Below are 286,022 nucleotides of genomic sequence, written 5' to 3'. Positions count from 1 at the left end.
AACTGGAAGTGGTGCTGTAGCTCAAAGTGGTAGAGTGCTAGCTTTGATCAAAAGAGCTCAGGGACAGCGTCCAGGCCTTGAGTTAAAAAAACAAAAACCAAAAACCCAACAATACAAAACCTCCCAAAACAAAGTTGCCACAGGCAGAACAAGTAATTGGTACCCTCAGCTGAGGTGTGTGTCAGAGAGATCAACAGGTGGATCCAATACTGGCTGGGCAGTGCACCCACCCCTGTGGTCCCTGCGTTCTTAACCCAGCCCCCCCCTCCGCCCCTCTCAGCGCTGTCCCTGTCATTAGCAACACCATCAGAAACCGCTGCCAGCGGCTCCTGGCTGAGCTGTCCAGGGTCCTGACCCTGGCTGGCGCTCTCGGCACAGCCCAGTTTGCTCACCTGTATTAGGCCATCTGAATTCTGGTGGGGTTTTGCTTGTTTTAAACCCACCCGTTCAGCGTCCCTGCTTCTGATGCAGCGGCGACGGCCATGCTCAGAGCCGCACACGGGCAGCAGGGTCTGTGGGCAAGAGTTCACCCCGGCCCTCCGCAGTGGATGCTCACCTCCCCAGTGCCAAGGCGAGGTGTGCGCCAGGATGCACCTCCGGGCCTCAGTGTCCACATCTGTAAGACGGGAGCCACGGTCTTATCAGACCCTAAATAGAGGAAGGCAGTGAAAGTCCCAGGAGTTCCCTCTGTGGTTTCTAGCGGGGGCCGTGGGACGTCCTGGCCCTGCCCCATCTTCCATGGGGCAGTTCTGATGATGCCAGCTCAGGCTCCAGAACCCAGCCGTGTGCCAGGTGGGGTCCTCCTGGGTGGTGGTGGGGGGAAGTATGACTTCCTGGGCTAACTGGGGGTGCTACTCCACGGCGCCCCCTCTTTGCATCTCAGCAGGAGGGGGCGAGCAGGTTATAGTGGCCATGCAAGTATAATAAATTGAAAAGCCCAGTCTGGGTGTGTGGGTAATTAGCTGCAGAAGCTCTGCTCTCTCCTAATTGTCTCTCACTCCAGATGGGAGGAGATCAATAGGAAGCACCGCTGCGCGCTGAAAGTCACAATTAATTAATTGCCGGGCATGTGTGTGTCTCCATCTCTGTCACATCAAAGGGCCAGGACAGCAGCTGCCTGAGTCCTAGCAGTGTGGGGCTGGGCCCAGCCCGGAGTCCCCGGTGCACACACGTGCCCACCAGGCACAGAGCATGCATCTCCTCCAGCTGTGAGGGGCTCCATAGAAGGAATCCCCTGAGACTCCAAGCTCCAGGGCCTCTGACAGCCAGCAGCAGCCCGCCACCCCGTCCCACCCCTCCCCATGCTGCCCCCTGTGCCTCGATAGCTCCCCACAGTCCTTGCCTCCCCCCCCCCGGTTCACTCAGCTCCCTGCAGCCTGTGTGGCTTCCCCAGCTGGGAGAGGAGCCTGGCACGGGGGGTGCCCTGCATTTAGTGTGAGAATGGTGGTGTGCAATTATGACTGTGTAAGAAGCTGTTCCAGGGTGCGCTCAAGATTAGGGTACATATCCAGGCACCGGGGAGGGAGGGGAGGGCTCACGCCTGTCATCCTAGCCACTCAGGAGACTGAGCTCTGAGGATCACAGTTCCAAGCCAGCCCAGGCAGGAAAGTCCACGAGACTCTTATCTCCAATGAACTACTCAGAAAAAGCCGGAAGTGGCTCCGTGGCTCAAGAGGCAGAGTGCTTGTCTTGAGCAGAAAGAGGCTCAGGGACCAAGCCTAGGTCCAGAATTCAAGCCCCAAGCCCCAGGACTGGCCAAAGATAAAAAGGGGGTGAACAAGCTGTGTGTTGGTATTTCACCTCTAATACTAGCTGCTGTGTGGAGGCTGAGATCTGAGGATCGAGGTTTGAAGATGGCCTGGGCAGATGAATCTGAGGGATTTTTATCTTCAGTAAACCACCACAGAGCTGGGAGTGGAGGTGTGGCTCAAAAGATTGCATGCCAGCCTTGGGGGGAAAAAGCCAAGGAAAAGCGCAAGGTTCTGGGTTCAAGGCCCAGTATAGACACACACGCACAGGTGTGCAGTGCACACACACACACAAGATTAGTGCAAACAGGGCCCTCCCCTCCCATCACCAGCCTCTGCATGGGTGGGTGCGCCAGGCATCTGGGCAGCAGGACCCAGCTTTCCCCTCAGGGAAGGGGCAGGAGCACCGGGCACTGGGTGGCCCTGGGTGGCCCTGTGTGTTGGGGCCTCCCTGGGCTCCTGATGCCCACCCTGCCCAGGGCTGGCCTCACCCCTGCTCTGCCTCCCCCGGCCCCCAGCGGGCTCACAGCAACCCCCTGGCAAGTGTGGGTTGACAGATATTGTGAGGGCTTCTTCTGGGTGGGGAGGGCCCCGCGGTGGTCCAGCCGCCTGCCCGCCGCGGCTGTCGGGGGAGACCACCTCCACACTCCACACCTCCACATTCCCACCACCACGGCTGCCTGTCACTGCGCCTTTGAAGTCGAGCCTCATTCTCCAGTCTGTCTGAAGTCTCTGGCTGTTTATGCACGAGCCGGTCCAGCGAATCCCCCGTGGGGTTCTCCATGCCGTTGCCTACCACCGGGGGACCGGGACGGGAGAGAAGGCCACCCGGCCTCAGGAGGGGGCCGGCGGGAGGGAGCTGCCATGCCATCGTTCTTCAGGGTCTTCGAGTTTGCTTAGTGTTTGTTTAAAAGGACCACAAAGGATTTCCCATGAACCCCAGTGTGCGCTATTTCACTTCAAAGGGAAACAGATAAAAAAAGAAAAAGCCCCCCAAAATGAGGGGCAGAGATAAAGCTCTTACACTTTGTTTGTTGCCCCCCACACACACAGCTTGGGTATTCGCAAGTGGAGGTGCTGGGAAGCCTGGGAGGGTGCTGGGGGGGAGGATGAGGGGGTCCACAGCTTCTCCCCCCTCCCCACCCCCACCCTTGCCTCTGCCACACCTCCCTCCCTCCCCTCCCCCCGCCAGGCGATGGGTTCCAAGTGCAGACAAGGAGCAAAAGCTGTGGTGCAGGATGCCCCTGGCTGCTCTGGAGGCGTGAGATCTCTGAGATAAGCTCGGGTCAGGTTAGTTAAGGACTCACCCAAGGTCACACAGCAAGGGCATCTGGTAGAAGCTGGGTTACTGAGTCTATGACTCCTAGCTTCCCTAGACATAGCTTCTCCTCCTGCAGGAGAAAGTTCCCAGAAAGCAGAGGCCATCATCATAGTTCTCTCTCTCTCTCTCTCTCTCTCTCTCTCTACCCCGCCCCCCTCCCTCCCATTGTGCTGCTGGGACAAGCTCTCCAGCTCTCTTAGCTTTGCAATAGTTATTTTTCAGGTAGGGTCATAGGCTTTCTGCCCAGATCAGTCTCAGACCATGATTTTCCCTATGTCTCCCTGAGGCAATAAGCCTGTGTTGCCACACTTGTCTTATTGGTTGAGATGGGGTCTTACGCACTTATCTGCCTGGGCTGATGGCAAACCAGAGTCCTGTTGCTCTCTTTCCTAAGCTGGGATTGTAGGTGTGAGCCTCTGGGCTTTCAAAGGAGGCTCTTGAGAGAGGCCCAGAGGGGAAACAATCTGGGGTCAGCGTGTTCTTGGTCCTGTCCCTGTCGCTGGGACGGGGGGATGCAACCAGTGGACTTCCTACCTCCAAGCCTCAGTTTTCCTGACTGTACAATGGACTCTTCTCCAGGCCTTGATCCGGCGGAGTTGTGAAAGGAAAGAACAGTGCATATAAGGTGCTCGTGGCATCCGTGCGAGCCCGCAGGAGGCTGGCGGCTGCCCTTGCATGCCTTGGCGGGGCCTGGCCCCTGTTGCCTTGTCTGCCTCCTGGAGGGAGGGGCACGGCGCTGCCACACGCCACACGCTCCCCCCACAGCTCCTCTCTGGAATAGACAGGCGGCGGCTGCCGGCCCGTGCAGCGTCGGCCTTGCGTCACTGGAGGCTGCCCACCCCCCGCCCCCGGGGCCAGGCCTCTCTCAGTCTCCCTGTCACAGCTCCAGCCCGGGGAGGTGACCCCCACGGGTGTGTGGGGGAGCCAGGGATCCAGGCTGGTGAGTGGGCAGGCTGCCCTGAGGGAGGAGGAGGAGCAGGGTTGAAGTCCAGCTTCTGGTCTCTCTCTCTCACCCTAGGTGTGGCCCAGAGCAGGTCGCGTGGCTTTTCCAGATCAGGATTCTCCCCCAGACAGGGGGACAGGCTGGGTGCTGTCCCCACCGGGCCCTGGGGAAGACCAGTAGTGCCCGGTGTGACAAAGGGGGCCGGGTGTGCCAAGTGGGAGATGCCACATGTAGGACTGTGCTCACACTTGTGGGCACAGGACTAAGTCCTCTTGCTCACTAGCACCAGCAATGGGGGTGGGGGGCGGCCATGGGAAATCAGAGGCACAGAAAGGACAGAGCATGGGGCAAGACTGACAACAGGAAATAGAGGGAAAGACAGAGACCTGCCTTTCAGTTCTGGCTCAGCCACCGACTAACTTGCTGTGTGACCTTGGACAAGACACTTGCCCTCTCTGGGCCTCATAGTTGCATAATGGGACTCATCACCCCCTTTTGATTCAGCATGGGGGGAGTGTGCAGTGAGGTCTGTCTTGGGAATGGGCTCCTCTGCCCGTCTAGCACCCCTCCTTTGAGATTGAGGGCTGGCCAGGTCACAGAGGACAGGTGAGGGGCATCTACAGCACTTCAACTCAACCCAGCAAATCCCAAGTCTAAAAGCCTAACAAGGGTTGCTCTGCCTTTTGCAGCCTGTCCTGATCAGGAAGCGAGTGTTCTGTGTCTCCTCTCTGGCTGGGCAACTAGATCCCTTCCTTGCAATTCTGTTTATTCCAGTCCCCTCAGCGGGATTCCTTGGATCTAGGTAATCTTTAAGTGGGGAAGATCAGCAACATACATTCACTAGTGAGTCAATTAGCCAGTCAACAAACACCTGTCCAGCACTTACTATCCAAACACCCATGCTTGGCGTAGAACACTAGGGGGTGTGTCCATGTCTTCTGTGAACATCATTAAGCGCTAAGCGCTCGTTCTCTTCTAGGCTCTGGACCTCCAATCTGGGCCTGACCAAGTCATTTACTGATTTAGTCAGTGTGTACAAACACCAGCCCTATGGCCCATGGTGGGCGTCAAGGGTTGAGGTCCTCCTCTGTGGCAGGTGTACTGAGGGGTGCTGAGAACAAAGATGCATGGGCTCCCTGGGAGCCGATTCTAAGGGTGTGTGTGTGGCATCATGCTTGGGACAGGGGCAGCCGGGGGCCTCGTATGCGGACGCAAAGGCCAGCATCTCCCTGTGGCTAATGAATCACTCGGCGTCGCGGGAGAAGCCACAGACCCCCTTGTCCGTGAATTTGCTAATTGAGCTTCTCCAGCTCAGACATTAACCTGCATTACCATAAATGCTGCGGAGAACTGCCGCTCTCGATTGCTGCTCTGTGGTAATGGGGAAAGTCAGCCAAGGAATAAAACCGAAATGGGATCATAAAACCTTATTTCCACCATTAATTCAAACCTCATCGTCTCCAAATATATTTAGCGAAGAAGAAGTCTTTCTCACTCTGGGGCTGGAGGGAGGAGGCTGGGGCTGTCAGAGGGCGGAGGCTGAGGGAGAGAGGCTGGGGCAGGAGGCCAGGGGCCCCGGGATTGCCTGCGGAGCTCAGTGGCCCACAGCCTAGGCACATGGAGAGAAATGGTGGGGATGAGACAGCACTAGAGAGCCGGTGAGAGATGTGATCAAAGGGGCTCAGGTGGACAGGCAGACAGAGAGGAAGGTAGGACTGACCACGCGCTGGACAGAGGGACACAAGCCAATGGAAAGACAGCCGGCACACAACCCGACCAATCAGAGAGCATTAAGCCACAGACTGACAGGTGCCAGCCCGGCACGCAACCCAACCAATTGGAGAGCATTAAGCCACAGACTGACAGGTGCATGTGAGGATGGAATGCAGGTGGGCTGGAGCTAACGGCTAGCTTGGTCCCTTAGAAACAGACAGACAGACTTCCTGAGCAGTGGGTAGAGTGGCCAGCAGACACACAGCCAGACATGTAGACCCTCAAAAAGCTTGACAGAAGGCAGGCAGACAGCAGGGCGGAGAGACTGTCCCAGAGGTGGGTCAAGGGGCAGGCAGGGAGCCGGTCTGTCTGGGAGAGGATGGATGGATGGGTGGATGGGTTGACAGGCAGTAGGAAGGCCGCTGCAGCTGCTGTGCCCCCACTTACCCCGATCTGGATGCGCTCAGGGGGCGGGAGGGGGGGCGGTGAGTAGCTGCCTTCACATCGCGTGTGGAGCCCCTTGCGTGAGGGAGACTGGCGTGCAGGGTGCTCCCCTGGGCCCGGCCTCCCGGCCTCTTCTGCGCCTCCGGCTCGCCCTCCCAGCTCGAGGAGCATCAGCTGGCACGCAAGCTGAGAGGCTTAGCCACTGGCGAAGCCGGTTCCAGGAGGGGCAGAGCGGGGGGGGGGGGCCTGCTCCCCCACAAGGCTCAGACCCCGCTAAAGGCCTTGGGACAGAGGGCTTGGGGAGGCCTGGAGGGAGAGGTTGTGTTCCTGTCCTCATTTCGCGGAGTTTTCAACTGGGTTTTAGAGGGGAAAGAAGGGGTGAAGGCTCTGAATGGGAGGGTGCCCGTAGGAGGCCCGCCCTCCGCTCCACTGCCCCAGTGTGAGGGTGACTCTAGACTCAGTGCTCTGAGGCTGAGCTGGGAGCCTCAGGGACCCTGGCAGCCTTTGGCTATGAGTGGCATGATCCAGTTTTTTTTTTTTTTGTGGGGGGGAAGCTCCCATTTGGTGGCAAAACCATTGGGGTGTTGATGCTCGCACCCCTAAACACCCGCCTGATGGTGAGGGAGAATTCAGGGCTTCCCTAGGGAGTGAACAGGGCCTCAACTCCCTCCTTGTCTTTTCAGTTGTGTGCTGAGGGGGACCCCTCTGTCCATGAGGGAGCCACGGGGCAGTTCTTGGGGAGACGGCCATTGTAGGACATTAGGTAGGGGGTGAGCTGAGCTCGGGGGCCTCACCATGAGGTGGATCTTGTCCCCTCATGTCTAGAGGGGAGCCATTGTTGACATTGTGTCTGCACTCCAGTTCTAGTCAGATTCCAAGGCTGGCAGAGACACAGCCTGGGCTTGGTGGGGAATCCGAGGACTGGGGGGGGGAGGTCATGGGGGGGAGGAGGGAGAGGTGGTGGCCAAGGGCAGAGTGGGGTGGGAGCCAGCAGGCAGGTGGCCTTGGGGAGGTACAGTCAGTGCCCTGCACCACCCCGGGTTGGCAAGAGGGCAAGTAATGAAATATGGTGTCCAAGCGCGGGGAGTTCTGAGGGCGGCACTCAGCAAAGGTGAGCGAGCTCAGGTGTGCCGGGTCAGCAGGAAACGTGGTGGGAAAATGACCTTCCCTGTGGGTGGGTCCCAGAATCCGCCCCAGGACCTGTGCCCCAGCTTCCTAAGCCCAGGGCACACAGGCTGCCTCGGCGCCTGCCATTTCAGCACCGAGGACAGCTCCAGGCTGGGAAGGGGCTGAGTTTGGATGGGCGTCCTGCTGGGTCTGAGCCTGGGTTTGGGGGTGGGGGTGGGGGGTGAATCTAGAGAAGGTGGAGGGGGCAGAGGCAGAGGCGGCCTCCTCAGAGGACAGTGGGTGGAGGCTCGCTGGCCAAGATGTCTGGTCACAGGACACAAGGGCTAAGTCACTTTGGAACCACTGAGTCAAGTTAGGAGGAATTATGGAGCAAATAGCTCACAGATTTCGGGTCTTCGGGGGAAGAACAATTTGGACATGTTTTTTGGAGGTCAGAGTTTGAGCTTGTATGAGCCTCAGTTTCCTCAGCTGTGAGACAGGCAGCAGGTGGGAGGCTGGGCCATTGCTGAAGGGGGTTCTAAGAGGTGGGGGGAGGGGCGGGAAAGGTGGGGGGGTGGGGAGGGCGGGCCCGCTCTCCTCCAGGGACCCCTGGGCCTGCTTGCAGGGGCTCCGCTCCCTCATTGTCCTGTGTTGTGTTGTGCTGTATTATGTTGTACTGTGTTATACTGTAGCATATTGATCATACCATGTTATACTGTATTATCGTATACTTCATTATATTGTTATATTATGCTTCCTGTACTATGGCATATTGCATTATATTGATTCATTGTGCTGTATTGTACTATATTATATTTACTGTATTATACAGTGGTATGTTGTCCTTGCTTACACTGTACTTCTGAGATATGAGGCGAGAGCCAGGAGCGGGTGCCTGGCCTGCGAGAGGCGCTGCTACAGCCTCAGGAAGCCACAGGCGTGCACACATGCACAGACGCATTCACACGGGCGTGAGGCTGTGGGGCTCGGCTGGGCAGCTGGGGTTGGTGCTGTGGGCAGGACGGTGAGCGCAGGGATTCCTGTCCTCAGCATCCCAGTGGCTGCAAAACTGTCACTAGGGAGAGCTCAGAGAAAGGGATCAGAGGAGACCACCTCAGCTTGGCGTGTGTGTGCACACACACGTGCACGCAAGTGTATGTAGGCACACCTGTGCATATGGGCGTGCACACACAGTGCTTGCATACTCTCACCCTAGTCCATGTCACAATCAGGAGATCACACATAAACCACACACATTTACATATACATATACAACAAGTCACACATATAATGCTGTCCCCCAATCAGACGCACACACATTTGTCTATTTTCCATGTTCAGGCCACGAAGTTGTACTTACAAGGACACACGGTCCCATAGCCTCAGCCACCTTTGCTCTCATGTCATACTCTTTCCCATAAATTCTCACACACGCACGCGTGCACACACACGTGCCACACACTGTCAGGGACAATGCCACGCATCCCCTCTGCATGTCATGTAATGCCACATGCACAGAAGCACATATTCCCCTCCCCCCCCCCAGTCACTTCTCTACTTCCCAGCACAAGCCGAAGCCATGGCTCCAGCCATCACCTCTGGCCTTCAGTGCTTCTCTCTAGCAGAACCTGGGAGGAGTGGGACTCAGGTGTGACCCGCTGGCTGGCTGTGTGGCCATGTCTTTGATCACGTAGCATGTGTGAGTCGCTCCTTCCCTTCCTCCTAGCCACTTGAGCCAGGCTGACATGGGTTCCAGTTTGGCAGCTCCTGAAACCTCCTGGACTCGGTTCCCTCACTGGTGCAGAAGGCGAGGCCCCGCCTCCTGCCCTGGCTCCCAGCAGGCCTTCGGGGCTCCCTCTCAGGAGGAGAAGCCACGGGCCATCAGCACTCTTGGCCCCTCTGTGCCTGGGGTGGTGAGGGAAAGTCCTTCCTCCCTGCTTCTTCCCCCCACTCCTAATTCTAGCTCATCCTGCAGAGCTCTATTTTTGCTGCCTCTCCTCATTTTGTGTGTGTGTGTATGTGTGTGTGTGTGTGTGTGTGTGTGTGTGTGTGTGCCAGAATTGGGTCTTGAATTCAGAGCCTTAAGCTCTTCCTTGGCTCTTTTGCTCAAGGCAGGTACTCTACCACTTGAGCCACACCTCTACTTCTGGCTTTTTGCTGATTAATTGTGATAAGAGCCTCTGGAATTTGTCTGCCCAGGCTGGCTTTGAACAGGGATCCTCAGAACTCGGTGTCCTGAGTAGTTACAGTGTGAGTTGCAGCACCTGCTCTCTTCCCCTCGTTAAGGTTAGACACTCCTGGGCTCTGAGATCTCCTGGACGTGGGGGTTCCCTCGGTGATGGATCCATTGTACTGTTGTCCAGCTTGCGCAGTTGCCAGAGCCATCGCTATGTAGCCAGAGGAGGCCATGCTTAGTCCAGGACTGGCTGACAGTAAGAATCCAGCATGAGATGAATGCGTGCCAAGCAGAAGCCACCTGCATGCGGCATCCTCCTAACACGTGGTCCCTGCGTGTATCTACCTCACAGGCTGCCGTAAGCATTCAAGCAGAGTGCAAGGTCAAGAAGGTCAAGAAGGTGCAGGGGCCAGAGCCTGCCTGGGGTCACTGTGGAGGGTGATGGTGGTGTCAGACAGTGGTAATGATGGCGGTGTTGGAGGCTGTGGGTGAGTCTCTGGAACAGAAGGGACGCCGAGAATGAAAGTCCCAGCTCCCCAGATCAGCCTCTGCTGTCAGTCTTCAATCTCTCACTCTCCCTGGGGCTGACGGATCGAAGCCTTGGGCCAGCCACCTCTCCCGCCCCATCCCCGAGGTCCAGGCCCTGGTTAGGTGTGCATTCTCCATGTGCCCTCTCCAGGGTGTGGGGCACAGGGTGGCTGGGGAGAGCCAGTGTCGGGCAGGAGTGCACGGTCCTTGGAGGTTTGCATTTCCATGCCTCCTGTGTTGGGGTTGGTGCGAGGCGATGCATAAAAGATGAGCGAGAGGGGGGCTCCCGTGGCTTTGCGAGAAATGTGACGAGCATTTAGAGTGGGGAGATTACCACGAGAGCTTCCCTCTGAATACCAAAAATGCAAAAGAAACCAGAAAGCCACCTTCCTGCTTTGAAGTGGCAGAAACCCAAGGGAAGAAGGTGCGGGGGACCTTGTCAGGTGGGAGCAGGGCGGGGCGGGCCCGGGGCTAGGGAAGTCACCCGAGGAGGAGGCCTTCAGATGGTGGACTGGCAAGGTGAGCCACTGGAGCTGGGGGGAAGGGGGGGACAGGAGAGGGAGCGAGGTGCAGCTTCTTCCCTCCCAGGACAAATGCCTTTGGGTGCTGCAAGTAATGATTCCTCCCTCGGCACACACACACACACGCATACACATGTGCACACATGCACGCGCGCACACACGAAAGGGGCGGTGGAGAGACGCCCACCCACGTGGCATCGACTCGGCTGGGTAACTCACTGTTAAGAATAAGTGGGATCAGCAAAGTTTTATCAATGCCAGACTTGGTGCCAAGTGCTCTCCACACACTGCGCCTTCCCATCTTCCCATCCCCGTGTCTGGCGCCTGAGGAAGGGGGCCTGAGATTTTCCTGTTTGTTCAAGGCGGGACTTGAACTCAAACCCGCTTCACGCTCATTGGCGGGCATTCTCCCCTCCGCATGCCTCCAACCCCATGAAGCTTGCCATTTCCCCCTCGGAAATCTGCTGTGGTGTGGCCAGAGACACCTGGAAGGAGGCTCAGGAATCAGGAGGGCAGGGGACGCCCAAAGCTGCTTTGAGGGGGGCCTTCTCTTAAATGATAGGTGACCAGGGTTCAGAGACAGTGTCCCTCCCTGGCGAGGCTGAGTGAGGCTAGTTAAGAAGCAAGGAGGGGGCTGGGAATATAGCCTAGTGGCAAGAGTGCTTGCCTCGTATACATGAAGCCCTGGGTTCAATTCCCCAGCACCACATATATAGAAAATGGCCAGAAGTGGCGCTGTGGCTCAAGTGGCAGAGTGCTAGCCTTGAGCAAAAAAGAAGCCAGGGACAGTGCTCAGGCCCTGAGTCCAAGCCCCAGGACTGCCTCCCCTCCCCCAAGAAAAGAAGCAAGGAGGGCTGGGAGCATGGTTCAGGTGGGGGAGTGTGCCTGCTTAGCCAGCACAAGGGTGACCAGGAAGGGCGGGCAGCCTTCTCAATCTGCCCTTGTGGTTTTCTTTCTTAAAAAATTAACAAAATCTTTTTTCTATTTTTAGTTTAGGCTCACAGGAAAAAAATAACGTGGGAAGTAGAATTCCTATCTAGTCCCTTCCTGTTTCCTTGTGGTTTTTTTTTTTTTTTTTTTTTTTGGCCAGTCCTGGGCCTTGGACTCAGGGCCTGAGCACTGTCCCTGGCTTCTTCCCGCTCAAGGCTAGCACTCTGCCACTTGAGCCACAGCGCCGCTTCTGGCCGTTTTCTGTATATGTGGTGCTGGGGAATCGAACCTAGGGCCTCGTGTATCCGAGGCAGGCACTCTTGCCACTAGGCTATATCCCCAGCCCCCTCCTTGTGGTTTTTTAAAAAAATATATTTAAAAAAATTTTAACCATTGAATATTTCAACATACAGGAAGAAAAACAACAACACACAGAAAACAATTTAACAGGCATCTATGTGTCCACTGTCAAGATTAAGCCAGTGTTTCTGTGTTTTCTTTCTTTCTTTTTTTTTTTTTGGCCAGTCCTGGGCCTTGAACTCAGGGCCTGAGCACTGTCCCTGGCTTCTTTTTTGCTCAAGGCTAGCACTCTGCCACTTGAGCCACAGCGCCCCTTCTGGCCGTTTTCCATATATGTGGTGCTGGGGAATCGAACCCAGGGCCTCATGTATACAAGGCAAGCACTCTTGCCACTAGGCCATATTCCCAGCCCCTCTGTGTTTTTAGAGTTGTATCTTCTTAAAAAGAAAACGGAGGGTGTGTGTTGGTACAGCTGGGCTGGGGCTGGGAATCTATGCCCACATGTATTTGCGCTTCTTGTCCAGTGATGGAGTCAAAGTCTCTATAGCCTATCACCACTACAGGCTTTTAATTTTTTAATGTCTTGCGCCTGTACCAGGGCTTGAACTTACAGCTTTACATTCTCACTTAGCTTTTTCATTAAAGACTGGTGCTCTACCACTTGACCCATACCTCTACTTCTGTGTTTTGCTGGTTAACTGGAGATAAAAGTCTCATGCACTTTCCTGCCTGGGCTGGCTTTGAACTTTGGCCCTCAGATCTCAGCCTCCTGAGTAACTAGGATTACAGGTGGCAGCCATCAGGGCCTGGTTCCTAGTACATGCCTCTAAGGTTTTATATAAATGGCAAAACACAGTGTGTATTTCTGTATCATTTATTTTTTCCCTCTGTGTCAACACATGCTAATGTCATGACTCATTTTTAACTATGGTACATTATCCCATTGCACTTCTAAAACAGTTAATTTTCTTGCTTTACTGCTGGGAGAGAGCTGAGCTTCCCTTTGCTTTTCTGGAACACGAAGAGGCAGGGGACAGCCTGGGTCTTGAAGGCTGTCCCTTGATGAATTGATCTCCTGTGTGAGAATTCTTTGTCAGGCCTGGCTTGGGGACCCAAGCCTAAGGCAGACAGGTGTAAGTGGCAGAGTAAGCAGAGTCACACATTTTCCTATCTTGAAGTTTACTGTTTCCAGCACTGAGGGCCGATTCCCAGCCCACCAGCAGTTCATAGGCATTGCCCTGCCCCCCTACCTTCCATAGCAGTGTGATGAAGCTGCCAATCAGGCTGTCATAATCTGTTGTCTCTTCCTTGTGTCAAATAGTTTCACAGTGTGGAGGATCTCTCTCCCCCCCTCCATTATTATTATTTTTTTTTGTCAATTGTGGTGCTTGAACTCATGACCTGGGTGCCATCCCTGAGCTTTTTTTTTTTAAATTTTTTTTATTAATTAAATTTTGTTGACAAAAGGGGTACAGTTACATAATAGGGCAGAGAATACATTTCTTGTGATATCTTACAGCCTCATTTTTCTTTCCCTTCCCTAGATCAGGTAGGCATATATACAATACCCAGTGTACCAAAATAATATACAGTAGCCACGTGGCGTACACCAAAGGACATTCACCTAGAACTTTAAACAACGTCAACAATAGAGTTTGCTTATCCTTGTCTTATATGATCATATATACCTAGCTGTTGAGCTATTGTGATCCACTGAGAGGTCTAGTTTAGACCTTTTTATGTTTAGTAGTTGTTTGGTTTTAGATACATAATGTAGGGTCGCTGACCCAAACCTGTGGAAATACTATTTGACAAGAAGTTTTTTTGTTTCGCAGACCTGGTCTCTATTGTCTCCCCCACCACCCTAATAGTCATATATCAAGGAGACCATGCCCCTTTGTTCTCTGTGTTCTAGGCTTGTCTCGCTCAACATTATTTGTTCAAGTTCTGACCATTTCCCTGTGAATACCAATATTTTATCATTTCTAATCGCTATGTAGTATTCCATTGTGTATAGGTACCATATTTTTTGGATCCATTCATCTGTGGAGGGGCATCTGGGTTGTTTCCATATTTTGGCTATTGTGAACTGTGCAGCGATAAACATGAACGTGCAGATGTCTTTTTTTTTTGGCCAGTCCTGGGCCTTGGACCCAGGGCCTGAGCACTGTCCCTGGCTTCTTCCTGCTCAAGGCTAGCACTCTGCCACTTGAGCCACAGCGCCGCTTCTGGCCGTTTTCTGTATATGTGGTTCTGGGGAATCGAACCTAGGGCCTCGTGTATCTGAGGCAGGCAGTCTTGCCACTAGGTTATATCCCCAGCCCCTGCAGATGTCTTTTTGATATCCTGAGACCTGTTGTTCAGGATAGATGCCTAGGAGTGGTATGGCTGGGTCATAGGGTATGTCTACGCTGAGCTTTTTGAGGAACCCCCATACTGTTCTCCAAATGGTTGTACTAATTTGCACTCCCATCAACAGTGGAGAAGGGTTCCTCTTTCCCCGCACCCCCCTCCAGCATTTGTTGTTGCCTGAGTTCAGAGTATAAGCCATTCTAACTGGAGTGAGGTGGTATCTCAGGGTTGTTTTTATTTGCATTTCCTTTACTGCCAGGGATGTTGAACATTTCCTCATATGTTTCTTTGCCATTTTTATCTCTTCTCCTGTGAAGCCTCTCTTTAGCTCCTTTGCCCATTTAGTAATTGCTTTACTGGGTTTGGAGGGGGTTAGTTTTTTGAGTTCTCTGTAGATGACAGATATTAGGGCTTTGTCTGTTGCTGTGTTGGTAAAGATTCTTTCCCAAATGGTTGGCTGTCTTTAGCTGTGCAGAAACTTTTTATTTTGTAGTAGTCCCATTTGTTGAGTCTCTCTCCTATCTGTTGTGCCCCTGGGACTCTATTCAGGAAGTTCCTTCCTGTGCCTATAAGTTCTAGCGTCTTTCCTATTCTGTCCTTCAGCAGTTTCAAGGATTCAGGTCTGATGTTGAGGTCCTTGATCCATTTTGAGTTGATCTTGGTGCATGGTGATAGGCTAGGGCCTGAGCTTCTTTTGCTCAAGGCTGGAGCCTACTTTGAGCCACAGCACCACTTCTGGTTTTCTGGTGGTTAATTAAAGATAAGAGTCTCACAGATTTTTCTTGTCCATGCTGGTTTCAAACCATGATCGTTAGCTCTCAGTCTCTTGAGTAGCTGGGATTACAGGCTTGAGCCACCAGCACCCAGCTTCCTTTCTCTCTCTTAATCTTTATTAGTCATTCAGATTTCTTCTTCTTTTATTTCTGTTCACAATTAGCCTCTTTTTCTATTGATTTAGGAGTTTGGGTTAATTGATTCCCACCCCCCCCCCTTTTGTTTTAGCAGTTCTGGAAGTTCAATCCAGAGCTTGTGCATGCTAGGCAAGCACTCGACCACTGAGATAAACCACCAATCTTTCTTTGGAGGTTTTTTCTTTTCTTTCTGGTACTGGAGCTTGAGCTTGAACTCAGGTCTTCTTACTCTTGCTTGCCTGGGTTTTTCACTCAAGGCTGGGCACACAATGACTTAGGCATCCAGTTTCAACTTTTTGTTGCTTAATTAGAGATAAGAATCTCACGCTTGGGCTGCCTTTGAAGTGCAATTCTCAGATCTCAACATCCTGAGTAGCTAGGATTACAGGTGTAGCTACTGGCACCAACTTTCTCTGTTTATTTTTGACCTGTTAGACTATTACTGGCACCAAATCAAGCGACCCTCGTGATGGGAGCTTCATAATGACAGTTAATAGCTGCTGGGGTGAGGCGTTCTTCCTTCCCTTCAGCTTCCTTCTTCAAATTTGTCTTGCTGTTCCGTGTTTTTGCTGTGGTTGTTCCATATACCTTTTGAGATGACCTTGTCAGCTTGCAGGGAAAGCCCTGGTGTGAGTTTTATTGAAAGTGAAGTGTGCTGATAGAATTGGAGGAAAACCACAAACTTTTGCGTCCATGCACATGGCTGGCTTCTCCATCTTTTTTCTTTCTGTACATCCCATGCCTGGCACGGGGAAGGGCTGGGCTGGGGATGCCCCAGAGAGCAAGCCTCCGAACTCTCCTTATCCTTCTATGCCCAAGCAAAATGTTTGGATTTCTGATTTATGTTTGTTGTTGGTGGTCATGGGACTGGAACTCAGGGTCTGGGCGCTGTCCCTGAGCTCTTTTGCTAAAGGCTAGCACTCTACTTCTTTGAGCCACAGCCCCACTTGTGGTTTTCTGGTGACTAATTGGACAAAAGAGTCTTGTGGACTTTGCTGTATGGGCTGGTTTTGAACCGTGATCCTCAGATCTCAGCATCCAGGATTACAGGTGTGAGCCACTGGCACCCAGCTCTGATTTCCTCTAATCCTGTGCACTCCGTTACCTGGATGGTGAGCACAAGGAATCTAATTGAGGGGGCTTCTTTTGTGCCCTGTGTCACCCCACCCAGTCCCTGAGTCTCTAAGGATCAGAACTTACCCAGTGACACACAGCACATAGTAGGTGCTTAGTAGGGTGGGGCATGGCTTTTACTAGAAGGATGTCAGTCACCACAGGCTTCTCCTCCTGTCTGGCATCATGGTGAGGGGCCTGGGGCTGAGTTTAGATTTCAGGGGGAGCTTGGGCTCTGTCTGCCCCAGTGGCAGTGGGGCTGCTGCCCTGAGTACAGTGACCTGTTTCTCCCCGTTCTCTCTCCCAGTACGGGGATGTGCATGTGAAGACTCCCTACCCAGCTTAGCCTCCTTTATTTGCGCATCTCCGTGACCTCAGGGGCATTGACCCCCAGCCTGAGCCACTGGCTCAGAGGGATACTGTGGGTTCTGTGTGGCTCCCACGTCCCGTCCAGGCCTTGGGGTCAGCACCCCAGCTCCCGCTACCGAGTGGAGCTACATCCCCAGCAACTGGAGTGACCACGGGAGACGTCCACACTCCTGTCGTGCTGCCCCTGCCCCCAAGATCCTCGTGGCTCCCAGGCTGTGATTCCCTCCTGTGTTCCCCACCGGAGGGACCGCCTTCTCCCAGGAGACACAGGAGGAAGGCATGAACGGCGGGCGCCAAGCCCCAACTGTGTCTCGGGCAACAACAGATCCTGCCTGGCTTTGGAACCCGATTCCCCCCTCCACACCTGGCTTTGGGCTAGCTGACCCCCGTGAGGCTCCGAGTTGGATGCTGACGGAAGGGAGTGTGTGTGTGCGAAGCCCGGAACTCAGAGCCGCTCCCTCGCTCCGGGAGTGGAGGAGACACAGTGAAGGACACAGGCAAAGATGAGGCAGGATTTATTCTCATTGTGGGCAAGTCCCAGTCTCAGGCTGAAGACCACAGAGAGGCAGACCCCGGGGACCCCCAGAGGGGCCCACACCCAGGGCAGGGCCACACTTTGGCAAGTGCCAGGCCCCAGAGCCCCGAGGATCCTGAGCCCTGAAACCAGGGGAGAGCGGGGTGGGGGGAGGAGGACGCCGTCCCCCCGGGCTCGTGTCCTGACCTTGTTTCCCGCTTCCATAGGAAGGAAGAGCAGCTCGGCTATATAGTAATATAATATATAGAGGTGTGAGAGCTGGCCGCGGCACCTGGGTGGGGCGGAGCCCCCAAATTATTGCAGGAGGGAGGGGCTCAGTGCTGGTGTCTCCGCGGGGTATCTGTGCTGGCTGTGGGGAGGGGCTGGGCAGGGCAGGGAGCTGGACTGGCCTCTCCCTGGGGGCGGGCAGGGGGCTCCCCCTCCGGTGGGGTTCCTTGGGCACTGCTTCCATTGGGATTGGGGCTTTCTCACCCTGGGGCTTTTTATGTGCTTTGAAGACCATTTTTGCATTGTCAGGAGTGAGGAAAAAATATTCTGACATGGTAGAAAAGAGATATTTACATACCCTGGTGGGCCGTAAGGGGAAGGGTCAGTGGGAGGGCGGAGCTTCCCAGGCTCCGCCCACAGCAGCTGTCTGCTTGGGACCAAGTATGGGGAGAAGAGTCCTGGGCTGGGAGGAAACAGGCCCGGCTCTGAAACATGGTTACCATGTGACCTTGAATGAGGCATGCCCCTTCTCCAGGCCTCAGTCTACCCATGTGGGGATCGAGCAGCTCAGATCTGATGCTCCCTGATCCGGGGGAGGAGGGGCTGGGCAGTGAGAGGTTGGCAAGGGGCCTCCCCAGAGGAGACCTTGGCATGGGGGGAGGCATCAGAGGCAGAGGGGGAGCCCATGGCTCCCGGCCCTGGCCAGGCAGACGAGTCCAGCCAAGGGCCTCTCGGATGCTCTGCCATGATATCTAAAAACGGTGGCCAGGGGGACTGGCCGGGAACCCTGTTTTCCTGTTGAGCAGTGGGGAAGCCGGTGGAGGCTGCAGGTGGCCCCCCAGCAGGAGGGAGGCCGGGACCTGAGGTACAGCCGGGGATGGGCTCACCCAGGCGGGATGGGGTGGGCCTGGTGCTGGTGAGGTTTAAAGTGGCCCAGCCTCCAGCCTCCAGGCATGGGGGAAGATGGGGGTGAGCCCCTGCCAGGACATGGGCTCTGAGGCCTGGGCAGCATCACACCAAGTTCCTTGCTCACATCTGACACACCTGGTCATTCGTGACCTGTCTTCTGTCACACACACCCGGCCTCAGCCCTGACAGACCTCGGAATGTGTGTAACCTGTGCCGGGCCCTGGCTGGGGACACACATGCGCTCACACAGGTTTGCAAGGGCGGTTGTGGCCTCAAGAACAGGTCACCACGGGGCGCCCACCTGTGCACGCACACCTGCGCACACACACTTGCACAAAAGCAGCACACATGCACACATACACACACAGAGGCTGGCAAGCGACATCTCTGTGGAACTCTGGCTTTGAGGCCCCAGGCTCTGGAAGACAAAAAAAGCCCCTTCACCCCAGAGGGAGGCAGGTGTCTGGGCCACTCCAGGCACCAAAGGCCGCTCCCCCCCCCTCCCCGAGCTTGAGCCTTGTGACTCTGGGTCCCATGGCAGCCCTCGTGCCTGAGGGGAGGGCAGCCAATGAGGACAGGCAGGGGCCCAGGACTGCCCCGACCCTGGGCGGCCCAACAAGTCTTCTGATAGCCGGCAGGTCCAGGGCCAGCGGGGGGAGGGCATCAGGGCCGCAAGTCAAAGGTGCCGGCGGGGCCCCTGGGTGCTGGTCAGCTGGGCTCGCATGGTCTGGATGCTGCCCAGGATCTTCTTCTGGTGGCCCATGAGGGTGATGCCCAGGGCACGCACATCCCTGGGGACGAAGTCACCAAGGTGCTGACCAGGGTGGCTGGAAACCCGGAGACCCGCCCCGCCCCTCACCAGACCTGCCTCCCCCGCCCTGCCATCCCACCCCTCCCTGGCCCCCGGGGGCTGCCACACGCCCCTCACTCACTGGGCATTCATGCGCAGCACCATGCCCAGGGAGGAGTAGCCGCCAGCAGCGAAGTGGTCTCGGTAGCGGCCCATGCGGATGGAGTCCAGCCAGTCCCCCACGGTGGGGCCCCCGCCGCCTCCTCGGAGGTCAAAGCAGCTCCTGGCGAAGGCAGGGGGTGGGCACCTGGGGGAGACATGGGGCTCCGTGAATGGCCTGCCGGGGCTAATGGGCCTCCCTCAGCTCCCGTCAGTGCTTGGCAGTGGGTGGAGGGTTCGCAAGCCTGGGTTCCAGGGGGGCAGGAGCTGAGACTCAGGCCGGGGCTGCTCCAGGGGACAGGGAGGCGCGTGCCAGGCTCAGATTGCATCTGTGTCCATCTTGGACGATGCTGGGATGACAACGGGGCCTCAGGGAGGCTGGGGCGGGCTCCGGGTACCTGCCGGCGGTGGCCGTGGCCCTGAGGTTCTCGGGGCTGTGGATCAGCGCGTCCAGGACGCTGACGATGTGGGAGAAGCGAGGCCGCTGTGCCCGGTCCTTGTGCCAGCAGTCCAGCATGAGCTGGTGCAGGGCGCGGGGGCAGCCCATGGGCGCGGGCAGCCTGTAGCCCTCCTCCACGGAGCTGATGACCTGCGGGCACAGGGCCGGGCTCAGGCCACGCTGTCCGCCCCGCTCCGTGGCACCACGGCCCCGCCGGACCCCGCACTCACGTCCCGGTTGGTCATGTGCCAGTACGGCCGCTCCCCGTAGGCCAGCACTTCCCACATGACCACGCCGAAGCTCCACACGTCGCTGGCCGAGGAGAAGGTCCTGAAGGCGATGGCCTCGGGGGCGGTCCAGCGGATGGGGATCTTCCCTCCCTGTGGGGTGGAGAAGGGGGGTGAGGGGGGCTGAGGGCTGCCAGGGTCGGAGCAGAACGCTCAGGGTGTTTCCCAGTGCAGTCCGGGACAGACAGCTGCTGCCTTACAACACGTCTATTGTACGGATGCAAGAGGGGCTCAGAGCCTGGCTCATGGCGCTCACACACAGGTGGATGTCATGGCCTGAGCCAGCACCGAGAACCAACTGGCCAGGTCCCTCCCTCCTGCCCTCCCTTTCCTCTCCTCCCCTCTCCAGACTTCCCCCCTTCCCTTCTCTTTCCTTCCCCCTCTTCCTCCTCTCTCCCCTTTCCTTTTCTTTCGTCCTTCGCCCCCTCTTCTCTTTCTCATCTCTCTTTCCTCCTCTCTCTTCTCCTCCCTCCTTCTCCTTTCCCCTATCTTTCTTCTCTTCTCCCTCCTCACTTATTTGCGCACAAGAGCCTTTTACAAGAGCTGTTTCACAAGCCCATTACTGGGCAGATCTGGGGGACAGGCTGTTTGGGGGAAGGCAGGCCAAGCCCTGCAGCTCAGGCTCCAGGCAGCCCCAAGAACTTGGAAGACAACCCAGACTCCCTGGACTAGTGCCAGTTTTCTGCCCAACTCCAGAGACCCATGTGGAGTTTGTGTGTGATTGGGAGGTATGGTTTTCTGGAGGATGACCATCAGGATTGGCTTGTGTCCCCGGCACGGGGGATAAAGGCCACGCAGCAAGGTGGTTCCCACTTCCTGGAGGAGGAGATGGACTTGCCCAGCAGGCAAGTGCCCACACCCGTGGTCGGGAGGGCCCACGGTGCCACCCGCCCCAGGGGAGGGGGGGAAACGCACGGCAGTGGTATAGGCGGCGTCAGGGTCATCCTCCAGCGCCCGGGAGAGCCCGAAGTCGGACACCTTGCACACCAGGCGGCCGTCCACCAGGACGTTGCGGGCAGCCAGGTCCCGGTGGATGTAGCCCAGGTCTGCCAGGTAGCGCATGCCAGCGCCCACCCCTCTGAGCATGCCCACCAGCTGCACGATGGTGAACTGCCCGTCATGGTTCTGCAGGGGGACACAGCAGGGCCTGGTGTGGGCGATGGGAAGGCCCCGTAGGTGCCTGGCCTGGAGCCAGGACCCCTCAAGTGAATGATGAGAAGGAAGGCAGCTCCTTGTGATGTACAAGGCACTCTGTGGCCTACAGTGAAGCACTCCAGGGCCCCAGAGCTCACAAAGACCCTGTGGGGTGGACGGACCCATGACCCCTGTTGCTCTAGGTTTCAGGAGAAAGCCCAGAGAGATGAAGCCCTGTGTCCCACAGTATCTAGCAAATACCTGGACTCTGCTGCTTCTCCCAGCTGGTAGGGTGGGAGGCATGGCACAGAGACTCCCTTAGCCTGGCGGAGGCCAGCGGGGATTTTCATGGCAGGGGCTGGAAAGCAGCTCGATGGTCTAACCCTTAAGACCCTGCGTCATACCTGCCTCTGCCTTCTCCAGGTGTGCTGAGTGCAAGCTGGGGGAGGGGCCGGGGCTTTGCACCATCTCCCACACCCAGACTGGGGCTCCCCAAGTGGGCAGCGGGTGGACACACACCCTCAGGAAGACGTCCAGAGAGCCATTCTCCATGTACTCCGTCACGATCATTGCCAGGCGGCCTGAGGGGAGAGGGGGAGAGAGAGGCTCTAGGTGGTAGTGGGGGGCTGTTGATCAGAGGCCCCAGGGGTGTGTATCCCCCAGGGGCTGGTCAGTGCAGAAGGTCCCAGGGAGTCTACAGATCCCTCTGGGGGTCTGGGGGGCAGGGGCAGAGCAGGGTGGCCCAGGGGGCGGGGCCTGGCCTGGCACCTACCTCGGGTCACGACGCCCTCCAGGCGGATGATATTGGGGTGGTCAAACTGGCCCATGATGGAGGCCTCGCTGAGGAAATCCTGCCGCTGCCGCTCCGTGTAGCCAGCTTTGAGCGCTTTGATGGCCACGGGCACATCCCGCTGCCCGGGCACCTGCAGCCGGCCGTAGCAGACCTCTCCAGACTCCCCTGCGGGCCCCGCAGAGGCGGGCAGGAGAGCGGTGGGCGGCCGTTCCCACTCCCAGTCCTTTCCCCACCAGCCCCGCACACGGCACAGCGCGTGCCTGCCTGCAGCCTGGCCCCTGGGTCCCTCTCTCCCCCCTCCACAGTGTCCTCCTCTCTCACAGACCCCGAGGCTCACCGGAGCCGATGATTTTCTCAATGTGAATCCTGGAGGCCTCGATCTCTCGGGTGAACGCGCGTCCCGCCCGGCCTGGCTCCTCGTAGGTGTGGGGCTCTGCATAGAACTGGGGTTCTGGGAGCTTCCCTGGAGGGTGATGCAGCGGCAGGAAGACAGGTGGGGGTGCTGAGGAATGGGGATGGGACTCAGTGGGGTTCAGGGTAACCTCTCCCAGCATTCCCTGTGGTGAAGTGAGAAGTATCTCTGGGAGTCTCTAGATTTGGGAGCAAAGAGTGGGTGCCCCATAGGTGCTGGCCAAGTGCCAGCAGGGTTCCTATGATCAGCTCTGGAGTCTGGGTGTCTGGTAAATGTGAGGTAGAGGCTGCCGTTTCTGGGGTTACTTCTATAAGCCCCAAGATCTTCCTAAGTTGTTCTGGGATGGAAATGTGCCCTCGGACAAGAAGGGTTTCTCCACCGTGCCAGCCCTGACTGACAGTGGCTGCCCGATGGATTGAAGAGGACTGTGAGGCCACGTTCAGCCCCGAGGGCACGGTGACAATATGACACCGAGGGCACCGGGGTGTGGTGTGGCCGTGGGCATCCCCATGTACGTTCTGCTTTCTGGGGTCTCTGTAGGACTTGAGAATCTCTCTCTGTGAGAACTCCCTGAAACCACGCAGAATGTGTGTGTGTGTGTGTGTGTTGTGTGTGTGTGTGTGTGAGTGTGTACCCTTCCCCGGCCAGAGGGTCCTCAGGGGTCTGCAAGCCAGGCTGGGGGTGGGACGGGCCTCTGGGAGTGGCTCTGTGACACACTGGGCTCCTGTCCTGTGGGCAGCCGGGCCAGGCCAGCCCGGGCCACGGGGCCCACCTCTTGGCCTCGCACTCACCCTGCCCATTTTGGTAGTGCATCTTCTCCTCGTCCGAGTCCTGGAAGGCCTTGCTATAGCCACAGTGTCTGCAGAGGACAGTGGCGGTCACTGCTCTGCCGGGCCCAGACCGGCTCCTGCCCACCCCCTCTCCAGGGGACAGCTTGGCCTACCCACCCCTTCCCTTCCCCCGACAGGCCGGCTTGTCTGGAGGAAGGGGGTGTTGCCATGCTTGGCTCATGACAGCAGTTTGGCAGCAGTTCTCAATCTACAAAGCGCTGTCCAGCTGGCCAACCATCACTGCAAAGCCCCAGTTTATCCTCTGCCCCCTGCACTCTCCGCTCACCCCCACCCCCCATCCTCTGCCACCCAGGCTGAGGCTTTTGACACCAGCCCCACTGTGCTATACTGGCCAGCCTCTTCTCTCCTGCCTCAGTTTCTCTTCCAATCTTCACAGCCTGAGACCCCGAGCCTGCGTTCAATACTGCTGTTCCTCCACCTCCCTCTAGAGGAAAGTGCAACAAGAGGGAGCAACTGAGACAACAGCCTGGGTGACAGGCCTGGTGTCTACCTCTGTGGGACTGGCAAGTGGCCTAACCTCGCTGGTTTCGTGAACTCACTTGCAAAACGAGGCCAGCTCTACCTGGAGTGTCCCTGAGATTAAATGAGATGTTTGTAAGTGAGCCAGCCCCATGTGTGCAGAGCACTGAATAGGGCCCGGGCCCACCCACCTCTTCTTGCAGATGAGCAGGAGCAAAAGCACCACCAGGCCGGTGATGAGCGTCAGACAGATCCACACGATGGTCCGGGTGTCATAGCGGGGCCCTGCAGGGACAGAAGGAGGGGGCCTGCCCTCAGCCCTGGCCCCCGGAGCCACCGGTCGCCTCTTCAGCCATGAGCCAGCTCGTTTCCCCCGACCCCATCTGGTCAGCTCCCTTCTGAGGCCCCGCTCCAGGGCTGTGAGGCTTCCCCACGCAGGAGCTTGCTGCTTCCTGGGGCTGGGCAAGCTTTGGAGAGTCGCTTCCCCCCGCTGAGCCAATGAGCCAGAAACACTGTCCTGCCTGATACTCCTACAGGACCGAAGTAGGGGGTTCTGAGAGCTGCGCACTCATGAGGCCCCATGGCCGGGGCCTGGGACCCAGCATTTCCCATCAACCCCAGGCATTCGAACCCCAAGGTTCGAGCCGCTCAGGCTCTCCTGCGCGGTGGCCTGGGTGGTCACCTGGTGCTCAGGTCCTCCTCGTCCTTGTCTGTAAAATGGGGCCGTGGGCAGCACTGACACGCAGGCAACCTCTGGGATTTTGTAAGGCCTCCTGTGGCCAGGGCACAGGAGAGGCCAACAGGGGAGGGGGCTGTCACCGTGCTGTCACCCTGGGCAAGAACCTTTCCTTCCTTCTGAGTATTTTACACCTGTAAAACTGCCACCAACAGCCCCTCCCGGTCAGCGCCCTCCATATCTTCCAGGCCCTCCCTGGCCACAAATCCCAGTCATGCTCCCCACCCCGCCCCCCGCCCGCCATACTCACGGGGCTTCCCCGTCTCCACCTCCATGGCCTGACTGAAGCGGCCACAGCCAGCCGAGGTGCGGGCTCGGACCTGGAAGACGTAGCGCGTGCCCGGCTTGAGGCCGGACACGGTGGCACGGGTGGTGACAGCCTTCAGGGTGGAGTAGCTCTGCATCTCCTTGTCCTGTCCGGGGTGGGGAGGGGGAAACGCGATCAGCCAGGGCCCGCTGTGTCCACATCTGCCGCCAGCCCACCACCATCTAACACCTGCAGTACTGATCTCAGCCCCACTGCCCTTTCTCGGAGTACTTGATCTAGCACCCCTTGGTTCCCCCTCCCTGCTCCTTTTCATGGTACTTCCTGACCGTGTGCCCCCACTGCACCCCCCGCATCTGCACTACTAGGCCTCGAGCCCCTCGCTCCGCACCTTCTCGTAGTACTTGACCTCGTACTCCAGGATGATGCCATTGGGCTGCTCGGGCTCCTGCCATAGCAGCGACACGCTGGTCTGCCCGGCCCGCTCCTGCCGGATCACCACGACCTGGGATGGGGCTGGAGTGACCGGCCAGCCAGGGTCAGGCAGCGGCTGGGCCCCAGCAGGCCTCTCTCCCGGCCCTCCCCCAGGCGCCCTTCACTCAGCCTGTCCCTGCCCCATTCCCACCTCTGCCCCAGGAGAGCCAGCAGCCTGCTCCTCCCCTGTGGCCTGGGACACAGGGTGGGCTGGACCTGGATAGGCCTGGCTTCTCCAGAGCTCCTACCCCAGCCGGGACCTGGGTACAGCGAGCTCCAGAGGAGGAGGGAAGGATGGAGGGAATGAAGGAGCATCCTCAGCTCAGGCTGGAGCACTGGCCGCAGCTCTGGACTCCAAGGGGAGGGGAGGATCTGAGGTGGATGGGGGAGACCCTCTGAGCTCAGGGATTTTTCCCACACAGGACACCGCTGTGCCCCTCCTTCCCGAGCCTCATTTGGATGGGAGGGGTCAGAGTCAGCTAAGGGCAAGCGGGAAGAAATGCCCATCACTCCTTGCACCCCCTCCTAGCCCTCAGGCCTGGGCCCCTCTGCTCATCTCTGCACCCCCTCAGCACCCCACCCTCATAGGGTCCTTCATCCTGTGTCCCCAGTGTGCCTGGGAGCTAGCGGGAGGCACAGACTGCACACAGAAGGTGCCTAATAAATGCTCTGGGCTGACTGCCCTGAAAAAAGAAATCAAGAATGAACTGGAGAGGTCTTGGACGGAGGAACCCTGCCATTCTGGGAGTCAGGTGTGGGGTCACACCGGTCCCCTCTCTTACTAGTAGGACTCTGGTCAAGTCATTTGCTGTCTCTGGGCCTCCGTCTCCCCAGGCACACAGGAGTTTCACACCGTGTGCACCAAGCCCTCTCCTGGAGGGGGAGGGTGTTGCTCCCACATGCGGGGGTCTCCAAGGTGGACGATGCCTGGGCAATAGAGAATGGCAGGCTCAGGATTCCTCAGGGAGGAGGAAAGATCTGGGTTCAAGTCCTGCTGCCACTTGCTAACTGCATGAGTACTACTGCGAGGCTGTCTGGGCCCGTGTCCTCCTCTGTGGCCGGGTGGGAGAGGGTGCTGTGGGCTAGGTCTGGGTGGTCCTGGAGGGTCTTGGCATGCGTGTGGGGGGGGCTGCCCTAGGGGTGTCCTAGGTGAGGTGTGACAAGCACACTGGAGAGAAAGCACTTCCAGGGGCTGGGCTGAGTCTGACCACTGGCTAGACGCAGAACAGTGCCGCCACCCACACCCGGCAGCCGGCGCCATGCCAGGGGCAGCAAGAGCAGCAGCTCAGGAAAATGGCCGTCACAGTGATGTGATTTCTCGATGACGTTTGCTGAGCAGGTGCCCCGGGCCAGGTGCTGGGCTAAGCATTCTCTGTTCTCTCTTGTGCCTCACACATACACAAGGCAGGCGCTAGCATTTCCACCTTACCGGCGTGGGGGTGGGGGGAAGCAGAAGTGTAGGGAGAGAACGTTCTGGAACCTAGGCCTAGGACAGCCACCGAGCCTGCCCCTGTGTTTTCTGAGTCAGGGCCTAGCACTTGCTAGGCATGTGCTCTAGCACTGCAGCCATGCCTCCAGCCCTTTTCGCTTTGAGCCAGACTTCCTGCCCCTTTTTGCTTTTAGTGTTTTTTTGTTTTGTTTTGTTTTTGCCTGTGGACTTTGAGTGTTTGCCTGGTCTATCCCCGGGCTGGATCCTCCCATCTGGGCTTCCCGAGGAGCTAAGGTGACAAGCGTGAACCACTGTACCCAACCCACAGGTCCTGCTTTTCTAAGGGTGGGAAGAGCCCCCGCTCTGGATCCTGCTAGGGAGGGCGGCTGCTGCCTGCAGCCCACGGCAAGTCCCCGGGCGGGCGGCACTCCGAGCCGGGACATCTCGCCTACCTGCCTGGTTCGTGGTGATGTTGACAACGGCGGCGTGGCGTGGCTCGGGGCTCAGGTGGGACACTCCGTTGACGGCCTCGATCCAGAAGGAGTAGTTCATGTGGGCCAGCAGGTTGGCCACCAGGAGGCTGGCCTGCGCCAGGCTCGTCTGCTGCGGCACGAAGCGGGTGCCGCTGCCGCACGCCTCGCAGTGGCTCAGCGCCCAGGGGCAGCGGCGGCACACGGCGTTGTAGGTGATGTCACTGCGGCCACCCGGGTCCAGGGGAGGGGCCCACTCCAGGGTCACAGAGGTCCCGTTCACGCTGGAGATGAGGTTCACAGGGGCTGAGGGAGGTCCTGGGGGCAGAGGGGGACAAGCAGAGCACTGTTTATTTGGGCTGCAGTCCCACCCCCATCATCAGACTGGGGATCCTTCATGGGAAGGGCACCCCCACTGTACTGGGAGCTGCTGGAGATGCCCTCTGGAAGCTCCTGAAGGGCCGGGCCCGGAAGTACAGCGTCAGCCTCTGGTACGGAGCCCCAGCTCCAGGCCACGCAGGACCACAGAGATTCAGGCTGAGCCTCTGAGTTCCCATCCAGAGCTGGTGGGAGGTGGCCAGGCCCGGGGAACCCGCAGCACCCACCCACAATATGTCATCTGACCCCGCTTCCGTCTCTCCGTCTGTGTGACACACTCTGTGCTAAATGCCACTGAGGCCTCGGTGAGGGGCCATGAGGAACCCAAGAAGCTGCTCGTGGCACCTGTGCTCCTGGCAGGCCCTCTCCCTGCCCCCCTCACCCCACCCATCAGGCCCGGGCCCAGTGTGGGCAGCATGAGGGTGCTGTGGGGGGGCGGGGCCATGGGGTTGATCTGCCACAGGGGAGCAGGGCCAGGAGGGCGGGAGGGCCTCAGAATCCCAGGCCGGGGGATCCTGGGTCTGGACACTAGACCTGCGGCATCTCAGAAGGGCAGATCACAGGCTGCGGGGAACAGCAAAATCGGAGGACATGCGCACCACAGCCCAGCCTTCACCCGGCTCCTGATCCCAGTGGCTTAATGAATGTGGTTTTGGAAAGAAGCCAGGGCCTGGCCAGCTACACGCAGGAGGCCTCAGCCAGAGACAGTCTCATCCTGCCCAAGGAGCCGGGTCACGCAGCCACACCCCCACGCAAGCACAGCCTCTCCGGATACACGCTCTCCTGCAGGGCCAGGTGTGCATGCACACGCTAAGCCCACGAGACACTCGTGTTCCAGACTGAGTCCCCTCCAGATTCCTGTCTTTCTCGTGCCTAAGAATCCTCTAGCTGGGCAAGCACAAGTGCAGGCGTGTCCCTAACCATGCATAAGTCCTCTGCAGGCACAGCGCCCTGCCTACCAGACCCACGCAGCCCCAGGAGGCACCCCAAGCTAGGGAGTCAGAGGAAGGGGGTTTCTTCTGACTCCCACCCCTACCTCACGGGCAAGCCCGTCCCCAGCCCCAGCACACCGACATGCACATGGGTGCCCTTTGGAGAGAGGAGGCTGAGGGACGGGCAGACTGGCACCCTCAGAGAAAGGCCAGGGGACTGGGGACATGGTGCTGGAGTCCGGAGAGGAGGGGGCCACTGCGGAGAGCCAGCCCTGTGGGACCCAGGGAGGGGTGGTCCGGTCCTACTCACGGGTGCAGGCGGCCGATGGCGGGTCAAGGGCGGCTCGGTAGTAGCTGAGGTCGCAGTGGCAGGCCTGGGCGGCCGGGGCTGCCGAGTGGCTGTGGGGAGGGCAGCGGGCACACAGCTGGTCTCCGGGAGCGGACTTGTAGAAGCCCAGCTCGCAGGCTGTGGGGGAGAGACAGCTGCCAGTGAGCCGGCCCCCCTCCCGGCCCAGGGCTTCCTCGCGGCTCCCTCGCGGCAGGAGCAGCCCTGCAGAGTCACGGCCTCAGGAGGTGCGGCCCTCGTTTCCAGAAGCACAGAGAGGGCACGTGGCTTACACTGAGTGGCGCAGCATGTCAGAGGCAGAGCGGACACCCTTGAGCTGTCCAAATCCCCTCGCCCCTCCTCTGCCTCAGATTCTGTCCTTTGTGGGGACCAGAGGGAAGGGAGGTGCCCACATCCTGGGCATGGTTTGGGGGTTGGATATAAGAGCAAGGCAGGAGCCGGGCTGGGTGGAAGGAGACACATGCAGAAGGCCTTTGGCTCCCAAACTTGGGCAGACCTGGAGCCCTCCTGTGAAGACAGATTCCCAGGCCTGCGGGGGCCTGGGGCTGGCAGAGCCAACTCCTGGCCACGATTCCAAGTTCGCTGGGGCAGCCCACTGCAGGAAACACAGGCTGGGCCCTCCCAGACTAGCCCACCCTGCCGTGACTGCCCCAGCCCTGCCTCCTCCCCGTCCTCTCTCCTAGCTGCCACCTGCGTCCCTCCTCCCTGGAGGACAACACCAGCCTCCAGCCCTGCCTCCACCCCCGCCTCCACCCCCACCTCCACCCCCAGCCTCCAGCCCAGCCTCCACCCCCCAGCCTCCAGCCCTGCCTCCACCCCCACCTCCACCCCCGCCTCTAGCCCAGCCTCCACCTCCAGTCTCCACCCCCGCCTCCACCCCCGCCTCCACCCCCGCCTCCAGCCCAGCCTCCACCTCCAGCCTCCAGCCCTGCCTCCACCCTCAGCCTCCAGCCCAGCCTCCAGCCCTGCCTCCACCCTCAGCCTCCACCCCAGCCTCCAGCCCCGCCTCCAGCCCAGCCTCCACCCCCAGCCTCCAGCCCAGCCTCCAGCCCAGCCTCCACCCCCAGCCTCCAGCCCTGCCTCCACCCTCAGCCTCCACCCCAGCCTCCAGCCCCGCCTCTACACCCTGCCTCCACCCCCGGCCTCCACCCCCGGCCTCCACCCCCGCCTCCACCCCCAGCCTCCAGCCCAGCCTCCACCTCCAGCCTCCACCCCCCGCCTCCACCCCCACCTCCACCCCCAGTCTCCAGCCCAGCCTCCACCCCCGCCTCCACCCCCAGCCTCCAGCCCAGCCTCCACCCCCAGCCTCCAGCCCTGCCTCCACCCCCGCCTCCAGCCCAGCCTCCACCCCCAGCCTCCACCCCCGCCTCCAGCCCAGCCTCCACCTCCAGCCTCCAGCCCTGCCTCCACCCCCACCTCCACCCCCAGCCTCCAGCCCCGCCTCTACACCCTGCCTCCAGCCCCAGCCTCCACCCCTGCCTCCATCCTGGCCTCCACACCTGCCTGCGCCCCACAACTGCTGCCTGTGAAGTCCCTTATTCGCTCAATCGCTCGTCAGAAGCAGGGCCCTGAGCCAGGCCTGTGTTGGGCCTGGAGACCCATTGTGAGCAGGGGCCTGGTGCTGGGCCCCCTGGGGGCCGGCAGGTCAGGAGGCGCCCAGCCAATGGGCGCTGGGTCCAGGAGGGAGACAGGAGCTGAAGGGAAGGGCAGTGACGACCGCAGGGGCTGCCTGCCCAAGGAGCAGGGCATGCGGGAGTCACAGCCTGAAGGTTAAGAACATGTCAGCTGGAGAAACACAGCACAGGGTTTTCTCTCCTTCCCAAGTGTCTAGGAATGCCACGACTATGTCAAAGGTGAGTGCCTGGGTATGCAGTCTAAGGCATTTGGGGCTCCTCGGTCCTCCTCGGTTCATGGGTGTTACCATGTCTCTTGGTCAAGCCCTCAGAATACTCCTGATGTTTGTCCTTAAACATCTCCTTTGGGCAGAGTAATGGTGGGAGCTCCTCTAAGTCAAATCATCATGATAGCCCTGAGATAACTTACATAAAATATATGGAGACATATATCATTCACATAAAAAGTGCCTGGCCCGAGTGTCTAAGATATGTAATCCCAGCTTGTCAGAAGGCTGAGAACAGATTATTTTTTGAAGCCAGCCCAGGCAGGAAGTCTATGAGACTCTTACTGACTGCCCTAAAAAGTCAGCTGTGGAAACGATGGCTCAAGGGGTAGAGTGCTAGCCTTGAGCAAAGAAGCTCAGGCCCAACACACAGACCCTGAGCTCAAGCCCAAGGAATCAACAGAAGAAAAGAAACAAAATGAGAAGCTCCTTAATGAAAGAGTTTATCGATTTTATGTAAGTAGTCACTGGTGTCATATTTTCAATAATGTGAAAAAAGTGTGCTTTTCAATATACCTTCTCAAATTACCTATATTCAGGTTACTGATGAGCATATCTTTACCAGTAACAGAAGGTGCTTAGAAAATATATTAAATAGCATTACAGTTTGCCGTAAGATGTACATATATTTTTAAAATTAGAAGTAAATGGCAAAATGTCATGATACCAAGCATTTTAAAAAGCGTTTCACATGTGCTTGTGTATATAGTGTGTTTTTAATTTGCTTAATAGAATATATTCATGCTTTTGTGTTTTGATAATGTAATATGAAGTAATGAATCAAAATAAATCCTTTGTCCCTTAAAAAAAAAAAAGAACACGTCAGCTGGGCAGAGAGTGGGAACACTCTAGGAAGTGAGCACCCCACCGGGTCACTGCCCGTTCCACCCTTCAGAGGCTTCCCACAGCCGGAACTGGAGAGCCCCGCATCCCAAATCCTCCCTGCGAGACTGGGTCCTTCACCTCTCACCCTGGGGCCCATCCCCAGAGGGGCAGGCTGTTTCTAGCCTCAGGACCTTTGTACATACCCTGCTTTCTTCTTGGATGCCTCTTTCACTCTGCCCACCTGTTAAACTCCTCTTTTGTGATTTGTTTCAATTGTCCCTCCATTGCAGTTTTCACATACACACACACACACACACACACACACACACACACACACACACAGCCTGGGACTCACCACCAGGGACTCTGTAGATGTATTTTATCTTTGTATCTATCTCTCCTCCTGGACTGGGCAGCACAGTCCTTGTGGGCAGATGGTTGGGAATAAGAAGAAGGCTGGCTTATTCACCTCAAGGTCCCTGGCACTGAACCCAGAGCTGGCCCTGGGTAACTCTGGGAAGGTTCCAGAATGAGTGGTGTTTGCTGTGGCCAGAAAGAAACCCCAGGCATTCAGGTGGACCCAATGTCAAGCTGCCAGGCAGGTTCCACTGCATCCTTGGCACTAAATCCTGTGCCACGGGGACAACCAGCAAGCTCACCGGGATTATCCGCATTAAGCCCCCTTCTGGAAAAGTCCGTGTTCAAGACAGTTTTAGCGGGGCGTCTGTGACTCACACCTGTAATCCGGCTGCTCAGGAGGCTGAGATCTGAGGATCGAGGTTGGAGGGCAGCCTGGGCAGGAAAATCCATGAGACTCTAATCTCTAGTTAATCGCCACAAAACTGCAAGTGGAGCTGTGGATCAAGTGGTAGGGCACCAGCCTTGAGCAAAAAAAAAAAAAAGCTCAGGGACAGGGCAGAGGCTCTGAGCTCAAGCCTTAAGACAGGCGCCTGTTTTAGATAAAAAGACCATTCCAGAGCATTGGATATCTGTTTAGCTAAAGCTAGATTAATTTCTAAAATTCTGCAGATTTAAGGGAGGATCTGTGGATGGGGAGGGTGAGGACAACACGCCCCTGTGTGGAGGTGCCACTCCATTCCCAAGGGACCCCGAGGGCGCAGGCCTGACTGGTGGCTGGGCTTCAGGCGGGGCTCCTCAACACGCCGATTGCCCCATCTTCTCAGAAGTCCTCCCCACCCCAGGGCCCATCCCGGGGCACAGCTGGTCACTGGGAGCTGTGGGGGTGGCACCGCAGCATCGGCGCTGTGGTTGAGCTGGACGTCAGCAAGGCCACCATGAACAACAGACCCCCAGCGCCCCAGCACAGGCCCCTCCTGGCCGACCCCTGTGCTCACATCCACGCCGCCTCTTCTAGGGACCAGGACCAAGAGCAACAGACGAGCTGTCAGGAAGCCGTCAGCACGCACAGGGCCAAGCGGGGAAGCCAGGTGACGTCCAGGTGTGACGTGAGGCACTCACAAAGCAGGCTGCCCGCTCCCCTTTCCCGTTACCCCATCTCCAGAGCCACGTGGCCCAGGTCATGCTAGGGGAGCCCGGCTTCCTCATCTGTAGTATGGGGTGCTGGCACTACCTGCCTGTAGGCGACAGTGAGGGCCGCCTGTGTGAGACAGAAGCTCAGGCCCGGCCGTTGCCTGCCACAGATGATGGTGCAATGGGATGGCGTCGGCGGCCATCACCACTGGGTTTGCTTTGACAGCGCTGGGGATGGAAGCCGGGGCCTCCGCCGCTCAACCGCACCCCCACACAACTGCCTGACAAAAGGGAGACGGGTCCAGAGAGCGGCAGTGCCCGGCCCCGGGCCTCAGCCCAGCTAAGCCCCACCAGACATGCACACCTCCCCCCTGCACGCCACCCCTGAGCTCAGAGATCCCATCCACTCGGCAGTTCCCACACATCGGCGAATACCCATATGGCTATAACGTGTCAAGGCCAGATTAATCCCCACAATGAAAATAAAATAATCTTTAATAAGAATACTAATCACCAGGCCTCCGGGAGCCCAAAGACCTGGAAGCTGTGCTGGGAATTAGTGGCTCAGACAGATGGAGACGCTCTGGGCCGGGGGCCTGGCCCTGCCCGGTGACCCAGGGTGCTTCCGGAGCCTGCGCGCCTGTGAATCGGGGCCAGGGGCCAGGAGGGGCTGTTGCCCCTGCCGAGGGCACCTTGCCCAGGCCGCCTGGCAGGCTGGCAGCTGCCTGTGGCCCTGGCCACCTCTCTGTTCCCCCCTGCGAAGAGCTGCAGATTTGACAAATAAGGTGTCCGCTGGTGGACGAGCAAAGGAAATTAATTCTAAATCAGATTTTAAACACAGTCGGGAAGGCAAAAGAGCTCATTGTGCCCGCTCCCCCTCTGAAACGAGGCTCTGATATTTATAGAAAGATGATTAGGGCCACGTAGGGTGATTTATATCCTGCGTCCAGGTGACAGGAAGGACAGTGGCTGGGATATCAGCTGTCCCTCCATGGAGGGCCCCTTCCCCTCTGGAGTTGGGGGAGGGGAGAGCAGCCCCCAGCTGTTCCTGAGGTCACTGGGTCAGGAACTGGATAGCCCTGGGAGCTGGGAGATTCGAGATTCCATCTACCACTCCTTGCGGTGTGTCTCAGGGCTAGTCCCGTCACCTCTCTGGACCTCCATCGCCCACTGGTAAGCGTCAGAGTACGCCTAGTGCAGTCTTAACAAGGCCTCTGAAGAGTCCTGTGACCTGGCAAGGCCCTTTTCCTCCAGGAACTTTGCTGTTTCCCTCTGTGAAGTCCAGAGCTGTTTGATGCCTTTTGGGGGAGTTCTGGGGGGAAGACCAGACAGGGAGCCCAGGTGGGAGGAGGTGGGGCTGCACGGTGCCCCTGCTACAGGTGGTTCCTGGGCTCCTGACCCTTCTCCTGGCCTTCTGACCCTTCTCCTGGTGCTGCAGGAAGAGGCTCAGGGCCTGACAAGCCAGGCCCCTTTCTGCAGCTTGCCTACAGACACCCCCAGCATGAAAACAGGGGCCTGACACCGGTCAGGGGCCCTGGGAACTTGGGAGGCTCCCAGGGACCTCCTGGAGAGGTGTGGAGGACAAGCAAGTGGCCAGAAGGGGCTCCATGTGGCTCCCGGCTCCCTGCTTCCCCACACCCCCCTCCCACCCCGCTCCTGCTGAGCCCCATCTGAGGCTGTAGGAGGGACCAGAGCTTTCTGTGAGTCAGGGGAGGCCTCCTGGGCAAGGCTGCGAGGCGGGGCCCCATCTGTGAAGACCTCCTCCCTCGGGATCTGCGCCTCTCTGTCCCAGGTCCCAGCGGTGAGGTGACAGTCACAGAAGCCCACAGGCAGGGCTGGGCAAGGTCTCCCCTTCACGAGACTTCAAACAGGCATCGGTTCCCAAATCGCTCTGCCTGCAGTGCACTAGGAATTAATATTTTTATAAAACCTGTAATTATCCTGCATCTAGCATAATTACGCTGCATTATGATTTAAATGTGAAACTGAAAATTACGCCGCAATTCCCTAACCTGGCTTTGGCATTTTATCATTATTATTGTTTTTTTTAATGGCAGTGGGTCTGGCTGTGGCCTCTCTCAGCCCAGGGAGGTCCTGAGGCCTCAAGCCCTTGACACGCTGGGAACCCAGTGCTCTGGGCTCCACTTTCCACCTCCGAGTCCTTCCCACGGGCCAGCATGTTGTAGCGCACACGAAGGATAGAGGAGTGCATTTTCCCACTTGCTGGTGATATCCAGAGCTGGGAGCCACGGCTGACCTGAGCCCGCCTGGGTCCTCCCGGCCTGTCACCAGCCAGCCCGCCTGGGTCCTCCCGGCCTGTCACCAGCTACCTGACCGTGACTTCAGGGGAAAGGCCGTGGGCTCTGGCAAGGACTCTGAGGACAATTTGAAGAGGCCCCGGCCCTGGAGCATGGTGGTGTGGGTGGGATCTGCTACTTACATCCAGGGGCCTCACTGAGAGGGCTGTGTTGAGAATGGGAAACTCACGGACTCCCTGCCCAGGCCCCCACTGTCTGGGACGCACAGTGCCTGGCAGAAGGCCAGACCTAACACGTACACGTATGAGTATTTGTGCACATGCTGCACATGGCAAGCACCTGAGAACACACCAACAGCTCTGCAGGAGACAGCTGCTAGGGAGGGGCGGTGGTGACCAGGTTAAAAGCCCCCACCTGTGGCTCGTGCCTGTCAACCCTAGCTAATCAGGAGGCAGAGATCTGAGAATCAAGGCTCAAAGGCAGTCCTAGCAGAAAAATCCAAAGACTCTGTCTCCAATGAAGCAGCAAAAAGACAAGCTTGGAGGCAAGGCCCAAGTAGTCTAGTACCAGCCATGAATAAGAAGGCTGAGCTAGCAAAAATGAAAGCCTTCATTTGGACAAAGCAAGTACAAGCTTGGCTTCGGCCCCAGGCCCCACCCCTCACCGTCAGTGAGGGCTGAGCAGGTGGCAGAGCTTCCAGTGCCTCCATTTCTGACGGTAGATGGACACATGCCTGCCCTGCCACCCAGGGCTCATGAGCACTGCGGGGTGCGTCAGCAGCAAGGACAGCAGGACGCCATGGAAGTGTTCAGCCAGCAGTGCTGATGCCTGCGATGGGAACCGAGTGGGGGGGGGCTGGACACCACAGAGCACAGAACAAAGGAGACACAGACAGCGCCACGGAAGGTGCTTTGGGGCCTACAGCCCAGGGCAGGCGACAACACCTGGCCGCCAGAGAGCCTCCACAGAAGGGCTGGAAGGCCTGGTGGCTGGAGGAAGGCTCAGTGCTGGGGATTTCTGACGATGCTAGAGCTGGAACTGCCCTCAGACTGCTCAGGATGCCTGCTTGCATGGCCCCACAGGGGCCACAGGGGTCAGCTGACCACACACACATGCACAGAGCCTGGGATCTGGGCTCCCCAGTACACACTTGACCCAGTTTCAACACAACGTGGGGCTCAACTGTCTTCAACGGGACCTTGCTCTTCTCTCCCTGGACAACTTGTTCCCAGAACACAGGCAGCCTGCGTCTAGTACACAGACAGTCGGCCTAGACCATGCACAGTGCCCTTGTCCTGCATGTCCCTCCTTCCCCAATGCATTCCTTCTCTCTCCCCCTAACTGACAGTTTAGAGGTTTCTGACACAGATTCTGGAGGCAGAGAGTCTAGCTTTGCCACTTGCCATCTGAGTAACCTTGGGCAAGTTGCCTCACCTCTCTGTGTTTCTGTCTATCTGTAAAACCAAGTTAATAGTTCCTATTTCAGGGAATATGGCTTAGTGGTAGAGTGCTTGCCTTGCATGCATGAAGCCCTGGGTTCGATTCCTCAGTACCACATAAACAGAAAAAGTTGGAAGTGTTGCTGTGGCTCAAGTGGTAGAGTGCTAGTTTTGAGCAAAAAGAAGCCAAGGACAGTTCCCAGGCCCTGAGTCCAAGCCCCAGGACTGGCAAAAAAAAAAAAAAAAGTTGCTATTTCACCGGGAGGGGGGCAGGGGAGAATTCAGTTCATACATGCTTACAACATCTGACATGTGCATACGTTCAGTTAACTAATATATGTGCTCAACAAAGTGCTTACAACAAAATCTGGCCAGAGTTAGCCTGTAGTATTGTTCCCTGGCTTAAGTATATAACATAACCTGTGAGCATCTCCCCCGTGCCCCTGGAAAAACCATGTCCACTCCACCAAGGGCCCCACCCTGTCTCTGCCTCCGTCCTGACTCACACGCAGATGCCAACACTGAAGCTTCCTCCCAGGTCTTCTGACTCCCTCCTCCCCGGTATCCCACACACTGGCAGCCCCGCCCCTAACAGTGGTCCCGCCCACTTCCCTCTCCCCAGCCAACCAGCGGCCCCCAGACACTTCCCCTCCCGCCTATGCCCGGCCGTATCACGCAGAGGCCCCGCCCACTCCCCTTCCCCCAGCCAATCGGTAGCCCCACCCAGGCCCCGCCCCATCCCGGGAGGCCCCGCCCCGCCCCACGAGGCGCGCTCACCCACACAGGCATCCCGCCGCTCCTCGAAGCCCGCGCTGCACACGCACTTGCCGATGGGCACCAGCCACTCGCCTTCGGCGCTGCAGTACATCTTGGGCGTGTCCCGCTCTTCCGAGTGCCGCACGCACTGACCCCGCACCTCCACGAGAGAGGACGAGTCTGCCCCGGTCACCGCCTCGGAGAAGGAGGCCAGGTTGCGCACCATGGCGGGGCACTTCTTGTAGTAGATGCGCAGGGAGAGGATGGCGAGGCAGGCGCCGATGTCCTGGAAGGCCAGGTAGAAGCCGCGCTTGCCCAGCGGCCCGACGCCGCGCACCTCGGTGTTGAGCTTGAGGCGGCGCACGCCCAGGTCGGCGCCCGTGAAGCTCTCGTCGGCGGCGATGGTGTCGATCTTGAGGAACTGGCTCTCCTGCGTGCTGGCGCCCAGGTCGCGGTCCGACTCCAGGTAGTAGAGGTTGAAGGTCTCCTTGCAGGTGCCTAGCACGCCCGGCATGCTGTTGCAGTCGCGCAGCGTGAACTTGATCTCCGCGTAGACGCGCCGCGCGCCGTCGCGGGGCACCCAGCTCGTCCGCAGCCAGTTGTTCTGGTTGGGGCTCATGACATTGCACACCTGGTACGTGTGGATGGGCCGGAAGGACTCGTCCACCTCGTTGATGGAGTCCCACTGCAGGCGGGTGGAGAGCGGCTGGGTAAGCGGGGGGTGGACGGCACCCTGCGGTGCGTGTCAACCACTCGGGCCACCACCGGGCCCCAGGACAGCCCCCGCCCGGGAGTCCCGGGGAGCAGATGGACGCCTGAGCCCCCTTCTGATGGATGGTCCTGCTCCTGGGCCAGGCACCTGGGGTGATCTGCCAGCTGCCATTCCCCAGGCAAGGCCTGCTTATTGACTTACAACAGTGAGGAGACAGGCTTAGGTGTGCTCAAGGGCCAGGGGCCATGGGCCTGGGGTCACAGGGCTGGCAGAACAGCCAGCAGTGGCTCTGTCCTTTTTTGTAGGGCCTCCCTCACTCCTCCTTGCAGAGTGAGGGGACTTGCTCCAGCAACTTCCAATCTGCGGCTAGAGGGGTCCTCTCCTCACACAAAGAAGCCAGGCACTGAGCACTTGTGCCCCTACCTCAAGTCCTGCACGGGTACTTGCCAAGCGACTGGCTGGTTATGACTCAGTCTTGATGTTTTAGGGGGTCTCTGCCCCCACCCAAAGCTAGGGGCTCCTAGTCTGGGGCCTCCACTTATGCAAGCCCCAAGATGTGGGACTCTACTGCCTTAACCTAATCAGTGATTCAGAAAGAAGCAGGGCACTCTCTTCCAAACTCACAAAGGCAGCCCAGGAAGCAGGAGGGGATTGCCGATGATAAGGAATTCATATCTAGAACATATAAATCACTCTTTCAGCTCAACAACAGAAAACAAATGGTCTAATTAAAAAATGAGTTCAGGACCTAGATAGAAATCTTTCCAAAGATACCCAGATGGCCAAAAAGCCCATCAGAGGCACTCAACGTCACTGATTCTGGAAATAGAGATCAAAACCACAATTAGACACCACCTCGTGCTCATATTTTCTTCTAAACCCAAACAGAAAATAGGTGTGGATAAGGATGTGTGCCCATTTGTTCGCTGCTAGTGAGAACATAGACTATCCAGACACCATGGGCACCAGTATGCTGTTTCCTCAGAAAAACTAAAAAATAGGATTACCATAGGATCTTGAGTATATGCCCAGAGAAATGGAAGCAGAGAGAGATATTTGCAGCGCCATGGCAGTGGGCTTGTGAGTATGCACGGGGACTCTGGGTCTGACTCTAGCATGGCAAACCAAGGAATGCCTCATGATAGCCAAAATGTGGGAGTCACACGAATGCATGGACCAAGACATATATTTACACCCAATGGCATATTACTCAGTCTTAAAGAATGACCTTCTAAACTTCAACAGGGGTGGAGCCTTAAAGACCTTATGCAACATGAGATAATCTAGAAGCAAAAGGACAAGCACTATGGCTCCACTTACAGAAAGAAGCTCTCCCCCTCCCCAGGTCAGTGAGATTCATAGAAGCAGGAAGTTGAGGGAGGGGGGAGGCGAAATGGGGAGACAGAGGTGGATGGGGATGGCTCCACAGCACTGGCAGTGTATGTAAGGCCACTGAGCTGCATGCGTATGTGGCTGAGATGTGCCTTTTGCCACAGTAACAGTGAACAGGGCCGACTGCAGCCCAGCCTGCCTGGCATACTGGAAGCCCTGGGTCTGATCCCCAGCACTGCACACACACACACACACACACACACACACACACACACACACACACACACACAAAACGAAAGGGAGAGAGGGGCTGGAAACATCCTCCCCCCCCGCCCCTCCCTCTGGCTCTCTGTGCACCCAGTGAGGGTGAACGGTGACCTACCCGAGGTGGCCCCCTACCCTACCCTCCTGCACGCGGGGTCTGCATGGTTCCTGGCCAGCATGGCCTCTTGTGAAGCTGGTACCACAGGCAGGGATAGGGAGGGAGGAGCCCCAGCCGGGGGCAGACTCTGGCCCAAGTCCAAAGGGCTCCTGGTTGAGCTGGGGCAGAGGGCAGATGGCCAGATTCGGCTGACACAGATGCCATGCCATGAATATGGGGCTGTATGTCCGGGATGTGTCCTTGAACTAAGGATCCCTGAAGGGGGAGAGGGAGGGCCTGCAGGCCACTCCTCATGACTTTGAGAGTCGGGGGTTCTGAGCTTGCTCCACAGGTAGGGGTCATGGGTATCCCAAGACCCTTTCTGACACTTCCTGTGCGTCCTTGCCAGCGTGGTGTCCATGCCCAGCGCCTGCCTCTGTGAAATGGGGCTCACACAGGCTCACCTGCTCGAGGCCTGAGGGTGCAGTGGTTAAACGCAGAGTGCTGCAACAACAGGGCACCGACACCCTGCTGGGCTGCCCCCATGCCCTTGGGCTGTCCACTCCCTCCCGGGCCAGTGACAGAGTCCTTGTCTACAAGGGCTCTCATAGCCTCACTTCCAAGGACTCACACTTCCTGCCTCCACTCCTAGGAGGGCCCCTGCCACCCACCACCTACTGCAGTGGGCGCTCTGGGAAGCACTGCACCACATCTGGGGTTAAAGTCATTGTCACAATTAATGGAACACCAAAGAGCCTGCCAGCTGCTCCCTGTTTGCTTCCTGCCAGGGGCCTGGATGAATTAATCAGTTTGATCTGAGCCTGCTCCAGCCTTTCCACCAGTGCCAAGGCCCTAGCCTGGCCTGCCAGCCCAGGAGCCGCTCAGATGACTAGAGAAGCCAGATTCCTGGAAGCCTGGCAAAAGGGCAGATCGGCCCCTCCACGCCCGGTGCCACCTTCCCAGCTGCCTCTGGAGCCCAGGCAGCCGACTCTGGCTCTGTCCCCCACCCTTGTCTGATCCTGGACCAGTACATAACAAGCAAGCTGTGTAGCCCTCGGCCCCTCACAGCCTCTCTCTGAGCCTTGGACATCTCCTGTTTGAAATGGGGTCAATACTGCCCGCTCCCTCCAGCCACTCCTGAGTGGTGAGGCTCAAGTGAGGCCGTGGGTCCAGCGTGCGGTGCCAGGCGAGTGCAGGACGTCTGGGTGGATGGAGTTCCCAGGAGCAGAGGGAAGGATGCAGCCTGGTTCCGGTGTGCAGTGCCCTCCCCCCACCCCAGGCTAGCAGAGTGGCTTCACTCCTCCAGCCTCCAGCTTCTCCTTGGCCCTGCATCACTCCCTGCGGACAGCTGAACCCCTGTATTATAATGAGGTGGCCTGTGGAAATCACACTGGTGACGAGGCTGAGCACCCTCGCCCTTAAGGCTGCACACTGTTTGGCAACCGGGTAGCTTTTCTGATGGGGAAGAGAGCCTGGGATGGCCTTACTGGGCAGGTGGCTGGGAAACTCCAGAGTCAGAGGGCAGCGGGAGCTCAGGGACCATCTCCAAAGGCTCCCCCTCCTGCTGGGTGGGAGATCCCCCAGAAAACAGGAGCTGCAGGCTCCACTTGCCAGCCTGGCCAGGGCTCAGGGACCCCAGGCATCGGGTTCCTCTTTGATCCTCTCTGGGCAGTCCCAGGCTCCGGGACAGAATTTCTCCTGGGCTCCACAGACACGGCGGACACGGCAGGACATCTACCCTGGCAATGAGGAAGGATTGGGCTCACCACCTGCGTTTTGGTGTGTATGTGTGGGGTCCTGGGGCTTGAACTCAGGGCCTGGGAGCTCCTTTTGCTCAAGGCTAGTACTCTACCGCTTGAGCCACAGCTCCACTTCCCACTTCTTTCAGTGGTTAATTGGAGATATAATCTCATGGACTTTCCTGCCCAGGCTGGCTTCCAATTGTGAGTCTCAGATCTCAGCCTCCTGTGTAGCTGGTTATAGGCATAAGCCACGGGGGCCTGGCTTCACCTGCATTTTTGAGGTAGCATGGGGACTTCCTGTGGGTACCACATCCCCCACTACTGTGTGTCCTTGGGTAAATTCCCTCATCTCTCTGGGCTCCCGCTTCCTTTTGATCTTTCTGGTGCTAAGACTTGGAGCCTGCACCTCGTGGTTCACAGAGGCTAACACTGCTCCAGCACTTACCCCGTGAGCTGGGTATGTGAGCCAGCCCCAGTCCCCGTGAATGGTCGACGTGTCCAGCAAGTTCACTGTAAAACAAGAAGGAGGGTGTCAGGCCCCTGGCGTGGCCCCTGACATCTCCCCCTGGCGTGGGTGCCCCGCCTCCCCAGCAGCTCATGCAGTTCAGAGTGCCTTTCCCCGTGTGTCCCCTTCCCCTTTCTAAGCCTGTTTCCTCTGTAGAATGGGGACCGTGGTAGGTTTGTGGGGTGGCCCACTCCCCGTCTCACCTAGGGGATGTGAGGGCAGTCACACTCATGCCGGGACGTCTCGCTGCCCACCTGAGGACAGGCCTGTTTCTTGGGCGTCCCGAGAGGCGGCGAGGCACCTCCTGGGCCCTTGGCTGAGGGATTTAGAAGGGCTGTCTAGTGTGTGCTGCGCTCTGCACGGGGAGCGTCAGGTGCTTCCTGTGACCCTCCGTGGGGCCCCTGCTGGTCACCACTGCTCCCACTCTAGGGCGGGAGGTGTGAGCCCCCTAAACGTTTGGGGACTTGTCTAGAACCCCAAGGTGTGGCCAGCAGAGCAAGTCCATGCCAAGCCAGGCTCTGGGCCCCGGGGAACCCTGCACGGTTTCAGTGACAAGGTAAGGAGCCATGCTTGGGGCATCCAGGGCTCTTGTCTCAACACAGTCACTTGTTAGCAAGTGATCTTCTTTCTTGCCCAGCTGTGAAATGGGTAGGTAACGTGGAAGGCTGCAGATGAGGAATAAGCCTGGAGTAACAACCCAGACTAGAGTCTGGTCCAGAGCTGGTCCTTAACCCATGTTACGTCAAGGCCTGGCCTCCGGTCTCTCCCTGCCCTTATGCAGATGGAGCCGTCCAGAAGTCAGCGCTCCCAGCCCAGCCCTCTCCTTTGCTGTGTGTGCCTGGGGAAGTCCCTCTACCTCTCAGAGCCCCTGCTTCCTCTGCATCTGTCTGGTGGCAACTGGAGGAGAGGGCTGACGGCTTTCCATGTTCCTGTCTTCCATGAGTTTCCTTCCAGCCACTCCAGATAGCAGGCCTGGGCAGGCCACAGAGGTGTCAGCTGGGCCTTCTCAGAACTGTCCCTCGGGGAGGCGGGGCAGCTTTCTGCCTGAGACTGGCATAGCTCAGAGCCTGGCCCTCAACATGGAGACAAGTGTCCTCAGGAACGGTGACGTGAGGACGCTCCTGTTTGCTCCTCCCCACCATAGTCAGGGGACACCCCCACAAGCTGGAGAGGGGCTGGCAGACCAGGGAGGGGGCCTCTGTGCTCAGGGCCAGGGTGGGGTCAGGGGCTAGAGCAAATGCCCATCACGGGATCCCCACTCCCTGAGCCAGCCCCACGCTAAGGGCACGGGCAGAGAAGGCTTCCTGCCTCCCTCCTCCCTTTCAGGCAATGGAGAGAAAACTGGGTCAGGCAAGCTCTCTCCTCCTGCTGGCTGGTGGGAGGGGGAGGGGGCCGCACTGCAGCTCCCCCAGACCAGCGGGGGCCCCATTGGAAGAGAGGGTGGGGAAAGGACACTGGTGGGCTCCCATCCCCCTCCCCAGCCCCAATCCCACATGTGGGGCTCAGGCCCCTTCTCCAGGCATAGAATGGGCTTAGCTCAGACTTGCACCTACCCAGATGAATGTCCACTGCCCAGGACTGTCCCAAGTGGTGGGAGGGGTACACCCTGACTTCAGGGCGACCTTCTGGGCCCTTCCCTCCTCTAGAAAGCCCCAGAACATTTGGGGGTGACTTATCAGCCAGTCAGGGGGGCTCAGATAATATACCCCTAGGTCAAAAGTCAATTCTATGGGGTGCAGGGAGGGCTATAGGATTCCTGAGCTGGTTGTTGCAATTCTTTCTAGACCCTTCTCTGTCCCTCTCCTCCCTTTCTCTCCCTCTGACCCACCTCCACCTCTTAAGGGAAGCCCCAGGCTGGGAGGAGTTGCTCAGGGCCGGGTGGAATTCCCGCAGTAGGCCTGCTGGCGGGGGCCGGAATCCCTCAGGAAATTTAGGCCTGGTCACTGCAGCTGGCCGCTCTCCTGCCTCTAAGCTGCCAGAGATGGAGTCACCTGCCGGCTCTGGGCCTGTCCCTGTCTCCCTACTCACAATGGGAGGCCGGACTCTGCGCTCTCTGGGGGCCCTTCAACCCAGCACATCACAGAACCCCTCTGGGCCTCAGTTTCCTGATCTGACTGATGCCCACAGGCGGCCCTCCTAGGCCTGCTGCCCGGGCTGGCTAGGGGAACCGAATAGGTCTCTCCTGCTCTAAGCGGCACAGATAATTCCTCAGCCGCTCCCATTTGACCGTGGAAGGCATTATCCGATTCCTTTCTTTCTCCAGCACTGTCACCTTCCCCATTCCATTTCGCTGAGACTAATACTTAAATTGATTTACATTCCCCTAGGACATAGTGCATGGTGGTGAGGCTGGAGAATTCGGGGTGGTCAAGGGGTATCAGCTGGGATGTGAATGCCTTGGATCTCACCCCAAACTGGAGGATAATTCACCCCCAGAGGGCAACAGGGGGTCATAAGCCTAGTGGGGCTTGGGGGATTCAGGGTCTGGCCAAGCCCAGGGCTCGTTCACTGAGAGCCATGGTGGTGGCCACGCTGGGGGCAGTCACCTCTCCTGGACCCCACTGCCCATGTCCTGCATGGTCAGGGGTAGGGCTGGGAAGGATTCCTGGAGCCCTGGCGGGTGTCCTGGGGTTTGCATCCTGTGGCTGGCTGACTTACATGGGGAAACCCTGCTGCACTGGTCACATGCTGGCCCTGGGCTGCTCTTCCCAGACTCTTCCCTTCCCCTCTGCTGCCCACATCCCTAGCTCAAGCTCCGGTCTGTCCTCAGATGGGAGCCTGGGAAAATGCCCTCCCCAGAGACACCGGGCCTCACAGCCTATGGCTCTATAAAGGGTGCCCCTCACCTCCCCCCCCCCCCACTTTCCCCAGAGAGAGCCAAGTAGGGAACCCTGACTGCTGGGACTTTGCAGAGAGTCTCCTGAGATCAAGGAATTGGCCACCCCTTACCCAACCTGGAAAACTGTCCTTGCCAGCCCAGCCTTGGGAGCCCCACGCCCCTGTGCCGCAACGCTGGCCTCTTCCCATTTGGCTCTCTCCAAGTCCTCAGAAATCTACCTCACCACTCACTGCTCACACAGCCAGCCCTGCTCTGCCTGCCGCCTGCCACCCCACCTCTCAGCTACCCTGTCTGCCTGGAACCCTGCTCCCTGTTGCCCCGGGTTTCCTGGGGGACTGAGGTACATTTCAGTGAGCAAGTCTGAGGGTGTTGTGACACGCACGCATGCATGGATGTCCTATGTGCATTGCATGTGTGTGTGTGGACACACTGTTGCGTGGCTGTGTTTAGGGCAGGGGGGAGGGGGGCTGTCGGTGCCTGGTCTGCATCAGCAGAGGCGAGCCTGGGCAGTGTGTGTGTGTCCGTGGGCAGGCTGCCTGAGTGAGTGGGGTGGACCTGCGGACTCTACGGGAGAGCATTCCACCCTGCAGCTTCCCACAGCGGCTCCCTCTCCCGCATACACCGGCCCTGGCCTCCTGGGCCAGTCCTCCAAGTACAGGAGGCTTGGACCAGGTTCTGGGACATGGGAAGCAGAGCCCAGTGTCACCATCAATTAGACCTACAGTGTTTGGGGGGGTGGGGTGGAGGTCAGGAAAGGTGGGGAGTCCCAATGCCTCTCTCAGCTCTCCTTATCACCCCCACCCCCACAGAAGTCAGCCTCACTGACCATTCTGGTCCAGAAGACTCAGTCCAGACTCCACCCCCATCTTCACTCCTCTCCCGCCCCCCCCCCCGGGGCCAGAGACTGGGTCACTCGGTTTAGACCCAGGACCTGCCTCAGTTTCTCCAGCCCCTGCCCTCTCTTCCTCTGGCCCTCCTCCGATGCCACTGCTCCGGCCGGTACTCTCGTGCTGCATCCCTTCTCCCCTCACGCCCTCACCCCACTCCCAAGGCACCCCTTGTTCCTATGAGTCCCCCCGCAAGCCGGGCGCTCCTCAGTTCGTGGCCCTGACTCTCAACGTCCTCCACAGCCCCCTTTCCTTCAGTGATCCGAACCTGGCCCCCATTCGTGTGTCCCTCCGTCCCCTAGAGCCCGCAGCTCCGTCCTGTCCCCTCTCTGCTCGGCGCCTCTCGCCTCTCCAGTCCAGTCCTGGCTCCCGTCCCCAGCTCCGCATCCCGGTCTGCCCCCGTCCTGTCCCCGTCCCCAGCCCTCCCCTCGAGCCGCCGTCCCGCGGGTCCCTGCGCCCACGTCTCCGCCACGGTGCCACCCGGCCTCGACGCCCGGGGCTCTGGAGCTCATCAGGGTCGGGGCCCGGGAAGTTGAGCCGCGGGCGTTGCGCGGCGCCCGGGCCGCCCCCCCGGCCGTCCCCGCCGCGCCCGGACCCCGGCCGTCCCCGCCGCGCCCGGACCCCCGCCGCCGCTCACCTTCGCCGCGCGCCGCGGACACGCAGGTGGCCGCCGCCGCCGCGGCCGTGACGACCCAGAGCGCGAGGGGCAGGCGGCCCCGGGCGGGGGCCATGGCCGGGCGGGCGCCGCGCACCCTCGGGCTCGGCCGCGGCGGCCGCGCGTGGCGCGCTCCCTCGTCTCCGCACCCCGGCCGGCCGGGCGGCGGCGGCGGCGGCGGCGGCGGGCGCACACCCCGGCGCACACGCGGCACACAGCCACACGCGGGCACCCGCGCCCGCCGCCGCCGCCCCGGGCGGGGGCCGGCCCGTCACCGCGCCCAGCCAATCAGCGGCGAGCCTGGGGGCGGGCGGGGGGGGGGCGCCGAGCCCGCACCGCCGCCGCCGCACGTGCGCACGCTCGCGCCCTCCGCCCCCACCTGGGGGGCGGCGCGGCCCCGCGCCCGCGGTCCCCACGTGGACCCCGCCGCCGCGCGCCCGGCCCGCCGCGGGACCCCGGCACGACGCACGGGAGCCGGGCACCCACCTGCACGCCCGCAGTCATAATAATAATACCCTCTCCAGCTAGGCGCCACGGTGCACGCCTGTAATCCTGGCTACTCAGGGGGCTGAGATGCGAGGAGCCCGGGTCGAAACCAGCCCAGGCAGGAAAGTCCGAGAGACTTTCATCTCCAGTGAACTACCACAAAGCTGGGAGTGCAGCTGTGGCTCAATGGTAGAGCACCAGCCATGAGCAAAAAAGCTCAGGAGCAGCACCCGGACCCTGACTTCTAGCCCCAGGACCGGCACAGCCAAACCAAACCAACAACCTCTCTGCCTCCCCACCCCAAGGATGAACATTGAGTAGCCTCCATGACATCCAACACAGGCCCAGGGACCAGGCAGGGTAGAAATCCTGGTAGTGTGGCTTTGGGGCACGTTTCTTAGCCTCTCTGAACCTCAACTTCCATGTCTGCAAAGCAGGGTTCCCAGCCCCTTTGTTTGCGAGCTGTTGTGAGAATTAAATCCAAGAGACCCGGTTAGCCCCTTCGAACCACCGGGCACACACACAGCCAGAGGCCCGCAGGGGCAGGTGTTCCTCGGGGTGAGCGCTGGTTCCCACTTTTCCCTACCCCGTGTTTCCCCACTTTCCACCCATGCTCAGGAAGGAGAAGGGGGTGCATCTGCGGGAAGACTGAATGAGGGGGGCCGGTAAGGGGTGCAGGACTCTTTCCTGGAATGGATCTGCCCCCTTCTCTAGCCCTTGTGCAATGCTGGACCAAGCAATCCAGCAAGCAGGGGGACACCTGCAGTCTCGCCTGCAGCCCCAGAGCCCCATGATCCCGCCTGTGCCTTCACCCCCAGCCTCAGGGGTCATGGGGAAGAGTGGGGCCTTCCCAGTGACTGCAGGTCACATTCTTGAGTGACATAGGGAATACATGCACTGTGTCCATACCTGCTTTAGGTGTCATATACTCCAGCTCTGCTTGAAGCCCCTGCAGCCTTGCAGGGTGGGGGAGAGCAGGGGAGGAGAGTGACACCCAGAAAGGCCATCAGTGGACATAGGTCACATGATTGGGTAGATGCTAGAGAGGGATCCAAAGAAAAATCTATTTGTCTCCTTAGCCCATTTCTTTACCCTGCAGCTTTCTTTGGCCCAGAAACGGGAATGTTGGCTCCACTTAGGGGCCCTAACCAGCAACTCAGACTATCTCAAAAAATGTAGACAGAGTCTCCTAGTTCCAGAAGCTTCCCAGCAGATGCTAGGTGGGGATCTGTGTGAGACAGGCAGCTCCAGCCACCTTTGCCTGTGACCCTGGGAGGCTGGTTTGCTGCATTTTCCAAAGCGGCTGTCTATGTGGAACTTTCCCGTGGTATCCTCTGACTTTTGTGGGCAGCTCAATACCCCAGTATGGCCAAACCTTTGGGTAGGGTGGCAAAGGAGCCAGAATTCAGGCTGTACCCCCGTCCAGGCCACAAGAAACACATGCAGGTGTGGAGCCTGTGCTCTAGGTAGGGTCTGATTATCTGTGGAGGAGTTGATCCTACGTTCTGCCTACTGTGCAGGGGAGAAAACTCAGGACAGCCTGTGTTCCAAGCTGGGGGTCCCTGAGGGACCGGGGAAGCGCAAGGGCCCATCCCATCCTGCCAGGGTCTGCTTCACACCCCAAATCCTCCTTAGCAAAAGGAGTTCATTTCACCCAGCCCCTCCCTCCCCTGCCCCTGTGGAACTCGGTGTGTTTCCTCCTGTCTCCCACCACCACCTCCCTTCTGCTGTCCTGTGTGTCAAAGGGCCTCGGGATGAAGAAGCCACTAGTTCATCAGCTCCCACAGTGCCCTTGGCAGGTGACATCTGCATCGCCTCCCAGGTGGCTGACAGGATCCCAGGGTGGCCAACCATGGTCCTGGGACAGTGGCAGCTTAGCACTGTCACTCACTGGGCCCCCCTCCACACTGCTCCCCCCCACTCCTTCTCTCACTGAGTCCCTGTGGAGTGGGACTTCGGCCGCTGCAGAGGGAAGGCAAGTTCTGTGAGCGAGCTGAGCACGATCTGCAACAGCTGTGGCTATCTGTCCCCTCTCCTGGCCTCAGATGCAGAGTAGGGGCAGGGAGCAGAGTCCAGAGCTGGGTGCTGGCTGGATCATCGTGTACAATAGATACCCCAGACACGCTGACTGGATGACTGTGACCCGTCCTGGCATACCCCATGTGTGCCTGGGTTTCCCATTGCTGCTCTACTTCTGCGTTGCTGCTTAGGTGTGGTGGCTGGACCTGCGGAGGAAGGCTTGGCTGGAACTCTCGGTGATCTGAGCAGCTCTCATCCTCTCCCCTCTGCACAGTGGGTCTGATAGACAGAACTGACAGAGCAGGGTAGGGTGGGCAAGGAACTTGGCTGGTCCTACCCCTTCCCACCCATGTCTTTCCTTGCTGGGAATGAGGAGTCACTGAGAAGCTTACCTTATGAGGCTCACTGAGAGGGTTTGTGGCTGAGCCTCAGTTTCCCCGAACATCCAGATGAGGAGGCTGGATGGCTTATGAGGCTGGGAGAGCTCACAGACTGGAAGGCGCTCCTCACTTGTCACTCTGCTTTAAAGGAGGGACAACCTCCCTCCCAGCACCTCCGCACCCCCGGGGAGCACTCAGAAGATGGGTGTGAAGAGGATGCAGGCATTAGCCAGTTCCTCAATCCACACCCAGGCTGGAGCCACCTCCACCCATCCATCCCTACTGTGGTCATCTTGTCTGCATCCCCATCTATCCTGAGCTGTCTGGGTCCCCTGGGAGGGGCTGGAGGAGGGGGCAGGGCAGGCTTACATTTGCATACCGTCCCCTGGCTGGAGGGGGGAGCCAGTGGAGAGCTTGGGTTCCAGGCAGGTGATCCAGCCCTTTCCTGGCTCAGGCCTTGGCTTCTGTCTTGTTACGTGCCCTCTCCCCCCTCCCCCCCCCCCCGCACTCCCCCCACCCCCTGCCAGTTGCTTCCTGGATTTCCTGTCATTGTCATAATGGACACAGGCTCTGGGCCCTGCTGGGTTTCCTAGTCTCAAGGTGAGAGCTTGCCCCTGAGTGCTTGGGGCTGGAGGGGAGGCTGCTCCTCAGCCGCAGAGAGGGACACCCCACCCCCACCCCCACCCCCATTCATGCAGACCGCAGACCGTGGGCTCAGCCAAGCACCCGGGCAACCCTTGGTATTTCAGCTTTGTCTTCTCCCTGCAGAGTCCCGGCAGGAGCATCTTCAGACGAACCACAAAATGCGCCACACATGAAATGTACATTTCTCCCACTATCCCATTAAAAAGTGAAATGACCTAGTGAAAATAAATGTAAGAATGTATTTATTAACTCCATGTTGCCTAGGTCTGAAATCTTACTCATGAGGTCACTAATCCCAGGAGCTGGGCCCCGTGCCCGTCTGTGGCATGCCAGGTGCTGTTCTCTGCTGGGGACCACCTTGACCAGGGCCTTTGTCCTCCCTGGGCTTCGGTCTAACCAGGAATCCTTTCACACACAAGGGAATGTCATCAGCATCAAGCCTGAAAATCAAATTTACAATTAAAAAATATTTGTGAAAGTCCTTTTGAAGCAGAAACTCTTGGATGTAATTTATCCTTTCCTGTGGCTCCGGCTTCACTGTGCATCACGGGATGCGGAAAAGACCCAGAGGTGAGTTTTCCGGAGCCACTGTGGTCGATGGTTTGAGGCAAGCGGGCTGGTTCCCTTGCACGGAGGGAGCGACTCCCCATGTGGGTTTCCCTGGCTTCCCCTCCTCTGTCAGCTGCCTCTTCTCTGGGGTCCAACTGCTTCTGAAAACCACGGTTTCTAATCTATTGTGGACTTGAAAGCAAGAAACCGCTGGTGAGAATTGCAGGTAGCATGGGAGTCGGTGGGTTCTAAGCAAGGGACTTCCCCATGCGCGCACAATTTGAGCTGGGTGTTAATGGCTGAGTCGCCCAGAGGTCCCTTCTGCTTCTTCCTGTATTCTCAGGGATATTTGTTCTCGGGTTGGAGGGTAAGAGAGGTGTTGTTACAAATACATAAGAGGCTTATTAATGGCCAGGCATGCACAGACTAATTGCTTGATCCTGTTTACACACAATCAATCACCTCCACCGTTTGGAACCCGTGACAAGTGGCAAAGTGCAGCCTGCAGATACCTAGATGGCGGAGCGGCAGGCCTGGGTTGCTTCATTCTTCACCTTCTAGTCTTTCCTGTCCTCAGAAAAACAAACCAAGGCCACCTCCATCCCTCATTCCCCTGGCCTATGCCCTTCTCCCCCTTTCCCCTCCTTCCCAGATAACTCGCAGGCCCTGCGGGTTCTGTTCCCCCTGCTTCCAGTTCTCTATGCCGGTCCCCCGCCCTCTCCTCCTCCTCCTCTGGCCACCTCCTCCCCCTACACGTCACGATTGCTGCTCCAGACCCACGAGCACAGGCCAGGAGCCTGCATTTATCTCTGGGCTTCCTCCTTGGCTGGTGTGCCTCTGGGAGCACCCAGGGCATGTGGATTACACCACAGTCTGTGCAGTGCTCCAGGCCATGCCACCCTTGCCCATGCCCTCCCCTCCCCATTACAGCCCTTCTACCCGCGGGCCCTGCCCAGTGGCTGGACCCTGCCCCCTGCTCTTTGTGGCATGCTGGGGCCCCACCAGAGTCTGCTCCTTCCTGGATTCTGCCCTCACCATCGGCAACGGAGCTCAGCCTGGAGTCCTGCCCGCCCAGGGGGACCCTGTGATTCCTAACACCCCCCTGTAAGAGCACTGAGACACCCTTGGCAGATCCCAGATCTCAAGACAGGGCGTTAGGGTCACCACCATCAATACCAGGTACGTTGTGGTTCCTTGTGAGGCCTGGCTCAGACCTGGGTTGCCCTTGCCACCAGGCGTCCGTGGAACTTTGCTCTTCACTCACTGCCCCTCCCCCCGTGGTGCTCGTGGGGTGGGGGGGAGGCACGGAGGACTGTGCACATCTAGGCTGACATGACTGCAGTCACCGTTCTCACTAATCTTCATAACAACCCTTTGAAGTGAGTTCTATTCTTATCCACATTATCTCTATAGAAATGAGAAGCGGGGAGGGGAGCGGTGGCAGGACTTGTCCAAGATGTCATGGTGTGGTTAAATGGCAGGCGGAGATGTACTGCCTGGCTCCAGAGCCCAAGCACTTATCCAGGAGACCGCTGGGGACTGGGGGGTGGGGGGGAGGGGGCGCCCTGCAGCTCTGGCCTTCAGAGGGGAGTCAAGGAACTCCTGGCTCTGAGGAGAGGCCCTGGGATCGGGGCAGGGAAGATCTGCGGTGTCCAGGGACTAGATGGACTTCACCTCCCAGCTGGACAGGAGGCAGAGCTGGGGGACAGGGGACAGGAGACAGGGGACAGGGCTCCAGGGCAGCAGCTGGGCAGAGGCCTGAGGTTTGCTAGAAGGCAGCAAGGAGCTTGCACTCTGGCTGCAAACCCAGGCCTGGCACTTTCTACGTGCTGTGTGGCTCCGGAGGTCACTCCACCTCTCTGAGCCTGTCTCAATCTAGAAAATAGGGACACACAGCCACCGGCCTTTTAGGCCAATGGGGACCGAAAGGACACCTGGCACTGAGCGAGCTCTGCGTGTCCCCACCCTCTGCCCCTCTCCCCACCCAGCCCCAAGCTCAGAGGCAGGCAGCAGGAAGGAGCCGGGCACAGCTCATTCTGGGAAAGAGGAGCATCAATATCCCCGATATTAAAAAATAACCTTCTCATCATCCTGCCTTGTCGGGAGATGCGTGCATTGGCGGCTGACAGCTGGGAGCCGCTCGGTCTGTTTGCTGTGGCCAGAGACAGACAGACAGAAAATGAGAGAGAAAGTGCAAAGGGGGACAGGGAGAATGAATTAGAGAGAACGAGCGCTGGGGAGCTAGTCGGGGAGCACCTGGCCACGTGACTTGCTAGGGAGGATTTCGTGGGGCACCAGTGGAGGGCTCTCTAGAGCCCAGTACCAACCAGCAGGAGCACTCAGCAACTGATCACAGCTGCCTAGGCAGATAGGTGGCGAGTGGGGTCGGGGTTCAAGTCACTGCTAAGAATGTCTGGATCCAGGAGCAGGGCGAGGGTCATGGCCAATGCCAAGACCCCCAACCCCACACCACCCCATGTTGCCCTCCCAGCTGTGGCCAACCCAGGCCAAAGCCTCAGGAGCGTGGCCCTGAAGAAGCTCTGTGTCCCCCGCCAGGCCTCGCTAGCCTCTGTCACCGCCACCGCAGCCCAGCCCCTCCTCCGGGTTCAGATGCTCAGATGGCACATGGATCAAGAGGACCCTGGGCTCTTCTTTCTCCCAGGTCATTCCTGTGTTCAGTCCTCCTGGGGAGATGGGTGCTGGGCCAGGCTGGTGGGGTGCTCACAATGGCCCTGGGCAGGGGTGGGATGGGGCACGTGTGTCCTGACCCCAGCATAGAAGCATCCACCATGGCTGAGAGTTGGGCAATGCCCCTCATCCTCGAGCCTCAAACCGTTTATATTAGATTGCAGAGGTCACAAGCACCCTGAGACAGGAGGCTCAGGATCCCTGAATCCCACCTGCATATGTTCTCTTGGACAGAGGACTGGCTACGAGATGGAAGGGGTGCTTGCTTGGAAAAGAGACGATGGAGCTTAGAAGCTGGAGACCTGTTCATGGCTCAGGGGTCCCCCAGAACCGGAGATCGGGGTACTAAGAGTCCAGTTAAATTTGGATGTGTCCCAGATGCAGATTTACTTCCTGGGAGGCAAATGGAGGAGGCAAGAGCCCAGGTTTGCCCCTACTGCAGAGCCAGGGCTGTGGAGGGGCCCAATCAGAAGCCCCTGCGCCCAGGCTGGCAGAATCCCGGTCAAGCTGTTTCTGGCTGGCACAAGATCATTTGCTCAGGAAGAAAGGAGGCTCCTCACCCTGAGCCATACCCCTGGCCGGAGCTGGAGGATGGGGAAGTGTCCTGGGGAAGGCAGATGACTCGGGCAGAGGCGGGCTGGGTGGATGGTATGGTCTGACAAGGTCCATTGAGCTGGTTGGTGGGTCTCCACAGGGGGCTCGCCCACAGGCTATGGAGGGGTGGGAGGTGGAGTGAGCCAGGCTTACCTGCTTCCCATGGCCTCAAGGGCAGCGGCCGGCCACGCTTCTGATGCCCCCTTCCAAGAGCTCCAGGCCTCACTTGTTACCAGACCTGTCCTAGATCACAGATCAGATCCTTCCCTCCTCTCCTCCCTCTCCTGACCACAATCGGGAGGGAGGGGACTCCCTGCTGTCCTTGCCACCCACAGCTGAGGTGACCTAAAATGGACAGAGACACACACACACCCCACCCACTCCCCCATTTTTCACCCCAACAATGTCACTGTCTTGGGACACAGCACCACTGCCTGGTCCAGGCAAAGAGACTTCCATGTTTGTGGTGGCGTCTTATTCCTCTCTGCTCTGCATGTGAAGCTGCTTTTGCCGGGTGCCTTCCCCTCCCCTGACACCTTCTCCCACCTGCCACCTTCCAAGGGCCCACTTCCATGACAGGGGCCTTGGCGGGGACCTCACCTCCTCCTGGAGGCCTTCCCTCAACAGAAGGCTCAAAGTCAGGTTGGGAGCACAGTCGCACACCATGAGAGTGTCCCAGGGGCCCTTAGCTCTGTCCATTTTGTCAAATTATATCCTGGCGCTGACCATGGTGTGGTAGTGCCTGCCATTCATCTCACCAAATGAATTGGACTTGCTCTTAAATAAAAGAGGCTTGGAGCAGGTCATGCCATGTAGGCAGAGAATTCAAGGATCTATTCAAGTGCTCTATGCCAGCCCAGGGTGGTCAGATCAGCTGAGGGGTGGCTCTCCCCAGCAGTCCCAGCCCCTACAGCTTCCTGGGGGCCTGACAGGGCCTCTCCCACCCCATGCAGCCAGGAACCAGCAGCCCCTGCGGTCTCCCGGTCTCATTCCTGGGTCCTCAAGCTGACCTGGAAAGTCTGACCTTACCCACCTATGCCCTCCTGGCTCCAGGCCTCACCTCTTGCTCGTCCTGGGTCCACGTCTCACGTCTGATCCGCACTCTTGACCTCACCCAGCTTGCTGTCTCGATCATAGTGGCCTTGGGAGGAGTGGTCCCCACCCTGGAGATGGCCAGGCCCCCCGCCCCCTCCCCCAGCCTGTGCCATCAGCCTGGGCTCTGCTTTCCGGCCCATTGTCCCCCACCAGAGCTTGGGAACCTCAGCGGGCGCCCAGCGCTCCAGCCCCACCTCCTCCCTGGCAGGCGGAGGGCAGGGGGGCTCACGGTGATGAAGTCGTCAGGGAAGGAGGCCGCTAAAGATGTAAACGAGCCCGTGAAATCCCCGCTGACAGCCGTGACCGCGGTGGCTCCAGCCATTAAACACGGAGCTTTAACGGCCCTGAAATACACCTGGGGCACTTGTAGCCTTGCCTGCTCGACACATGTGCACACATGCACACACACACACACACACACACACACACACACAGACACACAGAGGCTCAGTGGGCTGCACAGAAGCATGGGAGATGGGAACAGCAGCACTCGTACCTTTCTCCAGTCTGCACCCTCATGGCGCCCTTCTCTGTCACATTTTTAATTTCAGGGGTCCCTTATCCCGTCATCCCTGGCTGGAATCCTTCCTAAAAGGCTTCTGTGGGAGTTCCACTCCGTTTAATACCTGGCCTTCCCAGTCCCCAGCCCAACCCCGGAACACGCAGCCACAGGCCCGGCGCTCAGCCGGCACTGGCACAGGTGTGCTGGCTGAACGTGTCCGGTGCCTCGGCTACCAAGGAAAATTGCTGAAAATCTCGTGGCTTATCTGAGCCGCACTCCCCTCGCCAGGCTCCATGTTCTTGCCTTCTCTCCAAGCTTGTGTGGCCAAGGCTGCCTCCGCCTCCCTGGGCATCAGTTTCCCTTCCTGGGCACCCGGATCACATGCTGCTGAGGACCACAGGGCTCAGCTTTTGCATGTCAGGCCAGTGACCTTTGCCCTCTCCAATGTCATCTGTCACAGGAACACAGTGTGGAGGACTTCTACTTTGACGTTCCTGAGCAGAAAACTGCGCCCTCTATCTTGGCCTGGTGGTAGCTCATCTAAGACCAAACCTGAGTGAGTTCTCCAATGGGCAGGGTCAGGCAGGTGGGAAATAGTGACCTTACCTGGCCAAGCAGGCCTGGCTGGCAGGGACAGACTGCAGGTGGACAGGTGGCAGCTGGTGTAGATGGCTCCTTGTCAGAGGGGACAGCAGGATCAGTGCCCTTGGAAGGGCCCTGAAGACGTTGCCAGGGGAAATTTGAGTGCAGGCAGGCAGCAAAGAGCAAGCTGGGGGTAGCGAGCCATAGCTGGGCTCAGGGACCCTGATGTAGCTGGAGACGCATCCGAGCAGACGTAAGCAAGGCCCTTAACTTCTCAGCTCCATATTGCTCATCTGTGAAATGGAATATGGCTAATAACTGTGGTTTTAATATCCTTCTGGTGGGGTTGCTGTGAAGGGAAGGATTTGCTGATAACTCTGTTTTTTTTTTTTTTTTTCTAGTATTGGGTTTTGAACTCAGAGTCTAGGCATTGTCCCTTAGCATCTTCCCTTAAGGCTAGTGCTCTACCACTCGAGCCACACCTCCACTTCTGGCTTTTTTGATGGTTAATTGGAGATAAGAGTAGCATGGATTTTCCTGCCCTGGCATGCTTTGAACCAGATTGCAGCCTCCAGTGCCCAGCCTCTGTGTGGTTTTGCTGTTGTTGTGACACTAACTGATCAACGATTCAGCAGTGCCAGTGTCCGGATGCTGTTCATGGCATCTCTGTCTAATGCTCGTCATGGAGATCAATGTGGTCTTAGGTCACATGGCAGCAGAAGCACAAGAACCCAGAAGCCCTCTGAGCGTCTGCCCTCAGAGCTCCCATCATTGGCCCTGGAGCCCAGGGAACTGTGACCTGCTGAAGCTGGTGGCAGTGTCTCCAGTGTTGGCCAGGGTGTCTGGGTGTCTGTGGTTGGGACTAGGGGCCACCCCTCCTGGCCCTGGGCTGTGACCCTGTCCACAGTCTTGACCCACAGCTCGTTTCCCATGGGGTCCAGCTTGCTAGCCGACTTCAAAGATAGTATTTGATGAGTTTTTAGCAGCTTCCGCCAAACTCTAATTTGAATTTCAGGCACTGGTGTATGATTTCCTCAGTGACAGCTCCAAGGGCTGCATTAGCTTGGCTGTCATGGGGTGGGGTGTGGGGGCTTCTTGCTGGCTGCCGCCCACCTTCCCTGGGAAGAGGGGAGGCTGCGAGGGGCTGGGCTCCATTGAAGCTTGGGGAGGGGAGAGAAAGAGCGAGCTAGGGAGGGGACTTGGGAGCAGGAAGAGAAAGGGAGGGAAGGGAGGGAGGGAGTGAGGGAGGGTGGGAGATAGGGAAGAAGAGAGGGAGGGACATAGAATGAGGGTGAGGCTGGGGGCCTCAGGGAAACACAGGAATAGAGAACAGCAGAGAAGCGAGTGTGTGTGTGTGTGTGTGTGTGTGTGTGTGTGTGTGTGTGCACATTAGAAGATCCAGGGAAAAATGGCAAGAGGAGAGAGTGAAGGAGAAAGGCAGACCAGCCCAAAGCTAGTCCAAAAGAAAGCAGAAGCTGTCAGAGAAGCACAGAGCTGGAGATACAGAAAGAGGGGGACAAGGGGTGGCAGGCAAGGACAGAGCAGGGGACACAGCAGAGAGATGGCAAGGGAGGAGAATGAAGAGGACACAGAACAGAGATGACACTCTGTTTTGTGTCAAGCCTGTGGGCACGGGACCGGACTGAACCAGATCAGGAGAGCTGTGGCCGATGGCCCGGGGCTCAGGGCCCTGGGGTGGGGAATGGAGGAGGCTTTGCCTCCCAGCCCCCCGCCCCCCCAAACCCACATTGCTCCTCCAGCACCACAGTCCTGCTCTGCTGGCCCTCACTTGCTGCCCCGACCCCTACAACCAGGCCCCACACGACTCGGAAGGCCAGAGGAAAAGAAGAGACTAAATGAAAGTAGGACCTAGGAGCAAGAACAGAGCATCACACATTCAAGGACTTTGGGACAGTGAGGCCTATAAGGAGCTCAGCCCATCTCCCACAGCAGTTGAACTGAGCCGAACCCCAGTGGAAGCTGTGCTGTCCCCCCAGAATAGAACTGGGGGCTGAGGCTCGTTTTCCCCTGAGGGCTGCCCTTCCTGAGGGGAGCAAGGTGCCTTTGTCCCTCCTGCTTTCCCCTCCCCCCCCAAGGCCACCCAGGACTCCACCAGATGCAGAGCTGAGCTCCTGCTGTCACTCACGGGCTCTGAGCTGCCATGCAGACTGGCACTCAGCCAGGTGGGGAGAAAGGCAGCCCCCAGCCTGGGAAGGAGACACCAGAATTCCTGCATGGACTCAGGCGTGAGGACGGTTCTAGAGTCATTCCCAGTGGCTGGCCTGATGGAGCACTTAAAATACTGGTATCTTGGACCGAGATGACGTAGGGAAGAAAACGTAAATGAGTCACTATTTTATATTGATTCTATGTTAAAATGGAAATAGTTCTCAGGTTCAATATATTAAAATGAAGCAGGGCGTGGTGGTGTGTGCCATAGTAGGGACCATAGTAGGGACTTCTCAAGAGGGTTCCCTTTGAGCTCAGAAATCCAAAGCCAACCTGGGCAACACATCAAGAATAAATCTCCTAAAACAATTTTTTTTTTTTTTGCCAGTCCTAGGGCTTGAACTCAGGGCCTGAGAACTGTCCCTGGCTTCTTTTTGCTCAAGGCTAGCACCCTACCACTTGAGCCACAGCACCACTTCCAGCCTTTTCTATATAGGTGGTACTGAGGAATCAACCCCAGGGCTTCATGTATACGAGGCAAGCACTCTACCAATAGGCCATATTCCCAGTCTTCAAAACAATTAATTTTACCTGCTTCATAGCCAGATGTGTGGCTCAAGTGGCAGACTAACTACCTAGCAACTATAGGCCCTGAGTTCAAATCCCAGTACCCTCCCTACTGCCATTTTAACCCTTTCATTTTCCCCATTTAATGAGGCTGTGAGAATCCTTACAATTGTGTCAGTGGCTCACAGCGTATTTCTGTTGGTCTAGAGACTGAGCTGGAAGAGCCTCAAAAGCAGGTGGGAGACTGATGCCTTGCTCTGGGTGTCAAGCAGAAAAGAGTGACAGGAAGATGAGCTTGGGTCTGAGGACAGAGTAGGGAAGCCCAGCGCTCAGCTCCTCGCGTGCCAACTGGGCTCACACTTCATTAGAATGAGATAGAAAGCGTAATTTCCTAGAAATACCTGCCAGTTGGATTAGCAGCTTGAAAAGGCTCCTGCCAGAGACCTCCAGGAGGCCGTGGCCAGAGGCTTAATGAGGCGGCGGCACCGGAGGGGTGCGCTGCAGAGTTTAAAACACTGCTGAGGGGAGGAATGGCAGGGCTGGCGGGCCAGGAAGCCCGCAGAGCCTTCCACAGCAGACAGAAGCAGAAAGGAGGTTCTGAAAATGGCACCCAACACCCCACAGAAGGCCCTAGAAGAAAGAGGCCAGGATCAGCAGCCCCAGCCGGCTGGCTGACCACGGGCTCGTGGGCAGGGTGCTTTCCTCCGTGCCCTCATGTCGAGGGCCTAAGCTTGGGGGCCCTGTCACCAGGATCCGCTAAAGACCAGTCCTGCACCAGCGTCTGGGTGGCTAGAGGACCAGGCCTGTGACCACCGTGCCCGTCCCCGTGCTGAGCGCCTGTCCACTCAGCCTGGGCAGGTCCTGCCCCGTGGGGCTTGGCGGGTGGAGACAGGCCAGCAGGAGGGATTTCACCAGAGATGGCAGGCGGCTGGGCTCTTGATGAGTGTGGGGTGCTGTCAGAATGGGAGCCCCAATGCTAGGGGCCTGGGGAGGCTGCCCACGACTCTCAGCAGAGCTGAGGGCAGATGTCAGACTTTGGGGGTTCCGCCCTGTTTCCATCTCCAGGGCTGTGTGACCTCGGCCGGCCCCCTCTCCCAGCTGGCTAAGGAGGCAGTGGCCGCACTGAGGCCGTTCCGTCAGCTGGCGGGGACCAACGGCAGCCAGTCTGCCCCAGAGCCCAACGCTGCCGGCCCACACTGCTGGGCCTTCTGCAAGGGGAGCCCCGATGGCTGCTCCAGTCACAAGCTGGGGTGCAGTGCAGGGGAGCACAGGGGTGTTTATCAGTGCTATGATAACCTGAGTGCAAGCAAGGTCGGGAGGGAGCAGAGGTGACAGCGTGGAGGGCCCGGGAGGGAGGTGTGGGGAGGGGCTGCAACAGGCCATGGGGTGGTCAGAGCCGAGCGCTCAGATCCCTTTGACAGGCCTGTGAAGACAAAGACAGCTGGCAGCTCCCTGGGCCTCCTTCTCCCCATTGAGTTCTCCAGGGCCCCTCGTAACCCGAGTCCATCTCCCAGCACATGCTCTGCCTGCAAATGGCCCCCAGAGAGCGAGAGATGGACACTTGCTGTCAGGCGGACAGGCCTGAGACAGCGCAGGCGGCCCAGGAGAAGCCGAGCCCTTGAGGGCCTGTGTGCCGGCCTCCTCAGCTCACCCCTGCCATCACCCGTGCTGTGGCCAGCCCATGGGCTCAAATCCTGCCCCTCCACTGCTTCCTGGGCAACTGTGGGCAAGGGACTGACTTGTCTGTGCCCCCAGCTCCCTGGAGAGCCAGGGGGCAGAGCCCCTGAAGGACAGGGTAAGAGATGACTGGTGAGGTGTAGGTGAAAGAGGGGAGGTTGACTGCCGGGCTCTCGGGAGCGCTCTCAATGCCCTTCCCCCTCAAGGCCAAAGCTGAACCCCACAGTTGACGGTGAAAGCGAGGCTCCAGTCCAAGGACACTCAGCACACTGGGGACGGAGCAGGGCCAGGACTTAGCTGTCCTGGCACCTGGTCTAGAATCTTCACTAAACCAGGTTGCCACTGAGAGCACACTGGCCGCTGGGGGGAAGAAGCTCTGATGGGGTGTGCCCGCATGCTGTCCGGGCGAGGGGTTCCCCCGAGCCACCTCAGCCTCCCCTCGCCCCACCCTTCTTCCTGAAGGGATCCTTAGCCTCTCGAACTCTCTGCCACACTGCCACAACTCTGCCCTCCTGTCCCTGGAGGCTGGGCACCCACAATCTCTAGGCATTGGTGTAATATCCACAGATTTCCTTGCGGGGGGGGGGGTGTCTCATGAGACGGGGGGTGTCTTAAAGGTAGTGCCTTTGAGTGTCGGCCACTTGTGTCCATAGCACAGGACTGCATCCTAGCTGTGTGACCACAGGATTGTGCCTGACCAGGCTTGATCCTATCTTCCTTCCCTTGTCTGCTCTGGGGTTTTTCACCCTTTCTGCAGTATAAATAGACATTTTCCCCCTAGTGAAATTTAATACATCAGATAGAACATATAGCTGGGGATGCGTTGTCTTGCTGTATGCATACCTGTGTGTGTATATGTGTGTGTGTGCGCGCGCGTACACGTGTGTGCCAGTAGTGAGGCTTGAATTCAGGGCCTGGATGCTGCCTCTTAGCTTTTTCACTGAAGGCTGGTGCTTTACTGTTTGAGCTGCAGCTCCACTTCTGGCTTTTTTGGAGACAAGAGTCTCACAGAAGCAAATTGCTGTGGCTCACACCTGTCATCCTAGCTATTCAGGAGGCTGAGATTTGAGGATCACAGTGAAAGCCAACTCAGGCAGCAAAGTCCGTGAGACTCTTATCTCCAATGAACCACCAGAAAACTGGAAGTGGTGCTGTGGCTCCAAGTGGTAGAGCACTAGCCTTGAGTGAGAAAGCTCAGGGACAGCACCCAGGCCCTGAGTTCAAGCCCCGGGAATGATAAAAAAAAAAAAGTCTCACAGATATTCCTGCCTGTGCTGGCTTCCAATCTCAATCCTCAGCTCTCACCTACCTGTCCGTCACTTCTCAGCACAGCTGGTGTCAGGGCACCTTTGCTGGTCAAGTGGGGAGTGGACACAGAGGCCTGCACCCCCAGCTCAGAGGGCCAGGGGCCCTCAGGAAGTTGAGGGAGGCCTGAGTCCATTCACTTTGTCTGGTTTAGGGTAGTTTTTTCCAACGGAGAAACCGGAGCCAAGGGAGATGTGGAGGAGGCGGGTAGTGAATCTGTGACAAGAGCGTTGCCTCTGAGGGAAGGGGTCGGCCCTGCGCATGCCTGAATCCCATTGGCTGGCAGATGTGTGATGCAGATGAGGCGTGCTGGCGGGTGGGGTGGATGGGGGGGACGGATGGGTGAGTCTGGGCCGCGTCACTGGGGAAGATCCGTGATGCCAGGTGGCCATGGGCCTCAGGCACACTGGCCAGGCTGGTGGACAGGCATCCCAAACTCCCCCAGCCCAGTGCACCCCTTATCTCCCCCTGAAACCTGCCTTCTCCAGCCTGTCCCCACTGTGGGGCCTAAGCCCTGGAGAGTTCTTCTTGAATCCTGTCTGGTCTCTCAAATCCCCTGTCCAATCCACCAGCAAATCCTGTTGGCTCTAACTCGGCCACTCAACAGCACCGGGTCTAAGCCCCCATCATCTTCTTCGCTTGGTACCAACAAATGAGTCACTCAAATTTCTTTTGCTAGAAGCTTCATTTTCATTTTTATGAAACTCTGCTGCCATGAGATAGCGCAGTAGCCCCTTAAGTAATTCCCCAACCCCAGCGCTTTCCCTTCTATTTGCTTCCTGCATAGCAGCCAAGCAGCACTTCCGCTTAGCACCCTACAACTGGCCACATCCATGAAACGATCCAGAAGGACCTTCATAACCAGGCCCCGACTGATTCGCCAGCTTCATCTCCTATGAGTTCTCTCTGCTGCTCACCCTGTTCTAGCCACAATGGCCTCTTCTGGATTCCTCAGAAAGGCCACCCACGTTCCTGCCTCCGGGCCCTTGCACTGGCCGTTCCGTCTACCAGGAACATTCTGTGTCATTTGCATGCCTTCTCCTCAAAGTGATCAGGGTCTTTTCTAGTGAGGACCTTCCTGGCTGTACATCTGCTATGGTTTGGGTAAGGTTTGAACCTCTCCCAAAGGACATGTGCTGGACACTGTCCCATGTGGCAGGGTTGAGGTGGTATATCCTATGAGGCAGGGCCTAAAGGAAGGGGACCGGGTCACGGCGCCACTCTTGGAAGGGTTTGATGCTGGTCTTAGGGAGGGTGTTCTTGAGAGAGCTGGTTGTTACCAGGTGAGCCCACTGCATGCACCTCACTCTTCTGCATGTGGCATGTGGCATGTGGCAGGCCCCCTTTCTGCTTATTCAATACATTGTGATGCAGCCCCAGGCGCCTCCCTAGAGGCCGCACAGATGGGGCCTCTTGAAAACTAGGTGTTAATCTTGTTTCCTTATAAACCATGCAGCCTTAGGAATTCCTTCAGAGCCACGAAAACCAGCCTGAGACACCTTGTAAAGTGGCAACATCAGCCAGCACTTCCTGCCTGCCCCTCCTCACATTTAATCCCCACCCTAGGACCCTAGGTACTTAGGTCTGCCTCTCCTACTTGCACCTGAGCTCTGTGAGGGCAGACAGTCATCCGTTCTGCTCCCTGTGGCCTCTCCAGTGCCCAGAACATTGTCTAGCCGTAGCGTGTGCTCCACAGATCCATGCAGCACGGCGGGATTCTGGCTAAGGGATGTGCAAGTATGGTGTGGTGGGTGGTGCTGCTTCAGGCTTTGTCCCCCACCCGCACTAGGAATGGGAGCCAGGGCCTCAAGTGTGCCAGGCCAGCCTTCTGCTGCTCAGCCACACCTCTGGCCTCAGCCCTTGTCACAGGGCTCTGCCGCCTCAGTAAGACATGAACACAGATGCCACGAGACACATGGCACGACTCCTCATGAGTCAGCGTCACCAACAAGGCGGAGTGCGGCTGCAGGGCTGGGCACGTGGGGTGGGCAGGGACGAGTGCGGACAGAGCGGAGGCCTCTCTCAGGGGTGAGAACGGACGGGATGGCGAAAGGGCTTGAGAGCTGAACAGTGAGGACAGCTGGACCACAACCTGAGTATGCTTAATGCTGCTGAACTTCGCCCTTTAAAAAAATCAAAACAGCTTTGTATATTTAATGGTGCTTTGTATAGTTAACCACCCACACAAGGTAAAACCAAACAAGGAAGGCCCCGAACATGGGCACACGTGGCTACATCTGGATATGGCAGGTTTGGGGAGGTGTAATGGCGTCTGGCTGGCAGATGGCGCTCGGGAGCATGGGTGCCATCTTCTCCTGTGGCACTGAGGCCACAGCTCTGGCGGGAGCCCGGGAGCTCCCAGAGGGATGCCCGAGCCCAGACTAGAAAGCACGGCCTCATCCTGCAGCAGCCAGCCTCGCTGCAGGAAGCCACTCATTGCCGGGCCCCTCTGCCTGCACCTCGAGGAGTACTGAAGAGAGCGTGGGGATGCGGCAGCAAGAAAGACACTTGGCCCTCAGGCCAGGGCTCAAAGACAGCCAGCACGTGGACACCAGAGTCCCAGCTGGGAAGCAGAGCCTTGGGCACCTGAACCACCGTCATCACGCCCCTCTCCCAGACCAGGCCCTCCCCGGCTTGGCGAGGTTCCTTCTCCTACATGCTGGGCAACCAGTCCATGCCAAGTCCTCCCGGCCGAGCCAGCAGCGCAGTCCCCAGGGCCCGTGTCCAGAGGAACAGGCGGCTGCCACTGAGGCCTTCTCCAGAGCTGTGCCAGCCACTCGGCCCAAGGAAGACCTATCTCCCTACAACCGCAAAAGGAGTTCCTTTACCATCTCCCCAGTGGACCGAGCACCGTGCACGGGGCACACAACACATTGGGGCCTTCGCTGTGTGAGCACCATGGGAAAGCACTGAGCTGGACTCTGTTGGGGACAGCTGTGCCTTTAAGAGGGGACGGCCCACTTAGCCCGTCCCCCCACCTTCCAGCTTCAACTGGAAGAGAAGCAAAGCAGCCCCCGCCTCTCGGCTTGGCCACGTGTGTAATGGCAGGGACCCCAGAAACCCAGTCCTTGGGGGGCTGTGGTCTCCGCCCATAGAGGAAGTTCCGTGACATCACCTGATGGACAGTCCATCAAGCCAATCGTTAAAACCCAGTAGCCCCTCTCCTGTGCGCACCTCTGGGGGTATAAATTGTTGGCCCCTCCCTTTATTAAACCAGAACGCCCCTGAGGCCTTCTCCGGGACTCCCACGCTTCCGTGTCTTCCTTGGTTGAAGCACATGGCGGGGGGGGGGGGGGTTCTGCGACCACACGCTGACCGAGGCTACCTGGGGTTTCTGCTCCTGCGATTAATCCTTTCTGGCCAGGGGACGCGAGAGAGCGAGAGATGACCACATGGGAGAGGCGGACAAGCCTAGACCCTCCACGCAGATGGAGTGAGTAGAGCTAAGCCCGGCAGGACTCTTTCCTGCAAGGTCTCCCGCAGGCCTCACCATACCTCGCTATGGTGACCTCGCTATGGATGGCGAAAGACGGCCCAGACCAGTCACTTGACATGAAGATGGCACTGTCCGGTCCCAATTTCTCCAGCACCTGTGTAACACAAGGCGCCACAGAGCGCTGAAGGACTCTTCAAAGTTATCCTGTCCACTCGTGGGTGTGGGTGGGGCTGAAGAGCTGTCCGTGGCAGCTGAGCTCACCAGTGACAAGGAATTCAGTTTTCCCCTGATTTCTATTATAAGTGAAAATCACATTTACGATTTTGATATTGGGGCTGAAGGCATAGCGCAGATGGTAGAGTGCCTGTCTAGCAAGGCCTGAGTTCAAATCCAAGTACCTGCCCAAGTAATATAGTGAGTGTGAGCATGTCATTCCAGCAGCTCAGAAGGTAAGGCAGGGGCATAACGAGCCCAGGAGTCTGGGGCCCAGTCTGGGTGATGCAGAGGGACCTCATCTCAGAATAAAATTACGCTTTAAAAAGTGTGTTCACCTGAGGCAGGAACTCTGCCAGGTAGCCACCAGAAAACCACAGGCACACAGGAGGGAGAGGGCCTCCTGGCTGCCTCTGTGGAACCTTCTAGCTTTCTTTTAGCCCTGGTCTTGGCCTTGTGAGAAACAGGAGCAAGTATAGGGCATCTGGTATTTTGGCCAGTGAGACCCCTCCAGCAAAAGCTGGGGTCTCTGAACAAGATTCCCAACTTTGTTTTGTGGGGGCAGGGCAAGGGGTTTGCCATCCTCCCTAGCCAGAGTTTCCCAACCTTTCTAATGGTCCCTTTGTTCCTCTAACAAACCTTTAAGGAATGGCACAGGGCTGGGAATATGGCCTAGTGGCAAGAGTGCTTGCCTCGTATACATGAGGCCCTAGGTTGGATTCCTCAGTACCACATATGTAGAAAACGGCCAGAAGTGGTGCTGTGGCTCAAGTGGCCGAGTGCTAGCCTTGAGCAAAAAGAAGCCAGGGACAGTGCTCAGGCCCTGAGTTCAAGGCCCAGGACTAGCAATAAATGAATGAATGAATGAATGAATAAATAAATAAATGAATGAATAAATGAATAAATAGGATGGCACAAAATCTGAACCTCTCAGCCCGTGCCTGCTCCACTGAAGGGCTCCTTCTCCCAACCCTGGGCCCTAGAAATGTCACAGGCCATGGGATCTGAAGGCCTGGGTGGCCCACAAGAACCAAGCTTTCATCTAGTTCTGTGGCAGTCACTTGTGACCACTGATGTGAAAAATGAAAACTTCCATTCCTCCGTCTTATCAGCCATGTTGTAAGGGCTCGGCAACTAGGCAGACAGCAGGTCATTTCCATCACCACGGTCCAACTGGATACCACTAATGTGGCCTCACCAATGTGGACATGGGTCTGTGCTGGGGACAGCAGGAAGAAGTGAACGGCAGCTCCCATGGTGCCCCGCGGCTAGCAGGACCCTCCATCAATTGAATGCTGGCCGCACTGCGGTCCCTCCCTAGTCTGGTCTAAGATGTGCTCTGGCTTGCAGAGTAGACATAATGCTGGGCCCTGCTGTTGACTGTGTGATGAACGTTCCTGAACCCCCACCTTCTTCCTTGGCAAAATAAGCCACCCCTGCCAGAATCGGCAAGTAAATGACCTCTCTGAACTATGGGGACCAAGATAACACGAGGGGTGGCATGGCGAGGTGGCAGTAGCCCATGTCTGGGGTCAGGGGAGTGGGATCTCAGTTCACATCTCACCAGATGGGGAACCGCGAGGCTGGGCTCTTACCTTGTTGGAATCTCTTTGCTGCAAAAGGCAAATGCTCCTGTGATTAGAAGGCCCAAGAGGGAGATGAGTTAACAGGGCAGTGCAGGGCTGGAGAGAGGCATGATGGGACTCCTGACACACCCACCCTAAGTGAGCACCTCTGCTCCTGCTGCCCCTCCATGCCGAATGTCTCCTAGCACCAGTCCTTACATGGCAGGAAGGTGAGGCCAGACAGATGGCTGGGACCAGGCCTTGCCCTCCACACACTCATGGTCCACCCTGCCATCTTTTCTATTTTCTCCCCCAAGGACGCCCACCTCGCCTGAGGCTGGAAGTACCCCATAGTGTCTGGAGCTTTGGGGCCCCTGGTGCCATCACATCCACTTCAAAGAAAGTCATTGAGATAAGGATGCGTTAACTTAGCCAGAGACATTTAATAAGGGGCCCAGCAGGGGCTGGGACCCAGCTGGGAATAACCACAGCTGGCTCTCACCCGCCCGTGGACACTCTTCTCACCTGACATGCCAGTGAAATGGTTGCTGATCTGGAAAAGCGTTTTTTTCCCTTTAGGAGCACAGAATGAGGAGGAATGGGGGCGTCAGAGAAGCCACATTGGCCCCTGGGGCTGCTGGGCTGGGGAAGCCCTCTGGACTATGGGCGAGGCGCTGTGCCAGGCTCAGCTGCACACATGGAGTACTGGCAGGACCTGTGACTGTCCTGTATCCCAGGGGAACCCTGACTAGCCGACAGGTGTCACCTGAGGACTGGTGACATGGTGAGGGACAGACGTCCAGCCGCTATCCCCGAAGCCAGGCCAGGAGGTGACACCTTTGCAGCCTGTGAGAGCAGGGTGCGGTCTTGCTGGCTCAGGCAGAAGGGAGGGAAAGGAGAGTGAGCAGGCGGGAAGGTGGCCTGGAGCCACTGTGGCAGTCTGGGTGTAACCCAGAGAAGCAACGTTTCCTGGCTGATTAGGGTTAAGCAAGAGATGCTTCCTAGAACTTGTTTAGAGCAAGCGCTGGGCAGAGCCAGTTTGCGCCCCAGCTGGGCCCTCACAGGTGACATTGCTGCTTCACTGGTGGCCCAGGGAGTCTAACATCTGCACCGCCACACTGACCTTGGTTCTCATACATAGTTCCTTGTCTCACTAACTGTGATTAAGACCCATTCGAGAGCCATGTACCATCCAGTGCCTACCGGGTGTGGCAGGGGCTAAGCACACACTTTTGGGGCTAATAGACCTGCTCACATGTGCACACATGTGCACACATGTGCATGCGCAAGGGTTTATCCTAGTGTAACAGGATAAAAGTAGGGAGAAGTGGGGAAAAAAATAAGAGAAACATTTCCCATTGCCTGTGACATCTGCATGATCAGGGATGGATTCTTTGCTGTTGCTGGGGGACCCCATCACCCTGGGAGTCTAAGAATCCCACACTTCAGCCCGCCCACGCCTTCCTGGACAATCTTCACCAGGGCGAACGCAGCTCTCCCGCCCCCAGCCGTTTCCCCTGGGCTCCAGCTCTGGTCCTCTGGAAAGCCTGCTTCACTCTGCCCCCGTGCTGGGCGCGGCCTTCTACCTTTGATGGAATGCCAAGCTGCTTGGCCTTGTGGGGCTCCATACTGCCCTTCTCCTGTGGCAGGAACCTTGTCCAGAGGTGTTTGATCAGCTGTCTCTGGCCCGCACCAGGGACCAGTGGGAGAAGAGCAGCAGGAATGGTGTGTGAGGGGAGGGCTGGGGAGCACCAGCGGCTGCTCTCACAGGGCAGAGGATGTTGACAGACCAGCCACAAGGAGTGAGGGGACATGTGGAACTGAGTCTCCCCTAATGGACAAAGATGGCTCCAACTGCTCGTCCCTCTCTGCCCAACATAGTGTCCCTAACTTCTGGGGAAACCAAGCGGGACATGGGGTCCTGTCCTCAAGGCACTGAGAATCCAAGCAAGCCGTGTAGGAAGAATGGTGGCTGCACTGCTGCCTCCCAGGCCGTCAGCTGCGAGGTGGGAGACAGAGTCAAGCTGTGGCTGTCCTGGGACCCCAGGCTGAGGGCTGACTCAGCCCTGCAAGGCAAAGCCATTCAGTGGATGGGGAGGAGGGATGAGTGTGTGAAACCGCAGGAAAACATGGGCTGCAGCTCAGCCCCCTCACCACCGAGGCTTCCCCTCTGTAGCAGCAGACAAATATTACTAGGTGCCCACTGAGCCACTGGACAGGGCTGAGTCTACTAATGTCTCTGTGGATGTGGACTCCGTTGTGGTAGCCAGGAGTGACAGGACAGGTAGAGAAAGGGAGTCTGTCGGTGGCCTTGGTGCCACTCAGCCCTGGGGCAGTTACCAAGGAAGTTCCAGACCCCAGAGCCATCAGCTACTTTTCCCTCCACTTAAATACATCCCTGACCATAACTCATGGAGGGCAAGACTAACTCAGGAGGAAGGAGAGCAGGTGGGAAGCCTCCCCGCTTTCTCTCACTGGATGTGCCCCCACTGATACCCAGAGGCCTGTGCCTTTCACTCAGGTGTTGCCCTTCACCTGTGGGACTGAAGGGCTCGAGAGCCCGTTTCAACCAAGGACACTTTGTGCTTGGCAGGGGGAGGCAGGGAAAGGCCCCAGGTTTACTTCAGTGTAAGAGAAAGTGTGGTGTTGTTCCTGCCAGCCCTTCCTTGCCCAGATTCTTTCCCAGGCCCTTTACAAGAAACCTAAACATGAGCAGCCATCACTTATGTGATCGGGCATTTAACAAGGTTAATAACCTATTCTTCACATTGCTAGGTCTCCTCTAAGGTCGCTGGTATAGCAGGAAGGGAGCGGGACTCCCACGTCCATCCCTTTCTGCTTGCTGTGCTGCTCTGACTCTCCCAGCCAGCTGCCCCGCTCATCAGGGACCACAGGGCCCATTTCTCCCCAGCCCACAGCAGCACACACAACACTCACCCTCCAGGCTGGTGCTCAACCGTATACTACATTTACCCCTTGCAAAAGCCGGGACGCTGTCAAGAACATTGCCCACTCCTTTGGATGGCCACAGCCTCTGCAAAGCCGCCACGGAGGCAGGGGCATTCTGGGGGCTGCTCCAGGGCTGCCCCAGGATGAGCAGAGCCCCAGGGCCTCAGGGCAGCACTCTGGGTCCCCGGCAATCCCTCCTGCAGGCGCCATGCTCCTGACTGCAGGCCTTCTGCTCATTTCCTCGTTGGCTGCCAGCAACGTGACATTTTCAGCTGCTCGCTGGGAAAGGTTTCTGCTTACTTTACACTTATCTGCTCAGTGCTTGGTGCTTTGGGGGCAGCTGAGATTCAAGAGATAAATGAAACGTGGTGGGGAAGAGGAGACAAAGGTGGGGAAAGGAACTAAATCCAGGCTTCTAATTCGTCCTGTAATTCCATGGGGCAAATGCAATCATTTCCCCTGTTTTATAACGGGAGCTGGGAGCAGGCAGCTGAGTAATCACTGGCCCAAGGTCACTCAGTGACAGTGGCGCTGTGGTACCGCAGGACATGTCCAGACGGGCCCTGCAGTCTGTGCTCTGAAATGCAGCCCACACTTGCTCCTCTGGAGAAAGACTCCCCATGACAGTGCTCCCAGGCAGAGAGCATGGCCTCCTCCACAGTAACCCCAAGAAGCCAGGCCTCCTGGGCCTGTGCCATTCTGCCCAAGAAAACATGGGCCTACAACCCCACAGCCCAGCTGAAACTCATGAAGCACCACTTTTTCAAAGTACATATTTTATTTACTTACAAATGTATACTGAACATGGGTAACAGTCTGTAATCTAATTTATACAATGTCATGCAGGGCTGGCTTTGCCAGTCCTGGGTGGAGACAGGTGTGACTAGCTTCCTTGAGAGAAACTGTGATCATTTCCACAATTGGGAGACAACCTAAACTGACCTAGGGAAGGGCTTTCTCAACAATGTAGTTCCAAAAGAATGGACCCTTTCTCTCCTCCTTACTGGCCAAGATCATGAGTAGCAAGTTTCTGTTCCAGCTGTGCTTCTGAGCTCTTGGTCTCCAGAGCAGGAAACAGTGCGCTTTCCTCCCACTGCTCCCAGCAGCCTCTGGGACCAAGCACTCAGTGTCATGTCCGTCTTGGGCCAGCTTTTTAGCCCTGGTTTAACAGAAGCACACCTGTGTGCTGTACACCAGGTCGGCAGTTTCCTCCATCCTTTAGTCCATGTGGGTTCTTAGGCACTGGGGAGTTAAAGGCACCCCGCCCCCCACCTCAGTACCTCTGCAACCCCTGGGGTGAGAGGCACTACTTATGGCCCCTTGTTCACTATTCTGGAAGTTCATGAGCCCTGGTGCCATCCCTATTTAGCTCTCAGCCTGGAGCACTGCAGATCTTGACTGAGGGATGAGGCAGCAGGGTCTTGTGGACAGTGGTCAGCCAGGCTCCCGCCCAGGTGCCTCAACTCCAGGCCTAGCATTCATGCTGCAGGGCTGGTACTTGCTGGGCTTTGGAAAACTAACAAAAACGAATGCTGTCTTTGCTGCCTTGTGCCCCGTCCAGACCAGGTTCTGCTCAATGTATTGGGACAGTAAGTCTCATCTGCTTCTCCATCATTGATGTGCTTTCCATTTATCTGTGGTGGATAAGTCACACTCCACAACTAACCCTGTCAGCCCCAGAGGCAAGACTGCAGCTTGGACTTTGCCTTCCCCCTTCACGAACTGGGGCTAGAGCATGAGCTCTAGGAACAGAAGCTGCATGGTTGAACAAATCCACATGTTCCAAGGAAGCCCAGGCTCCTCCAGCCAGTGACTGTCCTGGGGCTCAGCCGGGTACCACACACACAGTATTCCAGGGCCAGAGGCAAATGCAACACTGCCATAGGCAAAGGAAGCAATGTGGCCTGAGCACTAACCACGTGCTGCTGGTTAAGAGGCAACTCGATTTAGCTCAGGCCCTTCCTCCACTGCTGCTAAGAACAGTCCCAGGTTTGTGCCTCAGGCCGAGGGAGCTCAGGAGGACTATCTGCCAGGCCTGGAAACAAGGCTAGCTTCACTGCCATGGCACACAGCGTTTCATCTGACCATCATCTGAGTCTCCCTCCATCAAAACCCGTGATGGGGGTTCCTCAGTGCTGACAACTGGGTTTAACACTCAGCTCTCAAAAATCACTTCCACTATAGAACCTCAACATGTTTTCTTTCCCAACCCCATCCCATGGGTATGAGGTACCATTCTTGCCAGCTGGCCTCAGCAGCAAGTGCTTTTCAATCACCTTCAAGCCAAGATCTGCCCTGCGCTGCCGGCCACAAGGCAACAACCTCAAGCAGGGCCGGCTGTGGCAGGAGCGGCGCAGGCTTCCTAGGGAGGCAGTCTTAATGTGTGAGCACCATCTTCTGGTCACTGCTTAGCTTCTGAAACTAACTTGCTTTTAAAAGCTTCATTTGCTTCAGAATAGGAAGACTGGCAGGGTGTGGTGGTGCACACTCCTGTAGCCCCAGCATGCAGGATGAGTTTGAGGCCAGCCTGGGAAACACAGCAATACCCATCTCAAAACAAAAACTACCCCTAAAACACAATAGGAAGACCTTTGCTTAAGCAATTTGCCCATCCAAATGAGAACAGGGCCAGGGGTTGGGGCAGCTGATGGAAAACTGGTCAGAGCTGGAATCCAGCTGTGGAAACCGTTACCAGGGCTGCCTGCACAAGCCAATGCCAATGGACAGCCTTCAAACAGACTGAGCAGTGTTAGGGTTCGGCCTTCTGCCCTTCTTTCTAGCTGTGTTACCTGCCTGGGTAGCGGCAACAGCTAAAACTCAACCCTTTCCTCTACATGGCCAAGTGAGATGTACTTGAAAAGAAATGGTGGGCTTCTCTGTTAGCGAGTGACGTGAGGTGCGTGACCCAATTGGCCGAGGGGTGAGCCTCATGTGGTGGCGGTGAGCTGCCTGGTGTAAACACTGCACTGGCATATCTCAACCTCGGGGCATCCAGAACACAGAAGTGCTACTTATTCTCTCTAATGGCAGGACCCGACATCCATCTAATTTCACTTCATAATGGATTCCACAAGCCATTAATTACCAGATTATGTTCTAAGAACTAAAGATAAAAAACTTTGTGAAATCCAGACTTGAGAGGATCAAAGACCTGCGAAACACACATGGCCTGGGATTGCGGAGGGAGGCCCTGTGCTTGCTCCTCACACACAGCAGACAGGACTGCTGGCCTGGGCTGCCTCACTAGTGACGCCACATGCTCCACAGGAGGCTGGCAAGAGGCCTCCAGGTGGGGGGAGTTTCAGCCTTTGATAAGAGGGAGGGATGAGGGTAACATGGAAGAACTTTTGAGAAAGGAGCACCATGAAGACTACCCCAGGAGGGTAGTCATCTTTGCAGCTGGATGGCCTCAAGCCAAACACTTCCTTCTGGCACAAATACTCCACAGGCTTTGTTTTGGGAGGGGACGACTCTCCTGGCCAGGTGTGACCAGCACGAGGGCTTCCTGTAGTGTGAACATGGCCACATCAACAGAGCTGGGCATGGCCCCTGGGTGCAGGAAGCTCTGAGTGCAGAGAAGATGCAAGAAGTGAAAGGTAACTGCTCAGGGCTGGGCTCCCTGGAGGCTCTGCTGGTGCTTCCTTCTCCATTGGCCAGAGGCACTGGCAGCATTTGCGGCCCCACTCTATGGGCTCAGGCTCCCAGCTTTCGGCCAGCTTTATAAAGGCTGCAGGCACATTGCAACCCCTGTCCCACTCGAATCCCACTGTTCTTTCAGAAGCCCGACTTCTCTGGAGTGGGGCAGTCTCAGGTCTGAGCAAGCCTCTGGGGACAGTGGTACCGGTGTCCATGGCTCAGACACTGGGGGTTCTACGTGAATGAGGCCACCCTGTTTCCAAGTGAGACTGCCGGAGTTGATACTAAGCCGAGCTTTCTCTCTGGTGCAATGCAGGTGCCCTCCACCAGTAAGCCACCGTTCACTTGGCCTCACCACAGATCAGAGTGACAGTGCCATCCAGCAAATCCTCCACAGTCACCGCCACAAGCTCAGAGCTGGCTTGAGAGGTCTGTGAATTGGGCAATGTCACAAACACCTGTGAGCCAGCAAGCTGGGTCTCCTCCAAAGTGATCACCTGCTCAGTGGGGGCCGCCGGCTCTGGAGCCTGGATCACCTGAAAGGGAAAGACCAGGAGGCTGCTCTGGGCAGTGTCGATGGTGGGCTCCCCAGAATTTACATGGCTTCTGTCTCATGCTGTAATGATGATATTTATGTTCTCACCTGAGGAGAGCAATTACTTGTGCCTAATGGGAAGAGGCAAATCTAACACACCAGTGATGCAAAAGAGAAGGCAGGCGAACAATTTAAATAACTCTGTGTGCTGAATTGCTATAATTTTGCTCAGTGTGCCATCTCAGGGCACACGGACTCTGTGATTACACACCAGTGAACGCAGGCTCAGCGCCTCGCACTGGGTTTTCCTGTCTCTATGATGACACTGAAGAGCCGAGTGTCATGTGAGAAGAATGCCACCAGAGGCGATGGGTCTCAGCCTAAAACACAGAACTGGAAGTGACGTAGCAGATGCCTAGGCCTGCCCAGATGCTGGGAGATGGGGAGCCGGGAACTGAGAGCCTTGTCAAAAGCTGCATTGGGGCTCAGAAGGGGAAAGGTGAGCAGACTGTGGCTCCTACCACTGCATGTGCTCAATCAGCAGCTAGAGGAGCAGGGATGTGCCCCATCAGCTCCGCAGGCCTCAAATACTTCTCCCAGATGTACAGTCTGTGAGAGATGGTCTTCCAGCTCCAAGAGAGCCTATCCTGTTCCCATAGATACTTCTCACCTGTGGACCCTAGGACAGGTGATACCTGGGACACTAAACCCAGTGTGCCCCAGAGGGCACAGCCACCTGGCTAGTGGGCCATGTATGAGGGGAGGGCAAGCACAGGGAGGAGGCTGCACTCAGCAAAGCCCTGGAGTGAGATCAGTCAACTGTGGTCCAGCACAGGGGTTTCCAAACTGCTGTCTCTCAGGAGTGAAGTTGCCTTGTCCCTACCAAGGCCAGCTGTTAACAAGGAGCCCTAATTTCTAAAAACAGTGACAGCAGAGTGCCTCTGGCTGATGCCAGAGTCCCATCTGCCTGCCTTGCCCTGTTTCCCAGAGGCCACAGAACATGCTCAGTTGACTCATCAGCAGAGAAAGCCCCCACCTTCAGCCTCTCCACAGGTCGCTGACAGGCAGCACAGTTCACTTTTTTTTCCATCTCTGAAGAAGGAGGGAGAAGAGAGGACCAAGGAAACAAAGTGGTGGGATAGCCTTGAACTATCAGAAAGAGGTGGGCTTTTTTCTATCAGGTGAGTGGTTTACAGGAGCCACAGGCTTCCCCTGCTGGGGTCCTGAGCAACAGAGCTCAGCAAACCTTCCCCAAGGTTTGCCATGACTTTCCACACAGCCTTTTGCAGAAGGGGGACACGTGGCAATCAGGGGAGAAACCACGGCCACTCCCCTTCTGGAATTTCTTGGTTTAGGTTCTAGTGGCCACAAAAGACTCCATTTTTCTGGTTTGTTTGGTCAGAGATCTAGGCTCTGTCAATGGCTCATTAAGAGGCCTTTAAGAGCCCCACAGAGTAAGACTGGGTATTGAGACAGATGGGCCTCCAGCAATGCCCTAGGAACCCTGCATTTGCACTCTGTATCCAAAAGCCACAGACTCACCTGTACCATCTGTGAGGCAGCTGCCTGGGCCTCCATGCCCATCACCTTTGGGTGCTCAGACTCCACATGGCTGTCAAGCTGAGCCTGGGAAGTAAAGAGCTCACCACAGAGCTCGCAGGGAAATGTGCTCTCTGACTGCTTAAAGTGCTCCATGGTGACGTGGTGCTGCAAGGCTCCGGGGAAGCGAAATGTGGCCGTGCAGTACAAACACCTGAATGGCTGTGACCCTGGAGGAGGAGGCAGAGGAGATGGCTGTGGGTGGAAGGTGACCCAGAGCCAAGGAGAGAGCAATGAGGACTACGGCAGAGGGACAAAGCTAGCTGTCATGTGACTAAGCTGGTGTAACTGGGGGAGAGGGGTCTCCCTATAAAATGATAAATACTGAACTAGATGCAGAGCCCTGGAGGGGTCCCGGGAGCAAAGAGCCCTGGAGCTGCATTTCTGTCAGCATGTGACTTAGGCGGAATATGCTCAAGTCTATCATCCTTCAGTGGTGGACAGTGACACTGGTGATATAATAACTCTTTATCCACTTTAAGAAGTACATTTTAGGAGCCTTGAATGGACTCAAAGGTACAGCCCTCTGACTGCTGTAGGACAGGCAGTTGTCAGGCACACTTGTCAACAACCGTGCGCATGTGTACAGGAAGGCCTGCAGGATGTGTGCCTGTGGTTTGGAAGAGTATTCCTAAGACAGGATGAATGTGCCTTTAACCCACAGGGACTGAGCAGACCAGGAAGGAGGAGGCAAGTGCAGAAGGCTTAACTACATTCCCAAACTAGGAATCAAAGGCTGCCTAGTTTTACATTATATCCAAGAAGCAAGCGAACGATTTCTAGTCCTCCACTTGGTGTTCCACTGTTACTCTGAGTAAACATTGAGGAAACTTACTCCCGGCAGTCAAGACTGCAAGGGACGGAGAGGCTGCATTCTCCCTCTAATCCATTTACAAAAGAGAGAGAGACACGATAAAAACCAAATTTAGACTAAACTTGCAGTGAGACAAACCTACAAATTCAAAGTGATAAGAAAGCACAGTTTCTCGGGGCTGGGAATATGGCCTAGTGGCAACAGTGTTTGCCTCATATGCGTGAAGCCCTGGGTTCGATTCCCCAGCACCACATATATAGAAAACGGCCAGAAGTGGCGCTGTGGCTCAAGAGGTAGAGTGCTAGCCTTGAGCAAAAGAAGCCAGGGACAGTGCTCAGGCCCTGAGTCCAAGGCCCAGGACTGGCACCAAAAAAAAAAAAAAAGAAGAAGAAGAAAGCAGTTTCAGGGGCTGGGAGTATGGCCTAGTGGCAAGAGTGCTTGCCTCCTACACATGAAGCTCTCAGTTCGATTCCCCAGCACCACATATATGGAAAACGGCCAGAGGGGGCGCTGTGGCTCAAGTGGCAGAGTGCTAGCCTTGAGCAAGAAGAGGCCAGGGACAGTGCTCAGGCCCTGAGACCAAGGCCCAGGACTGGCCAAAAAAAGAAAGCACAGTTTCATTGGCAACACTTTTCTTTCTTAATTATTCATACAAATGGTGTGTTTTGTAAGTGGCACTCTAGATTGGATGAAATACAGCAAAAAACAACCACCATCATAGCTAACATGAAGGGGTGCTGGCGCCACGGCTGCTCCCATCTTCCAAAGGAAGAAATGGGAGTAAGAGTCCATCAGTGACATGGCCTGGGACATACAGAAGAGCACTGACCTGAATGCTGGCACTTGACATGCACCTGGAGCAGAGCTGGTGTGGGGAAGAGCTCCTTACACTGGTCACACTCGTGGAACTTCAAATCTGTAAAGTATGGAGGCAAGAAGTGGTGGGAAGAATAAAAGATGGTCCTTCTAAGGCTGGAGGGCAAGGGTACTGGGGTGAGGTGAGGACTCTCACTCCACACAAGCATCCAGAAACCTGTGCCTGCTGGACCCAAAGAGCTGTGAAAACTAGATGACAAAATACAGCGTATGTGGCTGGCGCTTTGCATACAAAGGAATTGCTCTTGAACTGAGAACGGCTCTGATCATCTCCAGTGGGCCTAAGAGGTAGGGGTTAATAACTCCCAGGCTCCAGAGAAGGAAGCAGACTTAGAAAGACAAGTCACCTGCCAAGGTCATGCAGCTGGTAAGAAGTGCTACAGTCAGGATTTCCACCCAGCCCAGCTGCCAACAAAGCTAATGCCTTCCCAGGTGCCAAGATTGGCTCCGAGGCGCTTATACTGTTCTAGGCTTCCAGGTTTGAGAATTGCTGCTATATAAGCAACAGCCTCCAGGTACACTATGCAGAGCAGAGGAAGCCATCACAGCCCACCATACCAAAGCAGTACATATTGGCATCCCAGAACAGTAGCTGGGTGCTACATCACTGAACTGTTCCAAGCTCCAGCTCTCCCTCTGGTTACCAACTGCACCTGCATGCTCTGCTTTGATGTGTGCCTTGTGTTCCATTGTGCTTGAGAAGGTTTTGTCACAGGAGCTGCACTGGAGTGAAGAGAACTTGGATGAGCGATGGTTCTGAGCAGCAAACACGTCCGGGTGGTGGGTCCGGTTGTGGTACCACAGACCAGACAATTGCTGCAAGGAATGGGACAAATATTAGATCTTAGAAAGTTCCAACAAGCTGAAATGCTCACAAGGTCTTCATGAGAGCTGCAGTTATACTCTTACCTACCATGCTGAGTGCTGACATGAAAAGCAACTCTGAATTCATTGACAGGCTGCTTCAGGCAGGGCTCAGCCAAGTCTTCCCTAAGCCCTCACTCATGCATGCTCATGAGCAGGTGCTAGGGACTTCCAGGGAAGCCAGAAGCTGACACCCAGGGGGTTAGCAGATTTGCCAGGGTGAGTAAGGAATGGGACCTCTGGACTGGCATGTCTGTTCTTCCCATTGGGCTAGACCCCAGAGCCCAGAGGTGTGGTGAGGCACCCTGTTAGAAGGATAGAGCAAGTATTCTCTTCCCTGGCTCCAGAGAGCCCTGGGAACACCTACAATTCCTGTCTTCCAGAGATCATGCCCAGTGCTGAGCTGTTGTACAGCATGAAATCAGGCATGAAGTCGGCCCTCCATTTTTAAGTCTGCTGCTATGCCTCTGTGTCTAGGCCTCAATTTTACACCACCAAGGGCCATTCTTTCCTTTGTGACTAGTTTCTCACAGAGGTGATTCCTTTTGGTTTCATGAGTATGAAAACAGCCATTTTCTGGGAGCTCAACAAGCAAAGGAACAAGAATTGTGCTAAACAAGGTAATTCTGGGTAGTGTTTAGCTCACATTTTTTTAAAAAATTTATTTATTTTTTATTAATTGAACATAAATTTTTTTACAAGGTGTTGTGCAAAGAGGGTGCAGTTACACAGTAGGGCAGTGTGTACATTTCTTGTGATATCTTACCACCTGTTTTTCCATCCCTTGTCTAGGTCAGGTAGACATATATGCAATATACAATGTATCAAGAACATATACAGTGTTCACAGACTTGGTCTCTACTGTCTCTCCGTCTCCCTTTGTTAACTGTCATATATCAGGGAGATCATGCCCCTTTGTTTTCTGTGTTCTAGGCTTGTCTCGCTCAAAATTATTTGTTCGAGTTCTGACCATTTCCCTGCGAATAACAATATTTCACCATTCCTAATCGCTATGTAGTATTCCATTGTGTATAAGTACCATATTTTTTGGATCCATTCGTCTGTGGAGGGGCATCTGGGTTGTTTCCATATTTTGTTAGCTCACATTTTCATTCTCACATCCCCTGACTGATGGGTCAAGTGATTCTTTCATCTAAAAACCATTTTATTACTCTATAGTTTTACATTGATTGATTGGCAGTACTGAGGTTTGAACTTAGGGCCTCAAGCTCACTAGGTAGATACTCTACTACTTGAGTCATTCCCGCACAAGTAGGTTTGTGAGGAATGTGAGCATTCAAGGGGAAAAAGAGCAATAGCTCATGACAAGGCTGAAATCTAAGAGGAGAGACATAAGCTTTCTGGTCTCCCACTGCATCACTCTAACCAGAGCTCCTCAGAGAATCTAAATTGCAAGCTTTTCTCTGCATGAGGTCTAAGCTACATCTCCAGCACATTCTTGGTGAGTTACTCAAATTGTCACATCCTGAAGATGAAGTAGGCCAGCGTGCAAGCCATAAACACAGGCAAGGGGGGAGCTGAATGGAGAGCACATGGGGCCTGATGTCACCTGGTAGGCCTTGTTGCAGATCCCGCAGCTGAAGGGCTTTCCTCCCACGTGGGTGACCATGTGCCGCTCCAGCATGGAAGGGGCACTGAAGATCTTTCCACATGTGGGGCAGGGGTGGTACTCTTTGGAGTGCACCTCATGGATGTGCTTCCGGTGATCCTGCAGAGTGGGGAAACTCATCCTACATTTCTTGCAGTCGTAAGGATCTTCTATGTCTGGTGCCAGGAGGGCCATCCATGGGAGAAAGGAAAGGGGAAAAACAACACAGGCAGCAGTCAGTGAAGTACTGTTTGCTGTGCACAGCAAGACAGAAGCTGTTTGGAGTCTATGCAGGCCACAAACAGCAAGGGTCACAATTCAGTGCAGCAGTCCCCTGCTTACTCCCACCTTTCTGTTACCCCAGGAAAAGGATTTTCCATGCTTTCTGGATCAACCACCTCTGTAACTTCAAGTAGCTCATCTCAATTCCTCATTTCAGGTCTAACATGTTAAATTCAATTCTACTTACCAGGGACTATCACCCTTGCATTTGAGTCTTCCATTTTCGAACATACTCTCAGAGCAGCACTATATATATATATATATATATATATATATATATATATATTTTTTTTTTGCTCGTCCTAGTGCTTGAATTCAGGGCCTGAGCACTGTGTCCCTAGCTTCTTTTTGCTCAAGGCAGGCACTCTACCACTTGAGCCACAGCACTACTTCTGGCCCTTTCTGTTTATGTGGTGCTGGGAAATTGAACCCAGGGCTTCATGCATGCTAAGTAAGCACTCTAACACTAAGCCACATTCTCAGCTCAGCACTCTATCTTTTAACATCACCAATAGAGAATGCCTCTTTGCTGCTCCCTGGAGATTGTGCCAATGCTTAGTGTGTGCTCTATGGCAGGCATGTGTGAAGTACTTTATGTGTATTAACTGCTTTAATCTTAATAGCCCTGTGAGAAGGTACTACTTTTGTTCTCATTTTATAGACTACAAAATCAAGGTTGAGCAAAGGAGGTTAGGACCTTCTCCAAGAGCATAACTGGGAAATAGTTCTCACTGAGTCACATGTCTCACTGGACATGTTAACTCCCAGTGGGACCTCAAAAATGAGAGCTAGAGCTAATGAAAATTACACTTGCTCTCTGGATGGCAGGAAGCTTCAGACTTCTTTATGCAACAAAAGCAAAAGTATTGTTTTGTGTGTGCCGGTATTGGGCTTGAACTCAGAGCACTGTCCCTGAGCTTTTGTGCTCAAGACTAGCTCTCTATCACTTGAGCTGCAGCTCCACTTCTGGCTTTTTAGTGGTTAATGAGAGATAAGAACCTCAAGACTTTTCCTGTTCAGGCTGGCTTCACACCATGATCCTCAGACTGCAGCCTCCGGAGTAGCTAAGATTATAGGCATGAGCCATGGTGCCTGGCAGAAAGCAAAAGGTTTTAATAACAAAAATTTTCTCCCACTAGGCCTTAGAAAGGTAAAGAAATTTAAGGTCTTAATAAAAGTAAGTGGCAGGGTCAAGAATCAAGTCCAAGCTGGTGTAACTTTAGCTCAGGCTCTCAACTCCCCTGCTGTACTGTGTTGATTACACTTGAGCTGCACAAGGAAAGCGGAAGAAAATGTGAGGTCAGCCAAATGCTACAGCATTTCCTTTTGTGTGTGTGTACGTGCTTGCACATGCTCTAGAGAAGGCAGAATAAAAGCTGTTGGTCTATATGAGGTCTAGTGGAAAGAATAAAAGATGCAGCAGGCTCTAAGAGCAGGGTGGACAGGAAGCTTCCAAAGGAACATGCCAGGCACCACCTATGCAGTAAATGGCCACACAGGAAGGGTCCTCCTTGCTCCTCTGAGGCAGGCCAGCATGAGTAGAGGGTGAGCGTGGAGGAGCCTATCAGTGTCAGAGACTTCCTCAGGCATAATTTGCTTCTGCCAGTCACAGTGCTAGCTTGGCTAAGAGGAAGAAAAAGCATCAAACCAGACAGAGAAATAAGCATCACAGCAATATGCTAAAATGAAATTCATCTTTACACAGCAAGGACAACTGTGGGTTTTGCAGAAGAACTGGAGAGGAGAGGGAACAGAGCGGGGCTCAGCTCTGGTGGAGGCATTTCTTTCTTTCTTTTTTTTTTTTTTGCTGGTCCTGGGCCTGGAACTCAGGGCCTGAGCACTGTCCCTGGCTTCCTTTTTGCTCAAGGCTAGCACTCTGCCACTGGAGCCACAGTGCCACTTCTGGCCATTTTCTATATATGTGGTGCTGAGGAATTGAACCCAGGGCTTCATGTAAACAAGGCAAGCACTCTACCACTAGGTCACATTCCCAGCCCTGGTGGAGGCATTTTTTAAAAACGTGTGTTTTCATAACATCCAGAATTCCAGTACATACTGTGGAAGGTGTGCAGGTGGATAGAGAGGCCATTGGCTTGCCGGAAGCCCTTGCCACAGTCCCTGCAGACGTATGGCTTGTCTCCAGTGTGGGTCCTCACGTGGCGGGACAGCTCAATGGACTGCGCGAACACAGCGTCACAATACTGGCATGCGTACATTTTCCCTGGGAATACAAGAGTTTATGCAATAGGCACTAAACATTTATGCCATTCTTATAAACAAAACTGAAACTCTAAGGCACACACCAGGGAAATGTCATCTGGGAGAAGACATGAGAACCTCAGGCAAGCTGTAACACATGGTGGGGGTGAGGGCCATCCTGTCAAATACATTTCTTTAACTCAGTCCCTCCTACAGGGTGAGGACAGCTGGTAAGAACAGGGCAGGGACAGAGCTCTCAATACAGAGATCTGCTGATTTATCAGGCCTATAGAGAGAAAGTGCTCATGCCATTGTCAGCCAACAGAGCTATCCCCTGCCCAGAAAGGGGTACATGTAAGTCTCTTTTCACACTACAGTGTGGACTCCCAAAGGCAAGACGTGGGTTCAGGAAAGAACCAGTGACTCATTACACTCATCACACACCATGGCTTTCTGTTTTCTCATGTGCACAGAGAGCATAGTGACTTGACAGAACAGGTCAAGTGTGCATCTGGAAAGCTGGCACTTGTGAGAAAGACTGTACTAGCTGAGGGAGTGACCAGGTGGGTAAGGAAATGGTCCTTCCCGACCCTATCCTGACCACTACCTCCCTCCCTGTAACCAGCCTGAACCCCATTTGCATTCTTCTCAATCATCCTGCTGTGAGCTCTCTCCTGCCTGACAGCCCCACGGTGGCTACCTCTGTCCTCCATGCCCCACCCCTTGGGATTCCAGCCTAGTTGTTGGCACCCGGCACTGCCTGATCCACAGTAGGTGATCTACCAGGTCTTTCTCATGCTTGAAGTACATCAAAGCTCAAAGCTCAGAGAATCCCTGGCCTTACGTAAATATTGTAGCTACAAAGTGCTAACAGTACACCAGCCAACCTCTCCTCTGAGCTCCCCCATGGTGAGCATTCGACTTGCCTGTGCAGATGGCTCCATGGGCTTTTGTATGCCTGGGGATTTGGACTTCTGGTTTGAATTTCCCTAAGAGCTCTATATCTGCTGGGTATTGAGTGGGTTTAGGCAGCAGCCTTGTGGAAGTCTGTGGATGACAAGAGTACACATGTGTGCCTCACCTTCAGAGTGCTTCTTCTTGGTGTGGTAAGCCAGGGCTGAGGCCTGTGTGAAAGTCATGAGGCAGTGCTTGCACATGAACGGGCGGTCCCCAGTGTGCAGGCGGAGGTGGTTCTTCAGGGTAGAGTTGGCTGCAAACTTTGCCCCACATTCCTCACAGGAGAATGGTTTCTCATCAAAGTGCTCCGTCAGCTTGTGGTACTGCATGCCTAGAGACATGCCGAGGACCAGAAAAGACCTGCAGTCAGCGCAAGGAAGCCAGCAGGGGATGTCTAAGCAGTCTCAGGCCAAGCACAGTGTGAACCGAGCCATACTAGCTTCTACCTCACATGCCACATTACTCTTGCGCCCACCAAGCTGCATGCCCAAAGTCACCTCCAGGCACTCCCGGTTGAAGCAAGCATAAAGTGACCCTGAGTCAATTTTTCTAATCCTTTTCCTCTCTTGGGTGTCAGACTAGACACCCAAATAGAAAAACCAAGTATGCTTTTAAGTTTAATGAGTATAAAATGTGTACCCAACATCCAGAACAAGGGAACACAACTCTGACTATGTGGTTTCCTTGACTCTTGTTTATTGTTAAGAAATAGGGGGGACCTGGAACCCTATGGGCCAGGTGTTCAAGAGTTGGTAACTACTATGAAGCAGAACGGCTGTGTGTGCTAATTCAATTGTAGGCACTGTTCTAGGCGTTCAGCTGTGCTATTTTGAACTTCTTAAAAATGCAAAGGAGTAAGTGGTGTCGAGGATCATTTTATGGGTGGGAAAGCAAGGCTCAGGGACATGGCTCAGAGACTCCCCAGGCCCTTGCCAACCTCCATCTGTCTCTGTAAGAACCTACTCTAGCCTCTAGATCCAGCCAGGCTCCTCATGGCAACAACCAGGGGTCCTAGAATCGAAGCCATTTTCACCTACTATTCTTCATGACTATGCCTGGTGAACGTACCTGAGGCGTGGGCAAACTCTCTTCCACAGAGGTCACAGGTCACGGGAAGCCTCTTCTTCTTCTTCTTGGGGATTTCAGGCTCTCCGCCCGTACCGTGGGCCTCCAGCTGATGTTTCTCCAGCTCCTTCTTTGAGTCCTTGGTCTCAGTGCAGTCCTTGCACTGCACCTGCTTGCTCTTGGCCACCCGGCAACGCTTCATGTGTACCTTAAGGCGGCAGTAGAAATGGAAGCTCTTGTCACAGGCCTTACAGACAAAGCTCTTCTTGGCAGAGTCTGGGGAGGCAGAAGTGTCCTTTTCTTGTTGCTCTGGCAGGGGACCAGTCTCCTCCTTTCCCTTTTGTTCTATGGGCTGGCAGCCTTCTCTAGTCACCTCAGCTGTCTTCTCATTTTCTTTGTTGCTTGCTTCATGGTAAAATTTATCACTCAGCTTCCACATTTCCTTCTCACCCTTTTCCTTAGCAAGGAAGCCTGCATAGGAGACAAGAAATACAGGACTCTGGGAAGTCTGTTTCTACTTCGCTTTATAACTTTTCTAATATACTCTTGGAGGAGACTGGAGACTACTTGAGAATCTAAAAAGCCTGAGCATTATCACTGTCATTTTTACTTCCCACTGGACACAGATAGCATCATGTCACACCTGTGCCCCTGGCTGTTAGGTACTCAGCATGGAAGAGGAATAAATAACTTGAGGTTTGACACCCTCTGACATCAACCTTTTCTTTTTCTCAACAAAGATATTGGGGCTTCCTGGCCCCTAACCCCTGCTCCTTACCAATGCATGCCAGCTCCTGCATGACAGGCTGTAGGCCAGGGAAAGATCTGTGGACACTGCACAGGAGGTGACAGACTTCCATGGCTGAGACTGACTTTTCCATAGCTCTGCTCAGCACTGCTCTCAGGGAAGCTTCAGGGCTGGCTGTCTCAGAGGAAATGCTCAGAATCTAAATGAACATCACGAGACAAAGGTGTAGGGTCAATACAAGCAGATTTACTTTTTCCCATGGTTTTCAACTTATAACAAACCAACAAAGCTAATTGCAGAAGACCCAGCTTTATCTATAAGTAGTTTACAGTTTTCCTGATACATATGGAGAGCCCTGTCTGCCAAAGGACAGGAAGATTAACCAAAGAGTAAAAGGAAGCACATACCGAGAAACATATGCATGTACAAGATGGTACACACAGGGGCATTAGTGTCTTTGTAAGAATCTGCTCAGCAACCATGAGGGTTCTCACAGAGCTTTTCAAGATCCTAACATAAAAAGTCTGAAAGCTGTAGGATTTGGGACTGGTGTTTCTGTCATGAAGATCAGGATAATTTTTCATAATATATAATTGTCTCGATGTCTGGAAATAATTCTGCACCATCAGTAGCTTCATATTTTTAGATACTTAGATGTACCCTTTTAAACATCACTTTCTTTCATAAAGACACAGCAGGTTCAAATAGGGGCTTTAAAGAGGCCAAGAATATGATTTCAAAGCCATCCTCTTTCAGAATGTTAGCACTATCGGCAGAGTCAGCACGCAGAAAATAAATTGAAACACCCACAGATGGCCACATGGACTTTGCATTTTGGAAGATATTTTACTTCTGCTCTTTTCAAGTCTATCTAAATAAACCTGATGTCCCTGGAAGCAAGCATGAGACTAATTAGTGAGGCTAAAATGATCAGCTGCAGGAGGCCCAGCTCTGAAGGGTGTAGAATCAGAGAGGCTGGCCAGCAGGTGAGTCCTGCCTTTGGAGCCCTACAGGAACATGTGCCCTCTTCTTCCCAACTGAGAGCAGACTGAGGTGGAGCTGTCACCAGGGCGGTTATACTTCTGCCCTCCTGCTAGTCTGGATCAAAAGGATATTACAGGTGCATCTGTAGCTTAGTTTTGTGTCTTTATTATTTTATCTGCTCAAGAAGCACACAATCATGAGTTGCACACCCACAAACTCTCCCTACCCCCACCTGCTTTTCTGGGATGCTGGCCACATTGTAAGAAGCCTCACACAAAATGAGCTGGCACTACCTGCTATGTGGGCAAGAGCTTTGTTCTTTCTGTGTTTATCTTAGTTCTTCCAAGAAGCAAGAACAGAAAATGTAATAAGACAACTTTACTTCCATCATCTAAGAGAAGTTGTTACTTAGAACATATTAGAGCAGAACAGAGATGTTTCCAGGCCTAGGCACTGTCCCTGAGCTTGTTTTTGCTCAAGGCTAGCACTCAACCACTTGAGCCACAGAGCCACTTCTGGCTTTTTCTGTTTCTACTGAGGAATCGAACCCAGGGCTTCATGCATGCTAGGCAAGCACTCTACCGTTAAGCCACATTCCAGCCATGACCTCACTTCTTTATTGTTTTTTGGCCAGTCCTGGGGCTTGGACTCAGGGCCTGAGCACTGCCCATGGCTTCTTTTTGCTCAAGGCTAACATTCTACCACTTAAACCACAATGCCCACTTCTGGTTTGTGTGTGTGTGTGTGTATGTGGTGCTGAGGAATCAAACCCAGGGCTTCATGCATGCTAGGCAAGCACTCTATATACTAAGCCACATTCCCAGCCCCAGCCTCACTTCTTACTTGGAGCATCTGAGACATGTGTATCAACTCTGGAGCTGAACCCCTCTATCTGTAAGATGCGATGACATAAACCTTGAGGTTGGAGGTAAAAGTGCAGGGTGCTAGGAAGAGCTCAGCACAAGAATTCAAGACAGGCCCAGCAATACCCTGCCAAATTCTCCTGATTTGCTTTTATTGCTCCGCACCTCTTTCAGAGTCTCCACCAGGCGCTTCTCATCTGAGGAAAAGTGCTGGAGCACAGGCCTCTGCTGGATGGCCTCTGTGATCAACTTGCGGTGCCTCAGGATGGCTTCTAAGGCAGCACTTTCAGGGGCGGTCACTGAAAAAGAGGGAGACTGGAGACTTAAAACTGTAAATCCCATTTTCCCCTTTACCTCTGAACTCAAAACTCTCTGCTGAGAACGCATTTTATTTGCTCCTCAAGGGCTGCAAGTGAGGAAATGGCAAGCAGCATTATAGCCAGATTGAAAAAACAAAATCAAGCTTGGAATAATTACTGCATGGCTTTTCTTAAAAAGTTTACACAAAAATGCCAGCCCTTGCCTTTTTAAAAAAATCGAGACCAGGCTGGGGATATGGCCTAGTGGCAAGAGTGCTTGCCTCGTATACATGAGGCCCCGGGTTCAATTCCCCAGCACCACATATATAGAAAATGGCCAGAAGTGGCGCTGTGGCTCAAGTGGCAGAGTGCTAGCCTTGAGCAAAAAGAAGCCAGGGACAGTGCTCAGGCCCTGAGTCCAAGCCCCAGGATTGGCCAAAAAAAAAAAAAAAAAATCGAGACCTAAAAAATGGTATATTTATGAGGTACCATGTGATGTTTTGATATATGTATGTGTTGTGTAATGTGCAAGTCAGAATAAGCAAACTTAACGCTTCTCTAAATATACTCCAAGTGCTTTCTTGTAGCCTTCTTGAAATACAGTACGATGGTTACCTTCTGCCAACCTACGGAGCATGAGAGCAGAAGGAAAGCTGGTCCACCCTTGTTCCTAAAGGTAGCAATGTGTATGGCTATCAGAAGAGAGCTCCTTCTACTTCCTGGAAGGGCCAACAGCTGTAAGGGACAAACCCTGGTGGAGGATAGGCACTCACCTGCCTGGAAGAAAGCATGGGCACCAGGCTCTCTTCCTATTTGTTCCAGGAGCAAGTTCAAAGGGCAAGTCTTTGTCTCCCGAGCTGCTAGCAATAGTTGCCAAATGGCTGTTGCTGAGAGTGTCTCTTTTTCTAGAGCTGCTGACATCAGTGAACTGAAACCACCAGAATCAGAGTCCCGTTCCACGAGCTTCTCCATGACCTTCAAGATGGAGCACAAACAAGCATGTAAGAGACTCCAGCCTGGACCAGCTGCAGAGCTACAAGTTGGGTGCTGGGATACAGTAAATGTAATTAGGGGGTGGTGGGGAGAGGAGCTTCCCAATATGCTTCACCTCTTTCACCCTGGGAGATTTCTTTTTAATTTATTTAGAAGTGGGGCTGGGGATGTAGCTCAGTGATAGAGTGTTTGCTTTAGCATGCATGAGGCCCCTGGGTTTAAGCTCCAGTGCGCACATGCACACGGATATCTAGCTACCTATCTAGAGACAGTGTCTTGGTATATAGCCCTCAGATTCATAAAATCCTTCTGCCTCAGTCTCCTCAGTGGTGGGATTAGAGGTGAGCACTATCACCATGCCCACTTGCGAAGAGATTTCTTATACATGACAAAGTTCTTCATTCTTCCTCTTGATTACCTTTCCTTCCCACCACAGAAATTATGACTATTCTCTATGGTTCTCTGCCTTAAGAAATGATTCTTCTTTCTCCTTTTCTCCTTAGCACTTTTCAATGTCACTGTGTATGTATACTTATAAGTAAAAATAAGGCAGTGTGTATACACATATCTTTCCTTCCTGCTTCTCATCCTTACCTCTCTTTCTCCAGGGGCCAAACTCTTCACCTGTGAGATGACCTTCAGCAGTGCCTGGTTGTCTGTGAAAATCTCAGAGAGGTTTTCATGATAGTGTCTCAGTAGCTCAGTCCCATAGTCTTCAGGGCTTGGTTGGACTGTAAGGATATTAGCAGAACAATGATGTTTGAGTCAGAAAAACCTCCTGAAAGCTTCTCCTTCCTATGGAAGACGAAGGATATTACAGAGAGGGAGAGATGGTGCACAAGAGCTGCCTCTGCCTGAGACCTCATGCATGTGTTCCAATTTCTGCTCTACATTCATCACCTGGTGCCTCAGGGTGATAAAACCACTAGCATGCTGAAAGCCAGTGCCTGGTGGTAGAAGCCAGTGATTGCTCAACAGGCGGGTAATAAGGTGGCTGTACTTGCAAGAGATTTGGATGTACAGATTCACGGGTGTTACTTGTGAAGCCTAAGGCAAATGATCCATGTGGCAATCCAAAATACAAACAGCCACAAGTCGAAATGTGTTCATGAAGCTGACTTGCAGCTCAGCTTAGATGTCCTCTGAGTCCATATGTTAGGCACTCACCTTTAAGAGTCAGATTTCCTTGAAAGTTAAAGAAATCAAAGTAAATCAGGCATTCCCCTTTGCTTAGCAAATATTTAATATTTTTATTCTCCACTTTGACCTAGTATGTCCATTTCTGGACATCTAACCCAAAGAGATTAAATGAAGGCAAAAGAATGATGTACAAAAACCACTATCACTACATAATTTGTGATGATGATTAAGGTAACAACATTTATGGGGTGCCTACTATGTGCCAGACAGTGCACTGTTTTTGAAACATTATTTCATAGTAGCCACAAACATGATGATCATAGGGACCAGTCATATATCCATTCAAAAGAGAAGGAGAGGTTCAGAAAGGATAGGTTGCTGGTTCATAGTCACACAGGACATCTAGAACAGAAGTGTACCGTCTCAACCGTTGTACCACATGGGCCTCCAAATCAGGGCATGAGTAACACACTATCCACATTCTTATGATGGGAAACTACACAGAAAACATGGTAAGGGGGAAATTGTTTTGAAATGCGGGGAAGAATACTATTATACTGCTTAATGAGGGAAATTATAAAATACACTGAAGTGTTAGTGATATACTTGAGTAACAGGTTTTAGGTTGTTTTCTTCCTTATTCCTGTTTGTCCCAGGATATGTAAGCATACATTGCTTTTATAAGCCATATTTCCCAAGTAGCCTGTTTTTCCAAGTGCCCTAGGATAGGGCACACTGCTCCAGGTGTGCTTTTAAATGACTGGCTATGGGTGCCTTTCCCATAGCCCCTGGAGGTGGTGAGGCTGGGGACTGCTGGAAGCAGGAGCTCAGGGGTAGGAATGAGGTGACCAAGGTCTGAGTTTTGGTTACAGTCATCAAGATGCTGAGCCTTGTGAGCTTTTCATTCTTTCAGCTTTCACATGTGATCCATCCATTAACAAACCCTGGCCTCTGGGAAACCGAGGAGGGATTTTAATGGCTAAGTTGTTCCCATATTCCAGATTTTGACTGCAGGAATACTGAGGTAATGACTTGTGGTAGTGTTTATTTTGCAGTAACATTTCCTAATATCATCACATCTCCCCAACATGGAGTCAAAGGGTGTTCTGTAGGAGTAGCTCCAGCCCAGAGGACAACAATTAACTAATACCTGGGACACTGGGCAGCGGAGCTAATTTCTGCAAATTTTCCAGCAGAAGGCCCAAGTTTGGCAAGGTTGTCTTTACAGCCTGGAGGACTTTCACCAAACTCTCCGCGGTCAGTGTCTTCTCTTTAGTCATTGTGTGCAACCAATTTTCTATAGCCTCCTTGGGTGTTTTGCACTTGCAGGAATTCAGAATCATCTGCAGGAGCAATCAACCAGACCCAGTTACTAGCAGTTCAAAAATGTATCTGATATACCACTGGAAAACTTAGCAAGACAGTATCACAAGACACCCTGCCTCAAAGTCCTTTTCTGCTGGTTTCTAGCACTACTTTTGTCATAGTCCCTTCCTTCTGCTACTTCAATAAACATCTAAAACATTCTCCAAAGAAAGAGCTCTATGCAAACCTTTCTCAACTGCAAATCTGTGCACATTCTTTGCCTCCAAAGAGCTTGTTATTTTTAAAAAGCTTTACATCTGACTGCCATGATAGAGCAAGTAGCTTACATCTAACCTGGTTCTTTAGATGTAGTTTGTTCAGACCCCCAAACTGAGAAAAACACTGGTCATTAGTTTGCAAAGTTAAAATATTTCCCATCTGTTAGGTAAGGGTCATTATATTGTCACAGTTATAAATTCCAGAGCAATTCTATTATTTTACTTTCTTTTATTCAGATAATTTATAGTTTATAGACTAAAATAATTAAGAGCTCTTCTGGATCATCTTTCCAGTTTATTATTTATTATCTACTCCTTTTCCCCTTGCTCTTCCTCACTGTGCCACAGGACTTTCATAGGCACTAGCAAAAGGTTAAAAAATCAAATATGAGGGGCTGGGGATATAGCCTAGTGGCAAGAGTGCCTGCCTCGGATACACGAGGCCCTAGGTTCGATTCCCCAGCACCACATATACAGAAAACGGCCAGAAGTGGCGCTGTGGCTCAAGTGGCAGAGTGCTAGCCTTGAGCGGGAAGAAGCCAGGGACAGTGCTCAGGCCCTGAGTCCAAGGCCCAGGACTGGCAAAAAAAAAAAAAAAAAAAAAAAAAAAATCAAATATGAGAAAGATCTTCTATTACAACAGAGTTATTTCTTAATGGACCATAATGCAATATGCAAAACATGCTTCTTATGAAACTGACAAATGGAATTATTTGAATATAAGTAATCCACAGTTTCCAGTAACTGAAATGTGAGCTTTCCTCTGGGAAATCTGCCTCTCAGGAGTAACAGTTAAGCAGCTCAGTCATGGTAGTATGCCACAGGCAGCCATTATAAATTAATTCCCACTTTAAAATAATGAAACTGGCTATATGTACGTGTATATATATGAAAGAAATACATATACATATATATAATAAATCCAGTTGTTATATCCTTGTTAGTATAGAATATAATCGTTTTCTTAAGGGTTAATATATAATTAAGGGTCTAATATATAGATTTAAGGGTTAAGGGTTTAATATATAGATTTCTACCAAATGAATCATTAATTTAAAATTTGAGAGTTTGGACTTGGCTAATACACATCACTTATCCCAACACTTGGGAGGCCGAGACAGAAAGATCAAGAGTTCAAGGCCATGAATCCTTGAAACTACTGAAAGACAGAATAGGAAAGACGCTAGAACATATAGGCACAGGAAGGAACTTCCTGAATAGAGTCCCAGGGGCACAACAAATAGGGGAAAGACTCGACAAATGGGACTACTACAAATTAAAAAGTTTCTGCACAGCTAAGGTCATAGCCACTAAAATAGAAAGACAGCCAACGATATGGGAAAGGATATTTACCAGCACAGCAACAGACAAAGGCATGATATCTGTCATCTACAGAGAACTCAAAAAACTAAGCCCCTCCAAGCCCAATAAACCTATTAGGAAATGGGCAAAAGAGCTCAAGAGAGACTTCACAAGAGAAGATATAAAAATGGCAAAGAAACACATGAGGAAATGCTTAACATCCCTGCTAGTAAAGGAAATGCAAATAAAAACAACCCTGAGATACCACCTCACCCCAGTTAGAATGGCCTATACTCTGAACTCAGGCAACAACAAATGCTGGAGGGGCTGTGGGGAAAGAGGAACCCTTCTCCATTGTTGGTGGGAGTGCAAATTAGTACAACCACTTTGGAGAACAGTATGGAGGTTTCTCAAAAAGCTCAATATAGAGCTACCCTATGACCCAGCCATTCCACTCCTAGGCATCTATCCTAAACAGCAAAACCCAAGATATCAAAAAGACATTTGTACTTCCATGTTTATCGCGGCACAATTCACAATAGCCAAAATATGGAAACAACCCAGATGCCCCTCCACAGACGAATGGATCCAAAAAATATGGTACTTATACACAATGGAATACTACATAGTGATTAGGAATGGTGAAATATTGTTATTCGCAGGGAAATGGTCAGAACTCGAACAAATAATTTTGAGTGAGACAAGCCTAGAACACAGAAAACAAAGGGGCATGATCTCCCTGATATATGACTGTTAACAAAGGGAGACGGAGAGACAGTAGAGACCAAGTCTGTGAATACTGTATATGTTCTCGATACATTGTATATTGCATATATGTCTACCTGACCTAGAGAAGGGATAGAAAAACAGGTTGTAAGATATCACAAGAAATGTACACACTGCCCTACTATGTAACTGCACCCTCTTTGCACAACACCTTGTAAAAAAATTTATGTTCAATTAATAAAAAAAAAAGAGTTCAAGGCCACATAAGTGAGACCCTGTCTCAAAGCAATAAATTGAAAAAAAATTTTAAAGCTGAGATAAAATTTAAGAGCTCATATTTAAAAACTGCACTGGTGGGCTGGGGATATGGCCTAGTGGCAAGTATGCTTGTCTCGTATACATGAGGCCCTGGGTTCAATTCCCCAGCACCACATATATGGAAAATGGCCAGAAGTGGCGCTGTGGCTCAAGTGGCAGAGTGCTAGCCTTGAGCAAAAAGAAGCCAGGGACAGTGCTCAGGCCCTGAGTCCAAGCCCCAGGACTGGCAAAAAAAAAAAAAAAAAAAAAAAAAAAAAAAAAAAAAAAAAAACTGCACTGGTGTAGAATGGGCACTGATGGCTCATACCTGTAATCTCAGCCACTCAGGAGGTTGAGATGTGGAGGATGTCAAATCAAAGCCAGCTCCAGGCAGAAAAGCCTTGAAGCTAGGTGCCAGTGGCTCACACCTTAGGAGGCTGAGATCTGAGGATTATGGTTTGAAGCCAGCCCAAGCAGAAAAGTCCAGAAGACTCATATCTCCAATTAACCACCCCAAACCCCATAATTGGAGCTGTGATTCAAGTGGTAGAGCACTAGCCTTGAGCAAAAAAGTTCAGGGACAGTGCCTAGGCCCTGAGTTCAAGCCACAGAACCAGAACACATGCGCACATCTCCAAAAACAGCAAAAAGCTAGAGCAAAGACCTGAGTTCAAGTCAAGCATACTAAATGATGAGGATGATGCCAACAACAAATCCTAGTTTCCAAGTAATAACCTTGTACATAGTGAGGCAGCTAGAGACTACTAAGAGAAGGTATTAAAGCCAGACAGGCCTAGTTTATATCCCAGCAGTTCTTGAATTCTTTGCATTTGATTTTCCTCATTTGCAAATGAAGTTAAGCACTCCTGTTGGCACAACTGTTGCAAGGATTCTGTAAAAGTAGACTATCAAGCCAAGTACTCTTACTCTTTTAATCCTAGCTACTCAGGAGGTTGAGATCTGAGGATCGTGGTTCAAAGCCAGTCCAGGCAGGAAAGTTGGTGAGACTTTTACCTCCAACTAAGAACCAGAAAACTGGAAGTGGTGTCATGGCTCAAAGTGGTAAAGTGCTAATTAGCCTTGAGCAAAAGAGCTAAGGGATGGCAACAAGGGCCTGAGTTCAAACCCCACAAAGAAATAAAATAAAAAGGCTGCCATTTATACAGCCAGCATAAAGAAATGAGTGTGTTAAATGAATGACAGGAGTGCAAAATGAGGGGGGATAAGGGTAACAGAGGGAGTAAATTTGATCAAAGTTCACTACATGCATATATAAAAGTATCACAGTGAACCCCTCTTGTACAATTACTATGCACTAATAAAAAAGGAAGTGGGAAGCAGCAAAGAAAATGTGCTTGATCATAAGCTGGGGCCCAGCACTGGTCTCAGCAGAACCTGAGCTGCTCACTCTCCCTAAGCCCCCACTTCTTCCCTATAAAACAAGGGTGACAGCTACCCATGACTTTACACTGCTGCTGGGAGAGTAAAATCTGGTAGTGTTTAAAAGGTCTTCAGCACATTGCTTGGCACACAGTAAGCAGTAAACAAACGACAGCTACAGCAATGGCTATTTCTATGTCCCTCTTCCTCTTCTTACAAACATGGCCTGGTAGCCATGAGAAACACAATTTCTTGGAAGAGTGAAGTTCTCAAAGGCCTGGGCACACATCCCACACGGTGTCATGGCACTATGGCTACGGGATCAGCATTCACTCGGCACTGCCATCTCGTTAGGCTGTCGCAACCTTGCAGAGAGGAGCAAGCTCACATCTAAGACGTGCATTCTGATTTATAACTAATTTAGGTTCTTCTGCTTCAGCCTTTTCAGTCAAGTAAAATGAAAGTGACAGCATGGTCCATTTTGCTGCAGAGAGTGAGGCTGGGCCTGGGCTCTGTCTCTAAGTGCTGTTTTACCAAGATAATAGAACAGTTTGAAGGACGTGTTCATCCATTCTGGCTAATAAGGAAAAGCTGGAGATGAGTAATCGAATAAAACCACCCAACAAGGCATCAGTGCTACAAGTGACTTTCTAGAACTCACTGACTGGAGTTAAACTTAATCTGAAATCTCAGGAGAAAAACGAGCTATTCATTTTTAAAAATAATATTATCTTTCTTTGAGAAGTTCAACAAACTTAAAAAATTAGAAATAGCAAGGGGAGTGACACTGTTCAAAGAAATGTACTCATTACCTGACTTATGTAACTGTAACCCCTCTGTATATCACCTTCACAATCAAATTTAAACAAAAAAATCTGAAATAGAATTAATTTGAAAAGTACAATTTTAAGATGAAAAGTAGTTTCCCTTTATCTATTTGCCTGTCTACAGTAATGTAAGATCACTGAGGAAAAAAATGACACCTAGGATCCAGTCATCACTATGAATCCAGACTCAGCCTTTATGCCAGTGGTTTCTAAACATCTTCTCTCTCGGACACTTAAGGTACTTCCCACAGTTCTAGGAATTGATGCCATGAAAGTTTTCTATCCCTATTCCTTCCTTCTCTCATATAGATATATTTTTAGCACAAAGTTGAAATCAATAACACAACAAATACAGTTATCTAGTTGCCTCAAGAAGTCATGCCGGCAGTTTTGTGAGGACTTCAGCAGCTGGCTGGTGGGAGAGTAAATTCGTATGACCTTTCTGAAGGACAATCTGGCAATACCTACCAAATACTGGGACATTTTTACACTGGCCCAAATTCCACTTCTTTGAAATTAAGGAAATAATACTCAGAAGCATGCAAAGCTTTGCCTGCAAGTACCTACTCTGCAACATTATTATATGTAATAGTAAAAAACTGGAAGTGAACTCCTAAGAATAAGGGAGTGGGCTGGGAGCAAGGGTGAATAAATATAGTCATGGTATTCAGTATACACTATATGGAAAATGAACTCTGTAACTTGTGGGCAGGGACAAGAGGGGGAAACTAGGAGAAAGCAAAGGAAAGGGTGACACTGTACAAAAAGAATTGTACTTATTACCTGACTAATGAAAATGGTAACCCCTCTGTACAATCCCTTAATAATAACAATAACATTATATTTAAGAAAAAGAATGAATCCTGGAGTTGGAGGTGTGACTCAAGTGGCAGAGTGCCAGTCCAGCAAGCCAAAGCCCTGCATTCAAACTCAGTACTGTGAATAGGAAAAAAAAAGAATAAATGGTATGCTCATGAATATAATTCAGCTATCAAGGGCGTTTAGCAGCTATAGAAATGTATCAACACATGAAATAAACAGTTAAGAAAACCATGTGTTCCATATAACTCCATCAGAGGATGTACTTGGATCATCTCTAAGTGGTGGGAACCCCCTCCCCACATGGTGCTTCTTTTCTCCATTTTCTACGTATCTACCACATATTGTTTCTGTAAAAAGTCACCGTGATTACAAATGTTTTAGTAACAGAGTGAAGATCCAGTGAGAGCAGGGAAAGCACAATTTGCCCATCCAGACACTCAAGCACCTGTCGTATGACTACCCTGGGCACTTCTCTCACTAAGTGTCTGTTAGAACCACACAGGGATATAAAACAAGAATCTGAACTTCAAGATAATTACTATGCAGTAGGTATAAAAATATTGCAAGGCAAAAACTGCTATATGCCACAGAAGAGATTTTTTTTTTTTAAATAAGCACTATAGCAATTCAGCAGGGGGAGGAGACACTTGACATAGTTACCCTTTTCTGGGAGCCAGGCAGGAATTCCTCCTTGGCTGTTTCCAGGAACTCCACAATAGGTCTCAACTGTGTTATACTCTGTATCAAGTCCTCTTTGTGTTCCAGTAACAGAACAGACAAGGTCTTTCCCTCCTCTGTGCTCCCTGGGGGAGAAAGAATTAGAGACACACAAGAGAAGCTAGTCAATTTGAAGAAAATGACAGCATGGTTTGTGGAGAGAGATCTAACAGAATAGTAAAGTGATTCTCAGCTTATTCTGTGCACCTGAATGCAGAATCACTTTTAGGGAGGAAAATACTTTATTATTCTGTTTAAACTTTATGAAAGGAAAAATGTTTCATTTATCTGTCAGAACACAAAGCTTCAGAGCCAGCCAGAGGTTAACTTCCGGTTGGCAAGGCCACTGCTTTGTACCTAACCCAAATGAGAGCAGCTTCAGCCTTTAAGGCTGTCAGTGAGCAAGTCACCCTGGGTCCTTGAAGCACTGCTGTGGATATGCACCTTTCTGAAAGGCAGGAGGACACTGATAACACACTCCAATCTGTCAGGGTACCAGTCTAGTTAATGAAGGCAGAGAAATGGAGACTCATTCAGCTTGTATAGACTTAACATGCAGCCTCTGCAATGACACAAAGAACGTAGGGGAAACTGCTCACTAAGCAAGCTGTCAAAGATCCATTTCACAGGATGAGACTTTAAAAGCACAGGTTACTTGGATGGCCAGGGTCCCCTCCTACCTTCTGGCTGCACTGGTGCCACACCTTCTGGGTCTGAGGTTAACAGAGCGGATTTGGCCACTGAAGCAGCATTCTGGCACAGCCTCAGCAGACACAAAGCAGACTGTACATCCAGACTCTCATCTTGAACTTTGTCCAGGAGCCTCTGGAATGCTGGACAACCCCCTTCACCCTTGAAGCATTCTGCAATGATCTGTATGATGAAAGTGCCCAGAAAGAGGTCAGCTGGTCACCAGAACCATATGTGGCAAGCAAGGTACCCAACAATCTGACCCCTCCCTCTTTCTCTCCAGTAGCCTCTCCTACTTGTACCCCAAACCTAAATTATGGAGGACCTGATTCCTTCCTCTAGCCTCACTCAGGGTAGGTCCTACCTCCTCTCTGCTGCCCTTCATTCTGTCTTTGTCACACCACAATAGGACTTATAGTTATTTGTTTCTCTTACTACAATTCCTAAAGATAGGGATTAAGCTTTCTAGGGCTCTATGCCCTTAGCAACAAGCACAGTCTGGCATACAGTAGGTGTTTAGTGCATTTTAAACAAACTCAGTGCACTTCTTACTTAATTAGACCTTTTTGAGTCTTATGACATTTTGAGTATTTCTTAGGCAAAAAGATATCTGAATTTCAAATTGAATGAACTGTCATTTTATTATTTGAGAATGCAATTAAAATCTCACAAGTTAGGAAAAAAAGAACACTTTAAGTCATTTACATTATGAATGATCGACTATTTAGAAAGACACGAACCTTATTAGTTTTAGATACATTCTGTAATAAGGCTAATAATGTGTTGGCAGAACACAATTCATGTATTAATGATCTCAGGTTAATGATTGCCTCCAACCTGAATGGACCTGTTTCCATTTCCTTCCTTAAGCAGATCTGCTGCTGGCCTGTCAGCAGACCACCCAGAGGCCTCAGCATCACTACTGCCTCTGTCACTGCTCTCCTGAGAGTGCACCCAAGCACTGGGGGTGAGTGAGAACTCGCCTTCTTACTTGCTCTTCCCAACACTCCTCCATTCTTCCAAACCCATAACCAGCAGCACAACTCAAGAGTGGATTCAACTCATACTGTTTTATTTTTTGAGAAGAGAGACAGGGTCTTACTATGCGGCATAGACTGGCCTTGCGCTTGTGATCTTCCTGAATCCTTTGGGTTTTTTTCTGGAAAGCTCTCAAGTGCACAGCTTTAACTTAGCCTTTATGCAGATAGCCTGGAAGGTAGCTATTCCAGACTTCCCCTTTGAGCTACTAGATAAGCTACTAGGATTTTAGAGCCACTAGATAATGCTTACACTGCTGGTTGCAGGCCACAGTGAAGACCAAGCTCACCACCTAGAGTACTCCAAACCTACAGTAAAGTATCAACAAATAAACTAAACTACCATTCCATTCTTTGTTTGGACAGAACATCTCTTAAATAAATGGGAGGAAGGTCAATGGGAATGTAGGGTTAATATTTCTATTTAGCAATAATTTACTGAAAAAAATCAGAACTGAAATTCATGTGTATATGTGGTCTCTATATAACCCTTAAAAAGTTTCTTATTTTTTGTCATCTCTAAAAGCATATTTGTATAAAATAGATTAATAATCTTTACTTTGATATAAATAACTCCCATGAATCTAAGGTGACTCTTCTTTTTGAAAAATAATGAACAAAGCTAGGTACCAGTGGCTTATGCCTGTAATCCTAGTTTACTTAGCTGGCAGAGATCTGAGGATAGTGGTTCAAGGCCAGCCCCAGCAAGAAATTCCATGAGACTCTAATCTCTAATTAACCACCAGAAAGCTGAAAGTAGAGCTGTGGTTCCAGTGATAAAGCATTGAGCAAGAAAACTCAGGGACAGTATCCAGGCCGAGAGAGAACAAGAAATAAAATTATCAGTTGAATGCTTAATTTCCTTGGGTAAATTAGTTCTGCTTTTCATGCTTTTGTTAGCCAGGTAGCTTCCAAGTGGCTGGCAAAGGTCTATCTCTACCTCCAGGTCTTCATGCCCTTTGGTTGGACCTCTGGACTTGCTTCTAACAAGGAGAGTGTGCTGAGTAATGGGATGTTGCTTCTGAGGTTAGGGTACCATGACTTCTGACTGGCCTATGTGCCTGGTTGAGGATGAGTGCAATGTATGTGCGGAATCAAATGCAGTCTTTCTCTGCCCTCAGTCTGGGAGATTCAAGCTACAACTGTGTTATAAGCTGCCTGAGGGAGAGGCCTATGTGGCAAAGAATGGGCATCTGAAGCCCACACTGAGTAAGCAAGCTTGAAGTAGCCCTTCTAGGAGCTGCTAACAACCATGGAAGCAAGCTTAAAGATATTCCCTGTTGAGCCCTGGTTTGGAATGGCTACAGCTCTGGCTGACACCCTGAACTCAGCCTTCTGTGACTCAAGTCAGAGACTCAGCCACAATCCATCTGGTTTCCTGATCCACAGACACTGCTTAAGACAACTACTTGTTTTGAACAAAATCTTTATTACCCAATAATGGATAATGTGTTCTAACCTACTCATGGCTAATGCCTTCAGTAAACATATTTCTTCCTCTGCCCTTTCCTTTGTGTATCTTAATGATAATGGCATACAGTGATCTCATTCTATCCCAGCCTAGGTTTTCTTTTTCTTACCCAGAGCTATCCCAATTCTACCTCTCTAGTTAGCCACTGTGTGTGTGGTGGCAGTGTTCATCAACAGTGGCTTCTGAAGCACTTCTCATTATCTTCTCTGTTGTCTCTCCCTCTGCAGAACTAGTCAGCAGTGAAATTAAAACATTTGTTAACTTCACTGCTCAGCAGTGATGCTAGGGTGGCCATCTGGGAAGAAGAAACAGGGCAGGCTATGAAAGAACCAAGAGAAGCAATCAGCTGCCTGGACAGTCCTGTGCTTTCTTCCAAAATTTACTGGGAACCCACACCAGAGCCAGCACCACAGCTGCTGCTATAGCTCACCAAGGCTGTGCAACAGGGTAGGTCCTATTCCTGAAATAATGTCTCTGCCTAAACAGAAGGGTTCACACACCGTGAACCAAACTCCAAGAGCTGAACCAAAATAGAGTTCTGTCAAAAGGATTAAGTTCTTAATCGCTTGAAACTCCTTTGATTCTTAGGCTGTTAAAATACTCCGTAAATTCATGTCAATGCATAATACATGTGTAATTCAATTACTTTACCTAGGAGTGAAATATAGACAAATAAGTTGAAAGATGAGACTGTTTTCTCCCATTTATGATATGGGAAAACCACGTAATCTTTCCTTTAAGTCATCTTTTAACTGAATATTGGTACAGCTGGGGCTGGGGTCAGCCCAGTGGCAGTGCATCTTCTTAGGATGTATGAGGTCCTAGGGTCCTAGGCTTGCTGTCCACAAGCCTATCCCTTCCTCATACCAGTCTGAGGCATTCCTAATGTCGCTTTATATGAATGCTGCTTTAGATGAGCATCAGAAGTTAAGGAATGTGTCTAAGGTCACAGGGCCAGTAAGCAGGGTAAGCCTGGATGAAACACTGGACACATGGAATTCATTTACATTGGATTCTACTGGACCTACCAGAATCAGTATTGTCAAACACTGGGTATCATTCTTTTGTTTCAATGACTAGTATAGAGACTAGCATTATAGTAGACGCTCAATAAATGTAGCTTAACTGATGTTCCCTCTATGACTGTGTATCTAAGACTTAATAAAGAACATAGAAAAGACTTTGAAAAATGATTTTTTACCTCTCAGAGGCCTACAAAATGAGTCTCTTAACTCATTTGTAAAAGGATTACCCAATACTGTGAGCACAGTCCTAAAACAGATCAGCATCACTGACAAACCCCCAAAGTTGTGACATGGTTGAAAACAGCAGATTCACACAGGAGGGGAAACTTGTTTGGCTTTGAAATGCGACTTTAGGAGAAAAAAAAAAAAAAAAGAAAAGAAGTTACCAGGCTTTTGGCTTTGGGAGTCTTTCTAGAACTGTAAATGAAAAGTGAATCAAATCAAACAACACAGAAATCAATAGTAGAAAAAAAATAGTAGAAAAAGTTCACTCCTTATTCTTGGCAAAGACCAATGTGCTGTATACACAGTTAATTAAAAGGAGAGACATGGCTAGGAATGGAGAAGAAAGAAAATTAAAAGTTTTAGTACTAAACCAGAAAAAAAGTCTGTGCCTGGGTTTACCTAAAGGTTTTACTTAGCTCAGGAAGAAAACTTCTTGGGCCATGATTTGCTTTTTCTGATGGGGAAAATGTATTCTAGGAAATAATAGTTACCAGGGCACCAGTTCACGGTGTCTAAGCCAGCTGCATATCCTGCATCTGTCAGTCCCAAACAGAACACCGTGCCACTTAACCACTGCAGCAAAGCTCAAATTCATACACTCAGTGGTCAATTATTTTGTGTGTTCAATTGTCATATCAAGGTGACCAACCTAACAATCAACAATAACAAAAATCATTCAAAGCTCCTTATGAGGCTAAAAACAGTATAACTGAAAGAACAAACCAAAAAACTCTAGTCTTCAAAGATGTATTAAAATTTAAAATAATGTTGCTCCAAAGCAGTGACATTGTCCAAAAAGAAATAAGCTGGGCACTAGTGAAGAAATAAGCTGGGCACTAGTGACACACCTATAATCCTAGCTACTTAGGAGGTTGAGATCTGAGAATCACAGTTCAAAGCCAGCCTGGGCAGGAAAGTTCATGAGACTCTTATCTTCAATTAACCACCAGAAAACCAGAAGTGGTATTGTGGTTTAAAGCTAGTTTAAACACTAGCCTTGAGCGAAAAAAAAACCTCAGGGACAGCACTCAGGCCCTGAGTTCAAGTCCCATGATGGACCAAAAAAAAAAAAAAAACAAAAAAGAAAAAGAAAGAAATATACTCATTACCTGATATATGAAATGGTAACCCATCTGTACTACACCTGGATAACAAAAATAAAATTTACTAAAAATTAATGAGCAGTTCTTGTGTGCATTCCTCACTGAAGCCTTATAGCAATTCCTGTGTATCTCCCATGAAATAATCATGGATGCAGCAGGGTGTCTTTGGTGTCAGGGTAGGGACAAGTCTTAAATGTATTTTCCGTGGCATCCCACAACATGGACAGATGGCAGCACAGTTGACATCTGCCACCATATGCTACAGTTTCTGCTTTTTAAAAATCTGACCTCATAATTTGATTGTCTTCTTAATGCAAGTTAGAGTATAGAACTGGACTGCTTTCTTCTTTCACTTCTCATCTCTGCCTAGTTTAAGATGCTTGCACCTTAGTCATCAGCATTTTCTCAGAGCTGAAGTGGGGCTCAATATGAACAAGCCCAGCATTCAAGCATCTTCTTCATAGTTTAAACTTTTTCAGCTTATCTGCCTACTATATAGCCCCTCTGCTTCCTGTCACAATGCTGCTTTTCCTGGATTTACAGAAGACCCTTGCCCTTTTGTACTGTCACTTTGTGAGGTTGGTGCTTGCAATACGTACGTGTGTGTGTGTGTGTGTGTGTGTGTGTGTGTGTGTGTTGTGCGTGTGTATCCCAGTCCTGGGGCTTGAATCCAGGGCCTGGGCACTGTCCCTGAGATTTTTTGCTTGGGGCTAGTACTCTACCACTTGAGCCACAGCTCCACTTCTGGCTTTTTGGTGGTTAATTGGAGACAAAAGCCTTATGGACTTTCCTGCCTAGGCTATCTTTGAATCACCATCTTCAGGTCTCAGCCTCCTGAGTAGCTAGGAATTATAGGCATGAGCCACCAGCATCTGTTTCTTGCTATACCTTTTATAGGGAGTCTGGTGGGTATGATGGCATGAGGCATCATAGTATTAGTATTGGTACCAAAATACACTAAAACGTTTTTAGGTCATGAATTTCTCCAGCATGTGGAAGTTTAGCCCCTAGCTACTAGACAGCAATCCACAGGGAATATGGTAAAAACACAGACTGCCCAGCTCTCACTTCAACCTAAGAATCTGACTCTGGAGGCACTGAACAAGTACACAAGATGACCTTTGTATGCACCATACCACCGTTCAGGAAGCTACTTCCAAATGGATGGTGGGATCTATTTGAAAACATGCCTTATAAATTAAGCTTAAAGTAGTATCACCACCAAAGCACTAGCAGGATATAAGACATTTACTAGTAGGAGAACATTAGGAGGATATTACATTTACACAAATGTAAAGAGAAATTAGAGATCTAGTAAGCCTATAAATACTAAGTTAATATATAAGCAAATGACAGCAGGGCTACTTACTGAGGCCCTACTATTGCTTGGCTTTATTTTATTTTTAAAATTTTCAGTACTGGGATTTGAACTCAGTCTTGTACTTGCTAGGTAGGCCCTTTACCACTTCACCCTTTTGCTGTATGTATGTATATACGGATGATGTATGTGCCTGTACTAGGACTTGAACTCAAGAGTCTCAAGCTTTCCATTTTCTCACTCACAGCCAGCACTCTACCACTTTGCATCACATATCCACTACAGCTTTATTTGCTGGCTAACTGGGGATAGTCTTGTAGACTTTTCTGCCTGGACTGGTTTCAATCTGGAATCATCGGATCTCAGCCTTTTGGATTACAGGTGTGAGTCACTGGCATCTAGTCTCTTAGTTTATTTTTTAACAAGGACCTCAGATTTACGCCTGGACAGCCTAGATAGTGATCCCCCTACTTGCATTTCCTATATTGCTGGAACAACAGCCATGTACTAGCACATACGGCTTTTATTTACTGAGATAAAATCTTCTGAACTTTCCTGCCTGGGATGGTCTGGAACCGCAATCCTCCTAATCTCTACCTTCCAAGTAGCTGGACTTACAGGTGTGAGCCACTGCACCTAGCTGCCTGGCATTTTAACTATAAGTCTTATATAAATAATCCTAATAAATTCATGATGACCCTGTGATATACTGATAACATCCCCATTTTACAAAATAAATTTAAAAAAAAGTTAAGGTTTATAAAGAGTAAGTTGTTCAAGGTCACCATACTCATAAGTAGCAAAGCTGGGAAAATAAACCATATCAATACAACAGAATATACTCAGTGATGAGAGGGTGTGAACACACAACAGTGTGGATAAATCTCAACAAATTATGATAAGGAAAAGAAGATAGATGAAAAGAATCATACATATTATATGATTCCATTTATAAACTACTATGAAAAACGAACTAAATTGAAAGAAAGGTAGTCAATAGCTAGGGAATGGATGAGTGGAAGGTGACTGGAGGAGGCATTACACAAGGACATATAAAAACATTTGGAGGTGATATCTATTGCTTAACATGTTGGCAACGATTTCAAGGTATGATCAAAATTAATCAGATTGTGTACTTTATGCAAAAAAAAAAAAAGAGCTTTATGCCAAAAAGCTGTCTGACAGAAAGTAAAAAGAGGCAGAGAGAAGGGAAGAACCTAATAGAAAACAGCATCTCCCTAGCTCTCTAATTAACTTTTTACAGTACTAGGGATTTAACGCAGGGCCTCACACTTAACTAGATAAGAACTCAATCACTGAGTTACTTCTCAACCCTTATATTTAAGCTTATTACGAACCAGGACAGAATCAGTTTTAAGTATAGCTACCAAAACATTTGTAGAGCTTTTTATTGTGACTTCTCAAACTAAGTAAGGAAGAAATAACCTAAGCCTATAAATATCACTAACAAGGCTCTTCCAAAATATTATTATCATACTGCTATCAAAAGAGAACAAGGGAAAAAAAAAAAGAAGACATTGGCTGGGCACTGGTGACTCCTGCCTATAAATCCTAGGCTGAGATCTGAAGACCACAGTCAGAAACCAATGGGGGCAGAAAAGTCCATGAGACTCTTATCTCCAGATAACCATCCCTAAAAGCCAGAAGTGGAGCTTTGGCTCAAGTGGTAGAGAATTAGCCTTGAGAAAAAACAAAACCAAACCAAAACAAAACCAAAAAACCTCAGGGATGGAGCCCAGACCCTGAGTATAAGACCCAGGGCTGGTACCAAAAATGAAAAAAGAAGGACCAAAATTGGAAGAGGGAAAGAAGAAAATGTTGAATGTACCCCTGTATAATACCATTTCTTGAGCCATCTTACATGTTAGACAGTGTTCTAAAAAAGCAGAAAACACAATTGAAGTAAATATAGAGGGGACACTAATTGCCATGTATTTGCCTGATAGAAGGAAGAGTGCTGCTCTTTTGTGGTCAGAAAGAGCCTTTTGGAGAGAAAACCTTAGGAGAGAAAATGAAGAGGTGTGTCCAGAAGTAATCAAGATGGATAACATAATGGTCAAATAGTTAAGAGAATGCAAGGATAAAAATATCAAATGACACCATCCTTCAGCATAATCATTATGAAGGATATCAAGGACATCTAACTTGAAACTTCCCAAAGAGTCATCAGGATCTACTTGGCCTTGTAAAACAGCATGTTTTCCAAGACAACAATTGATTGTTGTAGCCAACTGTCAAGTAATATGGTTACGATCAATACTAGACCTTGTTTGTTTGTTTTTAAGTAACCTGCTAGGATTTAGGAAACCATGGATATATTGAAAGGTATGTCTTGGTTGAATGAATAGTCCTTAACAGACACTAAATGGCCTACCCCAACATGGAGGCCCTTCATACATAATTCCCTCACCACTAGATGAGCAAGCCCACTCTACTTGAGGATTGCTCCTCACTCTGCTGAAGCCTCTAGGCATAGAGAGAAAAGAGAGGCAAGGGTAGCTCTAACATGCCTGTGGAGTGGAATCATGCTGGGTCAGGAGCAGAAGAAGCATGCTGGTGGGGATGGGTCTCAATTGTGTTATGGCAGAACAGCTGAAAAACACAGCAGCACAAGCACTGGCAGTTTGCTATCAAGGGTCACTAAACCTTTTTACACACATGTAAACTATATTTGGTGTATAAGAGGACAGTTCTAAAGTCAGAATGTGGGCTAGTACCAGTACCAGACACACAAAAAAAGAACACGGGAATTGAATCCAGCTCAGGGTCTTATGAGCTCTATGCCTCTGCTATGTTATACTACCTCACTGAAACAATTTTCTCACCTATAAAACAGAAATAGAAAATAGTACTTTTTATTTTTGTGAGCATTAAATAACGTAAAATATGTACCATACTTAGCCCAGTGTTAATATATGTTCACCATTATGTTTTATGTTTGATGATCATGGTATTCCTGAACAGTGGATGCAGCTTACTATGTAAGTTGATATTAAGTTATTTTTGTACATGTTTTGAGTATCTGCTTTTATAGTTTACATCTCTCATTTAGGATTATCTAAGACTTACTTCAGGTTCATTTCATTCTTTTTTTTTTTTCATTTCATTCTTGATTCATCAAGAAACAAAAGTGAGACAGGTAAAATGTCCTACATCAAAATTGGTTATCAGGAGAAGGGAAGATGGCGCTGTCACAATAGGGAGGCACCCCAACTCGCTCCAACCGAATAGTGAACTGGGAACCCCAGCACCCAACACCCCATCAAGAACCCAGCGAACCCAACAACCAGAAGCAACAGAGAAACACAGGAAACGAAAAAGAACAAAAAAAGAAGAGCCTATAACCTGCACAGAGCCGGAGAATCTCGAGGGCACCCCCCCCCCCCCCCGGCCCGAACAAGGCCAGACTGGGAAAGGGGACCCGGCGCCGGCAAACGGGACCGCAGACCGTCAGGGACCAGAGAAGCAACACCCGAAAAGTCAGGCCAGGAGTGCAGAGTCCAGACAGCAGGAGCTCCAAGGGGCCAGGACGGAGCGCAGACGGCGGCGCAAGACCGAACGTCCGGGAACAGACAACAGCAGCAGAGGAACCGGGTGGCGCAGACAGGGAGAGCCAGATGGGGAGAGCCGGGAGCGCCACCACCAAACGACTGATCACCACACCCCAGCACCCTAGCCCCGAAAAGCCCACAGTAGCGCAGGACACGCACACAATCCAGGACCAGTAAGTTCCCCATTGCCCCCCGCCCCAACGGGAGACCAGGTCTAGCAGAGACCCAAACCCTACAAAGAAGCTAGAGCTCCCTCCCTCCCCCTCCTTACCCCAAGGGAACAAAGGAGCCCCATATCTGGCGGCTCTAGGACCCTACTGCCTCTGGGAGGACATGGGAGCTAGTAGAGGCAGAGCAGCGCCCCACAAAGTGACCGGGAAACACTTTAGACAGGTGTCCCCCAAAGCCCCAGCTGAGGAGCCTGAACCTGGCCACACCAGCCCCGCCCCTCCCCAGCAGGGGCCCGGGGACTGGTAGGCATTGGAACACCACCTGAGGCGCCTGGTCCTTCTGGACGTTTTGAACAACAGTCACAGGCTTGCTGGTGTGCAATACCAGCCCAGCAGGGACAGCTGGGCCCGAACACACGCCCTCCTCACAGCGGAGGCAGAGAGTCTGTGGGCACTAACCCGCGCCCAGACACTTGAACCTGCTGGGGTCCATGCATACCGCCCCCCACAGCAGACTCGCCAGAGGGCACAAGCACCCTCCAACAACTCAGGGCAGCACGTCCACAAAGGAAGCACTAGAGTGTACATGCACATGGCCCGTGGAGGGCCAGCGTGGGCCAGTGTGCTGGGCCTTCAGCAGGAGGATCTCCTGCCCAACCCTCCGCATGCACGCACAAGTGGGCAAACTGCAACACCCGCTCTGATAGGCACAATCCGCACAGGTGGGCAGGGCCCCCCCTCTACAGCAACACCTGCTTCTACAGGAGCAATCCACGCAGGTGGACGAGCTGCCTCTCAGCGGCAATTCTTAATCAGAGAGGTGAGCTCCTCTGACCATGGTACCGAGTGGAAAAAGAATGAAAGAAAAGTCTCCATGCCACGCTGAATCAGTGACCTGAAAAACCCCATCAGGGGCACGCTAGGGTCAGCACAACACAGCGGCAGGACACAGTCCTGCAGAGAAAGACACAGAACCTACCCACCCCCAAATGCAGTGAGGGTGAGCACCATGGCAACAACCAAGACGGTCACGCTCACCCATTGGGCAGTAAGGTTCAACAGCCAAACTAGAACCCAGAGCCAGGACACAAACAAATCTCCACTGATGGTCCAGCGGGAACCAGCACAATGCCAAGCCAAGGGCGCCACCTACAGATCTCCAGATGCACAAATCAAAAAGAAATATTACAAACTTTAAGAAAGGTCAAGCCAACTCGTCAGCTCCAAAAAGTAGTACAACTGAAGAGGAAATGGAGAATAAAAAAACAACTGAGGCTATGATAGCAGAAATGATGGAAAGCCTCGGGAACAAATTCAGAAAACAATTCCAGGAGTTTAGAATGGAAGTATCAAAGGACCTTCAGGAAGTCAAGAAAGAAATGGAGGGCTGGGGATATAGCCTAGTGGCAAGAGTGCCTGCCTCGGATACATGAGGCCCTAGGTTCGATTCCCCAGCACCACATATACAGAAAACGGCCAGAAGCGGCGCTGTGGCTCAAGTGGTGGAGTGCTAGCCTTGAGCGGGAAGAAGCCAGGGACAGTGCTCAGGCCCGGAGTCCAAGGCCCAGGACTGGCCAAAAAAAAAAAAAAAAAAAAAGAAAGAAAGAAATGGAAGCAAAAATGGATACAGTGCAATCCTTCGTTAAAGAAGACCTTAACATCCTGAGAAGCGAAATGCACAAAAAAATAGATTGAAAATACAACTCTTTAAAGGAAGAAATTTCCATGATGAAAGCTGATCTGGCAACCATAAATAGCTCGCTGACATCCATAAACTCCACACTAGAAGCCACAGCACAAAGAACTGATCATACTGAATCCCGAATCTCTCTTTGGGACAACGATGCAGCCAATAAGGACCAGAAAAATACCACACTCCAAGAAACGATAAAACTCCAGGGCAGACTAATCCAGGAGCTAGTGGACAAAGACAAGAGATATAACCTGCGCATAATTGGAATAGAAGAAGGAGCCGAATACCAGAGCAGAGGGCTACAACATATTTTCAATAGAGTTTTGCAGAAAACTTCCCCAATCGCACAAGGGACCTCACCCAAGTAACCAAAGCCTATAGGACGCCTGGCAGACAAGACCCGAGAAAATCCTCACCCAGGCACATAATAATCAAGACTTCAGATCTCAAGAATAAAGAGCAAATTTTGAATGCAGCCAAAGTGAAGAAAGAGCTATATTACAATGGGAAAAGGATCCGAATCACAGCAGACCTCTCCACACAAACCTACCACGCACGAAGAGCATGGAAGAACACAATCCAAGTCCTACAGGCCAACAATTGCCAAGCCAGAATTAGATATCCTGCAAAACTAGAATTCACAATCGAGGGAAAAAACAGATCTTTCCATAGAAAAGAAGATCTAAAGGAGTATGTAAATAAAAAACCAGTCTTACAGCGAATTCTAAGAGTGGAACCCCAACCAACAGAAATCATACAGGACACACAGACAGAAACAGAAAGAAACTACAACAGCCAGAGCCCAACAGAAAGAACAGCTCATTAAAGACAAGAAAAAGAAAGGAGAGGAAAAACAGCCTAACAGGAAAATGTCAGGGGAAAAAACACTCCTTTCCTTGATCTCTTTGAATATAAATGGTATAAACTCTCCAATAAAGAGGAGCAGACTGACAGAGTGGATCCATAAACAAAAAGTGGCCATCTGTTGGCTTCAAGAGACCCATCTCACAGCAAGGGATTAAAAACAGGCTCCGAATCAAAGGATGGCGCAAGATCGTCCAAGCAAACTCACCTACCAAAACAGCAGGAATAGCCATCCTGAGCTCAGATAAGCTGGACTTCTCATTAAAATCAACTCAAAAAGACAAAGGATACTACATTTTAATACAAGGAAAAATCCAGAATCAAGACATCACAGCGATATATTTATACTCACTGAACAAAAGAGGCCCTACATATGTCAAGCAAATACAGAACTACAGAACAAGAGAGACCGAAACACATTCATAGTGGGTGACTTTAATACCCCACTGTCTCCAAGAGACAGATCCAACATCCAGAGGATTAGCAAGGGAGCTGAGGACCTAAGAAACACCATATCCCAAATGGATCTAATAGATCTGTACAGTCTTTCATGCTACAGAGACCCAATACACCTTCTTCTCAGCAGCCCATGGATCATACTCCAAAATAGACCATGTCATAGCCCACACAAAGAACCTCAGCAAATACAAAAGTATTGACGTCATCCCATGTATTATATCTGACCACAGTGGAATAAAGGTAACCCTCAATAACAAAAGATACCACAGAGGCTATACATATACTTGGAGGATAAACCCCTCACTGTTATCTAACACTTGGGCCACAGACCAAATTAAGGATGAAATTAATGAATTCATAAGCCACAATGACAATGAAAATACATCACAAAGAAACCTATGGGACACAGCTAAGGCAGTACTGAGGGGCAAGGTCATTGCCCTCAGCACTCACATTAAAAGAATGGAAGCAGAGCAGGTGAATAACCTCATGATGAAACTAAAACAATGGAGAAACAAATGATCGAATCTAAAATGACTAGGAGGAGAGAGATCACAAAGATTAAAGAAGAGATAAATCTGATTGAAAATAGAAAGACCATTCAACAAATAAATAAGACTAAAAGCTGGTTCTTTGAGAAAATAAATAAAATTGACAGACCCCTCGTAAGACTTACAAAAAAGAGAAGAGACTCCATATATGGAAAATCAGGGACTCCACCGGAAAAATCACAACAAATACACACGATATTCAAACAATCATAAGGAACTATTTCCAGAACCTCTACTCACTAAAAAACAATAATTTTACAGAAATGGATCAATTCTTAGAAAAATATAAACTGCCCAAACTGAACCAAGAAGAAATAAATCAACTAAATAAACCAATAACTTACAGCGAGATAGAGGGTAATCAAGAACCTCCCAACAAAGAAAAGCCCAGGCCCAGATGGATTCACCAATGAATTCTATAAAACCTTCAGTGAGGAGCTAATACCAATACTCCTCAAACTCTTCCGTGAAATAGAAACAGAGGGAGAAATCCGAAACTCATTCTATAAAGCTAATATTATACTCATTCCCAAACCAGGCAAAGATCCAACAAAATAAGAGAACTACAGACCAATATCACTAATGAACACAGACGCAAAGCTCCTCAATAAAATATTAGCTAACAGGATCCAGAAACTGATCAAGAAAATTATATATCGTGACCAAGTAGGCTTCATCCCACAGACACAAGGATGGTTCAACATCTGTAAATCAATCAGTGTAATCCACCACATCAACAGAACTAAAATCAAGAATCACATTGTTATCTCAGTCTATGCCCAAAAAGCCTTTGACAAAATACAACATCCATACTTATTAAAAGCTCTGGAGAGAACAGGAATAGATGGAACATTCCATAGAACAATAAAAGCCATATACAACAGACCAACTGCTAACATCATATTAAATGGAGAGAAACTTAAATCATTCCCCCTAAACTCAGGAACAAGACAAGGATGCCCACTCTCCCCACTTCTGTTCAACATAGTGCTGGAATCCCTAGCCATAGCAATAAGGCAAGAGGAGGATATCAAAGGGATCCACATCTGCAAGGAAGAAATCAAGCTATCCCTATTCCCAGATGACACGATCTTATATCTGAAGGACCCAAAAAACTCAGTCCCCAAACTCCTACACCTAATAAACCATTTTGGCAAAGTAGCAGGATACAAAATCAATCCATAAAAGTCAGCAGCTTTTCTGTACACCAGCAATGTACAAGCCGAAAAGGAAATTATGAAAATAATACCATTTACAGTAGCTAAAAAAAGAATAAAGTACCTAGGGATCAACCTAACTAAAAATGTGAAGGACCTATTTAATGAGAACTATAAATATCTAAAAAGGGAAATCAAAGAAGACACAAGGAGATGGAAAGACCTCCCATGCTCATGGGTAGGCAGAATCAATATAGTGAATATGGCCATATTGCCCAAATTGTTATACAAATTCAATGCAATCCCTATCAAGATCCCAGCTACATTCTTCACTGAAATAGAGAAAGCAACCCATAAATTCATATGGAACAGCAAAAGACCTAGAATAGCCAAAGCAATTCTAGGCAAAAAAAGCAGTGCAGGAGGTATCACAATACCAGACTTCAAGCTCTACTATAGGACCATCATAACAAAAAACAGCCTGGTATTGGTATAAAAACAGACCTGAAGACCAATGGAATAGAACTGAAGACCCAGAAATGAAACCGCACTCTTACAGTCAGCTGATATTCGACAAATGAAAAAAACAGAGCCTCTTCAACTACTGGTGCTGGGAGAACTGGGCAGCCATATGCAGAAAGCTCAAAGTAGACCCAAGCCTATCACCATGCAACAAGATCAACTCAAAATGGATCAAAGACCTCAACATCAGACCTGAATTCTTGAAAGTACTGAAGGACAAAGTAGGAAAGATGCTAGAACTTATAGGCACAGGAAGGAACTTCCTGAATAGAGTCCCAGGGGCACAACAAATAGGGGAGAGACTGGACAAATGGGACTACTACAAAATAAAAAGTTTCTGCACAGCTAAGGACATAGCCACCAAACTAGAAAGACAGCCAACGATATGGGAAAGGATATTTACCAGCACAGCAACAGACAAAGGCCTAATATCTGTCATCTACAGAGAACTCAAAAAACTAAGGCCCTCCAAGCCCAGTAAACCAATTAGGAAATAGGCAAAGGAGCTCAAGAGAGACTTCACAAGAGAAGAACAAGCAAAAAATGGCAAAGAAACATATGAGGAAATGTTCAACATCCCTGGCAGTAAAAGAAATGCAAATAAAAACAACCCTGAGATACCACCTCACTCCAGTTAGAATGGCCTATATTCTGAACTTAGGCAACAACAAATGCTGGAGGGGGTACGGGGAAAGAGGAACCCTTCTCCATTGATGGTGGGAGTGCAAATTAGTACAACCACTTTGGAGATCAGTATGGAGGTTTCTCAAAAAGCTCAATATAGACCTACCCTATGACCCAGCCATTCCACTCCTAGGCATCTATCCTTAACAACAGGTCCCAAGATATCAAAAAGACATCTGTACTTCCATGTTTATTGTGGCACAATTCACAATTGCCAAAATATGGAAACAACCCAGATGCCCCTCCACAGATGAATGGATCCAAAAAATATGGTACCTAAATACAATGGAATACTACATAGCAATTAGAAATGGTGAAATATTGTTATTTGCAGGGAAATGGTCAGAACTTGAACAAATAATGTTGAGCGAGACAATCCTAGAACACAGAAAACAAAGGGGCATGATCTCCTTGATATATGACTGTTAAGGTGGGGGGAGGGGGAGACAGTAGAGACCAGGTCTCTGAAACGAAAAACTTCTTGTCAAATGGTATTTCCCACAAGTTTGGGTCAGTGACCCTACATTATGTAACTAAAATCAAACAACCACTCAACATATAAAGGTCAAAAATAGACCTCTCAGTGAATCACAATAGCTCAAAAGCTATGTATGTACGTTCACATAAGACAAGGATAAGCAAGCTCTATTGATGACATTACATTTAAAGCCCTAGGCGAATTTCCTTTGGCATAGGCCACGTGGCTACTGTATATGTTTTTGGTACACTGTGTAATGTATATATATCTACCTGACCTAGGGAAGGGAAAGAAAAACAGGGTGTAAGATATCACAAGAAATGTATACACTGCCCTACTATGTAACTGTACCCCCTTTTGCACAACACCTTGTCCAAAAAATTTGTTTAATTAATAAATAAATTATTTAAAAAATTGGTTATCAGCTAAGACTCTTGTGGTGATCAACATATAAATTCCTTCTGAAACCATCTTGCCAGTACTTATATGCAACTGCACTTTAGGGCATAAATGATCAAAAAAAGTATGCAATTTTGAGAAATGTGAAACCCTGGGATATTTTGCATGTTCATATTTCCTCTCCATATGGGAAGCTAACAAAGTACCATGGGACATTAAGCTAGAAACAAAAGGAAGCTCATGGGCACCTACCTCCTTCTGTGGGCCTTTAATTTCTGAGCATTCTTCCAGTTTCTTCAAAATATCCTGGGTAACCAAGAGTGCATCTGAAAAGACATTCTCATTTTCTAGGAGAAAATTCAACTGGAATTGTTTCCCCTCACACTCTGAATGTAGAACAAAACAAAACACAGTGATATGTTACTTAAAATGACTACAAAGTAATTTCAGCTGTCCAAAAGCCTCCAGGTCACAGCCTACCCATCTACCACACTGGCACTGAGGGGTAGACATAGTTTCCCACACTGCTTCCTCCTGGGGCATCCTCTGCTGCTGGAGATAGTGGTAATCATCAGGAGTGGGACATGGTTATTTCAGTACTCTTTTCTGCTCTGTGCCTATACTTAGACTTCCCCACCCCCAAGTCATGGGACTTGAGCTCAGGACCTGAGCATTGTCCCTGAGCTTTTCTACTGAAAGCTAGTGTTCTACCACTTTGAGCCACAGCGTCACTCCCAGTTTTCTGGTGGTTAATTGGAGATAAGAGTCTCATGGACTTTCCTGCCTTGGCTGGCTTCAAACCAAGATTCTAGATCCCAGTTTCCTGAGTAGCTAGGATTACAACACCAAAAAAAAAAAGTTATAAATTTATCAATAAAACAAATAAAATAATAAAGATCATGGAATTTAGTAATTGGTAAATATAGTTCTTTTTTTTTTCCTTTGTAGTGGGGCTTGAACTCAGGGCTTGGGTACTATTCCTGAGCTCTTCTGCTCAAGGCTTTGAGCCACAGCTCCACTTGCAGTTTTGAGTGGTTAATTGGAGATAAAAGAGTTTCGCAGACTTTCCTGCCTGGGCTGGCATTGAACTGTGATCCTGATCTCAGTCTCCTGAGTAGCTAGGATCACAGGCATGAGACATTGGCGCTGGGTAGTAAGTATAAATTTAAATGGAATTAAACATTGACTTAAAAGCATTACCTGGTTCTGTGCTTGCCCTTTTTGCTTCACTAAAGGTTTGTTCCACAGGGGAGGGAGGACAAACTTTAGGCAGAAGAGGAGTCTCCACTGGCATCTCTGTGTTCCCCTGAACTTCCTTGGCAGTGGAAGAATCTGCACTCGTTTCCCGTGGAACTACCGGGATGGCTTCCTGGCTTTCTGCTTTCCCAGTGCTCCCTGAAGTGTTAAACCCCTCCAAAGAAGAAGGAGTCTCCCTGGCACCTTCAGAAGAAAGGACTTCTACTTGAGGCTTTGCAGCTTCCTTCCTGCAAATCTCTGAGGATGGCACCAAGACATCCCTTACCACTGGCCCCTGGACAGAGCAGTTTACAAGGCTGGTCAGGAGATTTTTACAGCTAACAGCCACATCAAACATCTGCAGGCTATCTGCTAAAGAGATGATTTTGGAGAAGTTGTGCTTGCCCACTGGTAGTTTGCCAGTGTACATCATTTCAAGCAAGAGGGCAAACTCCTCAGGGCTCACCACAGAGGCATCGATGGAGATGGTATCTGTGTTGTCCAGGAGGGTTTTGAAGAGGAGGCTAGCAGCAGCCAGGACTAGCTTGTGAGCCCTGAAGTAGATGGTTCCTATAGAGATAGTACAGTCACAGAACTGCTGCTCCTTGCACAGTGTGTATAGCTGTAGCAGCAGCTGCTGGCTATAGTTGGGGAGCTCCATGAAGCCAGCTTGGCCTCCAGGTCTTCTCTTCCACTCTCCTTCCAGAGTCCACTCAGTGAGGATCAGCCTTGGAGAGACCAATACAACACCATGTTAAAACTTCACAAGCACACAAGAAGGCCTAACACAAATGCCGACCAAACTCTAAGGCAATTCACTGATTTACTCAAACAAATGCTGCTTTACTAGGTAGGGAGAGTGTGGCAGGTATTCTTAACAATATTAATTTATAGTAATTAGTATGTGCTTTGGTATAGGAAAGGAACTATGGCACAGTGCTTTATGTGGCCAATCTCAGTCAATCCTCACAACAAGTTGGTGGAAAAGACATTTCCTACCCAATCCACAGACTAGCCAGAAGCTTTGAGGATCCAAGAGAAGCAGCAAACAAAGGAAAAGCAGCAATGAACTGGCCTGCAGTATCCACTGTCTTAAAAGCCCTAACTACATTATTATATGATACTCTTGCTCCAAAGGAGCTGTCAGTCAATTGGAAGAGACAAACCCAGACAGACTGAAAACCCAATGTCCTCTGTGAATTCAAGCTGTCTGTGACATTTGGCAGGAATCATCGTCCCCCCCTCCACTCTGTATTTCTCACCGGGGTCTCGCCATCAGTTCTTTTTGTTATTGTTGGCAGCTCTTCTTCACTTCTCTAACTCCAGCCTTTCCTATGAACTCCACATGTACACTTCCACCCTGGTTTCTGAAACTTGGTATCTCTAAAACTCCTGCCATCTTTCCCACTTCACAGAAATTCTATTCCCTAGTTGTTCAGACTAAAACTCCGGAATTCATCTGTGATTCTTATTTTTGCTCATACCATAGATTCCATCCTTCAGAAATCCTGTTGGCTCTATCTCCAAAACACCTACCTATATGCCAAATCCAGTCACTTCTCACCTTTACTGGCTCTGATATGGTCAGCCAAGCCATTATTACCTCTTATCTGGATTACTGCAATAATGTACTAACCATGCTCTCAACTTGTCTCGTATTACCCAGCCAGAGTTCATCATACTTTGCACAAAAATTTCAAATGGCTTTCAGTCTGAGTAAGTCAAAGTCCTTATAATGGCCTACACAACCTTGTACAATCCAGTGGTTATCAATTAGTCTCTAACCTCATCTTCCACCTCTCTGCTCCTCATTCACTCAGCTCTCAGCACACCACCTGCCTTGTTGAATTGGAACATACTGAGCACTTCAGTCACAGGCTTTGTTTACACACATGCCTAGCTGGCCTTACTTCTTTCTACCAGGTCTCTGTCAAAGGTCATATAGGTTGAGAGTCTACACCTGAAAATTCAAAATGCTCCATAATAGAACACTTTCTGAACATCAATATAATAATACATGTGAAATTACCACATCTGATTTCACATCAACATTACTAAATTTACTATGTAAAATTACCTTCAGGCTCTATGTATTAGATGTATATGATACTACCCGATCTTAGCCAGGAGGCCAAGAAATGATGGCTTACATGAAATATGAATGATTTTCATGTTTAGCTTTTGGTTCTATCCCCAAGATATCTCATTAATATATATGTAGACATTCCAAAATCGGGGGGGGGGGGGATTCTTGCCTCAAGGATTTCTAGGTAGGAAATACTCAAATCTATTTTTTGTAAGGTGTCTTCTGATCATTTTTCCAAAAAGGAGCTTCCTATCCCTATCCTTAAATGTGCTTTCCATGGTAGCACTTACCACCTGCAGATGTGATGCTCTCAGTTGTCTATTATCTACTTCTGGCACTAAAATGTAAGCTCCATTAGGATTACCATCTGCTGCATCCCAGCACTGAAAATTCTGCCTGCCACAATATTGTTGGTTAGCCAGTAGAAAGTACCAATAACCAAAGGGAAACATAATGACAGAGATCTGCACATAAAAACCCAGTTTGTGGGTGGAGGATTCAAGAGTTAGAGTAAAGCTTTGAGGAAGAGGTAACAGGCGCCCTATATCTTAAAGATACGTAGATATGGATAAGGTGAAAGAGGAAGGAGAAGGCATTCCTGGCAGGGGACACGGCATGAGGCACACAGATAAGAACGCACCTTGAGTGGTGGGGGTAGGATTAGAAGGTGAGATTATAAAGAGTGCAGTGATACTAGAATATAAAGCAGGGGATTGAGAGAGTCACAACAAGCATAAGAGATCTGGGCACAGAGGGATACACAGGTCATGCCTAGGAGCTTGGATTTTCTCTAAAGACTATGAGAGCCATTAAAGGACTTTTACACAGGAAAGCCACATGGCTAGATATGCCTTTTAAATATATGTCACTCAGAATTTGTGAAGATAAAAGATGTCAAAGATAGGCTGTATTACTGCAGCAGATCAGGGGAAAAATCAATGAAGGACTGGGTGAGAAGTGGTAATAAAGGAGATAGGCGGATCCAAACACTATTTAGAACAACTGTCATGACTTGGGAACTGAATGGGTGTGAAGAAAGGAGACACAATTCTATTCTCTCAGGTTCCTGGTCTGGTGAATAGGCTAGATGAATTGATCCGGATACAAAAAAAGACAGCTCGAGGAGGAGATATCTAGTACAGATTAGGGTCTGAGGATCCTTTGGGGATGACAAAATTGTATAATCTAACTTGTATGAAGAGAGACTTTTTTTTAAAAAAAAAGTATTTGCCTTTATAAGAGAATTATAGCTGGTTCTTGTTTCATTCACCACTATTTTAACATTTTCTGACATCTGAAACTGACACTTGAAAATAGAAGTAAAAATATTTCCAAGACCTAATACTTCTAGGGCTTAGAAGTCAGCACTCTAGCATAACAATAATTAAAATGCTGAAAACTTAACAACTCCTCAGATTTGTCAGAGAAGAGAGATCACTGTCTTTCTCCCTAAAATTGGGTGCAGGCAGAACCAACTATCTGGGAAAAGAAATACCCAACTCCAATTCTCAAGTCATCCATTCTACTAGGAAACAAATCACCTGAGAAGCACTGATGGAATCTGCAGCAAAGCAGAGAACATTTTAGGGAGTGGAAATGTTGTATATATCTACTATTGTAGATCTATTATTTTATGTTTATCAAAATCCATAGATGTCCAAGACCTAGAGTGAGCCTTAACATAAACTATGGACTGTGGATAAGACAGATGCATGGGCAGAACTTTGGTATATGTAAGAAATGCACCACTGTGAAGTGCGGTGTTGATGTGGGGGGACTGCATACACATCAGGGGCAGAAAGAGTATACAGAAACTCTACTTCTGCTCAATTTCACTGTGTACTTGACACTGCTCTAAAAATAATACTTATTAACAAAAATAAAAATTCCCCCAAAGGAATATACATTTTGTTGTTCAGTTCTAGCCCTAAACCACATCTATATCTACACAGCTGACACTGCTAGGCATTCACTGATTCATATAAATTTTTTCAGCTTGCTCAAAGAAGGTTTTTTGAGAATATCTAACCCTACTGCTTGGGTAGTCTGTTTTAATATCAGTATTATTAAAATGTATAGATTTTAAAACACCCAGAGAGGATGAATAATTTCTCCAAGGCCAAAGAATAAGTTGATTGAACCTGGATTTGAATATAGGGTATCACTGATGGGTATAGAAATGATATGCTGTTCTGGAAAAGCAGCCTGGTAATACTAGGAAGATATGTTGTACATATGTGTTGGGGATTCAGCTTGGCTTTAAGGGAGGAAGGGCAACTAGGGCTCCCTTAGAGACACTGCCCTTCTCCCAGCCCTGGGGCTGTGTGGAAGGTATTCCCTCCCACCTTCCGGCTTCAACCAGAAGAGAAGCAAAGGGGGGGGTTGGGGGGGTGAACACATGTGCAATGGTGGGGACCCCAGAAACCCAGTCCTTGGGGGGCTGTGGTCTCTGCCCATAGAGGAAGTTCTATTACATCACCTGAGGGACAGTCCTTTTTAGCCAATCATTAGCCCCTCTCCTGTGCGCGCCTCTGGGAGTATAAGTTGTTGGCACCTCCTTTGAATAAACTAGACCGCCCATGAGGCTTTCTCCGGGACACCCACGCGCCCCATGTCTTCCTTGGGATGGGAACTGGGCAGGAGTCTCGCGACCACATGCGAACTGAGGCTGCTTTGGGGGTCTCCGCTTCTGCGAATAATCCCTACTGGCCAAGGACCACCCCCTCACACATGTGGATGGGGGTGGGTAGAGCGAAGCCTGGCACATATGTGCCATGTAACCCAAGAAGCCTCCTCCTGTGCACAGACCCTACACAAATTCTAATAAAGGTCCACTTGGCAATATAACCAGATCACTGGAGCATTGTTTGTGGTAGTAGGGAAATGAGAGGCAATTTAGATGTCCATTCTTAAGGAAAGCATAAGTAAACATGTGAAGTATATACTGTGGAATACAGTGTATTAGGAGAAATGTTGTGCTACTGAGACAGAAACATGGCTAGATCTTAAGTGCACAGCATTGAGTAAAAAGCATAAATGAGATCTAGTGTATAACAGTGCATAATAGATCTAGTTGCGAACATAATCAAAGTAATGCTATATGTTAGTTAAGGCTACACATATAGTACAAGATTTTTTAAAATCAAATGTGCTAAAGAGTATACCTATAGGGAGAGAAAGGAATGCAAACAGGTGTTGGAGTTGAAGGATACAAATAAAACAATGAAGAGAGAGCTTCCCACATTCTCTCACAAAAACAAAGCATAAAAAGTCACAAATGTAATGAATCATATGACTTCACCATGAAAGAAAGCCACTATTATGTAGGAAACAGGAGAAACAGCATATCTAAAAAGTGAAAACCATAATATTATAGAATACTATAAAATGCTACAAAAATTGGCGTAATTTTCCCAAACAGATAAATTAAAGCTGTAATGAAAGAACTAGACAATATGACAAGGGCTAGGAATATGGCCTAGTGGTAGAGTGCTTGCCTCGTATACATGAAGCCCTGGATTTGATTCCTCAGCACCACATATATAGAGAAAGCCAGAAGTGGTGCTGTGGCTCAAGTGGTAGAGTGCTAGCCTAGAGCAAAGAGAAGCCAGGGATAGTGCTCTGGTCCTGAGTTTAAGGCCCAGGACTGGCAAAAAAAAAAAAAAAAGACAGTATGACAAAAGAATAGGCAGTATGTAAAAAAAGAGTTAGAGTAGAAATAGTGAAAGATAAAATTAGTGCATATGAAGAGAAGCCTGAGAAAATTGCTCCAAAGGTAGCAGTTTAAAAGAATGAAGGAAAGTTAAGGGCCATGGACTAGAGACAGGCTGGAAGTGCATTTCAGTCAGTATTCCAGATGGAGAGAACATGTAGAGAAGCAATCTCAAGGCATAATTTCTGAGACCTTTCCAAAACTAAATACAGATATAAATGCCAGTCTTCAGAATAAAAACTTCAAAAATAGCAACAACACAGAAAAAAAGAATTTAAGTTAACCAAACAAAGGTACTTTTTACAAAAGAATGACAACCATACTGATAAGCTTCTTGTTACTAATGATAGATAGCAGGAGAAATGAAGCAAGTTTTCTAAATTAAGTGAAATACCAATCCACCAAGTATCTACAAGATAATAAACAATCATTAGAGACTGCATTTGAAATTAGGAGTTTCAGGGACTTCTCACTGAGAGAATTAACTATAGGAGGGAAAAATGAGCCAGAGAGAAAAGATAATATGTATGAAACAAAGAGCAAGCAGAGAAATTGCTAAACATCACATCCACTAAAATAGCTAAAATGTTAGTGAAAATATTGGGTAAGTGAAGCTCTCATATACTGTTGGAAGTGTGAAATAATAGAATTACTTAAGGAACTGTGTATAAATTCTTCTAATGAAGAATAGACTATTACACATTCAACTTGGATAAATCTTCAAAATATTATGTTACATCAAAGAAACCAGACATATAAAAGAGTACATACTATATTTTCCAATTATAAAAAGTAGAAACACAAAACTAATTTACCATGATAAAGGTAAAGTGGTGGTAGAGGTTTTTGAATCAGTAACGAAATGGAGAAATCCAGAAATTTGAATAGTAATAACCTGCCCTCAGCTTCTATTTCCTTATATCCTTACACATTAATATATACTTAACAAACAGTAAATCTGTTATTTTTTGGCATCCTCTTGCCCGCCAAAACCCCCTAATCCTAATCAACTTCCATGTTTTACTTTATTTCACAGAAGCAGTGGATGGTAGGGTTTGAGAATATACACCTCAGCATCAGACTGCTTGGCTTTGAGCTCTACCCTGCACATACTAGCTATGTGACCCTGGGTAAGTTAAATAACCACTCTGGGCTACATTTTATTTGTAAAATGGAAAATAGAAGTACGCATCACATATCACAGAGCTGTTGAAAGGAAGAACAGTGTTTGAAGCAGTAGTTAGCATTCATTATTTGGTAGTGACTGTGATTACCATTTTTCTCCCTTGTTCATATTTTTCCATATCCATTTAAAAAGTTTTTGAATTTTTGCTATACCAATATTCATCTTTTTAATTATATAATATATTAAAATGATCTGTAATCACCACCCACTCACAAAGTGGGGATCCATGAGGGGCTGAAGGAAAGAATATAGCTCAGGGGCTGGGAATATGGCCTAGAGGCAAGAGCGCTTGCCTCCTACACATGAAGCTCTCGGTTCGATTCCCCAGCACCACATATACGCAAAACGGCCAGAAGGGGTGTTGTGGCTCAGGTGGCAGAGTGCTGGCCTTGAGCAAAAGGAAGCCAGGGACAGTGCTCAGGCCCTGAGTCCAAGACCCAGGACTGGCCAAAAAAAAAAAAGAATATAGCTCAGCTATAGAGCATTTGCCTAGTATGAATAGACCTCAAGTTCAATACTCAGTAACACAGACACACATATATACACACAGGCACAGACACACTCAGCAGGAGGTGGGGGGCAGGAGAGTGTATGTGTAATAGAAACGAAATAAGTGTTTACAAATCAAGAAAGACAAGAAAATATTATTAATGCAGTAGTGGGAAAAAGGAAGGCAATAAGTACAGCAAACAGAAAATAAATTCAGATGGTACGTCCAAAAGTATTAATAATCACAGAAAAACACAAGGTAAAATATTTTATTCAAAGGCAGAAATCTGTTCATACTTTTTAAAAACCAACTATATGATGCTTTTCAGTGGGTGTGTTTATACTTAAAATAGTGCCAAGCATACAATAGGCACTGTGTGTTAGTTACCAAACAAGATTATGAAATCATCTCATTCATCTGCTTAAGCCCCTTTCTATAAATAAACAATTAAACTAATTAATTAAACTAACCCTTATAGACCACTTTGGGTACAGATTCTAGAGTTAAATAAATTTATGTAATCACGAGGGCTAAACCAGTGATTTGGGAGCTACTAAAATGTACTGCAGATGCTAAATGCTACTTTGCTCATTTAACCACTAAACTGTAAAAACTTCTAACATATATTTTACTGTGTTCCTGCTACCTTTCTTTGCAAGGAAGCTGAATGGAAAGAGAGAACAGAGCACTAGTTGAAATGCAATGCAAGTATTCCTTCAGAGGAAAGAAACTAGGCAGAACACTGCATATTGCAATCTTTGAGTCCTGCAGATTGACAAGCAACCAAAATTATGTTATTAAATTTGAGTAAATTGTCAAAGTCCTCTTGGGAAAAACTTAAGCAACAACAACAATGAAAAACACCAGAAAAACAAATGTTCCTCAAAGGAACAATACTAAAGCTTCTGGAAGAGACTATACTGATGAAAAATGAAGATACTTAGAAGAAATTTAATTGGTGGAACCAAGTGTTGTATAATGACTCAAAACACAAATGGGAATTCAACACAAAGAAAACAACAACAACAAAATCTAGGCCAGCACTCTAAAAGGAGCAAAAAGAAACTGTGTGTGTGTGTGTCTTTAAATTTGTATTGGTCCAAAAATGACTTGGAAGTTTGGAGGTTAAATTACAAAGAAACAACACAAGAGGAACACTAGAAAAAGCAAGCGATTAACTAAGCTATGGTTTGTATGAAACACAGAGATCCTTTAAATGAAGAGGGAAAAAGTAACTAAAGATTTACAGTATCAATATACACTGTGGAATTGAAAAAGGCAGATGGTTTGAAAACCACAACTGCTGGCAAGCTCCTCAGCACACACTCAAGCCAAGGCCTTTGCGGCTACTATTAGAGGGCAAGGGACTCTTTTTTCTGTTGCCTCAGGGAGCTTACTATTCCCCAGTTTATTGCACTATTTTCCCATAAGTCTGCAGCCAGAAATATGAACATGTTAATCAATAATATCTGCGGGTCAATTGCCCACCACCTCTGCACACTACCAGGAGCTGTGTGGTGGTTGAACATAAAACAAGATCCTTGTCCTCTGGGAGCTGGTAAGAAAGTTGGCCCACCACTGTTGTGACTGAAAACAGAGCTCTTAAAAGGGACTCAATCCATAAGAGACAAAAAAGAAGAAAGGAAGAAGAGAAATGGGGGAAAACAGATTTCAGGGAGAGGTTGGGAGAGGGAAAGGGCTAGAATGTGTAACTGCAAATTGGGAGATCTCAATAGGTGAGGGTAAAAAGTGACATCCAAGCAGAGGGAGAGGCACAGTTGACACTGCCCCTGATGGTGAAGATACCCAGTATGTACTTCACCATGGATATGTAAGAACCCTGGCTTGCCAGGAATAGGTCTTCAAAATAGCTACTATTGCCAAGTGTGGTACACAAGGCCCGGTACAGAGAGAGCTTTACTAGTAACAAGGGGGGAGGAAAGTGATGGGAATCTGCATTGTTTTCATAACCCAATGCTACTTTCATGGCCCATTCACACTCCCCTACCTGTGCCAAAAAAAAACCACCTCACTCTACACCTCACCTCCAGCCCTTTCTGAAAGTGCACATTGCCTCTGGCAAGATGGTGTGCAGCAAGCAGCAGCCCGATTTCACAATCTAACAGCTTCCTCATTTTACTATGCTTAGACCCCGGGGCTCCCTTCTTTCTACATTCCTTGTATCTCCAACACTGTTCCATGCTTCTTGGCACCCCTCTTCAGTGATGATTAAAATCTGATCTGATCTGTTGAAGTCTTTGTCTTCTTCCTTTCCTTTCATCCACTAGATCTTTCCTAACAACTAGCACTGGAAGAAGGGGGAAGAAAGACATCAGGCATCCTCTACAGTGTCTACCAGAAGGAGTGTAACCAGAAGGAGGTTCGCAGAGCAAAGCTGCACTTATCTATGCCTAGATTCTATATTTCTATTTCCAAGATAGCAGTTCTAATTCTTTCTTGGTCAAGACTTCAATTCTAATTCCCCTAACAATTCTGTCTCTCTCTTTTGGGCACATCAACCCCGCATGGTTTGAGGCATATCTTTTTTAGTCTGGCTTGATGAGACCTTGCCTGCTTAAAGCCTTCCTTTATTGTTGCTAGGGATAATCCCCATCTCCTGAATAAAATCTTGACCTCTATCTTGACGCCTAGGCTCTGCAGGAGCCAGGGAGCTGGAAAGGCCCTTGGAGAGCCCTTTTCATTGCTTTCATGGAGCAGAAGTTCATTGCTTCATCTATCACGTACTCCTGCCACCTGACCAAATGACCTCAGACCAATCTCCTTCTCTGTGAGGGAGAAAACTGAGGTCCTAAGAGGCACTGTGGTCCTAGTCTGCCTTAACTCCATGGCTATTTGGTACGTCACAAACAAGCAGGGCCAGGTGAAGTAACAGACACTATCAACATAATTAGAGCAAAGATCACACAATCAGAGATGAGAAATGGGGGATGCGCTCCATACAAACAGATGGTTTAAACTTTCAACTGTCTAAGGAATCAGCTAAGTTAAAAAAGAACCCATAGCAATTATTTCTGAGAATGAAAGGAGGATTGGTAAGGTTAGAAAAGGGTGACTATAGCTTTCAGCAGGCCCAGATCTCTCAAGTTCAAAAGCAGCTGTCATTTGGTATCTTTTTCTTACAGAGAATCTGACAGGCAGCTATATACTGTGTAAGGAATGAAGATTTTTGTGCTTGATGTGCACAGGTCTTAGGTCCTTAGCAGTCTTTTTCACATTATGTACTGTCATTGTTTCTAATGTCACCATCACTAATCCATCCCAAATATTAGTCTACTGTGGTAGACTAATATTGTTGTTTCAAAATTTGGAACAACACCTGAACAGTCAGTGTGTTTTCCTTCAGGGAGTACATTCTAGTCAATGGGAAATCCAGGTAGCCAGAATCGCTCTCTGAAGAGCTCCAGCATGGAAGATTCTAAAGGTGCTACCAGGGAAGGATGATGCTGAGGTAACAAAAATCCTGTTTATGTACCGGGATCTATAGCTCACAATCTTTTATCCTTGTTTTATGGATAAGGACTAGGCATAGAGGTGTTAAATGTCTTGGTAAGGGCCAAGAGCTAATCAAGGGCAGAATCTGTGGGTCGTTGTTATGTAAGGACTTCACTGGATGCTCCATTGACCACTTTTTTGTCCCTTTTGACCACTTTTGTGCCAGTCCTGGGGCTTTAACTCAGGGCACTGTCTCTGAGCTTCTTTTACTCAAGGCTACCACTTGAGCTACAGGTCCACTTCTTCCAGCTTTTTTTTTACAAAGTTATTTACCGGAGACAGAGTCTCCTGGATAAGAATCTTGGGACTTTCCTGCCCAGGCAAGCTTCAAACCAGGACCCTCAAATCTCAGTATCCTGAATAGCTATGAGCCTTCAGCATCCAGCCAGTGATTGGATTTTTGAGACAGTCTCACTATGTAGCCAGGATTGGCTTTAAACACATCCTCCTGCCTCAGACTGAGTGTAGGATTATAGGTGTGTGCCACTTTATCAGGTGACTATATTTTTCTTAACTGGAAATTCATACCTCATGTCAGGGTTAGCCATACTGAGACCCATTTTTATCTTTTCATATGCTATTAAATTATACTAGGATATTACTTACCAAATAATCTGCAAAACTAATGATCACAAAGCACCTTACTGTGAGAAAAGCATCTTTTCTGTCAAAGTAATCAGCTTCCTGTTAATCTTGAGAGAATTGTTTTTCTAAAAGGTTCCTACTTTGGCAAGGTGGCCTAGCCCTTGTTAATTACATTTTAATTACATTCTTTTTCTCCTGCTGTACTCTAATTAAGACATTCTGTTAGAAGCTCTTTCAATTTTCATTACATCCTGTCAATTAAACTACATCCATTTTGAAGACTGTGAACCTGAGCTTAGCCAATGTGAGCAGAGGGGCATGGCCTGCTGGACTAGGGATTAAAACAAGAGCAGCCTTCATGCTCTGTGTAATTGCTTGCCAAATTTTGGCTAATAGTGTACCTTTCTGCAGAAGTATAGTTGGCCTCTCCCAGTTCCTTCGACTTGGTGTCCTTATTCCTACTTGACACCACAACATCCAGAGCTATTTCTAATATTATTATGTTTCTAAGCACTTTTTTACTTGCTTTACTAACAGCTATGCAAAACAGTTTTAAACCCAATTTATAAGGACCTGGTAATGGAGAGGTTACATAACAAGCTCAAATACAACATATCAGTAGTAGAGTTCATTTGGTCTGTCTGACCCTAAAGCTCATACCCTTCTCTTCACTAGAATAGCTTCTCAGACTTTCATATGTATAAGGATTATGTATAAGGAAGATCTTGTGGAAGAAAATCCTGATTCAGAAGTGCTGGTGTGGGGCTGAGATCCTGCACTTCTAAGAAGTTCTAGACACATAGATGTTGCTGAGTAGTCAGCACTACCTAACATTGTCATGCCTCAATTCCTATGTTTTTCCTCACATGTGATTATTACCAAATATGTTTTAACCAATCTTCATCTCTGAAAAGTCTTAAGTTATTTTCATATCCCTCCCTTTTGTGCCTGCTGTTGGCTTGTCAAAAAAAAAGTCAACAACAATAACAAAAATACTACACAGCAGTCAAAGAACAAAATCCACAGTGGCTCTGGGAATAAATCTACAAACTTCTGATAATTTTACAACCACTCTTTGGCAAATAGCTTTACAGCCTCCTAGTACCCATCCAAATGCTTTCAAGAATGCATTCTAAGAGCAACCTGGTGTTCTGAGGTTGCAGGCTTCCCTGGCAGCTGCCAAAGTAACTAGACCTAACAAGGCCTGTCCCAGCTCCAGCTGCTCCTGACCCAGAATGAAGCAGCTATGGGGACCTGGTTAAGCCTCTCAAAGGCCGAGGATGGCACAGAGGATCAGTCATTGTATGTGGAACTGTATACAGTGAAGAGATCTTGGGTCCTGCCACTACAGATGACCTACTGTGACATTTTCACTGTAGACAATATGCCATCTGTTTTCCCACACAGAATCAAACAACTTCTCTTCCATAGCCTTCTACCCAGATCCTCTGAAAGCTAAGCAGCATTCAAGCCCAGTATTCTCTTTTGTAATGTCAGGTAGAAAATTAAAGCTCCATATCACATGTTGCCTTGACATCTGGAAAATGTGTGGGAGGATCTCAAAGCACCCCCCCCTACTCTGTACCTGGTCCCCTAGTCAAACCATCTTCCTATCACAGGGATCAAGTGCAGCTCCTACTTATCCCTGAGTAGTGGATTTCAGCTCCCTGCCAGGGCTGAAATACTCAGACAAGCTAATCACATCCTCTAGCAGGAACCTGGAGCACTTCATCTTACTGATACATTAAAGTTGCTGCTCACAGCCCCTTGTTGCTAGCTCTGCTCCTAAATGAATCCCCCCACAGCCCTGTCTGCTGTGGTACCTTCCTCCAGACTGTGTGAACAGGTGTCTAATGAACTGCTGTTAGTCTCATTTATCTAGTCAGCTTTCATGTGTTCAGCCTACTCCATAATCCTAGGGCAGGAATCCTTCTCTCATTCAAGAGGTGATAGGGGAGAACAGGCATCTTTTTGTGGCCCACTCCTTCTGCTTTTACATGTCTTTGCCTTTGGCAAGGTCATCAACTGCTCTATCATAATGGTACTGTGCTGAGCTCTTCCCATACACGTCTCCACTTAATTCCCTTAACATCCCTGTCACATAAATACCACATGCTCTCATCTTACAGAAGGGGAATATAGTGTTCAGCAAAGTTAGGCAGTTTGCTGAAAACCACACAGCAAATACATTTGAACAGGCCAAGTGCAGATGTGCCTGGCTCCCTGTTCTTTAAGTCTCTAGTTGACAGGACTTCTGGGCTCACTGCCATCGTTCCCTAGTCTCTTTCACAGGAGCCATGTACTGCTGACTAGCTTAATGGGAATTACCTGGATTTGAGGCACCTTGTTTCTACTAAAAGCTGGGTAGAAATGTGTCCCTGAGAAAGAGTGTTGTTGGTAGGAGCCCATGTCTACCAACAGACTTCCACAGATGGCTTGAACTTCATTTACCAAAAGGTGACCTAGCAGATACAGAAGCTCTAGTCTCTTAATTCTACTTTTTAAATGACTTTGGAGAATTCCAAATAAACTGAAACCAAATACAAATCAGTCAGTTCACTAATTCACAGTGTATGTTTATTCTTTGCAGCTATCTGTAAAAAACTTCAAGAGGCAAAGTCAAATATCATCAGAAAGACTTTCAGCATCATAGAAAAGAACAAAAGGAGTTTGCTGCAGGTAGCCAACATTCAGTGGAAAGCCTGCCTGAAATATCTGCCTCTGCCATGAAAGCAAATGCCTGAGGGTCAATGTATATAGCCTACCGATACTGTCTTGTTTCCTCCATCAAAGAGTTCCTGGACTCTTCTGTGGCTCTGGTCTCTCCTGTGAAATAGGTAGACTGAAGAATTTGGCTTTGGTGAGGGTTTCTGTTTCTTTGTTGTTGCTTTGTTTTTGTGCTGGTACTGGGGCTTGATTTCAGGGCCTTCCACTCTCTGTTTTTTCACTTAAAGCTGGTGTTCTACCTCTTGAGTCACACCTCTACTTCCAGCTTTTTGCTGGTTAATTGTATACGAGTCTCTCAAATTTGTCTACCTTGGCTGGCTTTGAACCCTGATCCTCACATTTCAGCTTCCTGAGTAGCTAGACTTACAGTTGTGAGCCAATGGCAACAGCTACAGGTGATTTTTTCCCCCTCTCTCTCAGTACTTGGGGTTTGAACTAATGATTGCTTGAATCCTTCAGCCATGCCATGAATCTGTTTTGCTTTAGTTTATTTTTAAGGTAGGGTCTGCAGTGCTGACTGAAATCCTCCTACCTCTGTCTCTGCTAATTTCTCTCTCTCCCAAAGTACCCTCTCACTGCCTACCACTTAGGCTTTTCTTTAGCTCTGACATCTATCTAGCAGATCCTCCTTAGTGCAAGGAGCTCCCAATTCACTTCACACTCATCCCACTTCTCGCTTCCTTCTAAGCCACCTACCATGGATGATACCAATGGGCTGGCTGCAGCACACTCAATGCTTGCTCCCTTTTTTTCTGCTCCTACGGTTTCCCACTGCTTTCTCTACATGCCTCACCATTCACTGCTCTGGCTGCCTTATAGCCAGCCACTCATCAACACACTAAAACATGGGGGGAAAATTATTTATCAAAACAACATACATGAGGGCTGGGGATATAGCCTAGTGGCAAGAGTGCCTGCCTCGGATACACGAGGCCCTAGGTTCGATTCCCCAGCACCACATATACAGAAAACGGCCAGAAGCGGCGCTGTGGCTCAAGTGGCAGAGTGCTAGCCTTGAGCGGGAAGAAGCCAGGGACAGTGCTCAGGCCCTTAGTCCAAGGCCCAGGACTGGCCAAAAAAACCAAAAAAAACAACATACATGAAATGGATCCCCATCAGAAAGACAATAAAGGCTGGTTGAAATGTGAGGCCTTGAGTTCAAACCCTAGTACCAACAAAAAGGATAATTTAAAAAATCAGAGAACTTTGCAACTAAAATCATTACAAACTACGTAATTCAGTCCTACTATTTTACAAGTGAAGAAATTATGTGATGGAGGAGGAAGATGGCACCGCCACAGTAGGGAGGCACCCCAACTCGCTCCAATGGAATAGCGAGCTGGGAACTCCAGTACCCAACACCCCATCAAGAACCCGGCAAAACCAGCAGCCAGAAGCAATAGAGAAACGCAGGAAGCGAAAACGAACAAAAAGAAGAGCCTATAACCTGCACAGAGCCGGAGAATCTCCGGGGTACCCTATCCCCACCCATTGACCCTGGCCCGAACAGGGCCAGGCTGGGAAAGGGGACCCTGCGCTGGCAAACCAACTACCGAAAAGTCACGCCAGGAGCGCAGAGTCCAGACAGCAGGACTCCACGGACCCCAGGGGAGTGCGGACCGATCGAGGCAGACGGCGGCACCGATGGGAAGTTCGGGACCGCACGGCCGGGATTGGACGTGAGCCGCAGGGGAACCGAGCGGGAGCCGGGGCCGCCACCACCAAATAACCACCTAGCAACCCACCCCCAGAAGGCCAACAGCAGCGCGGGACACACACACACAATCCAGGACCAGTAAGTTCCCCATTACCCCCTCCCCCAACGGGAGACCAGCTAACAGAGACCCAAACCCTACAAAGAAGCTAGAACTCCCTCCCTCCCCCTCCCCACCCCGAGGAACAAAGAACCTCCAAATCAGGCCGCAAAAGGTCCCTTCAGACTCAGGGAAGACATAGGAGCTAGCAGGGGAGGGGCGGAGCAGTGCCAAGGCAGCAGAGGAGCCTGAACCTGTGCACTGGCCACGCCCCCCTTCCCAACAGGGGCCCGGGGACCAGTAGACATTGGAAGCGCCACCTGAGGCACCCGGGACTCACGGACTCTTTCAACAAAAGTCACAGGTGCGCAACCCCTGGTGGGCAATACCAGCCCAGCAGGGACACCTGGGCCCGATCACACGCCCCCCTAGCAGCGGAGGCGCAGTCTGTGGGCGCTAACCCGCGCCCGGACACTTGATCCCACTGGGGCCCACACATACCGCCCCCCACAGCAAAGCGCGGGAGGGCACATGCACATCCCAACAACCCGGGGCCCGCTCTGGTAGGCATACCCCACACAGGTGGGCAGGGGCCCCAGCGGCAGCGCCCACTGTGGTAGGCGCACATCGCACAGGTGGGCGGGGCCCCTGGTGGCAGCGCCCGCTCTGATAGGTGTGCCTGCACAGGAGGGCGGAGCCCCCTAGCGGCAGCGCCCACTCAGTTTGGCTCATTTCCCACAAGTGGGTGGGCCGCCCCTCAACACTGGCCCCAGAGCAATCCACACAGGAGGGCAAACCGTCTGAGAGATGAGTTCCTCTGACCAAGATACAGAGTGGGAAAAAAGAACCAAAGAAGAGAAAAGCCTCCACGCCATGCTGAATCAGCAACCTGCAAACCCCCACCAGGGGCACGCTACGGTCAGCACAACACAGCGGCAGGACACTGTCCTGCAGAGAAAGACACAGAACCTACCCAACCCCAAGTGCAGGGAGGGTGACCACCCCGGCAACACCCAAGTCGGTCACGCTCACCCATTAGGCAGTAAGGTTCAACAACCAAACTCAAACCCAGAGCCAGGATACAAGTCTCCCACTGATAGACCAACGGGAACCAGCACAAAGCCAAACCAGGGAAGCCACCCACAGATCTCCAGATGCACAAATCACAAAAAAATATAACACAGTTCATCAAAGGGCAAGCCAACTCACCAGCTCCAAAAAGCATCACGACTGAAGAGGAGATGGAGAATAAAAAATCAGCTGAGGCTATGTTAGCAGAAATGATGGAAAGTCTCAGAAATGAAATCAGAAAACAATTCCAGGAGTTTAGAGTAGAAGTATCAAAGGACATCCAGGAAGCCAGGAAAGAAATGGAAGCAAAAATGGATACAGTGCAAACCTCCGTTAAAGAAGACCTTAACATCATGAGAAGTGAAATGCATGAAAAAATAGATTTAAAATACAACTCTTTAAAGGAAGAAATTTCCACAATCAGAGCTGATCTGGTAACCATAAATAGCTCTCTGACATCCATAAACTCCGCAATTGAATCCACAGCACAAAGAATTTAACATATTGAATCCAGAATCTCTCTTTGGGACGACGATGCAGCCGATAAGGACCAGAAAAATACCACACTCCAAGAAACGATAAAACTCAAGGGCAGGCTAATCCAGGAGCTAGTGGACAAAGACAAGAGATATAATCTGTGCATAATTGGAATAGAAGAAGGAGCCGAATACCAGAGCAGAGGGCTACAACATATTTTCAATAAAGTTAGTGCAGAAAACTTCCCCAATCTCACAAGGGACCCCATCCAAGTAACCGAAGCCTATAGGACACCTGGCAGACCAGACCCCAGAAAAGCCACGCCAAGGCACATAATATTCAAGACTTCCGATCTCAGGAATAAAGAGCAAATTTTGAATGCAGCCAAAGCGAAGAAAGAAATCTATTACAATGGGAAGAGAATCCGAATAACAGCAGACCTCTCCACACAAACCTACCACGCGTGAAGAGAATAGAAGAACACAATCCAAGTTCTACAGGCCAACAAGTGCCAACCTAGAATAAAATATCCAGTGAAGTTGGAGTTCATATTCGAGGGGAAAACCAGATCTTTCCATAGCAAAGAGGATCTAAGGGAGTATGTAAATAAAAAAAACAGCACTACAGCGAATTCTAAGAGAAATCGTACAGGACACACAGACAGAAACAGAAAGAAACTACAATAGCCAGAGCCCAACAGAAAGAGCAGCTCACTAAAGGCAAAAAAAAAAAAAGAGGAAAAACAGCACAACAAGAAAATGGAAGGAGAAAAAACACTCATATCCTTGATCTCTTTGAATATAAATGGTATAAACTCTCCGATAAAGAGGAGCAGACTGGCAGAATGGATCCGCAAACAAAAAGTTGCCATCTGTTATCTAGAAGAGACCCACCTTACAGCAAGGGATAAAAACAGGCTCTGAATGAAAGGATGGAGCAAGATCTTCCAAGCAAACGCACCTACCAAAATGGCAGGAGTAGCCATCCTGATCTCAGAAAAGCTGGACTTCTCATTAAAATCAACTCAAAAAGACAAAGAAGGTCACTACATTTTAATACAAGGAAAAATCCAGAATCAAGACATCACGGTGATAAATGTATACTCACCAAACAAAAGTGGCCCTATATATGTCAAGCAAATTATCACAGAACTACAGAACAAGATAGACCCAAACACAATCATAATGGGTGACTTTAATACCCCACTCTCTCCAAGAGACAGATCCAACATCCAGAGGATTAGCAAGGGAGCTGAGGACCTAAGTAACACCATATCCCAAATGGATCTGACAGATCTATACAGAATCTTCCACCCTACAGAGACCCAATACACCTTCTTCTCAGCAGCCCATGGATCATACTCCAAAATAGACCATGTCATAGCCCACACAAAGAACCTCAGCAAATACAAAAGTATTGACGTCATCCCATGTATTATATCTGACCACAGTGGATTAAAGGTAACCCTCAATAACAACGGTTACCACAGAGGCTATACACATTCTTGGAGGCTAAACCCCACACTGTTATCCAACACTTGGGCCACAGACCAATTCAAAGATGAAATCAACGAATTCATAAGCCACAATGACAATGAAAATACATCACAAAGAAACCTATGGGACACAGCTAAGGCAGTACTGAGGGGCAAGATCATCGCCCTAAGCACTCATCTTAAAAGAATGGAAACAGAGCAGGTGAATAACCTCATGATGAAACTAAAACAACTGGAGATACAAGAAATGATCGAACCTAAAATGACTAGGAGGAGAGAGATCACAAAGATTAAAGAAGAGATAAATCTGATTGAAAATAGAAAGACCATTCAACAAATAAATAAGACTAAAAGCTGGTTCTTTGAGAAAATAAATAAAATTGACAGACCCCTCGCAAGACTTACAAAAAAAAAAAAAAAAAAAGAAGAGAAGAGACTCATATACGTAAAATCAGGGACTCCACCGGAAAAATTACAAAAAGTACACACGATATTCAAACAATCATAAGGAACTATTTCCAGAACCTCTACTCACTAAAAAACAATAATTTTACAGAAATGGATTAATTCTTAGAGAAGTATAAACTGCCCAAACTGAACCAAGAAGAAATAAATCAACTAAATAAACCAATAACTTACAGCGAGATACAGGGGGTAATCAAGAACCTCCCAACAAAGAAAAGCCCAGGCCCAGATGGATTCACCAATGAATTCTATAAAACCTTTAGTGAGGAACTAATACCAATACTCCTCAAACTATTCTGTGAAATAGAAACAGAGGGAGAAATCCCAAACTCATTCTAGGAAGCTATTATCATACTCATCCCCAAAGCAGGCAAAGACCCAACAAAAAAAGAGAACTACAGACCAATATCACTAATGAACACAGACGCAAAGCTCCTCAATAAAATATTAGCTAACAGAATCCAGAAACTGATCAAGGAAATTATATATCGTGACCAAGTAGGCTTCATCCCACAGTCACAAGGATGGTTCAACATCCGTAAATCAATCAGTGTAATCCACCACATCAACAGAACTAAAATCAAGAATCACATTGTTATCTCAGTCTATGCCCAAAAAGCCTTTGACAAAATACAGCATCCATACTTATTAAAAGCTCTGGAGAGAACAGGAATAGATGGAACATTCCTTAAAACAATAAAAGCCATAAACAGCAGGCCAACTGCTAACATCATATTAAATGGAGAGAAACTTAAATCATTCCCCCTAAACTCAGGAACAAGACAAGGATGCCCACTCTCCCCACTTCTGTTCAACATAGTGCTGGAATCCCTAGCCATAGCAATAAGGCAAGAGGAGGACATCAAAGGGGTCCACATCAGCAAGGAAGAAATCAAACTATCTCTATTCGCAGACGACATGATCTTATATCTGAAGGACCCAAAAAACTCAGTCCCCAAATTCCTACACCTAATAAACCATTTTGGCAAATAGCAGGATACAAAATCAATCCACAAATGTCAGCAGCTTTTCTATACACCAGAAATGTACAAGCAGAAAAGGAAATTATGGAAACAATTCCATTTACAGTAGCCAAAAAAAAGAATAAAGTACCTAGGGATCAACCTAACCACGGACGTGACGGCCCTATTTCATGAGAACTATAAAAATCTAATAAGGGAAATCAAAGAAGACACAAGGAGATAGAAAGACCTCCCATGCTCATGGGTAGGCAGAATCAATATAGTGAAAATGGCCATATTGCCCAAATTGTTATACAAATTCAATGCAATCCCTATCAAAATCCCAGTTACATTCTTCACTGAAATAAAGAAAGCAATCCAAAAATTCATATGGAACAGCAAAAGACCTAGAATAGCCAAAGCAATTCTAGGCAAAAAAAAGCAGTTGCAGGAGGTATCACAATACCAGACTTCAAGCTCTACTATAGGACCATCATAACAAAAACAGCCTGGTATTGGTATAAAAACAGACTGAAGACCAATGGATTAGAATTGAAGATCCAGAAATAAAACCACACTCTTACAGTCAGCTGGTATTCGACAAAGGAGCTAAAGACATACAATGGAATAAACATAGCCTCTTCAACTACTGGTGCTGGGAGAACTGGGCAGCCATATGCAGAAAGCTCAAAGTAGACCCAAGCCTATCACCATGCACCAAGGTCAACTCAAAATGGATCAAAGACCTCAACATCAGACCTGAAACTCCTTGAAACTACCGAAGGACAGAGTAGGAAAGACGCTAGAACTTATAGGCACAGGAAGGAACTTCCTGAATAGAGTCCCAGGGGCACAACAAATAGGGGAGAGACTCGACAAATGGGACTACTACAAATTAAAAAGGTTCTGCACAGGGGCTGGGGATATAGCCTAGTGGCAAGAGTGCCTGCCTCGGATACACGAGGCCCTAGGTTCGATTCCCCAGCACCACATATACAGAAAACGGCCAGAAGCGGCGCTGTGGCTCAAGTGGCAGAGTGCTAGCCTTGAGCGGGAAGAAGCCAGGGACAGTGCTCAGGCCCTGAGTCCAAGGCCCAGGACTGGCCAAAAAAAAAAAAAAAAAAAAAAAAAGGTTCTGCACAGCTAAGGACCTAGCTACCAAACTAGAAAGACAGCCAACCATATGGGAAAGGATCTTTACCAGCACAGCAACAGACTAAGGCCTAATATCTATCATCTACAGAGAACTAAAAAAACTAAGCCCCTCCAAGCCCAATAAACCTATTAGGAAATGAGCAAAGGAGCTCAAGAGAGACTTCACAAGAGAAGAGATATAAATGGCAAAGAAACATATGAGGAAATGTTCAACATCCCTGGCAGTAAAGGAAATGCAAATAAAAACAACCCTCAGATACCACCTCACTCTGGTTAGAATGGCCTATACTCTGAACTCAAGCAACAACAAATGCTGAAGGGGGTGCGGGGAAAGAGGAACCCTTCTCCATTGATGGTGGGAGTGCAAATTAGTACAACCACTTTGGAGATCAGTATGGAGGTTTCTCAAAAAGCTCAATATACACCTACCCCCTGTGACCCAGCCATTCCACTCCTTAGGCATCTATCCTTAACAACAGGTCCCAAGATATCAAAAAGACATTTACACTTCCATGTTTATCACTGCACAATTCACAATAGCCAAAATATGGAAACAACCCAGATGCCCCTCCACAGATGAATGGATCCAAAAAAATATGGTACCTATACACAATGGAATACTATCTAGCGATTAGGAATGGTGAAATATTGTTATTTGCAGGGAAATGGTCAGAACTTGAACAAATAATGTTGAGCGAGACAAGCCTAGAACACAGAAAACAAAGGGGCATGATCTCCCTGATATATGACTGTTAAGATGGGGTGACGAAGAGACAGTAGAGACCAGGTCTGTGAAACCAAAAACTTCTTGTCAAATGGTATTTTCCACAGGATTGGGTCAGCGACCCAACACTATGTAACTAAAACCAAACAACTACTCAACATATAAAGGTCAAAAATTGACCTCTCAGTGGAATAAAATAGCTCAAAAGCTATGTATGTACGTACATATAAGACTACTGTCAACATATTGTCTAATGTCGACATTACATTTAAAGCCCTAGGCGAATTTTCTTGGGTGTAGGCCACGTGGCTACTGTATATGTTCTTGGTACATTGTGTATAGTATATATGTCTACCTGACCTAGGGAAGGGAAAGAAAAACAGGGTGTAAGATATCACAAGAAATGTACACACTGCCCTACTGTGTAACTGTACCCTTTTTGCACAATACCTTGTCAAAAAAAATTGTTTAATTAATAAATAAATTCCAAAAAAAAAAAAAAAAGAAATTATTTGGTCTGCCTAAGTTATGTGTCTAAGCAATGACAGGACAGAATCAGAATCCCAGTTTCTGGGTCTCTAGTCAATATTTGAGCCAAGATACCAAACTCCTAACTGCACTCCATAGGCCCTCAGTGGAGAGGACTTTCACATACCTCACATACTGGCAGAATATTCAAATATCAATGTGTGTGTGTGTGTGTGTGTGTGTGTGTGTGTGTGTGTGTGTGTGTGTGTGTGTGTGCGTGCGCGCGTGCTTGAACTCAGGGCCTGGGCACTGACCTTGAGCTTTTTCACTCAAAGCTAGTGCTCTACCACTTTGAGCAGTAGCGTCACTTCTGGTTTTCTGGTCGTTGGTTAGAAATAAGAGTCTCATGGATTTTTCTGCCTGGGCTGGCTTGAATTATCATCCTCAGATCTCAACCTCCTGAGTAGCTAGGATTACAGATGAGAGCCACTGGCACCCAGTTTCAAATCAACTGTTGATAGCTCTTTGGATAAGAAAATAAATTCAAGCTATAAAAATGCCCCAAAGTCGCAGGGAACATGTGATTTCAATTCCCAATCCATGTCATTAGAACTGAAAGGTTTTGTGGATCAAGAACAAAAAATTTAAGTATTGGCTGGGGATATGGCCTAGTGGCAAGAGTGCCTGCCTCATATACATGAGGCCCTCGGTTCAATTCCCCAGCACCACATATACAGAAAATGGCCAGAAGTGGCGCTGTGGCTCAAGTGACAGAGTGCTAGCCTTGAGCAAAAAGAAGCCAGGGACAGTGCTCAGGCCCAGAGTCCAAGCCCCAGGACTGGCCAAAAAAAAAAAAAAAATTTAAGTATTAATTTACAACATCTAAAAGGACAGGGTATGTTGGTGCAAGAGACAGAGCACTGCCTAGTGAGCTCCAGATCCTGAATTCAATCCTCACTACCACAAAAGGTAAAAAGAGACTTGAATCACTTTAAGGTTGGGACTGTAGCTAGAGTGGTATAGCATATGTCTAACAAGTGAAGCCTTAAGTTAGTTCAAACCCTAGTATTCCCCCAAAATTATACAAATAAAAGAATTAACATTTACTTTTTTTTTAATGGACAGAGAAAAACCAACTGACTCACAGAAGAAATAGAAGTCAATAAACTGATAAGACAAAAAAAGTTGACTTTGCTGGGCACTGGTGGCTCATGCCTGTAATCTTTGCTAGTCAGGAGGCTGAGATCTGAGGATCACAGTTCAAAGCCAGCCAAGGCAGGAAAGTCCATGGGATTCTTATCTCCAATTAACCACCAAAAAGCCAAAAGTGGAGCTGTGGCTCAAGTGGTAGAGCACAATCCCTGGGAAACAAAAGCTTTCAGGGACAGTGCTCAGGCCCTAAGTTCAAGTCCCAATGCTGGTACTGAGACACACACACAGTTGGCCTCATGAGTAAAAAATAAATGAAATGGTAACTTGTAGGTATTTTATGGTGTATGTGTAGGTGTATGTGTGTGTACTGCTAATGGGGCTTGAACTCAGGGCTTCTCACTCTGGTTTTTTCACTTGTAGCTGGCATTCTATAATTTATTTAATTAATTTATTTATTATCAGAGCAATATACAGAGGGGTTACAGTTTTATACGTAAGGCAGTGAGTACATTTCTTACCCAACTTGTTATCTCTTTCCTCATTTTTCTCCCACCTTCTCCCCTCTCCATCCCCCCCGCCCCTGAGTTGTACAGTTGGTTTACAGCATATAGTTTTCTAAGTATTGCTGTCGCATTGATTCGTCTTTTATCCTTTGTTTCTCCATTTTGATGTTCCTCTTCCCTAGTTCCAATAAACATATATACAATACCCAGGGTGGCACTCTATCATTTAAGCCACATCTCCAATTCTTCTTGCTGTTTAAATGGAAATAAAGCGTCTCTCAGATTTGTCTACTCTGGCTGGCTCTGAACTGTGATTCTCAGATCTCAGCCTCCTGAATAGATAAAATTACAGGTGTGAGCCACTGGCATCAGGCTCTTTGTGATTTTTTTTTTTAGTGCTATTAATATGGGATAGTAACCTATCTGAAGCTCAGTTTCCTCATCTAAAAATAGGGGTAATCATAGTACATCTCTCATTAGGATGTTGGAAGAGTAAATGAGTTGACTCTGGCATGTAAGGCAGGGACAGACAAAGTGCTCAATAAATTAGTTAGCTGCTAGTCATTATCATCACAGATTCTCAAGGAGGTAGAGATATGTTAAAGACTTGAGACCACCGGGAAGGCTCATTTCTAAATTCCCAGAGTGGTGGCAGGCAGCAGATTCTTGATGAGCCCGTAACAATCCCTCTAGTCATCTAATTTTCTAGATTGTCTCAATTCCTCATGAAAATCTTCTGAGACACCCTACAAAATACAAGGAGGCAATAACATCAAAATAGTCAGCATAAGAAACTGCTTATGTTCTCTTATCTTCTGACTAATTCATAGAAAGAAGCAATTTTTCAAGGCTATTACAACAGAAGGAGGCTCTGAGACTCAGGTGCCTTTCTGGGCACGTTGCTCTGATCCAGTTCATCCAAAACTGTTCTTTATAGAACTGACTGCAAAATCCCTGGGTAACACACTGGTCTAATGAGTGACAAGGGATTGTGACTGCATTATACTTAATGCCAACTTTTCATCCTGCAGTCAAGAGTCTCAATAAGCAATCGCCACTTCAATGCTTTCAAATCCAGCCTCTTAGGTGTACAAAAGACCCTGGGCTTTGTCAGTGGTAACTAATAGATGCACTCTGCTCAGGTGAAATGTGGATGATTTCTGAGTTTTCATAACTTGATTAACAGAATACATTTCTACCAGTGGAGAATAGTTCTGGACCACATATTAACACAGTACAGAATTCCAATTCACAAATTCCTATCTTATGTAAAACTGAATGGACGCTGGCCATTACAGAGCATGCCATCAGGTACTGAGGTGCCGAAGGTTGTATGCTCAGCAGTAATAAGTTCATGGCATAGGCTCCAGAGACAGGCAGCCCAGGGTGTGAATCTCTGTTCACCTCTATTACTGACTTATGACTTGAAGCAAGCTGCTTAACTTACTGGGCCTTGGTTTTCCTCCTATGTAAAATAGGGATAATATTAGTGGTTATCTCAAGAGGTAGTTATAAGCATTAATAAGATACATTAAATGTTAACTATTATTATCTACTGTCTTTAGAAAAGAAAACATAACAGAATTGCCAAAGTTGAGAATGGTGGCACATGTTTATGATCCTGGGAGGCTGAGATAGAAAGATTATGAGATCTAGGTAAGCCTGTGCTACAGAGCAAATGCGAGGCCAGCCTGAAGTATTTAACAAGACCCTGCCTCAAAAAATATATTTAAAAAAATCAGGTGTCAGTGCTCACACTTGAAATCTAGCTACTCAAGAGGTTTGAGGATCATGGTTTGAGGCCAACTTGGGCAGAAATGTTTGCTAGACTCCATCTCCAAAAACTCAGCAAAAGGGAGGACTGGAGCCACGGTTCATGTGGTAGAGCAACAGTTTACCAGATGCAAGGCAGTAAGTTTAAACTCCACAATCCAAAATATTTTTCAAGGGCTGGGAATGTGGCTTAGCAATAGAGTGCTTGCCTAGCATGCATAAAGCCCTGGATTCGATTCCTCAGCACCACATAAACAGAAAAAGCCAGAAGTGGCACAGTGGCTCAAGAGGTAGAGTGCTAGCCTTGAGCAAAAAGAAGCCAGGGACAGTGCTCAGGCCCTGAGTCCTAAGCCCCAGGAGTGGATATATGTGTGTGTGTGTGTGTGTGTGTGTGTGTGTATACATTTTTTCAAATAAAAAAATACAAGAACACCTCCAAAATACTTGTTTTTGTCACCCTGCTTCATAATTTTTGTTACATTTGTATTGTCTGTATATGTCAAATGTTACCTAATTGGCTTAAAAACAAACATATCATAGACAATCATATTAGTTTTAAGCAGCTGGTATGGAATGGAAGTCAGCAAGGAATGGAGAAAAAGGGCAGTAAGGCTATAATCTTGAGATTACTATAATCTCTAGATTACTTAAAATCCTTATATATATACACTGAAAATTAGGGATGAGACTTCTAAAATGACCTGGTCCAATTTCCACATCTCATAGGTAAGAAAAAGTGCTTTTAGACCTTCCAGTTCACTAGTGACAGAAAAAAAAGACACCTTTCCTAAATCTTGCATCAGGAGTTCGGTTAGGATTGGTTCCAATATCCCTGTGGGTACCAAAATCCGAGTGCTCAGATATATGTGTATGTATGTACAGATGTACATATGGGGGCAGGGGCTGAATCCAGAGCTGAATATGTATGCTGGGCCACTGAGTTAAAGCCTCAATCCTAAATCTTTTATTTATTAAATTCATAACAAACAGTTGTCCCTCAGATTGATTCTGGTACCTTTGCAGATACCAAAATCTGTGGATGCTCAAGTCTCCTATAAAATAGTTTAGATGTATGAAATCTATGCATATCTTTCCATATACTTTAGATAATCTCTCGATTACTTAAAATACCCAAATATGATACAAATGGTATGTTATACTGTATTGTTTAGGGAATGACAAGGAAAAAAACTCTTTGCATTTCAAATACAGATGTAACCTTTCCCCCAAACATTTTCAATTCAAAGCTAGCTGAATTCAGAGATGAGGAATCTAAGTGGAAACAGTAAGGCAGTCAATTTGGAAAGGAAAAGGTGACAATCTGGGAGGCTATATAAATCTAACAGGAGTAATATTTATCAAGCATTTATTAAAGCTTATGCATATCAAGCTCTTTACATGAATGACCTTTCATAATTTTTGCAAAACCAGTGAGACAGTTACTATTATTAGCCTTACTTCCCACTAAGAAAGTAGAGGCCTAGAGAGATGAAATGACTTGCCCAAATCACAAAGTCAGTGAGTGGCAGAGTCAATAAAAGAACCCACACTGTCTGACTCCAGAGCAGGAAATTTTACCACTGTAACACTCCCAAGCTTGAGAACTTAAAATATAGTGAAGCTCTTAATCCTAGGGTCTTTACTAAAATTATGAATACCTTTCTTTGATCAGAGGCACTGCAAAGATATGCAGTAAATAAAATGTTGTTTTTTTGTTTTTTTGTTTTAAATAAAAGAGGGTTGGGAAGCTTACCCAGTATGCTTGAGGTCCTGGGGCTCAAACCTCAGTACAGAAAAAAGAGAGGTTGAGACTGAGGGAGAGCTATATCAAACTGCAATGGTTTGGATCTTAAATGCCCCCCAAAGCCCATGAGTCGAAGGCTTGTTCCTCAGAATGGAACTATTTGGGAGGTGAAGCCTAATGCGAAGTCTTGTGGAGTATGCCCAACTGGGACAGTGGGACCCTGGTCTCTCCTCTCTTTTGCTTCCTCACCATGGTGCATGGATTTTGCTCCTCAAGCTCCTCACCATTGATATACTTACTGTCACAGGCCCCAAAGCAAGGAGGCAACCTGCCATGGACTGAAACCTCCGAAACTTGGAACCAAAATAACCCTTTTCTCTTTGTAGGCTGATTTAGCTCAGGTACTTATTATACTAATAGAAAGCTGACCAACACAGGAGCCAGCCACATATTCTTTCAGCCCTCACTGCCGCTCCTTCCTTGTCCAAGCCATGCATCTGGTAACAGTGCAGTTGAGAGATGTGAGCCGGTCTCCTAGCCTTGATTGTGCACCCAGCATGTCTTCAGCGAGCTCAGGTGCTTCCTGCAGCCTGTCACTACCCAGGGAAGACAGTCTATTCTGCACACACTGCTCTGAGGGAGCTGTGGCACAGCTGGAAAGAGACAGCTCTTCCTTTCCTCACACTTTTGTAGCAAAGCACCAGAAGCACCCAGAAGAGGGCGGGCTCCATCCTCTGCTGTGCATCCTGCTGCTACCCAGATCACTCCACCTAGAGCCACTGTGTACCGTTCAGAGCTCCACTCTCCTTTCCAGCTGTAAGCTTCCTCCTTTGTCTTTGAAGAAGGAAGGCAAAGCTTTCATCCCTAGCTTTCCCTGGCCCCTCACCTGGGAGTATAACAAGAGGGTTATCTTAAGAAGCTAATAAAAAAATGCAAAAGAGGGTAGTTCTTTACTGCCTTTAACTCTGGGAAAGAGCCTGTGGGATTCCATTGTTGTTTGCTCAAAATGTTCAAAGGAAGACATGGAAAATTTCATCTTCAACATTTTCCAGACCAAGAGAAAAAAAAAAAAAAGAACTCTAGGGGCCAATTATTCCACTGTCTTGGACTTTGACCTTGAAAAGTCTCCCTCTGGTTTTTAACCTGACTGGAACTGAGGGCAGTTAACAGCAGAGAGCCTGCTGAATGAACAGCTGTGTCTACAATGATCTAATTTAATGACCACCAGGCCTTCACAGCAACCTTCGGAAGTCATAGTGCCATGCCAAACCTACAGGCTAAATGGACAGTAAGTTCTACTGCCACTTAGTTTAAACATATTCTATTAGTTCCCGCTATGCTCACCACATCATGCTAGGAGCTGGTACTGAGAATGGGGGCCGTCCTTTGAAAACAAGTCAATACCAAAGAACTGATAAAACCAGAGAGTAAGCAGAGCCAGAAGAGAAGGAAACAGAAAGGAGGGAGAGCTGTCTGAAAACAAGCCAGGGGTACTAGATAGATGCCAACTATACTACCTGGATGAGGAGAGGGCTTGCCACTGTCTCCCTTGCCTCTGCATGTCCCAGGCTAACAGCAACTTGTAACAGGGACTACACCAGGGGTTCTGAGGCAGACTTTAGCAATGTCACTTCCAAGTGTGATAGTTAATGTGTACGGAAGCATATCATGCTATTTGCAATTTAATATATTTAAAAATTTTCTAGGCCTGGGGCTGTTTGTGCGGGATGTTAGCTGTAGAAGCCAAGCCCTGGGTTCCATCTCTAGTACTGCAAAAGTAATAATCATTATTACTGTTTTGTTTTTGTATGAGACCAGGAATTGAACTTGGTATCTGACACTTTACGCTCATTAGCAGCCCTACTACCTGAGCCATGTCTCTAACCTCATTATTATTACTTTTTAAACAGAGGCAATAATATCTACTGCTTGGTTGCAATGAGGATTATGACGTAACTATGTAAAATATCTAGTACAGTGCCTGACACTGGTCAATTTCATTATCAACACGGTACTTTCAGGGTGGGATAAGAACAAACTACTCTGAGCCAATGTTAATGACTAGACTGGGGAATATCTGGACATGAACACAACCAAAGCCACTCTCTAGTGCCACCCACCAAGTAAGTACCAGACAGAAGAAAAATGGCAAGTCTACCCCTGCCAATGCTCCCAGAACCATCTTTTGGAACTTGCAGGACAAAATTCCAAAGGAGTTAAGATGATGCTATGGTCAGGCAAGTTTTAGAAGGCTGACAAACAGGCAAAACTCCTTGCAAGATCTTCTCAAAGTCAGAAATAAGATCATATATTGCTCACTTTCTTATATTGGTTATTTGGTGACTGGTCATTTGGCTATTTGGCACCTTCAAAGCTATTACTTACACTTCTAATTCTTTGTTTCTAAACTCCATCTTTCTTGGACTAGATCATTAAGCATCTCATATTGCTTTGTTCTGGGCAGCTGCAAATTGACTTTTTCAGAGATTCAAGTACTAGCTTAGTTCTGACACAAGACTGGTCTTTAACAGAAGCTCTTTCCTTTCACACACAGCATTTTCCTAGAAAAATGCAAGGGTGACAGTCTATCTTTCTTCTTCCTTGAGTCTATTCCCTTCTCCCCTTCCTAAACTTTTAACTTTACTTAAGAGGAACTGACTCCATTTGCCAGGAAGGTGATACCTATTCTATCAGAAGAATATGTAATTAATGAGATTTTTGCCATTCCACAATCTTTATATATTCAAAATATCACACTGTACACATTAAAATCACACAATGCTACTTGTCAGGTTTTTTTTTTTAATTAGGGGCTAGGAAAGTAGCTCAGTAGCACAGCACATGATTAGTATGTATAAGACACTTGGTTTGATCACTAGCATCAAAATAAATTAACCAAAATTTTTTCAAGAAGAAATGAACATGGTATCTGCTGAGACAACATGCCCACATCTTACCTGTTACCTGTCTCACATCAGGGCAAATGTTTGTAAGACAATGATTTCTATAAATAAATCATCATATAGATTTCTATATTGTACAAACATTCAATTAAGCTTGACCACTCCAGAAAGGAAATAAAGCCAGCAAAGGTACTTTCAAATCTCTGAAGTCAAGGTCACGGAACAGTGGAAAGTAATTGGTTTCATGACTTCAGTTTGGTGGAGCTACATATCCCACTCTTGCCCTTTTGAGGGATCAAAGACCACTCTGATATATAATTAAAGAGATGGGCTCTTTTCCCAACATGTCAGTCACACAAATCAGCAGGCATCTTCAAAAGATCATGGGTCCTCTGCAACTCAACAATTTACCCCAGATTAACAATGCCTGATTTACATGGATCAGCTATACCATGTAAGGATCATGATTTTCAGGATTTGGAGTTAAGTAACAAGAGGGAAAAGAAGGCAGGCCAACTTTCCTTCTTTGCCCAATGAGGGCTGTCAGAATCTCACAACTGTATGCACTCTGCAAATGAAATACTGCACCCTCTGCATGACTTAAAGAAAGTGACAATCTCATCTCTGAATTTAAATGCCCTTAATATTAATTCTCCCATCGGTGTGCTTAGAAGCTTGCTTCTCTGCATTATCAAGATGATGGCTTTAGAAGGCAGTGTATTGGATATCCAGAAAACCACATGCCCCCAATCCAATTTCCTTGTGAAAATCAAAGCACTCACTCAGTGGAAGAGTTGAAAGAGGCTGAGGGGTCACTGCCTTCCCCCAGGGTGCCAGCACAGGCAGTACTCCAGAAGGGTAATGTAAATACTCAGTATGAGGCAACAGGGCACACCAATTTGTTTTTCAATCTATTTTATTTCAGTTCAAAGCATCATTGCAGACAGATAGTCCAAGAAAACAAACCACACTTTGGTTATACTCAGTCTTCCTCAATCTCCAAAAGCAGTTGAGTATTGCCAAACTGTGGCTTGTTTTCCTGGGCTGCCGTCTGCACCGATGCTTTGAACTGAAATAAAATAGATTGAAAAACAAATTGGTATGCCCTGGCTCTTCCTGCAGTTTCATATTACCCTTCAAAGTTACCGTTGCCACCTAATCTTTACTGGAACCCAACAGACCCAAATCACAGAGTAGAACTGCAATCCTCAGATGTGGAGGTGCCACCCAAACCTAAAATAGCAATTTAATTCAGGGCTTGTTGTTTAACATTGCATTAGCATGCCACTCTTTGTCCAGTTCCAAGCTCCATTTGCTGGACTGGATTATATCTTCTGATGACATGTGCAAGACAGTTAGTTACTGGATACAGTTTAGAGCAAAATTTGACATTGCCATTTTTCTTATATCGGTCCCTTGATTTATTACTGCCTGTAATTTATTTTCTGTTCATCAACCCAAACATCATCCTAATTTTACCTGCTCAAAAAGAAAAGGCCTGCTACTTTTTCCAAATTACTCAGTACTCTGTTAAAAGTATATAATATTATTTTGAAAACAATGACAAGAAATAGAAGCTCATCTGCAAACATCAAATTTTGAAATTACCACCAACTAGAAGCCCAATCTTTTCTTAAATTGCCTTTAAAAATGCAGATTTTAGCCTGGTGCCAGTGGCACATGCCTCTCAGCTACTCAGGAGGCTGAGATCTAAGGATGATGGTTCAAAGCCAGCCCCTGGGCAAGAAAGTCTATGAGATTCTCATCTCCAATTAACCACCAGAAAACCGAAAGTGGTGCTATGGCTCAAAGTGGCAGAGCACTAGCCTTGAGAGAAAGAGTTCAGGGATAGCACCCAAGCCCTGAGTTCAAGCCCCATGACCTACAACAACAAAATAATAGAAATGCAGATTTTGTCAAAGGGCAGTGGCTCACACCTGTAATCCTAGCTAGATATTCAGGAGGCTGAGATCTGAGGACTGCAGTTTGAAGCCAACCCCAGGCAGGAAATCCTGTGAGACTCTTTTTGTTGTTGTTGGTGGTGGTGGTCATGTGGCTCTTTAGCTCAAGGCTAGCACTCTACCACTTGAGCCACAGTGTCACTTCCAGGTTTTCTGAGAGGTTCATTGGAGATAAAGAGTCTCACAGACTTTTTTGCCAGGGCTGGCTTGGAATCGTGATCCTCACTCAGATCTCAGCATCCTGAGTAGCTAGGGTAAGAGGCATGAGCCACCAGAGCCCCTGTGAGATTCTTATCTACAATTAATCAGCAAAAAGCTGGAAGTGGAGCTATGGGCTCAAGTTACAGAGTACTAGTCTTGAGCAAAAAAGCTCAGAGACAGTGTGCAGGCCCTTAGTTCAAAGTCCTAGAACTGGCACAAAACAAAACAAACCAGATGTTGACTCTGCACTGTAGCTCAAGCTTACAATCCCAGCTACTTGGTAGAGATCTAGAGGATCACAACTTAAGGTCAGCCCAATAAAAAGGTTCACTGGATTCCATCTCAACCATACATGGGATGACACATGTAATCCCAGCCACATGGGAAGCATAAATAGGAGAATTGCAGTCTAGGACAGCCTGGACATAAATATAAGACTCTATTTTAAAAATAACTAAAGCAAAAAGAGCTAGGGTCCAGCAAGTAAGTGCAATGTGCTGAGTTCAAACACGTTTAAAAAAAGAAAAAAGAGAAAGAATTTTGGGGTTCAGTGGTAGAGCATGTGCTTGGTATTCTAGAGCCCTGGGTTTCATTTCTAGTACCCCTCCTCACAAAATGCCTATGATAGAGGAATATACATCGCTTCTAGCTTTCTATCTCTATACAGGCAACTGTAAATTTTGGTTTAAAAATTAAATCCTTGGGCTGGGAATATGGCCTAGTGGTAAAGTGCTCGCCTTGTATACATGAAGCCCTGGCTTCGATTCCTCAGCACCACATATACAGAAAAAGCTGGAAGTGGTGCTGGGGCTCAAGTGGTACAGTGCTAGCCTTGAGCAAAAAGAAGCCAGGAACAGTGCTCAGGCCCTGAGTTCAAGCCCCAGGACTGGCAAAAAACAAAACGAAACAAAAAATTAAATCCTCCTTGGGAAAACTTGTTTCCTAAGTACAAACACTAAGAAAAAATATGTTCCCTTCCCCCTAAAGACAGAAAAACACTTGTGTCAGCCCTAAATTTGTCTGTAACACATTTTTGCTATTATTTAGTGCCTTAGTTTGCATTGGGGGCCAATTGTGGTTTCCTGAATGGAATCCAGCAGTATGTATAACAACATGCTCCCAGAGCTACTCAAACTGGGGAAGGAGGGCAGCTTGAATTCACCAGTGCAAGACCAGCAAGGCCAACTCAATCCTATCAATACCTTTTTTGTTATTTAAGGAACAACGTAACTCTTTAGGCAGGAGCCAATATCCAAATGTACATACAGATCAGACAAGCCATCCATAACTGGCCAAGAACATGCAGCTATACCAAGAGAAATCCAGAGCCAGGCACTAGCCACAGCACTGTTAACTATAGCAAAATTTCTCACTCCTTTCATTCCCTGGCATTCCAAGTTCCTGCCCCCTTACAGTCACCAAGCCCTCTAGAAAATTCTTCCCCTTTTCTCTTCCTGGACTATTTCCATAACTTATCAATTTCCACAGTAAACCCTCTCAAGAGGCCTTCCCTGACCACCCAGGTAAGTCTATCGAAGCACTGTTCTGTTCTCCTTAGAGCAGAGGCCACAATTTTAAGTCCCTGTTATTTTTGCACTGCCTAGGCACTGAGTTTCAGTATCTATCCAGTGCCTCCTGACTGCCCTAGTAATCATGGGGCCTCTATAATATTTGCTCAAGGGACCTAGATTTGTTTAATATCTTCCTGGAAACCTGAGGTTTAGAACATTGGCTAGCAGCTGAGGACACAAAAAGTCAGGTGTGTTCCCTATCCTTGAGTATCCCCCAAGGTAGCAAGAAAGACAACAAATGAAATAACACAGCATGGTATGATCCGTTTAACTTAAGCTCCCTTAGGCATAAGTGTGTAATCTTCGTGTGTGTGTGTGTTACTGGAGTTTGAACTCACAGCCTCCAGCTTACTAGGCAGGAGCCAGGCCCCCCAGCCCTTTTTTGCTTTATTTTCCACATAGCATGTCTATTTTAACCAAGATCCTTTTATTCCCACTTCCCATGTAACTGGGAAGACAGATATGTACCACCATACTCAGCTTTTTTACTGAGATGAGGGTCTCACAAACTTTTGCCTGGGCTGACTTTGAATTGACATTAGTAGCTAAGATTATAGGTGTGAGCCACCATACCCAGCTATAAGCTATGAACTCTTAAATACCTCTCTTCCCTCTATGAGCCAGTTTCCTTATTTATAAAACACTAAGGGTGATAGAATACTACGTGTTCTAACATTGAAAATTGTTTAAACCAAAGTGTTTATCATCTTGGTGCGAGGATTAAGTGACAGTACACACAAGGTATTTAGTGCAAATACTTAGCACACAGAAATTAATCAATATTAATGACTACTTTTAATCACAAGATGCTATGACAGCTGTGTTTCAAATGATCTTTGTGAGCCATGTGTGGTTGTACATCTCTGTAATCCCATCACTGGGGAGCCTGAAGCAGAAGTATCTTGAGTTCAAGGCCAGCCTGGGCTATATAGCAAGATCCTGTCTCAACAAGGGAAAGGAAATAAAGAAGGAAAAGAAGAAAGAAAAAAGAGAAAGAGTGCTCGCTTCAGCAGCACATATACTAAAATTGGAACGAAAAAAGAGAAAGGGGAGAGTGAAAGAAAAAGGAGAGGAGGGGAGGGAGGGAGGAGGAAGGAAGGAAGGAAGGAAGGAAGGAAGGAAGGAAGGAAGGAAGGAAGGAAGGAAGGAAGGAAGGAAGGAAGGAAGGAGGCAGGCAGGCATGGAGGGAGGGAAACAGAGAAATTACCAGGTGTGCTGGTATACCAGTACTGGAATACCACACACTCTAAAGAATTTAAATTCCTCAGCCAGGTATGGTGACTCAAACCTGTAACCCTAGCTACTTGGGTGGCTGGAGACTATGGGCCTGAATTCAATACAAAAAGTTGTTTTCAAGCTTCCATCTCAAGGGCAGGGATTGTGGCTTAGCAGTAGTGGTAGAGTACTTGCCTAGCATGCACAAAGCCTTGGGTTCGATTCCTCAGCACCACATAAACAGAAAAAGCCAGAAGTGGCACTGTGGCTCAAGATGAGGTAGAGTGCTAAGCCTTAAGCAAAAAGAAGCCAGGGACAGTGTGCTCAGGCACTGAGTCCAAGCCCCAGGACTGCCCCACCCCAACCCCGCCGTGGTCCTCCCAGGAATCCAGGAAAGCAAAGTTGGAGGGACATATCCCTCACTGGCCTGGACATAAGAAAAGAACCCATTTAAAAGTGGCCATATGGGGCTGGGGATATGGCCTAGTGGCAAGAGAGCTTGCCTCGTATACATGAGGCCCTGGGTTCGATTCCCCAGCACCACATATACAGAAAACGGCCAGAAGTGGCGCTGTGGCTCAAGTGGCAGAGTGCTAGCCTTGAGCAAGAAGAAGCCAGGGACAGTGCTCAGGCCCTGAGTCCAAGGCCCAGGACTGGCAAAAAAAAAAAAAAAAAAAAGTTAAAAGTGGCCATATGTGTGGACTAAATGGTGAGGACTAGTGGGAAGTCCTGAGTTCAATCTATAAAAGAGAATTTAAAACTCGTAAAAGGACTGAGATCGTCATTGATGCCATCGTATTTCCAACGATTTGAATTACACGGGCAGATGTTCATAAAATAATGATTAAGAAAACATTTATATAAGACCGATGTTCCAAACCATTTGTTAAATAAATGATAAGCTAGGTGTGGGAAAAGGAGGTGTGGCTCAAGAGGCAGCGCAGCAAGCATGGAGCAGCAGAAAAAGCCAACCGAGAGCTGTAGGCCCTGAGTTCAAGCTCCAGTATTGGTGGGACCGGGGAGGAGAGACAAGGGAGAAGAGCAAAATGTGGTGGAAAGTACTGCCATTTCAGAAAGGTGTCTACATTAGTTATGAAGCGGCTGGGGACCAAATCTGATGACTGAGGTAGAGAAAAGTTTCACTCTGATACTGTTCCCATTTCTATGGGGCACACCATGATTTGGACACAGCTCCAGGTGGAGAAAACTTCTTGACCTAGGGCGAAATTTGCCTAGCTACTTGGGAGTAACCGTGAAGCCGGAAGGTCAAGTTTCCCTCTTCCGTGAGCAGGGACCGGCGGAAGGCCCACGCTAATCCACTCTACTCGTGTCCAGGTCAGGGGTCAGCAAACTACTGCTGTAAAGGCAGACGGAGACGTCTCACCATCGAAGCCACAAGGAGCGGCCACGCCAGCTACTCAACTCCGCCCCGGAGCAGGAAAGCGGCCAGACAACACATAAACAAAGAACATGGCGACGTCTCCACACCTCACTGGGGGGAAGGGGGGCACCCAAGTTCCAGTTCGGATGATTTACATCCCCCTCGACTATCCAAAAACACTAAGTCGGTCTGAGATCCCGGCAAACGAGAGCCGAGAGCGAGGACGAGGAGGGGGCGCCTGCGGCCCGCGGGCCTGGGGACCCGGGGAAGCGGGGCGGCACCCCGGGACCCGAGGTCTCGGTCCGGCCCGGGGCAGGTCCCGGCGGAGCCAGGCCGGGCCTCGGGCGGAGCCTGAGCCCGGAGTGTGGACCGCCCTCCCCACCCGCACCCCCAGGTCCTCGTCCTAGGACGGACTGCGGGCGGCCGGGACGCTAGCGAGCCCCGCGGAGCCCGCCACGCAGAGGGGTCCCGTGTGCCCCTCAGGGAGCCCCTCGGGCCTCAGCTGCCGAAGAAGAAAAACGGGGTCTCCACGCTGAGTCCCAACCTCGTTTCTATGGTTACCTGCTCAGCACCGATTCAAACTGCGGTTCTTTATTGACAGCGCCGTAGAGGACACGAACACTCCTGCCCGAAGGGAACAATAAAGCTTTCACCATTCAACAGCGCCGGAGACGCCCGAAGGCGGCCATCTTGAGGCCGGCACCGAAGACCGTAGAAGCCGAGAGGGGCGGCCCGGAAGTCCGCGCGCCGCGGTCACGTGCTTGGGGGTGGTCTCGCGAGAGGGCGGGGCCCGCGTCACTCTCACATTCACCACCCATAGTAAGACTGGCCGGGGGTGGGGGGGGGGGGTTAGGTGGCTAGCCTGTTCCCGACCTCTGACCTCGGCCCCGCCTCCTTGGGAGGAAAGTTCTACTGAGTTCCACTGTCCCCGTGCTGGGGCAGCTCCAAGGCTAGTCGCTTGCTTCGCAGGACGGCGGAGGGCTAGGCCCCCACAGGTATCTTTACATTTTCCCAAGATAACACGTTCATGTGCGAGGCGGGGCTGGGACTTGAGCCGCATCTCCAGGCGCGCGCTCATTGGTGGAGAAGCTCACGCCGCTGGGACGTGATAGGCTGAAGTGTCACTCAATCCTGGCTTGATCCCGCCCCTCCCTCCAGTCCTGGGATTTGGGCCCGCGGGTGAGTGAACGTCGGCGGCTTCTTCTCCGCGCGGTTCCGGCTGGCAGTGCGCTCTGCGGCGAGGCTCCGCACGCCCGGCTGCCCTCAGACCGCGAGGTTCCAGTCAGATCCGGACAGGTCCGCCTCGATGCCCGCAGGTCACCGCACCCCCATCCGATTGACTGTTGCGACCTCAGTCGATGTCCTTGCAGTCACCCGGGCTGTGCCTGTGCCTGCTGTGTCCCCCAGCTTCCCGTTCCCACCACCCCCACCGACAAGGAATGCCAGATTGAGCTGGGCACCGGCAGGTGCTCCAGGACAGAGAGGGGGAAGGAGGGAGGAGAATGCGGGGCCCATCCACAGCCCCACTTCTAGCTGTTGGGTGGTTAACTGGAGGTAAGAGTCGCATGGACTTTCCTGCCAGAGCTGGCTTCGAACCGTGATCCTCAGTTCTCAGCCTCCCGAGAACCTAGCTTGACAGGCACGGGCCGCTGGCATCTGTCAGACGTCATGGATTTTGAAGAATGTTATTACCACTCGGCGCTGCTGGTTACGCTTTTAATCCCAGCTACTCAGGAGGCTGAGTCTGAAGATCGAAATTCAAAGCCAGCTCAGGCAGGAAAGTCTATGAGTCTCTTATCTCCAGTTAACCACCAGAAAACTTGACATGGAGCTTTGGATCAAAGTGGTAAAGCACTAGCCTTGAGCATAAGAACTCAGGGACAGCACTCAGGCCCTGAGTTCAAGCCCTACGACCAAAAAAGAAGAAGAAAGAAAGAGGAAGGGAGGGAGGGAGGGAGGCAGGCAGGAAGGGAGGGAGGGGAGGAGGAAGAGGAGGAGGAGGTAGAAGGAAGAGGGGGAGGGGGAGGAGGAGGAGGAAGTTAATACCAATATGCTATATGGAACTGTGGATGGACTAAGGCTCAACAGTCTAAAGAGTAAGGGTTAAGGCCCTCCCCCAACTTAAATGGACTCTTCATTTTGTAGGGACTAAAAGGCAGAAGCACAAGAAAAGCACCATGTTCACAGCCTTTCTGGGACCTTGGTGACAGAATAGGATTTTTTTTTCTTTTTATCCTCGTTCCTTTTGGTGCTAAGGATCAAACCCAGGGCCATTCAAATGCTAGGCAAAGGGATCTACCTTTAAACTACATAAAGAATAGAGCTTTCTTTAAAAAAAAGTTTTTCTTTTCTATTTTAAAAGAATACATGTTTATTGTAGAAGATTTAGAAAAAATGTGTGAAAATCTGGGCATGGTAACACATACCTGTAATCCTAGGCTAGGCTGGGCTTGGTAAACTGAAGCAGGAGGATTGTGATTTCAAAGCCTATCTACAAAGTAAGTCTTTGAGAAAATGAGAGAGAGAGAACATATGAATATGGAGAGGACTCTTTTGCACAGAAGGACTGATTTAGATATAACAGAGAATGCATTCCTCTAGCACATCCACATATATTCACACAGCCAGTGGATCAATACATGCGGTTTCCTCATAATCTTTTCATTTGAAGGTTTGCATTATAGGTTGTGCATCCCCAAACCCAGAACTCCAAAATCTGAAATGCTTCAAAATCAGAAACTTTTTGAGCACCAACATGATGTCACCAGTTGGAAATTCCACCCCAGATCTCATGTAACAGATCAGTTAAAACACAGATTCAGACACACACACACAAAAATCATATAAAATTACTTTCAGTCTATGCATATAATGTATATCTCAAGTGTTCATGAATCTTGTGTTAAGACTTGGGTTCCATCCCCAGGATTTTACATTATGTACATAAAAATAGGACAAAATTTAGAATCCAAAATACTTCTGAACCCCAAGCATTTCAGATAAGCAACGCTCAAAACCTACATTAGACATTCAGTGGGACTGACCTACCTACATACAGTTCACAAAGAACAACACAGTAGGGCTGCAGGTAGGGAGAGGAGCTGATGGCATGCATGTCTAGGTGCAAGCACCAGCGCCAAGTGTGGGTAATAGTAAAATGAACTCCAAAACACATATATACACGTACATAAACACATGCAACACGGCATAGAATCATAGGGCAATAGCCTTGGTATTAGACTAGCCACAACTGGAGGAATGAGAAACCAGTAGCCAGACCTCCTAATGGCCTCACTTCGAGAGTGCCAACAGTTTTAGAAGAACAATAGGCATTTCCCAATTGCCAGCATCCTCACTTTGATAGGGAAGATATTCCAGACCTTTTCAGCTTTTTTCTCTCTCTGAAGACAGAGTGTTCTCAGGTCACTGCCCCATGTAAGATGCCTGAGGTGGGTCCACTTAAGCTCCCTGCTACAGGTTGGGCTTTTGACTCAGCGGCAGAGCTGAGGCTTCACATGTAAGGGGCCCTAGGTTCAATCCTCAGCAGCAAAACAAGGAAAAAAACCCCACCAACTTCTGCTATATGCCTAGGACACTGAGGTGAGTAGCACATGTTCCTAGCCCGGACAGGAAGTAGAGCAGCACCACTGTTGCCACTAAGAGCATCCATCCTCAGCCAGGTACTGTCAGGTACTGTGCCAAGCTCTGTATCTGATTACCACACTTCATCCTAGCATTTCCATCCCAGCCTCAGAGAAGAGAAAGAATTTGCTTGGGTAAACGTAGCTGCTCCACAGTGAAGTTTAGAGGTCTGACTGTTGAGCCTGTCCTTTTCTCAACCTAGAATATTAAGTTTGAGGTTTTACAAAATAAATGCATTTGTTGTTAACAACTCAAGGATTCCGAAAACATCCAAAAAAGAAAGTGAATCTGAATCATAAATTCTACCACTTTGTAACAAGCTAGTCTCTTCTTTTTCTTTTCTCTTTTTCCTTTTGTGCAGGCCCTGGGGGCTTGAACTCAGAGCCTTATGCTCCCATTTAGATTTTCTGCTTAAGGTTGGTGCTCTACTCTTTGAGCCACCCCTCCACTTCTGTTTGGTTAACTAGAGATAAGAGTCTCTCAAATTTGTCTGCCCGGGCTGGCTTCAAACCACAATCTTCAGATCTCATCTTCCTGAGTAGCTATGTGTGAGCCACTGGTGCCTCGCACAAACTTTTCAGAGCTGAGCATTTTTCCATCTTGCTTCATATTTGTCTTAAGTAGATGGACAGAGAGTTAACAATGACAATAATGATAGCTTCTACTCAATAAGCACTGTGTGCTAGACACCATTCTAAGCCCTTTCCACATTGTACTTACTCCAAGAAAGATAGACATAATTTTATGAAAATGAGCTCACTGAACATCTTCAGGATACACAAAAGCAGCCAACCACCTGCTGGTGGTTTTCTTCCCCCTCCCCCCAAATCCCCTTCTTCCGTTTTGTTGTGTTCTCTCCACCTTCCAATCAAATCCCAAGCCCAGAGTCCTCAGGCTGCAGAAGCCAAGTCTTTAAATAGAACCTCTGCACAGCTGCTGCCCGGTCAAATGTCTCTGCTGCTCCCCAAGGCAGTGGTGTTATTTGTGGAAGCGAAGTTTGCTGCAGACTCGACATATGCTTTTTAATTTGCTAGAGTAGGTGTCTGGGCCTTGGCATTCTCCTTCCTGGCATTGGAAGTGTTAGAATTTCACTCTCCTTTTCTTCAGATCCGGTCCAGTGGAGAGCAGTCTCAGATGAGGATGCTGCGGGAATTTGCTGGATGCCTCAGAAAGGTCAGCTGCCTGCTCGTGCATCCAAGGAAGACAAAAAGACAAAGAAGTCTGAGCAGGCCTGCTTCCCACTGCTCTCCCCAGCCAGGGGGGCTTGGAGCACTGCTTTGGCTCTGCACCTGCTGAGACTTGGGGGATGCATCATTTGCCTCAGTTGCCCCAAGACCAAAGGCACTGTCACATTCTGACTGCTGAGATCAATGCCTCCTCTGAGATGCCATCCAGGTCTTATTTCTCTAGCAAAACCTGACTCTCCTTCTGGGCTCTTTAGCTGATTTAAAAAAAAAAAAATGTATGCTGATACCAAGGCTTGAACTCAGGGCCTGGCGCTGTCCCTGAGGGTGTTTGTTTTGTTTTATTTTTCTCAAACCTTGCACGCTATCACTTGAGCTGCAGCTCTATTTTAGGCTTTTTGCTGGTTAATTAGAGGTAAGAGTTTCATGGACTTTCCCGCCTGGTTTAACTTTGAATCTTGATCCTCAGATCTCAACCTTCTGAGTAGCTAGGATTACAGTGATGAGCCACCGGTGTGTGGCTTCTTTATCTAACTTTAATCTGCTAGATTAATAATATGAAAAAGGAGTTTATTTTGCTTTCACTTATCCGCTCCATAAACTCTGTATCATCTTTGTTTCCTTAGATCTTACACATCAATCTCTATATTTTGTTCTTGTCTTTAAAGAATTCAAGTGAGGGTCCCTAGTGACTAATTCTTCAACTTCACTTTGATTGAGTGTCTTTATTCCTTTCCCCATTGGAAGGTAATTTTGCAGAGCATAGAAATCTAAGATGGTGAGTTTTTGTCCTCAACGCTAAATATTTCTCTTCACTGTATTCCTTATGGCATGTTTTGGGGAGAACTTAAGTGGGGAAGTTGGATGTAGTTTTTATCTTTGCTCCCCTTTGAATAAGGTCCTTTTTTTTCCTCTGGTGTCTTACAACATTTCTTCTTTATGTTTGACTTTTATGAAGTTTGGAAATACTATGCCTGTGCAGAAGAACTTGTTTGTTTGTTTCTTTTTCTTTTGGTGTGTGGGTGAGTGTCATTTATACTTCTTGGTGTTCACTGAGCTTTTATAATCTGTGGTTGGGTCTCTGCCATTCACTTCAGGAAATTCTCAGTCGTTTTACTTGGAATGTCTCTTCTTTCTCTTCCAGGCATTTACACCTGTTGTAGTTACCCACCTTCAGACAGTCTGTTCTGGTTTCACAGTTGTTTTTCTCATTGCTTTTCAGTTTTCAGTTTTGGAGGCTTCCTTTGACATATCCGTAAACTCAGAGGCTCTTTCTTCCACTTATTCATTTACAAAAGGCATTCTTCATTTCTTCTACAGTATTTTTGATCTCTTGGGTTTCTTGTTGATTTTTTCTTAGGATTTGCTTCTTTTTGTTTGTACTCTCCTACTTTATCCACTAGAGCCCTCAGCATGTTCATCCTCATATTTGTTTTAAATTCCTGGTCTGGGATTCCAATATCTACCCCTATGAGTCTGCCTCAGACTCAACCTTTTCATGCTCTGACTCTTCAAACTATATGTTTTTAGTGTGCCTTATAATTTTTTTCTGAAAGCCAGACAGGATGCCATTGGAAGGCAGGAAGTATTCTAAATAGTCCATTGGAGACTTGGTGGTAGGGTGTGGAGGAGTGGAAAGTATTCTGCAGGCCCCCAGCTCTCTACTTTTTGGTGAGCCTGAGCTCCTGCACTGTGAACCTCAAAGTTTACAAGTGCTTCCTAGTGTTTTTCTCTCTTGGGAAATACTTTGCTTATAAGCCTCTAGCTAGATTGACTAAGAAAAAGAGATAGGAGACTAATTGCTAAACTCAGAAATGGAAATGAGGACATATCTATATTGCTAGTAATTACATTATTACAGAATCTAGAAAAAGAACAAAGATTGTATGTGTGCATGTGCTGGGATTGAGCCCAGGGACCCATACATGCTCATAAATGCATCCTCTACTACTGAAGTATACTCCCAGCCTCAGTAAAAATATTTTAATGAACTATTGTCAATGATTGTCCACCAGAAAACTGGATAATGTAATTGAAATGAGCAAATTCATAGAAAAACAAAATTTACCAAGACTAAATCCGAGAGAGAGAGAGAGAGGGAGAAAGAGAAATCTGATAGATTACCATTGCTAGGAAGGAGATGGAATCAGTAACCAGCAACTTCCAACAAAGAAAAGTGCTGGGCCTAAGAGTTTCACAGGAAAATTTCCCCAAACTTTAAAAAGATGAACACATAATAATTCTTCTAAAAAACTGAAGGAGAATGAGCACTTACTCAATGAAGCCAATGCTACCCTGATCCCAAAGCCAAACAAAGGCACTACAAGAAAACTATAGACCAGGCCCAGTACTGGTGGCTCATACCTGTTAATCCTAGCTCCTCAAAAGGTAGAGATCTGAGGATTGCGGTTCAAAGCCTGGCCACACAGCAAGGTCTGTGAGGCTCTTATCTCCAATTAAGCACCAGAAAACTGAAAGTGAAGCTGTGGCTCAAAGAGGTGCTAGCTTTGAGCACAAGAGCTCAGGGACAGTGTCCATGCCCTGAATTCAAGCCCCACAACCAACAACAGCAACAACAAAACCAAACCAGAAAGGATCCCAACAATTATAGACCAATATAATTTATGAAGATAGATGAATAAAGCACTAATAAGGTGTAATACACCACATTAACAGAAGGAAGGGGGGAAAATGAATCTGTACCTAAATGGATGCAACATAGACATTGAATGAAATTCAACACCCTTTCAAGACAAAAACACTCAACAAACTAGAAACAGATGGAAATGACTACAGTAGAGTAAAAGACTTGTATTTTAAAAGTGCACTGTAAGCCTTATACTAAATGTAAATGAATGGATGATTTTGCTCTAAAATCAAGAACAAGATAATGATGACTACTTTTGCCACTTCTATTCAACATAGTACTAAGATCTTGCCCAGAGCAATGAGGAAAGAAGGAAAAACCAAAGATCCACTTCGGAAAAGAAGAAATGAAATGATTAGTTTCTAGATGATTTGACCCTGTGTGTAGAAATTCTTAAAGACACACACACACACACACACACACACACACACACACTATTAGAAATACTTAATGAATTCAGCAAAGTAGCATGGCATAAAATCCACATGCAAAAACTAGTGGCTTTCTATAGACCAATAATGAATAATCTGAAAGGGAAATGGTGAAGCCAAACAAAGTGGGTATGGTCAATGTTGGCTGGAGTACACAGTTGGCAATTTTTATGATAGGGGAACAAGATATATATTTGTATTTGTCTGTAAACTTTGCAAGATCAGGTGTGGTGGCACACACTTGTGGTCCCAGCTACTTGGAAGTTAAGGTAGGAAGATAAAAATTTGATGCCAGCCTGGGGCAAAATTAGCATGAGACCTTATTTGAAAAACAATCTGTAAGGACAAAACAAGGAAGGGGAGGGAAATGCAGTCCTGTGTACTGCTGGAAAAGGGGTTGAAAGTTAGTGCAGCCAATATGGAGAGCAATTTATTGACATATCTAGTGATTTGGACAAAGTATGTCCTAATTTGATACTACAAAACTCAGCTTGCTTGTGTATATCCCCAGAGAACTTCTTACTGACATTCACAAAGAGATACCCAAGATGTTCATTGCAGCATTGTTTATAATAAAATTAAAGTAACCTAAATGTTCATTAAAATTGTTAAATAAAATATAATAGGGATAATTGATGGAATACAATGCAGCTGTCAACAAGGGCTAGCGGATGGGGCTGGGAATATGGCCTAGTGGTAAGGGTGCTTGCCTCCTACACATGAAGTTCTCAGTTTGATTCCCCAGCACCACATATATGGAAAACGGCCAGAAGGGGCGCTGTGGCTCAGGTGGCAGAGTGCTAGCCTTGAGCAGGAAGAAGCCAGGGACGGTAATCCTTCCCTCCCCTTCCTCCCTCCTTTCTCTCCCTCACTCTTTCTCTTTTTCCCTCCTTCCTTTTCCTTTCTTCTTCTCTCCCTCTCGCTTTTATCTCCCTTTCTCCCTCCCTCCTTTCTCTCCCTCTTCTCCCTCCCTTCTTTCTCTCCCTTTCCCTGCCTCCCTCTTTCTCTCTTTCCCTCCTTTTCTCCTTACCTCCTTCACTTCCTCGTTTTGTGTTTTTTTTTCTGGTACTGCCACAGGTCTTCACACTCTCATTCAGTTATCTTGCTCACAACTAGTGCTCTACCACTTGAGCACTCTAGCCCAGCTTTTCGCTGATTAATTAGAAAAAAGTCTCTAGGCCCAATTCTACAGCTTTGGTCTTCTCAGTGCTGGGCTTGGGCCACCACACATGACTGAGTTGGCTAATATTTTGTTTTTTCTTCTTTTTTTTAAATCCAGATACTTGTCTGTATTTTGACACTTTTCCTTCAAACATTTTTGCAGGATTTTTTTTACATAATTGAGCATATACTACATTAAATACATGTTTATGCTATTTAATATCCTTGTATCAATGTTTCCGACTTAGGCTTTGTAAACGTAAATTACAATGGCTGCATATTTCATTGCATCAAGTGAACTGCAAACTCACTGGGATATTCTTGTTGAACATACAATTTGCTTACTCTTTTTTCCCCCCCAGTTAATAAGAATAACAGATGTTAAGCATCTTTTATCATTTGTGGTTATTTATATTCCCAGCTCCTTCCTCAGGTGCGATGCTCAAATTTTATGGGTCAAAGGGAAGAAATATATTCAAAGCTGTTGATACATATTGTCTGATTGCTCTCTCCAAACAATAGTGTGTTTATACTCCAGCCAGCACCAAGACAAGGCATCATTCAACATAAGCACACAAGCATTAAGGATCCTCATTCTGCTGGTTCCCTCCTAATTTCTAGTTGGAACAAACATCTCATTGTGTGTAGATGTATCTCCTTAGAGTATGTGTGTCTCAACATTTTTTGTTTCATGTATTTACCAGCCCTGTATTTCTCCTTTTGTGATGGAAGTCCTTCATTCTTCCCAACCCTGGCGATGCTTTAGAGTTCAAAGCAAGAACACCTCTTGATTTCAACAGAAACTTGACATTTCTCTGCTGTGTTCTTCAGCTCGAAGGCTTCACAATCTCCAAAGACAACTGTTCTCGATTTCCTCAGTGCAGGTGCCTTTCCCTGCCCCAACCTGTCCTGTGCTGTGTGTTTCTTGGTGTTCCCTCGTGCCAGCTGAGTTGTCAGGTCTGGACCTTGGCTGATAAATTTTTTAACACATCAGACAGTTCCCTCCAGCCTGCTACCTACCTCTTTCAACCTCATGTGCTTGTTTTCCTTCCAGCACATTCCTACTCACTGCAAAGGTTCCGTTTCTTCACAGAAGAAATGTTAAGTCCCCTCCCAAGGTGCAGAGGAAGGAACCAGCCATCTGTAATTTTTTGAGGGGTTAATTGGAGATAAGAGTTTCACAGGGACTTTTCTGCCCAGGCTGGCTTTGAACTCGGATCCTCAGATGTCCGTCTTCTGAGTAGCTAGGATTATACAGGCATGAGGCACCAGCACCTGGCTGTCTTAAAACTTTGATCTTCATGTCCTCCTCGCTCAGCAAGAATTGGCCATCCCGTGCTTAGACACCTGCAGTGATGGAGAACTCACTTCCTTAAAGGTAGTCCCAACCATCTTAGATGACACTTCTAGAAATTTCTCTCTTGTCATGAGTCTAGACCTGGCATGTCAAGTCTTCATTCTATGGCTTCTGCTGAGAAGTCTTCTATTCCCACCACACATGACCAAGACAGCAGGTTAGTCTAGAATGTGGTGTTCCAAACTGGTACATGCTAACAAATTCAAGTCTTGGGAAGAAAAACAAAGAGTCTAAAGTGAAGATATCTCCAGGTGATTCTGCGAGATACTCATCTCTCTCTCTCTTTTTTTTTAATGGTGCTGGAGTTTGAACTGAGGACTTTGTTTGCTAGATATGTTCTCTGCCCATGTGATCCTTTTTTGCTGTAGTTATTTTGTGCATGTGTGCTGGTCCTAGACCTTGAACTCAGGGCCTCACTTGGCTTTTTTTGTTCAAGGCTCGCACTCTATCACTTGAACCACACTTCTATTTCCTAGTTACTTTTTAATAGATGTTGCTTTTTACTTGGACTGTCCTCAACTTTGATCCTATTAATGCTTCCTGGGTAGCTGAGATGACAGGTGTACTCCACAGTACCCAGCCTTTTATTATTTGAGATGGGATCTTGAAGAGGTTAGCCTCAAATGAAGCCTAGAGTTGTCCTCAAACTGCAGTCCTCCTAAATAGCCAGGATTATAGGCATGAGCCACTGCGTCCCACTTGGTTAATATTTCTTGACCAAATGGTGACTGTTCTCCAAACAGAATGTCTCTGAATTGGCTGAGCAACCACATGGGATTTGTGGCACACAGTGATTTGTGTGGATATTTTCCTCTTTGGGACTCGCATCAGTTCCTCCCAACTGTTTAATCTCATCAAGTAGCGCATTCATGATCTCAGGTTATTTCTTGCGTGGCCATTATTATTGCTGGGTTCGGGGCGGGGGGGAAATTTTGTTGGTTTTTTTTGCTTTGTTTTTCATTTGGAATTGTATTTCTAAAGCATCTCTTTCCCCAACAGATTTTGAGCCATCTGCGATAAAGGAGGCACTTATGATTTCAATAACAGCAAAACCAGATTAAGCAGAGGCTGGCCTTTCATGTGGAGTGTGTTTCTGTTCCACTTTTCGGGTGCTGTGCTACAAAGCGTCTTTGTTTTGTTTCAGTCGATTGAGAACAGGGCCTGGGTAGATGAAATGCATCTGATTTCCCTTCAAGTGTGGGAATCTCCTGTCATGTGGCTCCCTTCATGTCTCTGCCCCAAAGTCATCTTCCTCTCTCCCTTCCCTTCCTTTCCCTTCTCTTTTTGTGCCAGTACTGGGACTTGAACTCAGGGCCTGGGCACTGTCACTGTCCCTTAGCATTTTTGCCCAAGACTGGCACTTTCCCTCTTGAGCCACATCTCATTTTCACGTTTCTATTGACCAGTTGGACGTCAAAGTCTCATAGACTTTCCTGTTTGGGCTGGATTCGAACTACAATCCTTAGCTCTCAGCCTCCTGAGAAGTCAGACTTATAGGCGTGAGCTATCAGCACCCAGCTCAGTGTCATCTTTTCTTAGGAGATACGCTAAGACCCCAGGCCTTGCACATGCTCTGTGCGAGCACTGCCGCCGACCACTGCAGCCCCACGGCCGTATTTTTCAAAGGCTTCTGACCCTGTTGCTGCTTTGCCCTGCTTTGTTGACCGCTCCTTACCGACCTGTCTGCCCACACTAGAAGGTGAGCCCTGGGGGAACCCAGCCTGCCTGCACTACTCACCACTCTCTGTCTGCATGGGGAACTGCGTCTGGTACTGCTAAATGTCTCCTGAGTGTCTCGGGGATGAGTTTTCTCTCTGTTGTCCGCCTCCCCCTGTGTGTTTCTTATCACAAGCCCGCTGTGCCAATCTTCCTACCCTGGCTGTGTTTATTCACCCACCAGGCCCACTGCTTGCCCTGAGGCAGAGCGTGTCTCATCTCCTGATGCTCTTTGGGGTCTCGGTGGCCTGTGGCTCCACACTTGTGAAATGGGCATCGCTTACAGAGCCAGCACCATGTTACATCAACTTCAAGTCATCCTGGGACCTAGTGCCTCCCAGTTTCCTTCCCGTAAGCTTGCAATTTGTTAGCAACAAATGAACAAGAGGATCGTGTTAGAAACACACAGCCAATGACTGGTCAGCATGGAATGGACCCTCCCAGGAAGGCTCCCCACGTGCCCCTGCAGAATCTGTGCCGGTTCCCCCCTGCCCTCATGATCTCACCCCTTGCCCCCTCCATGCAGTGGGCTGGACTTGGTTATGGCTCTTAAATGAGTGAACGCCATCAGAGCACCTTCCACGCTGTCCTGGGCTGTGCAGATTCACCGGGGAGGACCTGGAACTCATGCTGTGGGCCAGGGCCGGGGCTGGGAGCTCACTTACTCAAGGCCTACGAGAGGCTGGTTCAGGACTCATATCCAGACGTCTGACACAGGCGCATGTCTGCCAGCCCTGCTGTCATCCCCAGAGCTGTGGGGCTGCCACCATCACCCTCTGTACCCCCACCTGCCTCCCTCTGCCAAGTGGGTGCCGCTTCTTCCTCTGCGTTCTGCAGGTGCCATTAGCTCTGTCCACAGCCCTGTCATCCTGTGATCACCTGGTCCGAGTCGACACCCTTCCCCTTCTGTGAAACACACACACACACACACACACACACACACACACACACACACGGACTCAGATTACAGGTGATTGCTAGCCATCCCCCAGGAAGTCCCAGATCAGCCTTAGGAGACACTGGCCTGGAGCCTGTAGGGGGCCACCCAGGAGACAGCAGGGCCACCCAGCGGAGCGCATGGCCACCCAGGGCAAGGCCTGAGTAAGGAGCCAGGCACAGCCAGTGAAGTTTCCACAAGGCACACAGTTCATAAACAGCAAGGTCCCGCAGGAGGCCGGCGGATGGCTGGAGTCTTTCCTGTCATTAAGTCGTGAGAAGATGTCCCCTGTTACCTCCTAGATGATTTATTGTCTGCCGTGCACAGTGAGTCGCGCCCTGGGCTCAGGTTTGGCATTGGGAAACAGCAGTGGATGAACTGATTTTCCCCACCGACTCTGGGTTTTCCCATCACCGTTTATTAAGAGACCTTTGCGCCCACCTCGTGGACTCCTATCTCCGCCTCCACTGCCTCCATCCTGCATTGCTCTTTGCCGACCAGTTTGGGGCACTTTATGAAGTAGGAAAGCGAGTGCCCTTGCCTTGTTCTCTGCGGAGACAGCCTTTGTCTGACCGGATCCCTCCTCCAGGCAGTCCTCCATGCAGAAGCCCCTCCCTCAGAGAGCTCAGAGTCCTGAGCCCCTGTAACAAAGGCTAGTCTCCCCATCACTATCTCCCTCCCTTCCTCAAATCTTCTAGGGCGTGGTACCACCTGCCCTCCCAGCATGCATTATTTGTATATTTGTATGTGTCCTAGAAGGGACATGCACCCAGGGCCAGGACTGGACCTTGGGCTGAGGAATGAATGAATGAATGGGAGCCATCATATTCAAATAGCACAATGGTCACACTAGTTGTAGAAGGATCAGCAGATCACAGGCTTTGATGAGGACGCTAGTGATGGCTAGTGGAGAAAGACAAAGCAGGGTGCAGTGATGCACGCCTGTCATCCCAGCAGTTTGGAGGCTAAGGCAGGAGGGTTGTCAGTTCAAGGCCAGTCTGGGCTACACAGTGAGAACCTATTGAAAGAAGGAAAAGAGCCAGGCCAAAATCAGCCAGTGCAGACAGAGCTGAGAGACTCCTATCTCCAATTAACCAGCAAAAAGTTGAAAGTGGAGGTGTGGCTCAAGTGGTAGAGCGCCAGCCTTGTGCAAGAAAGCTGAGCAAGAGAACGAGGCCCTGAGTTCATGTCCCAGTACTGATATGCACACACATAAGGAAGGAAAGAGGGAGGAAAGGAGGAAGGAAGGAAGGAAGGAAGGAAGGAAGGAAGGAAGGAAGGAAGGAAGGAAGGAAGGAAGGAAGGAGAGAAAGATGGAAAGGAAAGAAAAGGGCAGCAGCTAGTATGAGGGTTGGGAAGGCCATGGCCATGGGACTTGAACAGCAGGGCCCAAGGCCAGGCAGGAGTGAGGAGTCTCCATAGTTCTGACCTGGCCAGTGAACTGGCCTCCAGCCCATGAGGATGATGGTGAAGCTGCCGGTGACTCAGGAAGACAGTGATGGAAGGCCAGGGCCCCATCTTTTCCTGGAGGGCTGCTGGGAGCAGCTTCTGTCAGACTTGTTGGCATAGTGTGCTTAGCCTCCTGCAGGACCTCAGAAGGAGCATCGTCCAATAACCAGCCAATATCTCTGTCTTCCAGAGGCGTGTGGCTGCTCATGACCTTACTGGAAGTGACCCGGGGAGAACAGGCCCCAGGAGCCGTGACCACCTGGCTCTTTGGCCTGGCAGCGATTAGAATTCCTGGCTCTTTGGCCTGGCAGCAATTAGGATTCCTAGCTCTTTTGATCTGGTAGCAATTAGAATTCTTCTGTGTCAAAATGGCAAAGAAGAAATAGATAGAGCTGCCTGTAAGATCTGCCTGGGCTGGCACCCCTGCTTTTATTTCAGTCTCTCAGGGTACCGCACTCCACCTTGCTTCCATCCTGGATCTTGGTCTGCACTGGAGGATAAATTCGTGTCCAGCGCAGCATAAAGCCGAAGGTAGACTCTGAGGCCGTCTCCTCAAGAGGCGTGCCTAAGGGCACCATTGATCTGGGCCTACCTGATGCAGTGGCCTCAGTACTTTTGTGTATTTCCTCTTCTCACCCCCACACCCCAAAACCTAGGTAGTAGTATTATGCATGTACACACACATATATGTCTACATAGACAATTACATATACATAGAATACAACACACAGAGATATGTATGCATTTGCTGGTACTGAGGCTTGAACTCAAGGCTTGTACTTGCTTAGCTTGTTTGCTTGGCTGGTGCTCTATCACGTGAACCATGCTGTCAGTCCAGCTTTGTGCTGGCTACTTTTAGACTGGACTCGCTGGCTTTACTGCCTGTACAGGCCCCAAACCACCATCCTCTAGATAAGAGCCTCCTGAGTAGTTGAGATGACAGGTGTGAGCCACCAGTGCCTGACCCTGCCCATATTTGTAATGAGGATTTTAAGAGGGACAGGAGCGGGGCTGGGAATATGGCCTAGTGGCAAGAGTGCTTGCCTCCTACACATGAAGCTCTTGGTTCGATTCCCCAGCACCACATATATGGAAAATGGCCAGAAGGGGCGCTGTGGCTCAGGTGGCAGAGTGCTAGCCTTGAGCGGGAAGAAGCCAGGGATGGTGCTCAGGCCCTGAGTCCAAGGCCCAGGACTGGCAAAAAAAAAAGAGGGACAGGAGCAAAGAACTCACCCAAAGCCATGCATCCAGTCACGCACGGCACTGGGACTTCTATCTAGTCATCTGTTTGCAGAGCCTGTCTCTGAAACCCGAGCAGGACTGCCTCTTGGATGGACGACTTAGAGGCCTCCTGAGTAGCTAGGATGGCAGATATATGTCACCGTGCCCAGCTAGTAATGGATTTTCTCCCAGTGTTATGCATGGAGGGAGCTCAGGGCCTCACGCATGCCAGGCAAGCGACCTGCCACTGACTCAGCCCCAGCCCCAGTGGGGTTTTATTGCACGGAAAGTATTTCCATTGCATGTGCTCAGCATCCATTTCTAAGGGGCCAGTTCTGTGAGAGACTCCCCCCTTGTGCAGGGGAGCCTGGCGGGGGTGCGGGCTCAGGAGTGGGGCAGGCCTAGGATGGAGTCCCATGGACTGCTCATCTTGGCCAGCAAGGGTGGACGAATACACAGCCAGGGGTGCTGGCGTCACAGGGTGCTCAGATCAGCCTGGATTCTAGCTCAGTCAGCACAGCTGCGGCACAAGCATGACGCGTGTGTGGTTTGGGATGTACTGGTGCTTGTGAACCATTCCCGGGGACCTGGAGTTCCAACTGTACCTGGTGTTGTATTTGGGGGAGATGTCCTTACATGCAGGTGGGTGGGCAAGGCGAGTGCCCACCTGATCAGTGAACCTTAGAAAGATCCCCACCAAAATCCGCACACCGCAAGGACCTTGGAGACCTGGAATTCATTCATAGGGGCTCACCTGTGTGTGGGTGCTGGAACTCCGAACCCCCCTGTGGCCACATCACCTGAGGGTTTGGGTGGACAGATGGGATTTTTAACAGAAGAGTCTCAAAGGCCTTTCTAAAGCAAAGGCCGCGTGTGCAGGTCTCCCTGCTGGCCAGGGAGAATGTGGCCTCATTTGTCCCGGCTGCGGCTGTTCCACAGTCAAGGGCGCCACCTGGTGGCAGTACCAGGCTTGTCAACTGGACGTGGGTCGACATGGGGCTCTAGCTGAGGGAGTGGTCTGGCTGACTCCTGAGGTGGGGCTGCCTCTCCCCCACCCCCAAAGTGCTGCTTCTTTCTGTGCTCCCACACTGGGCCAGGAAAGCCAGCATGACACCCTAGAGGACATCAGGCCATTCCTCAGAGCTCTTTGCCTCCTATGGCTTCTCGTGCACAAGTGCCCTGAACACCGGGCCGTGCCCCGGGCATTCCTCCATCATTTCTCAGCATGTTGTGACAGCATCCACGACACACAGCTCAGTACTGTGTCCTGTTCTTTTTAAAAAACAGATTTAAATAGTTAGCATAGGGCTGATGTACAGAGGGGTTACAGTTACATTAGTCAGGTTGTAAGATTTCTTTTTTGACAATGTTGCTCCTCCCCTTGCTCTCTCCCAGTTTTCCCCTCCCATCCCCACCCGCAAGCTGTATAGTTCATTTTCAACATAGTGTCCGGTGAGTACCACTGCCGCATTTGTTTATCCATTTCTGTGCCTCCCCTTTACCCTCCCAAAGACAGATAAATGAACAAAAAGAAAAGAGAACAAAAATAGCAAAACAAACAAACAAATAAACAAACCTCTTCCCCCCCCCCCACTTCCTGGAGTTCATTTAGATAAATATTATGTTGTGTGATCAGAGGCACATGGGCGTTGTGCCTTTCTGTTCCTCTCCTAAGAGTGTCCTTCTTTGTCCCACTGTGCATGAATGCCTAGAGTCCCGTATAATTTATTATGTCCTGGTATTTAGCTCTAGCTTTTGCATGTGAGAGAAAGCTTGCACCATTTGTCTCTGAGCTTGGTTTACCTCATTTAACATGATTCCTTCTAGTTCCATCCATTTCCCTACAAATGACATAATATTATTCTTTCTAATGGCTGTGTAAAATTCCATTGTGTATAGGTACCACATTGTTTGGACCCACTCATCTATTGTGGGGCATCTGGGCTGTTTCCATAACTTGGCTATTGTGAATAGTGTCTCAGTGGACATGGGTGTGCTGGTGTCCTTATCATATCCTGGCTAGTGATGTTCAGGGTAGATGCCCAGGAGTGGTATGTCCAGGTCATAGAGAAGGTCTATTTTTTTTTTTTTTTGCCAGTCCAGGGGCTTGGACTCAGAGCCTGAGCACCGTCCCTGGCTTCTTTTTGCTCAAGGCTAGCACTCTGCCACTTGAGCCACAGCGCCACTTCTGGCCATTTTCTATATATGTGGTGCTGGGGAATCGAACCCAGGGCTTCATGTATACGAGGCAAGTACTCTTGCCACTAGGCTATATTCCCAGCCCTGTGTTTAGTTTTTTGAGAACCCTCCAGACTGCTGTCCAGAGTGGTTGTACTAGTTGACACTCTCACCAGCAGTGCAGTAGGGTTCCTTTTCCCTGCACATCCCTGCCAACATTTGTTTGAATTCACAATGTTGGCCAATCTAAATGGGGTGAGATGGAATCTCAGTTAATTTGATTTGCATTTCCTTTATGGCCAGGGATGATGAGCATTTCCTCATGTGCTTCTTTGACATTGTTACCTCTTCTTTGAGAGGTCTCTTCTTGGCTCCTTTGTCCATTTCGTTTTTGATTTATTAACGTTGGTTGGGGGTTAGCTTCTGGAGTTCCTTGTATATATTGAATCTTAGGCCTTTGTCTGATGTGTTGCTGGTAAAGATCTACAGTCAGTCGGTGGTCTTTCTAGTTTAGTAACTATGTCCTTTGCTGTGCAGAATCTTCTTAGTTTGATGTAATCCCATTTGTCAGGTCTGTCTCCTATGTGCTAGCACTGCTCTTAACAACAGTGAAAACAGTAGCATTCCCTTGCTGCCTGTGACCCAGGTCTGACCAGTGAGCACCTGGAGTTAACTCCTCGTCCCTCCCTCTCCCACACACTTGGGACATTTCCAAGGCAGCCCACTTGACTACTAAAGTGCTTTTTAAAATGGTTCAGAGATTTGAACTCAGGGCTCTGTGCCTGAATTCAGGCAGGAACCGTACCCCAGTCTTTTCACTTGTAGGTTATTTTTCAGGCAGTCTTAGATTTTTGCATGGGGACAGTTTGGATAGTGGTCTGGACTCCTAAATAAATGACTATTTCCAGCTCCTTTGTTAAGATGGTTTCTCTATAACTTTTTGCCCATGTGGACCTAGACAAACCATGCACTTCCCTCATGATCCTGTGTGTCTGGGGTTACGAGCGTGTGCTGCCACTCCAGGCTGATTTAGATACTGCTGGCATCTGGAAGGCAGAATGGCACCTGCATCAGGCAGAGCCCTGAATCTGTTTCCAGACTTCCTACGCCTCCGTGTCCCCATCTGACTGACGGGAATGGTAAGCAGTAGCCTCGCTTCTGTGGGAATTAAGCATGAAGCAGCTGGCAGCCAGAGCAGTCTGTACAACTCGGGATCCCTTCCGGCAGCTGCAGGCCCTCCAAGCACTCCCCTGTAGGATGCAGCAGGAAGTAACATGGGCCCAGGCAGGGGTGACTTTGAACTCAGGGCCTGAGCGCTGTTCCTGGCTTCTTTTTTTTTTTTTTTTTTTTTTTTTTGCTCAAGGCTAGCACTCTGCCACTTGAGCCACAGCGCCACTTCTGGCCGTTTTCTATATATGTGGTGTTGGGGAATCGAACCCAGGGCTTCATGTACGCGAGGCGAGCACTGTACCACTAAGCCACATCCCCAGCCCCGCAGGGGTGACTTTGAATGTCACGATGTCATTGCTGAGGGACCCTGGCAGATGTCACTTCAGTTTCTGCAGGGTGAGAATGTTCCTTGGGCACTGCTTCAGTGTCTTTCAGGGTTGAAATGCTCTCACGATCTGAGAGTATTGGCACAGGGGCCAGTGGCCAGCCAGGACTGGTGTCCAGCACCCCTGGTCCCTAGTGCTGTCCTATGAGACAGACACCATTGCTGGGCAGAGGCCACACGGGGGCGCCATTGGCCCACGGTTCTGCCTGCATCTGCTTCTGTCGATCTGCAAGAGAGCTGGGGACTGCAGAGTGTGTGTGGGGCCAGTGTGGGTGCAGGGGAAGCCTCTGGACACAGTGTGTGTGCTCCGCCGGGGCTACACAGAGGCTAGCACGAGCCACGTTGGTGACAGGATGTGCAGTAGAGGCGGCCAGCACAGAAGGGAGCCCTGGCTTCAGGGTTCAGAGGTGGTGTGAGCTCAGGGAAGATGGTTTCACCTCATTGAGCCTCGGTTTTCCTATCTGTCAAATGGGGGACGACAGCGGTTTCTGCCTTCTGAGACTGTCACAAGAAGCACTGTGGTACAGACGTTCTCTGCCCCCCAGGTGCATGTCACAGGTACAAAAGCCAGAGGGCCTGTGGCTTTCCTGTCCCCAGCTGCGGGGAGAGAAGGGATCTTTCTGGAATCCAAGCCCCTGCCTGTCCAGTTCTGCACATGTGCCCTGGACTATAACACCCCGTCCCCCACTGCCTTGGGTCAAATCAAGGGTTCTGCATGTCCCACCCAAGCCTCTTTGCCCGGGTTTCAGGGGTGCCCTTTCCTGGGTCCTTCCAGGCTCCTTGCCCACCCTCTTTCCTGCAAACCAGAATGTTCTAGACACAGAAGCCCAGACCACTTCATTGTTCATTTTCTCTGTGCTTGGACTGGCTCGGGGCTCTTCCTCCTCCTTGGGAAGCAGAACTGGCTCTGGGACCCTGGAGGCTTCTCTGGGGAGCTGGCACTGTCCTTCCCACAGGTGGCCTGCGCACGTGTGTGTACACGTGTGTCTGTGCAGACTCCTTGTGGTGACAAGGAGCAGGCCCACGCAGCATGAACTTGCTGGGCCTGCAGGTTTTCTGTCGATTTTCTGCATGGGAGATGATTGTTCCATTTGTACAGTCTCAGGTAAGTGGAACGGTGGCCTAATTTCTGTTTCTGTTTTTACTCTTGGTGGTACTGGAACTTGAACTTGGGGCTTGGTGTTTACTAGACAGGTGCTCTACTACTGAGCCACACCCCCATCCCTGGTCCCACAATTTCTGTTCTCCACCCCCTCACCTTCTTCGGAGTGTGCCAGGGGTGAGGCGGGGGAGATCTTAGGATCCCAGAGGTATGAATCATGTCCCTGGGGGTGGGGCCCTCAGAAGTCAGGCACCCGCTGCAGGGTAGAAAGGAGGTGACTGAGGCTCAGGAAGTGAGCCTCATGGGCGCAGGGTGGGCCTGCCATTAGCGAACCATCCTTCCTCCTGCTGCATCACCTGGAGGGTGGTTAGTCCGGAGATTCAGAGCAGGCCAGGTGGGGTGGGACAGTGGAGAGGGCAGCCTGGATGGTGGAGGGGGCAGGTAGGGCTGGCCTTACTCTTGGAAAGCACTAATGGGGACCTCGTTGTCCTCATGGTGGCCAGGAAACTGGCAGCCACAAAAAAGCAAAGGTTCTGAGAGGCGCTTGCGGCTTCCTTGCCCTACTGGGGAGCAAGGCTCCACATAGGCCAGGCCCGGGGTCCCCCAGAGGCGGGACAGGGCTGGGGGGAGCTCTGATGGTCCTGGGAGAGGCAGTGTGCCCCTCTGCTCCTGGGTGTCCCAGGCCTGCAGCCGGTGCCCGTGCTTGTAGACCAGGAGGTTGAGGCTCAGAGAGGTGGACCAACTTCACCACATGGCAATTGCCAGAGCAGGACTCGATGCCAGGTCTGTCTGATGTTCTTTCTCTGATTCATTTCAAAGTCTGGACCTCCTGGTTGGGAGTTGGGGTTCTTGTTGGAAAGGAGATGAGCAGACCTTACCTGGGGCGTCTCCTGGCGTTGGACCCTTGGAGGGAGGAAGGAGATGGTTCCCAGTATGATTCCTGAGCGAGCGAGTGAGGCATCCTGGCCACACCTGATTGACAAAGTCCCCATGGCCACAGCTTTCCCTTCGCCACCGGTCAGTCCCTCTTGCTGTCGCTCGGGTATGGAGGCTGGGTTTTGTCCCCAAGGCAGGGCAGGGCAGGGGGGAATTGGCACACACTTCCAATTCCCACTTTGGGGGTGATGACATGTGGGGGTGCTGGCAAGGACATGCAGGTGTGAGGGTTGCTCTTACTGATCACTGAGCACCCCCAAGGGCCAGGCCTGAGTCCTTGGGCTCAGGAGGTGCCACTCAGATGGCAGATGGCACTGAGTCTCCCACACCAGTCACAGGTGTGAGGGGTGGCAGGTGTGAGGGGAAGGGGGATCTGATGAGTGTTTCTCTCTGTTCCTCGTAACAGCAAGGGGGCACTGCCAACAAGACACGCCATCCTTTCATGCCTACGGGGCTCCCCTCCCCCCTCCCCCACTTTAAACACACATCAAATGGACCTGTGGTCAGCGGCCGCTCTTTATCCTGGATGGGAGAATGCAGAATATGGGGGCTGGGAGCGACTCCTCCCGCTGTGCCAGAGATTCCCGGCTGAGATTAGGAACCAGGAAGTGGGCCGGGCTGCAGGAGGAATGCTGCATTTGCAGTTGGCTGGGGTTTCACGACACGCGCCCCCCCCACCCCAGCTGCTGGCTGCCGCCCCCCCTGCCATGCTGGGTGACTTTAGGGATCACTTTTGCTCATTTACCAAATGAGGGTCGCTTTCTGAATTCTGTCAGCGGATGGGAGCTAAGCCTGCTCACTTGTTTAATCACCCACTTGTGCCTTCACCATCCAATCAAATGTGTGTGAGAAGGCTGCTCAGAGGCTCGCATCTAGAACCCCTGCTATTCAGGCGGTGGTGATCTGGAGGATCAGAGTTCGAGGCCAGCTCACTGCAGTTTGCATGTGGAGATTTGAGTGAGGGAGACAACCCATGCCGGGCGCAGAACTCACACTGCCAGATGGCCAGGCGTTGTGACTCCGGGGGTCTAAGTGGAGGATAAAGCCACCTCAAGGGGGTGTGAGCTCCATGTGGAGATGAAGGCACCCTCAGGGCCGGCCCCGCCTCCGCCAGCACCCCATCAACTGCCTCTCCCTCACACTCAGCTTCTCCATACTGTGGGCAGCTCTCCTGGCTTTTGCATACTCTGTTCCTTCTGCCTGGAAGGCCCTGTCCTACTGCCCAACACCTGCTTGCCCTCCAGTCTCAGCGGCGTGTCACCTCTTCCAGGAAGTCTCCCCGGATTGACCCATTGACTGTGACGAGGTGAGTGCGCTTGCTGCCTCCCCCACAGGCCCTGGTCCCCTCCCTGCCATTCACCCCTGTCCCGGGTGGTGGTGGCGGGGGACTGCTGCCTGCGCATTAGGGGTGCAGCTTAGTGTTCCCGGGCCAGGGTGCTCTGACTGTCTGGTTTGAATTAGAATTAGGCCCTGTGCTGTGTGGAACCTCAGGCTCATTAGCAGTTCCATGGCCCAGCCTGGCGCCTGCGACATGATAACGTTTTATTGTTTCCTTGCCTTTTCTTTCTTCATTCTGTCTTTCTCCCCCCCCTCCCCCTTCTGTCTTTATTACCGCAAATTTCCTCCTAAAGCCACAAAAATGCAAAGTCTGCCACATTCCCACCGCGGAGACCCAGAGTCACCAGCACGCCAGCACCAGCTCAGGCCAGGCCCCCACCCCAGGGGCCGGGGGAGGGGCGTCTCCCCAGAGCCCCGCCCACCTGACACCTGCCGCCCCCAGCTGCCTTCCTCCACTTCTGGAGTCCCTGCCTTTGTTTCCCCTGCCGGAGTTCTGAACTCTGATCTACAACTCATTCTCTCACTTAGCATCTCAACCTTTCCCAGTGTGCGAAGTGGAGGTAAGGCGTGGGTGTCTCTTGCCGTGGGTGTCAGGCTAGAAGGAGAGAGGCGCAGAAAGACCCCATCCCAAACCGGGCATACAGTCGGCGCTTAATAAGTAGCAAGCTGGATTGTTATTCTGTGGACACCTGGCAGCTCCTATCCTGCAGGGAACACTTGCATTGGTGGCGGGTGGTCAGAGTGGACGCAACGGGGTGCCGGGTGAGGTGTGAGGGCGTACCTGCCTTCATCACCACCATCTTCATCGCCTCAATCCCATCAGCATCACTGTCCGCATCATCTTCATTGTCATTTCATCGCCATCGTCGTGCTCATTGTCACCACCGTCACCGTCGTCTTCATGGCCTTCGCCGTGACCCTCACTGTCGTCTTCATCACCACTGTCGTCATTGTCTTCATTGATATCATCCTTGTTGTCACCGTCATGACCATCCCACCCTCATCATCAGCGCTGTCATCATCGCCATCTTCGTCATCCTCACCTTCATCACTGTCATTGTCTCTCATTATAATTCTTCATGTCTGCCCTTTGCCCTCTCAGTTACAGGACAGGAGGTAGCAGGAAGTGGGGAGATGGAGAGGCCTGATCAGATTGGTGGGGCTGGCCATGGAGGACAGGCCCAGAGGCCCCTGGGAAGGGGGCTGGGCTAGGTTATTTGGGGGAGGGAGCTCGTTCAGCCAGCCAGCCATCCAACTCATTTTTGTGGCACACTCAGTCCATGGTAGTGGGGGAGCCCGTGACACACAAGACGAAGTGCGCGTTCACAAGGCATGAGCTCTGGCTGACGTCCTGTTTTGCACCCAGTAGGTGGTTGAACGGTGAGAAGGCAGCAGAATGAGCAGGCGCAGTCAGCCCAGGCTGAGCTCGGAGGCGCCCGCTCATGGGGTCGGCCGATGACGCGAACAGAAATGAAGTCAGAAAGCACACCAGGTCGTCCGTGCGGGCTGAGTTTGTGGTCAGCCAAAGCCCAAAGCCTTTCTTTACAGCCGGCTGGCTCAGCCAGGGGCCCCTCAGCCTTCATTTGTGGGTTTCACTTCTTTTTTTTCCTGTGGTCTTTTGCTTTTTTTTTTTTTTTAATGTTCCGGATTATAAAAGTAATATATGCCCACTGTGGGAAGTTTACAATGAGCATAAAATTACAAAGGGCAGGAAAAAAGCAGGTTACAAATCAGCGTGAATGGTTTGAGTCCACTTGCGTAAAACGTTTTTATGTATTTATAAAGCCAGGCAAGACAGACAGGAATAGAGCGGAGGGAGGGGAGGGGAGGGAACGAGGGAGGGAGGGGGGAGAGATACTCGCAGCCCTGCCTGTTTTGGGGGCTCTTCATGTGGCTGCGATGTACGTTTTTTTTTTTTTAATTTTCTTTTTCATCATCCAGTGTAATAATATCATTTATTTTCCTTTTTGCTATTTGACTTTTATTACAAGTACTTATTCATCTTTTTTTTCCAAATCAAGTGCTTTGTGTGTGTGTGTGTGTGTGTGTGTGTGTGTGTGTGTGTGTGTGTGTTCCAGTCCTGGGGCTTGAACTCAAAGGCTGGGCACTGTCCCTGAGCTGTTTGTGCTCAAGGCTGGCCCTCTGTCACTTGAGCCACAGCTCCACTTCTGGCTTTTTGGTGGTGAATTGAAGATAAGAATCGCATGGACTTCTCCTGCCCAGACTGGCTTTGAACTGCAATCCTCAGATTTCAGCCTCCTGAATAGCTAGGATGACAGATGTGAGCCACCAGCTCTCGGTTCAGATACCAAGTTTGGATGATCTTTTTCAACTAGAATTCAACGTTGAGCACCTCTGCTTAAAAGGCTATGTGGGTCTTCATTCATGAAATTGCTTGGTGACGGGAGTCGACCTGGCCCAGCTCTGCCTCCGGTGATATCTCTGTCCTGTACACAGCTTCTCTCTCTCTCTAAAATAATGCCTGACTAGTAGTAAGTGCTCCTTTAATGGCTGGATTTGTTGAGTGAATAAATGAACATGTGAAAGCAACAATAAAGAAGAAAATCTCCCTAGAGATCTCTGCTATCATGTTAATGTATTTCCACTTGAATCTTTTTCTGTATTGTTGATATGAATGCAGTTGGGAACACATTTTATATCCCTTCCCCCACGCCCCCCTCCACAAATGAGGCATTAAGGTAGTAAGTATTTTCTTGTTTTGTTGGTTTCTTTTTTCTTACCTTTTCTTTTTTTGTGGTACTGGGATTTGAACTCAGGGCTTCATATTCACTCAGCTTGCTTGCTTAGCTGGCACTCTTCCACTTGAGCCATGCCTCCAACCCAACCTTTTGCTGCTTCATTGGAGATAGAGTCTTGTAGACCTTTCCGCTTGGGCTGGCTTAGAACCATGATCCTCCAGATCTCCTGAGTAGATAGAGTGATAAGAGTGTGCCACCTTGCTGAGACTGTTTTTTTTTTTTTTTTATTGAATGAGCAATAGTTGTTCTCAACCAGGGGTGATTTTAACCCCCCTTGGGGACAGTTGACAATGTCAGGTGTGTGTGTGTGTGTGTGTGTGTGTGTGTGTGTGTGTGTGTGTGCGTGTGTGTGTTGCTACCCCATGATGCACAGGGAGACCCCATCACAAAGAACCATCACGTCCCAAACATCAACGACCCTTGGCTGAGAATCTGCCGTACTCTCTGCAGGGCTGGACTGAGCCCCCGCTTCTAGCCGAGTGTGAAATCACTTCCCCATACCCCCGCCTTCCTCACAGTTGGTCTTCCTTCCTCTGGGTAGCTCGTCATGCGTCATTCTTGAGACGGTGTCAGGGAAGGCCGGCATTGACCTTGCTTGAACTTCGCGTTGTCCGCTTTGGCCGGGCACCCAGCCCCTCTGGGCATCCTGTCCTCCGCCACTTTGTGGTCGCTCTCCCCCCCACACGGCACGGCAAGGAAAATAGCCACACTTCCCGGCCTGGTGTTTTGTGACCAGGGCTGCCCGGCAGGGCCTCCTCACCTGTCCACGGGGTCCAGCCCTCACTGGGATGGGCGTGGCCCGCCACACTCTAGAAACAGTCCCCCTCCTGGGAGCCGAAGGGAGAGAGGGCCCCCACCCCATGATGGGGGCAAACCCCTGTCTGTCTCAGCCGGTTTGCACCTGTTAGGGTGCAGCAGGCTTCGATTCAACCCAGGCTTTCGCTCACTTGTGACGTGACCTCACTTCTCTGGGTCTCAGTTTTCCTCTCTGTGAAATGGGGCTCGTCACGTGACAGTGTACAGTTGTCGGGGAGATTAGATCATGCAGGATGAGAGATACATGGAGCAAGAGCCTGGGAGCTACTTATGGACTCTGAGTGACACCGTGAACAGTGTGGTTTTGACGGAGGAAGATGCTTTGGGCTGCAAGTAACTAAAACACCTGCTTTTGCTCTCAGTGACTGTTGTAATAAATCACCCTGCCCCTGGCGGCTTCAAATGGCACAAATGTCCTGTCTTACCATCCTGAAGGTCACACGTTTAATATGCACCTCACTGGCTGAAATGAAGTCTGGAGAGGGTTGTCTTCCTTTCTGGAGCTTCTAAGGGAAGTCTTGAGCTTGTTTCCTTGATTTTTCCAGGGCTGAGGCCCCCCCGCAGCCCGTGGCTCATGGCCCCTTCCTTCATCTGCAAAGCCAGCAATGTCCATTCCCTCAGTCTGGGCTCCTGTGGCTACATCTCCCTCCCAGCGCTGCTAGGAAAGCTTTTCCAAATAGGAGAATTCATATGATTATATTGGACTCACCCAGGTAATCCAGATTAATCTACCCAATCAAGATTTTTGTTGTTGTTTTGTTTCTGGTGCCAGTACTGGGGCTCAAACACAGGGCCTTGCACTCCAATCAAGATCCTTAACTTCAGTCCTATCTGAAAAAGTCCCTTCTGCTGTGGAAATCAATTTATCTCATTTCTAAGGCTGTTGCCTGGATGTCCCTGGGGAAGGGCATTATTCTGCCCTCTCACACAAACTCAAAGGTTTGCTCTGGGGCTCATTGTTGTGTGCAATGGGAGGCTGTAGGTCACCGGGCTTCAGGCACACAAATGCACATGGCCATGCCAGGTATGTTCAGGAATCTATGTGTGTCTCCACCAGCCAGGGGACCTCAGGTAAGTTTCTAGATCTTTCTCCTACAGCCAAACAGGTGATCCGGCGGTCGTAGGGAGCATCTACTCACGGAAGCAGTCTTGGTTAAAAAAAAAAAAAAAAAGTCCTTCCAACATTTTTTTCTCTATCAGGGGACAGAACTGGTCCTTCCGACGCAGAGGTGGATGGAAAATGGAGGGGTGGGGATACAGGGAAAGGCTCGCACCTCACGACCTCTCCAGAGCCGTGTGCATGTGATGGGCACTGGGAGAATTCTTGCTAATGATGCCTGGGTGTGGCTGGCAGCTGCCATTCTTCCTCTGGCCGGCCCGGGGCATGCTGGGATGGGTCTGCTCCGGGCCTCCGCCTGGGTGAACATGCCACCCAGCAGAGCCTAACACAGCCCTGTGTGCTCCCTCAGTTCTCTCCGCATGGCTGGGTCCAGCCTTGTCGCTGTGGCTTTCTCCCAGGCCTCTCTCTGGGCATAGTAAGCCGCACTCTCGCACCCTGCCAGCTGCCATTCGCTGCTCATAAACTCGAGCCCCTTCCTGAAATCCCCTGCTCTACCCACGCTATCTGACCCCATCCAACCCTGTGACTGTCACTTCCACGTCCCTGCTGGATGCTGGCTACTCCGTGTGGCCCGTGGACTGGCCTCAGGACACCAGCCTTCCCCCAGCAGTTGCAAAGGTCTCGTTTGCTGAGATTCAGAGGGGAGGGAGGAAGCTAAGGGAGAGTGATTAGACCCTGAGTTCAATCCCCTCCTACACACACACACACACACACACACACACACACACACACACACACACACACACACATAGCTTCCCTAATGTGAGGGGCCTGGATGTAGATGGTACCGGCGTTACTCATGTGCTACTTGAGTGGACAGTCAATATTCCTCCTTCCAGCTTTATCCAAGAGTCTCTGAAACACAGTGACCTGCACATACTTATATAAGGTGCAATTTGGTGAGTGACACACAGATACAATTGTGAGCTCATCCGTCACCAGTATAATGGAGGTAAAAGCATCTCCATTACTCTCAAAACCACGGATTCTATTCTGTCACTCTGAATTGGTTTTCACTTCCTAGGATTTTTATATAACTAGACTTCACATAGCACATAGCTTCCTCCCTCCCCTCTCCCCTAAATCAGATTCCTTTCACTGAGTGCAATTACCTCCAGAGTCCTCTGTATCCATCTTCTTGGGGGGGGTGGTGGTGTCAATACCTGACTCTTCTCCAGGTAGTCCCTGTGGGAGTACCTTGAGATTGGTTTATCTGATCATCTGTGGAAGACTCAGAAGGTGTGTGTGTGTGTGTGTGTGTGTGTGTGTGTGGTACCAGTCCTAGATCTTGAACTCAGGGTCTAGATGCTGTCCCTGAGTTTTTTGCTCCTGGCTCATACTCTTCCACTTAAGCCACAGCTCCACTTTCAGCTTTTTTGGTGGTTAATTGGAAATAAAAGTCTCATGGAGTTTCCTGCCCGGACTGGCTCTGAGCCATGATTCTCATATCTCAGCTTTCTGGATAGCTAGGTATACAGGCATAAGTCAACAGCGCCTGGATTTCCCCCCTGTTATTTTACGCTCCTTAGTTTTTAGTGATTATAAATAAACGTCTATAGACACGTGTGAAGTTTTGGAAACACACCCATTTCTTTTTATTTTTTCTTTTCTTTTTTTTTTTTTTTTTGGTGCAGGTACTGGTGTTTGAACTCAAGGTCCACTCAAAGCTGATACTCTACCACTTGATCCATAGCTCCACTTTTGGGCTTTTGCTAGTTAATTGGAGATAGGGGTCTCACAGACTTTCCTGCCTGGGCTCGCTTTGAATTGGAATCCTCAGGTCTCACCTCCTGAGTAGCTAGAATTACAGGCATGAGCTGCTGGCACTTGGCTTCTTTATACTGATTTGTTTTTCCTTTATGGAGATTATTTCTGGTGCTGAATTCAACATGAAAGGTTTTCTAGAATCATTTTTGTTGTTTTAGATTTGGGCATATGACCCATTTTAAAATTTCATGTCTCAACAGATAACAACTCCTAAGGGGAACCTTTCATGGATTACCTGCAGGAGCGCCAGCTCTAGGTCTTCTTTTCTTTTTTGCCAGTCTTGGGACTCAGGGCCTGAGCACTGTCCCTGGCTTCTTCTGCCACTTGAGCCACAGCACCACTTCTGGCCATTTTCTACATATGTGGTGCTGAGGAATTGAACCCAGAGCTTCATGGATACGTGGCAAGCACTCTTGCCACTAGGCCATATTCCCAGTCCCAGCTCTAGGTCTTTCTTTCCCTCTATCAGATGCGGGACTTCCTCGTTTTCTTCTGAATGCGGTGTCTGCCCTGCGGTGCCCATTCAGCCCCCTCTGTCTTTGGGGGGCTGCGAGGTTCCTCTCGGAGCCACCCAGCAGCCTGGCTGGGTCTAGGTGGTCAGTAGCCCACGGCCCTGTGGATGATGGCTGGGCTCCCCGTGCTGTCCCCCAGCCTAGCTTGGCGGGGTCAGCGCAAGTCTGACCGCTGTCCACAATGGTCTGAATCAAGCCTGGGCTTGTTCACAGCTTGGTTGTCTAAGCCCTGCCCTGACTTGAGTTGTTTAAGCCTCGCAGATTCACCAAGTACCTCCTCCCCTGCCCCTGCACCCCTGTTTTGGGAAGCAAGGCCCACTCAGGCCTCCCAGGGACCACAGCTGGGCCTCCTCGCTCACCCTCCTCCATCACTGCCGGAGACGGTGGCTGCCGATCATCTTCGCTCCCCACATCGGAAGTGCCCACACTGGGAACCTCTGGGCCACACTCTGGACCTGTGGCCTGCCTTGGGCTCTCTCCCTGAGGGGCCACCTGCACCCCACCTGCTTGCACACCGACTCAGCCCGCTGCCCCTCCCTCCTCCACTCAAGGGTGGAGAGGGTGGAGGCTGAGAATCGGCTGGGGAGAAGTGCAAGGAAAGGGGTGCACCCATCTCTCCTGGCATCTTGGGGGCTCCCAGTGGAATCTCAGCTGTTGGCACTAGGAAGTAACAGCTCAGAGCCTGTACCCCTCTCCAAGGACATGGGGGGACAGGCCCTATGCAGAGCACATGGTGCGCATGCTTTCTCCCTTGGGGTGGGAGTGGGGGGCTGGAGTGGTGCCCACAACACTGACAAGAAACCCAGGCTCTCGGAGAGGAAGTCCCTTGCCCAGAGTCACAGGGCTGGTACCCGGCAGGAGCCACAGGGGGACAGAAGACCTGGATCTACCTGTCTGTCTGGAGTCTGCACTTCTCCAGCTTTCAAATGCCAAAGTGGGTTTCCTTACCCCCCCCCGTGCTCTCCCCTTCCCCAGGAGGGAGAGCCTCCCCTGGGACACCCAGAAAACCTCGCTCCTCTAGCCTCTGGCCCCCCACCCAAAGAAGGGCAGCCCTGGGGCTAAGCAGCCCCCCTCCCCCAGCCACCAGCAGGAAGTGAACTCACAGGGAGCAAAGAGAGAGATCTCTGGATGCAGAGGCAGGCTGTTCCGTGCTCTCCATTAAGTCACGGAGGGAAAGCCTGACGGTGCAGACAGGGTGTGTGAACTTCCCACCCGCTCCACCCCGACTCCTGGAAACATCTTTATCCATTTATCCAGGGATTCAGGAAATTCTCTTCCAAGTCGGTTTTATTGGAGATGCTGGAAGTGAAGCTCAAAGTCGCTCAATCAGGAACAGATGAAAAATGTTCCCATCACATATTTGCAGGAGGACGTTTTTGCCCGGGCTCGTCTCCTTGGAAGGGCCTGGCCTTAGACACCCTCATCTGATCAGACATTGCTGGGAAATGGAAGTTCAGGAGAGTTCTAGAAACTCAAGTCATCACAGGGGTCGGGGGGGGGGGAGGTCTGAGCCAGACTTGGGGAAGCCCTCCATCTCACCAGAGTGGGGCTCTGGCCCACAAGGCTCCCCTATCTCTTCTCTCCCTGTTTCCTCCATGGCTCAACTCCCACATATGCTTAGCATGAGAATCCAATCTATAGGCTTAGAGAATCAATCAAACCCAGTCCCCGGCTGAGCTGGGGGCGCGGCGTCAGTGCACTGGTGGGGAAGGGGGGCCACGGGATCAGCTGGGTGGAAGCCAACTTGGCAAGGACCCTTCTCCCCAGCCCCTCCATCTCATAGCTACATGGGGCTGAAGATGACCGCCCAACACTGTCTCCTGAGCCTCTGACTCCATGTTCATCACTGGCAGGGGAAGGGCTGAGGCTGGGCGGGGAGCAGGACGCTCTGGGGAAGAGATACTTCGCTAACCGCCCAATCGTCGATCGCCTGTGTTTTCTTAGAATGGGAAACAGACTCCATGGTTCCTTCCCATCGGTCATCAAGCCTTACTGGGCTCCTTTAGGATGCCAGGCAGGGGGTGGGGATGGTGGGGGTACAGATGAGCCCATGGACAGGGGCCCTGCCTGGGGGAGTGACTGGTCCAGCAAGTTTCTGTAGCAGTTCCTCAATATCACAACTCTTCCACCAAAAGAGTAAAGAAAAGCCAGGCGCTGGTGGCTCATGCCTGTCACCCTAACTACTTAGGAGGCTGAGATCTGGAAATTACAATTTGAAGCCAGTCTGACTTTTATTGCCAATTAATTGTCCAGGAATGGAGCTGTGCTTCAAGTGGTGAGAAAGCCAGATTTCCACACTTGAGCAAGCAAAAGCTCAGGGACAGCATCCAGGCCCTGAGTTCAAGCCTTAGTATTGGGGGAGAGAGAGAGAGAGAGAGAGAGAGAGAGAGAGAGAGAGAGAGAGCGAGAGAGAGAGAGAGAGAGAGAGAGAGAGAGAGGAAGGGAGGGAGGGAGATCTAGCAACAACTGTATTCATATGAGACTCTTCAAAACCCACTGTGGCTTTCCTTTGAACCATTCAGACATCCCATGAACCCCTGTGACCAGGTGGCCATGCCTACTACCTACTTGGGGCCAAAACACCTGCTATCTAAGTGCTTTGGCTCTGCTCCATTCATGTCCTTTCTCTGGCAGGTATTGGTTGGGCACTAACTAGGTTCGGGACCCAAGCAGACATTTTTCTCTGCAGGCAGGAAGCAGCCAGCACGGGCGGAGCACTCGACAGCCACAGGCTGTGCCTTGATCTCTTGGAGGGCTCTGGCTGTTGACAGGGAGCCCCTCTGCCCCTCTGGGCACAGCTGGCCCAGGTCTGTAGGTACAAGGTTGGGTTCAAGCCCAACTCTGCCACTGTGGACCAATCTGCATCCCTGTCTGGGCCTCAGGTTCTCACCAGCAAAATGGAATAGAAGATAGAGTTTCTCCAGGCGTGGTCGGTGGACCATGTTGTTGGGGAAGGAAGACTTGGAGGGAACATACATGAGGAAACTGAGGCTCATCTTGTATTCCTTCTGAGACAGATTGCAATGTCCTCACAAAGTCCTCAGGTTGCTTCAGGCCCTCCGGAAACCCTCGAGTGACAGAGGACCGGCAGGAACATGAGGCATTGCTGGTTGAGGCTTGAAGGCCAGCAATGTGACTGCCTAGAATTCTCCCCTCTGTGACTGGACCCTGACATGGACATCATATATTCACCTATTATCTTCTTGCCCGCTGCTGGACTTCAATTCGGGGCCTTGACTCTTTCCCTTAGGTTTCCTTCCTTCAAGGCTGGTGCTCTATCTCTCGAGCTATGCCTCCACTTCCAGCTTTTTGGTGGTTAATTGGAGAATTGAGTCTCATGGATTTGCTTGCCTGGGCTGGCTTCAAAGCTTATCTCCAGATCTCAGCCTCTTGAGTTGCTAGGATTACAGGCGTGAGCCACCAGCTCAGGCTTTGATTCTTTTTAATAGTTCATGTTTTAACTACTCACTCTGTCTGTCTGCAACAAACTTTAATTCTGGGCTGGACTTGTTTATCAGGACTCTTGAAACAAAAGTCAAATAAAAAGAAATTTACTGATATTCTTATCTAAAAATGTCCAGCGACCCAGAGCTTTAGTCATGACAGGGGTTTGGCTGTTAATGAGAGGAAACTCCCTTTCACCCTTTGGCTCTGTTTTACTCTGAGTGGGCTTTTCTCCCAGGCAGGTTTTCCTTTTCTTTTTCCTATGAAGTTGCCCACTGGTACCCAGTCTGGTTTCCTATCAGCTCAGCCACCCCAGCTGAAGAAAGCCACAGGTGACCCGTAAAAATCCCAGACAGGCTTCTTATGGGGCTGGCCTGGGTCATGTGATCACTCTTGACCCAATCATTGAGGTTGGAGGGGTCCAGGGCTCTGATTGGCCAAGCCTGGTTCTACTGCAAACCCTAACAAATTCTGTAGCTAGGAGTTTGGAAAAAGCCTACTTCTCCCCTAAGAGATTTGACTCACAGTTCCTAGAAGAGAAAGTGGATGGTGGGTGAGCAAAGGCCAAGGGAGGGGTCTTCTATAAAGAAGTAAGAGGTACAGCCTCTCCCCCCTGCTCCAATTGGACTCCAAGAACTTCCATTCTATCTTTGTGGGTACCACTGGAATTCATGAGGGACTTAAGAGCTCCGGCTTGGAAAGGCCAAGCCAGGATATCTCCCCATGGCTGAGATCATGATGTTAACCCACACTACTTTTTAAGAGGTTGACTTCCAGCCTGGCTAAGCCTGAAAGGAGAGGGTCCCCTTATATCCTATGCACGGCAGCTGCTGAAATGGGCAAGGTGGGAGATGAGATCAACACTGTCATTTTATGCTGGTGGAACCTGAAGATCAGAGAGGTGAGGGCTGTGCACAGGAGTGCACAGGCTGTGCACAGCTGCCAGGTGAAGTTGCTCGGTGCTGTCTTCCACCTATGAGGCAGATTCTGTAAGTCCACACCATCCGCATCTGTGGTTCATCCCACGGATGAAGTTGACTTCTGTTAAGACCCTCGGGGAGAAGGCAGGCCCACCAGGTTAGGCCAGAGAGAAACCTCCACAGTGACTGAAGTGTCCTGAGCCAACCTGAGCTGGGCCTGATACAGATTTCCTCTTCAGCTACAGATGCAAGCGGCCACAGATGCTGGGGACCAGCCTTTAGGAAGCAGGGCTAGAGCAGGACCTGTCTCCAGCACCTTGGGTTGTAAGGGAATCAAGGTCATGGGACAAGAGGGAGGGAGGAAGGGGAGGAGGGAGGGGTGGAAAGGAAATGTTTGCAGAACATCTCTGTGTTCCTAGAATGCAGCCAGGCTGAGTAGGGTACCAGGAATCCTGACACAACTGTCCTCAAGGGATGTCAGGGCTGCAAGTGGCCCCAGCGAACACTTTGTTCAGGGTTTGTGAGCTCAGCTGTCAGGGCGGGGCAGGCCAGGTTGGTGAGTAGAGGGAGGGAGGGTTGTAAAGCTGGTAGGGTGGGAATTGGGGTGTTGGGAGACACAGACCCTCTCCTGGAAGAGAATCAACATCTGCCACACGGAAGCGTGGGTTCTGGGCTGCTGCTGTCGGATTTTCCTGAGAACCCACAGCTCTGGACTTTGAGGTGAACATCTCCAGTCTGGAGACACAGGCTTTCATTTGAAAAGGACATGATAAGCTGGGTACCAGTAGCTCATGCCTGTAATCCTAGCCAGTCAGAAGGCTAAGATCTGAGGACCAGGGTTCAAAGCCAGCCTGGACAAAAATGTCCATGAGATTCTTATCTCCAGTGAACCACTGAATAACTGAAAGTAGAGCTGTGGCTCAGGTGATAGAGCACTGACCTTGAGCAACAAAGCTATGGGACTGCACTTAGGCCCTGAGTTCAAACACTATAAAGCACAATCAATGCACATAGACTGTGACGTCACCTGGCTTTTATTATTGAGGGCACTGAAGCTCAGAGAGGGTAGATAATAAACCCAGGCTCGCACAGCCAGCACAAGAAGCACATCGCCTGTGGTCCTCGCCCTGGGTCCCTGAGTCCCTTACATGAGGCTATAATGGACTCAGGGCCTTTATACCCAGTGTCCCCAGGTGGAGGCAGAGTGAGGACAAAGGAGCTTATGGAAGCCCAGAAGAGCTAAGCTTAACAGCTAGACTGCAGCGAGGAGGGCAGGAGTTAAATGCTTCAGACTGTAGCCAGCTCCAGTCAGGCCTTCCAGAAGCCTGCAGCCTCTTGGGAGAGGGAGAGGGCATGGTTCAGAGACAAGACTCAAATACACTCCCTGACAACACATGTGAGAGACACAGGGGGACAGATGCCAAAGAGAACCAAGAGAATGTGGGTCAGGCACAGGCAGGGCACCCTCCACTACCCATCTCACTAAGTACCCCACCCCAGGGAGGTCAAGGAGGAAACTCAAACATGGAGTGCTTCAGAGACTCATCCTGCATTGCACCTAGAAGGTGACTGGCTACAATTTGCACTCTATGGGCCTGGATCTGACAGCCCAGATCTATATATGAAGTGCACAGTACCATCAGGAAATGGGAAAGGGGTTTCTTGGGGGTCCCTGGGATGCTGGCCACTCCAGGAAAGTGGACAGGCCTGAGAAGATGCTCTAAGGTAGAAGGTAGGATCTGCAGGCTGACCGTGACCAGCTGGGAGCCCAGCTGGCCAAGGATGGCTGACTAGGACAAAGCTTTGAGACCATGAGGCTAAGAAGCCACCAGGATGCTTAGCGACTCAGCCCAAAGCCACACAGCAACTTGGAAGAGCCAAGGTTAGAACCCAAGTGGCTCATCTCCCAGCTGTGTTTCCTGCTGCCCCAAGCTTGCCACACACATGGCCCTGGGATTGTGGATCTTTGTGTATGGAACCCTCAGTTGTCAGAACCCGGAATGCCTCACTCCCTATCTATCACTTTTGACAAATTTTCACCTAAGACTGAGAGAGTTAAAGCAATAGTGTTATGGTATCTGGTTTGCCTGTGGGTGGAAGGGACTCAGCTAGTGGCTCTCCTGCTCCAGCTGCAGCCGCAGTCATCTGGGTTCAGCTGGGCTGGAGTATTCAAGATGGCGCCTGCATGGCTAGTGGTGATTCTGGTAGGAGGCTAGGGACTGGGCTGCCTGCTTATCACCTGTGTGGTCCTCTCACAGCACAACAGGTGGGTTCCCAGAGAGGCAGCCCAAGCCAGAACATTCTGAAACACCCAGGTGAAAGCTACCAGGTCTCTCCTGACCTAGCCTCTGCTATTAGCATCACTTGAAGCATCCTGCTGGTCAGACACAAGTTACAACACAAACCAGCCCTGATTCAGGGACTGACTGGCTGGGCAGGCATATTGGGAAAGATAGGCCATGTCTGGGAGCCAGCTTTGTTCTGTCATCCCCAGACTCCCCTTAAGCTCTCTGCCATTTTCAAGGACTCATCTCTTAGTGAAATTGGAGACCATGTCCACTCCACTGAGCAGTAATTTGGTGCAACGAATGTATGTGTTTTGTAGGGCATTAGCATCTAATACAGTGCCGGAGCCAAGGAGGTGCTAAATGCATGCTTTTTATGGGGGAAGGAGGAAAGGAAGGAGGAAGAGAGGGAGGAGGGAAGAGAGGGAGAAAGGGAGGAAGGAAAAAGGAAGGAAAGAACAGAGAAAGAGAGGGGGAGGAAAGAAGGAAGGAAGGGAGGGGGGAAGAGAGGGAGGGAAGAGAGGAGAGAGGGAAGGAAGGGAGGAAGGGAAGAAGGAACCGTTTCCTATTACCCAGGGCATCTCCCTGATCCTCCAGCACACAGTGCTCCTGCTGCTGTTCCCTTCGGACCATTCCATGTGGCCGCCACCACTCCAAGTTATCTTATTCATCAACTTAGGAAAGTAGTGTTTTGTCCAGAATAATCCTCTCTTTTGCTTTCTCTTTTCCTGCCCACCCAACCTCTACTGGTCAACAGCTTTCAGGGCAACAGCTCCATTTTATAGGACACTGAGGCCCTGAAAGGAGAAACCATTTGCCTGATGTTACACAGCAGGGACAGCCTGAGACAGGATTTGAACTAAGGTCCCTAGATTCCCAAGTGCATGAATCTTTCTTTACATGACAGAGTCTTTGCAGGGAAGGAGGTGTGCAAGGTACAAGGAAACACAATCTCCCCAACTGGTCCTGCTGAGGTGAGTGGGACTTCAAAGTTGTGATGAGTGAGACCAGCCAGCCTCAGTTTCCTCATCTGTAAAATGGGTAGATCACAGATACCCGCCTCACAGAGCCCGGGACTGGTGTGAATGGAGCCCCGCCTGTGGGATTCCTGCTCCCTGTGGCCCACAATAAGCAGCATGGTGGTAGCTCCGGCCCCATTACCTTCTGAAAGGAGAGCTCCAGTGGAAACCTGGGGCAGCGCCCCCTGCTGGATCCTCACGGATGAACACAGGCATTGGGTCCCCAGCCAGGGACCCAGGCAGAGGGGAGCCCCTGGTGTTATCCCCCACAGCAGGTAATCACTGGATGAAAAGAAGTGGATTATACAGAACTCCAAGAGAAGTCCACCAAGCCCATCTCGGCCAAGGCCAAGTGGGACCTGAATCTGGTAAAATGGCTTTGGAATCCTGGTAGACCTCTGGAGCCCAGTGAAGATGGGCCTCGAAGAATGTTGGAGCCATCGGAGTTTTAAGTTCATTTCTCAGCCAGGCTCCCGCCGGTGGCTCCCATCTAGAATCCCAGCTACTCAGGAGGCTGAGATCTAAGTATTGTGGTTCAAAACCAGACCGGGCAGGGAAGTCTGTGAGACTCTTGTCCCCGGTTAACCACCAAAAAGGCAGAAGTGGAGCTGCGGCTTAAGTAGTAGAACACCAACCTTGAATACAAAAGATCAGGGACAGCACCTAGGCCCTGAGTTCAAACCCCAGAACTGGCACACATACACACACATGCGAGCATACACACACATGCGAGCACACACACACACACACACGCACACACACACAGAGTTTGTCACAGTACACAACCCTCCTTCTGCCTTTGCCAGGTGTTTTCTCTGAGACCCAGGGGTGAGTAGCCTTCCTGGTGATGAGATTTGAAGCTGATTGAATGAAGTGTCTGTGAGTCCCGCCTGTGTGGAGGCCTTGGTCCAGGGCATACAGGGAACAAGGCACACCACTCCCCCATCCAGTAGAGCTCTGGTGTCAGTGGTCCTCAACATGGGGTTCCCCAGATCGGTGGAATGTACAACAATTTCCAAAGAGAAAGGAGATTCTTAGACCTGTTTCAGATTGGTTGGGTCAGAGACTGGTGCAGATTCCACAAGTCTGCAATTCAACACATGTGCTGATGATTTGAGCACACAGTAAGACCTATGCTGTACCCCTATGAGGCTCACCCAGGTCAGAAACATTACACACCAAGAAACAGGAAGACGCCTGTGTTGCCGGGCCCAGTGAAACTCCACCTCTCAAGGTTACCTCAGTGAATCCTGGGACGTGCTGGACATGGTTTAGCACAAGAAACTTGGGTCCGGTGTGGCTTATGATACGACATTAGGAGGAATCTGACCGCACAGCATAGGACGCGCAGAGTTTTAAAGCCTGTTTATCCATGGGATAAAAATCTAATGCAGCTGTTTTGAATCATTTTTTTTCCAACATTTTTGAAGACTGTTTAATGACATGGGAAAATACTCGTGATGCTTTTTTGGGAGAAATGCATGATAGCTATGTAATCTATCTAGTTTTATTTTTTTCCAAACATGTTTGTTTTGAACAAAGACTAAAAACACCAACATTTTAATAGGGATTATCCCTGGATGATGGGGTTATGAGTGAATTTTTAAATGTTATTTTTTTCCACTTCTTTGATTTTTGGTTCTCTTTCTACTGTGTTTTATGTTATGCCAAGGGGGTCTGGGTTGGCTTGCTTATTTATTTATTTGTTTGTTTGTTCACTTTTGGTCTGTCGTGGGGCTTGAACTCGGGGCCTGAGGGCTGTTCCTGAGCTCTTTTGCTCAAGGCTAGCGCTCTATCACATTGAGCCACAGCACCACATCCAGTTTTCTGGTGGTTCACTGGAGATAAGAGTCTCATGGGCTTTCCTGTCCAGGCTGGTTTCAAACTGCAATCCTCAGATCTTAGCCTCCTGAGTAGCTGGGATTGCAGGCGTGAGCCACCAGTGCCCAGCTCAGGTATGATTTTTATAATTGTTTGCTTCCATTTCTTCTGGACTCAAAGGTAACATGGGAGCTAGAAGCCAGGACTATCTTTTGCCTTCCTAGGCCCTGACTCCCAACATCCCAGGAGAAATGTCAGTCACAGTACCTGGCCCAGTACCTGGCCCAAGGAGTTGACCTAAACATAGCTGATTGGATTTGCTTCCAAGAGGTCAGTATCTGACTCTAGGAGAAAACAATCCATTGCATCAGAAGCTGTGTGGACATGAGCTTGGCAGGTCTGTTTTCACTCACCTGTGGGAGAAAAGCTTATTTGAAATTTAAGTCAACACCAAAAGAAGCAGAGCTGAAATTTACAGAGAGGTAGACAAGGAAAGCCAGCCTGAGTCTTGGTAATTTCACCTGAACCCCTGGATCCAGCCAGACCTGATGCTGTCTATAACAGTTGTCTCAATTACAAGAGTCAATGCATTCCCTCTCTGCTATTGCTCACTGAGGCTATGTTTCCAGTCATTAACAACTTAAGAGCATCGATGTATTTAGAAATAGGTGTCCTGAAGCGGGGTATTGTAAATGGCACCCTAGAATGCAGACTTAGCTGAATTGAGGTGGGGTATGGAGTTGTGCGGACTCTTCAGTCAGACCTTATTATGTGGGGGGAGGTGGGGAGGGGTTAGAGCCACTGGTGTGGAAGCAGAAGTTGTAGACATGGCCCATCTCTGCAGTGACAAGCTGGCGCCAGCTAGCCCCTTCTGAGCCCAGAAGGAAGAGGCCGGTGGGTCAGGGTGCCCCCCTCAAGGAGGGCACTAGGCCTCCCCACACAGAGGCAGACAGCATTGCCAGGGTTCGCGTCCAGGAGAGAGAGCAGTTAGAGGCAGGTGTGCAGCATGCGAGGGTGGAGGTGGGGATGGTTGTTCATTCACTCACCCTCAGGATCAGCCATGGAACAGCACAGAGAGGGGAGAGAACAAGAGAGAGAGTCAGACAAGACATCCACGGAGCCGTCCCCACAGCCTGTGTGTGCTCAGCCTGGTGATAGCCAGGTCCCTTGCCAGCAGCCCTGCTTGTCCTGCCTGGTGCGATAATAGAGTTGTCCTCACTGTCACCTTCGAGGGTGGCCCTTACCACGTGTCAGACCTGCCCCGGGGGACCGTCCCGTGGCTCATCGCCCTTGCAACCACAGCTAAGCACCATTAATAACCCATCACAGGAAACAATGACTCAGAGAGGGTAAGTGACTTGCCTGGGGCCCAGAGCCACTAAGTAGTGGACTAGGACAGTTCCTCGGCTTAGTGCTGGGGTTCCACCTCTTCTGAAGGGCATGGGCGGGGCTGGGGAAGAAGGAAGGGGCGGCCACGTTCAAGATGCACAGTGTGCACCAACTGGCCTGTTGACTTGAAGCCCTTTGTGCAACCATTTACAGAGAATAAAAACGATTAAATTCCGGGGCTGGGAATGTGGCTTAGTGGTAGAGTGCTTGCCTAGCGTGCATGAAGCCCTGGGTTCCATTCCTCAGCACCACATATATATAAAGCCAGAAGTGGCGCTGTGGCTCAGGTGGTTGAGTGCTAACCTTGAGCAAAAAGAAGCCAGGGACAGTGCTCAGGCCCTGAGTTCAAGCCCCAGGACTGGCAAAAAAAAAAAGTAAAAATGATTAAATATATCCATATCTGATGAGCAGAGAGATGAACTATAATGTAAATGATTGAATTATATATCTACTTGGGTTCTACAAAGCAGGGCAGCCAGGTAGGACGGTGCCTGGAGCACACGGGCCAACAGTGATACAGACCAGCGAGGCGCCCCTCCTCCCCTCCCCCGCCCCCAGGGCCCCTCTGCGCCACTCCCTCCATCGTGGAATGGGGCAAGGACCTTTATACAGTGGATCTTCCCACCCAGCATGCCCCATTGGAACGGTGCGCAGCAAATGTGGCAGATGACGAGGGGGGAGTTCTTCCTGACCACAGATGAGGGTTGGTGGAGGCTCTGGGGAAAGGGTTCTGCTAGCCTGGGTGGGGGTGGGGGGAGAAACTTTGTCTCTGATGCTTCTCTTGGGGGTATCAGTGATCATTTTTTCTGCCCAGTTAACTCAGGTTAATTCAGGTCATTGTGTTCTGCAAACAACGATGCCAGGCCTGGAGAGTGGCTGAGAATTGAGATTCATAATCCTGACACCCAAATGGATGCATAGATCCCATCAGGCCGTCACTGTGACAGAAATGGGGTCTTACAGGATGAGTAGGGGTGTGATAGGTAAATAGGTGCCGAGGTACAGCCTAGCCAGCGGTGTAAATTCTGTGACTGCTCCAGGTAGGAACTCCAACAGGCCTTTCTCCCTCGTGGAAGAGATCCCCACAGAATCCACAAGGCTGGGCTGGAGGCTTGGCCTGTTCTGTCTGCCTCAGCGTGTGGCTTGAGGTGTTGAGTGGCAAAGGGACTTCAGGTCACAGAGCAAGGAGCTGAAGGCCAAGCTTCAGATCTGTGCTCTGGGAAAGCAGGGAGAGGCGGATCTTTGCAGCGGTTTGTCTTTTATCAGCTGGCCTTCCTTTCTGCCGCCACATCCTGTGATGTCTCTGACCACGGGCAGTAGATACATCCAGAAAACCAATGCCTCCAAATCACATCCTGACCACTCAGAGCCCATGAGAATCTGCTCAGAGTCAATCTCCCGTGCCCCGCCCCCAGCGTTCACTAAAGAACACGGAGGATGACATGTCTGCAGGGTCTAACACGGAGGATGACATGTCTGCAGGGTCTAACATGGAGGATGACATGTCTGCAGGGAGCCAGTGCTGGACAGCCCCAGGGAAGCCATGAAATCCGGGTGATCGGGGCCCCTTCCAGGATGAGGAATCCGCAGGCTGGCCCCTCCCTCTCTTCTTGTCCCCCTGCTTCTTCCCTGGTCCCCTCCTGTCCCCCACTGGGGCCTCTCTCTGCCTCCTTGGTCTGGAAGTTGACTGAGCCATAAACAAGACACTGAAACGAACGGCACTCAGCCTTGAAAGAATCCTTTGAAGAAGGATGGCAACGTGAGGAATTATCCACTAATTTATTGGTCTGTAAATTTGCATTTTCCTACAAGACATCTTTCTCCATGTGGGGGTTCCCTTATGGGGAAGTCAGGGAGGGGTGGATGGACACAAAAGCAAGTTCAGCTGTGACTGAGTGTCCCACTTAGAAGACACAGATGCTTCCAACATTACCATCATTTTACTGTTTTCATGTATCTAACAAGATTATCTGCTGGGTAGGAGCAGGGAGAGAAGGAAGGGCAGACCCAGGGGACAGGAAAAAGGGGTTGGGTTGGGATGGGTGTGGGGATTGTGGACTGGGCTCCAGCCATGGGTACCTGCATCTGCCCATCCACACCCCCTCCCTTCCTTCCTCCCCTGGCCAGGGGACAGGCTCTGGCAGGATTTATGGGGCTGGCCCCAAGAGAGGATCCGGGGATAAATCTCAGCTTAGTTAGGAGCGTGATCTACATTTATTGCACTTAATGTGATCTTTAATGTGTCCAAGAGGGGCCCATAAATCCCCGCCTGGCCGGCTCCACTGCACCCCCCACCCCTCACCTCCTGGCTTGCGAGAGCTGGGGTGAGATCCTGGTCTGTGACTCTCTTTTTCTGGGACTCCCAGCCCTGGCTCTGCCACTGCCCCAGGGACTGGTGCCTTCCCTGGGCGGGCTGCAGCCACAGAGCAAAGCCACGTGTCCACCCTGGGGCTGGGGCTGGCCTTGGGGCCCCTGTGTAAGACAGAAACCATTTTGCCTCTTTGACCACGGGGCTTCTAGGCTCCTCTGGGGCTCAGGCAGAGCTCACCATAAACACCACGATGTTGCCTCAGCAGCCAGGGGCAGGGGAGAGGCGGGTTTGAGCCCTGCACACTGGCACATTTATGAATTGGAGCCCATGACCGCACAATCATGATGACCCCTCTGATGGGGGTAGATTATATGCTTTGCACAGCACACGCACTTCCCGTTCTTCTCAGGAGAAACCCAGGTTCCAAGGGACGTCCTCCTGAGCAGCAAGACCAGGCTGGGGATGCTGCCTCTGTCTGTGCTCACCAGGCCATGCTGTGGGGGCCCAGGCAGGTTTCCCTCAAGAGCTTGTGTGCGTGTGTGTATGCATGATTGTGTGTGCGCGCGCCCACGTGGGCACCTGCCAGAGTCCTCAGCAGACTCCACAGGCCCAATGTGTGTGTATGGGGGGGGGGGAGGGTGGGCGCGCGTGCGCCCGCGCGCGCATAGAATCCATTCTTTAACCCAAGCTCCGTTGGAAGGCGCGAGTTCATTGTCTAGACTTGTCACCACTGTCCAAGCCCTGTTCTGCCATCTGCTGGCAGCGTGCCCGGCCTCCGGAGCACATCGGTGTGCACATCTGTCTGCACACCCATGTGCACGCGCACGTGAGAAGCTGGGGCCCCATAGGGCTGATGCGATCCTGGGGACTGCCAGGCGGGGTGGGAGGGGGCTGGGTTCTGTGTTTTCCTTGGGCGGATTTCTGGGAATGGTGTCGTGTCTGCAATAAAGGTTAGTCGCTGAGTGTTGTGTAATAAATACCAGGGAGGAATTAATAACTGGTGTTCCACTGTACTTAATAGGCAGGCTATGTCTCTGGTATTATTTTCTAATTAGGACACTCCTCCATAGGCCCTACAGAAAATTTAGAAAATGTGTAATTAAGGAAAAATATGTTTACTGAGTCATTTATGGTTCTTCTGAGATAACTCTGTGTATGGGGGGAGGGGGGAGAGCAAGAGCAAGCGCATACCGGTCCTGGGACTTGAACTCGGGGCCTGGGCACTGTCTCTGAGCTCTTTTGCTCAATGCTGGCACTCTGCTACTTGAGCCACAGTGCCACTTCTGACTCCTTGGTGGTTAATAGAAGATAAGAGTCTCATGGATTTTCCGGCCTTGCCTGGTTTTAAACCACAATCTTCAGATCTCAATCTCCAGAGTAGTTAAGACTATACGCATGAGCCTCTTTTTTTACTTTGCTAGTTGGCGATTGAAACTTTTTCTAAGTTTGTTTCTTTAAAATGTGAATTATCCTGGGCTGAGGGCATGGCTCAAGTGGTAGAGTAAAACCCAGGGTTCAAGTCTCAGAACTTAAAGCAACAAACTTACCAGAACAACCAAAAACTACCCTAGAATCATCAAAGGAAAATTGCTTTGAAAAAAAGTTTTTTTTTTCTGTTCTCAGCCTTCTTTCTTTTGTGTTTGTATGCATTGGTGCTGAGGCTTGAACTTGGCTTTTTCTCTCAAGGCCAGAGCCTTACCACTTGAACCACAACTCCACTTCCAGCTTTTTGGTGTTTAATTGGAGATAAGAGTCTTACAGACTTTCCTGTCCAGGCTGGCTTTGAACAATGATCCTCAGATCTCAGCCTCTTGAGTAGCTAGGATGACAGACATGAGATACCAGGGCCAGACAATGCATTGGAAACTTTCTTGTTTGAGGTTCCCTGGCCTCCTCGTTGCTGGGCACAGATGAGCCTCGATTTCCCTCCTACAGGGGATATTCTGGCTGTTTCCACTTTCCATTCTTGCTTGAACTCAGGACCTCACACTCTCACTTGGCTTTTTCTGCTCAAGGGTGGTGCGCTGCTCCTTGAACCATGCCCTTACTAGTTACCATGCTTTTTACTAGTTAATTCGAGATAAGAGTTCCTCAGGTTGGTCCACCCTGCCCTATTTCTCCCTCTGAACCTTGATCCCTAGCCTCCTGAGTAGCTAAGGTTATAGACACTGGCACCTGGCTTTTCATTCTGAAGGACAAGTCCTTGAGGCTAGTCCTGAGATTAAATTCCTGGAAGTCAGCTCCTTGCCTCTCGGGTGTTGGTGAGGAGCTTAGTAGCCTCTCTGGTTACTGGAAAGGGTTTTGCCCACAAAGGAGGCATTTGGGCATGATCTCCCTGGGACAAGGGACTGAAGTCATCTTGTTTCTTCTGCTGTGGCAGCAAAAGGGACCGGGTGACTGACTACCATCCTTAGTCATTTTCCAAGGACGAGCTGGGCTGCCTGCTATCCGTTGCTCTGGCCTGCAAATCCTTGTGCCCAGGGCAGAAACAGAGTCAATACTTGAGCAAACAAATATTTGTCGAATGAATCAATGTTTGTTGAATGTTCGGGAGTTTGCTGATTGAACGAATGTTTGTCGAAAGAACAGTGTTGTTCTTGGAAACACTGCTCTGCTGACTTGCAAGCTATGTGCCTTTCACCAAGCGTAAGCTCTGAGCCCCCCTGGACAGAGCCACAAGGGATGACAAGAGCCATGTCCTTGTCTGGCCAGTGGCTTGTGGGGGGCTGGATTCCTGCTGTGTCGCAGGAATCATGGTTAAATGACTAAGGAAGTCCATGGGAAGTGAACACAATTCCTCCCCTGCAGTGGGGTAGCCTGTCCCCAAGGCCGGTGTGTACCTGCGTGTAACTGTATGTGTGTGTGTGTGTGTGTGTGTGTGTGTGTGTGTGTGTGTTACCATGTGACTGTGGCCACAGGCTGGCATGGGTATGGAAGTCTACAGCAAGTGACAGTGTTGGCTTTAGATCTTATAAGGAAAGATACTGATTTGATAGATGGATGGATGGATGGATGGATGGATTGGTTCATTCATTTGCTTCAGAAAAGCAGAGCTCCTTTGCTATGATGCAGCTTCTTGTAGGTATTGAACAGAGAAAGAGGGAAGTAAGTGTCCTTGCAGAACCCCAGCCCCGTCACCAGGTGTTGGACACCACAGTCTGACCCAGGTCCCCTGCTGGCCACACTTGGCTCTGTGCATGGGACCTGCTTTTCCTGGATACATGTTCCCAGCTGGGCTGTGTCCCAGCCTGCCCAGAGCTAAGGCCCCAGGATAAGCAAAGCTGAGCTCCCAGGACAGGCAGAGTTCGGGGTGGGGGTGGGGGGCACATTCTGTCCGGTTCCTTTGTGTGGCCTCTTCAGGCTCTATGCATTTGACCTGCTTTTTCTGAATACTTGTTCCCAGCTAGACTTTGTGCAGCCACCAGTACTGGGGTTTGAACTCAGGGCCTGGGTACTATTTCTTAGCTTTCCTCACTCAAGGGCTAATGCATTACCACTTGAACAATACCTCTACTCCCAGCTTTAAACTGGTTGATTGGAGATAAGAGTCTTACAGGCTTTCCTGACTGGGCTGGCCTTGAACCTCTAACCTCAGATCCCAGCCTCCTGAGTAGCTAGGATTACAGGCATATGAGCCACTGGTACCTGTCCTTCCTTCCTTCCTTCCTTCCTTCCTTCCTTCCTTCCTTCCTTCCTTCCTTCCTTCCTTCGTTCCCTCCCTCCCTCCCTCCCTCCCTCCCTTCCTTCCTTTCCTTTTTGATAGTGCAGAGGTTTAAACTCACAGCCTTGCTAGGCAGGCGGTCTAATTCTTATTTGATCAAGCCATCCTCAGCTCTATGGATTTCTCTTGCTCGTCACAAGAGCAAGCCTCATCAAGATCCCGGATGATTTGTCCTCTGTCTGACCTGGCCTTCCGCCACTCTTCCCTTGCCCATTCTGTTCCAGCCACACTGTCCCTCTGCTCTTCAAACACACTGGCCACAGTCTGCCTGGGGGCCTTTGTACATGCCATTCCCTCCACCTGGAATGCCCTGCTCCCTTTACTTGCTTCACATCTCTGCTCTAAGTTCCCCTCATGATGAGAACTTAGCTGACTGGAGCCGATGGCTGGACACCCATAGCCAGATCTGGAAGGTCTTTCTTGGGTCTTGTTGGGCCCTCTGGCCACTCCATGCAGGCCCCCTCCCCTCCCACACAGGTGTGGGTCACCTGCCTGTGTGTCTCCCCTGTCACGTCAAGGCCCTCTGGTGGCTGGCTGAGTCCCCTGTCTCCTGCACAGGTTCCTGTGACCTTCCTAGCTCAGCCTCCCAGACCCGTTCCTGCCCCGCTGGCCCCTGCCTCCTAGCGTGTTACCCTCCTCCCAGCCTCATCTCGATTTCCGCGCCTGTCTTCCTTGCTCTGTGCCCTTCTGTCTTGGTCCCGGCTTTGTGAGTCTCTCTGTCTTCTGTCTTTTTTCACACATCTGCCCACCCTGGCCTCTCTCTCTCTCGTCTTTCTTCCCGGTGTGTACTTTTCTTCCAGCCTTCCCCTCCGAGTCCTCCTGTCTTCCTTGTGGGCCTCCGTCCGTCTCCCCATCACCCTGTCTGTGTCTCCCTCGGCTTTCCGGGAAGGCCGCGGGTGATTTACGAGCTGTGGACAGGGCCAGCTGTGGGTGCGAGAGGCCCCGATTACGGTTTCCCGGAGGAAGCTGCCTGCTCCGAGATGGCAGAGTGACAGCGTTTATACAGACCAGCCCGGGGCTCAGTGCTCCGCTGTCAGCCCTAGACGGATGGAGTGCTGGAGAAGGCTCATTACTTCATTCACACCTCTGTGAGCAAACAATAAAACACTTACACACGGCCTTGACACGGGCAGCTCCCCCCACACCAACATTCCCAATCTGGCCAAGGCTGGGAAAGAGCACGGGACTTCCCTGGGGAACTCACCAGGCGCAGGCCTCCAGCAAGCCCAAGACCTGGGGCTTTGAAACTGTGTCTGAGCCTGCCTCAGTTTCCTCATCTGTGGGATGGGATGGAATGCACAGACAGAAATGTATTAAGTTTAAAAAAAAAAAGATGCAGGGATGGTACCCAGGCTGCTACCTCCAGCCATGAGAGATGGCATCCGAGGTAGCTCATGGGAGCAGAAAACCCCATGTTGGCAGGGGGCCCCTTCCCACCTGCTTTCTGGGGAACCCTTCTCCCAGGCGCCCAGCACCGGGACGGGCATTCACAGGAATGACAGGTGCTACCTGCGCAGTCCTGAATTACCCCAGCAACCAGGCCTCTAATGGCAGGGGGCCTCAGCCCCAGCAGTGGGACTTGGGGTACCACCCAGGATGGAGGAAAGCTCAGAGACTGTGTGGTGGGGGTCCCCTGACTTGTCACTGATGCCGTGTTTCTAGAGATGGGCAACTGGATTGGGAACGTGGGCTGTGCACACGCACTGCATGCTGGGATTGAACCTCAAGTTGTTGAATCTGGGTGCGAGGGGGGCAGGGCCCTCATTTCTGCCTGTGAGGGAAGCCACGGAAGGTCACAGCTGACCTTCACAGCCAAGCAGACCAAAGCTCAGAGAGATTAAGCAGCTGGCCCAGGATCACACAGCTTTAAGTGCTGGAACTGTGGACGGCCATCTCGATCCCGCCTCCGGGCATGGGAACAGTTCCTGGGCACGCCATGGTGCCTGGAGACTGGTGCTGGCTGGTCCAGCTCCCAGCTGTGTGAAGGCCCGCAGCTGGTCCTGGCGTGGCCTCACTTTGGGAAAAGCGTGAGGACAGTGTCCTGAAATGGGTGGAAAGATTATCTAAGAGGTCCCTGGTGCACACAGCACCCATCTGCTTGTAAGTTCAAGGCCACTATCAAGGCACAAACGGCCCATCTTCAAGCTCTGCCGACCCATGTTCTGTCCTCCTTGGATTTGTAAGGCACAAGGCAGGAGGCCAAGGCTGCACTGTAATGGCCTGGTCACCAACAGACTTAACTACAAGATCCCTGCCCCCCCACACACCTGCACAGCCTTCTGGGAAGATGGGTGCTCATGTTTTTCATCTGCTTCTTAGATGGCAGCCACTCAAGCTGGTGACGTTAACATCCAGCCCCACCCTGGTCAGGCACAGGGAGGTTTGCCTGTACCTCAACCCTGTTGCTACTCACTATGTAAATCAATCCCTTGCCTCCTCCAGCCTCAGTTTCCCCACAACGGGATGAATGTGGCTTCTCTTCAAGAGTGGTTCTAAAGGTTAAATGAGAGGGTGCAGGGGACATTTATTGGGTACAGACTGTGTTGCCAGGCCTGGGGCACTGGGGGAAGAGCCCCACAGAGGGCAGCTCTCAGGATGGATAAATGGATGGATGGATGGATGAGATGAATCACTAAGTGAATGGATGGATGAGATGAAGGGTTGGATGGATAAATGGATGGGTGGATGGATGAGCACACGAAATGGAGGGATGGATGAGGTGAAGGGTTGGATGGATGGGCAGGTAGATGGGTGGGTGGATGGATGGATGAGTCAGATGGATAAATGGATGGATGGATGGGATGAGTCAGATGGATAAATGGATGGATGGATGGGATGAAGGGATACTACTTCACTCTCCTGAGATTTGGCTCTCCTTACCCCCTCATTGGCCCTGGCATTATAGTTTTCACCCCAGCTCCCATTTCCCCTTCTGTACAAAGGCTGGAAGAGCAACATGTCCATCTCAGCAGCCTTTCCCTTTGGCCCCTGGGTTCAATCTCTCCCAGATGACCCACTGCTCCCTAGGGATGCCACTTGGGTCAGGGAGAGATTCAATGATCCCGAAGCAGGGTCTGCAGAAGGAGCCGCCCAGGCCACACAGCCACTGGGGACAGACTGGATTCAGTTGTCCCAACACTAGTGTAAGTGTTGAATGAGTGGACCACTGGGGCATGCTGGGACCTGGGGCGGGGGTTACAGGAGATAGGTCAGGGCAGGCCTCAGTGTCTCCAGGATCCCATGGAGGTGAAGGAAGAAGGGTCTCTCTTCTCCCCCACCCCATGCCCCCAGCCTTTCTTAGGTAGCCAAATCCATGGAGAGAAACCCCTGGCCCCAACTTTGAGCAAACCCTTGCTGCCCACCCCATCCCCCAGCAAGGCCAAGGGGGCAGATGCAGCCAGCAGCCTTCTGTCAAGCCATGACAGGAGTTGTCACCAGGGCAGAGCAGAGGCAGCAAGGGTGGGCGGCCCTGTCTGGTCCCAGCCCCACTGTTTACCTGTCTGGGCTGTTGCTAGAACCATCCATCTCAGTGAAGGATCACACAGTCTCCCATCTTCCCCTCCCCCGCAGCCCTCTGTTGGGCACAGCAGCAGGCCTCTGGTCTGCCCACCAACCGCCCAAGGCAATTGTGGTTCCCACACAGGGGGTGAGGCGGTGCTGAAAGATCTCTTTCCATCATTTCTCTTGACTCCTTGCCCACATAGTGTCCACAGAGAAAGGACTGACGGTCCGGGGGTCTCTGTGATCACAGCAGTGGTGGTCCTCAGGCTGTGGATACTGAAGCCACAAATCGTGCCACCGGAAGTGGAGAGGGCCAGGAAAGACACTGAGAGGGAACCATCTAGAACGCCCTTGAAGGAGACTCAGGTGTCTGCTCATAGCCCAGGAAGAGCACATGCCACGAGCATCCACAAAGGGATGCCAGGTGGCCAGGAGTGGCTGGGAAGAGCTGGACACATCCTGCGGGCAGTGTACAAACACATCCTTCCAGAAACCTCCCTGGTCCCTGCTGCGCTTCCTGACCAAGCTTATGAGACACTGAAATTCATCTTCTGGGCTAACTTTTTCAGTGCGATTCCACTGCCCAAGGAGCCCAGTCCCTGGAGGGCAGACAGGCTGTTTTCTTCTAGATATTTCATAACCCACCCCCACTATACCCCCACTCCCATCCTTGTTGGGAAAGCATTGTGAATGTCCTGGAAAGACCCACATCATTGTGTCCCTTTGTGGATGGGTGGGTGCCCACAGGGGGCCTAGAGATGGTTGCTCCTTGGGCTCTTGGCTCAGAAAGAAGAAGCAAAGCACCCTGGCCCCCCTTGACCAGAAATCTGTGACCTGGGTGATTGTGCTCTTACCGTTGAAAAGTCTTTTCTGGGCTTCAGTGGGCTCCGTTCCGATAAGAATCCCAGGGGAAGGAGGCTGTGGGGTGCAAATCACCCAGTGGCTCCAGAGAGGCCCTTTGGGAGTGGGCCACACCGGGGTCACTCATTCAGGCCTGAGACTACCTTGTCTGTAGGGCTGAGGCCTTAGCACACTTACGGCTACAACACCTGCTGCTCCAGTGGGACCAGCAAACCCACCGCACTTCTATGTGACCTCTGCCCTGTGACCCAGCTGACCCCACCAGGATGTGGAGCTGGGTCTCAAGAGCCACTTTCTGTGGGGTTCCCCCCCCCCCGTGTCCCAGGCCTGGCAACACAGTCTGTACCCAATAAATGTCCCCCACACCATCTCATTTAACCTTTAGAACCACTCTTAAAGAGAGGCCACATCTATCCCATTGTGGGGAAACTGAGGCTGGGGGAGGCAAGGGATTGAGTAGCAATGGGGCTGAGCTACAGGCAAACCTCTCTGTGCCTGACCAGGATGGGGCTGGATGTAACGTCACCAGCTTGAGTGGCTGCCATCTAAGAAGCAGATGAAAAACACGAGCACCCATCTTCCCAGAAGGCTGTGCGGGACTGGGGAGGGGGGGCGCAGGGATCTTCCGGTTAAGTTGGTGACCAGGCCATTACAGTGCAGCCTCGGCCTCTTGCCTTGTGCCTCAAAAGTCCAAGGAGGACAGAACATGGGCTGGCAGAGCTTGAAGGTGGGCTGTTTGTGCCTGGATAGTGGCCTTGAACTTATAAGCAGATGGGTGCTGTATGCACCGGGTACTTCTCAGATAATCCTTCCACCCATTGAACCCCATGGCAAGATGAAGGTGGCTGAGAATATATTAGAACCCTACCCTGCCCCACTGCCCCACTGCCCTATCCTGTGTTGCAGGAAAGGATTTAAGGCTGTTACGAAGCACCTGACACAGATTGAGTGTCAGGCACCCCAAATCACTGCCCAGCGGCCCCGGGCCTGGTGGCCCTGGGTCCTCCCACCCCTGGCCTGGCAGAAGCCTGCCACTCCTCCCCCTTGGGACTGGTGTGCTTCGGGGAAAGCAGGACGGATGACCCCAGAGGCGAAGGTGAAGTGGGTTGTGTAATCTTTGAGATACCACCTGGGCAGATGCAACAGCCACATGTGGGTAGAACATCCCAGAACCAGACCATTTCCTCCATCACCTTCACTGTCAGCAGACATTCGCTCAGTGCAGGTTCGGGCTTCCCCCGGTGGTATGTATGTGGGGGGTGTGGGTGGAGGATTCACTGGGTCCAGGGCTGGACAGACAGACAGACACACACACAGACAGAAGACAGAACCCAGATACTCTGCCTCCCCCCTGCCAGCTTATTTACCCCTTCAACTTTTCACATTTGAACCCAAGACAGCAAATGTCAAGCTCAGGCCCCTGTCCAGACTCCCACAACCTCCTTCCTCCCTCCCTCGCTCCCTCTTTCCCTCCTTCCCTCCCCTCTCTAACCCCCATCTCCTCCGGGAGTTTATGGATGGCTCCCTGCCCCGGGCTGACGCTGTGGGATCCTCACTTCCTGTGTTTATCTTGGACAGGCATGGGGCTCTCTCCTCCCCCCACCCCCAGGTGATAGGGCCACCCCACCTGGTTCAGAGCATGGGCTCATGTGCGTACCATGGTCCGTGTGCGGGCGTGCGCATGCATGTGTGTGCATGTGTGCTTACATGAGGGTTCCAGGGTGGGTGAGAAGGCCTGGCTGTCTTTCTAGTGTCTGTGGGCTTAACACCTGCAGGTGTCTCCGTGTGTGTGTGTGTGTGTGTGTGTGTGTGTGTGTGTGTGTGTGTGTGTTGAGGTGGGCATGCACAGCGTCTAGCACCTGGCTGGTGCTCAGACCTGCTGCGGTGCACCCTCACCCCCCCCCCCCTTTCAGTCCCTGTATTCTCTAGCACCTCATCTTTGTAGGGAGAGGACACTCTGAGCTGAGGGACCTACAGCAGAGCCGAAGCATTGCAGTGTCTGGAGGTGAGCTGGTCTAGATCCCAAGGCACTCATTCTTTTTTATCTTTTTTTTTTTTTTTGGCCAGTCCTGGGCCTTGGACTCAGGGCCTGAGCACTGTCCCTGGCTTCTTCCCGCTCAAGGCTAGCACTCTGCCACTTGAGCCACAGCGCCGCTTTTGGCCGTTTTCTGTATATGTGGTGCTGGGGAATCGAACCTAGGGCCTCGTGTATCCGAGGCAGGCACTCTTGCCACTAGGCTATATCCCCAGCCCTTTTTATCTTTTTCTTAATAGCTGAGTTAATCTTCCTGATGCAGATCTCAGAAAATGAGACTGGTCTCCACTCTATAATCGTGAATAGTTTCATCCCATTACTTTAAATCTGACTCTCATCTGTGTTGCACAAGAAAGCCTGTGGTGTGATATTCATGGGAACTTCCTTGCCCTAAGGCATTTGTTGGATTGGAGGCTCAAATGCAGCACATTTGTCCCCATAGGGGGGACATGGCTGCCTCTGTCCTTCAGGCCCCCCCTCCTCCAAACTCCACCAGCTAGTTTTAAGCACCCTCGAGCCTGGGGCTCAGGGTGGTGAGTCTGGTGAATGGCTGGGCAGAAGTGGTCATCCTGGCCTTGGATGATTTCTTCAGGGCCTGTCGGGCAAGGGAGAAAGGTCCTTGGAAAGGGTGCATGAGGGCCTGTCCCAGGGCTAAATATGCTGTAGCTGCCTGCGCACCCATCTTCTCTCTGTGGGACCGGAGGGGCCATTCTCCTCACCTCCCCCACCTCCAGAGAGCCACAGGGTGCCCCCACTGAGCCAGGTGGCATGGAGTACCATAGGGATGGGCAGAGGAAACCATGGTCCTCCATTTCCACCCTGGCCCCCCCACAGACAGTTCCTGCTTCTCCTCATTGCTGTCACAGCGAAAGCAGACAAGCTCACGCTTAGCCCTCCCCGCCTGGCTGTCAAGTTCATTTTCAGCACTGCAGAGGGCCGGGGCTACAGCTGGGATGCCAAGTGCATCTCTCTAAGCCTCAGTCTGCTCCTCTGTGAAATGGAACGCTCACTCCTCGTGCCTGCCTCCGTGAGCGGCTGGGAGGAGGCGATCAGTCACACTGGAAAGGCACCCCGCTGTTACTATCAGAGCAGTTGAGCCCAAAGCAGTGAACTGGTGACAGACAGAGCACCTCATCCACCGAGCTTACAACTAATCATGAACATATAAATCATAATTGTTCTCATTAACTCAAAGTCTGTTTGAATCACCATAATAAAAATCATTCGTAATCACGATTAAATCATTTGTGATAGTTAAATCACCATCATCAATTGTGCCAAGTATATTTGGAAACAGAGTCAGATCTGCAGAACGGCTTGGGCCATCAGTAGGAAGTCATTCCCAGATGACTCCAAACCAGAAACCCACAGCCTGACAAGGCTCTTCCACAAGGAGACAGCAGTCTGTGTAAAGGCCCTGAGGTTGGCAGTGAGCTTGCTAAGTAGAACAGAAAGGAAGCCCAGTTGGCAGAGAGAGAATGGCCAGGGACTGCTGGGGGGTTGGGTGGCCCTGGGAGTCACTAGTTCTCTTCTCATCTGACTTGAGGTTTACAAAATACCTCCTGGAAGTATTTCAGTGTCTACTTGTCCCAGAACAGGGCTCCCCATTTTCTTTTGCCCCTGCTGACCCCATCTGACCTTAGCGTTTCATCTCAGGATTAAGAGCTCAGGGAGCCTGGAGTCCCAGATCCATTGGTGGGCAGGAGCCCGCTCTGGGTATCCCCAGACTTTGCAGATATGCCTTGGCCTGGACCAGAGCACACTGTGGGCCCTGGGCCAGGGGTTGTGGAAGTGCAGCTTCCTCCTGCCTTCAGCTGCAGAGGCATGATCTCCTTCATTCTGTGTGTTGTTAGACCCTGGGCTGCACCGTGGACAGTGACTGGAGGTTCAGGAACACACCCCTATAAATCTACAGAAGGCCACAGTTGGAACTCTGGACCAGCTAGATGACCTAGGCAAATCCCACTGCTGTGGGCCTCTGGTGTCTTTGCTGTGACGTTGGGATGTCGCCTGTGCAGGGGATTCTGGGAACTATGGTGCTGGTAGAAGTCACTCCGCTCTGTTGTTCTCTCTTCAGCCAGCCAGGCACTGGGCTGTTCCGGTTGGTCGTTTGTGTTCTGTTGAGCTCTAAATGTGACTCGAATCCCTGCCACCCATGCCACTCAGCAGCCTCCGCCGTGAGGGCACGAGGAGATGCGAAAGCACCTCTCGCTCGAGCTCAACCACAGGGCCTGGCCTTGACCTAGAGTTACCCACTTTCTCTGGCAACCTTTCCAGAACCCCATCAACCCAGCTGTAAGAGGCCAGTTGGGTTTTCTGGGCTTTTCTCTTCCCTGTTCTGACAGAAAAGGAAGACCCTGAAGCCTGGCCTGCCTTTCCATTAGTGGGGAGCATAGGAGCATATAGAAGGTTCTGGAGAAGGAGAACCTCCACTCCTTGAGACCCTGAGGAAAGCTCTGAGCTTCTCCAGGCCTCCACTAGCAGCAGGCGTTGGAACACCCTTGTGAGGGGTGGAGATGGGGTACTTAGGGCTGGGATCTGGGATCGGCGCTGCTTCCTCTCATCAAGGGGCAATCCCTGAGGTCGGCCTGCCTTTAGATCCCCGCTTAGGAGAACCCACACGCTTTCCTTTCCTTTTAACCTGCCGGCTCCCAGGGAAATCTGATTTTGCAAACATGTTTTCTTAGCCAAAGGGAAATGAGCGCTATGCAAACAATGAAGATAGCTGTGTGTGATAAGGGCCTGGGGCTGTTCTAGGGGTCTGGCTTGGACTGAAGAGCCACAACAGGGCAGCCATAGGCTTGCAGATGGCACCAGGCCACAGAATGTTGGAGCTGGACCAAGGCCAAAGAGGAGGGAGGGAGGGAAGGAGGGAGGGTATACAGCATGGAGGAAGAAGGAGTGACTGAGCTGGTGCCTACACAGCAGCCAGGCCCGAACCCAGGGTCTGCCTGGCAGAGCCCCAGGTGGGTCCTCTTGGGCAGGGACCCACAGAGGGGGAGGGCTGGGCCCTGGAACGGGGAGACAAGGGCCACTTCTGCCCCTACCAGGCATACAAGCCCCGTGAGGAAAGGGGGCAGACGATGCAGCTCAGCCTTTGTTATGGAAGGGTGTCCAGGTGGCAATTTCCAAGTTGGAGTTGGTCTTCACCACCTTACCATGACCCCCCAAGGCAGCTGGTGGTTTGGGTGGCCATGGCAGAGGGTGGAGGAGTTTGGAGGAGGCCCCATATGGAGTGGGAGTGGGCGGGGATCACCATGGAAGGTGCTAGAAGGAATTTGCCTTCCAATGGGGGAGGGGGGAGGGAGATGTGGTCTAAGCACCCTCGTTGTCCTTAGGGTGTGGATATCAGTGTGACCTCGCGGTACCTGGGGTCGAAGGGACTCAGCCGGAACCAGCACCCCCCACCCCCTGCCCCACCGGCAGCAGGGGCTTCGGGCTGCTGGGTGGGTCTCGATTCATAATGAACAGCCTGCTCTGCCCAAGGGGGCCTGGCACTGTGCCCAGGGCTCTCACAACCAGACAGGGGCAGTGTTTATTCTATTTTCCAGAGAAGGAAATGGAACCTTCTAGACTGAAAGTGACCTCACGTGTGACCTGCCTTTCCTCTCAACCAGCTCCTGCTTTCTTCTTGAAGCAGCTGTTGGCAGTGGGATTTCTGCCCATTTGCTGGGTGATGTCCCCTTCAGGGGGCCCCAGAAAGGGCCCCCCCAGTCCTTACTGGGAACTGAGGCTGTGGGATTTCACATAGCAGCGGCACCCACAGGGAGACACAGATGCACCCCTGCCTCACTGGGAAGCAAGATGCCACCCATTCTGCCAACCACTCAGGCATGAGACCAGTTAAAATAGACACCCTGGCCTGACTTAACCGTGGGCAATGAGCCTGACAAAGAGCAGAGGGTCCCAAAGGTCCCCCCACCTCCTACTCTTGTTCCTTTCTGTCCCCATTGTTCAGCCCCTATGAGCTTGTTTCCCTGCTGTGACCTGGGCGTCCTTCCCACACCACACGGGCCTGTGTCTCTCCAAAGCCCAGCACTGGTTCTGAGCAAACTTAGAGGGGAGGCTCAGCCAAGGCTCATGGCTCTCACCTGTAATCCCAGCTAGTCACAAAGCTGAAGTCTGAGGACCAGGGTTCAAAGCCAGCCCAGGAAAGAAAGTCCATGAGCATTTGCCAATGAACTACCAAAAAGCTGGAAGTGGAGGTATGACTCAAGTGGTAGAGCTCCAGCCTTGACTGAAAAAGCTAAGGGACAGCGCCCAGGCCCTGAGTTTTGGCCCTTAGTACCTTTAGGGGAGGAGGAAGAGAGAGAGAGAGAGAGAGAGAGAGAGAGAGAGAGAGAGAGAGAGAGAGAGAGAGAGAGAGAGGCACCCCTCTTGGGTACTCAGTTGGTGTTGGATAGAAGTGAGGTAGAGCGAGCCCGGGCCATGAGCAGCCCTCGCAGCCCACGCAGGCCACATGAATCCTCTTTTATTAGATCATAAGTGCTTTTAACCAGGCAGACGGCAGAAGGCGGGCAGGCGGCCGGCCAGCAAGAGCCAGGAACCCAAGCCCAGCTCCCCCCAAACCCCGGACATCAAAAACAGCAACGCAAAAGGCCGAACATCAAAGCTCGAGCAGCAAGTCCAAACATTGCTGTGCGCTCTTATCTTAATGAAAGCAAGCCATATGCAGAGGATTTGATGACACAACTTGAAAAGCCAGGCTCTGGTTTTATTAGCTTTTGCTGACACCCACAGAGATATTTGTGACTTGCCCAAGGTCACCTAGCACCCTGGGGCCAGAGTCAGGGCCCAAACCCAGGCCTCAGAGGCCCGAGCCAGGGCTCTCCCTCCCTGCCTGGCCATCCCCACCCTTCCTGCTGACCTCCCTTCTTTCAGGCAGCGTGCTAGGCTCTGGGCACTTGGCTCTGGGCCGGGAAGGGGGCGCAGATAGCAATAAATACATATATGAAATTATTTCATGGTAGTGGTGGGGCATTTTATTCCCCAGGTCTCTGTCCTTGAACCTGGGCTCTGCCATTTGATGGACAGTCAGCAATGGAAGTGGTACTTTCAGGCCTCCCCCCTTCTTTCTGGATACCGGTTTGGGGGAGCCCAAGCTGCCCCATGGAGAGCGCCCCGTGGAGAAGAACCTGATTTCTAGGCATGTGGCAAGCCTTTGTGGGAGGTGTGCCCCTAAAACCCAGTGACACCCCATAAAGCCAATATCCCTGTTCCAGCCCAGCCTGAGCCAAACTACAAATTCCCCAGCTAAACACAGGCTTCCTGTCCCCAGACCGTTCAGCGGGAGGGTGCTTTGTTCTGTGCCAATGGATCTAACCAGGACACCATGTGCCACCTTCGTGTATGGGGGTAGGTCTGATGATGATGAGCCCATTTTATAGATGGAGAAACCATGCTTGGAAAGGTAAGGTGACTTGCTCAGGGTCACACAGGGAGGCGTGACAAAGCAATGTGAAATGACGACCCTGTGATCATCAGCCCAGCACCCGTGGCTACCAGGAAGATTCTAGCCGACCACTCCAAAGCCCTTCTAAGAGCCCTGTGCTGATGAAGTCTGATGGGTCCATAAAGAGGAAGCTTGATGACTGTTTGAGATAGCAAAGGCTCCCCACTCTCGCTCCCCCAACCATGCTCTGGGCTTCTGTTTCCCAATTTGCTAAAGGTGGGCATGTAAAAGAAGGGACCCCCTTCTGCTTGAGCTGGGGCTAGAGATGTGCTTTGAGATGAACTTCCCTCTCTTATGCCAGATGTCAGTGTGCCACACAGAAAGACAAGAGCCACAGGGAGGGTTTTCATGCAGAGTGCTTTGCAAGCAAAGCGTCCTCCCGCTCACCCTTCTGTGGAGGCAGAGGCACTTAAAAGGCCCCAACCTGGGAAGGAGTGGGGGGGCAGGAGTCCTAGGCTTTGATCCCAGCACTGACCTTGACCCTCTGTGTGACCTTGGGTGGGTGAGTCACTGTCCCTCCTTGGTCCTCACAGATACAGTGCAAGAGTGATGGACATTGGTAGGAGAGGAGGAACCCACCCAAGGGAGGGACTCCATGTTCCCTGCTCCTCCACTCAGCTTAGCTCACAGAGCTGAGAACCAGGCCCCTGGAAGTTTCTAGAAGCAAATGTGTACCACATCTTCTTCCTCCTCCTCCTTCATTACCACCATTATTTATTTGGGCTTTCCAGTGGACCACTAGACTCTATACAAAGAGCTCCTACCGGCACCCCATTTGTGTGTGTGCACGTGATCATGTGCATGCGCACACTGGAGGGCTGGCTCCCCAAAGAAAGGAGGTTCTAGCCTATGCAGCCCTGACTGAAGGCCTTCTGAGATGAGGGCATGTGCTGGAGGGGGCTGGCCTGACAGTCCCCCCAGGCACTCCCTCAGCATTTCACAGCACACCCGGAGGCCTGCACGGGCCAAGAGCTCCTCCACCCTGTCCCAGGCTGGAAGCCACTGGGGCTCAGGCCTGGGCACCCAGGCACTCCAGGGCCTCCTCCATTCCCAACCATTTGGAACAACCGGACCTTGCCGCCTCTCTGAGCAGCTCTGTGCGCTAGGCCCAAGGACTAGGTTTATGCTTTGTGTGAACAAATCCGACTGTAGAAAAAAAATAATCAACTCACAATGTGTAGGTTTAAGGCAACAGAACCATTTCATGTCTGCCATGTGGGTAGGGTTCGGAAGTGCTTCTCTGGGTCTCTGCTGGGGTGGTCTGCACCTTGGCAGCAAGGGCACAAGTAGGTAGCTGGCCTCCCTCCCTGGCTTCCACAGGTCAGGGCTGCCCCTCTGCCTTGGTATCTCCAGCTCAGCAATCTCAGGGGTGCCCGTTCCTTGTACAGTGGCCCTGGGACCTGCTCCTGGTCAGAAACAGGGCCATGGCTAGTCCCAGTTCAAGGGTAGGAAATGAAACACCTGCCTCTTAAGTCACCATACTCCTATTTTCACTGAAGAACTTACCTGAGATTCATTTATTTGCTGATATTTATTGGGCACCTCCTGTATACCAGACACAAGCAAGTCCTACAGGAGCAATGAATGCAGATACCATCACCCCACATTACAGAGGAGGCCGCGGACAAGCACAGAGCTGCATCCTGTAGACCCGGTCCTTGTCAACTTTCCCACAGGGCGATGCACCCAGGCCATCTTGCCCTGGGCATGTGCTAAGTCCACACTTCATGTGACCCCTGAATGTGGGGTACCCACAGGAGTGGCCAGGGCAGCTGGAAGGGAAGTGGGGGTGCTATTAGAAATCAGGCCCTGAAGAGTGAGGGGGAGAGAGCCATCACTGGGGGAGGGAGGGAAGTTGGAGTACGGGGCTGAACCGGTCTCCACAGCAACGGCCCGGCTGTCTGCAGCTCCCACTCTGGGCCTTGGCCCCACAAAGCCAGCAAGGAGGCAGAGAGGGCGGGCCGGCCAGGCATAAATCAGGCAGTTCTATGCCCCTGACTTCGGGCAGACGATTTATGAGGCTGCTTAGAGCTCAAGGGAAGTACTCGGGAGAAAGACACCAGGGGGTCTCCGGGTTCCCACCGCCCCGGGGCCCCTGCCTAGATTTGGGTGTGGGCTTGGAGTGGCAGGCATCAGGAAGGCGCCTGGGCGACCTCAGTGCCACCAGAGGGCTCCCCCAGGCCTGCCACCCTGCGTGCCACCCCACGCCCACAGCAGAAAACAGAAAACAGCTCCTCTTCACTCCAAGAAACACTCCCTGAAGTTTTCTATCTTACTATCTCCTGTGCCTTTAAAAGAAAAATTTAAGTGGCATTGTCCAAAAAGAACTTTACTCATGAGCTGGGTGCTGGTGGTGACTCAGGCCTGTAATCAATCCTAGCTACTCAGGAGGCTGAGATCTAAAGATCGAGGTTCAAAGAAAACAGCTAAAAATAATAGTGGTCACAACCCACTAAACGAATATCACGACTCTCGGATAATCTGTCACCGGCAGTTTGATCAATACTGAGCCAAAGGAAACCATCTGGGGAAACTGAGGCTGGCTCCACTCCCCCTTGAGGCACACACAGCTGCAACGGGGTGCAGGCAGGTCGCGTCCTCCAGCCTCCTCTTGCACACCCGGCTTGGCTGGAACCAGGAGAGGTGGCTGTCCTGCCAGCCCACCACCAATGGTGCACGCAAACAAGGGCACACTCATGGCAGCCAAAAGGGTAAGTGTGCCTGCAGGGAGGCTGACAGAGACAGTGGGGGTAGCTGGGCCTGCCTGGCAGGGCCTCCATGCTTCCAGGCCTCGCCCCAAGCCCTGTGACCATCTGCCCTGACACACAGAAGCGTGTGTGCTCCCCTGCCCCACCCCTCCAAGCCAGGCCTCCACTCCCTGAATGTAATTCCCATGAGCCCACAGTCACCCTAGTTTCTGCCCCTTTCCTGTCCTCTCACCCTGCCACTTGGGCCTTGGGGACCTCCTAAGAAGGGCTGGTGGCAGGGTGTTTTTCCAGCAGAGAGATTGGTGTCCCAGAGTCAGGTGGGACTGGGATCCAGTCCCTGCTTTGCCTCTTCTCCATGGGTGACCTCAAGCCCAGCCCTACGCACCCAGCCAGGTACACATGGTGAGAATGGCAGCATCCATCTGGGGCCCCTGAGCAGGGGAGGCATCCTCAGTGGGCAGAGTGGAAGGGTGAACACCTTCCCATACTGGTTCCAGAACACAGTAAACCTGGTCTGGTAGCTCAGTCCTGTAATCCCAGCTGCTCAGGAAGCAGAGGTAGGAAGGTCACACCTAGATGTTCCACATTCTACCTGAAAAACAAATTATAAGCAAAAGGAATGGAAGAGTGGCTCAAGTGCTACAGCTCTGCTAGCGAGCAGGAGGCCCTGAGTTCAAACCTTGGTGCCACCAAACAAACCAAGAGGTAAACAAGAAAGGAAGGGAGGGAGGGAGAATAAATCTTTCTACTTCTATTTTTGCTGCACATAGAAAAGTTTGGAAGGACACTCCCCAAACAGGTTTAGAGGTGGGAGTTTTGGTTTTTTTGTGCTGGTGCTGGAACTTGAACCTAGGGCCTTGCGTTTTCCCCTAAGTTTCTCATTAAAGGCTAGCCCTCTACCACTTACACCACAGCTCTACTTCTGGTTCTTTGTTAGTTAACTGGAGATGGGAGTCTCAGGGACTTTCCTGCTCAGGCTGGCTTTGAACTGTGATCCTCAGGTCTCAGTGTCTTGAGAAGTGGGAGCCATCAGTGTGCAGCTTCCTTTGTTTGCTATGAAGCTCACAAGGAGAAATTCGTCCATCTTTCCTTCCAGGTCTGGTTCGTGCTCAGACTGATGGTTTTATTTATTGATTTATTTTATGCCAGTCGTGGGACATGAACTCAGGGCCTGGGAACTATCCCTGAGCTCTTTGGCTCAAGGCTAGTGTCCTACCACTTTGAGCCACAGCACTACTGCCAGTCTTCTGGTGGTTAATTGGAGATAAGAGTCTCATGGCCTTTTTCTGCTTGGGCTGGCTTCAGTCTTCATCCTTAGATCTCATCCTCCTGAGTAGTTTGGATACAGGTGTGAGCCACCAGCACCTGGCTGTCTGATGGTTTTAAACTTGTGGACTGAAGGCCAAATAAAGATATATCAGGAGCTAGGAATGTGGCTTAGGGGTAGAGTGCTTGCCTAGCATGCATGAAGCCCTGGATTCGATTCCTCAGCACCACATAAACAGAAAAAGCCAGAAGTGGTGTTGTGGCTCAAATGGTAGAGTGCTAGCTGAAAGAGAAGACCACGGGGACAAAGTCACATGAAGCATAAGAGTTTATGGACAGCAGAGCTGACAAGGCCAAGTTCCCATAAAGGAGTAAGGAAAATGGTGCCAGGCTGTCTCCTAGGGGGACCCTTACACCCTCATGGGGCTAGGGTGGGAGGTGCCCCACCTGCTCCTCAGGTACCATCATCAAAGGTGGAGTTACATTGCCAAGGGAGATCTTATGTCTGGGCTGGGGGACATTCTACAAACTTACACTAGCCTTGAGCAGAAGGAAGCCAGGGACAACACTCAGGCCCTGAGTTCAAACCCCAGGACTAGCCATAAATAAATAAATAAATAAATCAATCAGTTCCTCCTGTGGACAGGACCACTGTTGGCTCTGTCTGCTCGAGGCTCACTGCTGACTGCGGTCTGCTGCAGGCCTGCTGGGGACTTTCCAAGCACAGAGACTGCGCATCACACTGGAGGCAAGGCAGCCTGGTCCTACCTCTCACCAACTCCGGAAGGCACCCAGAGCATCATCCAAGAGCCACTGGAGCCACAACGATAGAAACAACAATGAAGAATTGTCTCAGCAATTTTACTTCTGCCTAAGAGTGTGCCATCCACCAAAAATCTGGCAAGCCAGCACACAGAGCAAGCAGGCGGCTCCCCTATTTATCCCGAATGCAGCAGGCCACGCCTCTCTGCTCCGATTGGTCGAGCTCAGGTTCATAGTCTGCTTCTGATTGGCTAGCTTGAATAGCGCAAAATGTATTGATTTACAATAACATTGAAATAATGTTAAAAGTTCACAAATAATCTCAATATATGTCCCTACCCTCTGCTATTTCCTGAACAGTCTGGGGCTTCTTAATTCCATCTCGAAAAGAGGCCAGTTTAAGACAAAAACCTTACGTTTAAAAAAGCCCTTCCTTGTCCCAAAGCAGTTCCCCTTTTCCTTCCCAAGAGCCAAGCCACCAGGCCAAAACAGGAACTTTTAAGCCACACACTTTGATGGAAAAGACGGTTTTCCTCACACTGTCCTAGCATGTGGGTCCTGAGGGCGAGGCCCCGCCAATCAGCCTGTTGGCTTGGCAAGTGTCTTCCAGGGACTCTGAATGGGGCCTTGTACACACTGCTTCTCACTGTAGACCGGGCAAGTGCGGTTGGCACCCCACCACATTCTCTCAGCACCCCCTTCCTGCGTACCCTGACCCCATCACCTCCCCCTACCAATACCTCCAGTTCACCTGGGGGCTTTTCTGACCACCTGAGCCTCCCTAACCACAAATGGCCAGGCCAGCAGTGGGGGTGGCCAGGGTCCCCAAGAGCATCCTTTAGGCCAGTACAGATGGAAACATATCATTCTGCTCACAGCAGTGTCCAGCCTCAGTTTCCCTTCCTCTGGCTCTTCCTGGAACACCTTCCAAACCATTTCATTTAAATCCTTGTGTGTCAGATGAGATGATTGTTGGATGAATGAATGAGTGAGTGAATGAATGATGTTCAACCGAGGAGGAGGCTGAGGCACTTACTGAGGGTCTGGGATTCACTTTGACAAGTGTCAAGCGCTGGGACTTAATCCCAAAGCTTCCCAAGGAGAGTGCCTGTGGGGAGCTGTGTGTCACTGGTGGCTTCAGAAGGCCTGGTCCCCCCATCTCTGGGTGTCTGGACCAGGCCCAGAGTGGGTATGAGTGACCTCAAAGGCCGGACTGCCCCTGACATCCGAGTCCACACTTTAAAGGCTTGTGGTTAAAAATGCAGAACTCAAGGTCAGTGAGCAGAATAACCTTCCCCTGACCTGTCCGGGGCCTGCGGGCAAGGCCAAATTTCTCTGGAAACAGCCTTAATTTGATGTCTCTTGTCGTTTATTAAAGGGTCATGAAAGAGAGAAAAACCACTTGAATGGCCCCCGGGGTTGGCTGACTATAAATGTCTTCATAGAAGGCCTGCGCCAAGGGCTTTGGTGCCCAGCAATTACAGCTGCCGAGCCCCGCCCAGGCAACCAACCCCGGCACCTCTTTGGTGTCTTCTTGCCTAAGCAGCTCACAACAGCCAGCAAGATGCTGGCTGTGGCCTGGAGAGCTGGCCTGGTGTCCAGGGAGCCAGCTGGCTCTTGCCCAGAGCCGAGGCAGCATGGCTGTGGGTGGCATGGTCCCCATCACTCCTCGGGTTGCCGCTGTCCCACGGGAGAGGGGAGGACAGTGCCAGGCAGCCCCCGGCTCTCCTGCACAAGCCCCACCTCCAGTGCCTCAACTTCTGGGCAACTCTGCCACAGGCAGAAGGGGAAGGGTTGAAGTCACATCTTCAACTACGCATGGCTCTTTAGTGGCTAGCAAATAAGGCCTTCATCCTCAGTCTGGTCAGAACAATAGGAGTTCTCTGATGGAAACCCCAGCTGCCATATTTACAAGCTGTGTGACTTCAGTGAAGTTGTTAACCCTCTCTGAACTCCTGAATCCTCACTTGGTCAGATGGGTTGGTAGTCACGGTGTCTACTCCATAGACTCATTTCCAGTTTGGGGCTGATTGAAATGAGTATTCCTGTACATGACTATGTGTGCATGCGTTCTTTTTCTTTGGGCTAAATGCCTGGGGAACAGCTTGGTTCTTCTATATGATAGGTCTATGTTTAACTGGCTTAGAACTTGGCAAACTGGGTTTTCCGAAGTGTTAGTACCATTTTACAATCAAGTTGGGCATAGTAGTGCACACCTGTATTCCCAGTGCTTGGGAGGCTGAGATAGGAAGATCATTTGATCTCTGTGTAGGATCCTGGCCACCACGGTGGAACTCGAGCACAGCGTCTGTTTGCCACCATCGGGCTGGTGAAAAACAGCACTGGGCCTCAGTAGGGCTGGCTTTTTAAAGGCAAAAACCCACACAGGTGGTCACGTGCCACACGCAGGTGGTCAGGTAAGTTAGGCAAAGCAAGCAGCCAAACAGAAGCAGAATTGGCAGTTAGTGAGAGCAATTACAATTCCTGCAAACTCCAGTAAACAAAGCAATAGATCATGTAAGTAAGCAAAATACTCTCTTTGTTCAATTCTTGGTTCTGGTTATGAGTGGTACGTAGGGCATACCCATTTAACTCCTTAATTTACCTTAAATTTCTCTATCTCTGCAATTTTATGCTGGTCTTCCTCATTCCTTTGTTTTGCAAAGGTCAAGCAGCTCTAGGTCAAGCTGCTTTTGGCTTCTGTTATTCGGCTTAAATTTTCCCTTTCCCAGGCCCACTACCTTGTCTAAGCCTGCTGTTTCTAGGGGTTCAGGAAAGGGGGGCTCCCTACACCTTTCACTTGGTTTCCACACTCAGAAGTTTTAAGATCAGCCTGTACCACATACAGAGACCCCCATGTCACAACAAGAACAAAAACGAAAACCTTTTACATTTCCACCCACAGCATATGAGAAATCTGATTGCTCCTTACCTGCATGGACACCTGGTAAGTTAGTCTTAGATTTTGCCATTCCAAGGGGTGTGTAGTGATAGCTTACTGCAATCAAATCTCCATTTTTTTTTTCTGATGGCCTTTGGCGCTGAACAACATTTCACATACTTATTCACAATCCATGTATCCATCTTGAAGGAGATGACTTTTTTTCTTTATTGTCAAAGTGAAGTACAGAGGGGTTACAGTTTCTTATGTAAGGCAAGTACATTATTTATCCAACTTGTTAGCTCCTCCCTCATTTTTCCATCTCCACCCTCCCAAGACCCTTCCCCCCTGGAGATCTTTCTAAAAATTGGGTATTCTCTCTTTTATGGTGTGTGTGATAATGGAGTTTGAACTCAGGGCCTGAGCACTGTCCCTTAGCTTTTTAGCTTAAGGCTGATGTTCTACCACTTGAGCGACACCTCTATGTCTGGCTCTTTGAGAGTTAATGGGAGATGAGTCTCGTAGGCTTTCCTGCCCAGGCTGGCTTTGAAGCATGATCCTAAGATTTCAGCCTCCTGAGTAGTGAGAATTACAGGTATGAGGTACTATACATTCCATTATTTGTGCTTTGAGAGTTCTTTATGTACTCTGAAAAATAAGCCCATTAGCAGATATATGATTTGAAGAAATTTCTTCCTAGACTGTACCTTGTGTTTTCATTCTCTTAACTGTCTCTTGCATGGTAGATTTTTAATCATTTCTTCTTTTACAAGTTGTGTTCTTGGTGTCCTGGCTAAGAAGTATTTGTCTAATACAAGGTTACAAAACTTTTCCCCAATGATTTCTTCTAATCGTTTCTTTTTGTTTGTTTTTAATTTTTTAAAGTATTATCAAGGTGATGTACCTCAGAGGAGGTTATAATTACATAAGTCAGGTAAAGAGCACATTTCTTTTTGGACAATGTTTCCCATCCTTCTCTCTCTTTGTAGCTTTAGAGTTTATATTTACATCTCTGAATTATTTTGAGTGGAATTTTAAAACATGATAGGAGGCATTGATGGAAGTTCTCTGCCAGAGATGTACATAGACATTCTATTGTTCTAAGTGCTGGAAGTACAGGTGTGTACTGCTATGCTCAGCCCTTCAGTTTACCTTTTAAAGAGTCTAAGATAATAATATAAATATTTAATAGTTTTAAACTTCAGTTGTTTCCAATGTTCTTCCTTCCTTTGTGAAATTCTATGTTCCACCTGGAATCATTCTTTTTCTCCCTAAAAATTGAGTTTTTCTTCATATAGAATTCTAGATCTAGTGTTTTGTTTCCGGGACACTTTAAAGATGTTCCAGTGTCTTCTCACTTGCATAGTTTCCAGTGAGAAATCTGCTGACATCTTTATCAACATTCCTTTGTATATACCACATATTTCTTTCTGGCTATTTAGCTTTTTTCATGAGTTTTGACCAGTTTGATTATAAGTAATTTTTTAAAATTTTTATTGTTATTATAAAGGTGATATACAGAGACAGTTATGTAAGTCAGGTAAAGAGCACAGTCCTTCTTGGACCATGTTGCCCCTTTCCTCGCTCTCTAGTTTTCCCATCCAATCCCCACCCACAAGTTGTATAGTTCATTTTCAGCATAGCATCTAGTGAGTACCATTACTGCATTTGTTTACCCTTTGTCCCTCCATTTCTGTTTCTCCTATTATACTCCCAAAGACCTATAAGCAAGTAAAAAAGAACAAAAATAAAAGAAAAACAGCAAAAATGAAAAAAATCTCTTGTTTTCATTCCCTGGAATTCATTTCAGAAATTATTATTTTGTATGATCAAATACATGTAGGCATTGTGCCTTTCTGTTCCTCCCTAAGAGTATCCTCCTTTGGTCCCACTGTGTGTGAATACCTAGAGTCCTGTATAATTTATTGTGTCCTGGTATTTTAAATCTAGCTTCCATAGATGAGAGAAAACATGGGCCATTTGTCTGTCTGGGCTTGGCTTACCTCACTTAATGCCATTTGTTCTAGGTCCATCCAGTTCCCTGAAAATGGCATAATATTATTCTTTCTAATGGCTGGGTAAGATTCCATTGTGTATAGGTACAACCATTTTTTGATCCATTCATCTGTTGTAGGGATTACAAATGATTTTATCTCATTTTCTTCTTCTGGTGCTGGAGTTTGAATTTAGGGCCTGACCTCATGCTTGCTTGGCTTTCTTGCTCATAGTTGGTGCTTTTCTAGGTAGCCATGCATCCAGCCCAGCTTTTTGTTGGCTATTTTGGAGATAGACTCATAAACTTTCTTTCCTTTCCTTTCCATCAAACTGTGATCCTCTGGACCTCAGTCTCCTGAGAAGTTAGAATTACAAGACTGTGTTTTTGTGCTGGTTTCAGTGATTTTCTTGGTTCAATTTTGGAATTATTGCTTTAACTACTTTTCTTCTTCATGTGTTTTTCTTTCCCTCCCTCTTTTCATTCCTATCCTTTAGGGACTCCATGTATAAGTTAGGCTGCTTGGGTTTCTCCTGAAAGCCACTGGAGCTGTTCCTTTTTATTCTCGAGGCTTTCTTTTTCTCTCTGTGTTTCATTTTGGGTCATTTTTTGTTGCTGTGTCTTCAAGTTCACTATTCTTTTCCTCCACAATGCCTGATTTGCTGGTAATCATAACCAGACTGTTTTTTTTCCTTCTTATGCATTATAATTTTAATAAGCAGGTGTTTGATTTCAGTCCTTTCTGTATCTCCCATTGCTCCATGTGGCAAGCTCAGTCTTTGGCTGAGGTTTTATGTTTGTTGTATTAGCTTTTTGCCCGTGGATTATAGTTTTAATGGCTTGTCAATGTCCGTGTCTGTTGGTTCTAATGGCTGTGTTGGTTCTGGCTGGTTTTGATTGGTGTTTCTCCTCATTGTGGGAGGATGATAAGAGACTGGATGACAGATGTCATGAATTTTGCTTTTTTGGGGGGAGGGGAGAATGTTGCATATTTTTGTGGTTTTATAAAAACATTATTCACCCTTTGTTCTGGAACAAAATCAAATTGCTTGGAAACAGTTTGATCTTTCCAAGTCTTGCGGCTGAGCTTCAGGACAAGGACCAAGAGCAGCACCTGGCCCAGGAATCCATGCTCCCAGAATCCACAGGCTTTCATTGCTACTCTACCTGGGAGCTGGAGTCTTCAGTCTGGCAGGCAGAAACTGGTTCTGTCTGTTGAGTAGATGTCGTGGCTCTTCCTTCTGATGGTCTCGGGTGGCTCTTCTCATCTTGGGGTAGGGTGTGTGGTGTCAGTGTCCTAAAATCACACATATAAAGACACCTGAAGATGCACTCACCACCCAAGGCCTCCAGTGTATGTCCTGTGCTTGTTCCATACTCCAACCAGGAGAGCAAGGAAGGCCAAGAGCCCCCCTCCCCCTCCTACCCTTCAGCTCTCCAGCCTCTGCCCCTCCACTCAGTTCCCTGCATGCTCCACCCTCAACTGCTCCATCCTCCATCCTCTAGACCTCCACTCTCCATCCTCCACCCATCTACCTTCTACCCCTCCCACCTTCTGCACTCCACCCTCCACTCCTCACTCTTCACCCTTCTCTCCTCCACATTTCACCTTCAATCCCCCCATTCTCCAGCCTCCCCCAACTCAATATCCTCGAGCCTCCACCTCAGCTGTCCAACCTAACACCCTCTACCTTCTACCCTCACCCTTCTACCCTCCATCCCAACATTTTAAAAACACATCCAGTGACAACCACATAAACTGGGGATGCCAGAGACCATCCAGGCACAATCCTCACTTATCAATTGCAGTCCTATGGTTATCCCTTAGTGTTCTGTTTTCACCATTATCCAGCTCAATAGTAAACCACTTGTTGGAATTAGAATCAAGGTAGAAAAACAGAGGTTTGGACCTCTTTTATCAAAACCTCCTACAAACAATAAAATTAAGATGAAAAAACCTCCTGTAAGGCACCTGGAAGGGGAAAGAGGAGCATTTGACACACCATCCTTCAAGTAAAACAAGATCATTTTAGTTTCCCCATAACTAATGAGCTGTGTCAGTATGAACCATGTTTATTTCTACTCTCATGTTCTCATGTACCCAGGCTTTAATGTGGTGCTATGAGGAAATGCACTTACTTCAATCAGATTCCTAAGGAGTCAGAAACCAAAAGGCAAGATAAGAAGAATCATCAGAGGAAGGACTTTTTAACATCAAAGCCTTCTCCCTCCTCATTCCCTCTGCCCTCGCTCTCCTCCTCTCTGCTCTTCTTTCCCCTTCCTTGCCTCTTCCTTCTCCACTTCAGGTAGAAGAAACACCTGGGCCCAGGCCCTGGCTCCCTCCCTTCTTGGGTGACCTTGTCAAAGTGATTTCTGATCCTCTCAGAACCCCAGTTCTCCACATATAAAAGGGAGGATATGTACGAGTTATCCAAGAGGCTAGTCATCACAATCTTGAGAGAATATACACCAAACATCCAGTGCCTAGCATACAATTCTGGGCAGAAAGTTCTAGAATGACAACTTGGGTTTTGATAAGCAGTGGTTGGGCAATGATGTTGAATGAGCCCTGTGCTGATTGCTGGAGACACAGGAAGGAGTTGAATAAGGAGTCTGCTGAAGTGTAGGAGGAGATGGTGGACATGGTGGTGTGAAGTAAGTGAAGAACAGAGCTGCCCCAGGCCGGGGAGCCCTATATGGTTGATGGAATGAAGCAGAGAATATGGCTACCATTTTTGGGGTGCCCTGTTCATGATACCTGGGCACCTGGCCAAGAGATCTGGGTTCAAATGGGATCTTTGAAGTTTAGATAGAGTTGGCTCCACTCCCAGCTGGTAAGAATGGCAGGGCCAGGTAAGCCTGATCAGTAAGGACCTCACAACAGAGCTAGGATAATCAGAGGCTTCACTACGATGACACAGATGGATATGGCAGCCAGATCCAGCCATACCTGAAACCAACACTCCTTAGACTTTAACGTGAACTAAACCAATATGATGATCCTTTTATTTTTCAGCCTCATCCATCACCTTGGTTGCTTTTCTTCTATTCCTTGTAGCCAAAAGACACGATGAAGATGCGGAGATGTTCAGTCCATGTTTGGTGGGGCAGGAAGAGAAGGAGGAGTTAGATGAACTTCAGATACCCTTCCGGCAAGAGAGGTTCTGACTTGGGCATTGAAGGGTCTGAATTGGTGGTTGTTTGAGGGGCAGCGGCACAGAGGCAGCCATGCAGGGCCCCCGCATTCCTTTCTGACTCCAGTTTCCATTCCGGGAGCACTTCCTGGTATATGTAAATGCACCCCTGTGTGCGAGTGCCTTCGGGAACATCTGAAATAGCCTGGAATATAAACAGATGGGGAAACCTTTCTTCCTTCCTCCTGGCCTCGCCTCCCTCCGGGTGGGGTGGAACTTCTATATGAGGGATGTGGACATTTTATCACTCCAACTCCTTCTCCAGCAAGGTCACCTGTTGGAGGAGAAGATGGCCTGTCCCAGGTTTCACGTTCTTCTGGTTCTGAGGCCCAGTCCCTCCAGCCTTGGGTCCCAAGGACAGGGGCCCTATGGGGAGTGGGGAGTCAGCTGGGAAGGGGCTGATTCCTGGTCCTTTCTGCAGATGGAGCAGAGTGGGCACCATATAACTCCATAGATGGTACACTGAGCCACAGCCCCGTGCCAGGTCTTCGGAGTTGAACAGAGTGGATTGGGGAATCAAGACTGCTTCATGCTGAGTGTGGTGGTACATACTCAGCACTGGGAGGCTAAGGCAGAAAGAGTATGCGTTCAAGGCCAAGGAAGGAAGAAGAAGGGAGAGAGGGAGGGAGGGAAGGAGGGAGGGAGACAGAGAGAAGGAGATAGGACAGAACACAAGCCTGGTACCAAGAGACAAAGATTGCACAGGCTCTTGGGGTCTTTCCAGCCCTAAGCATGTCCTTAAGGGATGGTACTTAGCTGTCCAGTACCTTGGTGAGTACCTAGCCACCCAGTACCATGGATTTCAAAGAAACCACTGAGATGCCAACATGGAGAAGTACCACCACATCCTGAGCACCAGACACTGTCCTGACTGCTTGGTCAATGTTTGCTCGTTATATCTTGGCAAGCCTTTGAGAAGGGACTTCTGAGTACTGCTCTGAACAAAGGCCCAGTGAAGCCCAGAGAAATGAAGTGACTTGCCCAAGGTCACAGAGCAGAGCGGAGGCCAAGCTCCGCCTGCCTCACCTGGAAATTCTGGCCGGCCTTGGATGTCAGAGGGTAGAAAAAAAGATTCCTCTAAAAATAAAAAAGCAAGGGCAGACCCTGTCGCATGAGGGGAAGATGAAAGAATCGAAGCGTTTGATGAGCGAAGGTCAGAACAAGAGGTCAGGGCATGGACCGCAGGGCTCAGGGTGTCGAGGGAGGAGAAGGGACAGTCTTCTGGATGGCTCAAAAGCACTAGGGAGGGCTAAGCTGGGGGTCTGGGGGCCATGGCCAGACCTGCCCCAGGGGAGTCTGAACTGCTCTTTACAGCTGAACAAATATTTCTCCTTCCCTCCCAGGCGGAGTCTACCTCTCCTGCAGCCAGTGCGGCCTGGAGCCAGGGGCAGAGGTCAGCTCGGCCTCCTGACTGGAGGGATGGGGTCAGGGCAAGGCCTGCCAGGGACTGTGGGTACTCCCCTGGGTCCTGTCACCCAGACACCTGAGGCAGGCTCTGGACCCCCTCTGGCCCACACTCCATGCAGTAGTCAAGCTGTCCTCCCACGATTTCAAACCCAGTGGACCCGAGTCCTCCAGGCTCCTGACTGCCCCGAGGGGCCACAGAACTCAGGGGCAGGGCCCAGCCTCACAGGGCACCACCACTGTGTAGAATCCCAGCTGCTCCTTTCTGGGACCCCAGAACCATACACTGCCCCTGGTGCCCTGAGCCTCCACATGTTCCCGGCCTGAGCTGCCCTTTCTCATGGGGCATCTTTAAAAGACCCAAGTCAAGCCTGCCTCTCCTAAGAAGCCTTTTCTTCCTCCTCCGTGGGGGTTGCTCTCTTTCCCCAGCCACCCCAACCCCAGGCCATGTAGATGGTCTTACTTAGGAAGCACTCACACACTCTCTACCCCCACAGGCCCTTGCCCCCTGCCCAGTGACATCCTCTAGAAAAGTTTCTGGGTGTGTTAGAAGCCCTGATATTTGGAGGTTAGAATGGCCCCCAACTCATTCCCAGGCTCCCAGCAAAGCCCCCACTCAGTTTTCTTGTGTATCAGTTCCCAGTCACTAGGAGAAAAGACCTTCCCTGAACAGTAGAAAGGAGGAAGGATGGATGTTGGCACACAACTTCCCAGGGCTTCGCTCCATGATCAGTTGGGTCTTTGCTGAGAGCAGGAAGCTGAGCTCCATGAAGGAGGTGGGAGTGGTGGAGGAGGAGGCTGACCATCTCATGGAGTCCAGGAAACAGGAAGCAGGGGGAAAGGGGCATGGCAAGGCCCAGGCCCTGTCCCCCATGGCATTTCCTCTAACTAGCTTTTAGTCCCTCCTAAGGGAGCACTGCTAACAGAGGACCATTCATCCAGTCCATGAGCCCGTGGGGATGTAACACCCCTGGTCCACAAAATAAATGGGGTGAAGGTAATGATATCAGTTTGGTGAAACTGTTGGAAGGACCAGTGATCAGCGCTTCCCTCCACTAATTGACTTCCCTTTCCTTGGGGTCTGTGGCTGGAGGTGGAGGTGGCCTGGGCCCTAGAAGGCCTCATTGTCACTCTGTCTTTTCACACCTCTCAGGACCCTTTGTTGGTGCATGAGGGTCTGTAAGGCCAGACAGTTTTACAGCCTTCCTTCAGGAGCCCTGAGGAGGCCTACTGAGGAAACTGAGGCACAGAGATGTCAGTTAACTGAGGATCACCCAGCTGGTAAGTGGAGCTGGTAAGTGGACACCTGGGCAAATGATTCAGAGTTCCCATCAGCAGCTCTTCTGGTCACTTCCTTGTCAGTCACAGGATGTGAGCAGCACCATGCTCCTCTACCTGTCAGTTCTAGACACCATCTCTTTCTCTCTCCTGACTCAGCCTGTCCCACCCTTCCTCATGGTGGTTTCCATGCTTGTCCCCACTGTCCTTGTCCCTGGGCTCAGCAGGGATGCTGGCACGTCATACCTCCCCTTAGTGAGTCCTTGAGGGAGGGATCTGCCTCTCTTGGCACAGGCCAGGGCACCAACTCTCATCCCAAGGACATGAGATCACAGAGCAGGGGACGGAAGTCATGTGGAGATGAGGACCTGGCTGTCCACTCAGTGCATGGGAAGAAGCTGGCTGCCACCACATGAGCAGCAGCAAGGGACCCTGGAATATCAGAGATGGTAAGATAAGGAAGTGGAGGGAAAGCTATGATTCCCTCCCTGTCAGCATTGAGGGGCTCTTGGACCACTGTGTCCCACCTCCTACCACCAATTCCTATTGCTAACACCACAGCCACCACCTCCTGCCACCATCCCCATTACCACTATGTCTCTCCATGACCTCCACCATCACCACCACCACCATCACAACCACCACTACCACCACCATACCACATCACCCTACCATACCACCATACCATCCATCACCACCATCACCACTATCACTACCACCACCACCACCATCACCATCACCACCACAATCACCACTACCACCATCACCACCACCATCACCACTACCACCACCACCATCATAACCACCACTACCACCACCACCACCATTACCACTACCATCACCCCACCATACTACCATCACCACCACCACCACCATCACCACCATCACCACTATCACCATCACCACCATCTCTACCATCACCACTACCATCACCACCACCGTCAACCCCATCACCACTACCACCATCACTGCCACCATCACTATCATCATCACCACTATCACCACCACCATTACCACTACCATCACCCCACCATACCACCATCACCACCACCATCACCATGCCCATCACTATCACCACTACTATAATCACCACCACCATCACCACCATCATTATCACCACTACCACCATCACCATAACTGTCACTATTACCACTACTACAATCACCATCACCACCACCACTATCACTTCTACCACCACCACAGCCCATAAGAGGCAGAGTGTCACTTGTTCCAAAAACCTTTAAGTTGGACTATGGCAGTCACCCATACTGTGTCTACTATGACCACCTGATAATGTTGCTCGTGATGACCAGCCTGGCTCTGGCACTGTGTTTATTCACACAGATATAGCCAAGATGGTGGCAGGCACCTCCGTAGCAGCCTCATCGACACTATTCCGTGTGTGTGTGTGTGTGTGTGTGTGTGTGTGTGTGTGTGTGTTGGTACTGGGGCTTAGGGCTTAGATATCTCCCCTTAGTGTTTTCATTCAAGGCTAGCACTCTACCATGTGAGCCATATCTCTACTTCTGGCTTTTTGGTGCTTAATTGGAGATAAGAGTCTTATAGCCTTTCTTTTTTTTTTTTTTTTTTTTTGGCCAGTCCTGGGCCTTGGACTCAGGGCCTGAGCACTGTCCCTGGCTTCTTCCCGCTCAAGGCTAGCACTCTGCCACTTGAGCCACAGCGCCGCTTCTGGCCGTTTTCTGTATATGTGGTGCTGGGGAATCGAACCTAGGGCTTCGTGTATCCGAGGCAGGCACTCTTGCCACTAGGCTATATCCCCAGCCCGTCTTATAGCCTTTCTGACCAGTACTAGCTTTGAAGCGTGATCCTCAAATCTTAGCCTCCTGAGTAGCCAGAATTATAGGTGAGAGTTACAGGTGCCCAGCACTATTCCAGTCTTAGAGATGAGAAACTTTAGGCCCATAGACACAAGGAGGCTTGGTGGCTTCAGACCCAGACTGTAGCCCCTAGGGCCATCTTTCCCACCCTGTGACACTGTGCTGTCCCTATGGGGGACCTGTGCCCTTCCACAGGAGACCCTCAGTCTTCCCATGTGGGAGACGTGTGGAGGTGTGAGCAGTGCCTGGGGGGTCAGGGGTCCCTTGGCACACAGGAGGCTGTGTGTGGTGCTCCTGTGCATCCTGGGATAGCCTCTCCTTCCTCCAAGCTTCAGCCAGGCCCCTTCCATCCTGGGCCTTCGTTTCCTCACGTGTGCAGTCCGGGTGGCTGGGGCAGCCCCCAAAGGTGCTGCAGCACTGCCACCAACTCCAGGCAGTGTGAGCCGGAGCTGGCCTCCGGAAGGCAGAGGTACGCACGGGCCTCACCACGTCCCAGGGCCCGCCAAATGAAGGTTGTAAATCCTCTTCCTTGGAGGACCGCTCTCCTTCCACACCTCCATCCTGACGGCTCACACATTCTCTGCTTTCAGGAGATGTTTTTCAAGCATCCCCTACAGGGGCCAGGTGACAGCAGTGTGCGCAAACCCAAGCCAGAGGCTCTGGATGGAGGGGGAGCGGGAGGTGCCAAGCAGCCCTGGCCCTGGGCCTCCAGTGGCCAGCACAAGGGGAGGCCAAAGCTCAGATCTCAAGGGGGGGGTGGTATCCAGCAGGTCCTGTGGGGGGAAGGGGAGAATGATTCCTGGCACTGTTCATGGCTCAGGATCTGCCTGGAATCCAGGAAAGGCACTGCACCGACAGGCATCTTCCTGCCATGGCACAAACACAAGCTAAATGGTTGTTTTTTTTCCTTCTCAAGGGGCCTCAGACCAGAAGCCACCTCTCCTAGAGCCTTTACTGCCCAGAAGGCAGACTGTGTGCTGAGGCAGTAAAATGAGCACTGGATTTGCAGTAGACAGCCTAACTGCGGGGATTGTTAGGACCCCTAATACTGCGTGTGGCTGTTTAGGTTGTACGCTGAATAAGAGCACCTAGGGTCATGAGACAAATGAGGCTCGAAACCACTCTGGGCTCAGCTCCAAGCCAGGATCACACAGAAGGACGCATTCTCTCAATACACACCAAATCAAAGCCCTCCATGGGCTAATGGTGCCCCTGACCTGGAACCTGAGTCTCTGTCTTTATAATGGCCCATTGATTGTCTCTAAAGAGGTATGGTTAAGCTAACATAACACAAAATGCCTGATAATTATTTATCATGAAGCCTTGTTTCATAAAGGTTTAGAGGCAGCTGATGGAGTTATCCATGATTAAGTATAAAATATGAGTGAGCACAGTGTCATTGCTGCATGGATGAAGAAAAGCAGATACTGGGCCTTTGTGCCAATGACTCCCTTCCTGTGCCAATGCAGACATTACTCATCGATGACCATCTGCTGAAAGTCAGAGTCCACCTGGGTGCAAAAGACATTCATTGGGCAGATGAGATGTAGCCCTGTACCTACTTTTCCTATCACAGAGGGTGCTTTCCCCATGAGTCCCCATCCCAGGGCCACACAGAGAACTAGGAAACCCCCCTCAGCAGTAGCCAGAGATCAAGCACACAAGCAGGTTTTGATTAGTGATACCTGATAGGGCCAGCTTGGGTTTGAACCCCAAGCTGAGTCCATCCAGTAAGAGCACATGGAGCCCTCGTATCCCCACCACCCAATGCTGGGAAAGAAACAGGAGGCAGCCCCTTGCTAACTAGGCACAGGGAGGAAACCATCAGATGGGTCTCAAGCCCTTCTCTGTACCGATGGCGGGGACACATCAGGGAGTCAGGCGGGGAACTCCAGTCACTCACCCTGGCCTATTTCTGCCCTACTTCCCTACCTGCCCCAAAGGTTGCTACCCCCTTGGAAGTGCTTCCTGGTCCAGTTTGAACCCCCAGAGGGTAGCAGCTGCCTAAAAATCTCCAGTCTCTCCCCCAAGCAACACTAAGTAATGAGTCCCCAGGGCTGGGGAAGCATGATCCCGAAGCCCACCCTGAAGCTGGTAACATTGCATCAGGAGGTTCAAGGACGGGGTCCTCCTCACCCACCAGTGCCCCCTTCCATCACCCCAGCTTCATCCTTGACCCCCATGGGTGAGATCAATGCTTGATTATACTGAATGATTGGTCAGGCTATTATTGTGATCTGAGTTTGCTCGCTGCCCGGAAGCAGGAGAAGGGAGCACGGGCTTGGAGTGAGGTGACTCGAGGGCTGGAGGAATGTGTTTGTGGGGCTGTGGATGGAACCCAGGGTCTTACCCCTGCCAGGCAAAGGCACTCGCACTGAGCCGCACCCCAGCCTGAGTGGAACAATCGGATTGTTAAAGTCCCCTGAAACAATTGGTCAGAGAATTTCGAAGCTTCAGTTTCCCCCTCTCGTTAAAAGGGCGGGTGAGGGGCATCTATCAAAAGGCCAGTACCCCATGAGGATGCAGTTCCAGGCTAGCCAGCAAGGTGAGGCCCCATGGGCGTGGGGCCTCTGAGGCCCTGCAGCTCCCTTCCTGGGCTGGGCGGCCAGGAGGGGCCTGGAGCCAGGAGGAGCAGCCAGCAGGCAGGCGGGCAGGGCTGTGACCCCAAAGGGGAAGCGTGAGTGCAGGCTCATCACTCAGCCGGCTGTCTCCCCAGCCGGGACCCTGGCTGCCTGTCCTCCCCGCTTCCTGCATGCTGGGTCAATATTGTGATTTCCTCTGTGCTGCCCGCCTGGGACAGCCTGGCTCTGTGGGCCGCCCAGGGTCAGGGGGCCTGGGGGAGCCAGGGCTAAAGAGAGGTCACCCACTCTGGAGGAGGACCCAGGACTGTGGGCCACAGGAGGCTGTGAGGCAGGAGCACAGGGCAGCTTCACCCCCACCAGCCTTCCTGGGCCCTGAAGATGCGTCATTTGCTACAGAACCAATGTGCCACCTTGCCCAGGCCTCTGTGCTCCAAACAAGGGACCAGTTAGACTTGTTCAAGGTCATGCCCTGAATCCCATCTCCTGACATCAATTCCTGGCCAAGCTCCCGTCTCCTGCCCTCCCTCGTTTCCTTCTTTCCAGATGCTTCTGGGGCTCCACCTGAGCAGAGGCGAAAGCTAGACTGACTCTAGCCAAAGGACACTACACTAGAGGATTCCCTAAGGCAAGGCTGTTCCAGGGGGCATTGCTGGAACACCCCCACCCCAGACCGGAAGTTACCTAGACAGCCAATGAGGGGCATGGGGCATCTAGAGGTTTCTCCTCCTCTGGTCCTAGCCAAGGGTGGACACCCCACCCATCCATCAAGCCACGTCCATAAAGGGGGCTTGCCTCTGAGACTCGGTTTCCTTGGCTCTGCAGTGCAGGTGCCAGCTGCCCTTTCAGCCCCTGGAGTCCACTTGGGACACTCAGAGAGGTCTTGGCTATGGGAGGCTGTGGGAACTTGAGTTTCTTAAAGCCAGTGTGTTCTGATGGGAGAGGGGAAACAGAAGAGGAAAGAGGGGTGACTCTAGGCCTCCCTTATGAACTGACTCCACTTCTGTTTGTCCTTTTGTGGCTGACTTGTTCCACTTAGCACACTGTGCTTAATGTCAACTCTGTGGTAGTGTGTGTCAGAATTTGCCTTCTGTCTTAGGGCTGAATAGTATTCCATTGTATGGGCGTACCACATCTTTCTTCTCTGTTCATCTGCCAGCAGGCACTTGGATGGACCCCGCCATTAGGCTATTGTAACTCAGAATGCCTCCTCGAAATCCTGTTTTCCACTTTTCTGAGTTAAAAGAATTGCTGGTTCGACAATGATTCTGTTGTTCTAGAACAATTCCCCAGTGTCTTCGTGTCTTACACACCCAGTGGAGCACAAGCTCTCTGGCTTCCTGCATCCTTGCCGAGCACTCTCTGGGGTTTCCTAGATGGCAGCCATTGTGGGGGGCGTGAGGCGGGAGCTGAGGCTCCTCCGCAGGGTGGACTCGCTGCTACTGATGGCAGCTCCCGCGTGTGCCACCCTCCCAACACCAAGCAGGAGCACGTGGCTCAGGGCCAGGATGACCAGAACACACTCGCTGGGGTGGGAGGGTGGAGAACACCAGCCCCACACACTTCCCCCGCCTGGCCTCACACCACCCTCTCCTGTCACCATCTCCAGATGTTCTTGCACACCCTTCATCCCGCAGAGGATCATGGGTACCAACTCACACACAGCACACAAGGAAGAGCTCCTCCATACTCAGCTTCCTCCATGTAGCCCCTCCTTCTCTCCCTCCCTCTCTCCCTCTCCCTCCCTCTCCCCGCTCAGTCCTGAACTTGAGCCCCCTTGAAAACCTTCAGTGGGCAGCAATCAGATGTGGGCCGGGAGGTGGTTTTTTTGTTTGTTTTTTCCCAATCAGCCAGCACTTGAGAGGCAGGCCAGCTTGGGTTCAAATCCCAGCTCAGCCCCTTGTGAGTCAGAACCAAGCCGCAGGCTCCTGTTGTTTTTTTTTGTGGGGGGGGGGAATCCTCAGCTGCAGGGTGGGGCTGGCTTCCTGGGAGCATCTTGAGGAAGATAGGGGAAGGACATGGTGTCACCGTGGCATAGCATGGAGGGCTGGCTTAGTCACCGCTCAGTTCTGGCAGGAGGGGGGACGCCAGCACCGTCCTCGCTCTCCTGTCTTGCCCCAGCTCCACTGAGAGGTTGCTCTCATTTTCGGAGAATTAAGCCTAACTCCACAGTTGCCACATCTAGACAGACAGCTTCAGATTGGGCACGGTGACTAACTCCTATAGCCCCAGCCTCCCAGGAAGCAGAGGTAGGAGATCAAAGCCCAAGGCTGGTCCAGGTAAAACATGGGAGTCTCCAACTGAAAGGTAACAACAGGAATAAAAAAAGGAGGAGGATGTGACTCAAGTGGTAGAGCGCCTGCCTAGGATGTGCGAACCCCCAGGTTCAAACTCCTGTACCACCACCAAAGAAAAAGCAGGATACATGGGGAGAAAATGGAATGAATGCAGTAACAGAGATCACTAGCCGGGGATATAAGGCGCCATCCAGAGCCTTCCATAATCTATAACAGAGCCAACGTCCTCGGCTACCCTAGAAGTGGGGGCACTGTCACCCCTGAAAACCCAGCCAGATCCCCAAGCACCCTGGGGTCACCCTGTCTGCCCCCAGCCCTGGGCAAGAAGGGTGCACATGTGCACACGCATGCACGCGCGCACACACTCATACACACAGGCACACACACACTGTCCTAGTGCCTGAAACCTCCGCCCTTTTCCCCACCACCCCCTCCCACCGCAGCCTGCAGGCTGTCCCTCATTCCCAGGCATCATCTGATAGGGACGCACACTAGGATAATACCTGGAACGTATCTGCCCTTGGGGTGCAGCCCCCACCACACCCTCCCTTCAATCCCTCACGCTAGCGTCAAGGCCCCTGCACCCGAGGCCGGCCTTTGGCCTGGCCACTGAGACTCAGTAAGGTTGGTAATACATGGACAGACAGACTGCTGGCTTTTAGGGTACCCACAGCCTCCCCAAGGCGCAGGTGTCTACACACATGTACCACGTAGCCTTTAGTAATGGCTACACACTCTGGCAGCTAGAAGAAGAGTGAAACCTCTCCCCTGACATCAGCACCAGATTGCGGCTCCCTGCCTGCTCCTGCCGACACTGCCCACCAGCTGGCCTGCCATCCACCCAGCCAGCAAACATCGAATGAGCTTCTCATTGAATTGGGGGAAAAAGGGTGGTCCACGGCAGATATGGTTCTTGCTTTCCTAAAATCCGGTGTGTCTTGGGAACTCCTGTACATCCCTCAAAACCCTACTGCAATGCCCTCTCTTCCACTGTGCAGCTGCTTCTTTTCTCATGCCCTCCTCCCATCCTCTGACTTCTTGAATAAGAGGAGAACTGCCAGCCACTGGAACTCGCCCTATGCCAGGCTCTGGGCAGCTGCTCCCAGGCAGTGGCCTGACTCAGACCCCCCCACCACCTCAAGACAGCAAAGAGATCCCCTTTGGGGCAGAAGTGCTGGTGGGACAGGACACCGAGGGCAGCGGGGATCCTGGCTGTGAAGGCCTTGAGGATGGGATGGGGTCTGAATCGGGATGGTGAGCTGTGGAAAGACCCCAGCATGGCAGGGTGCTCTTCCATTCTCTGCCAGAAGGAACTGAGCTGCTGGGCAGGGGCTGCACTGCTCCAGTCGGCGCCTAGGTGGCGCTGTGCCCTCTCCTCTCCGGGCTCCTGCCCAGCACCTTTGCCTGCAGCCAGCTCTGGCGGCCCTGGAAGGGCAGGCATGGGCTCTGTCCCCTCTGACGTCCCCTCCAGTGGGCGCTCAGCACTGCCACGCGGCCTCAGGAGAGACCAACCTGCTTCTCCAAGTGTGGGCTGGAAGGAAGGAGCAAAATGTGGAGGAAGGGCCCATTTGTTCACATCTGTGGTCAGCCTCGGGGTGACCGGCTGCCTCGGGCCCCCGGGGTGGGGGTAGGGGAAGCTGCAGAGACCTGTTCCCGCCTGGTCTCCCCTCCTCCCGCACCCACCAAGACCGAGAGCTGCTGCCCGAGCACCCTGGAGGTGAACACGGAACAGCTTTGCCACGCTGGGCTGTCCAGACGGAAGCCGGAGGTGGAGAGAGGGCCCGGCAGGGCAGGTCTCGCGCGTGCTCGCGAGGGCCCCGGGGGTGGAGGGGAGCCGGGCAGAGGCGAGGCGTCCTGGCATGCACCTGTACCATCTCTCCCGCAGCGAGAGCTGGAGCTGTTTCTCCACAGGGCCGGGGGCAAGCGGAGAAAAATGCCGTCCAACCAGTTATCTGAACCTGGAATAATAAAAATAACAACAACTCCACTGCTGTCTGCTTTCCAGCCTGTCCTCAGCCTCACCTCACGTGTCCTCTGAGCTGTGGTGTGGGGGGGGGGGGGGAACGGTGCACATTGCTGTCCCCTGTCCCCTGGCTTACCCTGCTCTGAGCCCAGGAAGGAAGGGGCTTGCCTGTGTCCTCTGATAGTGGGACGAGGGTCTTTGGCAGGGGGACTTGGGGAGGGGCATTGGAGCCGGGTGGGGGGGGGGAGATGCAGTGAGGGAGGCTGGAATTGGGGGAGGTGTGGCATTCAGGCTGGACGAGCAAGTGGGGGATGCTCAGAGTCCTCCCCTCAAGACATTCTCCCCACCCCCACCCAAACTCTTCCCATCCTCCCCGCCTCAATGCAACAGCCCCGGGCCAGTCATGCCTCATGGCCCCCTCCCTGAGCCTCTGCGGCCCACCTCCGCTGTCCACCCCCTCATGGCCCCTCTCCGTAAGCCTCTGCTGTCCACTTTGGTCTTCTGGATTTGCCTGCTGGACTACTATGTGTGTGTGTGTGTGTGTGTGTGTGTGTGTGTGTGTGTGTGTGTGTGCACACGGGCCTGTCCTGGGACTTGGACTGAGGGCCTGAGCTCTGTCTCTGAGCCTCTTTTGCTCAAGGCTGGTGCTCTACCACTTGAGTCGCAGCTTCACTTCTAGCTTTTTGCTGGTTAATTGGAGAGAAGAGTCTCTCAGACTTCCCTGCCTGGGCTTGAACTTTGATGCTCAGGACCTCAGCCTTCTGAATAACGAGGATTAGCTCCCTTGTCTGCCAGATGTTAACAGCCATACATGGGGTAGATACACTACACACTGGGTTCTCGGTGGGCAGCAGAGAGAAACCAGAGGCTCGGGACACGGTCCACTTCCCTTTCCTGGGCCTTGCTTTCCTCGTCTGTGCAGCAGAGCTCAGGAGAGCTCTCTGTGGGATTAGGTATGCATTGCTTCACGTGGTGCCTGCTGCCCAGGGCTCCAAAATGTGATTGTCATTTCCATTACTGTCATACCGCCCCCTCCCCCCGGCTGCTCCTATCTGGTCCAGTCTGTGCAGGACTCAGCCTTGCCCAGTGAACTGAATCTTCGTAAAGCAACCCACGAGGAAGGCAGAGTCACACACACACACACACACACACACACACACACACCAAAAACCACCAGCTTCTTGGAGCTTCTCGTGCTATCAGAGCTCCCTCATCAGTAAGTTTTAGCATCAGGGTGCAATGGCAGCTACCTTGTGCGGAGTACCCTGTCCTTTCCCTGCTAGCCCCTTCCATCCTGAGACAATGCTACCAGGTAACTCCTAGCGTTGTACGTATTCACAGACTAGGCACCCAGGCACAGCGAACAAAACTCACTCATCCCATCAGCAAATGGCTGAGTCAGGATTCTAACCCAGACCTGACTAACTTTTCCACCTTCACCCCCACATGGCCACGCCCAGAGCCTGGCACACCCTGGGGCCCTCAGGGGTGGAGGCTCAGGGGGGAGCACAGCTCCAGCCTCCCCAGAGAGAGCAGCCCCGCAGCTTCGTCAGCCGGGCCGGGCAGGGAGCAGGTGCACCACCGATCCTCGTCGCCAGCTCAGGTGTGGGGTACCTCTTGTCAGCCAGATTGCCGTGTGAACAAGAAGAAACCCAGCCTGCAGCCCTCGGCCCTGGCAGGAGATCAACAAAACAAATACAGAACAATCTGGATTTCAACACTCAGGGAGGGGGCCCGCAGGGAGGGAATCGCAGAGACAGTTCACCCTCTCAACAACTTCCCTCTGTTTAGCTTCACCCCAGTGTACAGTCAAGTGCTCTTGATTCCCTTTTCTTCTTCTTTTTTAAACATTTTTATTTTATTTTGACAAATGCTCAAACTTTCCTGCCACAAATTATTCTTGGCCAGGTTACAAGTAGAAAGGCTGTATGTGTATGCTTTGCTTGACACAAAGGCGGGGCGCTGGGGGGTGGGGGCTCTTATGAAATATTTTGGTTGTGGGTTTGAGGTGGGATTTCGTGCTCGATTTCCCAATGGCGCCTTTGCCGGGCTTCTCGCATCCAGGGGGTTTGGACCTGGCCTCAGCCCCCTCACCGCCCGGCTACCTCCAGCCGCTCTTCCAGGGTTCCCTCGTCCGGCTTCGCCCAGCCAGCGTGGACTGGCATTTGGGAAGGAGAGATTGGAGCTGGCGCCGGGGCATCTCAGCTGCTGCAGTATGACTGCAGTGTGACTGCGAGCACCCATCACTAGCAGGCCTGGGAGTTGGGACGGAGGAGGGGTGCCCCAGCCCTGGGCAGAGCTGTTCATTGTCTCCCCCCCCCCCCCCCCACCTTCCCACCCATCCTTCCTCTCCTGCAGGTCTGGCCAGGCCTCTCCCAGCCTCATCTCCACCATCTTCCCTTTGTGGCCTTGCCCAAGTGCTCCCCTCCCCCCGGATCCCCTCCAGTCACCCCTTTTATAGGTCTCAGCTTGACAATCACCTCCTGGGAGAGAACACTAGAGACCCCGGCATTTGTCACCTCTGATCCCTTGTGGCTTCTCTTTGTCATTGTGGGATAACCTTCTTGTTTGTCGCCGTTCTCTGCTAGTGAACGCAGGAAGCTGGTAAAGTGAGGATGAGCTAGTGCATGAATGAGTGAATAAATGAGTGTGCGAGGAAGTGAACAGGTAAATGGAGGAATGAGTGAATGAATAAGCCGATGAGTTACAGGGAATGAGTAAGTAAAGAGGCAGAGGATGAATGGACCAGGCGAATGAATGAATGCAGGGCTGAAGGCGAGAAGGAAGGCATCAGGAACCTGCCTGAGCAGATGTGACAGCTCAGCTGGAGAGGTTGTTGAGGTTTTGGGAGGGAAATCCTGTAACCAGTGGGGAAACTAGCCAGTAACCTGGGTTTCTGCCAGGTGTGGTGGTGAATGCCTGGAGTCCCAGTAAACAGGAGGCTGAGGAAGAGGATCACTTGGGCCCGGGCGTTCAGGGCTAGCCTGAGCAATGGAGCAAGACCTCGGCTCAAGGGAAAGGGAAAGGGAGTCCTTTTGTTTCCACTTGAGGATGAGCAGCCTGCACCCACATTCCCATGGCCAAAAGTGTCCTTTTTATCCCCAGCCACCCACCGCTCTCAATGCAAAGAAGTCCCCCCATTGGTTCCTCGGCCCTTTGCTCTCCCCGGAAGGCTGGCTGTGTTGTAAGGAAACGCAGTCCTGGGATGCAGAGAAGCCACCACCTAAACGGCCAAATTAGGAGTCTTTATTGGAGAGCCGGAGGACGGCTGGTGGACTCTTGTCTCAAAGACCAGCAGCCCCGAATGCAGCTGGCACAAAGCTCATAGGGGCCAAACCCCCACATGGCCGGCCATGTGGAATCAAACCCAACGCAAGTGGTACACACGAGCAAACCGGATAAGGACACTTAAACCCAATGGAAAAGCAGCCATCTAGGGAAACCGTCAGGGGAATCCAAGGGCTGTTTTCTAGGGGACCCAGTCTCATTACTACATTCCCCACTGGTTTTATGTACACGACATTGAATTGTTGATTTGGGGGGGGGCTAGGCTGCATTTGGGGGCCTTAGAAGAGGGTGGAGGGTCAGGGCGATGTAGAAGTCAGTGGATCTGAAGTGGCTTGTGTCTTCCATCCCTAATCAGCAGGCTTCAGCCGCGTGTGGTGGAGCCAGGCAGGGACGGTATTGACCTTCACTTTAGTGGGGGTGGATCCACTTTACAACACTAGCGTTGACACTGGTCCTTCACAGCTGCCTTCGCAAGGGACACCCCACCCTGTCCTAGCTGAAAAGAGAACGTGGGTTCACCAGCCCAGTGGGCAGGAGGGGGTGTCTTTAGTCCCCACTGGGAAACTCAATCTTCTTGGAACCTGAGTGTATCCCCAATAATATTTCAAGGCTGTGTCTCATAAGAGCAAAATCACGCTCACGACAATCTGCCTGGTGCCTAAAGATCAGACTACGTTATTAAGCCAGGCGGAGTGTATTAAAACTGAATGTCAGGGGCTGGGCATGTGGCTTACTAGTAGAGTGCTTGCCTAGCATGCATGGAGCCCTGGGTTCGACTCCTCCGTATCACATACACAGAAGAAACAATAAAATCGAATGTCTTCAGCATTTCCTTGTCCATGTATAAGCTCTTTCACTGTAACTTAATTAACAGCAGTAGGTTGAATGTTAAATAAATAATAATAGATTAAGTATTTACAATATAAGCACTGGTATATCCCCCACCCCTCGGTCTTCCACAGCAGCATGATTTATTGTCTTTGTGCAGTTGACTAATCATAAAATATTTTTTTGAATCCTGTGATCGGTTTCACCTCCAATAAAGTCGCAGTGCATAGGCCAAATAAAATTAAAGGCATACATACAAAAAAGAATCACGTGTCATCAGCTCGTGGCCTTGGGAAGTTTCCAGGGCAAGCTCTCTCAGAGGCTCTTAGGGTGGAGATTGAGGACCCCATTTGACTCGTGAGGAAAGGGAGGCTCCGCAGGTGGTCTGCAGAAAGACGCCCCGAGGTTCTCGTGGTGGCCTCTGTGCTGTCCGTGGGCCTCCCTCTGACCCCACAGAGCAGCCCCCGAGGGCTGCGGGGTCTGTCTGCGATCCCATCACCTCTTGGGGTACATGGAGGGGTGTTCTGGTGTGACTTGGAGCCTGGGGAGGGGTCAGCCCTGAGCCCCCGTGTCACTGCAGGACATTCGCATTGCTGAGCCTGACAGGTGAGTGGAAGGCGCGATGCCCGGCCGGGTGGACTTTTGCAGTGACAGTGGCTGGAGACTGGACCCAGCCAGCGGGTCCCAACTGACCCCTTCACAGACACCTCACGGCTCCTCACCAGCTATGATGACGCCGTCAGAGCTCCCGAGCCGTCATTCCAAGCCCACCCGTGTGAGCAGTGAGAAACGCAACTGATTCCCTTCTACAAGCTGCACGGGCCAGCATGCCTGCCCTCACCCATGATGACCTGTGACGGGGGGGGGGGCAGTGGGCATCATCATCACCCTCTAAACGCCTGTGTGCCCCCTTCCGTCCATTCCGCCCAGCTCTGTGTGTCACAGGCTGAATGGACCCGCCCAATGTCTCCCCCCATGCCTCCAGCCAGTGGGAAGGAAGGAGCCAGAAGTCGGGGGGCAGGGAAGGGGGTGCACACAGGCAAATGGCTGTCCACCAAGTGTCCTGGGTGGTGGTGGGTCCCAGCAGGGCCCCAGAGCCTGAGCCTCCCCCAGCCTGGAGCCAGGGAGTCCCACACTTATCATGTGGCACACAGGTGCTGCACACGAGCCTTAGTTCTGGGGCCCAGCCCTCCTCAGGGGACTTGTGTTCCAGCGGGTGACGAGCATGCTATCCCCGGGGGATGGGGGTGGGGGAGTCTCTGGGCAGGCCCAGGCAGAAGAGACCCGCAGGACACTGGCCATCTTGCCTGGGGCCGCCCCTCCCCAGCATATTCCCACACCCCTCAACCCTAGAGGGGAAGACAGGCCAACTTAGACACATAAAGATTCCGGCTGGCGGGGAGGAATAAGGTGGGGTGCCGAAGGGAGGAGGGGGAAGACACAAGCAGGACCCCATCCGAGAGCAGCCAGCCCATGCAGCCTCTGACGCAGAGGGGAGGACGGACAAGGGCCCTGCACACCCACTGCTGCCCCCACACTGCCCCGTGCCCTGCCCCTGCCCAGCCCGAGCGGTGCCCTGACCATCCTTCCCGCCCCACTGAACCCCACTCGGGGGACACGGCCGACTGCTGCTAGCCTCGCCCCGCATTCTCAGCCTCACATCTGCCCACGCGCGTGACCTTGAGGGAGGAGGCAGGCGCTGTCACCCAGGCCTGGAGGAAGGCACTGTCACCACCTTGCCTCACCAGCAAGGGCCTGGCTCGGGGCCTCGCGCGCCGCCTTCCTCCCCTGGGCCTCTGCCACATTCCCAGGCCCCCAAACCTGACCCAGACATGCCAGAGCCGCTCCTGAAGCCAGCCAGCCTGTCCTGCCCTGCCCCAGGGCACAGCCTGGGACATGTGGTCAGAGCATCCCCCAGGCCCTGCACAGCCCGGCAGCTGACTCACTCGTGGCCAGCACAAACTGGGATTCAAACCCGGCTTCGAAAGTTCTGCCCCCTCGACTACCACCTGCCCACAGGTGACACACTACAAGCCAGGCCTGGATGCTGCCCCAAAGCCACGCTTCTTCACCTCTTGGAAGCATAGGAACATAGGAATCGTTGGGGCCTCTGGTGCTCAGAACACCTGGAACATGGGCACCAGTGGCTCGCACCTGTAAGTCTTAGCTACTCAGGAGGCCTGCCCAGGCAGAAAAGTCTGTAAGACTCTTACCTCTAATTAGCCACTACAAAGCCAGAAGTGGGGCTGTGTGTAGCTCAAGTGGTAGAGTGCCAGCCTTGAGTAAAAAAGCTAAGGAACAACACGCAGGCCCTGAGTTCAAGTCCCAGTATTGGCACAAAAAGAAGGCGAAGGAGGAGCAGGAGGAGGAAGAAAGTGAGGAGGGAGAGCAGCAGAAGCAGGGGAGTCCAGTGCCCCTGTCAGGACAGGAAGCTCTCAGCCGCTGTGGCTCCCGACAGGTGCGTGGTGACAAGGACAGGGCCAGCAAGCCCGCACAAGAGTGAGCGAGCTGTCTGCCTTCCAGGGCTGCCAAGCCACTGGCTGGCTAGGCCCTCAGGCAGCCCCAGGCCCGCAGGCAGCCCCTGGCCAGGCCCTGGCGCCCCAGTGCGGAGGAGGTGTCTCACTGGCAGTGAGGACATGGCGGGCGGAGAAGGAGCTGATAAATCACCCAGGAGCCTCCCTGCCCACACTCCACGCACCAGGAAGCCTTCCCAGAGGGGCTTGATGAGGGTCACAGACCCCCGGAGGGCCAGGGGGCCTGCAGGGAGGCTCCAGAAGGGGGGAGACTCAGGCTCCCACCTTGAAGATCCCACCTCCCAGGACATGGTGTATGCAAGGGAAGGGAGGGGAGGAGAAGAGGGAGGGGAGGGGAGGACAGGGGAGGGGAAGAGGAGGGGAGGGGAGGGGAGGGGAGAAGGGAGGGAGAAGGGAAGGGAAGGGAAGGGAAGGGAAGGGAAGGGAAGGGAAGGGAAGGGAAGGGAAGGGAAGGGAAGGGAAGGGAAGGGGAGGGAGGGGAGCTCCGATAGTCTGGGTTGAGAATCAAGGAAGAAGATGGGAGCAGAAGGAAGAAGGGAAGAGAACATGTCTATTCCTACCAGAAGAGACAAGAACCAGATCCCAGACACGCATCTACATATCACTCAAGCAGGTGCACGTGCACGCGCGTACACACACACACGTGGATGCCCAAGCACTCTCAGCCACAAGGCAGTGTGCATGGATGCATAGATGTACAAAGACATGAATGCTCCCAAGTCTTCTCCGCTACCAGTCCACCCCAACGCCCACCCTGGCACACACAGGCGCCCCACACACCTCGGGAGCTCCCACCCTCCCCTGCACGCGGCCCGTGCCCGCCCCGCAGCCTCCTCGGCCCGCTGGGATTTCCCTGGTGACCTGCTGAGCGGGAGCTAAGCGGATCCAGGTCTTTTTCAAAGCTGATTTGGCTCCTCTCTCCCTTGTAATCTGCTCCCGGATCAGTGCTCCCAGGGGCACTAGCTGAGGGCCCGGGGTCAGGACCTTTCACCCTCTCTCGGGAAGACTCAGAACCTTCTTCCCCCCACTCCCCTTTCTGCTGTGCCCCCTGCTTCTTCCTTGAACAACCTGCCTTGCTGAATGCTTGCTGGGCATTTTCAACAGTCCCAGCTACTCCAGGGCAGCCTCAGTGGGGACGAAGGGGTGAAGGGGATAGAGGGTGTAGAGGGGGGAAAGGGGGTGCACTTGCCCAGCTACACCCAGAGCTCAGCCTGCCCCACCCTCACCTCCAACAATTCCACCTGGTTCTGGCTCAGTTTCCCCAAACACCCACTTCTTTAAAGTTCCAGGTCCCCCCCCCCCTCGCCCCCTGCCTCCACCCCATATCATCTGCCTCATTTCTCAGCTGGCAGGAAATCTCCTCCACACCCTCCAAAGCCTTAGCTAGATGGCCCTGACACCACCCAGACGGTCCTGCTCTGTCTGGTTGCTTCTTTCACTGCTGTAGATCTTTGCGGGCAGGAGTACCAGGATGCCTTGGTACCCACTGGTGATCCCAGCGCAGAGCCTGGCATGGGCTCAAGGACGGCTCAAGGAACATGAGGAAAAGGGCAGAGGAGTGGCCTGGAATAAGGGCCAGAAACCCTGGAGCCTCTGCTCCCTGCGAGTGACAGGAGCACATCACCCACCTGTGGTCCTGAAAGCCTGGGTCCAAGGCCCCCAGGGGGCCGGGAGGAGGGAGGCGGGGCCTGTGGGAGCTGCTGAAGGACCGGGAGGGAGAGGCTACACACACACACACACATACACACACACACACACACACACACACACAACGCTACTGTCACCAGTGCCATGGCCACCTACATCATCACGAGGATCAGTGCCGTGTCTCCTGGGACTGTTCCAGAGCCCCCCCGCCACATCCTCTGTGACAACACAGCATCCCCTGCACAGGGCCACTGCTGGTCAACATGGCTGCCTTCCCATAGCCAGGCCCAAGGTCTAAGGGGGAGTCTGGGACCCTCTTGTGCGACTGTCTCAGTTCCTCTCGCTCGACTTCATTTCATGTAATAGATTCTGAGCTTCTAGGAGACGGATGGACGGATATGTGAGTGAATAAACAATGGAAGGAATTCACAAATGAATGAACGAGCAAACACATCAGCTAGAGCACAGGTCAGGTTTGCTACAGCAACAGTCAGGAACGCTGGGAACAAGTCCATGCTCTCTGGCCAAGGAAGCATCCCGCCTCTCTCCACCAGCCCAGGCCCCTGGCTTGGTAAAGGTGGCCCACCACGGCCCACTGTGTTTGTAAATAAAGCTTTATTGGGACGCAGCCACACTTGTTCATGTGCACAGGCACAATCACAGAGCTGGGACAGGGACCATGTGATCTGCAAAACCCCAAATATTTACTATTGAGGCTCTAGCAGAAGATGTCCCCCAGTCTCTCTAGGATTGCTGAGAGCTGGCGGGGGCAGGGGGTAGGGCAGGACCAGCTCCAGCCTGGTGACTGGGGTCCTCCAGACTTCAAAGACCACCCTCTTTGCACATCCCTCTGGCCCTAGGCCTCACCCTCTCCAAACAGCACCTCCAGCCTGGGGCAGCTGTGCCCCTGGAGTCTTTCCTTCCAGAGAGCCCTTCCTTCCATCCTCCCGGTCTCACCCTCGTCCCCACCCGCACCCGACCTCCTGAGGTGTTTACCCCAACCTCTGCCCTCGTCCACCCGGCCGGCCGGCTGGGTCTCTCCCTCCACCAGGGAGGCAGAGTGAGTCACCACAGAGGGGACATCAGCTGGCCCCAGCCCTCAGCGGATCTCCCCGACCCTGCGGGAGAGGCGCAGCCACCCCTGTGGCTGGGTGTTTGTGTTTGGCCTGGCGTGGAAGCCAGTGGCTTGAGAGGAGGCTCGCTCACCCCAGACTGTGGGGTGTTTAGACCCCAAGTGTTTATTTCAACTTGGGTTTTGTCTACAATTCCCGGGATCACTTCCCAAAAGATGGAGCATGAGCTCGGCTCCACTGGGTTAGGGTGGAGGTGACGGGCTGGGCGGGGGGGGGGGGTGGGGGGGCTGTTCTCATCTGACCCTCACTACACTTTATAGATGAACACACATGAGCTGTCTGCCCCACTTCCGCCCCCGCAGCTCCTGCCTTTCTCATTCTGGAACCTTCTCCCACCATTCCGAGAGCTAGAGGAGAGCTGTAAGAGGGCTGAGATGGATCAAGAGGCATGCACTCGTACCCTGACACGCTGACCGGGAACCTTCTGCGTAACTACTCAAGGCAATAATAAGTAATAATTTAAAAATAGACCATAGGCCCGGAGCTGGGGGCTCACTCCTATAACTACACTAACTACTCAGGAGGCTGAGACTGTGGTTCAAAGCCAGCCTGGACAGGAAAAGTTCATAAGACTCTTAGCCCCAATGAAGTACCAAAAAGCCAAGAGTGGAGCCATGGCTCAAGTAGTAAAGCCCTAACTTTGAGCAAAAGAGCTCAAAGACAGTGCCCAGGCTCTGAGTTCAAGCCCCGGGATGAACACAATAAGATGAAATTAAAATTAAATATAACAATAATAATAAAGGGGCCACACCATCTCAATGTGTCACTGTGAGTCCAGGAGGAGCTGGATATGGTTTCCTAGGAACCTCACTGTTTCCGCCACGGCAGTGGGCGATGGGCGCATCATCTTGGACAGCCATAGGCCCGTTCTCCTGGAGGGCAGCAGGGCCGGTCTGGGAGTCTTCCTGCAGATGCCGCATGGCTCCATGCACCCCTCGAGTAACAGACGCACATGGAAAGCCACCCACAAGGGGTGCTGAGGGGGGAAGAGAGAGAGGCAGGAAGGAGGGCCCTCCCGCAGTTACGACCGGGCTAGGTACAAGGCCAGCACCACCAGCTCCTAGCAGAGCCTCCACCCTCCCCTCCCCGTCAGTCAAGCTTGACTTCTTGGGGGTTCGGGGAGGCCCCGTACTTGTGCTCAGTGCCCAGCGCAGGCCGAGTGTGCAGCCCGCAGTTGCTCGCTCCCTCCTTAGCAATCGGCGTGTTCGTTACTTCTCGTTCTTCCAGCCCAGAGCGAGGTCTGCTCCGGAGTCTCAGAGCGCTGCTATTTCCAGCCACTGCGGGCCTGCCCCCCTCCGTATCCCCACGCCAGCACTGTGAGGTCTGGGAAGGGGCCGAGCCACCGTGGGAGCGTACCTGGCCCGCGTCTGCTCCCGTGGCGTCACCTGGGCACATTAATGAAAAATTCACGGCACGGAGCAGAGCCGGGCCAGACCAGGAAATTGCAAAGTCTCGGGTGCCTTACCTCAGCCCCACGGCACATTCTGCTTTTATAGCTCCACGTGTAATAACATAAAAGCATAATTTATTAAAGCATCACTTTAAGTAGGGATGACAGGGGGGGTCCATGCCTGGGAGGGGGCTGTGGGTGCCATATTGATCGGAGATGCCAAGGGAAGGGGGGGGGAGTGAACATTTATGTCACTCGCCTCCTGTCACAATGCAGCTGGCTGAGAAAGCAGCCACCAGGATCTACTGTGAGCTGAGGTACAGATGGGAGGCCTGGGTCTGCATTCCGGCTGTGTGGCCTTGGGCGGGTCAGTTGCTCTCTCTGAGCTGCAGTTTCTTCATCCGTGCATGGGAGAGCTGAGAGGACTGGAGTCCCGCGTTCGTGGCTGTCCCAGAATGCGAGCAACTTCCAGGCACTGAGCTGTGCCAGGAAATGGCCCAATCGCCTCATTAAACACCAGGGGGTATTTACACTGGGAGAAACAAATATTTATCTCTGAATAGGAAAGAAAAAGGCTTTTGGAACCTCCTGTCTAAAGTCTGGCTCAGACCTGGCCAATGGGGGTGGGAGGGGGGGTAAGAGGGAGGGGAGCAGAGCTGAGCGGACAGGGCCAGGGCTGGAAGTCAGGCAAAGCCTGGGCTCAAATCCCAGCTCTATCCACATTGACTCTTTGTGCCCTGTGCCCTGCCTTCCCCTGGCACTGAGAGCACTCCGACGTCCCAGGTGGATAGAAGGTTCAGGGGTCAGGCATCCAAGGGCGGGTACGAGCCATTCCCCTGACTGGGCATCTCTCTGGAGACCCTTTGGGGTGGGCAGGGGGGGGAGGTGCAGAGCAAAGCCTCTCGTGGTGCCCAGGAAGGAAGAGCCAAGGAGTGACAGGGCCAGGGCCATGGGCCACTTGGCACTCTGCCCATACAGACATCAGATCAGTGCCTGCGCACCAGGTGGCCCGACAGCCAAACCCAGCTGCGAGTAACCCGGACCCCTAGTCACTGCAGGGACAGGGGCCGCATCCAGAGCTCGGGTTCAGCCGATGAATCCTGGGGCGTCTCCTGGAGGGGCCTGGGGGTGAATGGAGATTTGACTGGGATCCGTTAGTTCCCTCCACCTGCACGGCTCCAGGCCTGGCCCTCCATCTTCCCAGGAGGACAGTTTGAGTGCCATGCCTGCTGGTCCCCCTCTTCTGACCTCAGTCACCTTCCTCAGTCCTTCCACAGCAGACAACACCTATGAAACACGAGCATCGTGGAGAGATGGCCAAGGTCAGCCAAGAACTCAACAGAGTGGACAGCCAGCGGCAGAGGAGGGGGTCGGCTGGGGGAAGGACTTCCTGACTGTGTGGAAAGAGCATCTTCTATGTTCCCTCCATGGGGGGAGGGCACAGAGGACCCAAGCTTTGGCTTTGGCGGGGGGGGGGGGGTGAGACAGAGCACAGGATGGGCCCAGGAGTCCCCAGAGAGTAGACACCTGAACAGGGTCAACTCTGGCAGGAGCAGAGCCGTGCCTCCCCCACACCCCAGGGCTCAGCCGGCGCCCACCCGCCAGGCCTTCTTTATTTCACGCCATGCTTGGTGAGTTTGGTGTTTGCTGAAATGACTCTGGGGTTCCCCTCCCATCAAGAAATTGAATGTGAGGTCCCTCTTTCTATCTAGGAGGAAGACAGGCACCCTACAGGAGAGAGGAGCTAGGGACGTGCTGAGGGAGGCTTGGGGACCTGGCAGGAGACTGAGTCACAGGACAGAGATAGCAGGAGGCTAGGGTAGGGAGTTGGAGGAATCACCAAGGGACTGTGGGAAGGTGCTGCACGCAGGGCCTGGCGAGAGTGGGAGTCTGATAGTAAGAGCTGTGGGGTGGGAGACTGCGCTCCACTTGCCCCTCCTTTCCCCCCTCTTAGGCCAACACAGCTGTCACTCACCTGTAAGTCCATGCCCGGAGCACAGCTCAATGGGCAAGGTCACATGATGGAACAGGAGTCAGAACTGGGTTCAGCCTCCTGCTCCTCCCTGCCCTCAATCTCAGGGATGGGGACCCTGGGCACAGAGAGGTCAAGTCACTTAGTCAGGGAGCTCAGCATTGGAGCTGAGGCAGCCATGCTTTCTTGGAGTCTTTGTCTTGGCTTCTCCCAGTGCAGTCCCCTCCCCTGGCTTCCCCACCCCTACCTCTCCACCAGGCAGAAAGGAAGCTGCCAAGCGCTCCTCAGAGATCAGGCTCAGACCCAGGGCCTCCCTGGATGGGGGCGGGGAGGGCACAGTTGCCTATGAAGGAACATCCAATGGAAGGGATTGCATGGGGGGAAGAGCCGGAGTCTGTCTGGCACCTTTTCCACCTGATGGCCCTGCCCACCCCATTGGCCCCAACACCCCTCACCCAGACAGGGCACCGGCCTCCCTGGTGGTCTTACAACCCACCGCCCTCCGAGAGCCAGCCTCTCCTGACACTTGGATCATGCCTGCCCCACCCTGTCCATCCAGGAGCAAGTGAGCCCCCAGGCTGGGCCTCTGGACCCCCCAGTACCAGGTGAGGGGGCTCTGTGCTGCCCCTCCTCCCAGACCTCCCTCCACACTGCAGGTCAGAATGGGCTACCCACCTGACAGCCCAGCCATCTGGCCCACGCCAGGGCCAGCAGCCACAAGTGTTCAGCGCTGCCTGGCGAGGGGACCTCCCAGCCGGGGAGATCCGAATTCCAGCCCCACCCTGGTCTCCATCATTTGTCCACATACTCTGTCACTGCTCCTGGGCCTCAGCTTCCCTGTTTGTGCAAGGAAGGGTGAACATACTCACATGCCAGCCTCTCTCTGCAAGGCTGGAGCTTCTCCTGGGATTGGATTACCCACACATTTCATCGGAGGGAGGAAGGGAGGTGGGGCACAGGAAGGAGCTGTGAATTCCACACACCCAGCCTGTGCCCACAAGGCCTGGACTGAATGCCCATCTGCCTCTGGGCAGGCAGAGGTGAAGGGAGAGGGACATGCAGGAAGGGGTCCCCCCCAAACCAGAAAGCCACAGACAAGATACCCACGGAATCACTCAGACTCACTCATGCTCTTCCCTCACAGATGTGTGGCACGCTCATGTGTTCACACAGATGCACATGCTTATACAACACACGCCAGTACATATACTCCATGATCTCCTTTAGTCAATCAACAAATGCCCACTGAGCCATTCTGCTATGGGGGCCTCACTCTCCTTCCAGCCCATGCCCTGGTTTGTGTCCTGATGCACACACAGGTACCCCACAAGCTCACAAGACAGGGTTCACACCGTAGGATCTTCCCAAGGCCTCAGAGATGTGTTCTCAGGATGCTTACAACTTTCTGACCACTGGTGGCTCACATCTGTAATCCCAGCTACTCAGGAGGCTGAGATCTAAGAATTGAAGTTGGAAGCCAGCCCAGGGAAGGAAAGTCCATGAGCTTTCTATCCAAATAACCACCAAAAAGCAGGAAATAGAGCTGTGGCTCAAGTGGTAGAACATTAGCTTTGAGGGAGAAAAAAAGAGAAAAAGAAGCTCAGGGACAGCCCCCAGGGCCAACACACACACACACACACACACACACACACACACACACACACACACACACACACAATTCAATAGACAGGTGGGCCAGGGAGTTCATGAATCAAAACATGATTATAATTTGTGGGATTATTTGTCCAGCCTAAAATTGTGTATTTTCTTATGGATTCTATTATCCTCATTAACAGTATTTGCAGTTTCCTTTCTGCCCTCCCCCCCTCCCTCCCTCCCTCCCTCCCTCCCTCCCTCCCTCTCTCCCTCCCTCCCTCCCTCCTTCCTTCTTTTTTTTTTTTTTTTCCCAGTCCTGGGCCTTGGACTCAGGGCCTGAGCACTGTCCCTGGCTTCTCTTTGCTCAAGGCTAGCACTCTGCCACTTGAGCCACAGCGCCACTTCTGGCCATTTTCTGTATATGTGGTGCTGGGGAATCGAACCCAGGGCTTCAAGTATACGAGGCAAGCACTCTTGCCACTAGACCATAGCCCCAGCCCCCCTCCTTCCTTCTTTAGTTCTTTCTTTCATTCTTTCTTGTGCTAGTCAAGTGTTCTACTGCTTGAGCAACACTTTCATCTCTACTTTCTATTCTCCAGAACTGATCGTGCGTTTTGACCTCACCAAACCTGGCCAGCCTCTGCTAATCCTCAAAGATTCAATCCAAAAGCCACCCCCGCCCTCTCTCTCTCTCTCTCTCTCTCTCTCTCTCTCTCTCACACACACACACACACACACACACGCACGCACGCACACACACACACTATAACATAAACACAACCCCACACATTCTTCCTGTGTGTGATCCCTGAGGCTTGAACTCAAGGCCTTCGAGCTGTCACTTCACTGAAATCACTTAATGTCTGCTCTAGGCTGGTGCTCTAACCACTTAAGACACAGCTCTCCTTTCTTTTCTTTTTCTTGGTGTGTGTGTGTGTGCATGGGGATGTGTGCATGTATATACATACCTGTGGCCTCTGGGTATTTTTGGCATTTTGTTGTTGTTGTTGTCTGCTCAAGGCTAGCACTCTCCCACTTGAGCCAAGCTCCATGTCCTCCACTTCCAGTCGGTGGTTCATTGGAGATGAGTCTCATGGACTTCTCTGTCTGGCTGGCTCTGAGCCACGCCCCTCAGCTCTCAGCCTCTGAGCCATCCTCACCTGCCCCGAGGATTCTTGTTGACAGTGGCACCCACAGCGCCCTCTCATTCCTGCTACACACAGGTGGCAACAGGACCTCTGGCCTCAGGCCACAGTCCACACTCGAGATCCCAGCTTCTTCTCTCTCTCACACACGCGGTCCTTCTGGCCTGGTCCAGCACCAAGACACCTCACAGTTACACACTGCACTTACACACCCCACAGTTGCATACCTCACAGTTACATACCCCACAGTTACACACCTCACAGTTACATACCTCACAGTTACACACCTCAGTTACATACTTCACAGTTACCCACTCCACAGTTACACACCTCACAGTTACGCACCCCACAGTTACACACCTCACAGTTACACACTGCACTTACACACCCCACAGTTACATATTTCACAATTACACACCTCAGTTACATGCCTCACAGCCACATACCCCACAGTTATGCACCTCACAGTTACTCATCCCACAGTTAGACACCCCATAGTTACACACCTCACAGTTACACACTTCACAGTTATACACCTCACAGTTACACACCTCAGTTACATACCTCACAGCCACATACCCCACAGTTATGCACCTCACAGTTACTCATCCCACAGTTACACACCTCACAGTTACACGCCTCACAGTTACCCACCTCACAGTTACACCTCAGTTACATACCTCACAGTCACACCCCCCACAGTCACACACCCTACAGTTACACACCTCACAGTTACCCACCTCAGTTACACACCTCACAGTCACACACCTCACAGTTACACTCTTCACAGTTACCCACTCCACAGTGACACACCTCACAGTTACACACCTCGGTTACACACCTCACAGTCACACATCCCACAGTTACCCACCTCACAGTCACACACCTCAGTCACACACCTCATGGTTACACACCTCACAGTTACACATCTCACATTTACACACCTCAGAGTTACACACTTCACTGTTACACACCCCCACAGTTACACACCTCAAAGTTATCTACCGCACAGTTACCAAGCTGACAGTTACACGCCGCACAGTTACATGCCTCTCAGCTACACACTCCATGGTTACACGCCTCACAGTCATACACCCCATGGTTACACACCCAACAGTTACACACCTCAAAGTTTTCTGCCGCACAGTTACCAACCTGACAATTACACACCGCACAGTTACACACCTCACCGTTACACACTGCACAGTTACATGCCTCACAGCTACACACCCCATGGTTACACACCTCACAGTTACATACCTCACAGTTGCGCACCTCATAGCTACATACCACTCAGTTATCTACCACACAGTTACCCACCCTACAGCTACACGCCTCATAGCTACACACCCCACAGTTACACACCCCACAGTTGTGTGCCTCACAGTTACCCACCTCACAGTTACACACCTCACAATTACACACCACACAGTTACACACTGTACTGTTACACACCACACAGTTACACATTGCACTGTTGCACACCCCACAGTTACACACCAGCACTGTTACCCACCACGCAGCGCAGTTACCCACCACGGGCACAAGCCAGCCATCCTCCTGCCCCAGGAGGTGTTCTTGAAACAGATGCACAAAACCGCACACCTGACTCTACCTGTAACTGCTGAGAGGCTACACACCCTCTGCAATATCCTTAGGTAACTGCCCAATCCCACAGAACATTCTGGAACCTCCTGAGAGACCTCCACTGTCTGGTAGAGACAGATGCTGATAAGAGAATGGTGACAATAGGAATCACATAGCCTTTCCTGGTTCTAATTCTGACTTTCATTCTGTTCTATGCTCACAGGCAACTGAGTAAACATTCTTGAGCCTCTGTTTCCTCATCTGTAAAGTAGGCAAAGTAGCTTCATAGCCATGGAGGTTGATAGTAAAATGAGCAAAGCACAGAGCCAGTACAGAAGCATCATTATGACTGATGCTGGGAATTGGAGGGGAGCCCTGTCCCCTCTGGACTCTCAGCCCCCTTCTCCAGCCCTCCTCCTCCAGCCCTCCTCCTCTACCCCTCTTCCAGCCCTCCTCTAGCCCTCCTCCAGCCCTCCTCCTCCAGCCCTCCTCCTCCAGCCCTCCTCCAGTCCCCCTCCTCCAGTCTTTGCCCCACCCCCAGTCACACTACCGCCCTGGCCACCCGAGTGCCTGGATCACCAGAGCACCTGCTTCCATGGGCTCTAATTTCCTGTAAGTGTAAGAATTCAGGTCAGACACGGCCCGAGGCCCGCAGGCCCCCTCCCAACGGAAACCCATAAATAACCCAGCTTGGTCGGCCTGGCCCAGGCAGGAGACTTTCTCTTCTTACCCAGCACCCTGCTGGGCCTCAGCATTAGCCCCCACTGGGCAGGTACATCATTCCTATTTCACACAGGGAAACTGAGGCAGGAGAGAGAAATTCAAGCTAGAGATCCCAACCTATGCCCTAGTAAGAAACACACGCACCATGTTCTTTCCCACACCCTAACCAGGGTGCTTCTGCCAGTGTCTTACAGGCCAGGGACCTACCCCTGAAGTCAGCCCACCAGCATAAGGCAAATTTGTCTTGTCAGAGCCAAGCAGAAAACATTGCCAGTCACACCTGCCACCCTAGCAACTCCAGCGGGTGAGAGGTGAGATGGCGGTTCAAAGCCAGCTAGGGCAGAAAAGTGGGTGAGACTCTTATCTCCAATTAACCAGCAAAAAGTTGCAAGTGGAGCTATGGCTCAAGGGATAGCACACCAGCCTTGAATGGAAAATCCAAATAAGAGTGCAAGGCCCTGAGTTCAGCCCCAGCTGAACCAGCATGAAAAAAAAAAACCACACACATACCCCCAGAAATGCTTAAGATTCAAGGTTCAAACAATACCTGCCACAGGTTCTTCCCACTGTTGGAGATCCAGACAACCAAGTGTGGGGAGGGGGGCAGGTGGTGCCTGAGGAACTCTTCCAGAACAGACAGCAGCCCTGGTTTGGGGGGCTCACTCACCCCACACTGGCACACCCAAGTGCAGCACACTTCAGAGAAATCAAATCCAGAATCCCAGACCCTCAGAGCCCAAAGGGCCCTTGAAGGGAGTCCTGCCCAGTGCTGAGCAGAGGATGAAGCTAAGGCCCAGTGGTACACTCCCACTTGTCCGTTTCTCCAGCCTGTCAGGACTGGACCTGTGGATGCCAGTCCCGGGCTCCCTCCTGGACATGGGGTACCCAACCTCCAAGCCAAAGCCTCAGGGCCTCCTGCCTCCTCCTCTGGAAGTCTCTTCATGGATGCAATGGAGACAGCCAAGTGTTTGCCTGTTCCCCGCTTAGTCTGGAGGGGTCCCCAGCACCAGGCCTGGTCCCTAGTGTCTGCTCTAGGGCTTGCTACAGGGAGACTAGGGGGGAGGGGGTCCCACACTGCTGGTGGTGACAGTGGCTCTAGGCAGTGTCCCCTGTGTGTCTGTGCTGCTGGGACACCTGAGCCATGCCAGCCTCAGTTTCCACGGGCCGGGATGGGTCCAGGCCCTGAGCCGAAGTTCTGGCTGGAGGAATGTGGCCACAGCTGCCGGGCCCCATCGTACTGAGGAGACACCAAGACGTCTCCCTGTGACTCAGGTCCTAGGAATGTGTCGCCCAGCATGGCCACGAGCCAGACCCCCCCTACCCCCCACGACCCTGTCCCCCTCAGGGTATCTGCCTTTTATTAGAACAGAAAAGGAGGCAGGTGCCAGGTCTCGGAGAGCCCATTAAGGAGCCAATAAAGTCCTCGCTGGTGCCTGATGCCTCGCAGAGCTGAGGAGGCCCTGGCCTGGTCCAGCCTGGAGAAAAAAATGGGGGAGCTTGGGGCGCAGGCTCTGCTCCTTCCCAGTTTGCCATCTCCCAGGGGTCACCTCAGGCCTACAGCCCATGACTCTAGAGTATTCTTTTTCTTTTGAATCATATAGGTTTGTAAATTTTTTGATCCAATTTATATTTGTAAGGAGCCCCACAGTTCCACACAGAGCTACTCAGCCCTGCCCTCCTTCCCCTCTAGAGAACCAGCACAAAGGGCTGGCGACCTGGGAGCCCTCCGTGAGCCTCGGTTTCCCCATTTGTAAACTGGGTATCTCCCATAAGTTCCCTTCTACCACCACACACAGGGGACTACGGATGCCCAAACAAATAAATATTAGTTCTAAGATTGCTTGTGCCCCATCTCTTCGTCCCTCCCCTCCACCTCTGCTCCCCATGTGGGAGGCAAACCCAAAAAGGCCCAGGCCCTCACTTTACCTCCCTCCCTCTTGATCTCAGGGCTCAGCCCACACTTCCTTCGGCACCCCCCCACCCCCGCCAAGCCCACCCAGGTGCCCCCCCTCCCCCAGCTCTCCTCACCCTGTTTCATAGACTCCCACCTGGCCTCTAAGCGCGGAAGGCCACGCCCCCTCCTGGAAGCCTGTCTGGATGAGTCATCCCCAGCACAACTCAAGCGAGAAGCTGGGAGAAGCATCTCTGGGGGCCCATGGGCAGGGGCATGGTCGCTGTGCCAACTATGGGACCAGGCCCCTTACAGAGACGCAAACACCGTGCCACCGGAACCCGCCCATAGCCCTTTCTGCATTGGTTATTTTTCAAGGTAGGATCTTGCTTTATGCCCCGCTGAACCGGCCTGGATTTCATTCTTCATTGACATGCCACTGTGTCCACCATTGTGCCTCCCTTGTAGCTGGGATGACAGGCCTGCACCACTGTGGCCAGCCAACTTTCCTGCGCTGGCTGGCTTTGAACCACCAGCCTCAGATCTCTGCCTCCCAATTAGCTAGCCTCGCAGGCTAATTTGTAAAGCAGGTGCTCAGGGTGGGGCTGGATGAGCTGAGATGGCTCTGGGGAGAGTGCGGGAGTGTGGCTACTGCGTGGGAACTTCCCACAGGCACGTGTGCACGCACGCATGCACACACACACGCACCACACGCGCACACACACACATGCATGCTGAAATAAGTGCCCCAAGACACTGTGTGACCCACCTGCCAGTCCCCTTCATCTGACGTCATCCCCACACCTCTGAATCTGTACCCTGAACCCCTTTTCTCCTTCCAGCCCGGATCCAGCTTTGCCATTGTCTAGCAAATAGCAAGTTTTCCTTTTTCTTTTTGTGCAGGTAGTGGGACTTGAACTCAGGGCCTCCTGCGCTCACTTGGCTTTTTGCTCAAGACTGGCACCCTAACCACTTGAGCCACAGCTCTACTTCTAGCTTTTTGCTGGCTCATTGGAGAGAAGGCGTCTCTTGCCTGGGCAGGCTGACTTCAGGTTCACAGGGCTCAACCTCCTGAGTGGCTGGGATTACAGGCATGAGCCCCCAGCGCCCAGCTCTGCAGCAGACAAAGAGCAAGTTGGAAAGGGACAAGGCCTGCTGCTCCAGGTGCCACCCAGACTCCCTGAAATGCTCCCGCCACCACCCAGCTGACCCCATCTCTACCTGCAGCCACCCATAGCTACTGCCTTTGCAAGGCCCCATGCGGTTTTCTTTGGTTAATCTGGGAGCATTCTTGTCCCCCCCACCACCACCACCAAGGGCAGGTGGGCAGAGCATGGCAGGAACGTCTCCCATTGCCTACAGCAAGTCTCCCCATCTTCCAAGAAGCCCTGGCTCAACCAGGCTCAGGGAGAGCTCCGCCCAGAGAGGCTTTGCCTCAGGCCATGCTGAAGGGAGGGGCAGGAGCCCAGCTATTCTCAGGGGCTCCTAGGTGCCCACTCAGCCCCACACTCTGTGCCCCCCCCAACAGCAGCTGGGTGGGGCCTGGCAGAGGCTCGGGCAGCAGCGGGGCAGCCACAACCCTGAGAGCCACCTGCACTCACCATGGCGACTGCAGACCCTGCTGCCCCCACCCAGCAGCCTCCCCTCCCAGAAGCATCTGTACTTTGGGATGGATGTGCCTGCTGGACCACCCTAATGATAGTGACGCTGCCAGCCCGGGGGGCTTGGAAAATTAGAATTCTCCGTTTCAAATTAGAATATTTGAGCCATACTCTGTGTCCATAGAATCTCAGAGCATAAGGGTTTGGGGGTCCCCCCTCCTTCTTTTTGGCCAAGATGGGTAAGCTAAGATCTCTGAATGGGATAAATTAGGGGAGAGAGAGAGAGAGAGAGAGAGAGAGAGAGAGAGAGAGAGAGAGAGAGACTTGTCCAAGGTCCCATGGCAAGATGGTGGCACGGCTGGGCTATGGTCGCCGGTATGTGGGTCCTCTGTCCACACCCAAGGTTCTGGAGTGAGGACTTCCTATGAGATGTTGGTCTGCCCTCCACACCTGCCCAGGGAACCCCTGGAGGGGTGGCCCTGCTACCCCTACCCAGCCCTCCAGAACTGCCCCCCTGGTCAAGGCCAATATACCACACAGCAGAGGGGCAAGAGGCACCCCTGGCCCCAGCCAGGGTGCCTGGGCCTCCGTGCCACCCCCAAAATAGCCCAGCTCTCCAGTCCCAGATCAGGTTGCAGGCTGGCTATCCAGATGGGGCTCCTGGCAGGAGGAGAAGCGTCCCCCCCACCCTGCCCCTCCCACTCCCCCTCCCCTCACACGTCAGCACACAGGCCTAGCCTTAAATCACAGCCTCGCTTGGAGGATACAACCCATTCTGGAGGCTGGGGACAGGCGCAGAGGAGCAATCGGGGTCTGGGTGACACTGAAATGACAAGGGACTTGTCTCCTGTGAGGTCCAGGGCAGTCACTTGTCCTTTCTGAGCCTCGTTTTTTTTTCTGTCTGCAAAGTAGGGCAGAGATGCCTTATCCTGTGACATAGTGGTGATCAGGCCCAAGTCCCCTCCCAGAGGAGCCCTGGTCCCAGGGGACAGCACACGTCAGAGCCTGGGTCAGTGCTTCCTCTGTCCTATGAGGCGAGCTGGAATCTCTGGGACTACAGGATGGGGCTACAGGTGGGGCCCAAAAAGCCATACCCCAACCCATCCTAGGCTCCAAGAGCTGGGCTGAGATTTCTGTGGCAGCTGAGCTCTGTCCAACAGCCCTGGGTGCTCCTAAGACATGTAGCACCGGGGCCCTGCACTTCAGAGGACCCCCAAAGGGGCTGGGAAAGTAAAGAGACAAAGAGTCAGGGCCCCTTGGCCTCAGGCCCAGGGCCTGCAGAGACAGTGAGGTTGTGTGGGAAGGCCACCAGCCTTGGGGTCACCCGTGTCTCAGGATTGGGAGCTTCAGAGGTGCCGGTGTTCTCGGTGGATGGGACTATGATGATATCACAGTGAGGCATTTCTCCAGAGTCTAAATACTCTGCCATTCACAGCCATTCTCATTGCCCCCTTAGTAACCCTCGGGGGACACAGGAGGATGGACTCTGAGAGACACAGGTGATAGAGTCTAAGAGACACAGGGTGATGGAGCCTAAGAGATACAGGGTGGTAGAGCCCAAGAGACACAGGATGATGGAGGCTTAGGCTCCCCACAGCTTGCGGGGTACACTCCTGGGAGAAGCAGCTGGGGAGGGATGAAAGATGAATACTTGGTTTGTCATGGAGGCAGTCATTACCGAGTGCTTCTTCAGCTGGTTTCACCTGAAGATTCTCTTGTGTGTTCTTCAGAGCATGCAAGAACAAATGCGCCTACGAGCAGGCAGCACAGCGCCTGAGGAGAGGGAAGCAGGCAGGTAGAACATTTCCTGCACCTGCAGTCCAGAACATTCCAAATGTTCTACACTTTTCTCGGACCCCCCCAGGCCCTCCCTACCTTCCCATGACTCTTCCCTTGTTCAGTGGAGACACATTAGCCGAACGCCTGCTTCCTGTATGCATCTGGGCAAGATGGTGACAAGCCTCAGTTTCCTGAAAGCAGGAAGCTAAATAAATGTAGGGCCACAGGTTCCTCAGCCCCCCAAGGCTCGCTGGTGAGCCCCATCTACTCAGAGCAGGTAGGTACTCAGTAAGTTGATTGTTGAATGAATGAATGAATGAATGAATGAGATGAGATGAGATGAGAAACTCAAAACACTGAGCCAGTCTAGGAGAGACTTGATGTCAAGCTTGAGGTACCCATGAGCACCCCCACCCAAGCAGGAGATGCGGATTAGCCGGTCATCCAGCCATGGAGGGGTGTTCGGATTGTGGGGTGCAGCAAAGAAGTGGATAGGGGAGAAGTCTGCTTGCTTCCAACTCAGTCCCCTGACTGCAGCCTCTCTTGTGTTCCCCACCAGCCCTCAGCCCCCGGGGGTGTATTTCTGTCCACATGGTCATAGCCCTCCTACCAAGTGGCCAGCCCGGCCTCCCTCCCTTTACTAAGCTGCCTGACAAAAGCTGTCCTTGTAGGCACGGGGACATTGTAATTAAAAAGGAAACATAATAAAGCCCGCTCTGGAGCCAAATCCCCCTCCTTTAGGGCAACGCCCCTCGCTGCCCACCGAGGACACATGCCCCTTTGTGTGCCTGGACCGGGGCTACCCCTGCCCCACCCTGCTACCCGCTGCCTTCCCTCCCCTCCCAGCACCCCAGCTGAGACATCTCTGCCCTCTCTGATCACCAAAAGGAAACTGAGGCCCAACCTTCCTCCCCTGCCACCTGCTTAGCAGGGGCCTCAGGCGCTCCTGGGCTCCATGCCCCAGAGCAGGGGCCCCACTACAGACAGTGAAGACCCTTCTCACGCAATGACTCTAGGAATTAAGCAGCATCTGCTCGTCGAGGGACAGGACATTGAGGAGCAGAGAGGTTGGTGTTCCTGAGCCACACAGAAGGGAAGATTTGTGCCAAAGCTCCTAGGGTCCCAGCTTGACACGAATCTATGGCTGTGTGAGCTTCTGTCACCCCAACTTCTGTCACCACCAGATGTCTGAGTCTGTGCTGGGGCGGGCCCCTACCCAGCAGAAGTTCCGAGTTATCAGGGAGCCTTCAGCGAGGCCAATGGCCAGACCTTCCCTCATATCTCCTGTACCTCCAGAAACAAGTGGCCCCCCAAAAGCCTGGCTTGGCATCTTCTCCCACACCTGCCACCCTCAACCACCCTCTTCTGGTCATCAGAAGAGCCCTAGAGGGCTGGGGATATAGCCTAGTGGCAAGAGTGCCTGCCTCATATACACGAGGCCCTAGGTTCGATTCCCCAGCACCACATATACAGAAAACGGCCAGAAGCGGCGCTGTGGCTCAAGTGGCAGAGTACTAGCCTTGAGCGGGAAGAAGCCAGGGACAGTGCTCAGGCCCTGAGTCCAAGGCCCAGGACTGGCCAAAAAAAAAAAAAAAAGAGCCCTAGAGGGCAAGGCCAGAGCCACCTGGCCTGTGAGCCCTGTCTGAGGCTGGCGGTGGTCCTGCCCCCTGCCCCCCCCTGGGGTCCCACTCCTGGGCCCCCCTGCCTCTCCCGGCCCCAGCACCCATGGGCACCCTGCCCAGAGTGTCAGGTAACTCCACAGAGAAAGGCCCAGAAGAGGCCCAGGGAGACAACACCAGCCTTCAACCGCCTAAGACCAGGCTCCTTCCTAGAGATCTGTCAGGACAGGGATGCCGCTATAGGGTGTGTGTGTGTGTGTGTGTGTGTGTGTGTGTGTGTGTGTGTGTGTGATACAGGTTTGTTAATAATCAACAACCATGCCAGGCACTGGTGGCTCATGCCTGTAATCCTAGCTACTCAGGAGGCTGAGACTTGAGGATCTCAGTTCAAAGCCAGCCTGGGCAGGAAAGTCAGTGAGACTTTTATCTCCAATGAGCCACCAGAAAACCAGAAGTGGCGCTGTGACTCAAAGTGGAAGAGGTCTAGCCGTGAGCAAGAAGAGCTCAGGGATAGCACCCAGGTCCTGAGTTCGAGCCCACACCAATCTAAATAAATAAATAAACAACCACCACTCATTAAACCTTTTCCCAAGAGCTCTGAGAGCCATGCACTTAGGCCTCACTTCCTTCTGGGGGAAAAGCCTCTCCGTCCTCCCATGTGAGGGGAGGTCGCTGCCCAAGGCCAGGGAGTGGTACGGAATAGGTTCAGAGTCAGGTGTCCGACCCAGGCCTCCCACAAGGCACTCAGGACGGTTGCCCCCAGCAACCCCCTGTGAGTCCAAGACTAACAGTGCCCTTTGCGACTGGCCTTTGGAAGTGAGTGGGGTTGGTGGCCGGGGTCACCCATGTTCTATGTACCCCAGCCAACCCTGGAAGCAGTGAGCATACACGGAGGAGCATGTATAGGGGTGGTTGGTTGACATGTGTGTTTCCCTGGGTTCGGGGCTGGACATACAGAACTCACACACGTGCACTGGGGGTGCCTGGGGATGGGCGCCCAGCAGTGGCCCTGCCCCAGGCACCCAGAGCAAGGAGCAGCCAGAAGGGAGCCCCCGGGGCCCCACAGACTCCTGTGCCCCCTCCAGAGCCAGCCAAGGCAGGCTGGGATTAGACAAATAACGCCTCTTGTAAGAACAAGGGATTGTTACAAAGGGGAACGGAGAGTGGGGGGCCTGGGAGCAGTTCAGATTTCTCTTGGGGTGAAAACTGAGCCCCCCGGGAGGAGGCGTCCCTCCTGCCAGGTCCTAATCCCCATCCTTCTTACTGAAACCCCCAAAGAAGAGGCTGTTCACAGCTCGTGGATTCCTGGGCTTCATTAATTCAGGATTTGCAGAGGGACTGTCTGCCAGCCGGCCGGGAGTGCCGCCCCCTCCCTCGCAACCTGAGCAGGGCAGGTGGGTGCTGCCCCCGGGGACTCGGGGGGCTGGGGAAGGGAGGCCGGCCAGAGGCATCCCTCCTTCCCCACGGGGCTATGGCTTTCTGGACCACAGTGGCTGAGGGACCCCGCGGGCGCCGCCGAGAGCCCTGGGCGGCCAGGGCAGCTCCAGGGGGAGCTCTGTGAAGTGTGGTCCGCACCATGCCCAGATATCTCTGCGTAGTTGGAGACGTTCTGGTCAGGTGATCCAGGCATCAACCAGGATCAAGCACTGTAGAAGATTTCTTCTCACCCTTATTACACAACCACCCCCCAGCCTCCATCAATAGCTGCCTCAGAGCTTCCCTAGGTGGAATCCCACAGTCTTGCCTGCACACACACACACACACACACACACACACACACACACACACACACACACGAGGTCAGGTGTGATGTTCGGCTTCTACCAAGGACCCTACGGAGAGTTCCTTGGCTAAAACCAGTCTGCGGGCCAAATGCAGGGGCTTACACTTGCAATCCTAGTCACTCAGGAAGCCGAGATGTGAGAATCACAAATTTAAAGCCAGCCCCGGCAGGAATGTCCGTGAGATGCTTATCTCCACCTAGCCACCAAAAAGCTGGAAGTGAGCAGTGGTACTCACCGGACCCTATGTTGAAAATGAACTATGCAGCTTGCGGGTGGGGGTGGGAGGGAACTTGAGAAGAGAGGGAAGGAGTGATACTGTCCAAAAAGAAATGGACTCTTTACCTGACATATGCAGTGGTACCCCCTTTATAGTAACAATTGTTTTAAAAACTGGAAGTGGAGGCGTGGTTCAAGTGGTAGAGCACCAGCCTTGAGTGATAAAGCTAAGGGAACAGCTCCCAAGCCCTGAGTCTAAGCCCCAGTATGGACATAAAAATAATTAATTAAAAACAAAAAGAGGGCTGGGAATGTGGCTTAGTGGCAGAGTGCTTGCCTAGCATGCATGAAGCCCTGGGTTCAATTCCTGAGTACCACGTACACAGAAACGGCTGAAGTGGTGTTGTGCTCAAGTGGTAGAGTGCCAGCCTTGATCTACGCATCTGATCCTTCTGATTCACCATCAGATACTTCCTGGGTTGTATTTTCTTTTCCAAATCATTAGCCCACTCTCTGCAGCCACTCCCTCCCTCCTCCTGCCCCCCCCGGCCCCACCCCGTCAGGATGCTCTGCCTCGCCTCCTCTCCCAGCCTCCTGAACTCCACTCCATAGCACTCTCCCAAATGCATACACCACGCTACATCCAGGCTCCCCCGTGTCTCCATGGCCCATAGAAGCAGGGCAGAGCTTCCTCTCCTGCCATGCTGGGCCCTTCACTGACCTCACTCCATCACCCACGTCTCATCTGTCACTCTGTGTGCCAGACAAAGCCACTGCTCTCTTCCTCCTCCTTTCTCTTTCCCTCACTGCTAACACGTGCTGGTCAGCCACACTGCCCTGGTCTGCCCCTCTGCCAGCCTCCAGCCACAGTGGGTGGTTCCGATCTGGATCCGGGGTCCTAAGCTAGGGCGGGCATGCAGGACACCCCAGCCAAGGTTCCTCCCCTCCCCGGCACTGACCTGGCACACGTCTTGCCAGACACTGGATTTAGGGGAGATTGGATTCAATCAGCCACAGGCATTGGGTCAGAGCAGAGGCCCAGTCAGGCTACAGGCAGGAAGGAGCAGGTGCCACAGGCTCCTCAAGGACGTGGTAGGCTTGGGTTCAAATCTTGCTTCAACGGTTACGTGACTATTTGCCAAGTCCTCCCATCTACACCGGAGCCTCAATTTCCCCAAGTATAAACTGGGCATATGACAAAGCCCGCTCCCAGGTTTCTTGTTGGTCCTAGGATCCACTAGTGTTCTGTGCATAGTGGTGTCACCTCTGTCACTCCTGAGGAGAGGGGAGAAACAAGGAAGGGAGAAAAGCACCTGGCGGCATGGGACAGGAGACAGAGTGACAGCTTTCCGGTGCCTGGCAGCCTCCCTCCCTGGCCTCCAGCCCTTCAGCCTCAGAAAACCAAGTCCTTGCTGGTCCAATTGTCCTCCCACTCCAGCCTCCCTGATCCCCGCACGGTGGAGAGGGCCCAGGCTAAGGCCACCGTCTAGCAGGACTGAGCAGACAATAGGTGAGCCTGCGCTTCTCAGTGGGCAGTGCACACACGTGGAAAGAGCCCCACACCCATCTCCCGATGAATGAGCCATCAAGCAGCTCTCCGCAGCATCACAGAGCAGGAGGAGGAGGCACCGCCATACGACAGCCAGGCTGGACTCGAACACACAGCCAGGCCAGGGAGAGGCAGGTGACAGAAGCCTGTGAATACCTCAAATGCTCTTGCACTGAGTCCTTTAGACAGGTGACTTCCAGTGTGATGTGCCTTTTATAGTAACATCCAGCTGTTTTATAAAGAACACGGCCGATGGGCAGGGAAGGAAGCGCCCCCTCCCCCCACCTCCAGCGGGAGGAAGACTAGACCCTTCTAGAAAAGCCCACCCTGGATCTCACGCTAGCGTCCCCTCCTCCCGACAGCCCTGCTGGTGCCTGTGCCCACTGGACAGAGGGGAAGGCTGAGGGCAGGACGGTGGCTCTGAAGGAAAGCCAGCTGGGAGGCGGGAGGTGAAATCAGAAGGTCGGGGCTGGCCCGGGCCTGCCACCGGGCTTCCCCAACAGCCGGGAGTACGAAGCTGCTGTCCCCGGCCCGTCCCGGGCAGCCCTCCCACAGGCTGCAGGGCTGAGGGAGCAGCCACCGCACTGGCACCAGCCCCGAGCAGGTCCTCACAGGTGTGGGCATCCCAGCTCTGCCCGGGCAGCGCTGCCGCCTGGCCCCGCACCCCAGGCTGTGTCTCCACCCTAGGGGCGGATGCTGTGGAGGCCCCGCCCACCAGTGGGAATCACCCTGGGTGCCCCAAGGACTCAGCACCCTTGGCGGTGGAGCTTGGGGCTGGGGTGGTATCCAGGGAGGAGGAGCAGGGGGTGCAGGGTCCTAGAGGAGACACGGCCAGATGAATTTGTGGGGTGTGGGTGTCTGCCAGAACTGAGGGCTCCCCGAGGAGCAGAGCCGAGACGTTGGACGGAGCCCAGTGAGTGTGCAAGGGAGTGTCAGAGTGGCCACAGGCACATGGCAAGGGTGCACACCTCCTCAACCGACTGTCACCCTCCGGGCCTGCCCAGCCACCGCCTCCACGGGGCCTTCCCCCTCCCTCAGCGTCCCCCGCCCACCCCAAGCACTCAGCACCCCCACCAGAGCCTCTAGGTGGAGGTTGACGTGTGCAGAACTGCATGACTCCATTTACACTTCTCTTCCGGGGGGCGAAGCAGATGCCCCCACACTGCTGCGATGAGACGTCAACACGAGGGTAGTGGTGGCTGCGTGGGGCGGTCCACGCCTGTCATACCCCAGCACGCAGGAGGCTGAGGCAGGTGGGTTTCCAGTCCTAGACCACGCTGGGCCATGTAATAATAAGGACGGGTCTCAAACACCCAAGCAAACGAGACAGCAGTGAGTGGCCAGATGCCGAGGGAGAACTCAGTCCAGTGGCAAGGAGTGGTCAGGCTGGCGGCTGGAGCCCTCCCTTCCCCCTCCGCCTGACCCTCCCCTCCAGCCAAGCCCAGAAATTCTCCACTCCGGGCACTCTTGCTGCCTTGGCAGCCCAGGGAGGCGGGAGACACGTGGGTGTCCAGACCCACCCTCCTGGGCGGGCAAGGGCAGGCCCCGGGAGCCCAGGGAGGCCACTCCGGAGCCCCAGGTGCTCTGCTTGGGACGGGACAGGGTGCTGGCTCATCCCCAATGTGTATTCACTCAGCAAACCCCTTCTGGGCACCAGCTCTGGGCTGCACCCCTGCCCTCGAGGGAGGAGGCTTCTTTCCCTTGCAGTGCATGCAGACCCAGAGGCCCACGAGCTCAGCAGAGGCCCCAGGCCCAGGCTGGGGTAGCCCAAGAAGGGTTCCCACAGGAGGTATGGAAACACTAGTGAGCCAGGTGCTCCAGGCCCAGGGAATGGCTGAACCAAGAAAGGCCTAGTTTCAGCCCCGTGGTAGGTGTGGCCCCGAAGGCTACATCCCCAGCACTGGAATTAGGTATCGTCCATGGTGTTCCTTTCCATCTACCTCCACACATGTCTCATGACACTCAAGTTTATTTCATACCCAAGATCTTACATAGTTCTTGTCTCAATGTTATCATTGAAGGGGGATTGAAAAAAGCAACAAACAAAAACCCACCCATTCTCTTTTCACCTTGGCCACCAGGAAACTCACAGGTTAAATGGAGCACTCAAAAGTTAAATGCAGTTACGAAGATGCTCTTGACTCTTCTCTTTCAACAGCCTCTCTTATCTCTCCTTTCTCTCACTTGGATTGTGTCCCTGGAAATTGTTTAGAGAGGATGTAAGAGAATCAATTGCCACCCAATTTTGCTGTGATGGGGGGGGGGTGGTGTTAGCCCAGTTGCACACGTGGTCAGTCGTGTGAGCATGTGTGTGCATGGGACTATGTGGAGTCCCTCCCCACTGCATGTGTGCAGGTAGGGAATCTGCACATTCAAGCAGCCATGTGACCCTATGCATGGGTCACGAGTGCAGAAGGGCCTGCTTGGAGCCACAGACAGGTGAGGGCACTGGTGGGCACTGTTGGTGGGTCTCGCAGGTCAAAGGACCCACACCCTGACCCAACCAGGCCCGAGACGCCTCATGCAATGGTACCATCCCTTCCAGCACATTCCCACGCCGCCAGCTGCAAAGGGTCCTGAAGCCCAAGATGTCACCTGCCCCGATCCCCCAGCAAACCAGAGCCTACTTACAGAACCAGCCCCTCCCTGCTGTGGGACTGGGAACAAGCCGCTTAACCGCTCTGAGGCTGGCTGTCAGCTAACTTGCACACCCTACAAGCTTAAAGAAAGCCAGGCACTGGTGACTCACACCCGTAATCCTAACTACTCAGGAGGCTGAGATCCAAGGATCGCAGCTCAAAGCCAGCCCAGGCAGAAAAGGCTGTGAGACTCTTATCTCCAATCCATCCCCAGAAAATCAAAATTGGAACTGTGGTTCGAAGTAGTAGAGCTCTAGCCTTGAGCAGCAAAGCCCAGGGGCAGTGCCCAGGAAACAAGTTCAAGCCCCAGCACTGACCAAACAAAAAGCTTAAAGACGAGCCCTGCTTCCCTGCCCAGCTGGTTCTGAGGAGCGAAGGCCCACACGGGAGAGCTGCCTGCAGGCCGCCACCCAGGTCCTCTGGCAAGGGGGGCATTGAAGCCCCCCGCCAAGGCCCCTGGGCCCCAGGGAACTCACATGGTCCCCGCGCAGGGCCGAGCGCAGCCCGCACACCGCAGCAGCCTGCTTAGGCTCCCGGGCCCCAGGCCCAGAGCCTCAGAGATGAGAGGCTCAACCCCCACCCTGGAGCCGCATGCAGCCACCGGGCCTCATGTGTGGGTCAGCCGAGGCCTGGCAGCTGGGCTTTGGAGGCCACAGCAGCGCCTGCCCAGCATGGCAGCCAGGGCCGAGCAGGAGTCCCGTGGCAGGCGGGTGACTCGCGTCAGGTCGTCCCCACCCCACCTGGGTCCTGGAGCCTGGTCTTCCAACTGAGGAGAAAAACCTCTGGGCCACCCCCAAAGCGCCTTCTACCTCCATCCCTTCAGAGGTCAAGCCCAGCAGCCCTGTGAGAAGACAAGCACAAGGTCAGCACCCCCACCCTGCCACCCAGACACCCCCACTCCAGGAACACTTGCTGGTTCCGCCATTGATTTATTTAGCCAGCACTGGGGCTTGAACTCAGGGCCTCAAGGTCTCTTTTGGCTTTTCCACACATGTGTGGCTGGTGTTCAACCACTAGAGTCATGCCTCCAGTCTAGCCTTCTGCTGGTTAACCAGAGATGGAGTTTCATGGGCTTTTCTGCCTGGGCTGCCTTTGAACTGAGATCCTCTAGATCTCAGCCTCCTGAGTAGATGGGATTACAGATGTGAGTGAGCTGCTAGCATCCAACTGCCATTATGATAAGATATTGAGCAGCACAGAGCACAGTGGCAATACCACCTGACTGACTCACCAGAGATCTGGCTAAGTCAGCAGGAGGTGCGCTGGTGGGGGCTGAGCAAGCTGGCTCTGGGGGGAGGGTGGGGAGGGGGCTTTGAGGCACCTGTGGCTGGCCGGGAAGGACGGGGCTGTAGCTCACCGTGACAGCGGCCTGTCCTGCTTCTGAGACAGCCCGAATCCGAATCCCACCCCCAGCGCAAACCATGGCAGGGAAGTGAATTGGGAGGTCATGAACTAAGGGTTTATCATCTTTGTTTGTAACCTAATTTTAATTGTAAACATATCATACACGCGCGCGCTCGTGCCAGTCCTGGGGCTTGAACCCAGGGCCCAGGCATATGTAGCATTTTTGCTCAAGGCTGGTGCTTTACCACTTGAGCCACAGCTCCACATTTTCAGCTGTGTGAAACCACCGTCCTCAGACCTCAGCTTCCTGAGTTGCTAGGAGTACAGGTGTGATCTTTTGATCCAGGCAGTGCCAAAAGCTAGCTCACAAACGACTGTGAATGCGTTTCTTTGGGTGTAGCTGCTTCTCCTTACATCGTGTCACACCCTCCTGCCTTCCTCCCAGCCCTTCCCTCGGCCTGGCCCTCCCTCCCCAGCAGCCTTTTCCTTTCCCAGACGCTTGTTGGCTCCCTCCATAACCCACAACATAAATTTTTAATCCCTTTCCTGGGAAGACACCATGGAAGGCTATTTATTAGACTGTCTGTTGGGCTCTGGAAAGCAGAGGTTCGTTTTACAGTTGGGGAAACTGAGGCATTGCCAGGCCTGACAGTGGAATGGCAACCTTTCTGGGTGGGGAAAGACAGACAATGCTTGGTATTGTCTTCCAGAGAGGTGGCTGCACTGATGGGGTGCAGAGCATTCCCCTGGGCCAAACTCATTTTCCCCCCTGAGCCCTTGACCCAAAGAAGTGGGGGGGGGGTCCATACCCTTAGGTTCAGCAATGGCCTGCCTGGGCGCCGTGGGTGCAGGAAGTGGGAGGGGGGCCCTGAGATGGGCCCGGGAAGTCAATCCGGGATGGCGGAGGCTGCCAGCCCTGAGCTCTGAGTCCCAAAGCGGGAGAGCTGGGAGTGGGTGTTGGGAGGCGCTGGTCTCCCCGGGCCTGGGGAAGAAGCTCCAGAGGAATGCAAGCTATGAGGGAGGAGGGGAGGGCAGGCCCGGGCAGTCCCCAGGGCCTCTGCAGAGGAGGCAGGGGAGGGGTGACAGGGGCCGGAGAAGACCCTGGTGGGCCCTTGGCCTTGATGGCCCAGCCAGACTCATCCATCATGGAGACTCTCGCATGGACAGGTCTCCATGCGCTCCTCCCCTGCCTGGCGAGTGCTTCAGGCTCTGCTGACAGGGGGAGGTGACCCCGGGGGCGAGTAGGGAGTGGGACCCCAGGCACGACACTTCCCAGGCCCAGCTCAGTTTCCCCTTCTGTAGGTGGTATGTGCAGGGGCGTGGGGGGCCAGGGCCCCCCCGTCATGGAGTCACAGCTCTGGTAGCAGCTGGCACGCATGGCCTGTTCCCCAAGCCTCCATCTCCAGTACCCTTTAAGGGCCTGTCCTGATAGCTGCATTGGATGGAAAATAGGCACAGAGGGGTTGGGGTGTTCCCAGGGACACACAGCCCAGTGGCTGGGGACGGAGAGCCTGGCTGCTCCAGACAGAGGCCCCTCAGCGGGGCAGCCCTGAGCCAGGGGGGCCGGATGTGAGACCTGTCCACTTCCCACAGTCGAATGCAGACCTGCCTTTGACCCTTCAACCCAGTTCCTGGGGTTCCCTGCACTGGAGCAGGTCCCTTTCTTCTCCAGACCTACCTCAGTTTCCCCCATCTTGGGGGAAATGAGTGAGAAACCCCCAAGGGCTCCGGGGGCGGTGGTAGGGGAGGATCAGGAGAGGCCCCGCCAGCCGTGCTCAGGCCTGAAGCTGCGCCATTCCCACCGCGAGGTGCTCCCTAAATCATCCTTACAAAACCCAGAGGCGCCCCAGTGTCCCCACGGGCCCCCCGGGGCGTGCTGGGAGAGGAGGCTGAGGAAAGACAGCCCCCGGGAAGGCGAGGAGGGGGTGCAGGGGGCAGGAAGGAGCAGCAGTGACAGGCTGCTCCTGACCACCGGGTCCAGCGCACACCCACAGGCACATACACAAGCGCACACATGTGCACACACACACACACGCACGCACACACCAGGGCCAGGCCCAGGCCCAGGAAGGCCCCTCTGTATCTGCCAAGCCAACCCTTCCTTCCCACACTCTCTGACAAGGCCTGGGCTGCAGCCTCATGCTCCAGGACTCTTCCAGGCGCCTCAGGGACTTGGGGTCTCCAAGTCCCTTAAAGGGCATTGGAATCTCCCAGCTGGGTCCTGCACTTTGCAAAGAGACCGTTTTAAATGAACAAATAACACTGCCAGAGCACTGGGCAAGTGGCTCAGTGGTAGAACGCAAGCTTAGCATGGCCGAGGCCCTGGGTTCTATTCCAGCCGCAGAAGGAAAAGAACTAAATACAGGTACTGGCCGGGAACGAGCTCCTCCACCCACAGGTTAGAAAGTGCAGTGGGAAGTCCTGTTCTCCTGCTCTGCTTTGGCCACATCCTCTGTGTGTGCCAGCCCCCTGGGGGGGAGGGGGCCTGGGCACGGGTGAGACAGAGTGCAAAGAGAAGGGAAGTTACTGAGCGAAGAGGAGAATTGCGCAGTGGGGAGGGAACGAGGTCAAGGCAGCCGCCAGGGCTGTCCTCCTCCAAACCCAGCCTCCCTGTGACAGCTAGGGACCCTCACCGGGCCATACGTGCCCAGCAGTCTCTGTGCTTCTGGCGTTCTCTACCAGGTACATGTGGCAAGGCTCTAGATCCGTGGCAGGAAAGAGGTTTCCTGGCTTTGGCTCATGGTGTTGGAGAGACTGGTATGGCAGAAGCAAGGAAACCATCAGTGGAGCCGTGGTCCACGGCAGCCTGCCACGCGTGACACTGGAGGAAGAAGCTGACTTCCACCAGCTGTGCAGCCTCTGGTGCTGCCCTTTTCTGAGCCTCAGTCTTCCCGAGTGCACAGTGCAGATGAGAATGACCACCTGCGGTATTAACGTAGAGGCTCGGGAAGGCCCACTGGTTCTGTCCCCTTTCCTCTCCTGCACGGAGCCTGGGACAGCCTTTGTCCAGGCAAGTGGGCCCCTCCGGGAGCCGGGGCGGTAGAGAGGGAGCCTGAAGCCACAGCATCCATCCCCACCCACCTCACCCCCGGCTTCCTAGAACACTCAGGCCCTGTGGTTATCGTCCGCCAGCACCAGGCTGGTGTCCCACAGGCTGGCCTGGTGTGTGTGTGTGGCAGGGGGAGGTCATGTGGAGCCTGAGGGCCAGGAGAGCCTGTGTTGATCCTTGTGCCTGCCAGCAGAGGCTCTGTGGTTGTGAGCGGCTATCTCGTGGATGGGGACTCTGTGTCCTCAAGGGACTTCCTGAAATGACTGTAGCACTATCTTTGGAAGCCTGGAAGTATCCCTGAGCTCACACATGAGCCAGGCTGTCTACTCTCACTCACTCTGGTCACCTCACAGCAACCCCTAAAGCACAGCCCCCTCAGAGAAAGGAGGTGACTGCGAGACACCTGAGCAGAAGCCTCTGGACCTCTGTTCCAAGCTCACAGGAGGGCCAAATCGAGGACAGATGGATGAAAGCATGCATGGATGAATGACCAGAAGGTGGAAAGATAGATGGATAGATGGTAAGGTGAGTAGTTGGATAGTTATGTGGATGGGTAGATGGGTGGGTGGCTGCATACATACATGGGTAGATAGATAATAGATGGATGATTGGTTGGTGGATGGATGATGGTTGGTTGGGCAGATAGGGTAGATAGATGGGTACATGGGTAGATCATGGGTGGATGGATGGATGGATGGATGAATGCGTGGGTGGGTAGATGGAGAAGTGGATAGATGTTTGGATGGGTGGGTAAGTAGAAGGATGGATGGATGATGGTTGGGTTATGGGTAGAGTAGATATATGGATGGATGCATAGATGATCACTGGACAGATTGGTGGATAGAATGATGGATGCATGAGTAGACCATTGTGTGGATGGATTGATGGATGGATGATTGGAGAGATGGGTGGATGACTGGATAAATGGAATGATGGCTAGTTGGTTGGGTGGATGGATGAATGGATGGGTAAGTGGTGGGTGGACAGAGCGTTGGGCCGATGAGTGGGTAGATTAGATGGTTTAACAGATGGATTTGGATCCTGAAAGTCCAAGTCTGCCATCATCCCAGAGCTTCTCACTACAAACACCTGTGAGTCTGCCTCCCTGGCTAGAGACCATGCTGGGCCCGGAGAGTCTAGAACAGCTTTGGTCTCAATAGGTGAGAGTTGGAGCACTCAGCCCTCTGGCCCTCACCCCATGGAGGGGCAGCTCTGAGGTGTGCTTTCCACACTGCCCTGAAGAGCCTGAGGACGGAAGCCCTGCCCACCAGGCCTGCCAGCTCATTTTCCACATACTGACTCACCTCTGTCGGTCCAGATATCACCTCCCAGGCTCAGGCTCATTCTTTGCACTCAGTTCCTTGACTCCATGACAGCTTTGGGGATCCCTCTGAAGACGACCACCTGCCTGTGCTAGGACCTTGGACAAGGCTTTCGATGTTGTGGGCCTCTGTTTCTACCTCTGTCTGACGGGGACAATTCTTGAACACCCACAGCGAATCCATGTGACTGGAACTAAGTGAGGTCCACCATGGGCCCTGAGTCTTGCTGAGGGCACACAGAGGAGGAGCCACTACTCCCGCCCTGGGGGAACTTGACAGCCAATGGGCATGAGGGCAGAAGACCCAGATTCAAATCCTAGCCCTTCATATCCCTGCTGGTAAGAGAGTGACGCCGAAGAGCTGACAATTCGGCTAAGAGGGAGCTGAACCCCAGAGCTTGGAGAAGGAAGCCAGGTGACCCCAAGATGCAGCTGGCATGAAGACACCCGCACTGTCCTCTCTGGCCAGTGTGGGAGGAACGGGAAGCAGGGTCCAGGGGGCTTGGTAGAAATGCAGGGTCCTAGGCCGTCCCTCTCCCATTCAGTTTTGGTAGTCCTACAAGGGCCAGCCAAGTTGGGACCTGCTTTTTTGGAACATGCCCTCTTCCTCCTGGGAAAACTGAGGCTCCCAGAGCTGCCATAATATGTCCAGTGAGGCAGGGCCCACAGCAGCTTACCATGCATGCAGAAAAAGAACCTGAGTCACGGGGACCTGGGGCCGTTCCTCCGTTGACTTCCTCCAGCTATGGCCCCTGGCAGGGTGCTGCCCCTCTCTGAGCCTCAGTTAACTCAAGAGCACAGTGGTGGTGGAAATGGCCACCTGTAGTGCTAACGTGGGGGTCCAGGGAGACCCCTGTGCAGAGGCTTGGTCCCTCAGGGCCTCAGGATGGTCGAGAGGGAACGTCACAGCCTGTGCCCACGAGCCCCTCCCCCTACCGCATCTGCCCGGTGGGCATCGTCCACAAGGTGACCCTCGGGGGCCCTGCTTTGGGGAACCCCCACTGTCCTCAGGGGGACGAGGAGCTCCGAGGGGGGCTGCCAGGTGTGCAGCCCCACAATGCCTGCCCAAGAATCTGGCAGGTGGCAGGACCCGGTGCGGGGGTGGAGCAGGCCCAGCCTTGAGTCTTTCAATATTTGCTTTCCTGCAGAATGGCATTCTCTAGAAGAATCAGCCAATCTGTCTAGCATGAGTCAGCGCCCGGCCCTCCGCTGCTACTGCAGGAGGGTTCCCCAGGAGAGGGACAGGAACCACAGCCCTGTCTCCCGCAGGCGTTCCGGCAAGTTCCAGCACAGGCGCTGCCCGCCTGCCCGGGCTGGGGAGGGGAGGGGAGGCCTGTGGCAGCCAGAGGGGCAGGGATTCCTCCTCAGGCAGCTGGTGCCCCATACACATCACGACCTGCAGCTGTCAGAAACCTGTAGTGCGGCAGGGTGTGGCCCCAGACTTGACACACACACACACACACACACACACACACACACACACACACACTCGCACACAGTATCCCCATGTCCCCTGGGACCACTGGAAAGGGGCCCAGCCTATCACTGTCATGGTCCCAACCACTAAAGGGGGGCTGGGCGCTGGTGGCTCACGCCTGTGTAAGCCTAGCTGCTCAGGAGGCAGAGATCTGAGGACGGGCGTTCAAAGCCAGCCTGGGCAGGAAAGTCCAGTGAAACTCTTATCTCCAATTAATCACCAAAAAGCCAGAAGTGGAGATGTGGCTCAAGTGGCAGAGCGTTAGCCTTGAACACACAAAAGCTCAAGGACAGCACCCAGGCCCTGAGTTCAAGTTCCAGGACCGGCACCAAAAGAAGTGGGTGGGTAGGAGGGGAGAAGGCAAGGACTGAGATGAGCTGTCTCAGCCAAGGAGTGGATGTCTAAGAGATACACTTCAGGCGCAGGGGGAAATCCAAGACCAGCAGGAATGTCTTCCCCGACGGGGCAAATCACACATACAGCTGTGCAGCCTTGGGTGAGTGATAAAACCTCTGCCCCCCTCTGCCTCACATCTGTAGCGAGCTAGGCGAAGCCGGAAGTGCTGGGGAGATGTCTCCAGGTCTGTGAAGACAACAGCATTAGTGGCGTCACTGTTCTTCCTGTTCTTCCTCCAGTCGCTCCACGCTGCCTCATTCATTCGTTCATTCATTCATCCACTCGCTCACAGGCTCTGTCCACAGAGAGGTTCAGAAAACCCACTGGGCATTGCATGCTTTGATAAGAGTAGGGGGGGGCAACAGGCAGATGCACACAAGGCCCCTGTTCCTAAGTTTCTGGCATGCCGGTTCCAGGAGACAGGAAAAAGACAGCAAATAAGATATAATGTGGGGTTGCCAGAGCGGGGCCTGGAAACCCTTTGGGGAGGTGACATCTGAGCTGAGACCTCTAAACAAGACAGCCATGCAAGGTTCAGGAGGGAAACATGGCGAGCAGAGGGAGAGTATGTGCAAAGGTCCTGAGGCGGGAGACAGTTGCAGGGTTGGGGGGCGGAAGGGGGGGGGGTTGGGGTCTAGGAACAAGAAGGCTGGAGAGGCTGGAGCTTGTCCAGTGAACGAGGAGGTTTCAGGAAGGAGCTGCAGGGTTGCCATGTAGGAGCGGGGATGCATGGAGGAATGTGGGCCCCTCTGGGAGCCTTTCAGTCAGATCTTGAAAAGGCTCAGCCCCACAGGTGGGGATTAGACAGGCTACAGGGCAGGGCTGGGATTAGGGCAAATCCCTGAAGCACAAAGCCAGGCAGGGGTCCCCCCGCCCTGGCTGCTGCCCCGGAAAAGCCCTCGGCTGACCCCAGCCTCCACAGCGCGCTCTCCCTTCCCGTCCATCTGCTCCCGCGGGGCTGTGCGGCCCAGTGCCCCGAGGAGCGCTGAGCCACGCTGTCCTCTTCCCTCCCCCTCGTGCCCGCCCAGAGGCTTCCAGACATCGAGACGGAGCAAGGGTTGTGGTCAAGAGCCAGAAGGAGTCCCAGGCCTTCATGATGCCATCTCAGAAGCCACCCTGCCCACCCTTCCATCCCCTGCGTCCGCCCCTCTGTGCCCCTGGTGCAGCTTCACCCCTGTGTCGGGAGAGACAAGCTGCAGGAGATCAGGACTCCCCCAAGGACCAGTTCCACCCCGGGGTGCCCCCTTCTCCTCAAACACCTCCCCCTCCCCCGTCCCCACCATGTCCTTACAACCGGCAGGTGCCAGCACCTGCCTGGGACTGTGCCCTATGCCAGGGCACCTCAGCTGCTGAGGGACTGGGGCCCTGCCTGCCTGCCCCCCAGGCCTGGTTATCTAACTCCCCGTCCTCCGTTCCTCCTCTCAAGCAAACACGTGGAGTACAGGCTAGAGGCCAGGAGACCAAGATGACCGGTGTGAGCAAGGGCAAGGTGCAGCTTGGACGCCGGCAGTCTCGGCTGGGCTGAGCAGCGCAGGGAGAGTTACACTTAGCTCCTGGTCTCCCACAGTGGCGAGGGGCAGGGGCACCGCGGGGGGGAGGGGGCCTCGGTCCCACCTGGCACCCTGTCCTGAGGGCGTCTGGGGAGGCCTCCGCTGCGGGGTGGGCACGTGGGCGGCCTCGGGAGGCGAGGGAAGGCCGTGGACCGGGTTTAAGTGGAGCAGTGACCCTATCTGCCCCGTGTTCTCACCTTGTGAGGGACGCACGCTCGAGCAGCTTCCTGTCCCCCCCCTCGAGCTGACTGGTACCACAGGGCCCAGCACCACCCACTCTAAGGGCACCCCATCCCAGCGCTGCTTGGTTTTTGTGTGTCCTGAGCCAGGCCCTTTGCCCACTCCGTGCCTCCATTTTCCTAGCAGAGGAGATCTTCGTGGCTTTCCGGTTGGAATGGAGGAGAGGACAGACGCTCCGCCTTGGCTGAGCATAGATCTGCTTCGTGTGCCAACAGCGTCCCCACCCAGATTCCCCCCCCCCCCTCACACACACACCCCACGGCAGCATCCGCAGAGAATTCTGGAACATCACAACGGGCATCTCTTCTGCCAGCGTTGATGACAGCAACAAGACCCACCCAGGCCCCTGTGCCACCCGTTCCAGAGAGGGTGCTGTGTGCATCCCAGCCTTCCTAGATGCAAGCACCAGCCAGGCAGCCGGAGACAGAGGCGCGCGGCCTCTGACGCACCTGACATGTACCACTGCTGTGCTTTGGGATTTGGGGGTGCCTGCCCCCCCAGCAGGGCATCATTTCAGTCTGAAAGAAGCTGAGGCTCGAGGGGTCAAATCACCATTGCTCACCGCCACCTAGGGGTCTCGAGCCCACCCGGCCCATGGCTTCCACCTGCCTCAACACCCTGCTCACTAGCGCCCCCCACAGGTCACTGCCGCCATTGCCCACGTGGCCACACAGCCAGCCTTCTCCCCGGGGCTCATCTTCTCCCCGGCCTGCCTTGGTGACCTCAGTGTTGCCATTTTGCAGGCAGATGGATTCCCCCGGAGGGTAACCCCAGGTGCCCACGGCCACTCACAGAGCTGGGGTTTGAACTTGGAGCTCCCGATGGCTGGGAGCTGCCCCCTGGCCCAGCCCGTGCATCTCCAGTGCCTGCAGCCCCGAGATGAGCAGGTGGCCACCACGCTCTCCACCAAGGCTTGCAGTGACTTGACTGGAGCCCCGACGCCTGGCTCTGCCGGCCCAGCCTCACCCTACCTGGCCTCTCGGGCACAGCCTGCCCTTAACAGCTCTACCCTCAGGTTCCCCGGGCCCCAGGCTCTTCTTCTTTTCTTCTTTCACGCTGAGCCAAGCAGGTTAAAAACATGCCAAAAATGAGCCCCCCTCTCGCTTTGGTGCACTCGCATAATATGTGGCAAAGAACCCAGCATTAATCGTTCGGGACCCACATTTTTCAGTGACATTAATCTCCAGCCGGAAAAGCCTCTCTGGACGGCTCTTTTCAGTCTGAAGGCACTTAACGTGAGCCAGGGAGTAGCCGGGACCCGCCTGGAATTCCTGCCCCAGCAACACACCCACCAACCCAGCCCAGCCAGCTTCCTAGTTGTGGGGGTAGATGGGGGCGCTGCCCGCAGGGGACACGGGGGTGGGGAGCGGGGAGCACGCAGGGAGGAGTGCATGCGTGCATGCAGGTGAGAAAGTCGGACTCCAGCTAGAGCCGGCTCCGTGCTCTGAGCCGCGGAGAACACGCACCCGTGTGCACGCGGGTCGCAGGATGGCATCAGAGGGTGTTTGCCGGAGCACACCAGCCCTGCTGAGCTGGGTGGCGCATGCCCGAGGGTGCACAGGAAGGAGAAGGCAGCGGCCAGACCTGGGCCCGTCCAGCAAGCTGTGTGTCCCCCACGGGAAGGAGAGCATCCACCTGGTACTGGGTTGCTGTGCCAGCTGCCAGGGAGATGTGGGTACACTCCAGGCTCACATCGGTAGCTTGATACCAGCCAGGACCAGAGCATTTCTGTTTATACCACGGGAATCTGCAAATCTAAACTCTCCCCTTCCCCCTCTCCCTCTCGTGTGTGTGTGCGTGTGCGTGTGTGTGTGCGTGCACACGCACACGCGCCCATGCCAGTCCTGGGGCTTGAACTTGGGGCCTGGGCACTATCCCTGAGCCTCTTTGTTCAAGGCTATCCCTCCACCACTCAATCCACACCCCCACCTCCAGCTGTTTTGGTGGTTCCTTGGAGATAAGAGTCTCTCAGAAGGTCCTGCTCAGGCTGGTTTCCAACTTCAGCCTTGAGATCTCAGCCTCCCGAGTAGCTGGGATTACAGACCTGAGCCACCAGCCCCGAACAAGGTTTTTCTTGCTTCAGAGAGTTGAGTGTTGAACATTTCCCATTACAGTCTGTTCCCAATCAAACAGGGCCTACGTATGGTGCTGTTCCTGTACAAGAATGAGCACAGGATGTGGGGGTGCCTGTGCACCCCCCACGCTGCTCCTCAACTATGTGGCACAACACACAAGAGCAGAACCCAGATTGGAGAAGTTCAAGGCCACAAGTCTTCCTAAGGGCTGTTTATAAAATCCTCCAGAATGAATTGTCAGAAGAAGCTGAGAAAAAGTAGAGCTGGAGATAAGCATTTGATGGATAATAAACATTCCAAATACTGCACTTCATGTTCGTTTATAAAAGCAAAGAGAATACTTTTCTCAAACTCCAGACACTTGCATGCACTTTCAGGTAACAGGCATTGATAGCTTTCGTTTTCATTTTGTGGGCTAAGTTATTTATGTAGGAAACCACGTAGGAAAATAGCTTGAAGAAGGATTATGTTTCCAGAGGATTTCTTCAATGTGTCCCATTCCTTAAATCTAAACATATTTGTTAACGTATACTTCAGAGATAAATGAAAGAAACCAAACAAAATGATACAATTGTAGTAACATGTGTGCTCTCTATGACAAAACCAAAACCATTGCTAGGCGCCTGGTGGCTCACACTTGTAATCTTAGCTACCGGGGAGGCTGAGATCTGAGGATCATAGTTTAAAGCCAACCTGGCAAAAAATCAAATAAAAAGTCCAAGCCCCTCCAGTCTCTAAAATAACTAGTAAAATGCTGGACAGGAAGCATGGCTCAGTAGTACAGTGCCTGCCACAAGCAAAACAGCCAGCAAGCTCAAGGTCCTGAGTTTAAATCCTGATACTCCCAGAAATAAAATGAATAAAGCACATTGGTGGTATTGATTTAATATACTTCTGTGAATTCCGTTGTGTGCTTGGGGGTCACCTATAAATAATAAGGTGCTTCTTAGCTGTGATGGAAGACTGTATAAAGACAGGGTATCTCATTGATCACTTCAATTAGTCTTGAGGTATAAAACGGAATAACTTTTCTCCTGGTAGTAAGGAGGAGATGGCTATATTAATAATATTGCCTAATAGAGATGACCACAGCTATAATACAAGCTTTCAAGCAAAGCCAGTATATATGATTAGGTTTTTCTATACTTTGAATACACATTTACTTACATGGTCTATGAAATGTGTGTGTGTGTGTGTGTGTGTGTGTGTATGTGTGTGTGTGTATTCCAAATATATGTGAAGATTTCCTGGTAATTGAATCAAATACTAGTATTTAGACATTTTATTAAAATGAAAGAGAGAAAAAGAGGGGGAGGGAGGGAGGGGGGGAGGGAGGGAGGGAAGGAGGGAGGGAGGGAGGGAGGGAGGAAGGGAGGAAGGAGGGAAGGAAAGAAGGAAGGGAGGGAGGAAGGGAGGGAGAAAGGGAGGGAGGGAGGGAGGGAAGGAAGGAAGGAGGGAAAGCGGAGGGAGGGAGGGGAGCAGAGAAGGACGGAGGGAGGAAGGGAGGGAAGAAAGAAGAAAGGAAGAAATTCTCCAAAATAGGAGTGACTGCCAAGGAAATCAGGAGCGGCCAGGAGCGGGAGGGTGGGGGGAGAGGGAGGCCCGGGAGTGAAGGCGGAGAGCATGGCTCCCACAAGGTGGCCGCGTGCCCTTGAACCCGTGGCTTCACTGCTCTGGGCTTCACAGTAGAGTGGGGGTGAACTAGGGAGCGGCGTGTACCCAGGGTGTCTGCTCACGGAGGAGATGCTGGTGGCAGAGCACGGAAGGAAGCGCTCTTGTGGACGCGTGCGCACAGCGCTTTGCGCAGTGTGTGCTCTGAGCGACCGTCTTTGCGATTGGCTGTTGTGAGGTGGGGCAGGACACAGCAGGTAGAGGGGTTCCGGGCTGTATTCGACATGGGGAGCACTGGGCCCAGAGCCCCGGACCGAGAGGGCAGAGAAGACAATGCAGGTGGCCAGGCTCCCGGCTCTTTCTCCTGCCCCAGCCTCAGTTTACCTGACACGGGGTGGGGCGCTGCCACCCTCGTCGTTGCCTCTGCTGTGTCGTGGCCACGTGGCGCTCAGCACGTGGTGACTTTAGTTCATGTCATCCTCGGCACAGCTGCCTTTGCCTCACTCTGCAGATGGTCTCATGGAGGCTCAGAGGGGTCAGATGACTTGCCCAGACACACTGCTGCCGGGTGATGAGGTCAGGTGTGCCAGCTCAGGAAGCTCAGCTCCTCTGTGACCCTAAGCAGCCAGGACAAAGGGCCCTAGAGTTAGAGCACCAGCAGGTGTGCAGCTTCAGAGTAGCAGGGAGGGAAGGCATGTGCAAAGGCCCTGAGGCAGGAAGAAAGGCTGCTCCCTTAGAAAGAAGCCTGGTAGAGAGGGGCTGGGCCGGGTCACCGGAGGCGCCACACTGACGCCAGAGCCAAAGAGGTCACATGATGATGGCCCACTGTCTGAGAAGAATCAGTCCCACAGCCTAGCAGAGAACAGATGGCATGGAGCCTGGCCCAGAGGCTGGGAGCCCACTAGGAAGGAAGGGTGAGGGCCGGGCCCAGCAGTGGCTGAGCGCTGGACCCGTCAGCAGATGCTGGAGAGGCACGGGCCTGGTGGGAGCCGGGGGTGGGCAGAGCAGAGGCCAGGGGGGCTGAGCAGCAAGGCGGTGACCGGCCGTTCATCACGGGCTCAGGAAGCCATGGCGGGGGTAAGCAGATCCCCGGAAGGTGGGCAGTGGGCAGCCCCCCCCACACACACACCGCCTTTCATGTCCGCCCTGCCCTCCGCCGTGCTGGGCTCTGGTGCCTTCATGACCTCAGCCCTGGGAAGCTGGCGGGCACCGTGGGGAGTGGGGTGGGGTAGGGGTGCTGGGCCTGAGTCCCGCGTGCACCATGGTGTGTGTGCCGATGCACGGGCTTGCACACGCGTGTGCGTGCCTCCGGAGGTGGGGCCAGTAGAATTCTAAGAATATTCCACAGCGCCCCTCCCCCCCACACGAGCGTGGGCGAAGGAAGCCGAGCCAAGGAAGTGCCTTTGAAATGTCATTTCGCACCCATGCCACTTTATTTCCAGGAAAGGCTGCTGCAAGTCGGTCGAGTCCAAGACCATGTGGCTTTGATGTGGATGTTGCCACTAACGGCTTTTCTACCAGCAAGTCACAAACGTTCTTATTTCTCCACAAATGCACGAACCCCGTGATTTACCTCGTCCCATAACTTGTATGCAGTGGGTGAAACCTGGCCTTAGTCATGCTGTCATCTATGAACGGGAAGTTCTCTTGTTTTTGAATAGAATTGATCATCTTCCTGTATTTTTCCTCAAAAAACCATTTGTTTGCTTTTCCTGTGAGTGACCTGTTCCTCTATGTCCTCTATTTTCCTATTGCTCTGTCAGTCCTGTCTTTCTTTATTTACCAGACATCTTTATATATGAAGGGACTCAGTCCTGGACCATCTTTAAGTGGAAGTTACTTAAGTTATTTTTTAGGTGTTTAATTGCTCTGTGAAAAAGATCTGGGCCTAGAGGTTTTGCTAGGAGTCGTTATTTTTGTTTGAGATATTTGTTGATATGTTTCAATTCTTTATCCCTCTCTTCCAGGTACATTTTTGTAAGTTTTATTTCAAAATCAGAACATTAGCATATTCTTTTTATTTCCTTTGAAACCGGGGTTGCTTTCTACATAAATCATTTCTTCTTTTATGAACTTGAGAGCTTTTTCCTTTCTCTCTGAATTCGATATCATAAATTTTATCTATTTTGTCTTTCTAAAGTAACCTTGATTAGCCAGGTGCAAGTGGCTCATGACTGTAATCCTAGCTACTCAGGAGGCTGAGATCTTCAGATTATAATTGGAAGTCAGCCAGCAAAAAGCCAGAAGTGAAGGAGTAGCTCAAGTGGCAGAGTACCAGCCCTGAGCAAAAAAGGTCAGGGACAGCGCCTGGGCCCTACTAAGTTCAAGCTCCGGATCTGAGAGACTCCAAATAACCAGCAAAAAGCTGATAGAGCTCCAGCCATCAATGGGAAAAGCAGAGAGGCCCAGACTTCAAGCCCCAGTAACAGAGGGAGACAGAGACAGAGACAGATAGACAGAGACAGACAGACAGAAAGCGCAGAATGACATAGGGTTCCTCTCCCACTATCTCTCCACCAAGATTTGTACAGCACTCCTCTGGTCCCCGCACTTCCTCATGTTCTGTAAGGAGCCTTCACCCCACCTTCAGTCTTAGACACAGGTCAACCATCGGTCTTCCTACCTTAGTTTCTCCTCTGCGTGATCATCTTCAGGGAAGCCTTGCAGGACCCGTGTGAGTAAAGACACATGGAGCCGACTTGAGCAGAGCCCCGCAGAGAAGTCCAGACGCCTCAAAAACAACCAAGGCAGCCAGGGCGCAGAGCTGGCACAATGGCCGTTGCCCCCAGCCCCCTCCCACCTTCCCCCTGGCCATCACCTGGGGTATGGGAAGTGACTTCTAGGCTGTTCTCGCCCCTCCCCTGAGGATGGGCCTGGGGTCACATCCTCCCAGGCCCCACCCCCACCCCCAGGAAAGTGTGAGCTCATCCCCCCCTCCCGCCTGGGGCGAGGGGGGCCCACCTGTTCCTGATAAGCTTCCTAATCCTGCCCATAATTACTCTTTATTAACGGAGGCGCTATCGTGGTCCATGCAGAAGGAGGGCGTCGGGAGTGGAGACATGGATCAAACATGGCTCACATTTTCCAAAGGGGCTGATTTGCAGAGACCAAAATAACCTCCCAAGGGAAGACTGAGCGCCTGCCTGGCCCCATCCTGTGCCCGGGGCTCTGTCCCCCAAGTCAGGCTGACATCCTCACCAGGTGCCCGCGGCCCACCCGACTCCACTCATCCGTGCACTTGCTAAGAACGCCAGTGTGTCCGAGGCCTTGAACTCAGCCTTGCAGATTCACACGTAAACGCCTAAACACCACTGTGTGGCCTCTGACCACTGTGGCAGGGTGACAATGTGACACGGACTGCTAAATGCCATCTGAGGAGGGCAGGGCCCAGCGGGGCAGGATGGGGCAGTGGAGAGGCCCTCCCGGAGGAAGAGACCGCAGGCCCTGTCTGGAATACAGCTAGAGGCACCCAGGGGACTTGGAGAGGAGAGGACATTGGGTCCAGGGGGCCGTGCTGGGGTAAAGCCGAGCGGGGATTCCACACGGCCAGACATGGGTTTGCAGTAGAAAGGAGTGTGATTGGAGCCAGAGGGGTGCAACCACATTCTGGGGTACTCAGGAGTCATGGAAGGTTCTAGACAGAAAGGTGACAGGGTCAGATTGTGCTGTAGGGAGACCTGCATCAGGGTGGAGATTGGAAGCACAATTCTGTGGACCCCTGAGACACCTGATCCTCTGCTCCCCAGGATTTTGTGCCTCTCTGCCACCCCCTATCACCAGCACCCCTGATTTCCTGTACTACTGGATCTTTGCAGGGGCTGAAGAATCTTAGACTACACGCCCTCCAAGTCCTCTCCCCAGCACCGCCCTCCCCACCCGCCCTACAGCCCCGGTCACACGCTTCCTGCCCAGCCTATCCTTGTGTTTCCACCCCCAGGTCCCCTCTGCCAGGAAGCCCAGCCCCAACCTCCTGCCTGCCTCCCTCCCCTCAGCTTCTGTGAAGGTTCAGAGTTGTCATCCCTCCTCCATCTCCTTTCTCTGGTCTCCGACAGTTCCTCCTCTTCCTCACTCTGTCCCTTGCTGGAACTCTTACACTCGCATTTGAACCGGCCCTGGCCACCAAGTCTGATCCAGACAAGGCCAGGGAGTCCCAGAGATGGAAAGGGCATCATGGTGAACACCGCAGCTGGACTGAGCCAGCCAGAGACAAGAAGATCATTAGAAGAACCAAGCCAAGCACCAGTGGCTCGTGCCTGTAATCCCAGCTACTCGGGAGGCTGAGATCTGAGGATCGTGGTTCAAAGCCAGCCTGGCCAGGAGAGTCCATGAGACTCTTATCTCCAATGAACCACCAAAAAGCCAGAAGTGGAGCTGTGACTCAAGTGGTAGGGCACCAGCCCTGAGTGAAAAAGCTAAATGTGCTTTCCTTAAGTTCAGGCATCAGTGCCAGCACCAAAAACAAAAACCAGTGAAGCAATGTGTCCTGCCACCGAGGCCAGAGGCCGCTGGGCATCCAAATCCCACCCTCACTGCCACACCGGACGCCTGGCACAGGAGCTGGCACTGCGCTCAAAGTCGGAGCGAGGGCAGTGTGCTTGCCCCTTCCAGGAGGAACACAGACAGAGCAGCGTCTGTGGGGTGCAGCCTCGGCCTCCACAGGGCTAGTCATGTGCCTGACTGCAGTCCCCGAGTCCCTGTCTGTGGGGTTGCGGGATACAGGTGGTGGCGTAGCCTCCAGAAACTGGGGCTCCCTGCCCACCGTGCCAGGCACCAGCCAGGTTCTCAGCAGGTCACTCTGCTTTAGCACCTGGGTACCAGCAGCTCCCTGGGGGCCAATTAATATTCATAAACTGCACTAGACTGGAGGCCTTGTGAGGGGCTGGGAAGGGAGGCTCCATAAGCTCTCCCAGAAGTCCCTGCTGTTTCTGCTCCATGGCTGCAGGCATTAAGAAACCCATCTCCAGTGGACACTGGACACTGTGTCTGTTTTGTTTTTTGCCAGTCCTGGGCCTTGGACTCAGGGCTTGAGCAGTGTCCCTGGCTTCTTTTTGCTCAAGGCTAGCACTCTGCCACTTGAGCCACAGCGCCACTTCTGGCTTTTTCTATGCATGTGGTACTGAGGAATCGAACCCAGGGCTTCATGCATGCAAGACAAGCACTCTACTGCTAAGCTATATTCCCAGCCCCTGGACACTGTGTTGAAAATGAACTATACAACTCCTGGGTGGGGAGGGAAAGAAAGCAGAAAGAGCCAGGGAAGGGGTGACATTGTCCAACAAGAAATGTATTCATTACCTGACTTATGTAACTGTAACCCCTCTCTGCATGTTACCTTTATAATAACAATTTAAAGAGAGAGAGAGAGAGAGAGAGAGAGAGAGAGAGAGAGAGAGAGAGAGAGAGAGAGAGAGAGACCCATCTTAAGGCCCAGGCAGATGTTTAACTGTGCAACACTCTTTCACTCAGGGTGGATTCCTGACCTAGAAAATAGGAAAAATAAGATGAAGTTTCCTGCCATGCATGGTGGTGCATGCCTGTCTCCCACAACAACCAAAGATGAAGTTCCTTGAGCTCTGAAGGATGCTCCCTCCCACATCCTCTCTCTTCTGTCCCCTCCCCCCCCCCCCCCCCCCCCCGCCTCCTGCCACTCTGGCCTCTTCCTCTTCTGCCATTCATCCTGGAGTTCCAGCCACACCTGCCAGGCTGCCCAGCTCCCGCCCTGCCCGGCCCCTTTCCCAATCTCCACATACATGCCACCTCCTCCCCGAGCCCTCCCTGACTGCCCTGGTCCCTGTCTGCCTCCCCACACGGCTCTCATCAAAACCCCATACAGTAGTTGTAACTAAATGATCTCGTCATGGCCCATGGCTGAACCCCCCAGGACCTGCTCCACAACCACATGAGGACGAGTGCATTATCTGCAGTGCTGGAGAGAAGCCTCTAGAACCCTGCCCAGCCCCCATGCCAGCTCCCCAGCCCACAGTTCAGCCTTGCTACAGCCTGGAAAAGCACAAAGCTCTCTGCTTCCCTGCCGGGCACATGCCCCCGAGCCCTTGGGGTCACAGACCTGACGACCACTGGGCCCCAAAATCCTTGGATGGTCCAGGCCGGGCCTCCAGAGGAGGGGCAGTCGTCTTGGGGCTCGTCCTTTGTCCCAGACATCAGCAGATTTTAATTCCAAGGTTCAAAGCGCCTTTGCCCCTCTCCCAGATAAAAGGCCGCTCCACCGGGGAGATGAGCTGGGTAATAAGGGCAGGAAGGGCTCTGAAAGGCTGGTCCACCACCCCGGCCGCACAGACCCTCCGCCCACCAGTGTGCTCAGCCCTGGCCGCCACCGTTCCGGCCCACTGCCCCACAAGAAAAGCCCATTAATTTAACACTAATAGGATTTTCAATTTGTCACAATCCCGGAGCGGCTGGGGAGGTGGAGGAGAGGGCGGCCCGATTCAATGCGTGTCTGTGGGGCTTCGCAGGACCCAGGCCTGGATGCCAGACAGGTTCCCAGCCTCCGACCCAGCAGAAGGTTCACACAAGCCACTCGCAGAAGAGGCCGCACTGACTCATGGGAAGGACAACACCCGGCCGGTGCTGCCCGTAGGGTGGCCACTGCCCTCCGTCCCGGCCTCTCAGGTTTCCCGG

At 51.7% G+C, this 286,022-nt stretch overlaps 2 protein-coding genes and 1 long non-coding RNA gene across 3 annotated transcripts; 1 reads left to right on the top strand and 2 right to left on the bottom strand.

Moving 5' to 3' along the window:
• Positions 1 to 18,751: 18,751 nt before the first annotated feature.
• Epha8 (EPH receptor A8) lies at positions 18,752 to 46,319 on the bottom strand. Its single transcript, XM_048349846.1, has 17 exons — positions 46,166 to 46,319; positions 41,743 to 41,807; positions 37,172 to 37,835; positions 28,446 to 28,601; positions 26,808 to 27,143; positions 24,844 to 24,968; positions 24,438 to 24,600; positions 23,643 to 23,736; positions 22,933 to 23,000; positions 22,067 to 22,231; positions 21,709 to 21,894; positions 21,456 to 21,517; positions 20,718 to 20,927; positions 19,746 to 19,895; positions 19,475 to 19,665; positions 19,060 to 19,224; positions 18,752 to 18,918 (listed from the first exon to the last, which is right to left on the bottom strand). Exons 1-17 carry the CDS (start codon positions 46,257 to 46,259, stop codon positions 18,804 to 18,806), a joined length of 3,009 nt encoding a protein of 1,002 aa, XP_048205803.1. The 5' UTR covers positions 46,260 to 46,319; the 3' UTR covers positions 18,752 to 18,803.
• A 27,116-nt stretch (positions 46,320 to 73,435) lies between these two features.
• On the bottom strand, positions 73,436 to 153,793 carry Zbtb40 (zinc finger and BTB domain containing 40). Its single transcript, XM_048350454.1, has 18 exons — positions 153,211 to 153,793; positions 115,340 to 116,103; positions 114,392 to 114,525; positions 97,402 to 97,594; positions 96,665 to 96,807; positions 90,218 to 90,410; positions 88,522 to 88,658; positions 87,708 to 87,909; positions 86,801 to 86,934; positions 84,819 to 84,987; positions 84,044 to 84,511; positions 83,100 to 83,306; positions 81,876 to 82,040; positions 79,499 to 79,713; positions 77,718 to 77,880; positions 77,018 to 77,104; positions 75,318 to 75,544; positions 73,436 to 73,776 (listed from the first exon to the last, which is right to left on the bottom strand). Exons 1-18 carry the CDS (start codon positions 153,303 to 153,305, stop codon positions 73,582 to 73,584), a joined length of 3,891 nt encoding a protein of 1,296 aa, XP_048206411.1. The 5' UTR covers positions 153,306 to 153,793; the 3' UTR covers positions 73,436 to 73,581.
• Positions 153,794 to 156,497: 2,704 nt separating this feature from the next.
• On the top strand, positions 156,498 to 167,490 carry LOC125354693. The gene is made up of 3 exons (XR_007211530.1): positions 156,498 to 156,707; positions 157,399 to 157,464; positions 167,366 to 167,490. It is a non-coding gene; the product is annotated as an uncharacterized LOC125354693 (long non-coding RNA).
• The last annotated feature ends 118,532 nt before the right edge of the window (positions 167,491 to 286,022 follow it).

Source organism: Perognathus longimembris, chromosome 7 (assembly GCF_023159225.1).
Source record: "Perognathus longimembris pacificus isolate PPM17 chromosome 7, ASM2315922v1, whole genome shotgun sequence".
Taxonomy (NCBI): Eukaryota; Metazoa; Chordata; class Mammalia; order Rodentia; family Heteromyidae; genus Perognathus; species Perognathus longimembris.
The sequence above is the reverse complement of the archived record's forward strand: the minus strand, read 5'-3'. Positions and strand labels throughout refer to the sequence as shown.

Coding starts and splice junctions, on each gene's coding strand:
- Epha8 (XM_048349846.1), bottom strand. CDS start 46,259: ATGGCCCCCGCCCGGGGCCGCCTGCCCCTCGCGCTCTGGGTCGTCACG. Junction 37,836..41,742: donor TCACATACCCAGCTCACGGG/GTAAGTGCTGGA, acceptor ACCCGCCTGCAG/TGGGACTCCATCAACGAGGT. Junction 27,144..28,445: donor GCCATCGGCCGCCTGCACCC/GTGAGTAGGACC, acceptor CTCTGCCCCCAG/GACCTCCCTCAGCCCCTGTG.
- Zbtb40 (XM_048350454.1), bottom strand. CDS start 153,305: ATGGTGAAAGCTTTATTGTTCCCTTCGGGCAGGAGTGTTCGTGTCCTC. Junction 90,411..96,664: donor TGCCTGGCTCCCAGAAAAGG/GTAACTATGTCA, acceptor TTGCTCCTGCAG/ATGATTCTGAATTCCTGCAA. Junction 86,935..87,707: donor CCATGCTTTCTTCCAGGCAG/GTGAGTGCCTAT, acceptor CCTCTTTTTCAG/TGACCGCCCCTGAAAGTGCT.